Here is a 276,388-nt window from a genome sequence, read left to right as displayed (position 1 = left end):
ATGAGGATACAAAAGGGAGAAGTCAAAGTAGATTGCATGCTAGGAGTACTGCGTTTTGCATGATTGCTGGAAAGGCAGCTAAATGACACAGACTTTGTGGAGGAGGATCGATGAGGAGTCGTGAGCAGTGGGAGGGCTCCATGTGGTAGACCTTAAACAGAAATTCTAGGAATTAGTAGGCACTTAAGTGGTGGAATCAGAACTCAAAGAAAGTCCTTGGGTGCTGATAAACTGGGAAGGCAATTGAATCTGTGTCTGGCAATCTGTAAGGGGCTCCGAAGAACGGAGTTGAAATACTTAAAAGCAATGTTTGTTTGATGTAACTAAGTTTGAAGCTTGGCGAAAACCTCAGGCACAGGACTGGCCTGGTGTGAAGAGTGAAGTTATACCTTTGAGGGGCATCCTTTCTGGAATCCAACGGAGGATACAGATCCAGGAAAGGATAGTGATAAACCAGACTGGGAGGAGTTGTTGAGGCAGCCCATGATGAAGTGATCTTTCAGAGAGAGTCTCAAGGCTAGGCCAATAAAAGTGAAGAATTGTAATTCTTTGTGTCAGTAATGTCCATGCCTGGGTCAGGCAAGATAGATTAAGGGATTTGGATTCAAAGTGGGAATCCAGTGCATGGAGGAAAGAGATGCTTAAAGTACGGTTTATTACCAGACATTCAGCTTGCTGACTTGTGAGTTCAGTGAAGGAAGGGAGAATAGTATTCCTTTATGAGCAGCTGCTATTAGGAAATGTGCCTCAAGGATGGTCATTTTTTAAATCAAATCTAGCTAAAGAAAAATAATCTGAAAGTAAATGGTGCAAAAATAAGGTTAAGAAATGGCCGAACAGTTCAACCAAATAGAATGCCCATGCTGGGTATGTGGTGGGTCATAGACATTTCACATGACCTAGGTAGAGTCATAGAGGCATAGAACAGGCTCTTTGGCCGAACTTGTCCATGCTGCCCATATGATAGCACATACAGAAAAAAAAAATCACCAGCTGAAGTGATAGCTGGTGTTGCTGGAGTTTCCACAAACCAAAGAACTATGTTCAGAGAAACATTCACACTGCAAAGTAGGGTCATGCAAGAAAATAGGGAATGAGTGACTGCCAGGCAGTGGAAAAGAGCCAAGTAGATGGCGCAGGAATCCCCTAACTTCCTGCTCACTAATTAGTTTTCCATTCTGTTTATATAACCCAGTGTTTATATAACCACCAGTCCAGTGTTTATAACCACCAGTCCAGTGTTTATAAAACCGCCCCAGTCTAGTGTTTATATACACCACCTTTGTAAACACTGGGGTGGGGGGGTTTATATAAATACTAGCGTGGGATGGTTATATAAAGACTGAGCTGGGGGATTTATATAAACACTAGACTGGGGCATCATATAAACTCTGGGGTAGGGGTTTATATAAACACTAGTCTGGGGGTGGTTATATAAACACTGGGCTGGGGGGGTTTATATAGATTCTAGAGTGGGGCGGTCAGATAAACACTGGGCCAGGGATTTATATAAACCACCAGTCCAGTGTTTATAAAACCGCCCCCAGTCTAGTGTTTATATAAACCACCAGTCAAGTGTTTATAAAACCGGCCCCAGTCTAGTGTTGATATAACCACCCTAGTCTCGTGTTTATATAAACCACCAGTCCAGCGTTTATATAACTGCCCCCAGTCTAGTGTTTATATATACCGCTCCAGCCCAGTGTTTATATAACCACCCCCAGACTAGTGTTTATATAAACCCCTACCCAGAGTTTATATAATGTCCAGTCTAGTGTTTATATAAAAACCCCCAGACCAGGGTTTATATAACCACCCCACGCTAGTATTTATATAAACCCCCCCACCCCAGTGTTTACAAAGGTGGTGTATATAAACACTAGACTGGGGCGGTTTTATAAACACTGGACTGGTGGTTTATATAAACACTAGGCTAGGGGTTTATATAAGCACTAGACTGGAGCATTATATAAACACTGAGCTGGGGGTTTATATAAAGACTAGACTGGGGGTGGTTATATAAACACTGGGTTATATAAACAGAATGGAAAACTAATTAGTGAGCAGGAAGTTAGGGGATTCCTGCGCCATCTACTTGGCTCTTTTCCACTGCCTGGCAGTCACTCATTTCCTATTTCCCAGTCTAGTGTTAAAATAAACCCCCCCCCACCCCAGTGTTTATATAACTGCCCCAGCTCAGTATTTATATAAACCCCCCAGCCCAGTGTTAATATAACCGCCCCCACTCTAGTATTTATGTAAACCCCCAGCCCAGTGTTTATATAACCGCTCCCCCATCTAGTGTCTATATAAACCCGCAGCCCAGTGTTTATATAACCGCCCCAATTTAGTGCTTATATAAACCCTCAGCCCAGTGTTTACATAGCCTCCCCCAGACTAGTGTTTATATAAACCCCCAGTGTTTATATAATGCTCCAGTCTAGTGCTTATATAAATACCTAGTCTAGTGTTTATATAAATCCCCGACTCAGCGTTTGTATAACCGCCCCACTCTAGTATTTATATAAACCCCCCAGTCCAGTGTTTATATAACTGCTCCCCCATCTAGTGTCTATATAAACCCGCAGCCCAGTGTTTATATAACCACCCCAATTTAGTGCTTATATAAACCCCCACCCAATGTTTATATAATGCTTCAGTCTAGTGCTTATTTAAACCCCAGTCTAGTGCTTATATAAACCCCTAATCTAGTTTTAATATAAATCCCCGGCCCAGTATTTACAAAACCGCCCCCAGTCTAGTGTTTATATAACTCTCAGCTCAGTATTTATATAATGCCCCGTCTAGTGTTTATATTACCACCCTACTCTAGTGTTTATATAAACACCAGTGCAGTGTTTATAAAACTGCCCCCAGTCTAGTGTTTATATAACCCTCAGCTGAGTGTTTATAGAATGCCCCGTCTAGTGTTTATATAAACACCAGTGCAGTGTTTATAAAACTGTCCCCAGTCTAGTGTTGATATAACCACCCTAGTCTTGTGTTTATATAAACCACCAGTCCAGCGTTTATATAACTTCCCCCAGTCTAGTGTTTATATAAACCCCCAGCACAGTGTTTATAAAACCGCCCCCAGTCTAGTGTTTGTATAAACACCCTAGTCTAGTATTTATATATACCGCCCCAGTCTAGTGTTTATATAACCACCCCCGGACTAGTGTTTATATAAACCCGCAGCTCAGAGTTTATATAATGTCCCAGTCTGGTGTTTATATAAAACCCCCCAGCTCAGGGTTTATATAACCATCCCGCACTAGTATTTATATAAACCCCCCCCCCCCAACCCCAGTGTTTACAAAACACCTCAGTATGGTGTTTATATAAACCACCAGTCCAATGTTTATATAACCGCCCCAGTCCAGCGTTTATATAAATCCCTGGCCCGGTGTTTATATAACCGCCCCACTCAAGTATTTATATAAATCCCCCAGCCCAGTGTTTATATAACCGCCCCAGACTAGTGTTTATATACACCCCTAGCCCAGAGTTTATATAATCCCCCAGTCTAGTATTTACATAAATCACCCAGCTCAGTATTTATATAACCCCCCCCCCCCCCACCCCTGTGGTTACAAAACGCCCCAGTCCAGTGTTTATCTAACCATCCCAGCTCAGTGTTTATATAAACCCTCAGTCCAGTGTTTATATAACGCCCCCCCCACTCTAGTATTTATATAAACCCCCAGCCCAGTTTTTATATAACCGTCCCAGTCTAGTGTTTACATAAACCTCCCAGCCCAGTGTTTATATAACTGCTCCCCCATCTAGTGTCTATATAAACCCCCAGCCCAGTGTTTATATAACCGCCCCAATTTAGTGCTTATATAAACCCCCAGCCCAGTGTTTATAAAACCGCCCCCAGTCTAGTGTTGATATAACCACCCTAGTCTCATGTTTATATAAACCACCAGTCCAGTGTTTATAAAACTGCCCCCAGTCTAGTGTTGATATAACCACCCTAGTCTCGTGTTTATATAAACCACCAGTCCAGCGTTTATATAACTGCCCCCAATCTAATGTTTATATATACCGCCCTAGCCCAGTGTTTGTATAACCGCCCCGTCTAGTGTTTATATAAACCCTCAGCCCAGTGTTTGTATAACCGCCCCCAGACTAGTGTTTATATAAACCCCCACCCCAGAGTTTATATAATGTCCCAGTGTAGTGTTTATATAAAACCCCAGACCATGGTTTATATAACCACCCCACGCTAGAATTTATATAACCCCCCCCCAACCCAGTGTTTACAAAACACCCCAGTCTAGTGTTTATATAAACCCCCAGCTCAGTGCAAATATAACCCCCAGTCCAGTGTTTAAAAAGCCGCCCCCAGTCTAGTGTTTATATAACCCTCAGCTGAGTGTTTATATAATGCCCCGTCTAGTGTTTATATAACCACCCTAGTCTAGTGTTTATATAAACCCCGCAGCCCAGTGTTTATATTACCGCCCCCAGACTAGTGTTTATATAAACCCTTAGCCCAGAGTTTATATAATGCCCTAGTCTAGTGTTTATATCAATCCCCCAGCTCAGTGTTTATATAACCATCCCACACGAGTATTTATATAACCCCCCCCCACCCCAGTGTTTACAAAACGGCCCAGTCTAGCATTTATATAACCGCCCCAGCTCAGTGTTTGTATAAACCCTCAGCCCAGTGTTAATATAACCGCCCCCACCCTAGTATTTATGTAAACCCCCAGCCCAGTGTTTATATAACCGCCCCAATTTAGTGTCTATATAAACCCACAGCCCAGTGTTAATATAACCGCCCCAATTTAGTGCTTATATAAACCCTCAGTCCAGTGTTAATATAACCGCCCCCTCCCTAGTATTTATGTAAACCCTCAGCCCAGTGTTTATATAACCACCCCCAGTCTCGTGCTTATATAAACCCCCAGCCCAGTGTTTATATAACTGCCCCCAGTCTAGTGTTTATATAAACCCCCAGCATAGTGTTTATAAAACTGCCCCAGTCTAGTGTTTGTATAAGCACCCTAGCCTAGTATTTATATATACCGCCCCAGCCCAGTGTTTATATAACCGCCCCCAGACTAGTGTTTATATAAACCCTCAGCCCAGTGTTTACATAACCTCCCCCTGACTAGTGTTTATATAAACCCCCAGCTCAGTGTTTATATAATGCTCCAGTCTAGTGCTTATATAAATACCTAGTCTAGTGTTTATATAAATCCCCGGCCCAGCGTTTGTATAACCGCCCCACTCTAGTATTTATATAAACCCCCCAGTCCAGTGTTTATATAACTGCTCCCCCATCTAGTGTCTATATAAACCCGCAACCCAGTGTTTATATAATGCTCCAGTCTAGTGCCTATATAAACCCACAGTCTAGTGCTTGTATAAACCCCTAATCTAGTGTTTATATAAATCCCCGGCCCAGTATTTACAAAACCGCCCCCAGTCTAGTGTTTATATAACCCTCAGCTGAGGGTTTATATAATGCCCCGTCTAGTGTTTATAAAACCGCCCCAGTCTAGTGTTTATATAAACCACTTTTGTAAACACTGGGGTGGGGGGGGTTATATAAATACTAGCGTGGGATGGTTATATAAAGACTGAGCTGGGGGATTTATATAAACACTAGACTGGGGAATTATATAAACTCTGGGCTAAGAGTTTATATAAACACTAGTCTGGGGCTGGTTATATAAACACTGGGCTGGGGGGTTTATATAGATTCTAGAGTGGGGCGGTCATATAAACACTGGGCCAGGGATTTATATAAACCACCAGTCCAGTGTTTATAAAACCTGCACCAGTCTTGTGTTGATATAACCACCCTAGTCTCGTGTTTATATAAACCACCAGTCCAGCGTTTATATAACTGCCCCCAGTCTAGTGTTTATATATACCGCTCCAGCCCAGTATTTGTATAACCACCCCTGTCTAGTGTTTATATAACCACCCTAGTCTCGTGTTTATATAAACCACCAGTCCAGTGTTTATAAAACCAGTCCCAGTCTAGTGTTGATATAACCACCCGAGTCTGGTGTTTATATAAACCACCAGTCCAGCGTTTATATAACTGCCCCCAGTCTAGTGTTTATATATACTGCTCCAGCCCAGTGTTTATATAACCACCCCCAGACTAGTGTTTATATAAACCCCACACCAGATCTTATATAATGTCCCAAGTATAGTGTTTATATAAAAACCCCCAGACCAGGGTTTATATAACCACCCCACGCTAGTATTTATATAACCCCCCCACCCCAGTGTTTACAAAACGCCCCAGTCTAGTGTTTATATAAACCCCAGCCCAGTGTTTATATAACTGCCCCAGCTCAGCGTTTATATAAACTCTTAGTCCAATGTTTAAACAACTGCCCCTGCTCAGTGTTTATATAAACTCTCAGTCCAATGTTTGTATAACTGCCCCCCAGTCTAGTGTTTCTATGAACCCCCGGCCCAGTGTTAATGTAACCTCCAGTCATTTTTATAACCTTCCCAGCTCAATGTTTTATATACCCCCCCCAGTAATTTTATAACACCCTCCCTGCTCAGCATTTATATAACCCACCCAGCAGCCCAGAGTTTTTAGTGTTTTGTAACCTCCCAGTAATTTTATAACAGCCCCAGCCCAGTCTTTTTAAAAAATCCCCCAGCCAATTGATTTTATAAATAAATCTTGAGAGCCCAATGTTTATATAAATTTGGGCCATAGAACATAGAGATAAGATCTGAAATAAAAGGCACTACACTAGAAGGCGTATAGGAGTAGAGACCTGGATACATATGTGCATAAGTCATGACAAAAGGGAAGACCGGTAGAGAGAGCTGTTATTAAAGTGTATGGCATCCTAGGCTTCATTATTAGGCTTATAGAATACAGAAGTAAGGATATTATGCTAAACTTGTATAAGTCATGTTGGCATGGTGGCTCAGTGGCTAACACAGCTGCCTTACATTGCCAGGGACTTGGGTTTGATTCTAGTCTTGGGTGATTGTGTGGATTTTACACATTCTCCCTGTGTCTGCGTGAGTTTCCACTGGGTGCTCCAGTTTTTTCCCACAATCCAAAAATGTGCAGGTTGGGTGGATTGGCCATGCTAAATTACCTATAGTGACTAGGGATGTGTAGACTAGGTGGATTAGGCATGGTAAATGCAGGGTTACAGGGGTAGGGTAGGGTTCTGGATCTGGATGAGATGCTCTTCAGAGGGCCAGTGCAGATCTAAAGGGCTGAATGGCCTCTTTCTGCACTATAGGGATTCTGTAATTCTATGATACTAATTAGACCTCAGGTGGAGTATTTTGTGCAATTCTGGCTCCACACTTTAGAAAGAATGTGTGTATATTCAAGAGATGGCAGATACTTAAGAGGTTCCAAGGATGGGAAACTTAATTTTGTGGAAAGATTAGAGAAATTTGAAACAGTTTTCCTTAGAGACGAGAAAACTAAGAGGAGATTTGATGGAAGTTTCCAAAATCATGAGGGGGCTTGTCAGAGTAGATGGAGAGAAATTGTCCTGTCACAAAATGATAAGGTTAAAAGAAGCAAATATACTGTCTGAAAAAAATTCACGCAGCAGATAGTTAGGGTCTGGAATGCACTACCTGGAACAGTGATGGAGGAAGTTTCAATGAGGCGTTCAAGAGGACGTTAGATGACGACTTAAATGGAAACAATATTCAGAGCCCATGGGGAAAGGGCAGGCAAATAGCATTGAGTCATAATACTCTTCAGAGAGTCGGCACAGTTTCCCCACAAATTAAACTGACTGATCTGTAATTGCTAGGCTTTACCTCATAAAATTTATTGCACAACGGTAAAAGTTTTGCAATTCTCCAGTTCTCTGGTACCCTGATGTCCAGGGAAGACTGAAAACTTATGGTCATGCCTCTGCAGTTTCCACTTACACTTACTTCAAAATCCTTGGATGTATCGCCTTGCTAACTCTCAATAGCTCATTGAAAACCACTTCTGTATCAATTATAAACACTTTCAGTGATAGGGTTTCTTCCTCTGATCCATTGTCTGGATAATATCTTGCTTCCTTGGTAAAAACAGATCCACAATATTCATTTAATACATGAGCTTTGCCTCCATGTGTGTTTCCTTTTTGATTCTACTCCTTCTTTTATCACATTGCCACTATTGATGTGCCTGAAGAATACTTTGGGATTCTGCATTTTGTCAGCTGCTAGTTTTGTTTTCATATTCCCTCTTTGCTGTCTTATTTGATTCTTCACTTCCCGTTTTGAACACTTCGTATTCAGCTTGAATATCAATTGTTTCATTTCCCTCACACATGTCTTTAACTTAATTTCTATGTAATTTTCCATCCAGGGAACTCTGGATTTATTTGCCCTATCTTGCCCTTTTGAGGGAATATATCTTGACCAAATCCAAACCATCTCAACTTGGAAGGTAGCCCATTGTTCAGCTACAGTTTTTTCCCACCATTCTTTGGTTCCAGTCTAACCAGTCCATCTCTGTTCTTGTGCACTGGATTTGGCGCTCTCCCAGTTAATTATTCTTAATGTGGACTGTCCTTCGTTCTTTTCCACCATCATCCTAAACCTTATGGTACAGTGATCACTGTTCACTAAATGTTCCTGCACTGAGTCTTGACCTGCTTGGTCCACCTCATTCCCAAGAACCTCGTCTAGCAGTGCTTGTTGGACTGAATATGAACTGCTGCAGAAATATCTCCTGAACAGAGTCCAGGTACATTTGCCCTTAGCTGCCCTTAATACTACCACTGGGCCTAGTCTATATACAGATGATTAATGTTTCCCCATTATAACTGCTGTAAGATGTTTGCTGCTCTCTGTAATTTATTCCTATTCCTCCTCTCCAGTAGTTGATGGTCTGTAGTCTACACTGAGCAATGTAATTACACCCTTCTTTTCCTTAACTCTAGTCAAATTGATTCTGCCCATGGACCCTCTAAAACATCCTCTTTCACCAATGCTGCAGTGCTCTCTTTAACCAATATCATTACCTCTCCTCCTTTCTTCCTCTCCTAACTTTTCTGAACACCTTATAAGCTAGGAATATTTAATATCCAACCTGCTTGGCCTTCCTAAAATGGGGTGTCTTAATCACCACATTACCTCACTATTCCACAAGTCAATCTGCACCTGTAACTCACCAACTTTGACTATTCTCCATGCATGTTAATACAAGCAGTGTAACCCTGATTTAGAATATTTTAATTTCTCCCTTGCTCTGCCACCCCTACTATTCCCAGGTGCTATTCATCTCCCCAAGTATTTTGTGCACCCAAGTATAACTCTAATATTCTCTCCTGTTTCCCACACATCTGGAGAAGTAATGTCCAACACGCCACTGACTTTATCTCTGCATCTCAAGCCACTGTCGGGACATCAATATTTTGGATCTCACCTAATTAATTCACCACATGCCATGTTTCCCACTCTTGTGAGCTAAGGAAATACCCTCACCCAACAATCCTGGTATGTTCTTGTAAAACTGAGATTTCTCCCAATGGTTTGCCTAACATTCCTCTCTAGGTAAGAAAGCTAATAAAGTGTTTATTTTTCTCATTGTTGTCTCAGACAGGACTTGATATTCTGTTGATCAGAACCTGCATTGCATTGGAGGGTGAGCAAGTATTTATTTCGTATCATGATTATGGTACTTTTCTATTTTCACTTCAAGAAGTTATTTTTGATTTGTGCTTTGAACTGAAGCCTTTTTGAAAACAACTGCTTGTCAGTCAAAGGAAGGGAGTTCAATGTAATACCCAGCCTCCTTTCAGTATTACTTCCCTATTGGGAAGCACCTGGGCTGCAGATGATTGCACCTGATGACTGAGACACTGCTGTTATATGACCAGGGGTTAGTTAGGGCCTTGTTGCATGAAAATAAACTCCATTGGGCAGAATCTTACAGGCACCTGGGCAATGTAGGCTGCAGCAAGATGTGTGGCAGAATTAGGTTACAGGTGTGGTGAGGTCCATCTTGATGGTGAGATTATATCACTCCATTTCATATGCTTTTCACAAGTGGCAAAGGCAAGATTCTCACTAGGTAGCAATGAGATGCCAATTGACATGGATTAACGCTTGTTAAGTGTCTAGGTAATATTGCATTTCTAGTTCTTTAATACTTAGCCTTCCATCTTACCAAACCAGCCAAAAAAGACTTGATGTCAAGAAAACTCAACAAAGAAACTGTAGTGATTGTAATGAGATCAGTCAAGTGGACTTCAAAGAATATGGGTTCCTTGATTGGGGCTGTTCACCTGGTCCAATCAGGGAGCCATGGCTGGCAGATATAAACACAAGTGTCAGACATTCTGCTCACTCTGACATCAGGGCTCTGAGGAAGCCAGACCACTGTTAGGGTAACTTGGTGACGGGATACCGGCCTCTGTGGAGTTATTTCAGTGGTGATGAGAGAAAAACATACACACCTGAAGCAATTTGCTTGCAACAAATGTTTTTGAGTTGGGGTAAGCATTTCTGGCATTGTGCCGTTATTTGGGAAGCTTGACTTGTTCAATCCTGCCATTAAAGACCGGACCCCGTATGTGGAAAGAATGTGTTAGCTTTTCCAGGCAAATGACACCGGGGCAAATGAAAAGTAACAAGTAATTCTCCCCTTCACGTTACAGGTCCACAGCTTTTTCGATTATTAACATTTCCTGAGGCACCAGATACTGAAAACTTTCAAGAGTTGATGGATTTAGATGAGGAATGTTATGATCCCAAGCCTACACTAAGTCTGAGACACTATTAGTTTTACTCAGCAGTTCGAGAACCAGGAGAATCTGTGCCAGGATTTTTGACGAGGTTAAAAGGATTAGCAGAGGCATGTGACTTGTGTTTAACTCTTGACAAGATGCTGAGAGACTGCTTGGTGTGTGGGATTAATGAGGTAACCATGCAAAAGCACCTACTAGCTGAAACCCAACTGGACTTCAAACACTGGATTTGTCTTTAGAAAATGCAGCAAGTGGAGTGTATGAGTTACAGGGTATGCAGATGGAAGTGTACACCCTTGTCAGGCCGACTGAGCTTGGGGGATACCAGCTGAGTGAAGGCAATTGCATAGCCTCACTCAGGGCATGTCCTGAACAGAGGTTAACCCACAGCAAAACCCCTAAAGAAAGCCACGCCTCGGCAAAATAGTTAATATTTATTCAGGATCTGAGCCGGCAAGCCATTGTAGTTGCAGCCAATATGCAGACTCAAGATAGCAAAAGAGTCTCACTAGGCCTGCCATGAGTTGGAGAAGTCATAGACCAGTATCCAGGAGAGTGCACACCCTGGATGGAGCCCACCTCCATCTAGCTTGGAACAGTTAAGTTGCTTATCAACATTCAAATCAGAATTAATCAAAATAAATGTCTGTTTAAATGCTCACCCGGGTCTAATGGAGGTGGATTCTGGCACAGCTGTATCAGTCATTGCAAAACCACTCTTGTGTAAGACCTCGGATGGACTGAGAACCTATACTAGGGAACATTTACAGATAAAGGCTACAACTTCAGGTTGAATTTAGCAGCAGGCTCTCATTCTAAGTAATTACAATTACAAGTGGGAACACAGTCTAGGAGGCCAAGTAGCAAATGTGAATGCTTTGAGTTGCCTCCCACAGGCAGGTACATCACCAATAGTGCTGCCACTAGAAGAGTCCGTTCTGGTTTTAAACTTTCTGGACACCCTTCTAGTCACCACTGACAATATAAGACTGTGGACACAAAAAAGATCCAGCCCTGGAAACACTATAACAGCTGGTGGTGCTGGGGTACATAGAAGGGCCATCACAGCCAGAACTGAAACCTTCCTGGACCCGAGACTAGATCACTGTAGAGGGCAGCATTTTATTAGCGGGAGGAAGAGTGATTGTCCTGAGCAAAGGTCGCCACCAGATACTGGCTGAACTCCACCAGGGGTCTTCAAAATGAAGATGTTGGCAAGAGATTATGTCATCTGGCCAGGATTTGGATGTAGACTTAGCCATATTGGTGGGGCTGTGCCCACAGTGCCAACAATGTCAAAAATTACAATCAGCAGCTCCCCTACTTTCATGGGAATGGCCGGATAAAGCCTACATCAGTTACGCATCAACTATGCTGGCCCTTGCATGGGCTGAATGTTCTTGTTCATTGTGAATGCCCAGTCAAAGTGGTTGGACGTGCATAGAGTTCATTTGTCGAACATGGAGAGAATGGTAGAAATGCTGCAAGCATCTTTTGCAATACCTGTGCATCCAAACGTGTTGGTCACAGACAATGGGCCATCATTTAATGTCAGGGAATTCAACTATTTTCTAAAGTCAAGTGCCATTTGGCACATAAGTACAGCTCCATACCATCCAATGTCCCATGGTCTGGTGGAAAGACCAATCTAAACCTTGTAGGCAGGTTTAAAGAGACAGCCTACAATTTCAATCAATACCATACTGTCACAGTTCCTAATTTCTTATTGGACCACACCTGATGCAACTACAGGGATAGCTCCATAAATCTGATCTTCCCAGACCTGCGGGTGAGAGTGAAATGGCATCAGGAATGCCAATGCTGGTCACAAGATTCCCTTAAGCAAAACGTTTACTCCAGGGGACAATATTTGCTGCCGAAACCATGGAAATGGCCCTGCATGGGTAAGAGGCATTGTCAAAGTGAGGTCAGGTTCCATGACATACAAAGTTCGGGTAGGTGAGGCAGTCCTGAACAAGCACGTGGATCACATAAAAGCTGCAACTCACAAACAGAGCAGAATCAAAACATACCTGGCACCTCGGAGCAGCTGGAAAGACTGTCAGAACCCATGGGTTCTCCCCTCTGTCTAGCACCAAATGAACCTCAGAACCTGAGGTGGGGACGGCAGATGTTGCAGCCTCAATGCTTTTACCACCTGAAGAAAATGATGAATTTCTCCTGAGAGCCTCTGGCCACAAGAGGGGGGCTTTGGGCAGATGCACACTGGCAGTCTGAGGGACCGGACCCAGTGTGAAAACACCCCGGAGTGGCTATAAGAAAAAAGAACAGGCCCTGAACTTAGATGGGGTGGGATGAAGCGATTGTAACAAGGTCAGCTAGGTGGACCTCATAGAGTATAAGTTTTCTGATTGGAGCTGTTAACTTGGTCCAGTCAGAGAGCCCTGGCTGATATAAACAGGTGTATATGCAGCATTACCCTTTGATGTAAAGGGCACTGCTTGTCACTGGCTACTTGGGTGTTTCCTTTCTTCCTGGTGGTGGAAATTTGAATAAAGATTTGTGCACCTTGTGTCTTTCACTGTGTCTCACATCTGCACACACACAACATGGGTGCTGAAAAAAAAATAAGCACTACTGCAGTTAGGTGGTAGTGTGGGGGTAAATTTAAAAAGAAAAAAAGAAAGGTAAAAGAAAACTGGAGTGTCAGAGGTTCTGCTCATCCTGAGAGCTGGCTCTGAGGGAGCTGGACCAGTGTGTGCAAGGAAGAAAAAAAAAGAAAAAAAACAGGTGTAGACGCAGCATTGCCCTTTGATGTGAAGGGCACTGCTTGTCACTGGCCACTTGGGTGTTCCTTTTCTTCCTGGTGGTGGAAATTTAATAAAGATTCGTGCACCTTGTGCCTTTCACCGTGTCTCATACCTGCACACACACAAAATTAATAATAAATAGGTGTATCAGAGGTTCTTCACTCTGAGAGTTGACTGGGCTGGATCAGTGTCAAGTACTATGCACTTAAAAATAATAATATGCACTAACAAAGGGTGACTTAGTGATGGGGTACTGGCCTCTGCTGACCTATTTCAGAAACCAGAGCAAGTAAGCAGATTCAGCTCTATATTGGAAACTGAGCATGAAACATGGGTACCAGTCACACACACCCCACGTCTACTGGAATTGGCATCCAATATGTCCCAGCCTGTAAGAACCCTTGTGGCACATCTCTAATCTACTTACAAGACATGTTTGCAGTTCAGTACTGCACCTCAGACTGAACCAGCAACTACCATTGTAATGCTGCAGCAAGGACACTGTGCAATTGTCGGGCGTTTCCAATTGTTTCATCATCTTTCAGCCTTATTGGGCTCACCTATTTGCAGTCGAAGGTCTGAGCTGACTTTTATGAATCATACTGTAGGATGATGAATAATCCAATTGTTACAGGCTTTGGAAGAAAGAAAGCATCAGTAAACAATGTAAAATGTGAATGTGGTCAAATGTATAAATTAAGTTGAAGCAAGTTCTGTGCTGAATGTATTTGGAGGACAGTGAATTGAGTAATGCTTGTAGAAGCTGGGGCAAAGAGGGTTAGTGCAGCACCACAGTGTGCCACGTAATTATAGGTTGTGGGTTTGCAGCCATAAATTCACTCTCCAGCAAGTTCTGACTTTCAACGTGATCATTATGAGCCCACTGGAAGCTAATTACATGCTTTCTGATTTAGAATGTAGAGCAGGATGTGAAGAGAATGCCATACCATAATGTAGAATTCTGTAACCGTACTTTGAAAAATAGTTTTAATGGATTTACACAAATTTTCCATTTGGATTTTGGGCTGATCACCGACACTTTGTGAATTTCCAATCTATGCCGAGTCATAAGGAGACCAAGGGAGATCAAAACAATAATTGTACACAGGATACTCTTGTGCATCTCCTTGAAGCTGGACACAAACCTGGGATGAAAGAAATTGTTGTACAAGGGAAGTTAGGGCCAATGGTCCTCGGAATTTTGAAAATTGAGAAGTGATCTTTTAAAACAAATATAAAATTCTGTGGGGACTTGACAGGACAAATGCTGAGATTACGTTCCCTTCATGGGGGAGAAGTAGAACTGGGGACACAGTTAAAAAAAGACAATCTATCTAAGAGATGAACAGGAATTCCTTCTCTCAGGGAGTCATTAATCTTTGAAATTTTCTACTTCTGAGACCTGTGGAGACTTGAATATTTTTAAGGCTGAGTTAGATTTTTATCCAGGATTATGAGTTGGGAGGTTTGCTGGCAGGGAAGTTAAAGTCACAATCAAAGCAGCCATGGTCCTGTTGAAGGCCAGAGCAGGCTTGATGGGCTGAATGGTTATTCCTACTCCTGTTCTGTATGATCTTAGAAGATATCTGTGGAAAGATTGTCAATGGCCTCTCTCAACTAACTCTATCAATGCATCCTTTTAGTCCTCACACCCACATGCATTTGTTCAATTTCCTCTGACACGTGTCCATAGTAATTATCTCAACATTGTAGACGTTGTAGTGAATTCCACATTCTCACCACTCTCATTAGAATAATTTCTCAGGAATTCCTTATAGGATGTTTTAGTGACAATCTCACCTATGTCCCTTGTTTTGATCTCATATTTTCTCTATGTATCTAGTCTTAAACCCCTCTATAATTATAATGACTTTTATCAGGTCACATCTCAGTCTTCCCTTTCACTGAAAGAACCTTCAGTGTGTTCTGATAGTTCTGATAGTGCGGTATGATCTTTGTAAACATTATAAGACCTTTTTTTACAGATTGCAATATTTATATATATTTCAACACATAAAGACTTCAGAAATTTCACTATGTTGACCAACAGTCCAATTCCCTAAGGATCCAATGGAAATATTTCAAGAGCAAATGATTTCAGCAGATATTATTTTTAGTCTGTTTGAACAGGTTTATATGGAGTGTAATTGATCCTCCTTATATTGTTATTGTCCTGAAATCCTGATATCTTCTCCTGTAATTCATTCTATTCTCAGGATTTTAAAAAATGTGAGAATTCTTACTTCTTTCAATCTATCCTTCTGACATTTTATAATTTGAAGCTTGCTGTTACATAGTCATTACTACATGATTTGCTTCTTGCTGTTTGTCCTTTACAATCTTGGTAGTGCCCTACTGTGTAGTCTTAGTTTCTTGATAAATAATATAATATTGGTAATGGTAACACCAACACATCTATACCTAGTAATAATAATGTATGATGAATAAAAGAGAGTGAGGCAAACATTTGTTTCTCACTCTTTATAAGTGTTGTTCTTATTTCTTCACAATTTTTTTCTTCCTTTCCCCTTGCATAGCTACATTTTGGTAGGCCCCTCCTGGTATTTCTCCCATGTCCTGGCAGTGAGCAGTACCAGCTAATATAGTTAATTGAAATGTGCCCTGCTTGTGACAGAGTCTACAGCCACACATTGGATTTATCAGCAATCTCAGTACTCATTAAACCAGAGTGAAAGTGTTATCCTTAATCCCAAAGGACAGCATAAGAAGAAGAAACCCATTAGATAACAAAGTGATTAATTGCAGAAGTCTGATGAGAACCATTCCAGTGAAGTAACCTACTCAAAGATTAGTCCTTCTGTTAGACTCCTCAAAGCATCTCCCTACAGACTCAAGTCAGTTGTGTTGTATTTTTCTGATGAAGGGTCACTGGAATCAAAATGTAACTCTGCTTTATCGCCATAGATGCTGCCAAACCTGCTGAGTTTCTCCAACAATTTCTATTCTTAATAATTACATGGGCGTAATTGCAACAACACTGTGTAACCCTGATGTCATATAAATCAAGTCAGTTTGCTGTTCAGTTCCTGCTTCTGGACAGGAGAGAGGCAGTCAGAGGCCCCAGTCTGCATTTCCTGATTGTTATCTCCTTGGATTTCAGTGAGAACAAAATATAATGGTTCTTGCTATCATCAATTTACACTATTAAACAAGACTTAGCCCAGTAACCATCTCAGTACGAACCACATCTCCTGAATCAATACAAAGCCAACTTGTTTAAGGAACTGCTATATTTTTCCAAGATTTATTGTCTTGTTTTGAGATTTCTGGTATTTGGAAATTCTCTTTCAGTGGTAAACCAATGAGTGGGGAATAGGAATCACAATAGAGTTGACAATAGATTGGATAAATAATTATACATTCTTCTTATTAAAAAAAAATTCACAAATAATTAATGTGATAAAAATGCAGCAGAGAGTAAAGAATATGAGTTTGGTGATAAGGCTAAAGAAAAGTTAAGATGCATTGTTGAGAGAATATGAAGGTTGCTGTGACACTAGAAATATACCCAGACATTGATGCTCACTATAATTTCCAGGAGCAGTAACAGGAAGATAGACAAACAGAGAGTGCTTTGCTTTTTGTCTCCCAGTTATCATATATTGTGAAGAAAAGAGCCTGACCCAACAGGCGTTAAATGATATAAAATGCTCAATGTTTTAACCCAAACGTTAATTACAGAAAGTGCTATTTTAAATAAAAATGAAACTTTTTTATAAATCAAAAACTCACTATATTCTCACTACTTCAAGTTTCATCTCTAATAGTTTTCTTTGTCACTGAATGTCTCACATCTGTGAACTGTGAATAGTATTGGTTAAAAATTCAGAGCCTGAGAATTATATTAATATTTACAACATCAGCTTATACTTATAGAGTGCCTTTATTAGAAGAAAATATCCTTATGTGCTTCATAGGACCACTACTTAAGTATGACAATAAGCCACACAAAGAGATGCAAGTGAGATGACCAAAGCTTCATCAAAGTGTTTAGATTTTAAAAAGTGTCTTAAAGGTGAAAAACAAGAGAAAGAGATGGAGTGATTTAGAGAGGGAATTCCAGAGCTTAGGAATGCGCAATTGAAGACATGACCAATAAAGTTGCAGTAATTAACACTGGGAATGCTCAAGAGGCCATAATTAGAGCATCGCAGAGAGTATTGCAGTTAAAGAGATTACAGAGGTAGGGAAGTTCAAGGCATAGAAGCTTTTGATACAAGGTTGAAAATTCTAAAATCAAGATTATACATGACTGGGAATGAAGTAGGTTGGTTCATGCAGGCGGTGTGAACAGGACTTGGTGTGAGTTGACCATGCACAGCAGAACTTTGGATGAGATAAAGTTTACAGCAGATAAAAGACAAGACAAGAATACATTATTTGGAGATGCTGGTGTTGGAATGGGGTGTACAAAGTTAAAAATCACACAACACCAGGGTGTAGTCCAACAGGTTTAATTGGAAGCACTAGCTTGTAGAATGCTGCTCCTTCATCAGGTGGTTGTCATTGAAACATTGGAACAGTCAAATCTAGAGATACTGAAGGCATGAATGAGGGATTCAGCAACAAATGAGCACGATAGAGGCAAAATCAGACCATGTCATTGAATTGGAAATAGGCAGTCTTATTGATGGCCGCAGTATAAGTTTGGAAGCCCAGAGTCAAATTATATGTTCATATAAACAGACTGATTCAGTCTTAGACAGTTGCCAGGCAGAAGGTTTGTTTCAGTAGCGAGGGAACAACACTTGAAGCAGGAACTGAAAACAGTGGCTGACCAACAGTCAGACCTTTAAATATCACAGATTATTTTTATATAGTGAGCTAGCCTAGCTGCCCAATCTTATCAACCTGAAACCTGTCCTAGAAACCCTTATGGGAAGGGAAAGTACTTTTAATTTAAAAGCAGCGTTGATGACACTTTCTGTCACTTCATTGATGATCAAGAATCAATTGTTGGAGCGATAATTGGTCAGATTGGATTTGTCCTCCTTTTTGAATACAGGAAATATCTGGGCAATTTTCTTCATTGTGGGGAGATGCCAGTGTGGTAGCTATATTGCAATAGGGTAGCAACAAGCTCTGGAACATAAGTCTTTGATACTACTGCCAGAATGTTGTCAGGACCCATGGCCTTTGCAGTATTCACTGACGGCAAGCAATTCTTGGTTTCAGATGGAGTGAATTGAATTAGCTGAAGACTGGCATCTGTGATGCTGGAGACCACTGGAGGAGGCTGTGATGGATCATCCACTGAGTACTTCTGGCTAAAGATTACTGCATTTTACACTAAAGTGTTGGTCTCTTCCATCATTGAGGATGGGGATATTTGTGGAGCCTCCTCTTCTAGGGGATTGTTTAATTTTTCACCATCATTCAAGACGAGATGCGACAGGAGAATAGTGCTGCAGCTAACACCCTACAGCACCTCCTAGATGCCCAGTCTTGAGTTGTTAAATTTGTTCAGAGGTTGTCCCATTTAGCATGGTGATAGTGCTACACAACACAAAGCAAGATATTCTCAATGTGAAGGCGAGACTTTGTCTCCAGAAAGACTATGTGGTGGTCGTTCTTACGGATATTGTCATAGACAGATGCTTCTGCAGCCTGCAGTGACTGGAATTGTGACCTCCCTTGTACCGCACATTAACCGGGACCTGCCCTTGTGACCTCCTGTATACTACCCCTTTAACCAGGACCGAGAATTGTGACCTTCCTTGTACTGCCCCATTAACCAGGACCTGGCGTTGTGACATCCTTTGTAACATCCCATTAACCAGGACCTGTCATTGTGACGTCCCTTGTACTGCCCCATTAACCAGGATATGGAATTGTGACCTCCCTTGTACCGCCCCATTAACCAGGACCTGGCATTGTGACGTCCCTTGTACTGCCCCATTAACCAGGATATGGAATTGTGACCTCCCTTGTACTGCCCCATTAACCAGGACCTGGCATTGTGACCTCCCTTGTACTGCCCCATTAACCGGGACCTGGCATTGTGACCTCCCTTGTACTGCCCCATTAACCGGGACCTGGCGTTGTGACCTCCCTTGTACTGCCCCATTAACCGGGACCTGGCGTTGTGACCTCCCTTGTACTGCCCCATTAACCAGGACCTGGCATTGTGACCTCCCTTGTACTGCCCCATTAACCGGGACCTGGCATTGTGATCTCCCTTGTACCGCCTCATTAACCAGGACCTGGCATTGTGACTTCCTCTATACCACCCCATTAACCAGGACCTGGCATTGTGACTTCCTCTATACCACCCCATTAACCAGGACCTGGCATTGTGACCTCCCTTGTACTGCCCCATTAACCAGGACCTGGCATTGTGACCTCCCTTGTACCGCCTCATTAACCAGGACCTGCATTGTGTCCTCCTCTATACCACCTCATTCACCACAACTGGAATTGTGACCTCCCTTGTACCGCCCCATTAACCAGTACCTGGCCTTGTGACCTCCTCTATAGCATCCTATTACCCAGGACCTGTCATTGTGACCTCCCTTGTACCACCCCATTGACCAGGACCTGTCATTCTGACCTCCGTTTTTCTGCCCCATTAACCAGGATCTGGAAATGTGACGTCCCTTGTACTGCCCCATTAACCAGGACCTGGCATTATGACCTCCCTTGTACCACCCCATTAACCAGTACCTGGCATTGTGACCTCCTCTATACTACCCCATTAACCAGGACCAAGAATTGTGACCTTCCTTGTACCGCCCCATTAACCAGGACCTGGCATTGTGACCTCCTTTGTACCATCCCATTAACCAGGACCTGGAATTGTGACCTCCCTTGTACTGCCCCATTAACCAGGACCTGGCGTTGTGACCTCACTTCTAGAACCCCATTAACCAGGTCCTGGAATTGTGACCTCCATTGTACCACCCCATTAACCAGGACCTGTCATTGTGACCTCCCTTGTACTGCCCAATTAACCAGGATCTGGAATTGTGACCTGCCTTGTACTGCCCATTAACTGGGACCTGGCATTGTGACCACCCTTGTACCGCCCATTAACTGGGACCTGGCATTGTGACCACCCTTGTACCACCCATTAACCAGGACCTGTCATTGTGACCTCCCTTGTACTGTCCCATTAACCAGGATCTGGAATTGTGACCTCCCTTGTATTGCCCCATTAACCGGGACCTGGCATTGTGACCTCCCTTGTACTGCCCCATTAACCAGGACCTGGAATTGTTATCTCCCTTGTATTGCCCCATTAACCAGGACCTGGCTTTATGTCTTATTCTATACTACCCCATTAACCAGGATCTGGCATTGTGACCTCCCTTGTACTGCCCCATCAACCAGGACCTAGAAGTGTGACCTCCTCTATACCACCCCATTAACCAGAACCTGGCATTATGCCCTCCATTGTACCACCCCATTAACCAGGGCCTGGAATTGTGACCTCCATTGTACCACCCCATTAACCAGGACCTGGCATTGTGACCTCCCTTGTGTTGCCCCATTAACCAGGACCTGGCATTGTGACCTCCCTTCTACTACTCCCATTAACCAGGACCTGGAATTGTGACCTCCCTTGTAATGCCCCATTAACCAGGACCTGGCATTGTGATCTCCATTGTACCACCCCATTAACCAGGCCTGTCATTGTGACCACCCTTGTACTGCCCAATTAACCATGACCTGGCGTTGTGACCTCCCTTGTACTGCCCATTAACCAGGACCTGGCATTGTGTCCTCCCGAGTACCACCCCATTAACCAGGACCTGGCATTGTGTCCTCCCGAGTACCACCCCATTAACCGGGACCTGGAATTGTGACCTCCTTTGTACCACCCATTAACCGGGACCTGGCATCGTGACCTCCCTTGTACTGACCCATTAACGAGGACCTGGCATTGTGACCTCCTCTATGCCACCCCATTAACCAGGACCTGGAATTGTGACCTCCTCTATACCACCCCATTAATCAGGACCTGACATTGTGACCTCCCTTGTACTGCCCCATTAACCAGGATCTGGAATTGTGACCTCCTTTGTACCACCCCATTAACCAGGACTTGGCTTTGTGACCTCCCTTGTACCGTCCCATTAACCATGACCTGGTATTGTGACCTCCTCTATACCACCCCATTAAACAGGACCTGGCATTCTGACCTCTTCTATACTACCCCATTAACCAGGACTTAGAATTGTGACCTATCTTGTACCGCCCCATTAACAGGACCTGGCATTGTGACCTCCTTTGTTCCATCCCTTTAACCAGGACCTGTCATTGTGACCTCCCTTTGTACCGCCCCATTAACCAGGACCTGGCATTGGCCCTCCCTTGTACTGCCCCATTAACCAGGACCTGGAATTGTGACCTCCTTTGTATTGCCCCATTAACCAGGACCTGATATTGTGTCTTACTCTATAATACCCCATTAACCAGGATCTGGCATTGTGACCTCCCTTGTACTGCCCCATTAACCAGGACCTAGCAGTGTGACCTCCTCCATACCACCCCATTAACCAGGACCTGGCATTGTGTCCTCCCTTATACTGCCCCATTAAACAGGGCCTGACAGTGTGACCACCCTTGTACCACCCCATTAACCAGGACTGGAATTGTGACCTCCCTTGTACCGCCCATTAACCGGGACCTGGCATTGTGACCTCCTTTGTACTGCCCCATTAACCAGGACCTAGCAGTGTGACCTCCTCTATACCACCCCATTAACCGGGACCTGGCATTGTGACCTCCCTTGTACCACCCATTAACCAGGACCTGTCATTGTGACCTCCCTTGTACTGTCCCATTAACCAGGATCTGGAATTGTGACCTCCCTTGTATTGCCCCATTAACCGGGACCTGGCATTGTGACCTCCCTTGTACTGTCCCATTAACCAGGACCTGGAATTATGACCTCCCTTGTACTGCCCCATTAACCAGGACCTGGCATTGTGACCTCCCTTGTACTGCCCCATTAACCAGGACCTGGAATTATGACCTCCCTTGTACTGCCCCATTAACCAGGACCTGGCATTGTGACCTCCATTGTACTGCCCATTAACCAGGACCTGGCATTGTGACCTCCCTAGTACCACCCCATTAACCAGGACCTGGCATTGTGACCTCCCTAGTACCGCCCCATTAACCAGGACCTGGCGTTGTGACCTCCTTTGTATTGCCCCATTAACCGGGACCTGGCATTGTGACCTTCCTTGTACTGTCCCATTAACCAGGACCTGGAATTATGACCTCCCTTGTACTGCCCCATTAACCAGGACCTGGCATTGTGACCTCTCTAGTACCACCCCATTAACCAGGACCTGGCATTGTGACCTCTCTAGTACCACCCCATTAACCAGGACCTGGCATTGTGTCCTCCCTTGTAGCACCCCATTAACCGGGACCTGGCATTGTGACCTCCCTTTTACTGCCCCATTAAACACGATCTGGAATTGTGACCTCTCTTGTATTGCCCCATTAACCAGGATCTGGAATTGTGACCTCCCTTGTATTGCCCCATTAACTGGGACCTGGCATTGTGACCTCCCTTGTACTGTCCCATTAACCAGGACCTGGAATTATGACCTCCCTTGTACTGCCCCATTAACCAGGACCTGGCATTGTGACCTCCCTTTTACTGCCCCATTAAACACGATCTGGATTTGTGACCTCCCTTGTACTGCCCCATTAACCAGGACCTGGCGTTGTGACCTCCTTTGTACCACCCCAGGTTATCTTATCTGACCAGGACCTGGAATTGTGACCTCCCTTGTACTGCCCATTAACCAGGACCTGGCATTGTGTCCTCCCTAGTACCACCCCATTAACCAGGACCTGGCATTGTGTCCTCCCTTGTACCACCCCATTAACCGGGACCTGGCATTGTGACCTCCCTTGTACCGCCCCCTTAACCAGGACCTGGCATTGTGACCTCCCTTGTACTGCCCCATTAACCAGGACCTGGAATTGTTATCTCCCTTGTATTGCCCCATTAACCAGGACCTGGCTTTGTGTCTTATTCTATACTACCCCATTAACCAGGATCTGGCATTGTGACCTCCCTTGTACTGCCCCATCAACCAGGACCTAGAAGTGTGACCTCCTCTATACCACCCCATTAACCAGAACCTGGCATTGTGACCTCCATTGCACCACCCCATTAACCAGGGCCTGGAATTGTGACCTCCCTTGTACTGCCCAATTAACCAGGACCTGGCATGTGACCTCCCTTGTACTGCCCCATTTACCAGGACCTGTCATTGTGACCTCCCTTGTACCGCCCCATTAACCAGGACCTGGCATTGTGACCTCCTCTATACCACCCCATTAACCAGGACCTGGCATTTTGACCTCCCTTGTACCGCCCCTTTAACCAGCACATGGCCTTGTGACCTCCTCTATACTACCCCATTAACCAGGACCAAGAATTGTGACCTTCCTTGTACCACCCAATTAAGCAGGACATGGCATTGTGACCTCCTTTGTACCGCCCCATTAACCAGGACCTGGCATTGTGACCTCCCTTGTACTTCCCAATTAACCAGGATCTGGAATTGTGACCTCCCTTGTACTGCCCCATTAACCAGGATCTGGAATTGTGACCTCCCTTGTACCGCCCCATTAACCAGGATCTGGAATTGTGACCTCCCTTGTACCGCCCCATTAACCAGGACCTGGAATTGTGACCTCCCTTCAACCACCCCCATTAACCAGGACCTGAAATTGTGTTCTCCATTGTACCACCCCATTAACCAGGACCTGTCATTGTTACCTCCCTCGAACTGCCCAATTAACCAGGACCTGGCATTGTGACCTCCCTTGTACTGCCCATTAACCGGGACATGGTGACCTCCATTGTACCACTCCATTAACCAGGACCTATCATTGTGACCTCCCTTGTACTGCCCCATTAACCAGGACCTGGTATTGTGACCTCCTTTGTACCATCCCATTAACCAGGACCTGGAATTGTGACCTCCCTTGTACTGCCCCATTAACCAGGACCTGGCATTGTGTCCTCTCTTGTACCACCCCATTAACCAGGTCCTGGCATTGTGTCCTCCCTTGTACCACCCCATTAACCAGGACCTGGCATTGTGACCTCCTTTGTTCCATCCCATTAACTAGGACCTGGCATTGTGACCTCCCTTTGTACAGCCCCGTTAACCAGGATCTGGCATTATGACCTCCCTTGTACCGCCCCATTAATCAAGATGTGGCATTGTGACCTCATCTATACCACCCCATTAACCAGGACTGGAATTGTGACCTCCCTTGTACCGCCCCATTAACCAGGACCTGGCATTGGCCCTCCCTTGTACTGCCCCATTAACCAGGACCTGGAATTGTGACCTCCTTTGTATTGCCCCATTAACCAGGACCTGATATTGTGTCTTACTCTATAATACCCCATTAACCAGGATCTGGCATTGTGACCTCCCTTGTACTGCCCCATTAACCAGGACCTAGCAGTGTGACCTCCTCCATACCACCCCATTAACCAGGACCTGGCATTGTGTCCTCCCTTATACTGCCCCATTAAATAGGGCCTGACAGTGTGACCACCCTTGTACCACCCCATTAACCAGGACTGGAATTGTGACCTCCCTTGTACCGCCCATTAACCGGGACCTGGCATTGTGACCTCCTTTGTACTGCCCCATTAACCAGGACCTAGCAGTGTGACCTCCTCTATACCACCCCATTAACCGGGACCTGGCATTGTGACCTCCCTTGTACCACCCATTAACCAGGACCTGTCATTGTGACCTCCCTTGTACTGTCCCATTAACCAGGATCTGGAATTGTGACCTCCCTTGTATTGCCCCATTAACCAGGATCTGGAATTGTGACCTCCCTTGTGTTGCCCCATTAACCGGGACCTGGCATTGTGACCTCCCTTGTACTGTCCCATTAACCAGGACCTGGAATTATGACCTCCCTTGTACTGCCCCATTAACCAGGACCTGGCATTGTGACCTCCCTTGTACTGCCCCATTAACCAGGACCTGGAATTATGACCTCCCTTGTACTGCCCCATTAACCAGGACCTGGCATTGTGACCTCCATTGTACTGCCCATTAACCAGGACCTGGCATTGTGACCTCCCTAGTACCACCCCATTAACCAGGACCTGGCATTGTGACCTCCCTAGTACCGCCCCATTAACCAGGACCTGGCGTTGTGACCTCCTTTGTATTGCCCCATTAACCGGGACCTGGCATTGTGACCTTCCTTGTACTGTCCCATTAACCAGGACCTGGAATTATGACCTCCCTTGTACTGCCCCATTAACCAGGACCTGGCATTGTGACCTCTCTAGTACCACCCCATTAACCAGGACCTGGCATTGTGACCTCTCTAGTACCACCCCATTAACCAGGACCTGGCATTGTGTCCTCCCTTGTAGCACCCCATTAACCGGGACCTGGCATTGTGACCTCCCTTTTACTGCCCCATTAAACACGATCTGGAATTGTGACCTCCCTTGTATTGCCCCATTAACCAGGATCTGGAATTGTGACCTCCCTTGTACCGCCCCATTAACCAGGATCTGGAATTGTGACCTCCCTTGTACCGCCCCATTAACCAGGACCTGGAATTGTGACCTCCCTTCAACCACCCCCATTAACCAGGACCTGAAATTGTGTTCTCCATTGTACCACCCCATTAACCAGGACCTGTCATTGTTACCTCCCTCGAACTGCCCAATTAACCAGGACCTGGCATTGTGACCTCCCTTGTACTGCCCATTAACCGGGACCTGGTGACCTCCATTGTACCACTCCATTAACCAGGACCTATCATTGTGACCTCCCTTGTACTGCCCCATTAACCAGGACCTGGTATTGTGACCTCCTTTGTACCATCCCATTAACCAGGACCTGGAATTGTGACCTCCCTTGTACTGCCCCATTAACCAGGACCTGGCATTGTGTCCTCTCTTGTACCACCCCATTAACCGGGACCTGGCATTCAGACCTCCCTTGTACCGCCCCCTTAACCAGGACCTGGCATTGTGACCTCCTTTGTTCCATCCCATTAACTAGGACCTGGCATTGTGACCTCCCTTTGTACAGCCCCGTTAACCAGGATCTGGCATTATGACCTCCCTTGTACCGCCCCATTAATCAAGATGTGGCATTGTGACCTCATCTATACCACCCCATTAACCAGGACTGGAATTGTGACCTCCCTTGTACCGCCCCATTAACCAGGACCTGCCATTGTGACCTCCATTGTACTGCCCCATTAATCAAGATGTGGCATTGTGACCTCATCTATACCACCCCATTAACCAGGACTGGAATTGTGACCTCCCTTGTACCGCCCCATTAACCAGGACCTGGCGTTGTGACCTCCCTTGTACCGCCCCATTACCCAGGACCAAGCATTGTAACCTCCCTTGTACTGCCCCATTGACCAGGGCCTGGCATTGTGACCTCCTTTGTACCATCCCATTAACAAGGACCTGGCATTGTGACCTCCCTTGAACCACCCCATTAACCAGGACCTGGCATTATGCCCACCTTTGTACCATCCCATTAACCAGGACCTGGCATTGTAACCTCCCTTGTACCACCCCATCAACCAGGATCTGGCATTGTGACCTCCCTTGTACCGCCCCATTACCCAGGACCTGGAATTGTGACCTCCCTTGTACTGCCACGTTAACTAGGACCTGGCATTGCGGCCTCCCTTGTACTGCCCGTTAACCGGGACCTGTCATTGTGTCCTCGCTTGTACCACCCTATTTACCAGGACCTGGCCATTTGTCCTCCCTTGTACCACCCAATTAACCGGGACGTGGCATTGTGACCTCCCTTGAACCGCCCCATTAAGCAGGATTTGGCATTGTGACCACCTTTGTATCATCCCATTGACCAGGACCTGGCATTGTAAACTCCTTTGTACCATCGCATTAACCAGGACCTCCCTTGAACCGCTCCATTAACCAGGACCTGGCATTGTGACCTCTCTTGTACCGCCCCCTTAACCAGGACCTGGAATTGTGACCTCCCTTGTACCGCCTGTTAACCCGGACCTGGCATTGTGTCCTCGCTTGTACCGCCCTATTTACCAGGACCTGGCCATTTGTCCTCCCTTGTACTACCCAATTAACCGGGACGTGGCATTGTGACCTTCCTTGTACTGCCCCATTACCCAGGACTTGGATTTTTGACTTCCTCTATACTACCCCATTAACCAGGACCTGTCATTGTGACCTCCTTTGTACCACCCCATTAACCAGGACCTGGTGTTGTGACATCTTTTGTACCATCCCATTAACCAGGACCTGGCATTGTAACCTCCTTTATACCATCCCATTAACCAGGACCTGGTATTGTGACTTCCCTTGTACCACCCCATTAACCAGGACCTGGTATTGTGACCTCCCTTGTACTGCCCCATTAACCAGGACCTGGCATTGTGACCTCCTTTGTACCATCCCATTAACCAGGACCTGGCGTTGCGACCTCCCTTGTACTGCCCCATTAACCAGCACCACAAAACAGGTGCCATTTACCCCTTATCTTCCATGTCCCAGCAAGTGTTACAAATCATGCAAGGCAGCTCTGGACGGTCAGCATTTGACCAGATGCCCAATGGTCTTTTAAATAGGGCACCAGGAATCTTGGAATATCCCAACAGTGGCAAGTACTTCCACTTGCAGTGAGTGGGAGAATTGGGTGAGAGTCGTATGAACGAGGCACCAAAAGGACATGGTATCCAGGTGGTTGGGATGTTAGTGCTGGAAAACTCAGTACGCCCCGTAGTGACAACCTCTCCATGAAACTTGATGAAAATGACACTTAGTCAATTTCTAGAAAGATTCAGCCCATTGACTCTGCGTCTGTCTTTACAAATGCTTCCCAGGCCTGCTAAGATTCTCTAGTACTTTCTTTTCCCGCAATTTCTTATTTCTACAGTTTCCTTCTTCATTAACCTGAGATGTTCTCTTTCTCTGTCCACGGATGCTACCTGACCTACTGAGCGTTTCCGGTATTTCTTCTTCTTTCAGAGTTGTGGAATCTACAACACTTTTACATTTATTTCACATTGCTGTATCACATACTTGTGAACTAAGACAAATAATACTTGGCAGAAACTTTACCAATAACTCTCTCGTATGGGTTTATGAACAGTAACTAAGGGAAGTGGTTAAGGAAAACCCCTGATCTCAGTAACTTGCTTTAGGAGGCCTCCCCTGCTGTGAGCATGGTTCTGTTTTTAGGTGTTCTTGCAAATTAAGTGAGAGTTACTGATTCATTCATTTAAAGAAACCAAACTCATATTTGGATTTAGCAAAAGACTTGGATCGGGTAAAAAGCTGTGCCATGGGAAGTATACCCAGCGTGGTAGAATCCCAGCCACTGGGGATCTCAGATCACCTGGGAGGTAATTGAATGGAAACATTTGCTGTTGAAGAATTCCACGGCACTCTGATACAACCCCTTGGCGTCCTGCACCTGAGGGAAACCAGCTGTGTTTCTGGATTCTGGCCAGAACTCAATGCTCCTTGTCCTCCACACTGCCTGGGCAGCAGCACTAACCTTACCATTAGGAAACAAACTGAACCAGTGTGATTTTGTAGCTTTGCCATCAACGTTCTGATACATTTGTGTGTGCCTGACTGAGAGATCCCAGATAGGTCACCCATGGCTTTGTGGCATAGAAACTAGGCATCATAGAGCCTTTTACAGTCACCTAAAGAGGATAGCTTCCCATTTCTGCAGGCTGCAAGTGCTGCTCCAGCATCCAGCACAGTTCTGTCAATGTGTCCAGGAACTTGGAGCCTGTGTCAGCACTGTGCCTCACTAATGATCAGGAAATGGAGTTGGAGCTGTAAAACTCTAGGTCTCCTGTGCATCCCACACATCCTGAGGAGTCTGTTGTAGTGACCTCTGCTTGACCTGGATGCACTTTGTCCTCCACACTGGCCTGCTGCTACTGGGCATTGGCCTTGGTCCTCTTGAATTGGTCTTCACCTTCTTAGGTCGACAGCCACAACAGCCAACATCTCACCAGTGACAGAGCCCAGGACCTTTGGTGGAAATGACCTAAAATGGGAAGAGAAAAGTCTCTTAGATGTTGGAACAGTCATTGGTGGTGTACCCTGCAGATGAGGACTGAGCAGCTTCAGTAAGGTATACTGCATCCAGAAAATGGACATATCTCCATCATCCATCCATATTCAGACTCAGCACGTGCAGCAATTTGGTCAAGGTGCCATGCTGGCTGACTGACCACCCAATGTCATCGAGAAGGGAATGTCTGCAGCACTCTAACCTCTTTCCAATATCATGTTCGACTTCTCACTGGATTCAGTGCAGACTATTGTTACACTTAAATGATTGATACAATGCGTAATGTGAATTAACTCCACAGAGGCTGGTAGCCCGTCTCCAAGTCATCCTTTATTTACACGTGCATTGTACTTGACACTGGTCTGACTTCCTCAGAACCCACTCTCAGAGTGAGCAGAACCTCTGACGCTCCTGTTTATATCTGTCAACCAGGGCTCCCTGATTGGGCCAGGTTTACAGCCCCACCGTGGAACTCATATCATGACGTCCACTTGGCTGACCTTGTTAAAATCACTACACAATGGGCCTCATGGTCAGCAGGCTGCCTGACACCTTAAACCCTACTGTATGAGAAGGCACCGTTCAGGGTAGATGGGAAAATGGTGTGTAGCCACCATCCTATTATACAGGTCAGCTGAAGGCCATATAATTCTCTCGTGTTCTAGTGTCTAAACATGCCGTCCTCACTAACATCAAATATATTTCAATCATTCTCCTTGTAATCACTAATGTACCTTGATTCCAACAATGGTTTGATTTTAAAACTCTCACTGTTGTTTTGAGTTTCCTTCCATGGTCTTGTCCCTTCCTACCTTTCTACAAATGACATTGTGTAAATGGCCCAGAAACCCTCCAAGATCTCTGTTGTCATCTTAGTCTGGTCTCTTGCACACAAGTAATTCTCAACCCTCCACTACCAGCAGCCATGCCTTTAGCTATTTTGGCCCTCAATTCTGGATTTTCCTTCTTAATCCTCTACCATTGTCTCTTCCTTTAAGACCTACCTCTTTAAACAAGTTTTAGTCTTGGACCAAGTTTTGATTGTCTAACCTAATACATTCTTAAGTGGCTCAATATCAAAGTTTGCCGGGTAACCAACCTTCCTCTGAAATGCCTGTGAAGCCTTGAAGGAACTCCAATGTTGTTGCTGCTCTTCAGAAAAATAATATTCTTGGTTCAACTTTATTTTAATGAAGCAGAGGAAATTGCCTTCGGCTGCAGAAATGGTAGAATTCCTGGTGGACATCAGTTACTAAAGTTGCTGTTTATTTACTAAGGTCAGGGCAAAAGGGAAAGATAAGAAGATCCCCCACTTGCACCCTACCCCATCAGCATTTTTGAAAGTGGGAAGAGCAGGACTGGATCTCCAAGGCCCAGAATATTGTACGATCTGTCATTGATCAGTTTGAAATGTCTGTTAATATCACACTGAACTCACTTTAAAATGACACATGCATTTAAGCATTTTAAACTGTTTTAGTAACAAATATTTACACAGCTGGCGTGAATACGAAATAGACTGATCTTTTCACACTCCAGTGAGATCACATGCTACCTGATAATCACATAGTTCCTACTAATAGTGTTGTAAAGGATAGCTCTAGACTCTGTCATTCTGCCTACCATCTGCTGTATGTTTTTCAGAGAGTCTTTGAAGTACCTTCATACAGCTCTGTTATTCTGCATGCATTCATCTTTTCACTGGTAGAAGCTGAGAACATCTTCAGAACAGACAGCAGCCGAGGTCTGAGATCCCATAAGTTTCCATTCTGGTGTGTCTTGTTCCACCTCCAATAACTTGCTCTTTGGTTTCCTTGCTGATTGTGAATCATCATAAATCAACTCCTTTTATCAACTTTTATCTGAGTTAGCTGTAATTGTGAGCCTATTCTCTTCAAATATTTTTTGGTGTCAGATGACGCTAGCAACAGTTGTTATTGTGAAAGAAACGTTTTGTAAATTTTAATAATTTTGGTTATAATTTTGAATATGCCTCTTTTATGCATTCTCAACCTCTATTCTTAAGCCGTAGAGTCATAGAGATGTACAGGATGGAAACAGACCCTTCAGTCCAACCAGTCCATGCCAACCAGATATCCCAACCCAATCTAGTCCCACCTGCCATTACCCGGCCTATGTCCCTCCAAACCCTTCCTATTCATATACCCATCCAAATGCCTCTTAAATGATGCAATTGTACCAGCCTCCACCACATCCTCTGGCAGCTCATTCCATACACGTACCACCCTCTGTGTAAAAAAGTTGCCCCTTAGGTCTCTTTTATATCTTTCCCCTCTCACCATAAACCTATGCCCTCTAGTTCTGGGCTCCCCAACCCCAGGGAAAAGACTTTGCCTATTTACCTTATCCATACCCCTCATAATTTTGTAAACCTCAATAAGGTCACCCCTCAGCCTCCGATGCTCCAGGGAAAACAGCCCCAGCCTGTTCAACCTCTCCCTATACCTCAAATCCTCCAACCCTGGCAACGTCCTTGTAAAGTTTGCGGGGAGTTTTTGTTCCAGTGGCAGTGTCAGGCCCATGTACTCCAGAAGCTAAGTGTCAGCAGCTACGGGATGGATAAATGCTGAGCTGGCCTGGCCAGAAGGCTTGCCTCAATTGTCTGGGATTTTCGCTCAGTTGTTTTAGAAGCTGTTAGGCTCTCTCTTCTGCCTTACTTCTGCCCCCTTCCACCCCACTTTTCATTTCTAATTTGTAATGTGTACTGTCATATTATTTCTTCTTGTACTTCGCGACTAATAACCTCATTCTTTGGTAAATCAAGGAAAAACTGATTAAATGGTTTCCTTTTAGATTATAAATGCATTTTGTCTGGGAGAAAGGTATCCACAAGGGAGGTGATCCTTTGTACATTAACCTTGTTCTGGCCAACCTAGGGTCAGATGAATAAAGAAGGGAAGCCAGTTCACTCTTCCACATCCAAGAACTTAACAATTTGGGACATCCTATCAGAAATTGTAATAACTAGGGGATCGTCACCTAGGATTGGTCATACAGTAGGATTTGACAATAGACAATAGAAATAGGTGCAGGAGTAGGCCATTCTACCCTTCGAGCCTTCACCACCATTCAATATGATCATGGCTGATCATCCTTAATCAGTATCCTGTTCCTGCCTTATCTCCATAACCCTTGATTCCACTATCCTTGAGAGCTCTATCCAAATCTTTCTTAAATGAATCCAGAGACTGGGCTCCCACTGCCCCCTGGGGCAGAGCGTTCCACACAGCCACCACTCTCTGGGTGAAGAAGTTTCTCCTCATCTCTGTCCTAAATGGTCTACCCCGTATTTTTAAGCTGTATCCTCTGGTTTGGCACTCACCCATCAGCAGAAATATGTTTCCTGCCTCCAGAGTGTCCAATCCTTTAATAATCTTATATGTCTCAATTATATCCCCTCTCAGTCTTCTAAACTCAAGGGTATACAAGCCCAGATGCTCCAGTCTTTCAGTGTAAGGTAATCCTGCCATTCCAGGAACTGACCTCGTGAACCTACGCTGCACTCCCTCAATAGCCAGAATGTCTTTCCTCAAATTTGGAGACCAGAACTCACATAAGCATTCATGTTGACATAGTAGTTGCAGTTATGAAAATGTCAAGAAAAATCTGTATTGCCTCCTTAAACTGCTACAGAACTACATTTTATCTATTGATCTCCATAGAATCCCTACAGAGTGGAAACAGACCTTTTGACCCAACAAGTCTACACCTACTCTCTGAAGAGCATCTCAGCTGGACTCACAATCCCCCCCCCCCCCCTCTACCACCACCTTTTTCCTGTAACCCTGCAATTCTCATGGCTAATCCACCTAACTTACACATCCCTGAACACTGTGGGCAATTTAGCATGGCCAATCCACCTAACCTGCACATCTTTGGATTGTAGGAGGAAACCAGAGCACCGAGAGGAAACCCACACAGACACAGGAAAATGTGCAAGCTACACAGACAGCTGGAAATGAACCTGGGTCCCTGGAGCTGTGAGTTAGCTGTAACCAACGATGTAATTTTACAGACGTTGCAAAACATCCTGCCATTAGGTGTAGCTTGCATAGGCACTGCAATCATTCCCCATTAACTATTGCTAATGTTGAAAATCTTTTGATTTGGAAATCTCAGTATGTTGTTGTGCTCCATGACCAAAAATCAAGGAGCATTTAACAACCTGCTCCTGGGGATTCTGTGGAAATGTTGACATGTTCTCAAGTACGCTGTAGGAATATTGACAAAATCGCAGGGACACAGTGCAAACTCTGACATGTTCTCAGGGACAGAAGAAACACTGACATATTCCCGGAGAGTACTTGTCCCAGCCTCTGGTAGACACTCAGAAAATCCAAAACACAATAGTGCCAGCATTAGAGATGTCCTGACATGGCATTGAGTGTATACATATAAGATAAATACAGAATCAAGGAAACATAAGACACAGCCTGTGATGTACAGAAAAATCTGAAGCCTTGACGGATGTCTTGGGAGTCCATTTAAAAATCAATTCTCAGCAGCACATGCAAACACCAGGGCTGTATATTCAAGTGGACACTGAGAAGGCAGGAAACTCAAGCACAGCAACACAGAAGGTTTTGACCTGTGATCAGAACAAAGTTTGTCTAAAATATAAATATCTATAAACTGCATGGAGACTTTTTTATTTTCTCACTTACATCAGTTTATGCATGCGTCGGGAGCACTGAGGGTTCATAATTTTCCACAAACAGAGTTTTTTCGAAATGAGTTAGCGCTTCTTTCAGTTTCGAGAGAACATCTTTCACCCTGACTGAACATGACACTTGCCTGAAAGGTCACGGCACAAAGGAAGAAATGATCACTACAAAGACCCTTTTACAATAAAATGTGTTTTATATCTCCTTCTTGCCTCGTCACAATAGTAATGTTGTTGTATTTATATAGTGCCATTAACTGAGTAAACCATCTTAAGGCAATGTACTAAAACATTTGAAGCTGAACCATGAGAGATATTAGGACAGGATTTGATCACAGATGTGTGCTGAAGGGGTGTAAAGATAGCAAATTATCCCAGAGCATCAAGGCACAGATATCAATGGTGCAGCAATGATTATCAGGGATGGACATGAGACCAGAATTAGAGAGGCATAGTTATCTTGTAGATCTGGGAGAGAATATAATGATCAGGAGGAAGAAGGAGGAAAGTGAGCATCTAAAAACGGGGATAAGAATTTAAAAGCTGGAACATTGTCACACTGAGTGCAGTGTAGGCAAATGTGTGAGGGTTGAAAGGTGAATGGAAATCAGCACCAATTTGGATGCGGCCAACAGAGTCCCAAAAAACTTTGCCAAATGGTTTTAAAAATGTTAGTCAAATTTAAAAGAAAGTTCCAGATAATTAAGCTTTTCTTAATTTAGTGTTTGATTTTGAGATGTAAATGCTGCAGCAGCAGTAATTTCGAACTCCATTTGGTCAGGAATATAAGTGTAAATCCCTATCTTGCTGAACCCCTGGCCTTTTGATCGGGAGATGGAGGTCATGTCCCTCTCTGTTTCGGGATTGGAAATTAGACAATGCTTTCATTGCAGTATCACAATCCAAGACCTTCTGATAGCCTACACAGAGGGGCAGAAGCCTGAACATGGGTTTTCATGTTAGAGAGACAGACATAGGTTCTGACTATTAATGGGGAGAGATTGGGACGGGATATTATTTAATTAGCAGCAACCACCATCAACTAAGCAAAATTAATCTGGGATATTGCAATCTGATTCACCCAACACTTAAAACAGGTACAGAAAGTTCAGCTTGGACATGCGGATATTTGCAGTTACAACATGCATCAAAACCTTCAATATTTTAGGATGTGCCCAGAGAAACAGAGTCTTTCCCATTTCAGAGCCAGATGGTGTTTAGTATTCTGCATTCCCAGCAGTGGACTATCAGTGAATTGTCTCAACACTCTCTCACAATTCCTAGGGTGGTAATGTACACTGAACCTCGACTCTGGGGTTTATGTTAGTCACTGGAGACAGTGAAAGGAAAAGCTAGATTGTTCGAATGTAGCACATGATATGTAGCCTACATTAGCATGTTAGTCTGTCTATCTACTGAATAAAATTAGTATGTACTACATTGTATTTCTTGTTTCACACTCCTTGGGCTCACTTAATGCTAGATAATATATTATTCCCAAATTTCTTGAAGGTATGCTAGGATCATTTGCAAATGAACTCAAATATGTTTTTTACAAGATTAGAAAGAAGGCTAATGACTTTGGAATATTTAAATGTTCTGAATCCACCAACAGCAAACTTTTCACTGCTATGGAAATGAAAAGTAGGATTAGTGCAGAATTGGAGGACCAAGCACAGGTCAGGCAACAGGTCCATTCTTCATGAGTCCCCTTTAATCCCTGTAGGCCTTTCAACTGGTGCTTGCATTGCATTTGCAAGCCACTGTTCAGATGTGGGAAATGGACAATCGGCTGGCAGTAGGAATTCAAGCAGGACAGGGCAGGCAGCTGGACCCTTAAATGGCCTTGTCTGGTCTCACTTCCTTTGCAATTGGTAAAATGGCAACTCTGCTGAGGCAAGGGCTAACAATGTACTTCGGGCTTAATGACATTATTGGATCCAACTTGCAGATTCCTGCCAGTTGTACATGTGTACTATTTTTACCTGCTCAGAAGAGAACATTAAAATCCAAAATGGCAAGTTACAGGTGGGTCATCAGTGATTAAGTCACTTGGCCAATTTTAACCGCTGGCATTTCAGTTTTTGCCAGGCCCCAGAAAATTAAGATTGAAACCATCCCAATGATCAAAAAGCGAACATTAAAACTAAAGCTCATCAATAACATCTGAAAAAGATTGGCCTGCACTTAATCATGCATAATAACTTTCTCACTTGAAGGTCAATCAAACTCTGATTTACCACTTTTACTGTCAACAAGATTTTTTTTAATAAACCTGTTTGGACTGATCTCAAATCTGCAACCTGACTGTCTATTCCAGTCCCAATTCTGCAGCCTGACTGTCCATTCCAGTCCCGAATCTGCAACCTGACGGTCCATTCCAGTCCAAATCTGCAACCTGACTGTCTATTCCAGTCCCAAATCTGTAACCTGACTGTCTATTCCAGTCCCAAATCTGCAGCCTGACGGTCCATTCCAGTCCCAAATCTGTAACCTGACTGTCCATTCCAGTCCCGAATCTGCAGCCTGACTGTCTATTCCAGTCCCAAATCTGTAACCTGTCTGTCTATTCCAGTCCCAAATCTGCAGCCTGACGGTCCATTCCAGTCCCAAATCTGTAACCTGTCTGTCTATTCCAGTCCCAAATCTGCAGCCTGACGGTCCATTCCAGTCCCAAATCTGCAACCTGACTGTCCATTCCAGTCCCGAATCTGCAGCCTGACGGTCCATTCCAGTCCCAAATCTGTAACCTGACTGTCTATTCCAGTCCTGAATCTGCAGCCTGACTGTCCATTCCAGTCCCAAATCTGTAACCTGACCGTCCATTCCAGTCCCTAATCTGCAGCCTGACTGTCCATTCCAGTCCCAAATCTGCAATCTGTCTGTCCATTCCAGTCCCTAATCTGCAATCTGTCTGTCCATTCCAGTCCCAAATCTGCAGCCTGACTGTCCATTCCAGTCCCAAATCTGCAATCTGTCTGTCCATTCCAGTTCCAAATCTGTAACCTGACTGTCTATTCCAGTCCTGAATCTGCAGCCTGACTGTCCATTCCAGTCCCAAATCTGTAACCTGACGGTCCATTCCAGTCCCAAATCTGTAACCTGACCGTCCATTCCAGTCCCTAATCTGCAGCCTGACTGTCCATTCCAGTCCCAAATCTGCAGCCTGTCTGTCTATTCCAATCCCGAATCTGCAGCCTGACTGTCCATTCCAATCCCGAATCTGCAGCCTGACGGTCCATTCTAATCCCGAATCTGCAACCTGACGGTCCATTCCAGTCCCGAATCTGCAACCTGACGGTCCATTCCAGTCCCTAATCTGCAATCTGTCTGTCCATTCCAATCCCTAATCTGCAGCCTGACTGTCTATTCCAATCCCAAATCTGCAGCCTGTCTGTCTATTCCAATCCCGAATCTGCAGCCTGACTGTCCATTCCAATCCCAAATCTGCAGCGTGACTGTCCATTCCAATCCCGAATCTGCAGCCTGACTGTCCATTCCAATCCCAAATCTGCAGCCTGTCTGTCTATTCCAATCCCGAATCTGCAGCCTGACTGTCCATTTCAATCCCAAATCTGCAGCCTGTCTGTCTATTCCAATCCCGAATCTGCAGCCTGACTGTCCATTCCAATCCCAAATCTGCAGCGTGACTGTCCATTCCAATCCCGAATCTGCAGCCTGTCTGTCCATTCCAATCCGAAATCTGCAGCGTGACTGTCCATTCCAATCCCGAATCTGCAGCCTGTCTGTCCATTCCAATCCGAAATCTGCAGCCTGTCTGTCTATTCCAATCCCGAATCTGCAGCCTGACTGTCCATTCCAATCCCAAATCTGCAGCGTGACTGTCCATTCCAATCCGAAATCTGCAGCCTGTCTGTCCATTCCAATCCGAAATCTGCAGCCTGACTGTCCATTCCAATCCCAAATCTGCAGCCTGTCTGTCCATTCCAATCCCGAATCTGCAGCCTGTCTGTCCATTCCAATCCCAAACCTGCAGCCTGACTGTTCGAACCATTCCGAAAATTGCATGTCGTTCGTAGTTCTCTTGGTGACCGCCTTGAAATAGGAATGGGCACTGATCGGGATCCTTCACAATATCCAGTAGATCCATGGAATAATCCAGAGATATGGAGGTTTAGCACCACACTTAGCTTTTGTGCCACAGATATGGAGTGACCATCACTTTCCATTAAGGTCAACTCAGTATGGCACGTGGCTCTGCCACTGCTTCCCTCAACAGGTGAAATCTTCTGTGGTCCTGCTGTGCTGACATTTGAAGATAGCAATGCCAAGACCTCCCCCTCACTGAGGACAAACAGCCAATTGTCTGCAAAAGTCTTACCTTCATTCCGCTCCACCCCCATGTCAGTGGATTCCGTACTTGCCGCAATATTGAACCCTTTCTCTGTCGCCTCTGGGCCTACATTTTTGATTGTGACTCCCACCGAACCTCCAAGGACCCTTTCTCTCACCTCCAACCTACTCCATCCTCCTGGACACTCCATGTTGGCCTCTGACCCTCCCTCGGTCTCTTCATCTCCAACTGCCATTGCAACATTAACCACTTCAATCTCCACCTGTCTGACCTACTCCAACCTCTCACCTTCGCAACGCGCAGCTGTCCACCCCCTCTGCTCCAAACCCAACCTCACCATCAAACCAGCGGACAAAAGGGTGCAGTGATAGTATGGCACACCGATCTCTACACTGCTGAGGCCAGACGCCAATTTGCCAACACCTCCACCCACTGCCCCCTTGGCCATGACCCCACCTTCCATCATCTCCAAGACCATCCACAATCTCATCACCTCAGGTGATCTCTCGCCCTCAGTCTCCAATCTCAGTCCCCCAAGCCTGCATCGCCCGGTTCTATCTCTTGCCAAAAATTCACAAGCCTGACTGCCCAGGTTGACCAATTATCTCCGCCTGCTCCTGCCCCACTGAACTTATCTCTGCTTATCTCGACTCTGTCCTGTCCCCTTGGTCCAGGAGCTCCCTACATATGTCCGAGACCCCACCCATGGTCTCCACCTCCTCCATGACTTCTGATTCTCTGGCTCCCAATACCTCATCTTTACCATGGATATCCAGTCTCTCTATGCCTGTATCCCCCAAAAGGAAGGCCTAAACTCCCTCTGTTTCTTCCTCTTCCACCGACCCACCTAGTCCCCTTCCACTGACACTTTCATTTGATTGGCAGACTGGTACTCACCCTCAATAACTTCTCCTTTTAATCCTCCCACTTCCTACGAATCAGAGGGGTGGCTATGGGTATCCACATGGGTCCCAGCTATGTCTGTCTCTTTGTAGGATCCGTGGAATAGTCCCTCTCCCACAGCTACACTGGCACCATCCCCCATCGTTTCCTCCGCTACATCGTTGACTGTATTGGTCCTGTCTCGTGCTCACACGTGGAGCTTGAATAGATCATTCATCACACCAACATCTTCCATCCAAACCCCAAATTCACCTGGTCCATCTCCAACTCCTCCATCCCCTTCCTGGACCTCTATGTCTTCATTTCCACTGGCTGACTACAACCCGACATCTACTACGAACCCACCTACTTCCACAGCTACCTTGATTACACCTCTTCCTACACCCGCTCTTGTAAAAACGTGATCCCTATTCCCAATTCCTCCACCTCCCCCTTTAACTGCTGTCAGGATGAGCAATTCTATTCCAGGTGTTGAAGAAATTTGCTGGACTCAGACCTTGAGCATTGACAAATTTTATTGCATGTTATCATGGTAAGCACACCTTTCCGTGGTCTGGTGCTAATCCAAAGCGCTCCTGATCGCTGTGGATTTATATAGTACAACAGATGCGAAGCTGACAGCTTCTCAGGATGTACATAACAAGCTAATGTTTTCAGACCTTGAGTCAATACATACTCCAGATAGTACGTTCGCCCATTGATAACGTCTGTCTGGGTTGAGTCCTGAGAAGCTGTCAGCTTGGCATCAATTATACTATATAAATACGCAGCGATCGAGAGTGCTTTGGAGTAGCACCGGACCATGATTAGGAAAGGTGTGCTCCCCATAATATCATGCAATAAAATTTGTCAATGCTCAAGGGCTGAGTCTGGAAAATTTCTTTGATACCAGGACATCCCAGGTGTCCACCTACTTCAAGGACCGCAATTTTCCCTCCCTCAATCACCCTCAATCGCATCTTCTCTATTTCCCACACTTCTGCCCTCGAACCGCCCCCTCTCCCCCAGCCCATCAGTGATAGAATCCCGCCGATCCTCACATTTCCACCCTCCAAACTCAAAATCCAGCACATCATCCTCTGCCACTCTCACCATCGACAGTCAGACCCTACCACCAAATATATATTTCCCTCCCCACCTTATTTGCATTCTGTAGGGTCCATAACCTCCGCGACTCCCTTGCTAGGTCCACACTCCCCATTAATCCCCTCTCCACTCCTGGCACCTTCCCCTGTCATCATAAGAGGTGCAAAACCTATGCCCACACTTCCCCCCCTCACCTCCAACCTAGGACACAAGGATCATTTCAAATTGGGTAGAGATTTACTTATTCTTCCTCCAACCTCATCTATTGTATCTGGTGCTCTCGATGTGGTCTCCTCTACATTGGACACACCATGTGCAAAATTATGGAATGGTTCAGGGAACGTCTCTGGTCTGTACGCACCAACCAACCCCCACTTTCCCTGTCCATCCACTTCAATTTTCCCTCCCATTCCCCTAAGAACATATCCATTCTGGGCCTCCTCCACCGCCTACACAAGGCCATCTGCAAACTGGAGGAGGAACACCTCATCTTCCGCCTCGGGAGCCTACAACCACACAGCATGAACATTGAATTCTCCAGTTTCCAAATCTCCCCTCTCCCCCACCCCATCCCAGATCCAACCCTCTGACTCTTTACCTGACCTACCTGTCCATCTTCTTTCCCACCTATCCGCCCCACCCTTCCCACCTATCACTATCAGCTCCTACCTTCGCCCACCTTTGCCTACCTTTCCCTTCGCCCCTACCCACTTCTCCCCATTTATCTCTCAACCCCCTTCCCCCTCCCCAGATCTGAAGGAGGGTCCTAGCTGAAACATTGACTCTCTTGCTCCTTGGATGCTGCCGGACCCGCTATGCCTTTTCTAGTGCCATGCTTTATCAACCCTGTCCCTGTTTGCTGGTTAGCCACTTCTCTGCAGGAGACTGATTGTGCGTCTGTACTTCATCCAAGGATGGCCCAGTTTCTGCCCTGCTGTCCATTGATTCATAGAGCATAGAACATAGGACATTACAGTATAGTACTGGCCCTTCCGCCCTCGACGTTGCGCCGACCTGTGAAGACTAATCTGAAGCCCATCTAACCTACACTATTCCATTCTCGTCAATGTACCTATCCGATGACCATTTAAATGCCGGCAAAGTTGGCAGGCAGTGTGTTCCATGCCCCCACCACTCTCTGAGTAAAGAAACTAAATCTGACATCTGTCCTATATTTATCATCCCTCAATTTGAAGCTATGCCTCCTCATGCTATCCATCAACATCCAAGGAAAAAGGCTCTCACTGTCCACCTTATCTAACCCTCTGATTATCTTATATGTCTCAATAAAGTCTTTCAATAAAGTCTCTCAATAAAGTCACCTCTCAATCTTCTTCCCTCCAACAAAAACAGCCTCAAACCCTGCAACCTTTCCACGGAAGACCTTCCCACCATACTAAGCAATATCCTAGCAAATCTCCTCTGAACCCTTTCCAAAGCTTCCACATTCTTTCTCTAATACGATGACCAGAACTGTACGCAATACTCCAAATGTGGCCGCACCAGAGTTTTGTACAGCTGCAGCATGACCTCATGGTTCCGAAACTCAATCCCTCTTCCAATAAAAGCTAACACACTGTATGGCTTCTTTACAGACCTATCAACCTGGGTGGCAACTTTGAGGGATCTATGTACATGAACACTGAGATCTCTCTGCTCATCTACACCACCAAGAATCTTACCATTCGCCCAGAACTCTGCATTCCTGGCACTCCTTCCAAAGTGAATCACCTCAGTTGTCTCAAAGCTGAAACCTGAATGAATGAAGTCTGTGGTTTGTTGGTTCAGTCAGAGTCCAAAACCTTCATTCATCCATACAAGTGCCAGCTTTGGTGTGCCAGCCAGGTGGTATGCCTTCACTGCTTTTTGCACCATTCGCTCTTTTGTTCAAAGTCCATGCCAATCCCTGCACTGTTTCACCTTCCTTGCTGAGGCTTCCAGTGGCTGGGAGTAGTTTATACCCCACCCCACCCAGCAGTAGTTCCACTGTTGGATAGATAATTATATACAAAATTATTGGCGATTGTAACAAAGACAATGTAATAAATGTGAGTAATTTCAATCTCCATTAGACTGGACTACTCAACTTGGCAAAAGGTGTCTGTAGCGAGTGGAACAATGTTAGCCAGGTAGATCTCATAGAATATGACTTCCCTGATTGGGGCTGTTAACCTGGTCTAATCAGGGAGTCCTGGCTGACAGATGTAAATAGGAGTGTCAGGAATTCTGATCATCCTATGAGCCAGGTCTGTGCTAGCTGGGCCAGTGTCTTGTACTATGCACATGTGTATAAAGGGTATGTATAAAGGATAAAGCTACTTTAGATCTACTATTGTGATCGACAATGTCATAGCAAATGTTTCACTTTGAAACAGTGATCACAACAGTTGAATTCCATGTTAAGTTTGTAAAGGAAATGCTTCAGTCACAAACAAGGATCTTAAAGCCAATTTCTTGGTGTGAGCAGAAAGCTGACTCAAGTTGTTAGATAAATGGACTAAAAGTTGAAAACCAAAAATTCAATGAGCAAGATCCATTTATGGCTCACTCAGGAGATTAAGGATAACATTAGATTCAAAGAAGAGGATAATGTGATTGCATTTAGCTGGACATGACATATTAGTGTGGATAAGGAAGCCAAGAGTAAGTTGTGACTAATAAAGTATTGCAAGGACTATTCTGGGTCCTTAGACAGTTTGAAACTTTAATAATATTTTAGTCAAAGAGACAAAGAGTAATGATCATAGAAAACTGATTAGAAAGGTAAGCAGTGAGGAAAACTGAAAACAAAAACAAATTGCTAGAGATATAGACAGATTAATGAATGGGTAAGGAAGCATATAATGTGGGGTAGTGTGTGATTCATTAACTTTGGTTGTACAAATAGAAAAGCAGAATATTTTTTAAGTCAAAGGACTGGGTGTATTTTAGAAACCAGCACATCACCATCAAAACATTGATAAAATGAGAAAATATAGAATATGAGTAACTGAGAATATAAAAACAGTTTGTAAAACTTTTCTCAAGGAAATGAAAATAGTCGCTATGTAAACTTTAGTCCTGTAGAAGCAGAGACAGAAGGAATTATTATGGGGAAATGAGGAAATGGCAGAGATGTTGTACAAATATTATCTATCTATCTTCACAGTAGAAGCCACAAGTTGCAATTGCATAAATAGAGAGTAGAACATAGAACATAGTACACGAGCCCACCATCCTCCATATGCCTATCCAATGCCCGTTTAAATGCCCATAAAGAGGGAGAGTCCACCACTGCTACTGGCAGGGCATTCCATGAACTCACGACTCGCTGAGTAAAGAATCTACCCCTAACATCTGTCCTATACCTACCACCCCTTAATTTAAAGCTATGCCCCCTCGTAATAGCTGACTCCATACGTGGAAAAAGGTTCTCATGGTCAACCCTATCTAAACCCCTAAACTCCTAATCATCTTGTACACCTCTATCAAGTCACCCCTAAACCTTCTTTTCTCCAATGAAAACAGCCCCAAGTGCCTCAGCCTTTCCTCATACGATCTTCCTACCATACCAGGCAACATCCTGGTAAACCTCTTCTGCACCCGTTCCAGTGCCTCCACATCCTTCCCATAGTATGGCGACCAAAACTGCACACAATACTCCAGATGCGGCTGCACCAGAGTCTTATACCAGAGTAATCCAAGAACTAATAAGAATGAGGAAATTAAGATCTTTAATACCAACAGAGCAAGAATACGGGAGAAACTCAAAGGACTTAAAACTGACGAACTATAAGGCCTGATGATTTACATCTTCAGATTCTAAAATAAACAGCTATAAGAGAAAATGGATGCGCTGGCTACAATTTTTAAGTACTCCCTCAATTCTGTAATAGTTCTTGAGGTTAGAAATTAGTAAATGCAGCACTACTACTCTAGTAAGGAGCGAGAGAAAAACCAGAGAAGTACAGGTCAGTTAGCCTGACTTACATCATCGGGTAAGAATCTGTATTAAGAAAATCCTAATAATGAGCTTAGAAAAATACAGTATGATAAGAACAACTCAATTTTATGAAATGAAAATAGTTAATAAATTGAAAGCAGGAGATGTAGTATGCTTGGATTTCAAAAAGGCTTTCAATAAAGTGTCGCAGAGATGTTTACCATAATGTATAAGGGCTCATTTAGTTGGACATGGCATTTAGTGTGGATAAGGAAGCTGAGAGTAGGGATAAATAGCTCATGTTCATCTCAGCAAATTGTGACTAATGAAATATTGCAAGGACTGTTGCTGGGTCTTTAAACATTTAGAACCTTTAATAATTGTTTAGTCGAAGAGACAGAGAGTCATGATCGTAGAAATGGATTAGAAAGGTAAGCAGTGAGGAAAACTGAAAACAAAAAGAAATTGCTAGATTTATAGACAGGTTAATGAATGAGCAATAAAATGGCAGATCACATATAGTGTGGAGAAGTGACAGGTTCATTCACTTTGGCTTTACAAATAGAAAGCAGAATATCTTTTAAAGGTGTGAAACTTGTAATTTTTGATGTTGAGAGTGATTTACAGGTGAACACCAAAATGTAACATGCAGCTTCAGTAAGCAAATGGCACGGTAAATGGCATGTTGTCCTTTATTCAAGGGCTGTCCTTTTCAGTATTAAGAATTGTCATGAAGATATTGGTCTTCCATCCCTGTGTCTTCCAACTGCTGCCACCCCTGGCCTGTCTCCAAAGGGAGTGAACATTCAGTCCTCTGTTCCTCATATTGGGCACATCTTTATTGTGGGCATTGTTTACATACAGATCAATTAGACACAGCATTATTCAGATCACCTTGTCTTTGTAAGAATCAGTCTTATGGCTCCTGTTGCATAGCCACGTGAAACATGAGATACGGCACTGTTTCCTAATAGAACTATGAAGTTTTTATGAGAGCTATACAAACATATTTTGTTGCTGATATAGTGAAATATATTGCAACTGTGTGTGATAGTTGTTGCAATATTAATAGGCAGTAATTTGAGGAGCTGTGAGTGATGATTATGTTTTGTTTATGTTTACATTAGTTTTGGTTTGTATTTTATTCATCAGAGGAATGTTATTCCCCAGCACTTTTAAAAGGCCTCATAAATAATGAAAAGCTTTTATCTGAATTAAGGCTCAGGAAAGGCCCTTTAATAGAAGGATCAGCTATCATCATTGACTTCTTCATGAGTCTAACAATTTGTTTTTTGTATTTTCCACTCCATGTATAGTTCATCTGTTGATCTCAGACTTTCATGCAATTATAAAGGGATGCAGGAGCAGAGAGACCGAGGGTGTATATGTGTGTATTGAAGGTGGCAGGACAGATGGAGATAGCAGTTAATAAAGTATTGTTCTAGTGACACAGAATACAAGAGCAGGGAGCTGTTGTTGAACTTGTACAAGACATTTGTTCGACCTCAGGAATGGGAAACTTCAGTTTTCACGAGTTAAGAAGGTTGAGAGGAGATTGGAAAGAGGTTTTTAAAATCATGAACAGGCTGGACAGAGTGGATAGAAAGAAGCTATTCCTGTAAAAGTAAAAAAGAGTAAGAGGGCATAGATTTAAAGTAATCTGAGAGAAAACCTTTTTCACACAGCGAGTAGTTAGAGTATGGAGTGTACTACATCTTCAGAGTCAGAACAATATTGTCTCACATCTGGTGGAGGCCAATTTCATCATCCCAAATCAGTGGGAATCTGACCAGTGTGGATTTCACCTCTGCTTGGGGAGGTGCACCTTTTTTTTTGGTGTACCTCCCCAAGAACATTTTCCACCAGTAGCTGAAGTGATGATACTTCCAAAAGTGACATCCCACTGCCTCTGGATTAGTTGACGGATAGGGACACAGGCACAGGAATATGTCATATGGTCCCTGGGGGACCATTCACAGTCACCAGTGATTGCCTTCTCCTCCCTGTGGAAACCTAATCACCTTCAGTCCCTTCAGAATTACCTCAGGAAACACTTAAACAATGGGAATGCAAATCACATTGCATGACTGTCATACTTGTCACCCTTCACCTTCCTGGCATCTTGACATCAATTTGTACATTGATTGTAACATAACTACCAAATGCATTTTGACTGCCACATTTGTCCCAAGTCTATCACTGCCATCTTCCCTTTTCTCTCTTTTTTCCCTCTTTGCTTTCATTCTTTTCATGAATTTTCACTGAAAGGCTACACTTTCTACATTTTGCTCCCTGTCAACCCAATCATGATAGTTTAGCACTTACCTTTAATCATACCTTGGCCTCTTTGCCTACTGTTCTGTAACATCTCGCCTTCTCAACTTGTTCCATTCCTCAAATTGTTCAATTAAAACCCTTGTTCTGTATCACACATGACTATTACATCAATTTGCTCATTGAGATATCCTCTGCACTGACAGAATTCTCATCCTTAGAGATTTGAGCTTTCACAGAGTCATACAGCACGGAAACAAACCTTTCAGTCCAACCAGTCCATGCCGAACATAATCCCAAACTAAACTAATCCCACCTGCCTGCTTCTGGGCCCATTTCCCTCCAAATCTTTCCTATTCCTATATCTATCCAAGTGTCTTTTAAGCATTGTAAATGTATGCACATCCACCTCTTTCTCAGGAAGTTAATTTCACGCTCAAACCACCCTCTGTGTAAAAAACATTCTTCTTATGTCTTTTTAAATTGTGCTCCCTAGTCTTGAAATCCCCCATCCTATGGAAAAGACAACTACCATTAACTCTATCTATGCCTCACATTAATTCATAACTTCATAAGATATAGGAACAGAATTGGGCCATTCACCCCATAGGGTCTGCACCGTCATTTGATCATGCTCCTCACACCCATTTTCCTGCCTTCTCTCCATATACCTTCAACCCATTACCAACTAAAAATCTATCCAACTCCTCCTTAAATTTACTTACTGTCCCAGCATCCACCACACTTTGGGGTAGTAAATCCCGCAGATTCACAACCCTTTGGGAGAAATAGTTTCTCCTCAATTCTGTTTTAAATTTGCTGCCCCTTCTCCTAAGACTGTGATCTCTCATCCTGGAATGCCCCACAAGAGGAAGCATCCACTATTTCATCTGCACCTTTTGAATACCTCGATTTGATCTCACCTCGTTCGTCTAAATTCCAGAGAGTGTAGTTCTAAACTGTAAAATCTCTCTTCATACAACAAACGCCTGGTCTCTGGGATCAATCTCGTGAATTCCTCTTAACTGCCTCTAATGCCACTACACCTTTCCTCAAATAAGGGGACCAAAACTGTGCACAATACTCCAGGTGCGGTCTCACCAATACCTTGTATAGTTGCAACAACACTTCTGTACCTTTATATTCAATTCCTTTGGCTATAAAAGCCAATTATTTTATAATCTTCTATCAGACCACCTCTCAATCTCCTACACTGCAGTGAAACAAAAAATCCCAGCCTATCCAGCCTTTCTTTATAACTCAAACCTTCTGTATCCAGCAACATCCTGGTAAATCTCTTCTAAATCCTCTCCAGCTTGATAGTATCCTTCCTATAATTGGGTGACCAGACTGGACACAGTGTGCCAGAAGAGGCCTCACCAATGTCCTGTACAACCTCAACATGAATTCCCAATTCCTATACTTAAAGGATTGAGCACTGAAGGCAAGTGTGCCAAGTGCCTTTTTAATGACCCTGTATTTGTAATGCAAACTTCAAAGAATTATGTACCTGCACCACTAGGTACTCTGTTCTACAACACTATGCAAGGCCCTACCATTAATTGTATAAGCCCTGCCCTTGTTTGTTCTACTAAGATGCAATGCAATGCACTTCTCCAAATTGAACTCCATCTGCCATTTTTTCAGCCCATTAACCCATTTGATCAAAATCCCTTTGTAAACTTAAAAAACCTTCACTGTTGACAATGCCACCAATTTTTGTGTTATCCGCAAACTTACTAACCATGCCTTCTATATTCTCATCCAAATCATTTACATAAATGACAAACACAGCAGGACTCAGAACAGATCCCTATGGAACACCGCTGGTCACAGGCCTCCAGTCTGAAAAGCAACCCTCCATCATTACACTCTGTCTCCTGCCATTAAGGCAATTATGTCTTCAATTGGCAAGCTCACCTGAATCCCATGTGACCTAACTTTACTAATTAGTCTACCATGCGGAACCTTGTCAAAAGCTTTGCTAAGATCCAAATAAGTAATATCTACAGCTCTCCATTACCAATCTTTTTTGTAACTACCTCAAAAAACTCAATCAAGTTTGTGAGATACAATTTTCATCTTAATTCTATCTTGCTATCTTTCCACTGAGTTCACTGCCCTCTATTCCCAGGAAACCTTTTCTTTTCCCTTCATATAAAGTATCTGATCCACAATCACTGTTGCCCCTCAAGTTTGTTATCTCAACTCAGCATTTCCATCATAGTTATCACTGGTAAGGCAATCTCTGATCATTCCCTCATATACATATTTCCCTTGCTCCCACCCCACTGCACCCTGAACAAAACTCTCCCTCAAATCCCTTTCCTATTCCCAATTATCTATCCTTTGACTTGCCAGTAATTATGGTATTTCTGCAGCTACTGATTTGCTAAATTACATTCTCTACATTATTCTTTGTTCTCACTAAAATTATCATGGTCTCGCACACTGATCACAGCCAGTTGGAAATCTGAGTAGCCAAGGACATGGGATGAGATAACCTCTTTGCTTGAGATTGCAAAAGAAGTCTTCAAATGCTGTGGTCCAATTCCTTGTGATACTCTATGAAATATCATGCCTCATACATCCTTTCCCAATGACTCCATAGGCATTTTCTGATTTCCACAGCAAGTTGTGAAGTGAGGCAGCCAACTGTGCTTAGGTTTGCGTAAATCTTTTATAGTAAACCGATCGCCATATGCAGACCATTGGAGTGTTTGTCCCTGGGGGTAGTGTCTTAGGCCCGATCATCTTCAGCTGCTTTATGAATGACATTCTCTCCATCATAAGTTCAGAAGTGGGGATGTTGGCCAATGATTCCACAATATTCAATGTCATCCATGACTCCTCAGATACTGAAGCGGTCTGTGTTCAAATGTGACAGGAACTGCATTATATCCAGGCTTGGGCTGAAAAGTGGTGAAAAACATTTGTGCCACACAAATGCCAGGCAATGTCCATCTCCAATAAAAGACAAACTAACCACCATCCCTTGATATTCAATGGTATTACTCTCACGGAATTCTCCACGATCAACATCATGGGGGTTAGAATTGACCAGAAACTCAACTGGATTTGCCATATGCTGTATGTCTCTATGACTCGATATAAATACAGTGGCTACAAGAGCAGGTCAAAAGCTAGGAGTCTCGCAGCAAGTAACTCACCTCCTGAATCTCCAAAGCCAAATTTCACCATGTTACTAACACAGATTTTCACCGGGAGAATTTTGTAATGTGAATTTTGAATTGTGGACATCACTCTCTGGGCCACCATTTATTGCCAATCCCTAGTTGCTCGTGAAAAAGTGGTCATCTTGAACTGCTGCAGTCCATGTGCTGAACCTCTTTGCCTTTAGCGAGGGATTTCCAGGATTTTGACTGAGTGGCAGTGATGGAACGGTGATATATTTCCAAGTCAGGATGGTGAGCGACTTGGAGGGGAACTTACAGGTGTTGGTGTTCCCATGTATCTGCTGCCCTAGTCCTTCCAGATGGTAGTGGCTGTATGCCTGGGAGGTGCTGTTGAAAGATCTTTGATGAATTTCTGCGGTGCATCTTGTGGATAGTAGACACTGGTGGTACTGAGTCTGAGTGGTGGAGGGAGTGGATGATTGTCAATGTGGTCCCCAATCAAATGAGTTGTTTTTGTCCTGGATGGTGTCAAACTTTTCCAATGTTGTTGGAACTGCACCCATCCAGGCAAATAGGGAGTATTCCATCACACTCCTTGTTTAAGATTGTGCACAGGCTTTTCCAGCAGGGCTTAAGTCAGTGAATTACTGGTCAGTGTTGTCCAAGTCACTGGGTCACTGTCCTCTGTGGGGTAGTCTGACTCCGGGCGGCTCCATTCTGGCTAATGCTGGAGAGAGAACGGGAGTGAGGCAAAAGCAGCAGAGGGTGTGGTTTCGGGCGATTCTGTTCAGAACCGGCTCCGCGAGGTTGGAGAGAGCTGGCGGAAGGCAGAAGGTCAGTAACACATTTCGTGTCAGCATTGGCGTTGTGCACACATTTACTCTGCCAGCAATCTTAATATTCCCAATACATTGCTGCAGTGCAATTAGCGAAGACGCACAGGGGAGAGGCAACATTTTAAATAGTTTTTTTTTAAACCTGTGGGATGAGGTGCAATCCGGGCGTATTCCTTTATCTCTCATTAGGGTACTAGGTCAGGCTGTGCAATCCCTTGCACCGTGCAGTCAGACTCCGGGAACTGGAGGCTCCTCCTGTCTGCCTGCATTTTCTAACATTGTTGGGCGTTTGGTTAAAGGGGACAAGTTCTACTCCACGGGGACAGAGCTAACCCTTCTGTCGAATCATTGCGGATAAATGAGGGTGAGGAGGATTGGTGGCAATGCTGATCCTCTCTTAAAGCACGCTTTCCAACGCTTTTAATGTGAGGCATGGCTCTTCAGGAGCTGGTCCTGCACCGGGTGAGGCTGCAGCATCCTGCCACAACTCTGCCTCCCCTCACCGTGGGGTGCCTGCTCGGACAGAGTAGTACTGTACCAAGCATCTTGACGGATTTTTCATTTTGAAGATGTGTTCCATTGTACAGGCGGGAGGTTGGGGGTGGTATGGGAGGGGCGCGGTTCTATCAGTTTTGCATCACTTATAATGTTATGCTGGCAAGAAAATAAATTCTAACCACTTCACTCACTGTCAGAGCATGCAAACAATGATTTTCCAGAAAGGTTCAGTTCATTCAGTCCCATTTCACAGCCTATTTGTTAAGTGGGTCTAGGCAGATTGTCTTTGTTTTGGTAGTCCTTGGCTTTCTATATTTAAAAAATGTGATAAATGGGAATGAAAAGCAGAAAGCATTGGATTAGTCCATCTAATGGGATGGTTCTCACTTAAGAGCAGAGAGATTTAGAGGAGACTGCATAAAGGCATTCCAAATTCTGCAAGGTTTTGACAGTAAGGAGAGCTTCGCTCCAGTGGCGGGAGGATTAGTAACCAGAGACCAAGAGGTAACTGGCAGTAGGAGTTACTATGAACCAGAATCAGACACTGCCTGAAAGAATGCTGGAGGCAGATTCTAAACTAACTTCCAAAAGAGAATTAGATATACTGAAAACTAGCACTAATAAGGTTGCCATGAAATCATGAATCAATTGCTATAAAACACTATCTGTTCCACTAATACCCTTTAGGGAAGATTTATTTCTTGCACAGTATGCAGGCATTACTGCCTTGGCCAATATTTTCTGCCCTTTACTAATTGCCCATGAGAAGATAATGCCTTGAAAAACTGAAGCCCTTGAGGTGTAGGGTCACCCACAGTGTTGTTTGGAGGAAACTTTGGACTCTGTCACAGTGAAGAAATGGTAATATATTTCAAAGTTAGGATGGTGAATGACTTGGAGGACAACTTGCAGTTGGTGTGTTCCCATGTTCCTGCTGGCCTTGACTTGTTAGGTGGTGGATAGTTTGGAAGGTGCTGTTGAAAGGAGCCTGAGTGAGTTGCTGCAGTGCAACTTGCAGGTGGTGCACACTGCTGCTGCTGTGTCAGTGTAGAGGGAGTGGGTGTTTGTGAATGTGGTGCCAATTAAGTGTGCTGCTTTGTCCTGGATGGTGTTGAGCTTCTTGTGTTGTTGGAGCTGCACTCACTTAGGCAAAAGTGAGGACTGCAGATGCTGGAACCCAGAGTTTAGACCAGAGTGGTGCTGGAGAAGCACAGCAGGTCAGGCAGCAAGATGAGCAGGAAAATCGATGTTTTGGGCAAAAACCCTTCATCAGGAATAGAGGCAGGAAGCCTCCATGGTAGAGAGATAAATGGGGGAGGGGTGGGTGGCTGGGAAGAAGGTAACCAAGAGTATAATAGATGAATGGGGGTGGGGTTGGAGGTGATAGGTCAGAGAGGAGGGTGGAGCGGATAGGTGGGAAGGGAGATTGGCAGGTAGGACAGGTCATGCTTTTTGCTGAGTATAAACATAGGAATAGAAATAGGGCATTAAACTGGTTGATCCAGCTTCACCATTTAATACAATCATGGGTGATCGAACACTTTTTACTCACACAACCTCCATAATCCTTTACAGCATTGCTATCAATCTCTATTTTAAACACGACTTTCAGTGCCCTCTGGGGCAGAAAATTCCAAAGATTCACCACCCTATGAATAAAGGAATTTCTCCTCTTCTTGGTCCTAAGTAGCATCCCCTTTACTTTTAATATGTTCCTCCTGGCTTTATGGTCCTCGGTACTTGGAGGGCAACTTGCTAACACCTTGGTGCTTGTGCCAAAATTGGAGAGTTGTCTCATAGTCTGACATTGTCATACTCTCAGAAATCATAGCTTACAATGTCCCAGATATACTATTACAAATCCTGGGTATATCCTATCCTACCGACAGCCTTGGCAGCACAGTGATATATAATCAGGAAGGATTTGCTCTGAGTGTCCTCAACATTAATTCCAGACCCCATGAAGTCTCATGGTATCAACATGGCCAAGTTACTGATTACCAACTAACATCCTCTTTCAGTTGATGAATCTGCATTCCTCCATGTCAAATAGCATTTGGAGGGTGTACTGAGGGTGACAAAGGTACATGTTATACTCACGGAAGGGCATTTCAAAATCCATCACCAACGGTGGCTTAATAACATAACTGAGCTGGCTAGCTCCTGAAGAATATATCTGCTAGGCTGGGTCTCAGCAGGTGTTGAAGGAATCAACAAGAGTAAAAAGCCTTATAAATCTTGTCCATGTCAATCTACCTGTCACAAATGTATTTGTCCACAGCAGTATAGGAAACAGGTACCAGCACACCGGTCCTCATGGAGACAAAGTCCAGCTTTCATAGGATACCCTGTTGGGTGGCATTGCTGCTCTACCAATTGTGACTGATCTCAAACAGATATAGCAATTTACGACTAGGTATAGTAGGTCATCAGCAGCAATAGAATTGTACTCAAACACAATCCACAACCTCATGGCCTTGCAAATCTCCCACTCTGTAATTACCATCAAGCTAAGGGATCAACGCTGTCTCAGTGAAGATTGGAGGAGGGAATGCCAGGAGCAGAACCAGGTAAACCTAACAGTGAGGTGTCAACCTCTCAGTGTAGGTACCTCTTTCCTCTACTGTTGTGGAGAGGTGAAGCTACAAAACAGGATTATTTACATACCAGCTAGTGGAAGCAACAAGTGATAGATAAAGCTAAATGATCCAACGAATGAATCAGATATAAGCTCTGCAGTTCTGCCATATCTAATTGTGAATGATGGCTAACAGTTGAACAACTAATTGGAGGGAAAGGCTCCATAAACATTCCCATCCTCAACAATAGGGGTCACTTGCAAATCTGTGCAAAAAATAAGGCTGAAGCATTTGCATCCATCTTCAGCCAGAAATGTCAAGTGGATGATCCATCTCAGCTTCATCTCAACATCTCCAGCTTACAGATGCCAATCTTTAACCAATTTCATTAATTCCACATAATTTCAAGAAACAGTTGAAGGCTCTGGATACTGGGGCCAGGACCTTGGAAATTGCCTGGCAATAGTGTCAAAGGTCCAAGATCCAATCCAAGCCTCCTGAACCTACACTCAGTCGTCTGTAAAGTGATGGAAGCTGTCATTGCCAGTGCTATCAATGTCCTGATCACTGGCGCTTTCTTAGTTTCTGCCAATATCACTCAGCTCCTTAACTCATTAAAGTCTCGGTAAATCGGACTTGAAAGAACTGAACTGTAGAGGTGAGCTTAGAGTGACAGCCCTTGGACCATCAAGAAAGTATTTGACTGATGAATGTCACTGCAGGAGTTCCAGGATTTCTTTTTTATTTTAACCTATTCTTCCAAATCAACCTATTCAGAGACGTTATTACACATTTCTGGAGCAGATGAGACTTGAACCCAGGCCTCCTGGTTCAGGATTAGGGACACTATCATTGCATCACCACAGGACCGCTGGAGTTCCAGGATAGTGCCCTGGGCCCAGTTAGTATCAGCTGCTTTGCTCTGATGTCTCTGAGGATTGCAAAATGGTCAGTGCTTTTTGCAGCTTCGAAAATAATGAAGCAGAGTCCTGTGTCCATATGCTGTGAGATCTGGACAGTATTCAGGTTTGGATCGATATCTGGCAAGAATGTTCCTTTATACAGCATGACAATTAAAGATGGGTAACAAATATTGATCAGCAACAAAACCCACATCTTATGAAGTGAAGGAAAAAAAATCAAAGGTGAAACCACTCAAGAGAAAGAGCAGAGGTGTAGAGTGTATTTGGATAGTTCTTTCAGAATGTTGGGCAGAGACACATTATGTAAAAAGGCCTCACTTTTCTATTGTATGACCCTATCCAAAGAGAAAAATAGGACAACATTTCAAATGGGACCAGTCATTGCCAGTTGCTGATCGAGTTGGCCTTGTGCTTTATTTTACTGCATTTTCTGTTCAACCAGGTAGCAATCTGAGCAAGGTTTAATTTAAAATTGGATTGAATTGAACCTACAGCATGCTTATATAATAAGTGTGAGCATTCCGATGTCTCGTCAAAGAAGTTAATTTTCTGGGAATATTTTTAAATTTAAATTGAATGGAAATCAGAGAAGAAACTGAAAATGTGCAGCCCATCTAGTATCCTCAGCGTGGGTTAATTTTTTGTTTTGGCGTGTCTGGGAAGCTGTCTGCAGTTTTGATGCTACTCAGTCTGCTTTTCTGTTCTCCAAGCCTCTACTAGCCTCATTTTTTACAGTTTTCTGGGAGATTTATGACACCAACCCATGATAACCTCCATCACTTATGATCTTTTATCTTCCTATGAAGAATGCCCCGCCTCCATTTAGCACGTAGCTGTATCATTGAAATTGACTCTGGTCTTAGAATAGGGCTTTTGCCCGAAACGTCGATTTCGAAGCTACTTGGATGCAGCCTGAACTGCTGTGCTCTTCCAGCACCACTAATCCAGAATCTTAGAATAGGGTTAACCAACAGAAACTGTTGCTAATCACATGGGTAATGCAACTCTGTAATATCGTTTAAACATTTGTAAAAATACCTAATGAACAGTAAATGAAGTTCACATATATATTTGATAAGTATTAGTACTTAATCAAATTACGTGCTCACAGTAATGAAAATCACATCTTGTTTTTACTATTTTGCCAACAAATGGACTAATGCACATACACATATTCACATTGTTATGAATTCACAAGTCCAATAATTACAACTCATACAGTCATAGAGATGTGCATCACGGAAACAGATCCTTTGGTTCAACTCATCCATGCTGACCAGATAGCCCATCCCAATCTAGTCCCATCTGCCAGCACCTGGCCCATATCCCTCCAAACCCTTCCTAGTCATATACCCATCCAAATGCCTTTTAAATGTTGCAATTGTACCAGCCTCCCCCACTTCCTCTGGCAGCTCATTCCATACACGTACCACCCTCTGTGTGAAACAGTTGCCCCTTAGGTCTCTTTTGTATCTTTCCCCTCTCACCCTAAAACTATGCCCTCTAGTTCTGGTCTCACCCACCCCAGGGTAAAGACCTTGTCTATTTACCCAATCCATGCCTCTCATGATTTTATAAACCTCTATAAGGTCACCCTTCAGCCTCTGATGCTCCAGGGAAAACAGCTCCAGCCTATTCAACCTCTTCCTATAGCTCAAATCCTCCAACCCTGGTACAATCTTTGTAAATCTTTTCTGAACCTTTTCAAGTTTCACAACACCTTTCCCGATCGGAAGGAGATCAGAATTGCATGTAATATTCCAAATGCGGCCTAACCAACGTCCTGTACAGCTGCAACATGACCTCCCAACTCCTGCATTCAATACTCTGACCAATAAAGGAAAGCATACCAAACGCCTTCTTCACTATCCTATCTACCTGAGACTCTACTTTCAAGGAGCTATGAACCTGCACTCCAAGGTCTCTTTGTTCAGCACACTCGCTAGAACCTTACCATTAAGTGTGTAAGTCCTGCTAAGATTTGCTTTCCCAAAATGTAGCACCTCATATTTATCTAAATTAAACTCCATCTGCCACGCCTCAGTCCATTTGCCCATTTGATCACGATCTCATTGTAACCCGAGGTAACCTTCTTTGCTGTCCACTACACCACTAATTTTGATGTCATCTGCAAACTTACTCACTCATTAACTTTTTTTAATTCACTCATGGTATTATGCTTCGCTGACTGGTGTCCTGGAAATGATAGTACAGCTGAGTGATACTTCTGAATTCTGCTGGTTTAGCATTATGAATATTGCATTTAGTGGAGGTGGTGGTCTTGTGGTATTATCACAAGATGATTAATCCAGGGAACTAGGTAATGTTCTGGAGACTTGAGGTCAAATCCTGGAATGGCATGGAACTTGAATTCAATTTACAACAAAAACTGAGATTAATAGTCTAATGCTGACCACAAAACCATGGCCAATTTCAGAAAAACCCATCTGGTTCACTAATGTATTTAAGGGAATGAAATGTGCCATCCTTACCCAACCTGGCCTCGATGTCCTTCTTGACCCCCAGCAATGTGGTCAATTCTTGGGCAGTTAGGGATGAGCAAATAAATACTGGCCTGGCCAGTGACGTCCACTCCCATGAATGAATAAAACAAATCCAGGAAGGACACCATGCTTGTGTCAGTTTGGTGCACTAATCCTGTATTTAGTCAAAATTGGGTTAAGTCTCTTCTGATTGCATCATAAGAGACAGCACAAAAGAGACGGGTTTCAAATTTAATTCCCAAACTGGAAAGAATGGCATGTTGACCTACTATCCCATCTGACATCTTTTCCATAAAAGCACAAATGTGCTATTTGGAACATCCAACAACAGATGAGGAATGTCAATGGGGGGGCTAAAGCCATTGTGGCTCATTTCATAACCAGGAATCCATGTCATCATCAGTAATTCTTTTATTGTCAAAATAAAGTGATGGTGTAGAGGTAATATCACTGGATAATATTACTAAATCCAAAGGCGCAGCCGAATGCTCTGGGTAAATGAATTCAAATTCCACCACAACTGGTGGAATTTAATTTCAATAAATAAAATATCTGAAATTCCAAATAGGCACAGTAGTAATGAAATCTTTATTGATTGTTAGGAAAACCAACTATTCATCTGGTTCACTTAAGGGAGGGAAATTTGCCCTCCTTACCTGGTCTGGCCTACATGTGACTCCAGTCTGATAGCAATCTGATGAGCTTTTCTCAAGACACTTAGGGCTGGTTGATAAATGATAGCCTTACCAGCAACAGCCACACCTTCTAAACAAATGAAAAATATACATAGCTCAGCAATGGCATTCTTGCCTTCAATCAAAAGGTTGTGAACTCATGCCTCACTGCAAGAGATGTGAATATAACATTTGGTGTGAAAATGTTGTGCAGTACTGAGGAAATGTTGCAGAATACTGACCTTCACATAAACTGGTAAACTAAAGCTGCATCTGCCCTCCGAGGAGAGTTAATAGACTCCAGGGCCATTAATTTGAAGAAAGCCAAAGGAATTTGGTCACCTGATATAATATCTCCTGAAGTGCTTTATTTTCTTTTTGTTTAATTTTAAAATTAATTCTTCAGATGTAGGCATCACTGGTGTTTATTGTCCTTGAGTGGTGTACCTCCTCTTGAACTGCTGCAGTCCGTGTGATGTAGGTACAGCTGGAGTGCTGTTAGGAGGGAGATACAGGATATTGACCCAGAGACAGTGAAGAAATGTGATAATGTTCCAGATTTTCTGTTGACCAGTTAGTTGTTATCGCAACATCGATGGGAGTTGCACATAGGGATCCTGTGGGATCTTAATTGTAATACGCCCTAAAAGAGTTGACTGGGATACTGAAAATCCTGCTAGGCAATTACTCAGTGCTGGACCCCTCTGAAAATATCTGTTTTAGTCAGAGATTCAGATGGACTCAGTGAACTTAAGTAAATAAGTATTCAGGATTTATTCAACTGCGTAACTGTTCAACTGATCCCATACTTACCTCATACATCCCAAATGAACTTTCCCCAGATCCACTTTACATGGCCTAACCCTAACTGGAGATCCCTCGGATCTGATAACCATGTCACGTTCTGAACCAACTCTCCTCTTCCCCCACTCTGGACCCCACATTCGATTCACCTGCTCCATACTCATGCCTCCTTTCCCTAGTCCTGGGCAACTCCCCATTTCCCCTACTTCTGACCAACTCCCAGTTAACTGACTGCAGACCCAATCCACCTTTTCCCACTGCAGACCCACTCCTCCCTTTGTGTGCTCCCCATTTTCCCTGCTCTGGTCCAATTCCCCACTTTCTCCACTCTAGGACCACTTCCCCATCCCAACTCTGGACCCACTCTGTTCTTTCCTCGCTCTGGACCCCACTCCCATTTCACCTGCTCCAGATTGAGTCCCCCTTTCTCTGGCTCCAGGCTCACTCCCCACCTCCCCTACTCACAGCTGACTCCCAACTACCCGACTGCACACCCGTTCCCAATTACCCCACTCCAGACCCACTCCTCCCTTTGTCTGCTCTGGGCCCATTCCCCACTTCCCCTGCTCTGGACCAACTCCCCTCTCCCTGATGGTGGGGCAGCACGGTGGCTCAGTGGTCCGCACTGCTGCCTCACAGCACTGGGTCCCAGGTTCGATTCCAGCCTTAGGCAACTATCTATGTGGAGTTTGCACATTCTCCTCGTGTCTGCATGGGTTTCTTCCGGGTGCTACGGTTTCGTCCCACAATCCAAAGATGTGCAGGTTATGTAGATTGGCCATGCTAAATTGTCCATAATTTTAGGTGCATTAGTCAAAGGGAAATGGGTCTGAGTGGGTTTCTCTTCAGAGGGTCAGTGTAGACCTGTTGGGCTGAAGGGCCTGTTTCCACACTGTAGGGGATCTAATCTAATTTAAATCTAATCGTAACTACTCCCCTATCCCCAATCTGGACCCAGCCCCCATCTCCCATCTCAGACCCAGTTTCCCCCATGCCCTGGTCTGGACCCCACTCCTGAATCATTCTGCCCAGAAACACTGCCTCTTTCCCTTGCTCCAGGCCCATTTCTAACTCTTCCATTCTGGACTCACTCCTCTTTACCCCATTGTGGACCCACTTCTCTCTTTGTCCACTCAGGGCTCCCCTAACCCCTCCTCAGAATCTGTTCTGGACTCAGTCCCTCCTTCCCCTGCTCTGGATTCACTGTCCCTTTCCCCACTCCCAATTCACACACTTCTCTTCCTCCATTACACCATTCCCATGTTCTGGACTCAGTACAACCTTCACTCACCTCAGACTTACTCCCCCCTTTCCCTGACTCCGGACTCCGAAAAACAGAGAATAATAATCATGGAGAAATTCAACTTTCCTGATATTAATTTGGTAGGTGAAGCTGACAGAGGAATAGAGTTCCTACTGAATTCCTTTCTAACCCAATGTCTAAAAAGCCCAACAAGAAAAGAGTTGCCATTGGATTTATTGATGAGAAATGCACACCATCAGGTAGGAAAAGGAAAAGTCAACAACATTCAGATTTATGTGTCATCCTTCCAGCTCACAGAGAAATTTGAAAAGTGAGTGGATGAGCTATGTGTGGGCTGGGCTTTGGGCCGTGAGCCATACCTTTTGCTCAAGGGGCTGGTGGCCGTGCCTTGGGCTGGGTTAGGTGGAGCAGCCTTTTGCTAGGGGCCATGGGCTATGGTGTTTGATTGAGTCTGTGTCCTTTGCCAGGAGCTGTCGTTTTGCCAGGAACAGGAGTCGGAGGAAACCATCTGCTTGGTCTAATGAAGGAGTGGGGTGACACAAATACTGGGAGAGGGAGGAGCTAGATAAAGAAGTGTGGGAGGGAAGAAGAAGGAGACTACAGGAGGGGATGGGATGGAAGAGGCTGCAAGCATTGTATAAGACGGAGAAAGGAAGGAGATCAGAAGGGTGACTGTGAAGGAGACTGCAGGGCTGGTGGTAGAGTGGAGTGGAGCAGTTAGGGAAGCTGTCAGGGAGAAAACATTTGTGTCTATTAATAAAGAAACACTCAGCTCACTGGAAGCCAAGAACACTTGAATTCAACAAAATAAAGAATTCTTTGCAAATGAATATTGATCTCTAGTTTAAGGTTGCATCATTTCAGAAACTAGTTTATTTTGAGAAAATGCAGAAGATACTATTATAATGTGAATTGTTAAATTTAAATCTGAGTTTTCCTTGTGTATCATGGCTTAAATTTAATGGATAGGTGATAATATTGAGAATATCAGTGAATTCTTCTAATTCTGCTTCAGTATCTATGCATACATCACAAATATCTACACAAATACAGCAAGTAATGTTACTTTGTAACTGCATCACTTAATATGGCAACACTATTGACTATGACATTTGTCTTGTTATGGATAAATCAAACTCTACAGGCATGAGAGAAACTGCATATTGACCAATTCAGCTTTCCTCAGAATGGAATGCTGGTATGGGACCATTAGTGCAAACCAACTCTTTAACGAGGGGTTTCATTTGATTTATTATAGTCACATGTACCTAGCTACAGTGAAAAGTTTTATTTGTGAGCCGTACTGGCAGGTCGTAGCAAGCAAGGACATACAAATCATACAGTGCTTAGACAGAGTGAGGCATATACTGCACAGAAAATGCATGAAGCAAGATCAACATTAACAAGATCAACATTATTTGAAGTTAGAGAGTTCCTTCATCAGTCTAATAATGGCAGGGAAGAAGCTGTCCCTGGACTTGCTGGTGTTCAAGCTTCTGTACCTTCTGCCTGACAGAAGAGGCTGTAAGAGATCATTACAAAGTATGATGCATCGTTGATGATGTTGGCAGCCTTTCTACAACAACTGGCCATGTATATGGAGTCCATAGATGGGAGGTTGGCTTCCATGATGGTCTGGGCTGTGCGCACAACATTCTGTAGTTTCTTTTGGTCGTGGCAGAGCAGTTGCTGTACCAGGTTTCACACCCAGACTGTATGCTTTCTATAGTGCATCTGTAAATGTTGGTAAGGGTCCTTATGCTGAATTTCCTAAGCCACCTGAGGAAGAAGAGGCATTGTACCTACTTGACTGTCACTTCTATCATCACCCCCAGGAACTTGACACTCTCAACCTCCACTCCTTGATGTAGATGGGGACGTCTTCTCTGGCTTTCTTTCTGAAGTCATTGATCAGTGTTTTTGTTTTACCGACATTGAGAGAGAGGTTGTTATCATTGCACCACAACACCAAGCCCTCTATCTCCTTTTTGAATTCTAACTCATTGTTGTTTTATCCATCCTACCATGGTAATGTCGTCAGCAAACCTGTAGATGGCATTCGTTCAGAATTTTGCTGCACAATCGTGGGTGTGCAGGAAGTACAGAGAAGGACTGAGAATGCATTCTTGTGGAGCTCCACTGTTGAGGGTTACCATGGAGGAGATGCAGTTGTCAATCTTCACTGATTGCGGTCTGCGGGTCAGGAAGCTGAGGATCCAGCTGCAGAAGGCAGAGCCGAAACCGTAGATCTCAGAGTTTTGCGATCAATCTGGAAGGGATAATGGTGTTGAAGGTGGAGCTGTAGTTGATGAATATGAGTCTGACATAGGTGTCCTTGTTGTCCAGATTTTCCAGGGATGAGTGCAGGGCTGGGGGAAAGGATTCCGCTGTTACGTCAGAAGAAAAATTGCAGGGGATTGAGGCAGGCAGAGAGGTTAGAGTTGACATGGGCCGTGACCAGCTTGTCAAAGCACTTCATGATTAGGGAGGTCAGAGCCACTGGGCGGTAATGGTGAATATGTTTAGGATCTCACGTCAATGAAGCTAAGCAGCTTTCTTTCTGTTGTGGTATGTACATGCTGTGTAGATGATCTTAAGATGTGACAGCAGCAAAGAGATGAGTGTGCCATAATACAACCCTGTTTGACACCGGTGCAGGCCTAAAAGGTGTTTGATGTTATCTTGTCATCACTGATCTTACCTATCACGTTATGGTTGAAAAGATAGCAGGCCTAAAAGGTGTTTGATGTTATCTTGTCATCACTGATCTTACCTATCACGTTATGGTTGAAAAGATAGCAGGCCTAAAAGGTGTTTGATGTTATCTTGTCATCACTGATCTTACCTATCACGTTATGGTTGAAAAGATAGCAGGCCTAAAAGGTGTTTGATGTTATCTTGTCATCACTGATCTTACCTATCACGTTATGGTTGAAAAGATAGCAGGCCTAAAAGGTGTTTGATGTTATCTTGTCATCACTGATCTTACCTATCACGTTATGGTTGAAAAGATAGCAGGCCTAAAAGGTGTTTGATGTTATCTTGTCATCACTGATCTTACCTATCACGTTATGGTTGAAAAGATAGCAGGCCTAAAAGGTGTTTGATGTTATCTTGTCATCACTGATCTTACCTATCACGTTATGGTTGAAAAGATAGCAGGCCTAAAAGGTGTTTGATGTTATCTTGTCATCACTGATCTTACCTATCACGTTATGGTTGAAAAGATAGCAGGCCTAAAAGGTGTTTGATGTTATCTTGTCATCACTGATCTTACCTATCACGTTATGGTTGAAAAGATAGCAGGCCTAAAAGGTGTTTGATGTTATCTTGTCATCACTGATCTTACCTATCACGTTATGGTTGAAAAGATAGCAGGCCTAAAAGGTGTTTGATGTTATCTTGTCATCACTGATCTTACCTATCACGTTATGGTTGAAAAGATAGCAGGCCTAAAAGGTGTTTGATGTTATCTTGTCATCACTGATCTTACCTATCACGTTATGGTTGAAAAGATAGCAGGCCTAAAAGGTGTTTGATGTTATCTTGTCATCACTGATCTTACCTATCACGTTATGGTTGAAAAGATAGCAGGCCTAAAAGGTGTTTGATGTTATCTTGTCATCACTGATCTTACCTATCACGTTATGGTTGAAAAGATAGCAGGCCTAAAAGGTGTTTGATGTTATCTTGTCATCACTGATCTTACCTATCACGTTATGGTTGAAAAGATAGCAGGCCTAAAAGGTGTTTGATGTTATCTTGTCATCACTGATCTTACCTATCACGTTATGGTTGAAAAGATAGCAGGCCTAAAAGGTGTTTGATGTTATCTTGTCATCACTGATCTTACCTATCACGTTATGGTTGAAAAGATAAAGAACACATTGAGCAGCAGCGGACAGCCAGTATACTCCAACAACTTAAGTAGACCCTGATGCTCCAAACACATGTGGTTGTGAGTCAGGGATGGGACGACTGGCTCATCTCCGAAAGATGCCTAATTGTCTGGGATAATTCAATCAGAGGGCGATCAGTTGGAATAAAGAAAGCCCTGGTCTCTGGAACACATCCTCTGCGTGAGGGAACCAGTCTAAAGGAACAGCGAGAGAGCGAGGGGCAGCAGTGAGCAGGGTTGGAGGTGGGAAGGCTGCAGTTAGCAGATCTGGAGGTGGAGGGGACAGAGGAAGTAGGACCGGGACGTGGGGAGACATGGTATATCACAGCCAGGGGCTGAGAGGGAGAGGTCAAGCAAGAAGAAGGACTACAGTGCATTATTCTTCGACAAAGTCAACCTTGATTTAGAAAATTTCATTTCAGGTTTTACTTATTTTAATCAACCCATTCAGAAATGTTATGACACGCAGCAGAGGAGGTTGGGACTTGAACCCTGACATTCTGGCCCAGATGTAGGGACACTACCAGCCTGCACCAACCTTTGAGGTTTTATCTTGAGTCATTTAGTGTTTATGCTATTGTTTAGAATAGGGTGGTGGGTTATTTGAGATAGGATGGTTATTTATGCTTCAATTTTTAATGAGGGTGGCAAGTTTAGGGTGAATAGGTTTGGTGTAAAGTACCCCCTCCTCACCTCCTGCCAATGTTGACTATTGGAAAAGTAGCTTTGAATATTTGCTGAGGTTCGACTTATTCCTTTGTAGTGGCTCATAATCTCTTGGCTCCTGCAATGCTGAGGAGAAAGTGAGGACTGCAGATGCTGGAGATCAGAGCTGAAAAATGTGTTGCTGGAAAAGCGCAGCAGGTCAGGCAGCATCCAAGGAACAGGTGAATCGACGTTTCGGGCATAAGCCCTTCTTCAGGATTGAGGAAGAAGGGCTTATGCCCAAAACGTCGATTCTCCTGCTCCTTGGATGCTGCCTGACCTGCTGCACTTTTCCAGCAACACATATTCAGTCCTGTAATGCTGCCACTGATTAAAGGAAAATCTCCTTACCTCAGGATGGCTTCCTTCTCAGCAGTTGGAACTGAAATGCTGGCAGATCTGGATTAATTAGCCTGGCAAAAATCACATCATTTTCTGCATTTCAGCGTTCTGTGGGAGTAAAAGTGACACCCTGAGAAGTCTTTGGAAATAAATATTTACAGTTGAGATATTTCCTTTGTGCTTTTGCTCAAAACAACTCACCCAGTTACTGTTATCCAGTTACTGAACAATATCTCAGAGTCTTAGAATGAGTCCAATAGACAAAAGACCTCAGGCCTGTTTCAGGCTTCCTCTGAGAAATTGTGATGCCTGGAGGAGAAGTGACATTGGATTGCATGTGTTCTCTTGCTCAACCCTGGTGGGGTTGTGAAACAATCAATCTTATTTTAGGTTAAATCTGTGTGTGTACTCCTCCCAATTCTAAGAGTGTAGTTGACAGGTACTGCTGGCTGTGACAGCCCCTTTGCAGTATATACCTCAAAGCAGCTCCTATTGAGGTTGGCTCCCGAAATCCATCCTGGAGGAGGGCAGGTACCAGACGATTGGCAAAATGACGCACAAGATCCAATTTTGGGCTAGCTTAGGAACACATGCTATCCAGAAAAAAGGTTTCCTGCCAGAGTACAGCCTGTTAGCTGCAGAAAACCTGTCGGGGCACACTCCTGCCTCTCCTCTTCCTCCTTCAGGATCTTTCACAAACATCACAAGATGCAAGGTATTGCAGCTGTGAACTGTGCTGCAATAGGCTGAGAATAAACTGCAGTAATCTGATGAAGCCTCACAGCTCACTCAACTTGACATCTTGCATAAGATCAGAGTCTCACTGCAGAACCCTGAACTTATAACTATTGGCTTTTATTTATTCTGTTGAGGCTGATATTTATTGCCCATCCATAACTGTCCTTGAGAAGGTGATGGTGAGCTACATTCTTACACCACTGCAGTCCTTGAGCAACAATGCTGTTAGCGAGAGAGTTCCAGTATGTTGACCCTGCAGCACTGAAGGAACAGCAATATATTTACAGATCAGGATGGTGAGTAGCTCAGAGGGGAACTTGCATTTGATGGTGTTCCCATATATCTGTTGTCCTAGGTGGTAGAGGTAGTAAGTTTGGGAAGATTGAAGCGCTGTTGAAAGAACCTTGGTGAGTTCTGGAGTGTGTCTTGTAGATAGTACATACTGCTGCTATAGCGTGTCAGTGGTGGAGAGTGTGGAGAGAGAGGTGGTTAATAGGATACCAATCAAGTGGGCTGCTTTATCATGGTGGTAAAAACAAGGTAAAAACAATGACTGCAGATGCTGGAAACCAGATTCTGGATTACTGGTGCTGGAAGAATTCCTGATGAAGGGCTTTGCCTGAAACGTCGATTTCGAAGCTATTTGGATGCTGCCTGAACTGCTGTGCTTTATCATGGTGGCTAATGGTATTGAGCTTCTTCAGTGTTTTTGGAGCACTGCCCATTCAGGTGGAGAAATTGATGGAAATTAATGTTTGTCCCTTTTCTCCTTTTTCCTACACTTTCAGTGTGAAGGTTGAGAAGGTTGACCTCATCGAGGTGTGTATGATTGTGAGGGACATAAATACATTGGGTAGACAGGAAGACACTTTTTTTCCAAAAGTAGATGGGTCAATAACAAGGAAACATAGATTTGAACTGAGAGGTAGAAGGCTGAGGGGAGAATTAACAGGAATTGTTTTCAACCAGAAGATGGTGGAAGACTGGAACTCACTACCTGAAAGGAAGGTTGAATCAAAATCTCTCGTAATATTTAAGCAGTACTTAGACATGCACTTGCATTGCAATATCCTCCAGGGCTATGGACCAACAACTGGAAAACAGAATTTGTGTAGTCAGATCTTTGTTGGCTGGCTTGGACAGAATGATCCAAATGGCCCGTAGCTGTGCAGTAAACATCTACGGGTCTACTCCCATCAATGACTTCACACATCTGAGCTTTGAAAGCAAGTTTTCTGATGGCAACAAAAACACAGGAGTCATTAATTGCCAGGTCCAATCACTTCCATATCCAGTCTCAATCGTTTGGATGTTGATGTGTGCAAACTTCCGTTAACTGCTATAGCAAAGGAATTATTACGGTTGTCTGCACAAACATCTTGCATTTGTATTGCATCTTTCACAGAGTAAAAACCCTCAAGGCACAACTCAAGAGCAATTTTCAAATGAACATTGGTCAAAAATTGGGCAGGTCAGACTAAATAGGTTTTAAGGAACATCTTAAAGAAAGGGAGCAAGAGAGAGATTGAAAGGAAGAGCTATTTAGGAGAGAAACGCACAGCTTAGGACCCAGACAGGCTGAGGAAATGACTATCTTTGGTTCTGTGATTAAAGTCGGCGAGACAAAAGAGTTCAGAGTTATAGGAGAGCAAAGTGGGTTGGTGGAGGTTACAGACCCAGAGACATCATGATTGATTTGAAAAACATGAAAGTTATAAAATTGATTTAAAACTCTGGGCCATTGTTAGAGTTGGTTAGCTCACTTGGTCGGATGGCTGGGTTTGCAAGGCTGAGGACTGTCCTTCTTAGCTTCTCCCCTCACCTGAGGTGCGGTGACCTTAAGGTTAAGCCATCACTGGTCGTCTGTCTCTAATGAGAGTGCATGCCTGTTGTCGTCAGGACTATGGTGACTTTAGAACAAAAGAATAAGAAATAGGAGCGGGGGGTAGGCCATCTGGCCCATTGAGCTTGCTTTGCCATTCAATAGGATCATGGCTGATCTTTTCATGGCCTCAATTCCACTTAACCACCTACTTATCATAACCATTAATTCCTTCACTGTTCAAAAATCTATCTACCTTTGTCTTAAAAAGATCAATGAGGTAGCCTCAACTGCTTTCCTCGGCAGGGAATTGCACAAATTCACAACCCTTTGGGTGAAGACGTTCCTCCTCAACTCGGTCCTAAATTCCCCTTTATTTTGAGGCTATGACCTCTCATTCTAGTTTCACCCATCGGTGGAAACAACCGCCCTACTTCTATCTTCACTATTCATTTCATAGTTTTATATGTTTCTATAAGATTCCACCTCATTCTTCTCAGTTCCAATGAGTATAGTCTCCTCATAAGTCAACCCTCCTAATTCCGGAATCAACCTAATGAGTTGCTTCTGCGCCCCCTCTCGTGCCAGTAAATTCTTTCTTGGGTAAGGAGACCAAAACTGTGCATACTACTCCAGGACCCAATACAGCTACAGCATTACCGACTAACCCCATCCAACCGACTGAGCTAAGCAACTCGAACAAAGATCCAGAGTATGTCTTTAATTATGTAAAAATTGTTATCTGATTTCAATCAATGATTAGATTAATAAAAGGTAACGTGACAGGTGACTGGTGATGGTTTAACCTGAGGGTCACCATGCCTCAGGTGAGGGGAGGGGAGAGGAGAGGCTAAGAAGGACAGTCCTTCATGGTAACCTCAGCCTTGCAAATCAGCCATCTCTCTGGCAATGAAGGACAAAATTCCATTTGCCGCCTTAATTACCTGCTGCATCAGCAACCCAACGTTTATGATTCTTGCACAAGGACACCCAGATCACACTGCACAGCTGCAATTTTTCACTGTTTAAATAATAGTCCATTCTGCATATCACTTCAGCCACATTAACCTAAATTGTCAAACTCACTCTGTAATGTCTTCAGAAATGTCAAGCGTGTTAGCAAACATGATTTCCTTTTGACAAACTGTACTGGCTTTGCTTAATTAATCAATGTAAGATCATAAGAAATAGAAGCACGAACACGACTATTTCTTTCCAGGTTATCATTTTAAAAGCTTAGCCACAGCCACATTACACTGACTGACCTGTGGGTACTAAGTTTACGCTTAAACCCTGTGTTTCCCAGTCCTCTGGCACCACCCCTGAGTCAAAGGAAGATTCAAAGATTATATGGCTAGGAGCTCTCATTTCCCTCAGTATCTTTGCATGCACTTCATCTGCTGCTAGTGATTTATCAACTTCAGCACAGCCTCTTTCTCAATTTTTAACCTATCCAGTGTGTCAACTAACTCTATTTCAGCTTCACCTTCACCTTTTTCATTAGATCCCTACGTATGAAAGGAGGCAGTTTGGCCCATTGAGTCTGTACTGACCCTCTGAAGAGCATCCCACCCCCATATCCTATCCCTGGGACCCTACATTTCCTATGGATTAATCCACCTAGCTTGCACATCCCTCGACATTATAGGCAATTTCCCATGGCCAATCCACCTAACCTGCACATTGTTGGACTGTGGGAGGAAACAGGAGCACCTGGAAGAAATCCATGTTGACACAGGGAGAATGTGCAAGCTCAATGCAAACAGTTGCCCGAGGGTGGAATTGAACCCGGGTCCCCGGTGCTGTGAGGCAGCAGTGCTAACCCACCATACCGCCCATGCCCCTTAAGTGAGGACAAATAGAAAGTATTCTATTTGAACTTCAGCCTTGCCCCTGTTTCTGAGCATACATTGTTTTCTTGGTCCACAACTGACCACACCCCTCCTTTTACTACCCTATTCCTATTTATAGTGTATAGAAGACTTTTGGATTCCTTTCTTGTTAGCTACCATCTCTTCTCATACCCTGTTTTTATTACCTTTCTCACTCCCCTTCTGAATCTTCTATATTCAGCCTGGAGTTAGGTTGCATTATCCAATATCTCTTCCATCAACTAGCGAGTTCTGGCTTTGTTTGCCCTTTTCCGCTCCTCCCATTAAGTAGACCTGAACCATCTCCAACTTAAAGATAGCCCATCATGGCATCACAGTTTTGTGTGCCAATCTTTGATTCCAACTTTAGTGTGATTGGCCTAAATCTGGTTGTCTGCACATGCGCAAATTGGTGGTGAGTCACTGAGTCAGAATGCACATGTAGTTGATAGTCAATGTCTCTCTCTCTCTCTCTCTTTCTCTCACTCTCAAATGGAGTGAGCAGAATCAGCTAATCAACTATTCACTGTTACTCAGTTTCCTTGTTACTCATACTCACTTTGCAGAGTTCCCTTGTGGCACAGAGATGGTGTCCCTGTCTCCAGATTTAAGTCCCACCTATTCCAGACTGCCAGGTCTGTTTTGATCCCTCTTAAATTCAAGTTAAATGTTTTTACACTGCATCTTTCCTTGGCCTTTCCCACAGCAAAATTAAACTATATGTTCTGCAACATTAGGCATTATTATTTAGTTTATTGCCATAAGCACAATAAATATAACTAAGATGCCACAAGAACATCCCCTGCCCTCCTGTTAAATGATAGACAATAGACAATAGATGCAGGAGTGGGCCATTCAGCCCTTCGAGCCTGCACCACCATTCAATGTGATCATGGCTGATCATCCTCAATCAGTATCCTGTTCCCGCCTTATCTCCATAACCCTTGATTCCACAATCCTTGAGAGCCCTATCCAACTCTTTCTTAAACGAATCCAGAGACTGGGCCTCCACTGCCTTCTAGGGCAGAGCATTCCACACAACTACCACTCTCTGGGTGAAGAAGTTTCTCCTCATCTCTGTCCTAAATGGCCTACCCCTTATTTTTATGCTGTTCTGGTTTGGGACTCACCCATCAGAGGAAACATGTTTCCTGCCTCCAGAGTGTCCAATCCTTTAATAATCTTATATGTCTCAGTCAGATCCCCTCTCAGTCTTCTAAACTCAAGGGTATACAAGCTCAGTCGCTCCAATCTTTCAACATAAGATAGTCCCGCCATTCCAGGAATTGACCTCATGAACCTACGCTGCACTCCCTCAATAGCCAGAATGTCTTTCCTCAAATTTGGAGACCAGAACTGCACACAATATTCCAGGTGTGGTCTCACCAGGGCCCTGTACAGCTGCAGAAGAACCTCTTTGCTTCTATACTCAATCCCTCTTGTTATGAAGGCCAGTAGGCTATTAGCCTTCTTCACTACCTGCTGTATCTGCATGCTTACCTTCATTGACTGGTGTACAGGAACACCAGATCTCTTTGTACTGCCCCTTTAACTTAACTTGACTCCATTTAGGTAGTAATCTGCTTTCCTGTCCTTGCCACCAAAGTGGATAACCATACATTTATCCACATTAAACTGCATCTGCCATGCATCTGTCCACTCACCTAACCTGTCCATGTCACCCTGTAATCTCCTAACATCCTCCTCACATTTCACCCTGCCACCCAGCTTTGTATCATCAGCAAATTTGCTAATGTTACTATTAATACCATCTTCTATATCATTAATATATATTGTAAAAAGCTGCGGTCCCAGCACTGATCCCTGTGGGATCCAACTGGTCACCGCCTGCCATTCCGAAAGGGAGCTGTTTATCACTACTCTTTGTTTCCTGTCAGCCAACTAATTTTCAATCCAATCTAGTACTTTGCCCCCAGTACCATGCGCCCTAATTTTGCTCACTAACCTCCTATGTGGGACTTTATCAAAAGCTTTCTGAAAGTCCAGGTACACTACATCCACTGGATCTGCTTTGTCCATTTTCAGAGTTACATCCTCAAATTCCAGAAGATTAGTCAAGCATGATTTCCCCTTCATAAATCCATGCTGACTCTGACCTATCCTATTACTGCTATCCAGATGTGTCGTAATTTCATCCTTTATAATTGACTCCAGCATCTTTCTCACCACTGAGGTCAGACTAACTGGTCTATAATTTCCTACTTTCTCTCTCGCTCCTTTCTTAAAAGGTGTTACAACATTAGCCACCCTCCAATCCGCAGGAACTGATCCTGAATCTATCGAACTCTGGAAAATAATCACCAACGCATCCACGATTTCTAAAGCCACCTCCTTCAGTACCCTGGGATGTAGACCATCAGGCCCTGGGGACTTATCAACCTTTAGACCTAACAGTCTCTCCAACACCAAATCCTGGCAAATATAAATTCCCTTCAGTTCAGGTCCTTCGGCCACTGTTACCTCAGGGAGATTGCTTCCCCAGTGAACACAGATCTGAAGTACCAATTCAATTCTTCTGCCATTTCTTTGTTCCCCGTAATATATTCCCCTGTTTCTGTCTTCAAGGGCCCAATTTTAGTCTTAACCATTTTTTTCCTTTTCACATACCTAAAAAAACTTTACTATCCTCCTTTATGTTTGTGGCCAGTTTACCTTCGTACCTCATTTTTTCTCTGCGTATTTCCTTCTTAGTAATCCTCTGTTGTTCTTTAAAAACATCCCAGTCCCCGTTTCCCCACTTATCTTTGCTATGTTATACTTTTTCTCTTTTAACTTTATATGTTTCTTAACTCCCCTCGTCAGCCACGGCCACCCCTGCCTCCTCCTAGGATCTTTCTTCCTTTTAGGAATGAACTGATCCTGCAACTTCTGCATTATACCCAGAAATATCTGCCTTTGTTCCTCCACTGTCATCCCTGCTAAGGTATTGCACCATTGAACTTTGGCCAGCTCCTCCCTCATAGCTCCATAGTTCCCTTTATTCAACTGAAATATTGTCACCACCGATTGTACCCTCTCCCTTTCAAATTGCAGATTGAAGCTTATTGTATTATGATCACTACCTCCTAATGGCTCCTTCACTTTGAGGTCCTTCGATGGGCATCATCTCAGTTACAGCTCAATAATTTGTTGCCCATGGCATTCATGTCTTTCACTGCAGCAGTGTAAGGACATGACTTTGCATCATTTTGTAAGAAGCTGGAGAAGGTTTAGCAGTGCAGACAGATCAGATCACAATAATCATTGTGCTGTTGGCTTGCCCTGATGCAACAGAAAGGTAAACCCATCAATATTAATGAATCCGCTCACAGAGATTACAAAGCCAGGGAGAGAACAAAGTAGCCAGAAGCAGAGCTAATATTGATGCATTTGTTGCACAATGTGCAAAGTTCACACAAGATGATGATGTATCTGGACTTGATAACGCGGACTACAAACTGAGCAGTGAAATAGAAACTACACCAGAACCAAAACCAAGCAATCAAAGCAGAGAGCCTGATTAGAATATGAATGATGATTGGTAATGTTACATTCTCATTAAAGATTTTCAGCTGACCACTAAAGACTAACTCTCAGACATGTGTGTGGAAAGATGATGATATAATGATAATGACACTGGTTTAGTAAATGCCCTGAGGACTTGTGTTCAAATGGTATAATTTAAATTCAATTACTGAATCTGGAATATAAAGTTAGTCTTAGTAATGCTGACCATAACAACTTTCGTTATTGGTTATAAAAACCCTCTGGCTCACTAATGTCTTTTGGGGAGGAAAATTTGTCATCCTTACCTTACTTGGCCTACTTGTGACTCCAGAACTCCAGCAACTGACTTCTGAAATGGCCCAGGAATCCGCACTGTCATTTCAACGTTATACCGTAAAGCCAAAAGGAAACCCAGCCCTGTCAAAACTGCCTTCGGAGGAAATGTGCAAATACTGGGAGAGGTATCCCACAGATCAGACCAGCAACATAGTCATACTCATCAAATTGTACCTTACAACCACCACCAATACCATCCCAATCCTACTAACAGGACAGACCCACCAGAAGTGGCATCACAGTCATAGGAACAGCCATGGGACCCCTCATTATCTACTTCAGACACCACAACATTGCATAAAACACAGGCAAGAAAACCTCCTACAGATTACCTACTGTCTCCCTCAGCTGATGAATCAGTACCCCTCCATGTTAAACACCAATTGAACAAACTCAGAGAGTGGCAAGGACAATATACTTTGTGTGGGAAACTTCAGTACTCATCAGCAAGGCAGGTTCAGTAGTACCATTACAGTATCAACTGAGTCTGCTGAGGCCTGAGGGCAAAGCTGCTAGGCTGGATCTGCAGTAGGTGGTATGAGACTTAACTAAATGTAAAGAGTGTACTTGATTTTGTCCTCTCCTGTTGCTCAAGCATCTATAACAGCAATGGTATTAAGCAGCTGCTGCACAGATCTTGTGGAGACAAAGTCCCATCTTCACATTGAAGATGTCCTCCCATTGTATTGTGCCAAATGAGAGAGATAGGTAAACAGATCTAATATTACAGTTTACTTGTCCTTGTGCTTATTAAATAGATAAACATCAGCACATATTACACAAAAACAGGTAGATTCATTTCTTAATAATTTAAAAAGTTGATGTCATTATTACACAACTGAAAACTTGGACATGTGTCTGAATTGATAGCTTCCGCAGAACAAATCTTGACTAAGCCTGAATCACATGATACATTACATCAATTCCCTTCTAGTAATAGAACATATAATAGTAACATATAGTAACAGCAGAAAGTTAGTATGCAGGTACATCAAGTGATTAGGAAGGTAAATAGGAGGCTGTCACTTACAAAGAGGAGAATGGAAGATAAAAGTAAGGAACTTTGGCTGCTGTTGTCCAGGATGTTGACACAAGTTGTGAAGTACTCTGTACAGTTTTGGTGTCCTTATAAAAGGATGACACTGCAGTAGCAGTTGTTCAGAGAAGGTTCACAATCGACTGATTCCTGGAGAGAAGGGTTTCTTCTCAGGTGATGTTGAACCTATTGGGCCTGTAACCATTGGGAGGTGATCTTATTGAGATATGTAAGATCCTGAGGAGCTGAGGGGATGTTTCTTCTCAAGAGTGAGTCTAGAACTTGGGGACACTGTTTAAAAGTAAGTGAACTCTCAATCGAGATGTAGAACAGAATCATATTTCTCTCAATAGTCTGTGTTAGTCTTCCCCAGAGAGAAATAAAGGCAGAATCGTTGAATATTTTTTAGGCAGAAGTTGATATATTCTTGAATAACAAGGGAATCAAAGGATATTTGGAAAGTGGAGTTGAGGCCATAACCAGATCAGACATGATCTCATCAAATGGTGGAGCAGGTTCAAGGGACTGAATGGCCTCCTCCTGTTATTAATATATAGGTTTGTATATAAAACAGCACCTAACCCACTTAAAAAGTGTGCCAAAACATCTAGTAACTCGAAACTGAGCATCCATGAGGTTCAGTGGGTCATCACCAACAGGACAAAAATTTTCAACCGCGTCTGTAACCTCGTGGCTCAGCATAACCCCTCTGTAATACTGTCATCACCAAGCCAAGAGATCAACCCTGGTTGAATCAAGAGTAAAGAAGGGCATACTAGGAACAGCACCATCACACCTAAAAATAAGATGTCCACCTGCTGATACCACAACACTGCAATGATGGCATGTCAAACTGCAGAAGCAGCAAGTGGGGATAAGATTGGGATAAGTGATGCCATATCCAATGATTAAAGTTCTGCAGTTCCACCACATTCACTTGTGAATGTTGGTGGACAACTAAACTACGCAGTGGGGGAGTAGCCTCCATAAATATATCCATCCTCAACAATGGGAAGCCCAGACTTCAGTGCAAAAGACAGGTCTGAAAAATTTCCATCTATCATAAGGCAGATCCGTCTTGGATTCCTCCTGAAGTCCTCAGCATTATAGATACCATTGTTCAGCCATTTCAATTCACTCCACATGGTATCAAGAAATGGCTGAAGGCACTGGTTACTGCAAGCGCGATGGGCCCTGACAACATTCTGGCAATAGCACTGAAGAATTCTGCTCCTGATGATGACACACCACCAGCCAAGCTGTTCCAATACAGTTACAAGATGGGCATCTTTCCAACAATGTGGAAACTTGCCTATGTATGTTCTGTACACGAAAACCAGAATAAATCAAACCTAGGCAATTACTGCAATTGAATGGGTCATCGACACCTATCAAACAGCACTTGCTTCGCAATAAGCTACTCATTGATGTTTATTTTTGGTTCTGTCCAAGTCACTCAACTCCTGGTCTCATTACAGCCTTGGTCCAAACATGGGAAAAAGAGCTGAACTCCAAGGGTGAGGTTTGAGTGACTGTCCTTGACATCAAAGCAAGGTTTGACCAACTCCAGCAAAACTGGAGTCAGTGGAATCTGGAGATGACTCCCCTTTGGTTGGTGTCATACCTAGCAATAGGAAGGTGGTTCTGGTTGTTGGAGGTCAGTTATCTCAATTACAGCACATCTCAGGGTAGTGTCCTAGGCTCAACCACCTTCAGCTGCTTCATCAATGACCTTCCACCCATCATAAGATCAGAAGTGGGGATGTTCACTGATGATTGCACAAATGTTCAGCGTCATTTGTGATTTCTCAGATACTGAAACAGTATATTTTCAAATGCTAAATGGAAGCAAGAGCTCAAGAGCCTGATGGAACTCAACTGGGTGGATGCTGAACAGATGTTTCCTCTTATGGGTGACATTAGAATAAGGGGACACAGTTTAAAAATAAAAGACTCCCATTTACTGGAGAGCTCAGCAAACACTTTTTCACTCCTTTGGGCATCAGCCTGTGGAATTCTCTTCCTCAGAGAGCAGTGGAGACTGGGTCTTTGGGTATTGTTAAGGCAAAGTTTGATAGATTCTTGACAGACAAGAGTTTCGAAGAATGTCAAGAGGGAGTGAGAAGAACTACAAACGAATTAGCCCTGATCTTACTGAATGCTGGAAGAGGCTTGATGAGCAGAATGGCCTCCTCCTAATTCATATATAACAACATGGTAGTGCATTGAGGGGAAGCTAAAACATCTCCCTTAACGATTTTATAAGTTGTTTTTACACAAATAATTCACAATTAGCACGGGAATAGAGCAGTGCAACAAAGAAGGAGGTCTTCATCTCCTTGAGGCTGCATCGATTCTACTGAAAAATCAGTTAGTCCCATTCCCCACTCTTCCCTTTTTTTGCTATCGACTTTTCTCTTCCAGCAGTAATCCAGGCCCTTTCGAGGGATATGAAGAATCTGCATCTACCAGCCTATCAAGCATTGTAACCTTAATCACTCATTACATGAAAATGGTTATACTCGTGTTGCTACAGCCTCTTCGGGCAATCACCATAAATCTTTGATATGAGTCCTTCATCCACTGGAAACAGTTTCTCTTGATTTACTGTATTGGTTCATAACAGACAGTAATGAGGGTGTAGCATGGCACTTATTCAAGTCTGTGGGTGGCAAGCGACAAATTGAGGATCGATTAGATTGCAGTTTTGCAGCTGGGTCAGCTACATCTTCTTGACAATCATCATGTTGTATTCAGGTAGAAGATAAATTCCTCCAGCAAATTTGAGCAGAACTAGTGATGGCCTGTTCAGCACTTTGATCCAGGAACTGAATTCATTTTAGGCAGGTTGTGGGGGTGAGGTGTGTAATGTTGTTACAGTATGGTGCTCTTGGGAGCAGCAAAACAGATTTATAAATCTCATTTTTGTGGTGGATCGGTGACTCTGAGCTAGTGCTGTCAGCCTCAGTACACGCCTCACAAAATCAACAAGCTAGCTGCTGGAAAAATGCCATGTTCCTGCAATACTGCAACCTATAATTCTTCAGCGGGAACTGTCTCAGTGATCAATGCACCACAAACATACTGGAGACCTTCAGACATTCTCGAAAAACAAACCCAATCTTCAGCCCGAAGTCGAGCATGATATTATTTCACCCCAAAGACTTTGTGCTGAAAAATATTTTCAGAATTGTAAAACATACATGAGTTTTTCTTGAAATTATTTAGTTCCAGTTCCCCTTGCATTTATTTCCTTTCCATAATTGCCTTTCTTAAACCAAAGAGTATTAAGAGAAGAGTTTTAAGGTATTCAAAATTAGGAGGAGTTTTGATAAACTGTAGAAAGCTAAATTATTTTTAGTACTGAAAACTACCAATGCTGGAGATCACAGTAGGTCAGACAGCATCCATGGCGATAGAGCAAGCTCACGATTTGAGTCAAGAGTCTTGATGAGAGCTGAAGTGAAGTATGGAGACGACAGCATTAATGCTATAGTTTGGGGTGGGGGTGGGAAGGGGGGGGTTGGGGTGATGGTGGAGAAAAGATGCTGCTAGTTCAGATTAAGTGATCGGAATGTGAGAATGGCAGAAGATAGTGCATTCCTGCCAGACTGGAAAGGACAGAGAGTCCTCCTGCGGTGGTGGGAGGGGACGGAGAACATGAGAACAGAATGTAACAAGCGAAAAGATAAGGGAAGAAATGGTTCTTAATTTGAAGGTGTTGAACTAAATATTAAGTCCAGAAGTGCCTGGTCTGAAGATGAGATGTTCCTCCAGTTTGCGCCGTGATTTACTGGAATATTGCAGCATGCCAAAGACAGACAAAGGTGAGCTTGCTGTCTCTCCATGGATGTTGTCTGACCCGCTGTGATCTCCAAAATTGGTTGTTTTCAGTAAAGATTCTAGCCTCTGCACTAATTTGCTCCGATAACGACTTCTAGTAGATCAGTAACCAGAGGCAAACATTTATGACAGTGGGCAAAGGAACGAGAGGGAAAGTGAGAATTTTATTTTCTACAGCAAGTTGTGATGACCTAGAATGCATTTCTTGAAAGTTGGGGGCCTCGATGGGTGTAAGCAGATTCAATTTCCATATGTGATATGTACTTGAAAAGGAAAAGTTTCAGGAATATGGGAAATGAACAATTGAGTGAGAACAAATGAATAAAACCTTAAAAGAAAATAAGAGCAGGAGGAAGTATCCCATTTATACCTTTACTTCCTTGTAAGCCCTGGTTGTATTAATGACCTGGTGATCCAAGCAACATAGATTTAGGTCTCACTATGGTGGATAAAACTGACAAACAGCAGTGGCCCCAAAACAGATCCTTGCGGTAATTGAACTCCAGGATGAACATTTCCCATCAACCACCACTCTCTGTCTTCTTTCAGCGAGCCAATTTCTGATCCAAACCACTAAATCGCCCTCAATCCCATGCCTCTGTATTTTGTGCAATAACCTACCATGGGGAATCTTATCAAACACCTTATTGAAAACCATAGGCACCACATCAACTGCTTTACCCTTATCCACCTGTTTGATCACCTTCTCAAAGACCTGAATAAGGTTTGTGAGGTATGACCTACCCTTCACAAAACCATGTTGACTATCCTTAATCAACTTATTCTTCTCTGGATGATTATAAATCCTATCTCTTATAGCCTTTTCCAACACTTTACTCACAACCAAAAGGCTCATTGGTCTATAAATACCAGGGTTGTCTCTCCTCCCCTTTTTGAACAAGGGAACAACATTTGCTATCCTCTGTCTACAGGAATAGTACCAGAAGACTATGAGGACATAAAGATCAAAGCCAAAGGCTCTGCAATCTCCTCCCTGGTTTCCTAGAGAATCCTAAAATAAATCCCATCTGGCCCAGGGGACTTAGCTATTTTCACACTATCCTTGTGAAACTCAATCCTGACTAGTCTAGTAGCCTGCATCTGAGCATTCTCCTCAACAACTTTGGATTTTTCTAGTGTGAATACTGAGGAAGGTATTTATTTAGCACTTCCCCTATCTTCTCGGACTCCATGCACAACTTTCCACTACTATCCTTGATTGGTCCTAATCTTTCTTTCGTCATTCTTTTATTCCTGCTACCACCTATAGAAAGCCTTAGGATTTTCCTTGATCCTATCTGCCCACAACTTCTTATGTCTCCTCCTGGCTCTTCTTAACTGTCTCTTTAGATCTTTCATGGTTAACTTGTAGCTCTCAAACACCCTAACTGAGCCTTCATATCTCATCCTAACATAAGCCTTCTTCATCCTCTTGACAAGAGATTCACCTTCCTTACTAAACCATGGCTTCAGTGCTCGACAACTTGCTCCCTGCCTGACAGGTCCATACTTAGCAAGGACCCGCAGTAACTGTCCCTTGAATAAGCTCCACATTTCAATTGTGTCCATTCCCTGCAGTTTTCTTCCCCATCCTATGCATTATAGATCTTGCCTAATCGCTTCATAGCTGCCTTTCCCATAGCATGGGCGGCACAGTGGTTAGCACTGCTGCCTCGCAGCGCCAGTGACCCGGGTTCAATTCCCGCCTCAGGCGACTGACTGTGTGGAGTTTGCACATTCTCCCCGTGTCTGCGTGGGTTTCCTCTGGGTGCTCCGGTTTCCTCCCACAGTCCAAAGCTGTGCAGGTCAGGTGAATTGGCCACACTAAATTGCCCGTAGTGTTAGGTGAAGGGGTAAATGTAGGAGAATGGGTCTGGGTGGGTTATGCTTCTGCAGGTCGGTGTGGACTTGTTGGGCCGAAGGGCCTGTTTCCACATTGTAGGGAATCTAATCTATAACTTTAGCCCTGTGGTATATACCTATCCCTTTCCATCGTGAAAGTAAACATAACCAAACAGTGCTCATCTACCTCCAAATGTAACAACAGGCCGAGTTCATTACCTAGTACCAAATCCAATGTGGCCTCGCCCCTTGTTGGCCTGTCTACCTACTGTGTCAGGAAACCCTCCTGCACACATTGGACAAAAACTGATTCATCCCAAGTACTTGAACTATAGTATTTCCAGTTAATATTTGGAAAATTGAAGTCCCCCATAACAACAACCATGTCACTCATGCTCCTATTGAGAATCATCTTTGCTCTCCTTTCCTCGACATCTCTGGATCTATTCAGAGGTCGATAGAAAACTCCCAACAGGGTGACCCCTCCTTTCCTGTTTCTAACCTCAGTAAATGAGTCCTCAAATGTCCTTTCTGCAACCGTACTACTGTCCTTGACTAACAATGTCACACCACCCAAATATGAAGCCTCACTTACTCAGCAGTTCCGTGCCCGCTCCTGCTCAGTGTGAACTCCGTCTATACATGAGATAAGTTTATATACTTTAAATTTACCTTTCAGTTGGTCCTCGCTGTCACTCCTCCCACTTCAACTGCCACTGAAAAGCATGAAGACCGCTGAACAACCAAGGTAAGTTTGGTAAGAGATTGCAAGACCAATCCTCTCCCCAGCATGCCTTTAGAAGAAAGAGGAAGAAATTTGAAATGATTTTTGAGTGATGTTTGTGAATTCACCACTAGGTGGCAGATCTCTTACCATTTTCAGACCCCGCCCCCGCCCCACCAACAACACAAACCCAACATTTGCATACTTGAGACATTCATTTTAGGCACAAACAGGTTTGTTTCTTTTGTTTCCAAATGTCTCTTGCAAATTAAGGCAGCTGGATAAAAAAAAAGTATTTGCATATAAATTATCACAACTTCAGGATGTCCAAAGCACTTCACAGCAGGGCAGTATTCTTGAAGTGTCGTTACTATTATGGAGATCTTCTGGATTAATAGGTAAACCCTGCTTCGGGACCCGAAGCTCTGGGTTCAGGTCTCAGCCCAGGACTTGTCCATGGATGGAGTGTTTATTTTGTGAACATTAAGATGCGAAGGTTTTATTTCTGTGCTGTATGACTCAATTATTACATTATTGAATGGAACGTGCTGTATGTATACAAGTAGAATTTTATTGTAAATTTAGTAATATTTGAATTGAAATGTTTTGTAAAATATTTTTTACAAGTTTTAACAAATGAAGTATATTTCTGAAAAAAAGTATGGAAGAAGTGTTGATAGTATGATTCAAACAGTTGATAATCAGCCTGTTAATCCTTCCAGCACTTCCCACTATTTCCCAAAGGGGAAAAATAGTATGTATGAAACAAACTATTTTGAGGTAAAGTTAAAAATCACGCAATACCAGGTTATAGTCCAACAGGTCTATTTGGAAGGCACTAGCTTTCGGAGTGCTACTCCTTCATCAGGTGGTTGTATTTTGAGGTAGGAATACAGCAACTAATTTGAGCACAGGATGCTTCCACAGGCTGATAGGAAAGTAAAGATTTGAACTGACACCATAGATTAATCTACTTGCATAGATACAACCCTAAGTTGTTCTGTCCTCTCATATTCCATCTAACCTTTGTTTGGGTGCTGGCTTCAGTCCTGCACTGCAAGTTTGTTTTAGTTTTGAATGTTCCTACTCTGTCTTTTTTTATTCACTCATGGGATGTGTGCATTGCTGTTGGACCAGCATTTATTGCCCATGCCTTTGAGAATGTGCTGGTGAGCTGTCTTGTTGAATTACTGCAGTCCATGTACTGATCCATAACTCCATAAGGGAGGGGATTGCAGGATTTTAACCCAACAACACTGAAGAAAAAAGTGGCATTTTTCGAACTATCTGAAATTGCACGGTAAAGTTGGGGCGAGTCAGCATGGCTTCATTAACAACAGATCTGCTAGAATTCTTTGAGGAGGTAACAAGAGCAAGAGGATGTGATCTATTTGGGTTTTCAAAAAGCCTTTGACAAAGTGCCACAGGACATATGGAATTAGGGGCGAAGAACTGGCACAGACAGAGGATTGACTGACTAGTAGAAACAGAAAGTGGGGATAAAGGGGATGGCATCTGGTGACTATTGGGCTGGAGTCAGTGTTGGGACCACAGCTATTTACATGATACATTAATGATCTGGACTAAGGAACTGAGGATATTGTTGCTAAGTTTATAGATGATGCAAAGATAGGTGGTAGGACAGGTAGTGCTGAGGAAGCAAGGAGAAAAGAGATGGGCAAGGAGAGTGGACAAACAAGTGGCAGTTGGAATACAATGTGGGAAAGCGTGAGGTTCTCATTTGGCAAGGAAGAACACAGACGTAATCTATTTTGTAAATGGGGAAAGGCTTCGGAAATCTGAAACACAAAAGGAGTTAGGAGCCCTATTTCAGGATTCTCTTCACGATAACATGGGGGTTCAGTTAGGAAGACAAATGCAATGTTGGCTTTCATTTCGCTAGGAGTCAAATACAAGTGCAGGATGTGCTGCTGAGGCTGAATAAAGCTTTGGTCAGAGAGCATTTGGAATATTGTGAACAGGTTTGGGTCCTGTATCTGAGGAAAGAAGTGCTGGCCTTGGATGGTGTCCAGAGGAAGTTCATGAAAATGATTCTGAGAATGAAGGGCTTGCCATATGAGGAGCAGCTGAGGACCCTGGGTATGGAGGTTAAAAGGATGAGGGAAGATCTAATTGAATATAGATCGTAGAACAGTACAGCACAGGAACAGGCTCTTTGGCCCTTTGGTCTACCATGTTTGCACCAACCATTGTACCATTTTAAATTAATCCCATCTACTTGCCCATGTTCCATATCCCTCTATTACTTACCTGTTCATGTTTCTGTTGAAATGTCTCTTATCTGCTTCTACCACCTCCCCTGGCAGTCTGTTCCAGGGACCTACTATGCTCCATGGGTAATTTGCACATCTCCTTTAAACTTTCCTCCTCTCACCTGAGAAAAATGTCCCCTAGTATTTGAAACTTAAAGAAACCTGAGAGTCCTGGATAAACTGGACATGGAAAAGATGTTTCCACTGCTAGGAGAGACAAGCACCCAGGGGCACAGCTTCAGAGTGAAGGGATAACCCTTTCAAACTGAGATGAAGAGGAATTTATTTCAGCCATAGAGTAGTGAATCAGTGGAACTCAATGCTGCAGAAGGCTGGGGAGAAAAAAATCATTTTAAGGCTTTAAGACTGAGACAGATGAGCTCTTGATTGTTAAGGGGATCAAGGAAGAAGGCAGGAGAATGGGGTCAAGAAACATATCAGCCATGATTGAATAGTAGAGCAAGGAGGAGAAAGTGAGGACTGCAGATTGTGGAGGTCAGAGTCGAGAGTGTGGCGCTAGAAAAGCACTGCAGGCCAGGCAGCATCCGAGGAACAGGAGAATCGACGTTTCAGGCATAAGTCCTTCATCAGGGATCAGGATGTGACCTGCTGTGCTTTTCCAGCACCACATTCTTGATTCTGAATAATAGAGCAGACTCGATGTGCTGCTCGATGGGCCAACATTGATTGCGCCTTTTGTTTACAGTGATTAAACGTGAACTCAGCTACTGAAATGCTGCCAAGAACAGTCCTGGACATCAATGGAGGCCCAGGCACCATCTCCAAATGACTGACCTCCCGCCCCCTCTCTCTCTCCCCACACACTTCCCTTGGAGTTCTACACAGGCGTGTACCCAAAACGCCCCTTCCCCAGATAATCTGTCCAACATTGTGCTGTACACGGTAAAGGCAGAACCTGAGAAAACATTGCAGTAAAACGTTGTGTGTGTGTGTCGCGCGGGATATTTGGAGACTCACCGTTCCAAATGGAGGTAGCAGCAGCAGTCTTGTTGTTGGTGTCCAGTTCGGCTGCCCTGGAGAGGGGGTAGGGGTGGGGGGGGGTGCAGGGGGCAGTGTTGGACGGGGTTGGGGGGTGGAGGGGAGCGGTGTTGGACAGAGTAGGGGGGGCATGGGGGGTGGTGTGGGACAGGGTTGGGGAGTGGGTGGGGCTTAGGGGTGGTGTTGGATGGGGTTGGGGCGTGGGCGGGGCAGGCAGGGCAGGCGGTGTTGGACAGAGTTGGGGATGGGCAGGGGCGTGTGGAGGGTGGGAATTGGCAGGTGGGGGGCGGTCAGAAGGTGGGGTTGGGGGTGGGTGGGGGGGCAGTCAGAGGGTGGAGTTGGGGGTGGGTGGGGGTGCGGTCAGAGGGCGGGGTTGGGGGTGGGCGGGGACAGTGTTGGACGGGGTTGGGGGTGGGTTGGGAGCGGTGTTGGACAGGGTTGGGGGTGGGTGGGAAGTGGTGTTGGATGGGGCTGTGGGGTGGGGTGGGGTGGGCAGGGGGCGGTGTTGGATGGGGTTGTGGGGTGGGGTGGGCAGCGGGCGGTGTTGGATGGGGTTGTGGGATGATCGGGGGCAGTGTTGGACGGGGTTGGTGGGTGGGCAGGGGGACGGTGTTGGACGGGGTTATGGGGTGAGCGGGGAGCGGGGTTGGGGGGTAGGTGGGGGGTGCTGTTGGACGGAGCAGTGTGGTGGGCAGGGGGGCGGTGTTGGACGGGGTTGGGAGGTGGGCAGGGGGCGGTGTTGGACGGGGTTGGAGGGTGGGCAGGGACCGGTGTTGGACGGGGTAGTGGGATGGGCGGGGGGCGGTGTTGGATGGGGTTCGGGGGTGGGCGGGGGGCGTTGTTGGACGGGGTTCGGGGGTGGGCGGGGGGCGTTGTTGAAGGAGGTTGGGGGTGGGTGGGGGGCATTGTTGAAGGAGGTTGGGGGTGGGCAGAGGGCGGTGTTGGACGGGGTTGGGGGGTGGGCAGGGGGCACTGTTGAAGGAGGTTGGGGTGGGCAGGGGGCGGTGTTGGACGGGATAGTGGGGTGGGCGGGAGGCGGTGTTGGACGGGGTTGTGGGATGGGCAGGGGGCGGTATTGGACGGGGCTGTGGGATGGGCAGGGGGCGGTGTTGGACGGGGTTGTGGGATGGGCAGGGGGCGGTATTGGACGGGGCTGTGGGATGGGCAGGGGGCGGTGTTGGACGGGGTTGTGGGATGGGCAGGGGGCGGTATTGGACGGGGCTGTGGGATGGGCAGGGGGCAGTGTTGGACGAGGTTGTGAGTTGGGCAGGGGGCGGTGTTGAATGGGGTTGGGGTGGGCAGGGGGCGGTGTTGGACAGGGTTGGGGAGTGGGCAGGGGGCGGTGTTGTACGGGATTGTGGGATGGTCGAGGGGCGGTGTTGGACGGGGTTCTGGGGTGGTCGGGGGACAGTGTTGGACGGGGTTCGGGGGTTGGCGGGGGGCGGTGTTGGATGGGGTTGGGGGGTGGGTGGGGGCGGTGTTGGACGGGATTGGGGGGCGGTGTTGGACAGGGTTATGGGGCAGGCAGGGGGCGGTGTTGGACGGGGTTGTGGGGCGGGCAGGGGGCAGTGTTGGACAGGGTTGGGGTGGGCGGGGGCGGTGTTGGACGGGGTTGGGGGGTGGGCGGGGATCGGTGTTGGACGGGGTTGGGGGGTGGGCGGGGAGCGGTGTTGGACGGGGTTGTGGGATGGTCGGGGGGCGGTGTTGGATGGGGTTCAGGGGTGGGTGGGGGGACAGTGTTGGACGGGGTTCGGGGGTTGGCGGGGGGCGGTGTTGGACAGGGTTATGGGGCGGGCAGGGGGCGGTGTTGGACAGGGTTGGGGTGGGCGGGGGCGGTGTTGGACGGGGTTGGGGGGTGGGCGGGGATCGGTGTTGGACGGGGTTGGGGGGTGGGCGGGGAGCGGTGTTGGACGGGGTTGTGGGATGGTCGGGGGGCGGTGTTGGATGGGGTTCAGGGGTGGGTGGGGGGGCGGTGTTGGACGGGGTTGGGGGGTGGGTGGGGGGCGGTGTTGGACGGTATAGTGGGGTGGACAGGGAATGGTGTTGGACAGGGTTATGGGGTGGTCGGGGGGCGGTGTTGGATGGGGTTCAGGGGTGGGTGGGGGGGCGGTGTTGGACGGGGTTGGGGGGTGGGTGGGGGGCGGTGTTGGACGGTATAGTGGGGTGGACAGGGAATGGTGTTGGACAGGGTTATGGGGTGGTCGGGGGGTGGTGTTGGACGGGGTTGGGGTGGGCAGGGGGCGGTGTTGGATGGGGTTGGGGGGTGGTTGGGGGCGGTGTTGGACGGGATAGTGGGATGGGCAGGGAGCGGTGTTGGACGGGGTTCGGGGGTGGTCGGGGGACGGTGTTGGACGGGGTTGGGGGGGTGGGCGGGGGCGGTGTTGGACGGGATAGTGGGGTGGGCGGGGGGCGATGTTGGACAGGGTTGTGGGGTGGTCGGGGGGTGGTGTTGGACGGGGTTCGGGGGTTGGCGGGGGGCGGTGTTGGACGGGGTTCGGGGGTTGGCGGGGGGCGGTGTTGGACGGGGTTCGGGGGTTGGCGGGGGGCGGTGTTGGACGGGGTTGGGGGGGTGGGCAGGGGCGGTGTTGGACGGGATAGTGGGGTGGGCAGGGGGCGATGTTGGACAGGGTTGTGGGGTGGTCGGGGGGTGGTGTTGGACAGGATTGGGGGCTGGGCAGGGGGCGGTGTTGAACGGGGTTGTGGGGTGGTCGGGGGACGGTGTTGGACGTTGTTGTGGGGTGAGTGGGATGGGGGGTGGTGGTGGCGAGTGCTCTCACGCAGTGTGCTGCTGCCTAGTCTCTTGAATGGGGAGCAGACCCAACAGAAAACCCCAAGCTCCAGAGAAAATGCATTGACTCAATTAACCAAATAATCAATTATCCGAATGAAATAGTGCCCGCTCATCTGGTTTGGATAATCGAGGATCCCCTGTATAGGTGATTATACAAAACACTGATGTGCTGTAGTAGATGTTCAATCCTCTCCTCAGATTCTTGATAGCATGTGACTGCTGGGAGCAGAATTTGGTCACATCCATTATCATGTAATTAACATTCTTATTCTACTCCAAGAGTACTAAAGGTGGTTTGTGTGGATCGGTTAGCTCGTTTGGTATGATGAAAGGAGCCTGGTGCAGAATGACACCAATGTTACTTGAGTTTGATCCCTACACTGACTGGTAATTCCTAGAGGGCTGACTCCTTGTCTTACCCAAGCTTGATTTGGAATGGTACCTCTATATAACCTCATCCTCCTTTCTAAAGGAAAAATACATCTGGTTGCCACAGACCACTACGTGGAGTCTCACCCCACGACACATTGTCCTTTAAAGTGGCTGTGATGGAATGTACATTTGCAAACAAAGTCTTTTATCGAGGTCCATCTGGAGCAGCTTGGTGTTGTAGGACTTTGCTATGTGTGTGTTACACATATCACGACAAACATCAGCTGTGGCTGAAGGACCATTAACTCAGTGAACCTCTCATTGGGGCTCTCATTCACTAAGAGTTGCTTTTCAGACTGGAGACCTGTGACCCGTGGTGTGCCACAAGGATTGGTGCTGGGTTCACTGCTTTTCATAATTTATATAAATGATTTGGATGTGAACATAGGAGGTATAGTTACTTCGTTTGCAGATAACATCAAACTTGGAGGTGTAGTGGACAGCGAAGCAGGTTACCTCAGAGTACAACGAGATCTTGATCAGATGGGCCAATGGGCTGAGTGGCACATGGGTTTAATTTAGATAAATGTGAGGTACTGCATTTTTGAAAAGCAAATCAGAGTAGGACTTATACACTTAATGAGGTAAAAACAATGGCTGCAGATGCTGGAAACCAGATTCTGGATTAGTGGCGCTGGAAGAGCACAGCAGTTCAGGTAGCATCCAAGGAGCTTCGAAATCTCCTTGGATGCTGCCTGAACTGCTGTGCTCTTCCAGCAGCACTAATCCAGAATTATACACTTAATGGTAAGGTGCTAGGGACTGTTGCTGAACAAAGAGACCTTGGAGTGCAGGTTCATAGTCTCTTGAAAGTAGAGTCACAGGTAGATAAGGTAGTGAAGAAGGCATTTGATATGCTTTCCTTTATTGGTCAGAGCATTGAGTTTCTTTTTATTCATTTGTGGGACATAGGCATCACTGGCTGGCCAGCATTGATAGCCCATTCCTATTTCCCCTTGAGAAGGTGGTGGTGAATTGCTGTAGTCCACTTTCTGTGGGTTGACCCACAATACTAATAGTGAGGGAATTCCAGGATTTTGACCCAGTGGCTGTGAAGGAATTGCGGTATATTTCCAAGTCGCTTGGAGGGGAACTTGCAGCTGGTGGTGTTCGGAAGTACCTGCTGCTCTTGTCCTTCTGGGTGGAAGTGGTCATGGGTTTGGAACGTATAGCAGTTGGGAGGTCTATACAGGACATTGGTTTAGGCCACTTTTGGAATATTGCATACAATTCTGGTCTCCTTCCTATCAGAAAGATGTTGTGAAACTTGAAAGGTTCAGAAAAGATTTACAAGGATGTTGCCAGGGTTGGAGGATTTGAGCTACAGGGAGAGGCTGAACAGGCTGGGGCTGTTTTCTTGGAGCATCGGAGGCTGAGGGGTGACCTTATAGAGGTTTATAAAATCATGAGAGGCATGGATAGGATAAATAGTCAATGTCCTTTCTGTAGAGTGGGTGAGTCCAGAACTAGAGGGTGAAAGGGGAAAGATTTAGAAGGGACTTAAGAGGCAACTTTTTCACGCAGAGGATGGTGTGTGTATGAAATGAGCTGCCAGAGGACGTGGTGGAAGCTGGTACAATTACAACATTTAAAAGGCATCTGGATGGGTATATGAATAGGAAAGGTTTAGAGGGATATGGGCCAAGTGCTGGCAAATGGGACTAGATTAGGTTAGGATATCTGGTTGGCATGGATGGGTTGGACCAAAGGGTCTGCTTCCATGCTGCACATCTCTATGATTCTAAGTCTGGTGAGAACTATATTCTGAGGGATACAGGAAGATTAGGGCAGGCACTGCAAGGTCAAAATGGTCAAAGGCCACTACTTAAGGCCTTTCAGCCACAGTACTATGAGGGACTGGAAACTGTCGAGCCCTTGGGCTGTGTGCCTGACAAAGAATTGCTATTGTAAATCAATGGACTGAGGTGCCTCTGAGTGGGACTTGGTGCAGGACGAAAAGCTTCAGGGGAAGTTTTCAAAAAGTATTCTGCTGGAAGGTTCTTGACTCATTGCCAATTCAGTTTTCCTCTCCACAGGTACTTCCAGACCTGCTGAGCATTTCCAGCATTTTCTGTTTCTATTCTAATACACTCCTGGCTGCTGTCCCACATTCTACCCTTCAGAAACTAGAGGTCATCCAAAATTTGAATGCCTGTGTTATAACTCACACCAAGTCCAGTTCCCCCATCATCCCCTGTGTTCATTGACCTTCCTTATTTCCCCATCAAGCAACACCTGACTTTAAACATCATTATTTTCAACTCCCTGTAACCCTTCCTATCTCTGTAATTTTCTCCAGGCCCATAGCCTGTCCTGAGATATCTGCAGCCCTATGATTCTGCCTTCTTGTGCATTCCCAATCAGAATCATGCACTCTTGGCAACTGTACTTGATGTTGCTGGGTCCCAAGCTCTGGAATTCACTTCCTACATCTCTTCAACCCACTTCCTCCTTTAGAGTGCTCCTTCAAACATACTTCTTTGACCAAGCTTTTGGTCATCTGTCCTAATATATCCTAATGTGGCTTAAATGGAACATGTGTTCTCAGCACAGGAGATACTGCAGCAATATTAATAATGTGCTCAATCCACAACACAGCTATACTATGACATAAAGTGATAACACCCACTATGCGCACACAAATTCCTCTTGGTTGGAACTGGTTCCTCAGTTCACTGTCAAAATGTCTAATCTCTTGATCAAGAGGAAAACAATTTCTGCATTCTTCTTGCTTGTATGATCTTGATTCCTATTACTGAGGACGCCAGACAACCGAATCATGGAACTGAGAGAAATGACGCTTCACTTAGTTGGAACTTCAAGGGAATGTGAACAGACTTGGATAAGCCCATCTCACAATTTTCCCCTGCAAGTTCCTTGCACATACTATGATATGAGATCTGGGAGCTAACGTATTGTGTTTGGTTGGATGAGTTTAATTTTAAGTAAGGCTGAGTGAAAATTAATTGACGGACAACCAAGTTCTTTCATTCTCAGCACAGTCTGGCACCAACTCATTTGATCAGAAAAGCACCAATCTGGGACAAGGTGGCTTCTTCAAAGTAACAACATCGACTTTAGCAATCCTCTGAAATGAGGGCAGAGGGTAAAGAGAGGCACAATTCCAGCATGCTGGAAAAGATTCCTGTTTCACAATCAGAGCTAACAAGAGTGGCATGGTGACTCAGTGGTTAGCACTGCTGCCTCACAACGCCAGGGATCCAGGTTCGAATCCAGCCTTGGGTGACTGTCTGTGTGGAGTTTGCACATTCTCCTAGTGTCTGCGTGAGTTTCCTCCAGCTTCTTCGCACAATCCAGAGATGTGCAGGTTAGGTGAATTGGCTATGCTAAATTGCCCATTGTGTTCCGGGGTGTGTAGGTTAGGTGCATTAGTCAGGGGTAAATACTGTATAGGGTAGGGGGAATGGGTCTGGAGGGTCTGTGTGCACTTGTTGGGTCAAATGGCCTGTTTCCACACTGTAGGTATGTACAACATTGCACTTCATACATATTTATTACTGGACTATGCGTAAGCATAGCTGTTTTGTAATGTTCCCGTGAGGCACCTTTAAACATGCATTCCATTAAAGATGCTAGATAAATATTGTTATTGTGGGATCAAATGAAAAGGAGTTTAGTTGAAAATAAGCTGAGGAACAATGACAGATGTCAAAGGAAAGTGTTAATGGCTCTCAACAAGGATTTATTGCATAGAAGAGAAGGATTCTATGAAGGGGATAAACTGACCATGATTAAACAAGGAAGTTAGGGCTAGTATCAGGTTGAAAGAGAAAAAATATATCATGCTAAAGATTGATGGTAAGCCAAATGATTGGGGAAATTTTAAAAGCCATCAAAAGATGATAAAAAAAAGTATGAGAAAATAAATTATGAGGGCAAACTAGCAAGTAACATATAAACATATCATAAGAAGTGCTTTAAATATATGAAAAGGAAGAGAGAGGCCAATGTAAAAATAGGCCCTTTAGAAAATGAAGCTAGGAAATGATAATTAAAAGGAGGAAGTTGCAGAGGAGTTGAATAAATACATTGCATCAGTCTTCATTCCAAATATACTAAATAATCGAGGAGGTGAAATGGGGAGGAAATAACAATAGCTATCACTAAGGAAACTAATGGGACTCAATGCTGATTAATCCTCTGGACATGATGGGTTGTATCCTAGGATTTTAAAGGAAATAGCTACAGAGATAGTGGATGCACTGGCAGTAATCTTCCAAGAATTCTTGGATTCTGGAAAAGTCCTAGAGAATTGGAAAACTGCCAATGAATCACCCTTATTCAAAAGGGATGGAGACAAAGAAAAACAGGGTGCCCACCAGAGGGAGGTGGGGGGTGGGGGGGGGGGGGGGTGGGCGGGGGAGTGACACTAGACCTGGATTTGACCAGAGAAATAGGATTAATTGTTGACTTCATGTGAAAATGTCCCTGGGTAGCAGTGATCATAAGATGTTTGAAATTTATAAGCAGTTTACGGGAGAGAGGTGTGGGTCCAAAATCACTATTTTGAGTTTAAACAGGGGCAATTCTGAGAGCATGAAAGCAGAGCTAGCAAAAGTGAATGGATAGTCCAAGGAAGATGCAATGGCAAACATTTAAGGGGATGTCCCAAATGGTGTAGAATAGACACATTCTGACAAATAAGAAAACAAATCTAAGGGATGGGACCTGTCCTCTGTGGTTAACTAAAAAATCACAGATAGTATCAAAGTCAAAGAAAAATAATATATTGCGAAAAGATAGGTATGAAATCAGAAAATTGGATGGAATGTAAAAACGGCATAGAGTTACAAAAAGATTTTTAAGGAGTGAAAAATTAGAGAATGGGAGAAAGTTAGACAAACATATAAAAACAGTTGTTTCAGATATTTTTCAAAAGAAAGAGTGAACAAGGTAAGTATCATTCCCATAGACAATAAGACTGGGGAGCTAGTAATGGAGGACAAAGAGATGGCAGAGAAATTGAACGCTAATTTGTGTTGGTCTTCACCAGACAGGATACAAGTAACATCCCAAAAATAGCTATAAATCAGGAATGGGAAGGTTGATGGGGGTTTGCGGGGTGGGGTGGGGGGAGGGGAGAGAGGAAAGAGGGCTCAAGAAAATGACAATTACCAGGGAAGTAGTGCTGAGGAAAACATTGGAGCTGTGAGTTGACAAATTGCTAAGTCCTGGTGGATTTCACCCGAGGATCTTAAAGGAAGTAGCTGGGGAGATAGATGATGGAAAAGACTGTAAGAACTGCGAATGCTGTAAGTAAGAAACAAAAACAGAACTTGCTGGAAAAGCTCCACAGGTCTGGCAGCATCTGTGAAGAGTAATCAGATTTAACGCTTCAGGTCCGGTTCCCCTTCCTTTTGTTGAGATAGTTGATGTGTTGGTTTTAATTTTCCAAAATTTGTTAGGTTTGAGGAAGGTTCCATTAGATTGGAAAATCCAGAATATAATTCCTTTATTAAAAATAGGAGGGAAGCAGAAAGTAGGGAACTACAAATCCATTAGCTTAACATCTGTCTAGAAATGTTATTAAAGTTCAAGGTAATCAGGCAGAGCCAACTTAGTTATATCAAAAAGGAAATTACGTTTAACTAATTTATGGGAATTCTTTGGAGAAGCAACTTGTGATGTGGACAGAGGGGAAACCAGTGGGTGTATTGTACTTAGATTTGCAAAATGCAATTGATAAAGTGCAACATCAAAGCTTATTGTGTACATTAAAAGCTCATAATGGAAGGGCATATTGTCATGGATAGAAGATTGGCTGGTGAACAAAAAGCAGAGAGTAGGAATAAAAGGGTCTTCTTCAGGTTGGCAGAACATCCCGAGTGGTGTGCCACAGGAGTCCATGTTGAGGCCTCAACTGATTCGAATGGATATAAATGATTTGTATGAAAGGTCCGAAGATATGGTAGCTAAATGACACAAAGGTCGATAAGAAAGTGAATTGTGAAAAGGACGTAGGAAACCTACAAAGCAACATCGATTGGTTAATTGAGTGCACAAAGGTCTAACAAATAGACTATAACGTTGGAAGATGTGAAATTGTCTATTTTCACAGAAAAAAACATTTTAAAAGAAGCACAGTATTTAATTAGGGAGAGTTTGCACAGTTCTGAGATGCGGAGAGATCGCGGTATCCTAGTGCATGAATCACAGAATGTTAGTATACAGGTACAGCACATAATCAAGCTAATAAATGTTATGTTTTATTGTGAGGGGAATTGAATGCAAGAGTAGGGAGGTTATGCTTCAGTTTTACAAAGCATTAGTGAGGATCCTGAGGATTGTGTACAGTACTGGTCATTGTACTTAAGGAAGGATGTTAATATGTTGGAAGCAACTCAGAGAAGATTTATTGGACTGATATCTGAAATGAACAGATTTCCTTCTGAGAAAAGGCTCGGCAGGCCAGATCTGTATCTTTTTTAAAGTTTATAAGGGTCAGCGATGACTTATTTGAAACACAAAGTCCTAAGGGGACTTAACCAGGTGGATGTTGGAAAGGATTGTTCCTCTTGTGGGTGAATCTAGAACTATGGGGCATAATTTTAAAAAAAGGTTGCCCATTTAAGACAAAAATGAGGGATTTTTTTTCTGAGGGTTGAGAGTCTTCAAAATTGCCTTCTTTAAAAGGCAATGATTATGGAATCTTTAAATATTATAAGGCAGGGATAGATAGTTTCTTGGTTATAGGGAACATGCAGAAATGCAGAGTTGAGGTTAAAATGAGAACAGCCATGATCTTATCAAATAGTGGACCGGGCTCCAAGGACTCAGTAGGAGATGCTGGAGTACCAGAATTGAAAAATATGGTGTTGGAAAAACAAAGGCCAGGCAGCATCCGAGGATTCCTGAAGAAGGGCTTATGCCCGAAACATCGATTGTCCTGCTCCTCAGATGCTGCCTGGCCTGCTGTGTTTTTCCAGCACCACATTTTTCAACAATCCAAGGACTCAGTAGCCTACTCTTGTTCATATGTATGATTGCAAGTAATTATAGGCCAATTAGCTTAATATTGGTCATTGGGAAATGTTATAAAAATTGGGAATTTTATAAAATATGTAATAGCATGGAATTTAGAAATGCATAATATCCTCAAGCAGAGTCAGCATAGCTTCCCAAGGGGAAACGATACCTTACAAATGTATTAGAATTCTTTAAGGAGGTAATGAACAGGATAGATAAAGGGGAAGCAGTAGATATAATATATTTGGATTTCTAAAAGGTGTTCAATAAGGCACCACATATTAGGATACGAAATAAGAACCCAAGGTCTTGGTGGTAATATATTAGCACTGATAAAGGATTGGTTAACTTGAGATGAGAGGGCATTTTCAGGATGACAATCTGTAACTGGTGAAGTACCTCAAGGATCAGTATTGGGGTCACAATTATGTACAATATTTATTCATGACTTGGATGATGGAAGTGAATGTATTGTAGACAAGTTTGAGCATGACACAAAAAATAAGAGGAAAGGCATGTAGTGAGGATGACACAAAATCTCTTCAGATGGATGTAGATTGAGTGAGTGGGTGAAAGCTTGGCAGTTGGAATATAATTTAAGGAAATGTAAGGTTGTGCACTTTGATGGGAAGAAAAGAAGAACTGAATATTAGTTAAATCGATAACCAGTGCAGAAAGCTGCAGCATGGAGGGGTTTGGGGGGGGAGGTGGGGAGAGGTCCAAATACATGATTGACAAAAAACTAGCATCCAAATTCAGCTGGTTAGAGGAAGGGCAAATGGAATGTTGGCTTTTATTGAGAAGGGAAAGGATTACAAAAGTAGGGGGATCTTGCTAAAACTATATCAGACATTGGTCCAATCACAGCTGGAATACTGTGACCAGTTTTGGTCCCCTTAGTTCAGTCAGATCGATGGTTGACTGTCAGGACAGGTAGGAAGGTAATTCAGGAGTCTATTGTGGCTATTTCTCTCTCAAACATATATACCATTTTTGGGACCTTGGTGGGGATAGTCTCTCAGAGGAAGATACAAGTGGCAGCCAGATTTTCAGCACCAAGAATGAATCTTCTGTTAAGCAGGGCTTGTCAAGGTTCAAAAGAGTAATTGTATTAGGGGACTCTCCTGTCGGGGACACAGGCACACGATTCTGCAGCCGTGAATAAGAATTAAGGATGGTATGTTGCCCTCCTGGTGCCAGGGTCAAGGATGTCTCAAGAAGTTGCAGCACATTACCACAGGGGAGAATGAAAAGCCAGAAGTTGTTGTACACGTAGAAGACATAGTTAAGAAAAAGGTAGAGGCTTCACAGAGTGAGTACAGGAAGTTAGATAGGAGATTAAAAAGCAGAACCTCAAAGGTAGTAATCTCTGGATTACCCGCAGGGCCACCTGCTAATGAGTGTAGGAATAGGGATACAGGGAAGATAATTCCATGGCTCAGGACCTGCTGGATTGGGCAGGCATTCAGCTTTCTGGGGCAGAAGAGATCTATTAAAACAGATGGATTTCACCTGAACTGGAGAGGGACTCATATCCTGGTGGGAAGATTCACTTGTTCTATTTGGGAACCTTTAAACTTGTTGGGGGGGGTGTGGTCCTAAGTGGTAGATATTGTACTCATTGCAGTTTAGAAGAATGAGAGGTGGCATTATTGAACCGTAAAGGATTATTAGGGGGCTTAATGGGATGGATGTGGAGGGGTCACTTCCTCCTGTGGAAGAGTCTAGGACCAGACAGCATAATCTCAGAGTAACAAGTCACACACTTAAGACAGCAATGAGAAGGAATTTATCTCTCAGAGGACAGTGAATCTTTCCTGCAGAGGGCTGTTGAGGCTGGGCCATTGAGTGTATTCAACGCTGAGATAGACCGTTAATCAGTAAGAGAATCAAGAGGCTTTGGGGAAAAGGTAGGGAAGTGGAGTTGAAAATTCTCAGATCAGTCATGATCTCTTTGACTTGTTGGGCCAAATGGCCTATTTCAGCACCATTTGTCTTATGATCTTACAGTGAACTGCTAGGTTTGAGCATCATAGACAATCAGTTGACTTTGTATACACCATACTGAAACCAGGCCCATCATTTGGCAAGGCGAAAGTGAGGACTGCAGATGCTGGAAATCAGAGTTAAGAGTGTGGTGCTGGAAAAGCACAGCAGGTCAGGCAGCATCCAAGGTGCAGGAGAATCGACATTTCGGGCAAAAGCCCTTCATCAGGAATGATGCTATGAGCCAGGGAGTGGTGAGATAAATGGGAGGGGGGGTGGGGCTGGGGGGAAGGTAGCTGAGAGTGCGATAAGTGGATAGAGGTGGGGGTAATGGTGATAGGTCAGAGAGGAGGGTGGAGCGGAAAGGTGGGAAGGAAGATGGACAAATAAAAACCAAATCATCCGCCGACATTTCCGCCACCTCCAAACGGACCCCACCACCAGGGATATATTTCCCTCCCCACCCCTTTCCACCTTCCGCAAAGACCGTTCCCTCCGTGACTACCTGGTCAGGTCCACGCCCCCCCTCCAACCCACCCTCCCTACCCTGGCACGTTCCCCTGCCACTGCAGGAATTGCAAAACCTGCACCCACACCTTCTCCCTCACCTCTATCCAAGGCCGTAAAGGAGCCTTCCACTTCCATCAGAGTTTTACCTGTACATCCACCAATATCATTTATTGTATCCGTTGCTCCCGATGCAGTCTCCTCTACATTGGGGAGACTGGATGCTTCCTAGCAGAGCCCTTTAGGGAACATCTCCGGGACACCCGCACCAATCAACCAAACCGCCCTGTGGCCCAACAGTTCAACTCCCCCTCCCACTCTGCCGAGGACATGGAGGTCCTGGGCCTCCTTCACCGCCGCTCCCTCACCACCAAACGACTGGAGGAAGAACGCCTCATCTTCCGCCTCAGAACACTACAACCCCAGGGCATCAATGTGGACTTCAACAGTTTCCTCATTTCCCCTTCCCCACCTCACCCTAGTTCCAAACTTCCAGCTCAGCACTGTTCCCATGACTTGTCCTACTTGCCTATCTTCTATTCCACCTATCCACTCCACCCTCTCCTCCCTGACCTATCACCTTCATCCCCTCCCCCACTCACCTATTGTACTCTATGCTACTCTCTCCCCACCCCCACCCTACTCTAGCTTATCTCTCCACCCTTCAGGCTCTCTGCCTTTATTCCTGATGAAGGGCTTTTGCCCGAAATGTCGATTTTACTGCTCCTGAGATGCTGCCTGAACTGCTGTGCTTTTCCAGCACCACTAATCCAGAAGAAGGAAGATGGACAGGTCATGAGGGCAGTGCTGAGTTGGAAGATTGGAGCTGGGATAAGGTGGGGGGGAGGGGAAATGAGGAAACTGGTGAAATCCACATTGATACCGTGGGTTGGAGAGTCCCGAGGCGGAGGATGAGGAATTCTTCCTCCAGGCGGTGGGTGGTTAGGGAGTGGTGATGGAGGAAGCCCAGGACCTGCATTTCCATGGTGGAGTGGGAGGGGGAGTTGAAGTATTCAGCCATGGGGCAGTGGGGGTTGGTTGGTTCGGGTATCCCAGAGATGTTTTCTGAAGCGCTCTGCAAGTAGGCATCCTGTCCCGCCAGTATAGAGGAGACCGCAGTACATGACATTTGTGGAAGTGCAGGTAAAACTCTGATGGATTTGGAAGGCTCCTTTGGGGCCTTGGACGGAGGTGAGGGGGGGGTGAGGTGTGGGTGCAAGTTTTGCAATTCCTGCGATGGCAGGGGAAGATGCCGGGAAGGGAGGATGGGTTTGTGGGGGGCATGGACCTGACCTGACTGGAGATGACCAAGAAGACAATTATGCCTCTTTTGGTATCACTGTTGAATTCATAGCCTTCAGGCTTAGGGGCCAAGTCATATAATGGGGAAACTAGAGCATGAGACCTAGACTAACAATCCAGTGCAGTACTAAAGGTGTGCTGTGTTGTCAGAGATGTTGGCTTTCGGGTGGGATGTTAAACCTTGTCTGCCCTCTTGGCCTGCTGTAAAAATTTGCAGGGCATTTAGGATGTGTGCTGTGACCAAGCCTGAAACCATCATATGTAAGAGCAGAAATAAGTCATTCAGCCCAATGTGTCTTCTCCACCATTGAATGAGATTGTGAGGATCTGATATTCCTCAGCTCCATTTTCCTGCCTTAGCCCCATGATCCTTGCTCACTCCTAAACAATTCAGACGATGCTTTTATCCATCATACAATAAAAGCCCTGTGAACCGCTTTTGGGTAGACAGGAAAATCTCCCAAAGGACTACTGGACTATCTCCCAAAAAGCTATTTTAGCATAAACTGTGACATTACCTAAAAGGGGAGCTGACTGTGTACTTAGAAGGAAAAGCTCCCGTTAATGAGGTAGCAAGGTATAGTTGCAATTAGTTAATTTTCCTACCTTTTACAAGCTAATTTCTAGCAGATTCTGCATGACGCTCTCCAAACTCCCACAAACTGCAATGCAAAAATTAAGGATAAACATCAGTCAGGATGTTGGGGAGGTAAAACTTTTTTTGATGTCATGTCCAAAACACAGCACTTTCTGCACTTAAGCACTTCTTCTGTACAAACTCTATGCCAGTGTTCCAGAATAGGGACGTGCTGCATTGCCAAAGGTACTGTCACTATGGCATTAAACTGAAGCCCAATTTATTCCCCCCCCCCTCAGGTGGATGAAGAACAGAGGTATAATCACCCCATGATCTCTCTCTCTCTCATTATCAGGGGAACCTAGAAGACCCTCGTGACTCTATAGTTGAGTGCAGTGATGTTTTCCTCTGGCACTGGTTGAACATACCTTGCTGGCATACTGGGACTCTAGAAATGGCACACTTATCTCTGGTCAAAATGCTATCAATTCACATTGCACTGCAGTGTCTTGAGCAGTAAATCTAGGCTGGTACTCCAGTACAGTACTGCAGTGTCAGAGGTGATGTTGGACCTGAGGCATTGAATGCAAATCATGTGTAAGTGCCTTGAGGAAAAGGAGAGGTGAATGGCACTAAGACAGGATGCTCATTTGGAGGTCCAGTGCAGATACGATGGGCTGAGTGACTTCCTTTGGCCTCATAACAATTCTGTGATAGTGTGGGATGCCCCTGTTCACAACAAAAGTTAAATTGTAGATTGTGTGCTTCCAGACAGTTGTCAAAGTAAACAGCACTACTGGGAAAAGAAGCAGGGGCGTTCTCCTTAATAGTCTGCTCAGTGTTAATTCCATAATTGGCATCACTAAAACAGTGTTATCTTATTGCTGTGGAAACTGACTACATTACAACCGTATAAAATTCAATATATAGTATGTGAAATGCTTTGGGAATCTGGACATAGTGAATTCAGAAATGATTTATTTTTCTGTTTTTTTTTGACATGGCCCCAGTGTTATTTCTCATTGCAGCCTCTTCAGAGGTAACTGAACCTGCTGATGCACTGTTTTTCATCCACTGCCCAATAATCTCATCTGTTGCATTGCCCATAGCCACAGCCTCAGTTAGCACAAAGATTTTCAATCCTACCCGTCTATTGCTAACAGAGTGCTGCAGTGAGCCTGGCCCTGATGCTTTGTTTGCCACATTAAAGCGAGGATATAGGTTGATCATTGTTGAGCAAATCACTGTATAGTGTATTCAGTTCCCTGTATGGATACAGTCAAGCATTTGCAAAAAAATCTTTTTCAGGGCGCCACCGTCCCTTTTAACACACAGGATCACGCAAAATATCAGCTCCTATTTTACTAAGAGAGCTCGGCTGCAAAGTGTCATCATAAGTCTCAGAATGCTCGGTTCAAGGCAGTTAACAGCGTGGGATGTACATTGATTGCCTTTACCATCCACGGATTGCTGCCAAGTCCCACCTTCAACGCACAGATGACGTCAACCAGGCACACTGACGTCTTTAGAGCTGTCTGATCAGTCAGGCCTGAGGGAGCACAACTCTGGCTATCTGAATGATGTTCTGACTTTGTTGGGCATTTTATCAGCTCGAGGCTGTTGAATGTGTGTGGACTGCCGAGTGCAATCATTGCTCTGTGGATTCAGTAAAGGGGGATTTCTTGAAGTTTAATCTTATTTTCCTTCGGAGGAAGTGAAACAGCAACACGCATTTTAAAATCTTTTTTGTTTAACCCCCATTTTTTAAGATTGACACTGTATACGCTTCAGCAAGTAACATACAAGAAACAGCCTGTTTTAAAACTACATGGATTTAGTAGAAGGTATGCACAGAAACAGATTAGTTAACCCATCTGGCCCACATCAATGTACATATTTCTCACAAACATTTGTGCATGCCTCTTTCTCTCACCCTAACAGTCTAATATTTTTTAATCCATTCCTTGCATCTTCATATGTTTCTTCAACTTCCCCATAGATGCACAGCAGAATGTGACTAAACTTTAACAAAGGGCTCCTTTCCAGAATTGCATTAGAACATTGATCCAAATAACATTTACCAAAAAATTTTTTGAAGTGTCTTCATGAGCCATGTCTGCAGATGAAAGACAGTGGACGTGATGTACTTTCCTTTTGTAGTGAAACCAGTGATTTCCTTTGTGCTGATTTATTTACAATGCTGTCATACATAAGCTCTTGAAGTGTGCTGAAGACTGTGATGGGTTTACCCAGATGAGAATCAGTTTGAGCTTACAGCAGAGGGGAGAAATGGCAGTTGTCTTTTCCCTAGGAAGGGGGGATTTCAAGACTACGGGGCACACTTTCAAGGTGAAAGAGAGATTTTAAAAAGACATAGGAGGCGAAAGTTTTACACAGAGGGTTGTTTGCGTGTGGAACGAACTTTCTGAGAAAGTGGTAGACACGCTTACAATTACAATGTTTAAAAGACATTTGGATAGATACATGAATAAGAAAGGTTTGGAGGAATATCGGTCAGGAGCAGGCAGGAGGCACCACTTTAGTTTGGGATTATGTTTGGCATGGGCTGATTAGACCAAACGGTCTTTTTCTCTGCTGAATGACTCAATGATTCTATAGATAGTGTTTAGTTTAGTAATATTTTAGTAATATCCAAACTTGATCCAGTCAGAAACTAGGAATTCTGTAATAAGTAACCCATCTCCTGAGTCCCCAGAAACCGTCCAATGTCTACAAGGCGTTGGTCAGGAATGAGATAGAATACTCCCCTGAATGCTTAGCTATATGAGTGCAGCTCCAACGATATTCAAGAAGCTCAACAGCATCCAGGACAAAGCAGCCCACTTGATTAGCACTGCATCCACCACCTTAAACATTCATCCTCTTCACTATCAGTGCTCAGCAGCAGCAGTGTATACCATCTGCAACACACATAGCAGAAATCCTCAGACAGCATCTTCCAAACTATCAACGACTTCCAGCTCGAAGGACAAAGATAGCAGATACATGGGAACACCACCACCCTCAAGTTCCCCTCCAAGTCACTGAGTCAAAATCCTGGGACTTGGTCGCTATCAGTACTTTGGGTGGCCCTACACCATACGAACTGCAGCAGTTCAAAAAGGCAACTCATCTCCACTTATTCCTAGGCTAAATTGCTAGAGAACTGTGCAGGGGTACTGCAGATGTTTATATATAACACTTCACCCCACCCCACCCCACCCCCACCTCCTAGTTGTCCATCTAGATTCCTCCGCACCAGAGGTTGTGATTTGTGTGGGGGGAAAAATGCTTTAAAAAGAGTGAACAATAATTTATAATTTAGGTAAGACCATTTGTTTATGGATTGTGGCATATTTCCCATTCATTGTTCTGCTTGGGAAAAGGATTGAAGTGAGGTAACATAGCCAGAGTTCCATGTTTCCATTTATCACATTGAAAGGATGTGTATACTGGATAGTTTTCAACCCTGACTCAGGTTATTGACCTAAAACTATAACTTCTGTATTAAGAAGGAGAGACTCAATCCACTTTCCTGTCTGCCTTAGAAATCTGGACAAAAAAAGAGCTTTGGAAGAAAACAGATACTTTGAAATCGAGATGTTGAGGTGCGCGTTGAAGTTTCATATACAAACTATAAAACAAATTTGAAATTACGAGGCTGAAAATAATTCCAAAATGGGACATTCAGGAAAGAAAATGTCACTATTTCAGTGGATGTGTGATGATGGCACTAGATAAATAAGTGTGGCGCCCCATGGCAACAGATCTCCCAGCAGGAATAGGCCACAATCTCTATTTTGGAAGAATGACTCGACTTGCTTGAAACATAGAACCTGAGGGGGTCTTACCAGGCTTGCTGTTTCCTTTTGTAGGAGAATCAGCAACTTGGGGGGTGGGGGTCACCATTTCAACATAAGGGTATGCCCAAAATGCAGATGCAACATATTTGTTTTCTCCCAGAGGTTGAATGTCCTTGAAAAAGGCATGGAAATGGAGTCTTTGAATCTTTTTGAGGTGGAGTAGAACTTGAATTCAAAATAAAGCTGGAATTAAAAGCTAGCCTAATCGTGTCCATGTAACCATATGGATTGTCATAAAAACTCAGCTGGTTCACTAATGTAATTTGGGAAGGAAATCTGCCATCCTTTTCTGGGCCCGTCTACATTTTTTTTTAACGTTCACTCATGGGACATGGTGTTGATGGCTGGCCAGCATTTATTGCCCTTGAGGAGGTGGTAGAGAACTGCCTTCTTAAACCACTGCAGTCTACAAGCTGATGGACAACCCACAGTACTCTTAGGGAGGGAATTCCTGGATTTTGACCCAGTGACTGTGAAGGAACTGGGAAATATTTGCAAGTCAGGATGGTGAGTGGCTTGGAGGGGAACTTGCAGGCAATGGTGTTCCCATGTATCTGCTGCCCTTGTCCTTCTAGATGGAAGTGGTCATGGGTTTGGAAGGTGCTGTCTAAGAATCTTTGGATAATTTCTGCTCTGCATTTTGTCAATAGTACACACTGCTGCTACTGAGTAGTGGAGAGAGTGGATGCCTGTGGCTGTGGACAGGTGTTGGGAGTCAGTTACACACCACAACATTTCTAGCCTCTGACCTGCTCTTGTACCCACTGGTCCAGATGGTAACTCAAAGGATGTTTATAGTGGGGGATTTAGTGATGGTAACACCATTGAATGTCAAGGGGCGGTGCTCAGATTATCCCTTATTGGAGATGGTCACTGGGCATTCGCCTAATGCAAGTGGTACTGGCCCCTTGTCAGCCCAAGCCTAGGTATTGTCCAGATCTTGTTGCATTTGAACATGGACTGCTTCAGTATTTGAGGGGTTACAAATGGTGTTGAACATTGTACAATCATCGGCAAACGTTCCCTTTTCTGACTATGTGATGGAGGGAAAGTCATTGATGAAGCAGCTGAAGAAAGTTGGCTTTAGGACACTAACCAGAGGAACTCCTGTAAAGATGTCCTGGAGCTGAGATGACTGATTTCCAATAACCACAATCTTTCTCCTATGTACCAGGTATGACTCCAACTAGCGGAGAGTTTGCTCCCGATTCCCATTGATTCCAGTTTTGCTAAGGCTCCCTGATCCCACACTCACTTGAAAGCAGCCTTGATGTTAAGGGCTGTCACACTCACCACACCTTTGGAATTTGGCTCTTTTGTCCATGTTTGAACCAAGACTGCAATGAGGTCAGGATCCAAGTGGCCCTGGTGGAACCCAAACTGGGCATCACTGAGCAGCTGATTGCTGACCTGGTGTTGTTTGATAGCACTCTTGATGACATGGTGTAATAGAGTCATGGAGCTAACAGCATGGAAACAGACCCAACTTGTCCATGCCGACCACCCCTTAGGTCCCTTTTATGTCTTAGGATGAGAGGGGAAAGATATAAAAGGGATCTAAGAGGCAACCTTTTCATGCAGAGGGTGGTACGTGTATGGAATGAGCTGCCAGAGGAAGTGGTGGAGGCTGGTACAATTGCAACATTTAAAAAGGCATTTGGATGGGTATATGAATAGGAAGGGTTTGGAGGGATATGGGCCGGGTGCCGGCAGGTGGGACTAGATCAGGTTGGACCGAAGGGTCTGTTTCCATGCTGAACATCTCTGTGACTCTATGACCAGATATCCTAAATTAATCTAGTCCCATTTGCCAGCATCTGGCCCTTATCCCTCTAAACTGTTCCTATTCATTTACCCATCCAGATGCCTTTTAAATGTTGTAATTGTACCAGCCTCCACCACTTCCTCTGGCAGCTCATTCCATACATGCACCACCCTGTGCATGAAAAGGTTGCCTCCTAGGTCTCTTTTAAACCTTTCCCCTTTCACCTTAAATCTATGCCTTCTATTTTTAGACACCACTACCCTGGAGAAAATACCTTGGCTAGTCACTCTATTATGCCCTTCATGATTTTATAAACTTCTACAAGGTCACCCCTCATCTTCCATAGCCTATTCAGCCTCTCCTTATAACTCAAACCCTCCAACCCTGGCAACATTCTTGTATTTTTTTTCTGAACCCGTTCAAGTTTCACAACCTATTTCCTACAGCAGGGAGACCAGAAGTGAATGCAGTATTCCAAAAGTGGCATAACCATTGTCCTCTGCAGCCACAGCATGAGCTCCCAAATCCTCTACTCAATACATTGACCAATAAAGGAAAGCATCCCAAATGCCTTCTTCACTATCTTGTCTACCTGGAACACCACTTTCAAGGAGCTATGAACTTGCACTCCCAGGGCTCTTTGGTCAGATACACTTCCCAAGACCTTACCATTAACTATATAAGTCTTGCCCTGATTTGCCTTTCCAAAATGCAGCACCTTACATTTATCTAAATTAAACTCCACCTGCCACTCTTTGGCCCACCGGCCCATCTGATCAAGGTCCCGGTGGACTCTGAGGTAACTTTCTTCACTGTCCACTACACTTCCAGTTTTGGTATCAGCGACAAACTTACTAACCATACCTGCTTCGTTCACATCCAAATCATTTATATAAATGACGAAAGGCAGTGGACTCAGCATCAATCACTGAAAAAAGCAACCCTCCACCACCACCAGTTCTGTATCCAAATAGCTAGTTCTCCCTGTTTTGCATGTGATCTAACCTTGCTAACCAGTCTACCATGTGGAACCTTGTCAAACACCATACTGAAGTTCATATAGATCATCTCCACCACTCTGCCTTCATCAATCCTCTTTGGTACTTATTCAAAAAAATCTGTCAAGTTTGTGCGACATGATTTCCCAAGCACAAAGCCATGTTGACTATCCCTGATGAATCCTTGCCCTTCCAAGTACGTGTAAATCCCGACCCTCAGGATCCCTTCCAACAACTTGCCCACCACCAATGTCAGGCTCAGTGGTCTATAGTCCCCTGTCTTTTCCTTACCACCTTTATTAAACAGTGGCACCACATTAGCCAACCTCCAGTCTTCTGGCACCTCGCTTGTGGCAACTGATGATACAAATATCTCAGCAAGAGGCCCAGCAATCAATTCCATAGCTTCCCACAGAGTTATAGGGTACGCCTGATTAGTTCCTGGGGATTTTTCCATCTTTATGCATTTTAAGACGTCCATCACCTCCTTTGTAATGTGGACATTTTTAAAGGTGTACCTATTTATTTTTCCAAGTTCTGTAGCTTCCATATCATTCTCCACTGTAAACACTGATGAAAATACTCATTTAGTATCTCCCCCATCTCCTGCAGCCTTTGCAGATCTTTAAGAGGCTGTATTCTCTCCCTAGTTACCCCTTTGTCCTTAATGTATTTGGAGAATCCCTTTGTACTCTCCCTAACCCTTTTTGCCCTCCTGATTTCCCTCTTAAGTATACTCCTACTGCTTTTATACTCATCTGGGGATTCATTCGATCCTTGCTATCTATATCTGACATATGCTTCCTTCTTTTGCTTAACCAAACCTCAATTTCTCCATCATCTAGCATTCCCTACACCTATCAGTTTTGCCCTTCACCCTAATGTTCCATCACTTTCGTGATAATTGAGAGTACATTCATGGGATAGGAATTATTGGATTGGATTTGTCCTGCTTTTACTGTACGGGACATAGCTGGGCAATTTTACATATTGTCTGGTAGCTAGATTTCATTGTCATAAAAGTACTGGAAGATTTTGTCTAGGGGAGTGGCAAGTTCTGAAGCATAGGTCTTCAGTTTTATTGCTGAAATATTGTCGGGGCCTGTATCCAGTGCCTCAAACCATTTCTTGATTTCACCTGGAGTGAATTGAATTGACTGAAGACTGGTATGTGTGATGCTGGGGAACACTGAAGGAGACTGAGATGGATCATCCACTTGGCACTTCTGACTGAAGATTGCTGCAAATGCTTCAGCACTGATGTGCTGGGCTCTTCCATCGTTGAAGATGGGGTACTTATGGAGCCTCCTCCTGCAGTGAGTTGTTTAGTTGTCCACCACCATTCACAACTGAATGTGGCAAGACTTCAAAGCTTAGATCTGATCCATTGCTTTTGGGATCGCTTAGCTCTGTGTATCACCTGCTTCTTGACTTGTTTGGTGTACAAATAGTCCTGTTTGGTGGCTTCACCAGGTTGACACCTCATTTTCAGGTATGCCTGGTGCTACTCCTGGCATGCCCTCCCGCACTCTCCATTGAACCAGGGTTAATCCCCTGGCTTGATGGTAATGGTTGAGTGGGGGATATATCAGGCAACTTTGAGGGATTGATGTACATGGAAACTGAGATCTCTCTGCTCATCCACACTACAAAATTAGGAAGCCTGGTGCCTAGGTCAATACCAGGTTGTCGGTCCAGTTTCATTTCTTTGTTGAGACTTTGTAGCGATTGATCCATCTGGGTGGCCATTTCAGAGGGCGGTTGAGAGTCAACTATATTGCTCTCAATATATTGGAGTGACTTAACTGATGAAGAGCTTTTGCCCGAAACATCAATTCTCCTGCTCCTTGGATGCTGCCTGACCTGCTGTGCTTTTCCAGCAACACACTCATAATTGCCTAAACTGCACACTCTCTTAACTGCCCTCTGAAATGGTTGAGCAAGCCACTCAGTTCAAGGTGAGTATTAGGAATGTTTAGAGGTAATAAATACTGGCCCAGTCAGTGACACCCATGAAATAATAAAAAAAGAAAAGTCTTGAAAAATGTAGGTGCTTCTGGGCAGGGGTTTTGATTGATCAGGGAAGGGTTTGGCTGTAGAGAATAGAGGCAGGAACTTTTCCAGGAGACTTTTCCCTTATCTCTTTCAAAAGATTTCTTGGAGGGTTGGAAACCAGAGGGATACAGGTTTAAGATATTTGGCAAAGGGGCCTGAATGACATGAGGAAAACAGGGTTAACGGTAGGGTTCTTAGTCAGGTGGAGGAGCAGAGGGATCTTGGGGTCTATGTTCATAGCTCTTTGAAAGTTGCCACTCAGGTGGATAGAGCTTGTAAGAAGGCCTATGGTGTATTAGCGTTCATTAGCAGAGGGATTGAATTCAAGAGTCGTGAAGTGATGTTGCAGCTGTACAGGACTTTGGTTAGGCCACATTTGGAGTGCTGTGTGCAGTTCTGGTCGCCTCACTTTAGGAAAGATGTGGAAGCTTTGGAGAGGGTGCAGAGGAGATTTACCAGGATGTTGCCTAGAATGGAGAATAGGTCGTACGAGGATAGGTTGAGAGTGCTCGGCCTTTTCTCATTGGAACGGCGAAGGATGAGGGGTGACTTGATAGAGGTTTATAAGATGATCAGAGGAATGGATAGAGTAGACAGCCAGAAACTTTTTCCCCGGGTTCAACAGAGTGTTACAAGGGGACATAAATTTAAGGTGAAGGGTGGAAGGTATAGGGGGGATGTCAGGGCTAGGTTCTTTACCCAGAGAGTGATGGGGGCATGGAATGCGCTGCCTGTGGGAGTGGCAGTCAGAATCATCGGTGGCCTTTAAGTGGCAATTGGATAGGTACATGGATAGGTGCTTAAGCTAGGACAAATGTTCAGCACAACATCGTGGGCCGAAGGGCCTGTTTTGTGCTGTATTGTTCTATGTTCTATGTTTAAAACCTTGGTTTTGCACAGTTGTAACTAGAATATTCTGCCTGAAAGGGTGTTGCAAGAGGATTCAACAGTTGCTATTCAAACGAAAATTGAATAAGTACTTGTTTGGGATTTTCTATTTCCGGAGCCATGGAGAAAGTGAGGATATTTATTTGGATAGTTCTACCAAACGCTCAGCCCAGACCGAATGACCTCTCTCTGTGCTGTTCCGTTCATTTCTGCACTGGAGTAATTGCTTCCCCAAATTCTGCTAATTTCCATTAAATGGCCCAAGGACAGGGAACATCCTCAGCAAGTCCAAATAATGACAAACCACTTGACTGACTTAAGGGGTTAAGGCGTTGCCAGAGAAATTGAAATTCTGGTATTTTTGGGGGGGCGGGGAAATGGGTCTGAATCGAATAAGGGGAAGAAAATGTGAAGGTTGCAAATTGGCGAGGCTTCAGCTTGCTGCTGCCTTGCTGCACAATTCCGAATTGCTGCCTAGTGTCGAGAATGGATCCGCCGGTTCGCTTGCTATAAAATCATATTGCAGGATGATTAATTGTTTGGCACAGTGTTAGTTGGTTGTACGTTGTTCAATATTTTGCAAAGTCCCTAACGGCCAACTGAGAAGTGCTTTGGGGCAACGTGATTCTGAACCAGGCAGACTTGGCAAGTTTTATTGTTGAATTAGGTTGTTGTGAGCAGCGTTTTAGGCTCCGTTGCTCGCAAGATTCCTGTAAAAATTCCGTGTTCCAATCTTCCGGTGAGCCCAGTCAAGAAAATAAAAGGGGAGATTTATAATACCTGCATAATGCTTCCAGGAAACGTGGGGCGCTGCGGCTTTCAGAGGACTCTGCGGTACTCTCTGATCAATATGGTGCAAGTGTATTAAACACATCCACTTGCTGACTTCACTGAATACTGTGAGGGCAGTCCCGGGGAGGAGTTACAATGGTCCCAACTGCCTTAAGCTGAGAATAGATAGAATTATCACTTTCGTGCTCTCGATGTTGACTGGACAAATGGAAATTAAGTAGCACCCTAAGGACAACCCAGTGCTTTCATGCAACAACATATTGCTGTGGAATCATGTTATGTCATGAAGCCTCCCAAGGCACTTTATGGGAGCATTCTAGAGTAAAACTAAAGTGAGCTGCAGAAAGGCATCGTAGGCTAAATGGCCAACATCTTGGGCAAAGAGTTTTAATAGCTTCTTACATTTGGGGGTGGGGGAGGAGACCATCTATTGACTCCATCTACAGTATACTCCTTGCTGCCTCTGGAAGGCCCCTCCATCCCAGTTATAACCTCCTCCAAGTTCTACCTTCAGGGAGAAGCTACAAAAGCTTAAACACACGTACCAACAAATTCAAGAACAGCTCCTTCCTCATTGGTATTTGACTTCTGAATGGAGCTCTCAAATTTTAAATGTAATGTTGATCTCACTCTTCGTGTGGCTGCAACATTGTATTTGTCGCTCTGTTCTATTGCCCTTATTCCCTTTGAATGTTATGATCTGCTTATAGTGCATTCAAAAGAAAACATGGGTCACTGTACCTAGGTACATGTGACAATAAATCAACTCAAATCAAATCAAGACTGCTGAAAACAGTTACCAATGACAGAATGATTGCATTCAGGAAGAGGTCAGAGTTAGAAGAGCACAGATTTTATACTCCACAACCACCTGATGTAGGAGCAGCACTCCGAAAGCTAGTGTTTCCAAATAAACCTGTTGGACTATAACCTGGTGTTGTGAGATTTTTAACACAGATATCTTGGTTGAGGCGAAAGATTGAGCATGGCAATGGAGAGTTTTCATATTAGTGCTCACCCAGAGTCCAGCATAAGTCAGTCAGCACAGTGATGATAAATGAATAGAATTCAATGCAGTTAAAGACATGGGTAGCAGAGTTCAGTTTGGGATGAACTGAGGCTTATAAAAGCAACAAATATGGAGAGACACTGCCAGAGTATATTGGAATCGGCAAGTGCAGATGTAACAAAGGCACTAATGAGGATTTCAGCAGCAGATAAGCTGAGGAGAGGGAGGACTGGATTTGTGTGATGTTCTGTAGATGGAAATAGCCTTAGTGATGGTGCAGATATGAGGCTGATAGCTCATCTCATGGTCAGATATGACAGCAAGATTGTGAACAGACTGTTTCAGCATCAGAACCAGTTCTCAGGAATACAGTGGAAATTTGGAGCAAGCAATTTGTGGTCTTCCCAATGTACACTTGGAGGAAATTTCTGCTCATCCAGCGATGTCATTGTAACCAATTCTCTGGCTATGATTAGGTGGGTAAGAATTGAGTGTGGCGAGTGCAGGACCCTCCATCAGAATGCCATGGAGAGGCATGCGAGAAATGAACTGTCAAGACCTGCAGAAAGAATGAGGAGATGCAGTCACCTTTGTCACAGTTACTTAGGATGTCAGTTGTGACTTTTATAAGCATCATTTCAGAACTGAGGGGGTGGTACTGTTACTAGATTGGCATCTCGAGCTCCAGGCTAGTGCTTGGGGACATGGATCCCATTAGAGCAGATGGTCACATTTGAACTCAGTGTAAAAAAAATCTGAAATGAAATGTTGGCCTACCAGTGAGCATGTGACCATTGCTGATTGTCATAATGTCCTTTAAAGAAGGGGAAATCTGCTGTGCTTACTCAGTCTGGCTTATGTGGGACTCCAGATCCACAGCAAATGGGCTGACTCATAAATGCTATCCAGACAAATAGGGATGGGCAACAAGTGTGTGTGTGATTTCCTCAGCCCATATGAGAAAGGATTCAAACAGCTCTGGATTTGGGTGGTAACAATGTGTTATTGGATTTAGGGGCAGAAAAGGAGGTTGGGGTTTTGAATGAAAATTTGAATGTGCTTTTTTTGGCTAGAGGGGTGAAAATGTCAGAACAAAGAGAGTGGGTTACAGTATAAGGAGAAAGTGAGGACTGCAGATGCTGGAGATCAGAGTCGAGAGTGTGATGCTGGAAAAGCACAGCAGGTCAGGCAGCATCCCAAGAGCAGGGGAATCAACGTTTGAAGGGCTTCTGCCCAAAATATCTGACCTGCTGTGCTTTTTCCAGGGTTACAGTATCAGTTAATGTGGGAGCCTGGAGCAGGAGTTGCATTGCCAGCGGTTTAATGGGAATGGGATCGAGGGTTTAGGAGATGGATCTCATGCGTAAGTTGAGCTTAGACAGTGTAAGATCTGATCAGCCAAAAACATGGAAGATTGAGTTCAGGGCTAAGGCTGGAACAACCTGTACGGGAGGTTTGGTTTGGTGGACTGGTGGAAAGGAGGGCTGCAGCAGAGGCAGCTGATTGGATGAATGACTTTGGGAGTTGTTTAAAAATTCATTCATGCAATGTAGGCATTGCTGACTGGGCCAGCATTTATTGCCCATCCTTAATTGCTCCTTGAGATGGTGGCAGTGACTGTCTTCGTTTGGAATGGTTTCCAGGACTTGGAAGGAAAAGCGATGTATTCCCTAGTCAGAACGGTGAGTGATCTATAATCCTGATGGACACGATGAATTAGGGCCATGTGTAAGTACAGAGATCAGAATGATTATTATGGGCCATGAAGTGTCTTTACTAAAACTAGTCAATAATCCAAAACGATCAAACAATTGCCAGGCATGTTGTGAGTGGGAATATCACTGAATTAGGAATCCAGAAGGAAGGCTATTTTCCAGGGGACTCTAATCCCAATACATTAATGGGTGAAGTTTAAATTTAATTAACAAAGCTGATCTCAATATGATTATTCAGTTGTCATTAAAACTCCATCTGGTTTGGGAATGCTATTTACATGTCAGTCCAGACTTTCAGTGATCACCTTTTCAGTGTCCTCTTAAATGTCCAAACAAACCACTCACATGCATCAACGTACAGAAATGTAGAAAGAAAACTAGATGGCTATTGACCTAGGTCCCAGAAATGACATCAGTGTGCAGTCAGCCTTTGTTGAACCTATAAATTCCCCCCTTATGTGGAGGCTTCTTGAGAGAGCCTTGTCCCCCACACCATTCAGTCATGGGCAAAGAAACCTGTTGGTGGTGAAGGTGGAAGAGGCAGGGGAGAGGGTTACACAAAAGATTGTTTTGTGATGAAGAAGAAGAAAAGCCCCATGTGTTTTTTTTTAACTTTCACTCTTGAATGGGATACGAGAATGCTGACTGGGCCTGCAGCTGAGAATGTGATTGAAAATACAAACAATGGGAGACACAGTGGAGGTGAACAGTTAAGTTCCTGACAAAAGGAAGCTTTCATTTAAAAATTAAAAAAAAGCACTTTTTCAGTATAATACAAGTAAAATGCAATCAAATTAAAGATTGTCAAAATGTTTCCAATTAATTGGTGCAGAATCTGTCGCGATCAAGTCATGATTTTCAGAAGGTGTCTTGAATTTGCCAATGGCACTTCACTGTCTACAAGGGGTGGGAGAGAAAGCTATGCAAACATAAACTTAGCTGAACTTCATCATGGGGAAGCTGCTAGAATCTATCACTGGCACGTGGACAAATATGGACCGAGCAGAGAGAATCAGCATTGATTCTTCACTTCAAATTATATTGGACTGATCTAGTTAAATTTTATGAACAAGAATGGAAAATAACAGAATGTTGCACCGTGATTTTGATGAGTGAGTGTGTGGGCAAAATTACAGTCATGGGAGCTCAGTGAGGAGAAATGTGAGGTTACTCACTCTGCATTTAAGAAAATTAGATCAGAAAACTTGCCAAATAGTGGAAAGTTAGAGACTGGGGGAGGAACACAGTAACTTAGGCATCTGTTTACTGCAACCACTAAAATTAGTGACACAATCAGAAAATCAAAGGGAACGTTAAACTTTATCTCAAAAGCTTTGGAAAGCAAAGGGCAAGAATATATGTTAAACATTTAGAAAACTCTTGTTAACCTCCACTCACTTCAACAGAAACCAGGGACATTGCCTCACTCAAAATACATCAGTCTAGAAGGGTTATGGTGTAGATTCACAGAATCGTGAATAGCTAAGAGAGTGAAATGTGACAACGTGCTGAATAGACTAGCTGATATTCTCTTGAGTGGACGGGATTGAGGGGTGATCTAATTGAGGCATTTAGAATCATTAAAGGGTTTGGTAAAATTAGGAGAAAGTGAGGGATGTAGATGCTGGAGATCAGAGTCAAAAGGTGCGGCACTGAAAAAAGGGAGCTTCCAAGGAGCAGGAGAATTAATGTTTCAAGCACAAGCCCTTCATCAGGAAGCAGGGTGGGGGTGGGGGGTGAGTGCTGAGAGATAAATGTGAGGGGGATAGGGCTTGGGGGAAGGTAGCTAGGAATGTAATAGGTGGATGAAGGTGCGGGATGATGGTGATAGGTTGGAGTGGAGAGTGGAGCGGATAGGTGGAAAGGAAGATGGACAGGTAGGACAGTTCAAGAGGGTGGTGCCAAATTGGAGGGTTGGATCTGGGATAAGGTGGGGGGAGGGGAGACAAGGAAACTGGAGAAATCAACCGTGTGGTTGGAGGGTCCCAAGGCAGAAGATGAGGGGTTCTTCCAACAGATGCCGGGTGGCTTGGATTTGGAAGTGGAGGAGGTCCAGAACTTGCATGTCCTTGGCGGAGTGGGAGGGGGATTTGAAGTGATTGGTCACAGGGTGGTGGGGTTGTTTACTGCATGTGTCCCAGAGATGTTCTCTAAACCATTCCACAAGTTGGCGTCCTGTCTCCCCAATGTAGAGGAGACCACATCGAGAGCAACGGACACAGTAGATGAGGTGTTCAGAGGTGTAGGAAAATCTCTGCTGGATGTGGAAGGATCCTTTGGGAGGTGAGGGAGGAGGTGTGGGCACAGGTTTTACAAGCCATGTGGCGGCAGGGGAAGATGCCAGGAGTGGTGGAGGGTGGGTTGGTGGGGTGAGTGGACCTAATGAGGGAGTAATGGAGGGAATGATCTCTGCGAAATGCTGATAGGGGTGGGGAGGGAAAAAATCTCTGGTGGGGTCTGAATATAGGTGGCGGAGATGATGGAGGACGATGCGATTGTATACAGCGGTTGGTGGGGTGGAAGGTGAGGACCAGGGGGTTCTGTCCTTGTTGCAGTTGGAGAGGTGTGGGGTTCAAGAGCGGAGGTGCAGGAAGTGGAGAAGATGCATTGGAGAGCATTATTGACCATGTGGGAGGGGAAATTGTGGTCCTTGAAGTAGGAGGCCATCTGGGATGTCCTGGAGTGGAATTGGTCCTCCTGGGAGCAGGTATGGCTGAGGCAGAGGAATTGGGATGAAGAAAGAGCATTTTTACAGGTGGGGAGTGGGAGGAGGTATAGTCCAGGTAGCTTTGGGAGTTGGTGGATTTGAAATAGATGTCCGTGTTGAGTTGGTGAAATAGAGATGGAGAGGTTCAGGAAGGGGAGGGAGGTGTCTGAGATGCTGCAGGTGAACCTGAGGTCAGTGTGGAAGGTGTTCGCGAAGTTGATGAGCTATTCAACCTCCTTTTGGGAGCATGAGGCGGTGCCGATATAGTCATTGATGTAGCGGAGGAAAAGGTGGGGAGTGGTACCGGTGTAACTGCGGAAGATGGACTGTTCCACGTATCCGACAAAGATGCAGGCATAGCTGGGGCCCATGTGGGTGCCCATGGCTACCCCTTTGTTCTGAAGGAAGTGGGAGGATTCGAAAGAGAAATTGTTGAGGGTGAGGACATGTTCAGCCAATTGACTGAGTATGTTGGTGGAAGCACACTGTTTGGGTTGGTGGGAAAGGAAGAAACGGAGGGCTTAGAGGCCTAGCCTGTTCAACGTGGTTAAGAAATGCTTAAAGGGCTAGATCTCTCTCTTTCTCTTCTCTTCATCCTCCCTCATCCATAAAAAGCTGAGTATCCTGATGGAGAAGATCAATTGAAAAAGTCAATGGAATGGATTTGAGTTTTATAAGGGTATTTGGTGATATTGAGCTAAGCCATGTATATGGACTTAAGGACCACGTTAAGCGCAGAGAAAGCAGCAGTTGAGCTCATTGAGTCCACGCAAACCTATTTCTCTTTGAGATTATTCATCTCCACGTCCTCCACCCTTGCAGATGCTTGATCTAATTGGCTTGAGGGGGCCAAATGGCACTGTTATTGATGATGTTGTTCTGGTAATTCGGGGATTGATGGAGTGGAGATTGCAGGGACAGGAAATATCGAATTTCCTTTATCGGTTTGAACACTGATGTTGCTTGGTGCAGCACAGAGTTACATTTTTCCAATTGTGGAGCTCAGGCAGCAGTTGTATCTTCCAAGAATCCAAGGGCCACAATATTGACCTTGCACTGGTCTGAATTTTAGCAAATTCGTTCCCCTTGCAAGATTTTAATTGCACGTCCTTAAATCAAATTAGATGGGTCCTTAATCAATACAGTGCTGCACCACAAAAGGTTTAATTGAAAGCACTGCACCAAGAGCTGGCTCCAGTCCCCTTGCAGAGGGCAGTGGGACCAGCCTGTTTCCATCCTGCAGCTGGCACTGACTGAGAGGTAGTACAGTAGACTAGGGGAGTGTGACCTGTTTCTGCTATGCCCATGCCTGAGACACCTACATTTATTGATTAATTCTAACCTTAGACTGCCCAATTCTTTTTTGTGGTTATTATGGGTCCATTAGCTGTTTGGATACTTCTTTGGATGGGATAGTCTCAGGCATTTGGTTTGGGGAAGAAACTTGAATTTCTGTTAGCTACCTTCATGTCAGCAGATACATCAGGGCTCAATAACTGGGACTTGGGGCTCTCGAGGGTCCAGTGTGTGTAGAATGGGATGCAATGGGTCAGGACCAAGGTCTAACAGGATCTAGGCCACGGGTCCTGGGCCAGGGATCCAGGCCAGCAGCACATTGGGTCTTGTGACTTCTATCTCTGGCCCTGTTTTCACGACCTCAGAACATTATGAAGCATGCTACACCCAGTTTAGTATAATTGAAATGTTGTCACTGCCATAATGTGGGAAATGCAGCTGCCAAGTTGTGCAGAGGAAGCTCCCACAACCAGCAATGTAATTACAACCATGGACCACGGTGATTCAAGATGGCAGCTCGCCACACCTTTCCCAGAGCAATAGGTGCTGGTCCAGCCTGTGACACCCACCTCTCATGAGCAAATTTTAAGATAATAACCTATTCTAACAATGTTGGTCAGGTGATGAATATTAGCCAGAACAGTAAGAGCAACTGTCTTCCCTCCTCTTACTGATGTCAGGGGATTTTTATAAGAGGAAAGAAGGGGCCTCCAATTCACAACTAATCTAAAAGTGGCAATGCTGAGAGTGTATCAGTCCATCAGAACAGCACTATAGAGACAGCCTAAATGCACACGGCAACTGTAAGTGGCACCTACATTTGGGAGGATTGGGAGAACTTTAACTGTCAGCAAAGGGTTACTGAAAACAAAATCAAAAGAGCAAAAATGAACTATGAAAGGAAACTTGCAGAAAACACCAGCACTGGTACCAATGTCGTCTTTAAATGTATGAAAAGGAAGCAAATGTTGGCCCTTTAGAAGGCAAAAATGGTGAGGCAGTAATGGGAATCTCAGAAATGGCAGAAGCGCTACACCAATATTTTGTCTGTTTTCTCAGTGGGAGTTCATAACCTTCTTCCCAAAAAATTACAGTTACTACAGAGGAACTTGGTGAAATTACAATCACCAGGGAGAAGGTATTAAGTAAATTGATGAGCTTAACGACGCATAAGTCCCTGGGACCTGATGGCCTGCATCTAGGGAGGTGGCAGCTGAGATAAAGGTTGCATTAGTTATGATATTCCAAAATTCCCTGGATTCTGAAAAGGTACCAGTGGTTTGGAAACATGCTAATGTGACACCCTTATTCAAAAAAGGAGATAGGCAAAAAATGTGAAACTGTAGACCAGTTAGTTTGATCTCTGGAGTGGGGAAGTTATTGGAGTCAATGGAGGAGATAAATGTATACTGAAAAAACACAGCCTGATTGATCAGTGTCAGCACGGGTTCATGAAGGGCAAGTGTTCCTGACAAGCTTCCTGAAGTTCTTTGAGGATGCAACCAGTAAGGTGGATAATGGGAACCTAGTGGATGTGGTATATCTAGACTTTAGGAAGGCATTTGACAAGGTGCCACATAAAAGTGTGATCCAGAAGGTTATATCTCAAGCGGTTAAGTGTAGAGTTTTGGCTTGGATAGAGAATCGGCTGACTGACAGAAAGCAGGGAGTCAGGATAAATGGGTCCTCATTTAAATGGCAAAACTGTAACTAGTGGGGTGACACAGGGTTCAGGCCTTGGACCTCAACTGTTTCCAATCTATACAAATGAACTGCAAGCAGGGACAAAGCAAAATGTGCAGATGGTACTAAAATAAGTGGGAAAGTAGGCCACGATGTGGAGATAAAGAGTTTACAGTTGGATATTGATAGGCCAAGAGAATGGGCCTGAATCTGGCAGGTGGAGTTTAATGTGGATAAGTGTGACGTTACCCGTGTTGGCCGGAAAACTAAAATGGCAAATTATTATTTAAATGGGAAGCAAATTCAAAATGCGTCAGTGCAGAGCGGTCTAGGTGTCTTTATGCATGTAGTGAAGAACATGGGCATGCAGGCGCAGCATATAATGAGAAAGGCAAATGAAAATCTGGCATTTATTGCAAAAGGACTGGATTGTAGAAGTAAAGAAGTGTCCTTACAATTGTTTGGAGCATTGGTGAGACGATACCTGCATATTGTATCCAGTTTTGGTCTCTTTGCTTGAGGAAGGATGTGGTGGCAGTTTAGAGGAGGGTCACCAGATTAATTTCCAGGGATGAAAGAGCTGTAGTGTGAAGAGCCATTGAACATTTTGGGTTTGAACTCAATGGAGAATGAGGGGAAATCCAATTCAGGTATATAAGATGCTAAAGGGGATTGATAAGCTGGACATTGAACAGGTGTTTCCCCTTGTGGGACAATCCCGAACGAGAGTTCGTAGATAGAGAGTTAGAGGAGGTCGGTTCAAACCTGAGATGAGGAGGAACTACTCCCAGAGGGTTGTGAATCTGTGAAACTCACTGCCCCAAAGCGCAGTGATGCAGAATCGACCAACAGATTCAAGAAATAAATAGATATATTTCTGATGAAAAGCTGGGTAAAGGGCTATGGGGAAAACGGGCAGGACAGTGGAGTTGAGGCCATGAGAAGATCAGCCATGATCATGTTAAATGATGGACTGGGCAGAAAGGGCTGAATTGCTCTACTCACACTCCTAATTCCTATGAATTAGGACTGCGGAGTGGGACTTGAACTCAGAACATTCCAGTTGAGAGTGTTACCCGCAGAATCATAGGGAAGTAGGAGCAGGATTAGGCCACCTGGCTGTTTGAACCCAAACCACTACTTATTAAGATCAGGGCTGATCTGATTTTGGTCACAATTCCACTTTACTGTCTGTCCATCCATAGAGTATAATTCTTGTATACCTTGCCTATTAAAATCTTCCAGCTCAATTTTGAATAAATTCAATAACTCAGCCTGCACTGCTTTGAGTATAGCATTCCACAGACTAACAACCGTAATTGTAAAAGTGTCATGAAAACAACTGTCAGAAAACACATCAATTCATGAAGCCGTGCCAAGTAAATGAGGGAGGGCCTGACAGAATTCAAGGGCCCTCAGGCATCTAAGTGATCACCATCAAGCCTCCCCTGTTATTGAGGTCCTCAGTAGTGTACGTCCTGCCTTCTGAGAGCTGTTGGCCAATCATAAACTAGCAGTTACTAGTCACCGCTAATATGAATATGAGCACTGGTGGCTGGTGGAACTGCATCCTGTGGTTGAGAGAGATCCTGCAATGTGGATAAAGTCAGAAGGGTAGAGGTTTAAGTTCCATGTCAACATGAGCCCATAATCTAAGCTAATATTGCAGTATTATACTAGGGGAGTGTTGATCTGCTCCTTTATTGTCTGGAAAGTTCAGTCAAGGTGCTGATTGATTGAGGCTTGTTATACATGGATGCCAACTCGAATGGATTGAATCAAGCATGTGATAGTGGCTCCTATCTTCACTGATGATGGTAGCCATTTATTTCAGGTCCCAAGAATCATACAGCATGGAAACGGACCTTTTGGTCCAACCCGCCCATGCCAACCAGGTTTCTCGAATTAAGATAGCCCCACTTCCCTGTGCTCTAAACCTTTCCTCTTCATGTACCTGTCCAAATGTCTTTTAAATATTGTACCAGTACCTGCGGTCTACCACTCCCTCTGGCAGTCTCAACAGAGCTTTCAGTAATGTCTGGAGGCCTTTTCACTTGGCTGTTTCCAGAATCAAGAAAGGTTGAGGGAGCTAGGTCTTTTCTGATTGGAGTGAAGAACGATGAGAGGTGACTTGATAGAGGTATACAGGATGATGAGACAACCACCTGGTGAAGCAGGAGCGCTCCGAAAGCTAGTGCTTCCAAATAAACCTTGGACTATAACCTGGTGCTGTGTAACTTTTAACTTTATCCACCCCAGTCCAACACCAGCACCTCCAAGTCAAGGTGATGACAGGTGGAGATAGAGTGCATAGCCAGAGACTTTTTCCCAAAGCAAAAATATCAATCATGAGGGGGCATAATTTTAAGGTGATCGGAGGAAGGTTTAGGGGAGATAACAGAGGTAGGTTTTTACACAGAGAGTGGGGGGTGTGTACCAGCAGTGGTAGTAGAGTCAGATACATTAGGAGCATATAAGTGACTCTTGGATAGGCTCATGGAAGATAGTACAATCAAGGGTATGTAGGTTAGTATGATCTTAGAATAAGATAAAAGGCTGGCACAACATTGAGGGCCGAAGGGCCTGTACTGTGCTGTACTGTTCTATGTTCTATGATGTCAGAATACTGGTGTGAGTTCATACACACATAAAATGCAGTGACCAAATTAACTAAAGCCCCCCCACCCACCATCACCGTTCTCCACCCTCAACTGAATAGAAGATTTTAAAATGACAATACAATTGTGGTCAATAAAAACCTCCAAGCAATAAAGAGTATTTGGTGTTTTATTGACCTGCTCCTTAACACAAGGGGTGTTCACATCTACTTTACCAATTACTTTCTCGGCTCCAGTTTTAACTTACTCCGAATTCACTTACATAATCACAGCCCTATTGGGAAGTCTGTACTGGAGGTCAAGCCAATTCTTCTACAAGTTGTGAAATATGACTAGCTTAATCTCTCAGGTGGTTAATGCCTGACTGTGACCCCAATCTAAAAGCAGCACACACTAGGTTTCATCAACGAACAGGAAAACCAAAACATATTTATTTTAACAAATGTCCTAAATCACAGGATAAATGGATTATTAATAACTGACATGCACATTAGACTGTACCCCCTTAAACCCAATCAATACAAGGTTCATTTTTAAACAGGATAGACAGGCAGATGAGACAAACTGTTTTGCTAGAATATGTGTTGAAAATAGAGACAAAAAGGAACAAAGAGACTAGACCATATGGATAAGTGAGGTCACTCTCTAACAGGTTTTACTTTTGGGTGATGATATCATCTATGTTGTTGCTGAGTGTGGCAATCCTCAGGTTGGCAGCTGATCTGTTGGACCTAGGGTCTTGGCTTTGGTTAGAAATTTTTATTATTGCAAGTTCTTTGAGAGTCATTCCTTTTCCATTTAGAGAGAGGGAGATCTGGTTTGCTTTCAGGCTTTTGGGAGGATGAGTGCAACTTGTTCATTTTTCTCAGTTTTGTGTCAAAACCGGGACAGTTCATTTATTTACAATACATAGGTATCAAGTGCCAGCTAGTCTTATGAAAGTATAAAAGCTGGTTTCAGCAAAAGTGACATGCACTTGTGTAACCATAAGTGACTGCACAATTCTGCTTTTCCTTTGATTTGTGAAATAAAAACAACTGGTTCTTTCTCTGCAATACAGCAACTCTGACTTCCATTTTCCAAGAATGGACAATAGTTGATGTAACGTGCATAGGATTTTAAAAAAGCCTTGAGTAATTACCACTTCATAAACTCATTAGTAAAGTCAGAACATGTGAATCAGGTGACCACTAGCAAAATGGATAGTGAGTTGGCAGGGAATGGAGATTAAGAGTTCAAAGTAGCTACTCAGATTAGGAAGTGGAATTCTATAAGAAACTGAACTGAAATAGTAGATACTTTACATGAAGGACTTAGAATTGGGAATCAGAAATAGGATTTCAAAATTTGAGGATGACAACAATTAGGTTTGAGCATGGTTCTCATTCCCACTTAGAACTGCGTTGAGACAGATTCAGTTCAATTTAAGGAGGGGATTTGCATCAGGTAGCCAGGCTGGGATTGCAAACTGTAGGCATTGAAGGACAGACAACACTCTGTTAACCCTGAGTGCTCATATCTGACAAACCGTGCAATGAATTTATATTTTATGGGATGTTATTGTGACAACAAATCTTCCTGAATGTTATATCTCCCTTCCAGCTGTTATTAAGAGCTATTTAGGAATTAAGGAAGATAAGGCATCTTTTAAAAAAAACTCAGAAGATGTTTTCATAAAGGATTTGTTGCCACCTCTGATGGTGAAGAAATTGCCCTTTTGGTATGTGCTTGGTGCCCTTCATACTTCATCACTACATGCTTAATCTTGGTGTGTTGCACAATGATAGGGGCTGTCACGGCAGTGCTGGATCCCACCTTATCACCTGTCATACATGCACATTTCCTGCAGAGGATAGTAACCAACTGTTCCCTCCATCCCCCTAGATAATTGTATTGTTTAATGAAACAGAGGAAATCATATTTTTCACTGACAGGAGTCCTGGCTGTCACTTGCAGAACAATTGAACTTGAGAAACCCTGCCAATTCTGTGGGAAGGCCGTCGGAGCAGATGTCAACAGCCCTTCATGACACCGTGGTCGCCAATCAGAGTTCAGCAGCTAATTGTTGGTATCATGGCAGTCAGCAGAGATCCAGGAACATTGTGTGAACCCAGACTGAGTCTAAGTGAGGACATGATAGGGATTGTGGGAGAAGGGTAATTATGGACATGTTGAAGGCAAGGATTGACCTTCAGCAGCTCCCCCACCTCCTCTTGCCAATTTCAAGTCTCCTGATTGGACACAAAGTGCCTGATCATGAGGGATCCCTACACCTCTACCTTCTGCAGAGATTAAATCCTTGCCTTTAATTGGTCGGGGAATTAAGTGCAAGAGTCAGGATGTCATATTGCAGCTTTATAAGAATTTGGTTAGGCCACACTTAGAGTATTGTGTTCAATTCTGGTCGCCAGATCACAGGAAGGATGTGGAACCTTTGGACAGGCTGCAGGAGACATTTACTAGGATGCTGCCTGCATTAGAGGGTATGAGCTATAAGGAAAGGCTAGAAAAACTCGGGTTGTTTTCTCTGGAATAGCGGAGACTGAGGCGAGACTTGATAGAAGACTATAACATTATGAGATGCATAGATAGGGTTGACGATCAGAATCTTTTTCCCAGGGTTGAAATGTCTAATACTTGGGGGCATGCATTAAAGGTGAAGGGGGGCAAGTTCAAAGGAGATGTGAGGGGCAAGGTTTTTACACAGGGAGTGATAGGATTCTGGAAAACACTGTCGGGGTGCTGGTGGAGGCAGATATGACAGGGGCATTTAAGGGACTTTTAGATAAGCACATGAATATGAAAGGAATGGAGGGATATTGACCAAGGGCAGGCAGAAGGGATTAGTTTAATTTAGCATCATGTTCAGCACAACATGGTGGACCAAAGGGCCTGTTCCTGGTGATACCGTTTTATGTTCTATGTTCTATGTTCTATGTTCTATTCCAGAGGCATAATTACATTGCAGTGACCTCAAGGATAATGGATGTCTATTGACCCATTAATGAGCCAACTGATATCTTGGCACTGGCAGCTGAATCTGGAGGTTCTCAAGAATAAAAATAACAATACAACACAGGGACGGGCCATTTGGCCCACCAAGGCAGCTCTGGCACATGATACCTTTCAAAATTAAAAACCTTTTGCCTCTACGCCATCCATATCTCTCAATTCCCTGCTTAATCATGCATCTGTCAAAATGCTGTTAAACATTGCTGTTATATTTGCCTCCGTCACCACCTCTGGCATCGCATTCCAGGCATTTACCATTCTCTGTTTAAAAACTTGCTTATCACATCTCCCTTAAACTTTCCCCATTTTGACTTAAACCTACATCCGCAGTAAGTGACATTTCTACTTTAGAGAAAAGACTCCATTCTATCCCTGCCTCTCATAGTTTTGTAAACCTCTATCAGGCTGTTCCTCATCCTTCAATTTTCAAGTGAAAACAAACCAAGTTTGTCCAATCTTTCTTCGTAGCTAATACCCACCAAACCAGGCAACATCCTGGTAAACCATTTCTGTCCCCTTTCCAAAGCCTCCACATCTTTCTGGTAGCTTAGCGACCAGAACTATCCACGATATTCTGAATGTGGCCTAACTAAAGTCCTATACAGCTGCAATATGACTTGCTAATTTAACGCTCTATGCCCCGGCCTAGGAAGGCAAGCATCCCATATGCCATCTTGACCGCCTTATCCACTTGTGTTGCCATTTTCAGGGAACTGTGAACCTGTACACCTAGATCCCTCTGTATGTTGATACTTCTAAGCGTTCTGCCATTTCCTGTGTACTTCACTTCTGCAAACTCCCACCAGGCAGCTGGCACAAGGCTTGTCCATCAATTGGGTTGCCAGGCCATGAGGGCTCCCCCATGACAGATTCAGCTTAGCTTGGGTACTGCAATGACCTCCTTCTCTAGGTCACATTCTCTCTGCCTAGCCCTTGGCTCCCACTGTTAAGAATCTGTATTGCTGAGAGCTTTCAGGTTGCAGAGGGAGCAGCCTTGTCACAGCCATGAGTGTTCACATGGAAATTGGCTGTGGGTTTTGGAAGCTTTGCAAAGCTCCTCTCTAATAATACAAACTATGAAACAGGTGGTGCAAGGCTCTCTTCCCAGAAGGCTGGAGCTGTCTGCATGCTAGCCTTTTGAGAGCTGGATTGGTTGCTGTTGCTGTTAAGGACTAAAGTTTTTTGTCTATTGGGTTTCTCTTGTGTTGGTATGTGGAGGGCAGTCTGCATTAAAATTCAGCCTGAGGCCTATCACAACAAACTCTGCGCCATTTCCTGGGACTTGGTCTACAAATGAGCAGATAAATCAAACCCTGTTGCACTGTGTCGACTTGGTTCTTGTGCAGGATCACATCCCGAGCAGCTGTCCACCTCACTTGGGCTCCTCGATTCTTTTTTTTTGCTCCAGCTGCTCTCGCCCCCATCCTCCGTTTCCCAAACCATCACATTCTGATTTGCCTTTTCAACCTTCACATTAACATCTATCACTCGTTTTATTTCTTCCAGATACAAAAGGATGTGGGTTCAGTCTCCCTCGATTCCCCCATGCCTCCCTACACTGTCTCTCTCTTTCCCTGCTCATGGCGATCACTAGCTGTGCCGGCTCAGTCCACACCAGGTCTACCATCAACCAAATCCAACACGGGTTGTCTTAGAGCCATAAAGCCATACAGCATGGAAATAGACCCTTCGGACTGACCAGTCCACATCGACTATGTTCCCAAACTAAACTAGTCCCACTTGCCTGCACTTGGCCCATTTCCCTCCAGACCTTTCCTTTTCATGAGTTTCTCCAGCCGTCTTCTGAACGTTGTAACTGTACATGCATCCACCACTTTCTCTGGCAGGTCATTCCACACACAAACTACTCTCTGTGTAAAACAGTGACCCTCATGTCCATTTGAAACCTTTCTCCGCTCACTTTAAAAAATATGACCCTAATTTTAATCTCTCCACCCTAGGGAAAAGACCCCTGTCATTCTTATCCATGCCCCTCATGATTTATAAACCTTAATAAGGTCACTCCTCACCCTCCTACACTCCAGTAAAAAATGTCCCAGCTTTTCCAGTCTATTTTTATATCTCAAACCCTCCATTCCCAGCAACGTCCTGGTAAATCTTTTCTGAACCCTCTCCAGTTTAATATCCTTCAGAAAGGAACAGGTGGGATTCGCAGGATTAGTTGGAGATTAGATTGAGATCAGGGGGGATTAGGTGAGGATCAGGAGTGATTGGGGATTGGAGGGAATTGAATAGAGTTTGGAAGGGATTAGAGGGGATTGGGTGAGGATAATGGGATTGGGTGGAGATCAGAAGGGACTGTTTGGAGATAGAAGGGGTTTGAGTGGGGATTATGGGGGATTTAATGGGGATTAGGATTGGAGGAGTTTGCGTAAGGATCAAAGGGATTTGAGTAAGGATTGAGGGAATTGGGTGAGGATCATTGGGGATTGAATGGGAATTGGTAGCAATTGGGGGAGCTTCAGAATGGAGTGAGTTGAGTGGGGGTCAGTGGAGCTGAATGAGAATCAATATAATTGAGAGGGGATTGGGTGAGAATAGGAGGGGGTTAGGTGAGAATTGAAGGGGTAATGGTTGGGAATTGGAGATGATTGGGTGAGGATCAGAGAATTGGAGGGAATTGAGTGTTCAAACCCAGATTCAAACAGATGACCTGAAACCATTAGGTTCTGTTTAGGTGTCTGAGGAAAGAGACCTGAGGAGGGAGGTGGCTAATACCCCAGCTCCTGATTGTTAGTCCGTAGAACTGGTTGAAAAATCTATTGAGGTGGAGCACCAGGTCACTGCAGCAATGCCTCCAAAGTCAAACCCTCTGTTGATGTTTGAATATTTTTGATTTGGGTCTTTGAGAAAGTAGAGACTTTCTATGTATAGACAAATAATGTTTAATGGGGGGGAAGAGAGTGTGAACAGACATTCATTGTTTATTGCCATTTTGTGAGATGGCAGTCCAAATGAGACACAGAGTAGCTAACAACACTAGGCTTAGGTTTCAAGTAGGCAGAACACAACTCTTTCCATTACAGGGACGTGGTAAGCAGGGGTACAGATTTAGCCAGAAAGAAGATAGCAAAGGACTCTGCCACCTCCATAAAGTGCCTTTTCACAGTTAAATCATATCCAACTCCTCGATTTTAACTGCCAAAGTGCAAAACCTCACATTGTATTCTATCTACCAAGCTTTTCCCCACTCACTTAACATCTCTCTGTGTCACCCTCATTACTTGCCATCCCACCTATTTTTGTGTCATCTTCAAACTCTCTCCATGTCTTTGTTCCTACTTAAGTTGACTAAGAATGATCAGGTAATGACCATCTCCAATAAGACAGAACCTGACCATTGCTCTAGTCAATGATATTACCATCATTGAATCCCCCACTGTCAACATCCTGGGGATTCCATTGACCAGAAACTGAACTTGACTCGCCGTATAAATACTGTGACTACAAGAGCATTTTAAGGAATACTGCAGTGAGTGACTGTTGTAGACACTTGTACTCTTGTAGCTGAAGATTTTACATTCACATCACTGGTTACCATACCCTGAAGCCATCAAACCCATTATGCTATTGAACCCAAATGCTTCTGCTTTCATCCAAAGGTCAGCTTAAACCTTACTGGCATCTCTCAACAGCTGACACCAGTGCACCTGATCCCTGATATCGTTTGTACCAGAACTGGCAGCATATGCATACAACATCAGACGTGACGTTGAAGGACTGAGGGCATTGGACTTTGCCATCACCTCAGGATTAAGTCAGGTGCACGTCATCACGAGTTACAACTGTATGATCATTGAGGTAGCCAGAGATTGGCCTGTGGAGATTCATTGAGAGAAAGGTTATCTACTTTCAATGCTCAATTGATCTGTGAACACAAAAACAAACCTACTCTGTGTGTGCATTTATATAGTCATAGAGATGTACAGCATGGAAACAGACCTTTCAGTGCAACTCATCCATGCTGACCAGACATCCTAAATTAATCTAGTCCCACATGCCAGCACTTGACTCATAAGCCTCCATACTCTTACTGTTCATGTACCCATCCAGATGCCTTTTAAATGTTCTAATTGTACCAGCCTGTACCACTTCCTCTGGCAACTCATTCCATACACGTACCACCCTCTGGGTGAAAAGTTGCTCTTTAGGTCCTTTTTAAAACTTTCTCCCTCACCTTAAATCTATGCCCTCTAGTTTTGGACTCCACTATCCTGAGTAAAACAAACCTTGGCTATTTACCCTATCTATGCTCCTCATAATTTTATAAACATTTATAAGGTCACCCCTCAGCCTCTGATGCTCCAGGGAAAACAGCCTCAGCATATTCAGCCTCTCCCGATAGCTCAAACCCCCCAGCCTGGAAAAATCCATGTGAATCGTTTCTGAATCCCTTCAAGTTTCATCACATCTTTCCTAAAGCAGGGTGACCAGAATTGAATGCAGTACTCCAAACGTGGCCTAACCAAGTCCTGTACAGCCACAACATGGTGTCCCAACTTCTATATTCAATGCTCTGACCAATAAAGGCAAGCATACCAGATGCCTTCTTCACTATCCTGTCTATCTGCAACTCTACTTTCATAGAACTATGAACCTGAACTCCAAGGTCTCTTAGTTCAGTAACACTCCCCAGAACCTTACCATTAAGTGTATAAGTCCTGCCCTGATTTACCTTTCCAAAATGAAGCACCTCACATTTATGTAAATTAACCTCCATCTGCCATTCCTTGGCATATTGGCCCATCTAATTGAAGTCCAGTTGTACTCTGAGATAACCTTCTTCGCTGTCCACTGAATCTCTAATCTTGGTGTCAACTGCAAACTTACTAACCATACTTCCTATATTCACATACACATCAATTATATGATGACAAAAAGCAGTGGACCCAGCACTGATCACTGTGGCATAATGCTGGTCACAGGCCTCCAGACTGGAAAGCAACCCTCCACCACTACCCTCAGTCTCCTACCTTTGAGCTAGTTCTGTATCCAAATGGCTAATTCTCCCTGTATTCCCTGTGATCTAAGTTTGCTAACCAGTCTCCCATGAGAAGCCTTGCTGGATGCCTTACTGAAGTCCATATGGAATCATGTCCACCTCTCTGCATTTATCAATCACCTTCGTTACCTCTTCAATAAACTCTATTAAGTTAATGAGACATGATGTCCCACTAAGCCATATTGTCTAGCCCTAATCAGTCCTTGCCTTTCCAAATACATGTAAATCCAACCCTCAGGATTCCCTCCAACAACTTGCCCACCTCTGATGTTTAAGATCACCAGTCTATAGGTCCGTGGTTTTTCCTTACCACCTGTCTTAAATAATGGCACCATGTTAGCCAGCCTCCAGCACTTACTTCAGATAGTTTGGATGAAGCAATTTTTGTCAGGTGTGTCCAGGAAGAGTTCTTGACTCAATATGTAGGTAGGCTGACTCGAGGGAGACCATATTGGATTTGGTGCCTGACAATGAACCAGGTCAGGTGTCAGATCTCTCAAGTGGGAGAGCATTTCACTGATAGTGATCACAACTCCCTGACCTTTACTATACTCATGGAGAGGGAGAGGAGAACAAAGGTTCTCAGGGAAATGCATGAAAGAACTATGGAGGTTGTTTAGGAAGCACTTGCTGATAGTGCTGGACAGGTGTGTCCCACTGAGGCAAGGACGGGATGGGAGGGTGAAGGAACCTTGGGTGACAATAGATGTGGAACACCTAGTCAAGAGGAAGAAGGAAGCTTACTTAAGGTTGAGGAGGCAAGGATCAGACAGGGCTCGAGAGGGTTACAAGGTAGCCAGGAAGGAACTGAAGAATGGACTTAGGAGAGCTAGAAGGGGGCATGAAACAGCTTTAGGCATTCTAGACTTCCATGAGGAACAAGAGGATGGCCAGAGTGAGGGTAGGGCTGATCAGGGATAGTAGAGGTAACTTGCACCTGGAGTCAAAGGAGGGAGGGGAGGTCCTTACTGAATAATTTGCTTCAATATTCACTACTGAGAGTAACCTTAATGTTTCTGAGGACAGCATGAAACAGACTGATATGCTCAAATAGATTGATGTTAAAAAGGAGGATGTGCTGAAAATTTTGAAAATCATGAGGATACATAAATCCCCAGGGCCAGATGGTATGTACCTTTGGTTACTACAGGAAGCAAGGGAGGATATTGCTGCGCCTTTGATATGTGTGTCCTCACTGTTCACTGGAGTAGTACCAGATGATTGGAGAGTGGTTGATGTTATTCAAGAAAGGGAATAGGGCTAACCCTGGGAATTACAGACCAGTAAGTCTTAGGTCTATGGTAGGTAAAATATTGGTGAGGATTCTGAGAAACAGGATTTATGATTACTTGGAAAACCATGGTTTGATTACAGATAGTCAGTCTGGCTTTGTGAGGGGCAAGTCATGCCTCACAAACCATATTGAATTCCTTGAGGATGTGACAAAACACATTGATGAAGGTAGAGTGGTGGATGTGGTGTACATGGATTTTAGCAAGACGTTTGATAAGGTTCCCCATGGTAGGCTCATTCAGAAAGTAAGGAGGCATGGGTTACAGGGAAATCTGGGATACAGGCAGAATTGGCTGGTCCATAGAAGACAGAGGGTGGTGGTTGGTGGAAAGTATTAAGCCTGGAGCTCGGTGACCAGTGGTGTTCCACAGGGATCTGGTCTGGGACCTCTGCTCTTTGTGATTTTTATAAATGACTTGGATGAAGAAGTGGAATGGTGGCTTAGTAAGTTTGCCGATCACACGAAGGTTGGTGGATACTGTGGAGGGCTGTTGTAGATTGCAAGGGACATTGACAGGATGCAGAGCTGGGCTGATACGTGGCAGATGGAGTTCAACCTGGAAAAATGTGAAGTGATTCACTTTGGAAGGTCAAATTTGAAGGTAGAATACCAGGTTAAAGGCAGGATTCTTGGCAGTGTGGAGGAACAGAGGGATCTTGGGATCCATGTCCATATATCCCTCTAAGTTGATAGGGTTGTCAAGAAGCCATATGGTGCGTTGGCGGATTGAGTTTAAGAGAAGCGAGCTTATGCTGCAGCCCTATAGAGCCCTCGTTAGACCATGCTAGCAATATTGTGTTCAGTTCTGGTTGCCTCATTATAGGAAGGATGTGGAAGCTTTAGAGAGGTAGATGAGATTTATCAGGAAGCTGCCTGGACTGGAGGGCATGTCTTATAAAGAAAGGTTGAGGAAGCGAGGGCTTTTCTTATTGGAGTGAAGAAGGATGACAGTTGACTTGATAGAGGTGTGCTAGATGTTGAGAGGCATAAATAGGGTGGATAACCAGAGACTTTTTCCCAGGGCAGAAATGGCTACGTCAAGGGAGCATAATTTGAAGGTGATTGATGGACGGTTTAGGGGAGATGTCAGAGATAGGTTCTTTATACAGAGAGTGGTGGGTGCATTGCCAACAGTGGTAGAAGAATCAGATACATTAGGGACATTTTAGCGACTCTTGGATAGGCACATAGATGACAGTGCAATGAAGGGTATGTAGGTTAGCCTGATCTTAGAGGAGGATAAAAGGTCAGCACAACACTCAGGAATCCATTGACAGACTGGAAACAGAGTGGGAATAGATGTGTCTCTCTTTGGGTGACAGGCTGTGACTAGTTGGTACTGCAAGGATCCCTGCTTGAGTCCCAGCTATTCACAAGGTATATGTGGCATCATGGAGCTATAGCCAAACAGGAATTAATGGTTTACAGGGAGAAAACTCTCCATTGAATGGAATAATACCTGGCACAAAAAAAATGGTTCTAATTCTTGGAAGTCAGTGATCTCAGCTCCAGGACATCTCTGCAGGGGTTCCTCAGGATAGTATCCTATCCAACCATCATCAATGTCCTTCCCTTCATCATAAGGTCAAAAATGGGGACATCTGTTGATGATTGCTCAATGTTCAGCACCATTCATGATTCCTCTGACAGTGAAGCACGTTCATGTTCAAATGTTCAAGATCTGGACAATATCCAGGCTTAGCAAGCAGCAAGTAACATTTGCACCACACAAATGCCAGGCAATAACTCTCTCCAACAACAGACAATATATTCGCTACACTTTTGATATTCAGTAGAGTTACCATCAACATCACTATCAACATCCTTGGGATTACCATTGATCAGAAACTAAACTGGACTCCCAAATAAACACAGTGGCCACTAGAGCAGGTCAAGACTAGGAGTACTGCACCAAGTAACTCCCCTCCTGACTCCCCAAAGCCTGTCCACCATCTACAAGGCACAAGTCAGGAGTGTAATGGAATATACCCCACTTGCTCCAACAACACTCAAGAAGCTTGACACATCCAGGACAAAGCAACCTACTCGATTCACACCACATTCTCAAGCATCCACTCCCTCACCAGCAACAGTCCATTCCAGCAGTATCTACAAGATGCGCTGCAGGAATTCACCACAGCTCTTTAGACAGCACCTTCCAAATCCACAAACACTTCCGTCAGACACATAGGAACAAAACATTCCCCTCCAAGGCACTAACCATCCTGACTTGGAAATATATTGTTCCTTCAGTGTTGTTGGCTCAAAATCCTGGAATTCACTCCCTGTAGTGCATTGTGGGTAAACCAGCAATGAGGTAAGAAGGCAGCTCACCAGTATCTTGTCAAGGTCAACTAGAGATGGACAATTAATATGACCCAGACAAAAATGCCCATGTCCCACGAGTGAATTAAAAAAAAATCTGGATGAGGGAAGTAAATGAAATATTTCCAGGTTTCTTGACAATTGAATTGAATTGAATTAGTTTTATTGTCAAGTGCACTCGAACAAGTGCAGTGAAAAGTTTGCAATGTCACCACTTAGGGCACCATCTTAGGTACAAGATACCTAGGGGAGAAAGTGAGGACTGCAGATGCTGGAGATCAGAGCTGAAAATGTGTTGCTTGAAAAGCGCAGCAGGTCAGGCAGCATCCAAGGAGCAGGAGAATCGATGTTTTGGGCATAAGCCCTTCTTTAGGAATCCTAGGTACAACTACTTAAGTATTTGGCACAAAATTGAAACAATAATAAATAAAAGTCCTGCATAAGAATAAAAAGGATAAAAAGTACTTGATTAACAGTCCTTTCAGCCCAGTTTGTGTTAGTACCTAACCTCCAGACTGTCCTGGGCCAAGTCTTCAGACCACACTGGGCTTCAGAACATGAGGCCATGCCTCCAATCTACAAGGACCTCACCTCCTGGTGATGGCCTCTGGTCTCGGACACGCCTCTCCCCAAAGGGCTCCAGTCTGAGATCTGCCTCCTGTGCCCCCCCCAGTCTGGGATCCCCTCCCCATTCCACCCCTCCCCCTGGTCTGGGACTTCCCCCCCCCCCCCCCCCCCCCCAGTGGGACTGGTCTCCCCACGCCACCCCCATCCCCCCAGTCTGGGACTCCCCTTCCCGTTCTGCCCCCCGGTCGTGGACTGGTCTTCCTGCGCCATCCTCTGGTCTGGGATTCACCTCCACAGGACTCCCTCTGATCTGGAAGTTGCCTCCTCCATTCGACTCTGAGTAATTTTAAAAAGTTAAATTCTTTTTTAAACAAATTCAAGGAAAAAAAGAGAAAAAAAAGACTGGGCAGAGCAGAGGAGCTCTGGCTGGAGCGTCCTTCTCTGCTGCCATCTGGGTGAGATTGTGGGTTGTTTTTGGAGGATGTAAGGAGGCTTCAAATTGATTTAGACAGGTTGACTGAATGAGCAAACAGATGGCAGAAACAGCACAACAAGGCTAAATGTGAAGTTATACGCTTTGGAGTGAAAAACAGAAAGGAAAGAGTATTATTGAAATTGTGATATCTTGGTAAGTGTGGAAATCTGGCTGTACAGAGGGATCTGGGTGACCTTGTACATCAGTCATTGAAAGTAGCCATACAGGAGGAGTTAGCAATTAAAAAGACAAATGGTATATTGACATTGGCAAGAAGATTTGAGTTCAGAAGTTGGGAGGTCTAATTACAGATGAACAGGGCTTTGGTGAGGCCCCCCACCTGGAGTATTGTGGACAGTTTTGATTTACCCCCACCCCCACCCCGGAAAAGATATACTTGCCATAGCAGGAGTTGCAGCAGGGGTCACTAAGCTGATACCAAGGATCATGGGACTGTTCTCTGAGAAGAGATTGGTTCGACTGAGCCTGTCTTCACTTGAGTTTAGAAGGATGATGTTGAATTGTTACAATTCTAACAGGGCTGGACAGATTAGCTGCAGGAAGGGTGTTTCCCTTGATTGGTGGGATTGACAATGCAGTCACAGGATACAGGGGAGACTATTTAAGACCAAAAAGAGGAAAGGCTCCTCCACCTGAAGACTAGTGACCCTGTGGAATTCTCTATCACCAAAGGCTATGGAGGCAGAGTAACTGAATATATTCAAAAAAGGTGCTTATTTTTAGATTTTAAAGGTATCAAGGGGTTGGGCAGAAATTAGGAATATGGTCCTGAGATGGAGGATCAGCCATGATCATATTGAGTGGCCATGCAGGCTTGAAGGGACAAAAAAACTGTAGATGCTGGTATCCAGGTTGGACAGGCAGGAGGCTGGAAGAACACAGGCCTAAAGAAGGGGTTACTCCTGAAATGTTGATGTTTCCACCTCCTGATGCTGCCTGACTTGCCGTGTTCCTCCAGCCTCCTGCTTGCTTACCCATGCAGGCTTTAAGGGACAAATAGCCGACTCCTGCTCCTGTTTTCAATGTTTGTAAACCTCTATCTAAGATGCTTCTCAAAACCACAACTTTGACCAAATCTTGTGGTCCAAGTTATCTGACCTGACGTGTCAATTATTTTTTCTGAAATTGCACGTTGAGCATTTACAGGGACTTTGTTTCTTAAAGTGATGTTTGCATGCAGACTGGAGTAGGGCCTCCCTCATGGAGAGACTTCAGACCAGCCAGCGAATGGAAACATTGATAGGACCATGGTGAAGATTGTTCATCTGACATTCAGGTTGAAGCGGATGACTGTTGAGCTTTGGATAGAGCTCGGTTTAGCCATGCTGCACTTGACCTGTGAACGTTTAATACAGGAGACTGGTTGCAAAAGGGGGTGAAATTTTCCATCCCCAGCAGAACATCGGTCATCCTAATGAGCGCACAACTTGACTGCTGCAGCGAGAACTTGAGGCCTGTCCTCATTAAGATGAGAGATGTTCGCGCTGGTAATGGTACACCTCCCTCCAGTCGCATTACCGTTAATAGAAGCCTTTCACTTGCACAGTGGTGGGATGGAGCAACCTCGCCTTCTAAAGCAGTGAAGCGCTTTGTGATCTGCACAGAGACTGAGGATCTTATATTGCCTTCAGACTGGTGCTGTTTGATTCGGATTCTGAAGAGCCGATTCTCTGTGAAATCGCTCCACTGCGAAACCTCACCGCATCCTCCCCGTGGATGTCTCCGTCAGATCTCTTCTGTCGGAGTCAATTTTGACACCGTTGGCTCAGCCGGGAGTTGTGATTGCAATTTATTCACAAACCACAGTCCTGCAAATTCATGACTCAGCAGAGTCTCCGAACCCAAACTACAGCACGCTGACTCCTCCGACTGAAACCTCCAGGACGGCAGCCCCCGGAACAATTGCTGGGGTCAATGGCCAGTCACTTGCAAGCTGACTGGGTCTTGTGGTGCTGCAGCTCGACTTTGGTCTGAGACTAGAGTAGCGAGGGCAGCGTTCATTCTGTAAAAATCCAAGTCGCTGGTATCAATCTACAAGAATCTCAATTTAAAGCGAGCTAATCTAACAGCTCCTCCGAGAAATGAAAAAAAGAATCTTGTTAGTAATTAGTTGGACTCTGTGCATGTTCTTGTGAGCTGTACATGTTTCATTCATAAAGTGTAAGGCCAGTGTGAAAAATGCATTTAGTATAAACCAGAGAAGAGTTGGTCAGACTCACTGTGCTGCTACTGCAGCCGACGTCTGCATTTGTTATTCAAGACTAAATATTGGTTAAAGGATTGATTGTTACAGCCTGGAACACCACATAAATAATTTTAGAAGGCAGGTCGACAGATATTTCCAAGCGAGTGTCCAGGTTAAACAATATGTTGTGGGACTACGCTCTTTTGTTAGGACAGATGTGGAGAGTTAAATGGCCTTATTCATGACTGTCCGACCCTCCACTTCCATGAACAGCGAAATGCCCGGATATCCTTGAAAGTGAACATGCAATTCCTGCAATCTCCCATCTGTGCAGTGCTCAGCTGAAAGGCTACGCTAGGAAGAAAGACTTGAATTTGTATAGCACCTTTCACAGCCTTAGGGTCTCAAATGCGGAATGTAATCAACAAAGAGAGCCGCAGATCAGTCACGTAGGACTTTCTGGAATGCCGATTCATCCCCCATACAAAAGCAAGGAGAAGGAATTTGTATTCATACAGCACCTCAGGGTGTCTCACAACCGACACAGTCATTTTGTAGAGAGGTACTTGCTGTGATGCAGAAAATGCAGCAGCCAAATGTCATGTGAACAGCAAGCTTCCAGGAATGACTGAGATAATCTCTTTTAGTGACAATCATGGCAGATCAGTGACACCAGTAAGAGAGGGGACAACGGACTGAAGGGGATTCCTGCTCTTGTCCTCTGACCAATGATCCCAGTCATAACAGTGTGGTGTTTCCTGATGAAGGCCTCATGCCTGAAACGTCGATTCTCCTGCTCATTGGATGCTGCCTGACCTGCTGCGCTTTTCCAGCACCACACTCTGGACTCTGATCTCTAGCATCTGCAGTCCTCCTTGTGTGTTTAAATAGCCCCCCCACAGTGATACCCAACTGAAAAGTGGGCAGCATGTTGATAAGTATCTAGCATTCGTAATGACCCACTACCTTTGGGAGCGGGGGTGGGGGGGGGGCAAATTATTCGTGATATCTTATTCTTACAAAGTCCAAATGGGCTGAATGGCCTTCTGAGTGTGATATGACAGGCTCTGAGTAAAAGCAAGATTCCACCCTTGTTGTAAATGGAAACATAAGCAGAAAATGCTGAAGGAACTCAGCGCGTCTGGGCAGCGTCTCCGGATAGAGGGAGAAGTGAGCCCAAGTATTTGGTGCTGGAAAAGCACAGCCGGTCGGGAAACATCTGAGGAACAGGAGAGGCGACATTTCGACCATAAACTCTTCATCAGGAACCAGCTTATGCCCGAAACGTCGATTCTCCTGCTCCTCGGATGCTGCCCGACCTGCTGTGTTTTTCCAGCAACACCCTCTTCGATTCTGATCCCCAGTATCCACAGTCCTCACTTTCTCCCGGATAGAGAAAGAAACGGAGTGAACATTTTGAGTCTGATGTGATTCTTCTTCAGAACCACATTATGTCAGACTTGAGAAGTTAACTGTCTGTCTGTACAGACACTGCCAGACCTGCTGAGTTTCTCCAGTATTTTCTCTTTATTATGGCAAGGTCATTCGATCCAATTTCAACATCTACCCTTCCTTTTGGACTCTAACCTGATGTTGTGATTTTTAACCAAATAAACCTGTTGGACTATAACCTGGTGTCGTGATTTTTAACCAAATAAACCTATTGGACTATAACTTGGTGTTGTGTGATTTTTAACTAAGCGAGGAAGTCCATCTCCTAGCTGGGGCCCCTTAATTCTTCGGTTTGTCGCGTGTTTTCAGGGATTTAACTTGATTTTGCAACCGAAGTAAATATGATGTGCGAAAATAGTTTCTCACGCTGAGGTTCACATGTGGAACGCACTGCTTGAAATGGGGTAGAGGTATTGGAGAGCGTAATAGGGATGTTCAGGGGAATAGTATGAGCCGGACGGGCTGAATGGCTTCCCTCTGCACCCCGCAGGCGGGGTGATTCTGAGCTGAAGGCACGTTGTCAGGGGACAGACAGCTTGTCTCGAACGCCCCCCCTCCCCTTTTTTTTGTAAATTTCTTTTTGTTTTGCTGACCTTCTCGAGTTCCCGGGCCAGTGTCACCGTGTACCGAGAGGGGCTGCCTCCCGGCCTCCCAAGTGCTGGCCCGTGAGAGCACAGGGGAGGAGTTACATGATGTCAGCTGAGAGGAGTTTCTCCACACAATGTCAGCCCCCAGTCTCCATCTCAGCAGCAGCGGGAAGGCAGAGCAGTGAGAGGAACTGCAGATACACCAGTGAGTACAGGACCGGCTTATTCTGCATACCCGTGTGCTGGGCTGCTTTGCTATCTAACTCCCATCTCTTTCCATTTGATTTTTTTGTTATTTAACCTATTTTTTTTCTCTAGTCAACCTGTTCAGAGGTATTATAACACTCCTGTGGGAGTTGAACCTGTTTGTCCTAATGCTGCATGGTTGTGATTACTCCGGGTTGACTGGGTCTGATTGCTGTGGGTTGGTTAAATGAGTAATTCTGCCCTTTCAGTGCGTCCCGGCCTTCAGACGCAACTCGAGTTATCTAATATTTATTTGTGATTCTCTGTTGGACGTCCGTAGCACAAATCAGATCGCTGTTTCCAGTCCTTAATCTACCCCCCCCCCCATCCTCTTCTTACCCATCCTCTTCTTACCCATCCTCTTCTTACCCATCCTCTTCTTACCCATCCTCTTCCCCCCCATCATCATTCCCCCATCCTCTTTCCCCCATCCTCTTTCCCCCATCCTCTTCCCCCCCATCCTCTTCCCCCCCATCCTCTTCCCCCCCATCCTCCTCTTCCCCCCATCCTCTTTCCCCATCCTCTCCCCCCATCCTCCTCTCCCCCCATCCTCCTCTCCCCCTATCCTCTTCCCCCTATCCTCTTCCCCCTATCCTCTTCCCCCATCCTCTTCCCCCCATCCTCTTCCCCCCCCATCCTCTTCCCCCCCATCCTCCTCTCCCCCCCATCCTCTTCCCCCTATCCTCTCCCCCTATCCTCTTCCCCCTATCCTCTTCCCCCTATCCTCTTCCCCCATCCTCTTCCCCCCCATCCTCTTCCCCCCCATCCTCCTCTCCCCCCATCCTCTTCCCCCTATCCCTCTCCCCCCATCCTCTCCCCCCCCATCCTCCTCTCCCCCCATCCTCTCCCCCCATCCTCTCCCCCCATCCTCTCCCCCCATCCTCTCCCCCATCCTCTCCCCCCATCCTCCTCTCCCCCCATCCTCCTCTCCCCCCATCCTCCTCTCCCCCCATCCTCCTCTCCCCCTATCCTCTCCCCCCATCCTCCTCTCCCCCCATCCTCCTCTCCCCCCATCCTCCTCTCCCCCCATCCTCCTCTCCCCCCATCCTCCTCTCCCCCTATCCTCTTCCCCCATCCTCTCCCCCCATCCTCCTCTCCCCCCATCCTCCTCTCCCCCTATCCTCTTCCCCCATCCTCTTCCCTACATCCTCTTATCCTCTCCCCACATCCTCTTACCCCCCCCTCTCCTCTTACCCCCTTTCTGTCTGCAGCATTTCACGATGCACGGAGCTGCCCTGGATTGGGGGTGTGTGTGTGTGTGGGGGGGGGGGGGGGGGGGGGGGGGGGGGTTTGAACAGAGCCGGTGGTGCAGTGCGTTGGTGCGATGTTCCGGAGATGCTTTGGGCTGGGATGGGGTGGGAGGGGCGGGGTGTCTCGGCTGTCACTCAGGATTCGCCTGCATCAGGAGCCGGGGATGGGGGTGTAGGCGGAGGGGGGAGGGCGCAGTGACGGCCCACCGCGAACGGCAGACTGCTCCTTTCTGAGTCGCAATCCTAATGAGCTGTTTGTTATGTCTCAGCAAAAACACCCAAGCGGAGGCTGAGAATAAACACAAGCTCCCGCCGGCCCCATTCTGTTTGCACCTCCCCAGAAGGTGAGGGATGACTCTGGGTCGGGGCTCTCGGCTGAACAGCCACCCCCTCACTGGGGGTGGGGAGACTCCACTGTGGGACAGGTTTCAGCTCTCTCTGAAAAAAACACTCACGCTCACACATGTCTCCACTGAACATATCCTCCCTAATCAACTTAGCACACCCCTGGAACAGGTGGGAGTCGAACTCGGGTTCCTGGGTAGCGGGCACTACCACTGCACCACAGGAGTCAGTGGGAGGCCAGCCTGTATGGTGCAGACCGCTCTCCCGGACAAGGTCACGTTTATCTCCTCGGTGATGCGCAATAAAACAACAGACCCTCTGCATTTGTATGGTGCCTCTCACTATACTCCAAACCTATACGCCAGTGGAAGCACAACTGCCAATTTATACACAGCAATGTCCCAGCATTGATCAAGGTCACCTCATTTTGCCACGTTGAGGGATATCGTAAATATTGACCAGGCCACTCGGCAGCTCACCATTTGCTGTTGTTTACCATAGAGGACAACGGGGACCTTCCTGAATCATCCTGAGAGGGCACATGGGGACACAGATGGCACCTCGTATTCCCTAGGTACAGCACTGGCGTGTAAACCTGAATTAAATGGAGTGGGACTTCCCCCAACTAACATAGCCATTGGCTGACACTTAACCACAGGGCACGAGTATGACAGGATCATGGCACAAGCCTTTGTAGAACACAATGAACTGAATATTTCACACTGTCATACAGAAACAAGAAATACTGAGCCCGGAGGTGCAGGGGGAAGGGTGGGAATGCAAAGACACTATTCTAAATAACGGCAGGAATTCTTTTTGGTGTCCTGGCTGATATTAATATCTTAAGTAACTCCAGTGAGTAATCCAATTATTTGGATATCCTCTCCTTGCTGTTTGTGGGAGTTTGCTGTACATTACGTTGGCTGCTGTGTTTGCTCCATTACAACAGTGCCCACATTTCAGAAATAACTAATTGGCTGTAAAACACTTGGGTTGTCTTGAGGGGCTGTCTGAATATCGTTTGAGTGTATACCATAACCATTGGCCCCTCCAGCCTGGGTCAACGTTCATTAAGATCATGGCTGCTCTGATGACTCCTCAGTCCTACCTACTCTCGAGAACCTTTCACTGCAACTCTTACTTATCAAGAATCACTCCACCTCTGCCTTAAAAAAGACTGTTCCTCAGAGGGCGGCGAAAGCGGAATCGCGAACACTCTGACCTTCTGTGAGAAGATAATTGTCCACTTCTCAGTCTTAACTGGGTGACCCTTTACTTTGAAATGCTGTCTTTCTTGATGTAGATCTGAGACCAGGTGAGTGGACCTCAACCTCCAATACTATAAGGGGGTGGAAGAGAGCTGCGGGTGGGGGAGTGAAGGGGAAGTGTGAAGGGAATAGTTCACTTCAGAGCCTCTAGTTCCTGTGACCATGCTTCTTGTTGGTTGTCCTGTTCAAAACACAATAAAATGTCGTAACCTGTTATGCTCTTTGCTTTTCAACCCTTCCTGAAAGGTGACTGTCCTGTCTCATTGCCACCACCTGACTGTCCACAACAGGAATCACCATGGAGAACAACCTGGAAAACAATATGGAGCCTAAGTCAGAGCAGGATGAGATGCAGCGGTGCGCTGACCAGATCACGGATGAGGTGAGTGATGATCCACAGAGAAGGGACGTAGAGGTATCGGAGCCGGCCAAACCAGACAGGAACCTATTGAATGTTAGCAGAATCAAAATAAAGTACTTGTGACCATTATAATTTGCATGATGTAGTGGGGGATTAAGGTGGATATAGAAATACAAAGAAGAGCTGAAAAGGAAGTCAAAAGACAGAGAGTGGTTGAGAATGAGTTGGCAGTTCACATAAAAGGGATCCTAAAAGTCTCAAACAAACATTGAACTATATTGTAGAGTGTGAGCAGAATAATAAGGCTGATTGGAGACTGAAGGGGCATCCTGTGACAGCAAAATGCAGTCAGTCTTTGCTAGCAATGAGGCCTCCACGCAATTAACAGGTAGGGATGTGGGATAAGCTAAAAGTGGATGAAGTGGAAGGGAACATGTAGTTCTCCAAGGAGGTAAGGATCGGAAGAATCCTAGAACCCATGGGAAAGTACGGAAAATAATGGCAGCTCCGATGCTGTTTGGAAATTCTCCTCAATATGGAGGTGATGCCAGAAAAAAAAACCTGTATTTTTATAGCACCTTCCCCAACCACGGGACGTCTTAAAATGCTTTACAGCTAATTAAGTACTTTTAAAATGTGGTCACTGTACACTCCTGGAATTACAGATAGTCCTCCCAAACAGCAAGTGTGCAAATGACCAGATCATCTGTTTTCATGTTAAAATAAAATACTGCGGATGCTGGAGATCTGAAATAAAAACAAAAACTGCAGGAAAAAGTCAGCAGATTAGATTACTTACAGTGTGGAAACAGGCCCTTCGGCCCGACAAGTCCACACCGACCCGCCGAAGCACAACCCACGCCCCTACACCTAACACTACGGGCAATTTAGCATGGCCAATTCACCTGACCTGCACGTGTTTGGACTGTGGGAGGAAACAGGAGCACCCGGAGGAAACCCACGCAGACACGGGGAGAATGTGCAAACTCCACACAGTCAGTCGCCTGAGGCGGGAATTGAACCCAGGTCTCTGGCGCTTTGAGGCCGCAGTGCTAACCACTGTGCCGTGCAGATCTGGCAGCATCTGTTTCAAAAAGAGGTATATTGGATTTGAACCATTGACTCTGTTTCTGTCTCCACAGAATGCTGCCAGATCTGGTGGTGTTGATGTTGATTTGGGGATCAATATTGGCCAGGACATTGGGGAGAGTTCCCTCGCTCTCCTTCAAAATAACGCCATGGGATCTTTTACACTTACCTGGGCAGGCACAAAGGGCCTGACAGGGGGTGGGAGGGCTGTTATGTCCGATGAGAGATATGGAGGTCTCCTGAGGAGAGGAAAGAGGGGAATGAGGAGGGGAGGTGACTTCAGCTCAAAATATTGGAGGGGTGTGAGAAATCTGGGGAAGGTATATTTTGGGGTGTGTGGTAAGTTGGAGTGGGGGGGAGGTTGGGGGCGCGAGTATAATAATAACCCAGGAGTTACACTAGGACTTACCTATCTGAGAAAAAACAAAGAACTGTGTATGCTGGAAATTAGAAACAAGAGAGAAATTGCTGGAAAAACTCAGCAGGTCTGGCAGCATCTGTAGAGAGAAAGCTAAGTTAATGTTTCGGGTCCAGTGACCCTTTTATTAATCTGATTTTTCTTGGATAACTACTAACTGCACTCGAACCTTCCGAACGCTCTGGTACTTTTGAACAGGGTAACTGACCAATGTTCAATTTCCCTTGGAGTTTGTGACAGTAGGGATTTCACAGCATCCTGATATATGACAGAAATTGCTGGAGAAACTCAATAGGTCTATGGAGCTAAAAACAGACTCAGTGTTTTTGATGAAGGATCATTATCCCAAAACTTTGACTGCGTTCTCTCTACAGATGCTGCCAGACCTGCTGAGCTTCTCCAGCAATTTCTGTTTTCGTTTCCGATTTCCAGCATCCAATGTTATTGGTTTTACCCTGATGAACAGCTCCTGTCAACATGGCTGACCATAACCTTGTGACTCAGAGGCAACTAACTGTGCCTCAACTGACACAGCAAAATAATCAGAGGGTTTCGAAGGTTGCTGTCCAGTTCAAAAAAGGAGCGAGAGTGAAAACCCCAACCACCACAAACCGCTCTCAAAGTCAGGAAGCATTCTGCAGAGAGAGAGAGGAAAGTGCAGCCAACTTTTCAGATAGTGACCTGTCATTTGTATTGATGAAATGTTTGCAAATAATAATCAAGGATCATGTTTGGCAGTTGGAGAAGCGCAGTCTAATAAATGAAAAGAATCGTAGAATTCCTGCAGTGTGGATGGAGGCCATTTGGCCCATCAAGTCCGCACTGAGCCTCCGAAGAGCATCCCACCCTATACCTGTAATCCTGTACTTCCAATGGCTAATCCACATAACCTGCACAACCGGGGCAGTATGGGTAATTCGGCATGGCCAATCCACCTCACCTGCACATCTTTGGACTCTGGGCAGAAACCTGAGCACCTGGAGGAAAACCAGGCAGACACTGGGAGAATGTGCACACTCCACACGGACAGTTGCCCAAGTGTGGAATTGAACCCGGATCCCTTTTACTGTCACTGTGAGGCAGTAATGCTAAACACTGAGCCACTATGCCCCCCCCCCTCCCCAAATACATTCCAGAAGCTTGACACCACCCAGGACAAACTGGCCACAGGATTTGCACCACATTCACAAACAACCACTCCCTCTGCCATCAACGCTCAGTAGCCTCAGTGTATACTATCTCCAAGTGCACTGCAGTTAATCCTTTGACAGCTTCTTGCAAAACCAGGATCTCTACCACCTATAAGTTCAGGGTAGCAGCTACATGGCAACACTGCCTTTGGCAGATTCCTGTCTGAGCCACTCACCATCCTGACTTGGAAATACATTGCCATCTCTTCACTATTGCTTGGTCAAAATCCTAGAATTCCCTCCCTGAGGGCATTGTAGGTATAACCACAGTACATGGACTGCTGTGGTTTAATAAGGCAGCCTCTACCCTCCACCAGGGGTATCTAGGGATGGGCTATAAATGCTGAGTAAACCATGACACCCACATCCCACAGGCAAGTAAAAATAACGTTACATGCCAACTTGGATATACAGAATACCATTGTTGAAGTTCTGTTCGCCGAGCTGGGAATTTGTGTTGCAGACATTTCGTCCCCTGTCTAGGTGACCTCCTCAGTGCTTGGGAGCCTCCTGTGAAGCGCTTCTGTGATCATTCCTCCGGCATTTGTAGTGGCTTGTCTCTGCCGCTTCCGGTTGTCAGTTCCAGCTGTCCACTGCAGTGGTCAGTATATTGGGTCCAGGTCGATGTGCTTATTGATTGAATCTGTGGATGAGTGCCATGCCTCTAGGAATTCCCTGGCTGTTCTCTGTTTGGCTTGTCCTATAATAGTAGTGTTGTCCCAGTCGAATTCATGTTGCTTGTCATGACGGAAAGTAATCTAAATTCTGAATACAATCTGTGATTCTGTTGTTCTATCTATAGTATCTAAAATGGTGATGAGTTCAGGATTCATAAGTGGAGTTCAAGCTCAGCCCTGATTACAAGGAGCATCAGTTTCAAAACTGGGACAAAGCAGATTAAGGTTTTCAGATATCAGACTATCCACTAAAGGGAAAGCTAAGGGGTGACCCAGAACAGGTCTTCAAACTTCAAAAGGCATTCACTTGGGTAGATGCAAGAGTATGCAAAATGAGGCTCACAAATAGGATGCAGTCACTCATAAATACAATCAGAAATTCAGCAAAATATCTTTACTCTGAAGGGTGAGGATGTGAAGCTTGTTACTACAAGATAGATGCATTAAACATGAACATAGATGCATTAAGAGAAGTCAAATTGACATGAGAGAAAGGGATCAAAGGATGTGCTTCATGGGTGAGATGCAATTGGATGGATGATGGCATGTCAGTGTAAAAGATAAAAGAACAGCAGAAATCAGTTGTATCGAATGGCCTTTTCGTATGCTGTTAATCACAAACAGAATCTGATAAAAGTCAATTATTGAATAAACCTCTAGGCCAGATAGTGGTGATAAATTTACTGGCTATTGGATATTTTGACAGTTTGTGAGGTTAGAGGGCGGATAGGTGTGATCAAAGTGGGAATGATATCCATATCTGAAAAACGTTCCTTCCCTCTTTTCTAAGACCTTTCCCACTCTGTCCATTCCATGTCTCATCCTAGTTATTTCAGAGACTACAGTTGCTATTATTCTTTTTGGAACCTGTAGTCTCAATGTTAATATGACCATTTATCAGTCCCAGCGTAACCCTGGAGAATTGGGGCATATCAGAGCGTGGGGTATCACTTAGCTTCTTGAGTATTGCCAGAAAAGTAGCAATTCCCCAATAAATTTACTGAGTTTGAAATTATTTCATTTAGTTTTCCCTGCTATGAAATAGAAATGATTTAACAAAATTGAATCATCAAGTACAGTACTATTATTTATCGGTTTATCTAGAGGAAGATAGTACTGTGATGGTAATCTCGTGGGATCAGTAAACCAGAGGCTGGGGCAATACTCTGGAAATGTGGGTTCAATCCCCTGTGGCAGTTAGTGCAATTTTAGTCTGAGTAATGTTGAAACTGTCATAGTTTGGTGTTAAAAAATTGGTCGCCAGTATCTCACAGAGTCATAGGGATGTACAGCATGGAAACAGACCCTTCGGTCCGACCTGTCCATGCTGACCAGAAATCACAATCCAATCTAGTCCCACCTGCCAGCACCCAGCCCATATCCCTCCAAACCCTTCCTATTCATATACCCATCTAAATGCCTCTTAAATGTTGCAATTGTACCAGTTTCCACCACTTCCTCTGGCAGCTCATTCCATACACGTACCACCCTCTGCGTGAAAAAGTTGCCCCTTAGGTCCCTTTTATATTTTTCCCCTTTCACCCTAAACCTATGCCCCTCTAGTTCTAGACTCCCCCACCCCAGGGAAAAGACTTTGCCTATTTATACTATCCATGTCCCTCATAATTTTGTAAACCTCTATAAGGTTACCCCTCAGCCTCCGACGCTCCAGGGAAAACAGCCCCAGCCTGTTCAGCCTCTCCCTATAGCTCAAATCCTCCAACCCTGGCAACATCCTTGTAAATCTTTTCTGAACCCTTTCAAGTTTCACAACATCTTTCTGATAGGAAGGAGACCAGAATTGCATGCAATATTCCAACAGTGGCCTAACCAATGTCCGCAACAAGACCTCCCAACTCATGTACTCAATACTCTGACCAATAAAGTTTTGCATACCAAACGCCTTCTTCACTATCCTATCTACCTGCGACTCCACTTTCGAGGAGCTATGAACCTGTACTCCAAGGTCTCTTTGTTCAGTAACACCCCCTAGGACCTTACCATTAAATGTATAAGACCCGCTAAGATTTGTTTTCCCAAAATGCAGCATCTCGCATTTATCTGAATTAAACTCCATCTGCCAATTCTCAGCCCATTGGCCCATCTGGTCCAGATCCTGTTGTAATCTGAGGTAATCGTTGCTGTCTACTATACCACCAATTTCGGTGTCATCTGCAAACTTACTAACTGTGCTTCTTATGCTCGCGTCCAAATCATTTATGTAAATGATAAAAAGTTGAGGGCCCAGCACCGATCTTTGTGGCACTCCACTGGTCACAGGCCTCCAGTCTGAAAAACAACCCTCCACCACCACCCTCTGTCTTCTACCTTTGAACCAGTTCTGTATCCAAATGGTTAGTTCTCCCTGTATTCCATGAGATCTAACCTTGCTAATCAGTCTCCCATGGGGATCCTTACTGAAGTCCATATAGATCACATCTACTGCTCTGCCCTCATCAATCCTCTTTGTTACTTCTTCAAAAAACTCAATCAAGTTTGTGAGACATGATTTCCCACTCACAAAGCCATGTTGACTATCCCTAATCAGTCTTTCTGTTAGGGAAGTAGATCTATTATCTATGTCTGACCCATAGCAAAGTAGTTGATTCTTAACTGTCCGTTGAAATGTCCTAACATTTAATTCAAGAGGAATTAGAGTTGGGCAACATATTGTGAAAGAATAACAAAACTTTAATTCCTTGTCTTGCTTTCAACTCTTAGAACTTGCTGAATTTGTTTTGCTGGGAGGTAAGGAAATTAAGGGAAGTCTAGTATCCAACCAGTCAAAGAGTTTTGCCATATCGATTTTGTCTTATCGTTTACCAACCAGGATTTGACAGTCAAAGAGACAGTCAATGTGTTAATACACAGCCATACAGATTGCAGATCAACTTGCAAGTGCTTCTAACACATGCAAATGGAAGGCAGTTAAAGGAGGAAAGATTCCTGGTCAGTCATGTAATAGAGAGAACATTGGAGCCTCTTCCAAATACTACTCATAGCTCCAGAGTACAACATGAAAGTAATGATGTTTGTTGTCATGGCAACTTGGATTCCTTGAAAGAGCAGTTACCTGGCCAGCTGGTGTGAATCAGTTCGAGTTGAGGTGGATTCAGGTATTGCCTCCTTGCCCTGCCCCAGGTAGAGATTGTGGAGGCATGCACAATCAACACTTGCTGATGTAAAAGCACTGTCACCTTCCAGGGAACCCTTAACCTGTATCACCCCAACTGGGCTCTCCATTTCTCTAACTTTGGCCGCCTATGACCCAGCCTTTGCCCCATCATTACACGATGTGGTAGGTTGATGGTTATGCCAATATTCTAGTAAGTTGCTTGATGTAAGTCCAAATCCTTTTAGTCTAATTATGAAATAAAAACAGAATGCTGGAGAAACTGAGCAGGTCTGGCAACATCTGTGGAGAGAAAAACTGTGTTAACATTTTGAAACTGATACAATTCTTCTTTGAAACTGACTTGTTTCAGAAAGGTGTGGGCTCAAATCTCACTCTTCACAGGTTCACTGTCATTCCAGTGTTGTACAGAGAGAGTGCTGCACTGTTGGAGATGTTACCTTTCAGAGGAATTAAACTGAGGCCCTCTCAGGTCTCCGTGTCAAAGATTCCTTGCCTCTATATCAAAGAACAGCAGAGGAGTTATCTCTGGATGTCCTGGCTAAAATATCTCAATCCATATGACAAGAATAAATTCGCTGGTCTTGGCAAATTGCCTCTTTTTTTGGAGCTTGCTGTATACAAATTATTGCTGTTTCCTGCATCGTTACAGTGACTGCATTTCAAAATGAGGCCATTTCATTGGCTGCAGTATGCTTTCTGACAACCTCAGTTTCTGAAAGCTGCCATATTTTGATTCGTTCCCTGTGTCAGTCTGCCTTTTTAGCCTCTCTGTTTTACTCTAAGGCTGAACTTAAAAATCTCTCTTTTGGAACAAATGTTTGATAATCTGAGGCATTTGGAGGGTTGATCAGTAAGTTCCATGGGCAGATGGTATGAAAATTGGTGGGGTGGTAAAAAGAGAGAAGGATGAAATTTGGTTATGGGAGGATGTAGGCAGGTTGGCCAAATGCACTGATCAGTGTAACTGGAATTGAATCCAGTTTCAGCCATCTTCAGTTGCTTCATCAATTACCTTCCCTTCATTATCAGGCTAGAAATGGTGATGTTCACCAATGTTGTGCAATGGTCAGCACAGTTCATGATTCCTCTGATACAGATGCCGTCAATATTTATATGCAGCAAGACCTGAACAATATCCAGGCTTGGGCTGACAAGCAGCAAGTAACATTTGTGCCAACAAATGCCAGGCAATGACCATCTCCAATAAGAGGCAATCTAAACGATTGCTTCTTGATGTTCAATGATGTTATTATCACTGAATTCCCACTATCAATATCCTGAGGGTTACTATTGACCTGAAACTAAACTGGGCTCACCATGTAGTTACAGCAGCTACCAAGAGCAGGTTAGAGGCAAGGAACCCTGCACCAAATAATTCACCACCTGACCCACCAAACACTGTCCGTCCATCCACAAAGCACAAGTCAGGAGTGTGATAGAATACGCCCCAGTTGCCTGGGATGAGTACAGCTCCAAAAATACTTAAGCTCAACACTATCCAGGACAAACCTCTATAAGCATTCATTCCCTGTACCACTGACACTCCGTAGCAGTAGAATGTGCTAGTTATAAGATGCACAGAAAATCACCATATATCCTTAGTCAGGACCTTCCAAACCTACTTCCATTTAGAAGGACAAGGTCAGTGAATACATAGGAAAACCATCACCTGCAAGTTCCCCTCCAAGTCACTCGCCATTCTGACTTTGAAATGTATTCCCTTTCCATCACTGTTGCTGAGTCAAAGTCCCAGAATTCCATCCCTAATGGCATGTGGTTCTCCCTCCAGCTGTGGACTGCAGCAGTTCAAGAAGGCAGCTTACCACCACCACCACCACCACCTTAATGGCAATTAGGGATGGGCAAACAACTCTAGCTGGCCAGGCCGGCCTGCTCAGGTTGAACAGTGAGGTGATACACTTGGGAAGGACAGTTAAGACAAGGGGACACATGATAAACTGGTGCACTGAGAATCAGAGGCACCTTGGTGTGCATGTCCACTAATCCCTTAAGGTAGCAGGACAGGTAGATAGAGTGGATGAGAAGGCCTAGGGATACTTGCTTTTAATAGCTGAGGCATAGTGTGTAAGAACAGGGAGGTTGTCATAATTAATGAAACATTGGTTATTTTCCTTGTTTTCCTTGAAGCAGAGGAGACTGAATTGGGTATAGATTGAGATGGATACATTTCTGAGGGCATAGATATTGTAGAAAGGAAGACATATTTAGCCTTAGGGATCAATGACCAGAGGTCACAGGTTTATGGTAAAAGCAGGAGCTTTAGAGGATGAGGAAAGTTTTGTTTTTGTTCAGATGGTGATGAGAATCTGGAAATGACTGCCTGAAAGGGTGGCAGAGAGAGAGAGAGAGAGAAAGAGAGAGATTCTTGTAACATTTAACAAATGTTTAGATGTGCACTTGTGATCCCAAGACATACACGACTATGGGCCAAGAGCTAGACTTGGGATTAGAACAGTTAGGTGGTTGTTTCCGACTGACACAGACTTGATGGGCTGAAGGGCCTTATTCTGTGCTGTAATCCTCAATAATCTGTCCTGTTGTCTCTCTCTCTTTAACACATTGGTTGTTGGCCAACAAAACTGACATTCTGAAGCACCTTGTGCTACATAAAAGTGTTAGATAAATGCAAGTTGTTGTACCCTTCCACCTACCGCCCCTTCTTTAGCTGCTTCCCATTCACTTGCTTTGTTTCTCCTTCTCTTGCAATTATCTTTTATCTGATATTCTTTTCACACTATTGCTTTCCCTATTCTTTTATTTCTGAGTGTTTATTCATTTTGAGGTTGAAAGATGGACCTAATCAGTTTTCAGGAATCAGTGTTCTGCAGTGGAGTAGAACATGAGTGCCTTTGACCGAGCTTGTCCAGGGCACTGCAATATTCATATGTATGCCCCTGTTCTTACACATTTCCAGCATTTGTTTCCTATCAGTGCTCAGTCAAGGAATGCATTCATTTCAGAACTCTCAAATCTCTTCATGGTGTCACTTCTCTCTATCTCTGTAACTGCATCCAACTTCTCCCTGAAATCTCTGCCCTCACCCAGTTCTGGTCTATTGTATGTCACTGATGTCCTCCATCCCGAAGCTCTGGATTTTGCTCCAGAAATGTCTCCGCTTTCTACCCTCTGTCTTCGTCTGGATGGCATTTTGTGAATACGTTTTTGGTTAGCTGTTCTGAAGCTTCTGTATGTGGGCTTGATGATAGTTCCATGAGGTGCTCTGCATTGTATTCCCTAGTTAACAGCGCTATATAAATGCACAGTGTTGTTGTTGAATGTATGATCTTGAGAAGCTGAACACCTTATGGTGTCTTACTATTGCATTTAAATGTCACCATTTCTCCCAAAGTAAACCAACAGTGGTACTGCATTGCTGCTATGGATGGGGAAGGGGACACTCCTCACCTACATGCCTGTCATGCGTATGTCAGTTCTTTGCAAGAACAGTTCAATTGATTTCTTCTCTTTCCTCATTGCCTAGCATGTGTTTCTTCACTGTTTCAAATGTTTATTTAATTTCCTTTTGAAAGTTGTTATTGTGTCAGTTTCCACCCCATGATGTCCTTGGGGCAAGTAAATGCCTCTGTTACTCTGCTTGTACATGATTTATGAAACATGGTTTTTGTCGTATGAACCGTGATGAAAATCTCACACCAGGATCTGTCTGCTGTTGACAATTCTTTTGTGACTTATCAGGCATTGAAATATCATTGGACCAATGAGTGGCAGTGTTGCTCAGCAAGAAAGCCAATCATGAATCCAAGCGGCTGACGCAGCTAATGAATATTAACCAGTTCCATATAAAAAATTAATAACGGTCCATTAGTAACAGTCTAGCAGACTTTCAGAGGCGGATTGCTCTGAATAGCAATGAGCTGCTTTGAAGGGCTGTGAAAGAAACAGCTCCATGTTAACAGCCAAGTCAACAAGCTTTCTGCAGCTAACAGCCAATTGGCTATGTCGCCTGAATTCTGAGCAAGGAGTCTCCCATCTGATTTGCAGGCCTGAATTTCAATGAGCTTTTTGTTGGACAAATGCCATTTGCAGAATCATTTCTTGAGAGTTGCAAAGTCAGTGACCGCAGTTTACCGTAGCTCAAAATGAGCAAAGCAGAATTGATGACCAATGGTGTAGATTTTAAGGATGCTATTGTAAAGAAAGAACTTGCATTTATATAGAGCTTTTTGGATGCCTGAAAGTATGTTACACAAAACAAGAAATCACTGCTGTAATGTGGAAGAAAGAAGCAGCTGAGTTGTGCATAGAAAGCTCCCGCAAACAGTAAAGCAGCAGTAACCAGATAATCTGTTTTAGTGAGTTTGGTCAGGGCACTGGAGGAATCTCCACTACTTTGCCTTAAAATGCAGCAGTACCATTAGATCTCATATGCAATGTTTCCTCTAATTTTTGTTTTCCTGCTGTATGAATCTTTGACCTTGGTGTGTGGCAGCAGAAGATAATACACAACACACCAACCAGCATGTTCTGGACCTCCCAGTGCCTACAGACCACAACCCCCCAACCCAACGAGATTTGATATCACTTGAAAGGCAGCACCTTGAACATTGTGGCTGACACTTTATTAATACAGTGGAGCATCAGTATCTGGTTGGAGGATTGATATTCCCACCAGTCAGAGATGAGAGTATGGCCCACTGAGACACAGCTCGTAGGCAGATGTGTTGGTGTGGGCATACATAACAAGGCAAATAGTTTGACAGGGCCAGCTACAGAATTCTCTTCTGTCAATATTGTGGCAAAGGAAGCAGAAGTAGATGGAGGGAAAAAGTCAGTGCAAACAGGGCTATGAGTAATATGGAGGGATATCATTAAAAATGGGGTGAACATTCTGGAGGACATCAATGCAAGCCCAAGACACCGTGAAGTAGGCTCATCCCCACAGCATAGAGAAGGTTGGATCCAGTTTGGAGATCTCCTCAGGCTGTAGTTTAGGACAATGCAGATTGGAGATCTCCTCGGGCTGTAGTTTAGGACAATGCAGATTGGAGATCTCCTCGGGCTGTAGTTTAGGACAATCCAGATTGGAGAACTCCTCGGGCTGTAGTTTAGGACAATCCAGATTGGAGATCTCCTCGGGCTGTAGTTTAGGACAATGCAGATTGGAGATCTCCTCGGGCTGTAGTTTAGGACAATGCAGATTGGAGATCTCCTCGGGCTGTAGTTTAGGACAATGCAGATTGGAGATCTCCTCGGGCTGTAGTTTAGGGCAATGCAGATTGGAGATCTCCTCGGGCTGTAGTTTAGGACAATGCAGATTGGAGATCTCCTCGGGCTGTAGTTTAGGACAATGCAGATTGGAGATCTCCTCGGGCTGTAGTTTAGGACAATGCAGATTGGAGATCTCCTCGGGCTGTAGTTTAGGACAATGCAGATTGGAGATCTCCTCGGGCTGTAGTTTAGGACAATGCAGATTGGAGATCTCCTCGGGCTGTAGTTTAGGACAATGCAGATTGGAGATCTCCTCGGGCTGTAGTTTAGGACAATGCAGATTGGAGATCTCCTCGGGCTGTAGTTTAGGACAATGCAGATTGGAGATCTCCTCGGGCTGTAGTTTAGGACAATGCAGATTGGAGATCTCCTCGGGCTGTAGTTTAGGACAATGCAGATTGGAGATCTCCTCGGGCTGTAGTTTAGGACAATCCAGTTTGGAGATCTCCTCGGGCTGTAGTTTAGGACAATGCAGATTGGAGATCTCCTCGGGCTGTAGTTTAGGACAATGCAGATTGGAGATCTCCTCGGGCTGTAGTTTAGGACAATGCAGATTGGAGATCTCCTCGGGCTGTAGTTTAGGATAATGCAGATTGGAGATCTCCTCGGGCTGTAGTTTAGGACAATGCAGATTGGAGATCTCCTCGGGCTGTAGTTTAGGACAATGCAGATTGGAGATCTCCTCGGGCTGTAGTTTAGGACAATGCAGATTGGAGATCTCCTCGGGCTGTAGTTTAGGACAATGCAGATTGGAGATCTCCTCGGGCTGTAGTTTAGGACAATGCAGATTGGAGATCTCCTCGGGCTGTAGTTTAGGACAATGCAGATTGGAGATCTCCTCGGGCTGTCTTTAGTGCAGGCGTTACCTGTGCCCAACAAAAACACTGGGAACATACTCCAAAGACCTATATTATGGTTGTTCTTTCCTTACTGATCAAGTTTTATGGGAATGTGGCATGTCTTCCTATGCCCATTCCAATATTTTCTCTATGTCTTCCCTATCAAACACCTTTGTTATTTTAAATACTTGTTTAGGATTGCTCCTTTTCTAGTAAATAATGCCTACGATTGTTCAGGTGGCCTTGACACACATGAACAAGAAGCAAGAATAAGTCATTCTGCCCCTTGAACCTTCACTGTTGTTTAACAAGATCATCGTGAATCTGACTGTAACCTCAAATCCACATTCCCATTTACCCTGATAACCTTTCACCTTCTTACTTTAAAAAAGCTGTCCAGCTCTGCCTTGAAAATATTCAAGGACTTTGCTTCCACCACTTTTTTATGGAAACCGTTGCAAAGATTTATGAATGTCAGAGAGAAAGAATATTTAACCATGCCTCTGTTTTAAATGGGCAATCCCTGATATCTAAATGGTGAACCCCAAGTTCCACAAAAGGACACATTCTTTTCACACCTACCTTTCGAGGTAAACCTTAGGATCTTACATGTTTCAACCAAGTCACCTCTTGTTCTTCCGAACCCCAGCAGTTACAAGCCTAGCCTATCCAAACTTCACCGTGTGCCCAAATTTTCTTGGGCTCAATTGGAAGTAGAGATAAGCAAAGGCCTTGTCAGCTCTGCCAGCTCTCCCACTGCAAACTTAGGCATTTGAGAGCGACCTTGACAACTTGCAGGTTTTCACATGAAACCCAATCTTCCAGGCGCCAAGATATCATTCAGTTTGATTCATTACAGTCACAACACAGACTGCTGCAGTTGCAGACAGCAGCTCACCAGCACCTTCTGAAAGGTAATTAGTGATAGGCAATAAATGCCAGTGACACGCACACTGTGTGAATGAATTAAAAAAGAAATCCCTATGACTAAAATTATTGCAGCACAGGTTAACAACCAGTCACCTCCAGACAGGGCTCCATTACAGCAAAAGTATTAACCAGTCAAATTACGAGTGATTAAATCTGAACATAAGAAGGACATGGTGAAAGTCATCCTCTTTCACAGTTTTTACTGGCAATCAAGGCTGGATATGAACCCAGGAACCCAAAATAAAAGCGTACTATGTCCAACTACTTGACTATCCAATTCTCCAAAATGATTTGTAGCACCAACACTAACTTTTATGTTTCATCTGCTCAAGTGTAATCCTTGACACACTTGTGCTGTTTGTCAAACTTGTAGTCTTGGCCAATAATAATAATAGTAGTGTTTATCAATTAGTTGAAATTAAAAACAGATTAGATTAGATTAGATTAGATTACTTACAGTGTGGAAACAGGCCCTTCGGCCCAACAAGTCCACACCGCCCCGCCGAAGCGTAACCTACCCATACCCCTACATTTACCCCTTACCTAACACTATGGGCAATTTAGCATGGCCAATTCACCTGGCCTGCACATCTTTGGACTGTGGGAGGAAACCGGAGCACCCGGAGGAAACCCACGCAGACACGGGGAGAACGTGCAAACTCCACACAGTCAGTCTCCTGAGGCGGGAATTGAACCCAGGTCTCAGGCGCTGTGAGGCAGCAGTGCTAACCACTGTGCCACCGTGCCGCCCAATGCTGGAAAATCTAGGCAGGTCTGGCAGCATCTGTGTGTAGAGAAGTAGAGTTAACATCTTGACTCCAATATGACTCTTCTTCAGAACTGCAGGAAGCTGGGAAACGGACATGGGTTAGTTGAGGCTGATATGTAATCTGTGTTGGGTGTGAGACAAGGATTCAGTTTAGAGAATCGACAAGACGCCTCCTGTTTAACTAAATCCAATGGTATTTCCCTAAACCTACTTTGTGAATACATTGATCTCAATATTATCAACCTACGTGGGCGGCACGGTGGCTCAGTGGTCAGCACTGCTGCCTCACAGCACCAGGGTCCCAGGTTCAATTCTAGCCTCGGGCGACTGTCAGTGTGGAGTTTGCACATTCCCCCCCGTGTCTGTGTGGGTTTCCCCCGGGTGCTCTGGTTTCCTCCCACAGTCCAAAGATGTGCAGGTCAGGTGAATTGGCCATACTAAATTGCCCGTTGTGTTAGGTGCAATAGTCAGAGGGAAATGGGACTGGGTGGGGTACTCTTCGGAGGGTCACTGTGGACTTGTTGGGCCAAAGGGCCTGTTTCCTCACTGTAGGGAATCTAATCTAATCTACTGTCCTAAACAGAAGAAAAAAGAAGACCCTAATTTGTCATGTATGTGGTGGCTTCCATTTTTACAGCAATGTGGGCTTTGATCTCTGAATGTCCTCTGTGAAGCTCTCTTCATTCATACATTTAATTGGGTTCCCTGAGCTCAGCTCCCAGTGATCTCTGGTAGCAGTGTCAAATATTCCAGGAATATACTGGGTTTGATCCTGGTCTTTACTACTCTCAGCCACAGTAATGGTCAGAGAACTGTACTTAACTTCATCTCCCTTCAAAATAATTCAACCGTTATTCTTTCTCCTCATTACTCTCTCATTCACCAGACTACTTACATCGGTTCCTGGTTCTGCATTTCAATCTGGATCCAAGCTAGTCAATGAGACAGGAAAACCAAGACACCTTCCTTTGTGGATAGAGTTTATTAACTACTCAGCCTTACAGCTCTTTCCACCCCCTAGTGTTACAGGTTCAAATATTTTTAATCAGCTTATCCAGGCACGGCTTTTCCCATTACTTGTAGTTGCACATCCTTGAAGGAATGTTTCTGCCCCAAGATCTGATGGGACATCACCAGCAGATCTCTACAACATGGTGTATAGTCCACTTGTGAAGGAATGTGTCAAAACAGCACCTTGGAGCAATGGATGCGATTCTGAGTTTGGAGCTTAGATTTAAAAGGCTTTTTGTAAAATAACAGGTTGAATTGACCAAATAAGTGGGGTTTTTTTTGCTCACAGCAGACAGCCATTTTGAAGCAGATATGGGCCAGGGATTCTGTGAGATGGGCTGTTCTAAAGTGCGGCCAGTTCTCTGAGCTAGGGCCGGAACAGTGTGGATCGGATTCTCGGACCCACATTCCAACCTCCTACATTGGGAGGATTGGATCAGAGAATTAGATCAGAGACCAGTGATTCTGCTGCTCCCCGTGGCAGCAGGGAAGGATTCATCAGAGCTTGGTGAAGTTACGTCGGTGGCAATGCAGATTCTTATGCTGCAGCATGTCGCCTGCATGAAATGACAATTCTTCCTTGTTATTGGTTGTGCAGTTAAAAACTAAATGCTGGGGGAAGGTGGAGACAAAGGGGAAAAAGGGATAGTATCGTGGCAGGGACAGGGCCAAAAGGAAAGAATAAATGGGGAGTGAGTGGGATGTGCTGACTCTGATTTGCCTCTTGTGATTGCTGTGTAATTTCTCTTGAACACGTAATATCCTTTCGCTGCCTTTAAAGTTATTAAAGGGGCAGATTGGCAATGTCTTCCACAGTCACAGGAGGGTCATGGGGCTGCGTGTAATGGGAGCGTGAAAAGGGATGCAGGCAAGATTGGGTGAGGTTTGACCTTGAGGATGGAGGAGGGTTTCAAGATGGGAGCCTGCAGTGTGTGACAGGGAGGCGGATAATTAATGCTGACAGCTCTTGGCTGTGGCTGTGTGGTTGTTAGAGTTGATAAAAGCAAAAATAAAACACCCACCGTTTGGTTTGAACGAGTGGGGTTTTTTAAAAATAAGATCCCCGAGGGGAAGAAGGAGGATTAAACCGAACAACAGAAACAAGGGTCAATATTATAGTTACGTTAGCTCAGAGAAAAAGAATTGCATTCAGCTCAACCTGCACAATGGCTGTGATTCCGATAAAAACACGGTGACTGACTTCGACACATGATGCAGCATGCTCATATGAAGATGCTGAATTTCTATCTATATAAAGCACTCTAATATAATCTCGCCCGTGTGCGGTGACCTCTACATTACATATATTGATTGTCTTCTCAATTTATGTATAAAGACAGTTATCTTTACCAGATTTGGTGTCTGTGACTTCTATTTGACCTCTAACTGAAATCATGTAAAGAACTCATGATTTTTGCTTTAATTCAGAGTTGGTTTCTTTGCAGCAAATGTATGACATGATCTGTCCTGACAGTTCAGGTAGAGGCCCATTGAGTCTGCACCAGCTCTATAAAAAGCATCCCACCCAGACTCTTTCCCCCATAACCCTGCATTTCCCATGACTAATCCACATAATCTGCACATCCCTGAGCACGATGGGCAATTCAGCACGGCCAGTCCACCTAACCTGAACATCGTTGGGACTGTGGGAGGAAACCAGAGCACCTGGAGAAAACCCATGCAGTCATGGGGAGAACGTGCAAACTCCACACAGTCAGCCGAGGTTGGAAACTAACCACTGTGCCACCGTGCCTGTGATTTGCATCAAATAAATTAAACAAGAGAATAACTTTGAATTTGGCAACATCTCTATTATAAGATTCCTTTCTTTATTTTGAACTCCCTCCATTTCCATTTTCCTTGCGTTGCCTGTAATCTCCCCAGCCTTACAACCTTGCAATATCTTTGCAACCCTCCAGTGCTGGCCTGTTCTGCATTCCAGATTAAAAATGCTCCACCACTGGGGGCTGGAGCACCAGCCACTGAGGCCTAAGCTCTGGACCTCCCTCACTATTCCAGCAGTTCCCAAATCTTTTCCCACCAGCAAATTGGATATACAATTGGCTTGATGGCAGTGAAGAAGGCGTTTGGCATACTGACCTTCATCAGTCAGGGCATTGAGTATTGAAATTGGGGAGTTATGTTGCAGTTGTACAGAATGTTGGTGAGGCCGCACTTGGAATATTATATCCAATGTTGGTCACCTTGCTGTAGGAAGGATGTTATAAAACTGGAAAGAGTGGAGACAAATTTACAGGGTTGTTGCCTGGAGTCAACGTTCTGAGTTATAGGAAGAGGTTGAACAAGCTAGGAGTTTTTTCTTTCAGTGTAGGAGACTGAGGGGGGGGATCTTATAGAAGTGTATAAGATCATGAGAGGCACGGATAGGGTGTATGCACTCGGTCCTTTACCCAGGGTTGAGGAATCGTGGACTAGAGGACATCAGTTTAAGGTTGGGGAGAGAATAAGAGGAAGCCTGAGGGGCAACTTTTTTTACACAGAGGGGTGGTACGCATACGGAATGAGCTGCCAGCAGAAGTTGGTGAGGTGGGGAAATTAACATCTTTTAAAAGGCATTTGGACAAATAGATAGATAGGAAAGTTTTAGAAGGATAAGGGAAATGGTGATAGCATAGGTGGACATGTTGGTCAGTTTGGGCCAAAGGGTCTGTCACTGTGCTGTAGGACTCTACGACTCTATGACACTGGGGCCCATATCAAGACTTGAAAGTTGTTACACTCTCTTGGTGAAAACCATAATAGTGCAGTAATGGGCTGTGGGTCTTGGGTAGGAGGCTTTGGGAATGGCATAGGGCACTACGGGAAAGGAGTAGGAGGTTGTGAGAGAGGAGTAGGGGTTGTGGGGGTGGTATGGGGAGGGGAATTGATGCTCAATGACAGGCATGTGTATCATTTATAGCTCTGATGGCCAGAAAGACTCTTCAAAATGGTACGATCATTACACCCCAGTCAGCAATTGTATTGTTGGACTACTGGTATTGAAGAGGTACTGTTGGACAGTGCAGAGGGAGTACTGCACTGTTGGAGGGTCAGTGCTGAGAGAGTGCTGCATTGTTGGAAGGTCAATGCTGACGTTGTGCTGCATTATTAGAGGGTCAGTGCTGAGAGTATGCTGCATTGTTGGAGGGTAAGATGTGATGATGTGCTACATTGGTGTAAGGTCATTGTTGAGGGTGTGCTGCATTATTGGAGGGTAACACAAGTGGATAAGGTGGTAAAGAAGGCATATGGCATGTCTACAACCAATGTTCGAGGCATGGACTATAAAAGTTGGCAAGTTATGCTGCAACTACATAAGCCTTTGGTTAGGCCACATTTGGAGTGCTGTGTGCAGTTCTGGGTGCTGCACTTTAGGAAGAATATAGAAGCTCTGGAGAGAGTGCAGAAGCTGTTTACTGAGGTGCTACCTGGATTGGAATATAGCCAATAGACAATAGGTGCAGGAGTAGGCCATTCAGCCCTTCGAGCCTGCACCGCCATTCAATATGATCATGGCTGATCATTCCTAATCAGTATCCTTTTCCTGCCTTATCTCCATAACCCTTGATTCCACTATCTTTGAGAGCTCTATCCAACTCTTTCTTAAATGAATCCAGAGACTGGGCCTCCACTGCCCTCTGGGGCAGAGCATTCCACACAGCCACCACTCTCTGGGTGAAGAAGTTTCTCCTCATCTCTGTCCTAAATGGTCTACCCCGTATTTTTAAGCTGTGTCCTCTGGTCCGGCACTCACCCATCAGCGGAAACATGTTTCCTGCTGCCAGAGTGTCCAATCCTTTAATAATCTTATATGCCTCAATCAGATCCCCTCTCAGTATTCTAAACTCAAGGGTATACAAGGACAGTCGCTTCAGTCTTTCAGTGTAAGGTAATCCCGCCATTCCAGGAATTGACCTCATGAACCTACGCTGCACTCCCTCAATAGCCAGAATGTCTTTCCTCAAATTTGGAGACCAGAACTGCACACAGTACTCCAGGTGTGGTCTCACCAGGGCCCTGTACAGCTGCAGAAGCACCTCTTTGCTTCTATACTCAATTCCTCTTGTTATGAAGATCAGCATGCTATTAGCCTTCTTCACTACCTGCTGTACCTGCATGCTTACCTTCATTGACTGGTGTACAAGAACAACCAGATCTCTTTGTACTGCCCCTTTACCTAAATTGATTCCATTGAGGTAGTAATCTGCCTTCCTGTTCTTGCCACCAAAGTGGATAACCATACATTTATCCACGTTAAACTGCATCTGCCATGCATCTGCCCATTCACCCAACTTGTCCAGGTCACCCTGTAGTCTCCTAACATCCTCATCACATTTCACCCTGCTACCCAGCTTTGTATCATCAGCAAATTTGCTAATGTTATTGCTCATACCATCTTCTATATCATTAACATATATTGTAAAAAGCTGCGGTCCCAGCACAGATCCCTGCGGTACCCCACTGGTCACTGCCTGCCATTCCGAAATAGAGCCGTTTATCACTACCCTTTGTTTCCTATCAGCCAACCAATTTTCAATCCAATCTAGTACTTTGCTCCCAATACCATGTGCTCTAATTTTACTTACTAACCTCCTGTTTGGGACTTTATCAAAAGCTTTCCGAAAGTCCAGGTACACTACATCTACTGGATCTCCCTCATCCGTGGGATCTTTCTTCCTTTTAGGAATGAACTGATCCTGCAATTTCTGCATTATACTCAGAAATATCCGCCATTGTTCCTCCATGGTCATCCCTGCTAAGGTATTGCACCATTGAACTTTGGCCAGCTCCTCCCTCATAGCTCCATAGTTCCCTTTATTCAACAGAAGTACTGTCACTTCCGACTGTGCCCTCTCCCTCTCAAATTGCAGATTGAAGCTTAATGTATTATGGTCACTACTTCCCAATGGCTCCTTCACTTCGAGGTCCCTGATCAATTCTGGTTCATTACACAACACCAGATCCAGAATTGCCTTCTCCCTGGTTGGCTCCAGCACCAGCTGCTCTAAGAATCCATCTCTGAGGCACTCCACAAAGTCTCTTTCTTGAGGTACAATACCATCCTGATTCTCCCAGTCTACCTGCATGTTAAAATCCCCCATAACAACTGTTATGTTTGCGACAGGCCAATTTCAGCTCCTGATTCAACTTTCATCCGACATCCAGACTACTGTTTTGGGGGCCTGTAGATGACTCCCAAGAGGGTCTTTTTACCCTTAGTATTTCGCAGCTCTATCCACACTGACTCTACATCCCCTGACTTTAGGTGCCCCCGTGCAAGGGACTGAATATCCTCCCTTACCAACAAGGCCACCCCACCCCCTCTGTCCGTCAGTCTGTCCTTACAATAGCACGTGTAGCCTTGAATATCCATTTCCCAGGCCCTGTCCCCATGAAGCCACGTCTCAGTTATCCCCACAATATCGTATCTGCCAATTTCCAAAAGAGCCTCAAGCTCATCCATCTTATGTCTAATGCTTCGTGCATTCATGTATAGTATTTTTAATTTGTTACTGTTCTCACCCTTCCCATCAACTCCTATTTCACTCAACCTTACAGCATGATCCCTTTCTGAGTTTTCTGCCTCATTGATACAGTTGTCTTTCTTGACTTCTCTTGTTCTAACTTTCCCTTCAATTTCCTTTTTAAACATCCAGTTTGTCCCCTCCCCCCCCCGCTACTTAGTTTAAACGTAGCTGTGTTGCAGCAGAAAACCTGCCTGCCAGAATGCTGGTCCCTAACCTATTAAGGTGCAAACCGTCTCTCTTGTAGAATTTATGCTTACCACAAAATATACCCCAATGATCCAAGAATTTAAATCCTTGCTTCCTGCACCAGTTCCCCAGCCACACGTTCAAGTCCATTATCTCCCTATTTCTGGCCACACCAGCCCGAGGAACTGGAAGCAAACCGGAGATAACCACCTTGGACGTCCTGCTTTTCAGCCTTCTTCCGAGTTCTCCGAAGTCCTGCTGTAGTATGTTCCTCCTCTTCTTCCCGACATCATTTGTGCCGACATGTACCACCACCTCTGGCTCCTCACCCTCGTCCTTGAGGATTTCCTGCACTCTGTCCGCGATGTCTTTCACCCTGACACAGGAAGGCAACACACCATCCTTAAATCCCGTCTGCTGCCACAAAAACCCCGGTCAGTTCCTCTCACGATGGAGTCCCCTATTACCACGGCTCTGTGCGATGGCCGACTCTTCCGCTCTGCCTCTGCGCCAACTTTTGATTGACAGACCTGGCCACCTTGCGAACTGGCAGTGTCATCAGTCTCTACTGTTTCCAAAAGCTTCAACTTGTTCCTGACAGGTACTTCTCCCGTGGTCTCTTGCACCTGTCTCCTCTCTGCCTTCCTCATCATCTGCTCTCTTCTGCTCTCTTCTGGCATGATTGGTGTAATAACCTCACTGAAGGTCTTGTCCAGAAAGATCTCGTTCTCTCGGATGAGCCTAAGGTCCTTGAGTTCTTTCATCAGCGCTGCAATATGCTCGGTCAATAGCTGAATGTGCACACACTTTCCACACTTATACCAGCCAGACACATCAGAGTCATTGACCTTCCACATCAAGCACGTAGTGCACTGAACCAGCTGGGCAGTCATGACTTCACCCTCTTCAACTGTGGCGTAATCACTTCACTCAACCTCCTTGTCAAAGACTCCTGAGCTGAAGCCTCACTCTTCGATCCAAACTTCCTTAGACCCTCTTTTTGTGGCAAGTCTGTGGACTCTTAATTTAGGTTAGAGGAGGAGGGAGGGAGGGAGACCCTACTTTGTAGGACCTGGGGTTTAGAACACCCCCACTCTAATAGCAATCACTTACCTTCCCGACCGGCTTTGCGCTCCGCCTGAACTTCCGCCCAGCTCCCGCCGCTCTCTGCTGCGAAAAGACCGTTGGCGTCGAGATAAGTTCTTTATATAACAATCACTTACCTTCCCGACCGGCTTTGCGTTCCTTAGCTATAAGGAGAGGTTGGACAAACATGGATTGTTTTCACTAAAGTGTCAGTGGCTGAGGGGCGACCTGATAGAAGCATATAACATTATGAAAGACATGGATAGGGTGGACAGTTGGAGTCATTTTCCCAGGGTGGACATATCAAAATACTAGGCAACAAAGGTTTCATGTGAGAGGGGGAAAGTTTAAAGGAGATGTGCAAGGAAAGATTTTTTTATACTGAGGGTAGTATGTTCCTGCAATGTGTTGCTAAAGGAGGAGATGGTGGAAGCAGATATGATAGAAAAGTTTAGGAGGCATTTAGACAGACAAATGAACAGGCAGAGAATGGAGAGATATGGACCATGTGCAGGCAGTTGGGATTGGTTTAGAATAGCATCATGGTTGGCACAAACATGGTGGGCCGAATGGCCTGTTCCTGTGATGTACTGTCTGTGTCCTATGTTCCATGTCAGTGCTGAGGATGTACCCTGCATTGGTGGAGGGTCGACGGTGAGGGAGTGCTGCATTGGTTGTATGCTGTATTGTTGAAGAGTCTGTATTGTGCATGTACTGCATTGTTGGAGAATCAGAATCGAGAATGTACTGCATTGTTGAAGGGTCAGTACTGAGGGTGTGATGCATTTTTCAAGGGTCATTGTTGGAGGAGTAAAGGAGTGTGTTGGATGATCAACTGCAAACATATCGAATGTGGAGCAGGCTTGAAGGGCTGAAAGGAATAGGGGAAGGCAACGGCCTGGTGGTCTTATCACTGGACTGTGAATCCAGCGACCCAGGTAATGTTCTGGGGACTCACCATGACAGATGGTGGAATTTGAATTCGATATAAATGACCACAAAGCCATTGTTGATTGTCAGGAAAAGAACCCTGGTTCACTGATGCCCTTTAGGAAAGGAAACTGCCACCCTTACCTGGTCTGGCCTACATGTGACTCCTGACCCACAGCAATGTGGCTGTCTCTCAACTACCTTCTGGGTAATTAGGGATGGGCAATAAACGCTGGCCTAGCCAGCAACACCCTCATCCCATGAATAAATCAGGAAAAAGAGATGGCTTTCTCCTGCTCCTGTATTCCATGTTTCTTTTGCTGACGGTGTATTCCTTCCTAATGTTGGAGAGTCAGTGCTGAGGAAGTGCTACATTGTTAGATATACTGTTTGTGGAAGAGATATTAAACGTGAGGTAAATATGTTTGCTTATGTGAATAGGAAAGCTCTCATGAAATTATTTCGCAGAGGTGATGGGGTGTTCTCCCAGTTATTTATTTATTGTTCAATCAGAGTCAAGTCGCCTGCATTCATTAGTTCCCCATTCACCATCTTCAACATTTCCTCTCTCCACCATAGGTGATCAGTAGCAGCAGTGTATACCATCTACAAGATGCACTGCAGAAACTCACCAGTGCTCCCTCGAAAGCAAATTCCAAACCCATGACCATTTCTATCTAGGAGGGCAAGGGCAGCAGATACATGGGAACACCGCTACCTGCAAGTTCCCTCCAAATCACCATTCTGACTTGGAACTGTATCACTGATTGTTCAATGTTTTGAGGTCAAAATCCTCAAATTCTCTCCCTGACGCTTGTGGATCCAGCTACACCACGTGGACTGCAGCGGTTTAAGAAGACAGCTCACAGGGCAATTAAGAACGGGCAATAAATGTTGCACAGACAGTGACCCATGATGTGAATGAATAGCAAAAAAATTCACAAAAATAGATAACTGATCATGGCTGTTAATAGGATGTTGCCGTGTGTGCATTAGCTGCTGTTTGTTACTGAAGAAGGGCTTATGCCCGAAACGTTGATTCTCCTGCTCCTTGGATGCTGCCTGACCTGCTGCACTTTTCCAGCAACACATTTTTCAGCTCTGATCTCCAGCATCTGCAGTCCTCACTTTCTCCTAGTTTCTTACTTTACAACAGTGACTACCATTCATAAGGAGCCTTACGAGATATAAAGTACTTTGAGATGACTGGTGGTTGTGAAGAGAAATCTGTAAATACAAGCGTTTCTTTTCTTTACTCAGTGACCGGTAGGGAATCGGGTTTCGGGGTTTTGGTTGCAGAGGAACTCAGCCCCAGCCCCCCAGCCCCTACCAGCACAGTTCAGATTACAGCACAATAGGAGCTGGAAGAGTCTGGACCTGGGCTGGTAATGGTCTGATCCCACAAATTGATTGAATGCCATTCAAACAATAAATTAACAAGGGGACTGTTGTGGTGCAATGGTAGTGTCCTTACCTCTAAGCCAGGAGGCTTGCATTCAAGTCCCACCTACTCCAAAAATGTATGTTCACATCTCTGATAGAAAATATCAACAATAATGAAACTTGTAACCAGTGGCAGTAGCTGCAAGTGTTGGGCTGGTGAACAAATCAGATTTGTGGCACAGAAACTGGCCTTTGAACCCAACTGGATTAGAAATTTTCTAATCAAGCTGATTAGCGATGTTATTACACTCTTCTGGGACTGGAATCTAGGTCTCCTGGCTCAGAGATAAGGACAGTACTACTGTGGCACAAGACCTTATTCAACTGGTCAGTCTTCGATACAAATCTCCACGGAACTTTTTTAAAAATTTAACTTAATTCACATGTATTTCTATTTATTTATGCCTCATGTGTTCATCTAGCTTCCCCATCTGGATAGCTACGCTATTCATCTCAGCAATGACATGTTAGCACATTCAGTATTCTAACCAGTCTCTCCATGATGACATTTCTCCTGAATCCTGTTGGGTTTACTGATGATTGCCCTGCTTATGACCTGAGGTCTTGTCTGCCCACATGTGGGAGCATATTATCAGAGTCACAAAGATGGATACAACATTGAAGGAGTCTATTCAACCCATTGTGTCTGGGCTGACTCTCTGAATGAGAAATTCTCTCTGTGCCTTTCCCCCATAGCCCTTCGTTTACACATAATGACCTCGTCCCTTCTTGAAAGCCTTGATTGAACCTGCCTCCACAACACACTCAGGCAGTGCATTCCATATCCTGGTAGGAAGATGCCATGGCCAATCTTCCTGTTCTGCCACTAACTCCAGAGGAAAGCTTGAGTGTCCTTGGCAATGTTTCCTCACGGCCACTCCTTAGAACTTGCAGCAGTTGTTCCTCAGAAGCTACAACACTGCTGTCTCTGTCACCTCTCCAGCTAAGGCAAGACCAATGGGAAATTTTAACTCTCCCCTCATTCTTTCTCCCAAAATGCATCACTTTGCACCTCTTTATGTTGAATTTCATCCACCACCCCCTTTCAAAGCTCTTCATAATTTTATAGACCATCCTTAATATTCCCTGCTCCAGTAAAGCGTGTCCTCTCCTGCCTGTTGTTTCCTGATGGACTGAATGCCTCTATTCCTGTAAAATTCTTGCTTAAGTTTGCTCCTCCTCTGGTGCCTCGATATCCATTAATGTCAGACAGTCGAGTCTTGGTCAACAACGTTGAGAATGTGGTGCTGGAAAAGCAAGTCAGGCAGCATTCGAGAAGCAGGAGAAACGACGTTTCGGGCAAAAGTCCTTCATCAGGAAGGGCTGAAACGTTTTTGCCTGAAACGTTAACTCTGCTGCTCCTCGGATGCTGCCTGCCCTGCTTTTCCCACACCACACTCTTGACTCTAATCTCCAGCATCTGCAGTCTTAATTTTTGCTGAGTCAACAATTGCTGATTTGGGGATGTGCGCTTATTAAAGTGAAGGCTTTGTGTTTGTTCACATTGGTCTAACTATGTTTCTCTCTCTCTTTTTCTTCACAGTCCCTGGAAAGCACCCGTCGAATGCTGCAACTGGTGGAGGAGGTATGAGGCCAGCAATAATTTCATTTGTTTTCTATGTTGGTCAATTCCTGATCAAGTCAAGGCTACATTCCTGGGAGATTTTGTCAGCAAGACATGCTGTGCAGTCCAATGAGAGTTTTAAATCAGGTTGAAGATGATTTGAGAAAGCAGAAGCTCCTATGTGACTGGTTGGTGTGTGGTACACTGCTGACGGTACAACTCAACATCTGTCAGCCACACATCAAATTTGACAGTGTGACCAATCACTAATTTATACGATGATTAGATTGAGTAACAATTCTATCAGATTTACGCGATGGGATAGGATGCCGATGACGCACTAATCCTCTGCTTTGAAACAGTGAGACTGACCAGAAATCAATGAAACTAGCTATACATCTGCACTGAGAGAGAGCCCTACAGCTCTGATAAGCAATACCACATGGATCCATTTGCTGTGTTAGCCAATGCCAGCCAAGTAACCTCAGCTCCCCTGGGCTAGTTGAAATAAACCAAAGTTCCTGTTGCTGATTTGTCAGTTCTTCCTGTTGGGAAATGTTCAGGCACATGAGGCAGTTTTGTCTGTGATATTCCCTCTGGTTGAATCCACCCATGTGCAAGCACAGACTGCAGTTGCCAGTTTTGGTTTGACATATTCCACTTCCACTTATTCAAATAATCCTGTTTTCCTCATCGCCAATAATTTATAACCAGCGATGAAAGTTTCCAAAGAGAAAATAGCAATTCTTTTAACACCCCAAAAGACCTTCCTGCCAAGTTAAGTGCTGTTAACTACAATGCTGTTGTACCATTAATCAGAAAATTCATCCCTATGTCTGATTGAATATGCAAACCATTTTCAGCTGATCAAGGAGAGCTAGCATAGATGTGTCTGCTGAATTTGATTTGAGGAGCAGGGGTCAGAGTTCTAACTCAGGGCCCACCATAATAGGATGGGGACATCTCTGATTGTTCATCCATGTTTAGAATGCCAATGTGTGATTGGGGATATTAACTCCCTCCGTTGCAAGGTGCTAAATGATTCAGGAACAATTACTGAGTCTCACAAAGCTTATGTGTGTTTTATCTGACATGGTTTGCTAAATGTAATTTAAGTAAATGTTTATTTTAGGACTGCAATTTGAACAGATTATCTGTTAGTGCTGTACTTGAAGGGAGCATTTGTCAAGTAGATCATCAAACCATTCATCCCACCTTATATGTTCACTATCTGAGCCACCACTGATTACCCATTTGTTTTTCTCATCATTGACATTGTCCACTATTCCTCAACTGGTCAAAACTGCAGAGCTGAATACCAGCAAATCTGTCCACCAATTTCTTCTAAAGCATCCTTTGTAATTCTCAACTTCACTTGCCAAGACATTGTTGGCTTCATCAGTCTCTTCAACAGTGCTGCTGCTGTTTGATGCCCTTGTACCACCAAACACATTCTGGTCTCATAGCTGTATGTGTTATTTCTTTGGTTCAGTTCTTACTTACAAAACTTCAAAATCGAGAAACTTGTGCATTTGTCATTCCTAGACCATACACCTTGGCCATTCTGGGAACTTGTATATGGTCAGTCCTGGACCTTGGCTCATTGGCTGTTCCGAGCCATGCTCATGAGCCATTCCTGGACCTTGCTCATTGGTCACGTCTGGACTTTGATCAAGATTAGAATGGTGCTGGAAAAGCAGCAGGTCAGGCAGCATCCGAGGAGCGGGAAAATTGACATTTTGAGCAAAAACCCTTCTTCAGGAAACCTGGACCATGGCTCATTGGTTGTTCTGAGCCTAGCTCATTGGATATTCCTGGGTCTTGCTCATTGGCCATTCCTGGTCCATGCTCATTGGACATTGCTGGGCTTTGCCGATTGGCAAATTATGAACCTTGGTTTGAGAAACCGAACTGAACTAGCCATATAAATACTGTGGCTACAAGAGTGGATCGGAGACTAGGAATACTGCGGTGAGTAACTCACTTGCCTGGATGGGTGCATCTCCTGCAACACTTAAGAAGCTTGACCCACTCCAGGACAAAGCAGCCTGTTTGATTGGCACCACATCAACGAGCGTCTATTCCTTTCACCACCAATAATCATTTGCAGCAGTGCATACTATCTACAAGATGCACAGTAGAAAATCATGACAGATCCTTCAATAGCACCTTCCAAGCCCACAGCCACTTGCATCTAGAAGGACAAGGGCAATAGATACTTGGGAACACCACCATTTGCAAGGTCCCCTCCAAGCTACTCACCATTCTGACCGAGAAATATATCACTACTCCTTCAGCATCGCTGGGTCAAAATCCTGAAATTCCCTCTGTAAGTGGGTCTGCTTACAGTGCATGGACTGCAGTGATACAAGAAGGCAACCCGCCATCACCTTCTCAAGGGGCACGAGGGATGGGCAATAAATGCTGGCCCAGTTAACGACACTCACATCACTCAAGTGAATAAAAAAAAATTGAAGGATTATCCTCTCTTCATGACAAATCTCTTTTGATCCCCTTCTTGTGCAGTTGCCTGTTTCCGAGGCTGAACCTGAGCAGCTCATGTGTTTTCCTATTCTCTCTAGGCTTTGACATTCAATCTGTAGCTTCTGTCCTGACTCAATCTCCTGTGTCCTCATCTTCTTTTGAACAACCACATACAACCCTCTGTGGCCTCCTGCTGCAGCCTCGAGACATTCAGTGACCTTGTGCCAAACCCAAAGGCTGACATGGTGAAGATCCTGGGTTAGTGGTGCAGGAATGAAGGGCTTTTGCCCGAAACATTGATTTCGAAGCTACTTGGATGCTGCCTGAACTGCTGTGCTTTTCCAGCACCACTAATCCAGAATCTGGTTTCCAGCATCTGCAGGCATTGTTTTTACCTTGGCGAAGACCCTTTCACACTGTGATACAGCTGACTGCAGACAGGCCTGCTGCTCCCAGATGACCATATTCCCATTGTCTAAAACAGCTGAACTCCCGGGAACCAACAGGCTGGTAGACCCAAACAAAATGTGGGAATACAAGTCAGTTTTCATAATGTAAATTGGGGAGCCATTGCCATGCGTGTTGAGACCAAGCGATAGTGGAGCTTGGTGTGGCCAGCTTCCGGATACAAATTGAAAGGTGGCAGCATGACAATTACATCCCTGAATCTGAATCGCTAAACACCCACAGGTAAAGGAATGGTCATTGTGTTTTTCATTATTTGTGATGTCCATGTAAAGCAACCGAATTTAAAACTGCTAGATGCTTAAATTGCTTTGAATGAACCAATTCATGACTGCAGCAGCTACTTTGCAATGATTTCCTTGTTTTCTTGTCACAGACTGTCATTGAGCTGCTAAATTTTCCCATTCTGAAGACGCCGACAGCATGGTACTCAATCCTATTGATGTTGGAAAGGGTTGTTTTGACTGATTGTCAACATGAATTTGAATGACAGAGTCAAATGTTTAAGTGTTATGTGACAGCTAGCTGAAATGTGATGCATTTCAAATGTCCTTGTGGCCATCTACCCTATCTCAGCAAATTTGCAAGCTGTGGTCTTAACCAATGCTCCATTAGGATTGTGTGTAGGTGAATGGTAAGGAGGAAGCCAAGTCTGTATAACATCCCTGAGGTCAGTTGGACTCAAGCTGGTCTCAGCTGATTTTTACCAGCTTTGATATCAGTGAGGCTCCCATTACAGAGGGCCAAGAACCTACAGACCTTGAGAAGACACAGCTGAGCAAGGTCATCAGCAGCGAGACATGGTCTTCAAATTGAGGGAGGTCCTCCATTGTCTGAAGCCAATTGACTGGAGGGAAAAACAGACTGGTTTGGAAAGGCCAGATCGTATTGCTACTATTAGATGTTCCAGGCCTCAGGCGCATTCACCCCTGCACCTACTGTTCCCACTAAAACATCTCCATCTACCCCAAACCTCCTGCCCATATAATTCAGTACCCTGCCCGATCCCCCGTCCTAATCTTCCCCCCTCCTCTTCCCATGCTTTCCTCCTCCTGTTCCCTCATATACTTGTACCGCACTATGATCTGTGCCCACAATGTTCCCCACAGCCCCTGCCCTCCCCCTACAATCTCCTCTTCCTCCTTGCCCTCTTCACCTTCACACCCGTCCCTCACCCACTCCATTTCCTGTCTAAGAAATAAGCATCCAGATGATCAGTGTACCACGTTAGCTGAGGGTTAGATATTGGGCAGGACTGAGCTCAGCTTTGAAATTGTGACTTGGTGTCATTTAACCGAAGAGTTCTGGTTGTAATCACTCCTCTGCAGGTCGACCTGGCCAGCATTACGGTATTCCCCTGCACTGCACTGGGTGATCCGGCCGGCATTGCGGTATTCCCCAGCACTTTTCTGGGAGATCCACCCGGCATTACGGTATTCCTCAGCTCTGTGCTGGGTGATCCACCTGGTATTGCGTTATTTCCCAGCACTGCACTGGGTGATCCACCCGGCATTACGGTATTCCCCTGCTCTGTGCTGGGTAATCCGCCCGGCAGCCCGATATTCCCCAGCACTGTGCTAGGTGATCCACCCAGCATTACGGTATTCCCCAGCACTGTGCTGGGTGATCCAACTGGCATTGCGGTATTCCCCAGCACTGTGCTGGGTGATCCAACTGGTATTACGGTATTCCCCAGCACTGCACTGGGTGATCCACCCGGTATTCCGGTATTCCCCAGCACTGCACTGGGTGATCCACCCAGCAGCCCGATATTCCCCAGCACTGCACTGGGTGATCCACCTGGCAGCCTGATATTCCCCAGCACTGTGCTGGGTGAGCCACCCGGCATTACGGTATTCCCCAGCACTGCACTGGGTGATCCACCCGGCATTACGGTATTCCCCAGCACTGCACTGGGTGATCCACCCGGCATTACGGTATTCCCCAGCACTGCACTGGGTGATCCAACTGGCATTGCGGTATTCCCCAGCACTGCGCTGGGTGATCCAACTGGTATTACGGTATTCCCCAGCACTGCACTGGGTGATCCACCCGGCATTACGGTATTCCCCAGCACTGCACTGGGTGATCCACCCGGCATTACGGTATTCCCCAGCACTGCACTGGGTGATCCACCCGGCATTACGGTATTCCCCAGCACTGCACTGGGTGATCCACCCGGCATTACGGTATTCCCCAGCACTGCACTGGGTGATCCACCCGGCATTACGGTATTCCCCAGCACTGCACTGGGTGATCCACCCGGCATTACGGTATTCCCCAGCACTGCCCTGGTGTTTCAGTGCAGTGCATTTTTAAGTTTCCAGAGTTTAAACCTACAACCTTCAATGTCACAGACAAGACTGCTCCCTAGTGAACCTAGCATGTGTGACACTCTACCATTTGCTATATGTCCTTTTTTTCTCACCTAAGATGTGAGTTATAGACATAGACATTAGGAACAGCAGCCAGCCATTTTCCCCTTAGGGCTTGCTGCACCATCCAATATGATCATGGCTGATCATCCATCTCAAGGGCATCATCCTACTTTCTCTCTATACCCATTGATACCGTTAATATTTATAAATGATTAATCTTTGTCTAACCCTGTTAATGTTTTTCAAGTGTTATCAAGGTCAGCTTCTGTTACCCATCCCTAATTGCCCTTGAACTGACTGACATAGAGTTATAGAGATGTACAGCACGGAAACAGACCCTTCGGTCTAACCTGTCCACGCTGACCAGATATCCCAACCCACTCTAGTCCCACCTGCCAGCATCTGGCCCATATCCCTCCAAACCCTTCTTATTCCTATATCCATCCAAATGCCTTTTAAATGTTGCAATTGTACCAGCCTCCTCTACTTCCTCTGACAGCCCATTCCACACACATACCACCCTCTGTGTGAAAAAGTTGCCCCTTGGTCTCTTACATCTTTTCTAGTTCTGGACTCCCTCACGCCAGGAAAAAGACCTTGTCTATTCAGCCTATTCATGCCCCTCATGATTTTATCAACCTCTATAAGGTCTCCCCTCAGCCTCCAGCGCTCCAGGGAAAACAGCCCTGGAGTATTCAACCATTTCCCTATAGCTCAAATCCTCCAACCCTGGGAATGTCCTTGTAAATCTTTTCTGAACCTTTTCAAGTTTCACAACATCCTTCCGATAGGAAGGAGACCAGAATTGCATGCAATATTTCAAAAGTGGCCTAACCAAAGTCCTGTACAGCCGCAACATGACCTCCCAACTCCTGTACTCAATACTCTGACCAATAAACGAAAGCATATCAAACACCTTCTTCACTATCCTAGCTACCTGCAACTCTACTTTCAAGGAACTATGAACCTGCACTCCAAGATCTCTTTGTTAGCAACACTTCCTAGGACCTAACCACTAAGTGTATAAGTCCTGCTAAGATTTGCTTTCCCAAAATACAGTACTTCACATTTATCTAAATTAAACTCTATCTGCCACTCCTCAGCCCATTGGCCCATCTGATCGAGATCCCATTGTAATCTGAGATAACCTTCTTCGCTGTCCACTACACCTCCAAGTTTGATGTCATCTGCAAACTTACTAACTATACCTCTTATGCTCACATCCAAATCATTTATATAAGTGACGAAAAGTCATGGACCCAGCACCGATCCTGACTTGCCTGGCCATTTTGGAGGGCATTTAAGACTTGAAGTCACAGACGGGGTAAGGATTATAGATTTCCTTCTCTAAAAGACATTAGTAAACCAGATGAATCTTTTTAATGACTATTGAGGATGTTTACATTTTTATTGGACTCGCTTCTAATTCTGGGTTTTTAAATTAAAATTTCACCGTGTGCTATGGTGGGATTTGAAATCATGTGCCCAGAACATTAGCCTCATTCTAGATTACTAGTCTAGTGCCAATGCTACCTGTGATTGGGGCTAGGAAATCCTTGTGGTCTTGTGGTTTCGTGGACAATTTTATTAGGTTAGTCGAATAACCAGTTTCTGGGGTTCAAACCCAGGATTTTCTAGGTTCCCCACAATTTCTGAATGCACCAGAGGAGACCCTCCCACTCCCATCTTGACAAGGGACCCAATAACTGTGCAGAATGTAATAAAGATTCTTTTATTAAACTGATATTGGACCTGAACAGGTGTCATCCAGTTATTGAACTACTGAAAAGAAGAGTTTTATAATAATTAATTTAGCAAACTGTTGTTGATGCATGGACTCTGTCTAATGAGTAACTGGGTACATGTCCCAGTTAATACACTTGCAAGCAGCATCTGCTGTGTGTGTGCTGCTATTAATTGTAAAATGTAGCAATTCAATCAGGAAACCTTTTCCTGGCCTGTCTGCAAAGGGAGGATTACTGGCCTGAAATCTTCCGCCAGGCAGCAAGATTTACTGTGGCAGGATATATTTGCTGGCGAGTGCATTTTCACCTTCATTATCCAAATTGTGCATTTGTGTGCTGTGGTGGGATCATTCACAACATATAGATTGTCAGAGAGAGCAAGCAGGACAAATCTCAACCCAGAGTCATGTAAAATAGATCCCATTGTTACTATTATTGAGATCATTTGGGAAATGGAATTAAATTAAAAGATTAAATTAAGTGCAATTAATGTAGATAGGTATTAGATAGCTGATGCAGATATAATGGGCTGAAGGGCCTCTTCCCATGTTGTAATACTCTATTACTCTATGACTCTGCTCTGTGTGATGTAATTAACTAAAGCACCATTGTAACATATGGCAGACTAGCAAAATAATGCAGTTGCAACAGGATTGGTGTTCTCCACTAACAGGAGGCTGCTGCCAAGCTAAAACTGACATTCTGTTTAACACACACATTTGTAATTTGGTATATAAATTTCAGTGTCCATTTGCTGCCAGATATTTGGGCATTACATCCTAAGGACTAGCAGGTCATATCAAACAGCACATCACATAACCAGGGCTTTTGTCCGACACGTCGATTTCGTTGCTCGTTGGATGCTGCCTGAACTGCTGTGCTCTTCCAGCACCACTAATCCAGTATTTGGTTTTCAGCATCTGCAGTCATTGTTTTTACCTACATCACATAACTGGCAGAGTGCTTATCCGTACAGAAGCCTATGCTTGAAAAACATTGTCCAACGTTAAAGTGATTCTGTGACTGGGTAATATTTGCTGAACAACCCAGAGTGTGCCAAAGTGACACTAACAGCCAATTTTAAATTGTTAATCAGTCTTGCAGTATAGCTTGCTAAAAGCTTCATAAATACTTATGTAGAGCCAAGTCCTCTGCAGGCAAAAGGAACCTGTCCAGACATTGTATGTTTAAAGCTTGAAGGATGCCAATCCCTGGTGTCCATAGCACATCTTGAGTTGACTTGCCTATTTAAATTTGAACAAAGGCTGTGAGGGTAACTATTCCCTCGAGCGTTCACTTTGGCAATATCGTGACAAATCAGAGTCTACTTGCCAACTAATCAGCAGCCTATTTTTTTCATGCATATAAATTGCCATTCTCTTTGAAATTTGGTATTCTCGCACTTTGTCCTGATGAGTGAAAAATGAAAAGCCTTGCCGTATGTCTCTCACCTCAGCAATGTTTGCTTGTACTGAGGCTACTATTTTCTCAGCAGTTTTTGAACATGGTTAGCCTCAGGTCTTTGCCTTATTTCTGAGCTGATCCCATTAATCTAGCATCCCCTATCCTAATGTTCTCTTGGCTGGCCTGGCAGAGTTCACAGTCCAACTTTACGTCCATAACTCTGCTACCTTTCTGCCATTTCTCACCAAGTCCTGCATGCCCATCATTCATCTGATCCCAAGCTCTTTGGAGATTGAGTTCTGATCATGGGTTTAAATTGTTCCATGCCCTCACTCCTTATCTTTCCTACCTTACTTCGAAGTTCTGTATTCCACTGACTCCAGTCTTTTGGCAGTTCCACACTGGAATTCCCTTCTTGTAGAATCAAACAGACCCTTCAATCCTACTTTCTCCCCACCCCCACCCTCCTCTAGTTTATCTCTCCACGCTTCAGGCTCACTGCCTTTATTCCTGATGAAGGGCTTTTGCCCGAAACGTCGATTTTGAAGCTACTTGGATGCTGCCTGAACTGCTGTGCTCTTCCAGCACCACTAATCCAGAATCGGGTTTCTAGCATCTGCAGTCATTGTTTTTACCTTCAATCCAACCAGTCCATGCTGAACATAATCCCAAACTAAACTAGTCCCACCTGCCCGCTCCTGGCCCATGTCCCTCCAAATCTTTCCTGGTCATGTAGTTATCCAAATGCCTTTTAAACAAAACCTGAATTTATAGAATCACAGACATTATGGCACAACAGGAGATCATTCAACACAGCATGTTTGTGCTGGCCTTTCCCAGTAGCTCTTTGGGATTGTGTCATACAAGCAAGGAACAAGAGTAGGCCACTCAGTACTTGACCCTGCTCCACCATCCAATGAAATCATGGTTGATCTAATTTTAATCTCAACTCTACATTCCTGCATATCCTTGCTAATCATGTATCCCTTTGGTAATTAAGAAGTTACCTTTCTCTGCCTTAAAAATATTTGAGGATTCTGCAACCTTTGTCTTTTGAGTAAGGGAATTCCAAAGAATCACAACCCTCATATTAAAAAAATCCTCAGAGTCATAGAGTTGTTTAGCACAGAAACTGACTCTTCAGTCCATCTCATCCATGCTGAGCAGATATCCTAAAGTAAGTCTAGTCCCATTTGCCAGCATTTGTCCCATATCCTTCTAAACCCTTCCTATTCATACACCCATCCCGATGCCTTCTAAATGATGTAATTGTTACAACGTGGAAGGTCGAACATGTCTGTTAATTAAAGCAAACACCCAGAAAAGCTTGCCTTGCCTCATAATCTGTTAAAATGTGAGTGACAGAGAACTCCCAAATCCCACTATTTAAAGAAAATAGCATCAATTTATTTTCTAACCCTAAAAGTAATCATTAAACAAAAGCTATTCACAAATCTAAGCCCCCCCCTTTCTCTTAACTGCTTATTATCTGACTCCAACTCTACAAAAATAATTTGCTGTTCCAATAAGACACTTACATTAACTTAATCTCAAACCACACAGTCTCTGTCGTCTTCTGTGTTTTTACTCTTCCAGCTGATGATTTGCCTGGGTCCTCGTCTTTCTTTTTACTGTGAGTGTGTTTTATTGAAAAGGTACCTTTGATAGACAGTATTTCCTAATTTCTTTGGCAGCAAGATGTTAGATTGGCAGTTAGGTCTCCAGCAGTTTCTCTCTCTATGACAGTTGCTCTATGACCAACTTTCAAAATGCCTGCATTCTTTATACCCCTAACATCGGATTGTCTCATTGATTTGATGTTGGCAAAACAATAAATTCAAATGTGATTGGGTTTTAGTATCCTGGGGCATAATTTAAACTGATTGACAACAATTCAAATATAACCAAAACAGCAACCAAAGGTCAGGTATCTATTTCAAAGCCAAATGTTACATATTTTCAATTTTCCAGTACACTCTGGGACTGCCATCTGGTACAGGTGCTTGCAATCTCTTACTTCAGAACTGCATTCACTCTTTCTTAAAGGTACAGTACATGCTTTCAAATTCATAACATAATTACACAAGCCTTCACTACCTCCTCTGGCAGCTCATCCCATACATGCACCACCCTCTGTGTGGAAAATCTGCCCCTTCGGACCATTTTAAATCTTTCCCCTCTCACATTAAACCTATGTCCTCTAGCTTTGGACGCAACTAACCTTGGAAAAAGATCTTGGCTATTCAACCTATCCATGCCCCTCATGATTTTATAAACCTCAATAAGGTCACCCCTCAGCTTCCGATGCTCCAGGGAAAATAGCCCCAGCCTATTCAGCCTCTCCCTGTAGCCTCAAACCTCCCAATCCGACAACATCCTTGTAAATCTTTTCTGAATCCTTTAAATTTCACAATATCTTTTGTATAGCAGGGATAGCAGAATTGCATGCAGTATCATCTCTGTCTTAAATAGGCGACACAGTATTTTTAAACTATGACCCTTAGTTCTAGATTCCCCACAAGAGGAAACAGCCTTTCAACATCCACCAATCAAGTGCCATTAGGGTCTTATATATTTAAATCATCTCTGACTCCAGAGGATACAGGTCTAGCCTGTCTAGCTTTTCTTTAGAAACAATCCTTTCCTTGTTACTCCTGTGTTTGTGAACTGCCTGTTAACCATTTTTCTAGATTACAGGCCTCAGTCAATTCTTGTTCTTCTCATGGTTGTTCTGCAGAATTGGTTTAGGTGTGCTGAAGGATACAATAGTCAGGGAATAATATTACAGAGAGGTAGACTGTATGGCCCGTCGTGCCTGTACAAGCACTAGGAAAGAGAGATCTTTCCAGTTAGACCCCACTCCACTGCCCTTTACTTACATTTCTGCAAGATTTTCCTCCTTCTGTGCTTCCCCAACTCGCTCTTGAAAGATGTGATTGAATCTGTCATTCTGGAGCGAGTAGACCCAATGGTTTAGAACAAATGAGAACAGACAAAGCAGATGTGATGCCAAAGTTCAAAGGACAAATATAGTCAGAAGCCACGTTGCGAAGGTGTTAACAGGAAAATTTCAAGCTCATAACAAAGAAAAACTACTCCCAGGATGCTCCGCTCTATTCACTTGCCAGTCCAGCCCCAGAAACCTGGAATGCAAGTCCCAATCAATGGAAGAAAATTAAGGTCTTGAAAATTGTGGATGCCAAGGCACATTGCTAAAATCTCCAATAATACACCATGTGACAAATGAAGAGGTACTTCAAATTGCAAACACCAAAAGAACTCTAAAGTGGCATCTGGACAATAAATCTCAGTATTCCAACCGTTTGATCAGAAGTTACAGAGATCTCTTCCAGAGGGCAAAATGGAGCGCAACAGAAAGAGGGATCATTGTGTTGTAGTCATCCATGGAATCCATCTGTGATGCCTTGGGTACATTCACTGCCCTGAATCCTTTTTATTAGTTTTAGTCTAAGCTACTGATACCATGTGGGGAAGGATGACGATGCAAAATCTCTGGCAGAATGGTGCTCAGTGATTAGCACTGCTGCCTTACAGCGCCAGGGGCCCAAGTTCGATTCCAGCCTCAGCCTGTATGGAGTTTGCACACCCTTCCTGTGTTTGCGTGGGTTTCCTCCCACAATCCAAAGATGTGCAGGTTAGGTGAATGGGCCACGCTAAATTGCCCATAGTGTTCAGGGATTTTGTAGGTTACGGGCATTACTCAGGGGTAAATGTTGGAGTAGGGGAATAGATCTGGGTGGGTTACTCTTTGGAGGGTTGATGTGGACTTGTTGGGCTGAAGGGCCTGTTTCCACACTGTAGGGATTCCATGAGGAGAGGCTGAGTCTTGGTAAAGAGGAAAAGATTATTATATGGTACTTAATAGCTAATTATGCTACATCTGAGGTGCAGGATTATCTTACAAGGAACAGTCAGGCTCAATGTAAGGGTAAGTGCATGTTACTGTGACTGAAACGCCCTAGTACACACAACAGACTAAACAAGTACAACACTGATGATTGGTCAGTTTCTCCTAAGATCAGTCTTTCATGTCCTCAGGGGTGGAAATTATCTTGTGATCTCGGTTAACCCTTTCAGGTCTTAACTGTCTGATATAACAGGACTATCTATAGTTGGATGACAGATGCCATGGAGTGGTACAGAGGAGCTACAGCAGAGGGATAGCACAAAACAGGACAAACAAGGCACACCATGCCAGCAGAACTCCTGTAAGGGTAGCTACAAACAGCAACGTTGAATCAGCAGCCACCATCCTTTAAGGTAGTGAATTGTCTATGTTAATCAAAATTCCTCTTTTGTTTCCAACTAGTGGGCACAATTTCTCCAAATCCACTCAGCCAACATCTATTATGATTTTGAATACTTCTATTAAATCTGCCCTTAACCTTCCCTGCTGGCTGGAGGACAATCGCCAGTGATCAGGTATTATGTATAGCCTCGTAATTGCTAAAGGTCGGTGACATTGAACTAGGATGCAGAGACTGTCTGGGGAGGCTGGTGATTTGTGGATGGCTGCAATGATCAATCTCCACGTGATCCCGAAAGCTTAATGAATTATTCACGTATCCATTTGAACTGTCAGCTAAGAAGTGAAAACAAAGAGCCATTGGCAAACCAACCATCATGCCTGATTCTGAATTTGGCAGCATGGGATCCTAAGCCAGTATGTGTTCCTGTGAATGAATTAGACCATTTTCATAGAGTCATAGTGTTTTTGCAGTATGGAAAGAGGCCCTTTAGCCCATCGTGCGCCTGCCGTCATCAAGCATCCATCTGTTCCAATCCCACTTTCCAGCACTTGTTCTGTCGCCTTTTATCTTGTGGCATTTCAAGGGTTCATTGATATCGTTCTTAAATGTCTACAGGGTTCCTGCCTCCACCACCCTCTTAGGCAGCTTATCCCAGATATCCACCAGCCCGCAGTGAAAATTCTTTTCCCCAAATCTCCTCTTAACTTTCTGCACTTCATCTTAAAACTGTGTCCCCAGTTATTAACCATCTACTAAGGGGAAACGTTTCTCCCTGTCTATGCATGTTATGCCTCTCAGAACTTAATCAGATGCTCCCTCAGCCTTTTCTGCTGTAAGGAAAATTAACCAGCCTATCTAGTCTCTCTTCATAGCTGAATCACTCCAGCCCAACATCCTGGTGAATCTCCTCTCTCGTGCAGTCACATACTCCCTATAATGTGGCAACCAGAACTGCATTCAATACTCCTGTGATGGCCAAACTAACAGGATACACAGTTCCATCATAACCTCCATGCTCTTGCACTCAATGTCTTGACTAATAAAGACAAGTATATCATATATCATCTTAACCACTATTTTGTTCTTTACTTTTCTGTTTTTTTTTGCTGTTTTCTGGAACATTCCACTCTCTCTCCAACTCCATATGGAGCCCATGTCACTCAGGAAAGTAGAAGTGGAGAATGTCTAACTAGTGAACTGAACAGTATAACATTTAAAGAATCCGGAGCCAATAAGAGATGACCTTGCTGCTGGATGAGACACACCCCTTGTCAGTTGCCATAAATCATGGCATATATGACAAGGCAACATATAAGAAGACCACATTTTTCTGGCCCCATGTTTTTTCTATACTCAGCAAATAAATTGACCCTCCTTTTTCATCCAAATATGCTGACATTAATAATCAGCCCCAGTCTTTCACTCCAGTAAATGCACAATGTATTTACCCTATATCAAGCTCACAATTCAAGCCCTGTTTTTAGACCACTCTTTCAAGCCTTCAGAGGTCCACTTTGACTCCAACAGCCATGGTCTTTATCCCAAAAGGTTTACCTTTTATTCTAAGACCAGGTCCCCTCGTTCTTGACCCTACAACCATGGAAGAATATCCTTTCTGCTGTCTATCCTCTTAAAATATTGTCAGTTCTACAATGTCACCTTTCATTCTTCTAAGCTTTGGAAAATGCAGGCTCAGCCGCCTCAACTTCTTCTAACAGAACATTCCCACCATTCTGCCTAGTGATCGTGCTTCTCTCTGTCTCTCTCTCTCTCTCTCTCTCTCTCTCTCTCTCTCTCTCTCTCTCTCTCTCTCTGGAAAGTATAACCTTCCTGAGGCAAGGGGCCAGAACTGTACTCAGTACTCTGACTGTGGTCTCACAGTAATCTATTCAGCTGAAGCAGGATTCTTTGCTCCAACAGCTCTCCGTGGCGAGGAGTTCCAAGGAATCAAAACTCTGAGATAGAAATTCCTCCTCATCAAGGAATTACATTGACATCCCTTTGTTCTGAGACTATGCCCTCTCATCCTAAAGTCTCCCATGAGAGGAAACATCCTCTCAGCAGTAACCCTTGTCAAGCCCCTTAAGCATCGTATGTTTTTCAATCACCTCTCATTCTTCTAAATTCCAATGAATAGAGTCCTAATCGGTTCAACCTTTGCTCATAAGACAATCCCCCATAACAGGGATCATCCTTGTGAACTTCCTTTGAACTGTCTCCAGTGAAATTATATCTTTCCTTAAACAAGAGGACCGAAGCTGCTCACAGTGCTCCAGAGAAATGTTACAATTGGACCCCAAATCCAAACCGTTAATGAAGATAGTGAAGCACTGCTCGTTGTGGTGCCCTGCTGATCAGAGCCTGACATCCTGAGAATGAGCCATTTATTCATACTGTCTGCTTTCTCGCCTGCATGAGGATAGAGCATTTTACCCCCAATCCCATGTGCTTTAATTTGTTTACAAACCTTCTGGGTGGGACTTTATCAAAAGCCTTCTGATAATCCAAGTACACCAAAACCATTGGTTCCTTCTTATTGACTCTGGTATTAACAGCCTTAAAAAAAACTCTATCATGCTTGTCAAATATGATTCCCCCTTCATTCAGTCTAATCAGATAGTTCTTTTGTCAGTATCCAGTAACCATATTCTTTATGATAGATTTTACTAGAGCAGTTCAGAGGCTATGAATACTGTGGTGGGTAACTCGTCTCCTGACTGCCCAAACCTGTTTGCCATTACAAAACACAAGTTGGGAGTGTGATGGAATATTCCCCACCTGCCTGGGTGGGGGGCAGCTCCAACAACACCAAAGAAGCTTGACTCCATCCAGGACAAACTTGATTGCTACCACATCGACAGAGGTCCACTCCCTCAGTTACCGACACTCCGTAGCAACCTACAAAATGCGCTGCATTAATTCACCAAAAATCCTTAGCACCTTCCAAACCCACAACCACTTCCGTCGAGACAGACATGGACAGCAAATACCTGGGAACACCTCCACCTGCGAGTTCCCCTCCAAACCACTCACCATTCTATATTGCCATTTCTCCAGTGTCGCTGGGTGAAAACTCTAATTCCTCCTTAAGGGCTTTGTGGGTCAACCTGTAACAGGTAGGCTCCCGCTGTTTAAGAAGGCAGCTCACTATCACCTTGTCAAGGGCAACTAGAATTAGAATTTAGGGAACTACGGAAATGGGCTGGGGAATGGGACTAGCTCAGTAACTCTTTTGGGAGCTTATCCAGACGCTATGGATTGAATGGCCTCCTATACTGTAAAATTCTAAAATTCTAACTAAGGACGGGCAATAAATGGTGCCAACGAGCCACGTCCACATCCTTTGAGTGAATAAAAAATACATTTCCCTATGACTGACATCAGGTAATAGTTTCCCTGTTTTCCCTCTCCCTGTTTTAAACCATAGGGTTAAGTTTTCAACTTTGCAATCTGCAGGCACTGTAAAGGAATTTTGAAAGATGATCACAGTACACCGACCATCTCTATAGCCATCTTCTTTCAACACTCTGGGGTGAAGGTCATCAACTCCAACTTCCACTCCCATTTATTTCTCCAATGCTACATTTTACTGAGACTAATTTAGTTCAGTTCCACACACTCACTAATTCCTTGGATCTTAATTACTTCAGGGCCATATCTTGTGTTTTTCTCTGAAGACAAACACAAAATAAATATTTAACTTCTCTGCCATTTCTCCATTTCCTATTATAAATTCTCCTGTTTTTGATCTAATGGATCCAGATTTGCCTTTGCTTCTGAAAATTTTTTACATATCTAATTTTACAGTCTGTTTTTTACGTTTCTTGCTGTTTTAAATTTCTGTCCTATTCTCTCTTTCTTTATCAATGTTTTTGATCCTCTTTTGCTAAATTCTAAAATTCTTCCAAACCTCAGGATTATAGCATTTTTTGGCAAATTTATGGACTTCTTCCTTTGATCAAATATTGTCTTGAACTTTCATTGTTAGCCATGTCCCTTGCACCTTTCCTGTTGGGTATTTTTGCCTCATAGGAATGTGTGTACAAGCATTAACTTTAAATTGCTTATCTACTAGAAAACTTCTGATGTATTTTTCTAACCCTCTACTGTTGTCTGTCTCTCCATTCCTTCACAATTCTCCTGTTTTGATATTAAGTCACTAGTTCCAGATTGAATTACATCTTTTTGAAGCATAATGGAAAATTCTCTCAAACTATCGTCACTGTTCCTTAGAGGTGTTCTACAAAAATATTATTAATCAGCCCTTTCACATTTCGTAATACTACTCGCCTGTTCTCTAATTGGATGCTCAATATATATTACTCCATTTTGTATAAACTCCAAGAATCATTTCTCCACAGCATTGCTGTTCATCAGGTGTACCCACTCTATGTGGAAGTTCGGATCACCCATTACGTTTGCTAGATGCACCTCGATTTCTTGGTATGGATCTTGCTCAAGATTACACAGCTGTTTAGTGGTTCAGAAACCTCACCGAACAATGTTTACAACCACTTGCATTTCCTTGGCTCCACCCAAACAAATTCTACACCCTCTTTTTTTTCCCCTGTTGAAGATTCTATGTCACTATAGCACATATCCCATCAGATTCCATCCTTTATTAGCAGTACTGACCCATCACATTTTCCTTTTCAGTTATCTCCCTGAAGGTTGAAAATCTTTAACTTGCAGTTCCCAGTCTTGGTCTTCCTGCAATTAAATCATAGCCTCTTACTTCTACAAGTGCCCTTAATTCAGCTATCTTGTTGCAAATGCTGCCTGCATTCAGATAGAATGCTTTTAATTTTGCTTTGTTTAACATTAGTTTAGGTTGTTTGTCGGACTGCTACTTTCCACATTAATTTCCAGCTTTTCTACTTCTCATAGTGAGCTTTGCTTTTATTCTACCCAAATTATATCTTGGGTTTCCATCCCAGAAAGTTTAAACCCGCCCCTACAGTACTGGCAAACCTCCCTACACTGTTAGTCCCAGTCCTGCTCAGGTGTAACCCATCCTCCTTGTGGAGGTATCACCTGCCCAGAACTGGTCCCAGTGCCCCAGAAATATAAAGACCTCCCTCCTGCACCATTTTTCCAGCCACATGTTGACACGTGGCCCTGGGAGCAACCCTGAGATGACTGCCCTAGAGATCCTGCTTTTCAGTCTCTTGCTGACTTCCCCAAATTTTAATTTCCGGATATCATTCCTCTTTCTACCTGTGGTGTTGAGGCTAATGTGGACCATGATCTCTGGCACTCCTCAAAGGAATGTCTGCAGTGTTTGTGTAACATCCTTGACCCTAGCTTCACAAAGACAGCACACCAGACTGGAGACATGTCCAGAGCCACAGAAGTACCTGTTTGGTCCCTGAACTGTTGAATCACTGACCATTGTAGCCTTTCCATTCTTCCTTTTAGCCTCCCAATGTACAGTTGAGCAGTTTCAATGCCACAGGCTTGGTTTTTGCTACATTTTCTGATGGACCATAGCCATTACCAATACAGTATTAAAAATGAAAAACTGGTTAGTGAGTGGGATAGACTCGGGGGGGTTTCTGGTCATTCTAGTCTACCTAACGATGGCCCATTCCTACTTGGTCTGAATTTGTTGTGAGACCAGTTTGATAAACACATTATCCATGTAGTCATGAGTTTCATAAATAAACAGCCATCAATTGAACTTCAAAACCCTGACATCAAGTGTTTGCACTTGGAAGCTTTCTGCACATGTGATCATGGAGAGCACATGAATCAGGCACAACTCCACACATGGCACAGAACAAGCTATCCACCTAGCCAAGCTGTCCTGCCATTTGTTATGTCTACTCTCAGACTATTTACTTGAAAAACCATTTGATCCATCATGCATGGGTCAATTTTGGGTGGCATGGTGGCTCAGTGGTTAGCACTGCTGCCTCACAGAACCAGGGACCCAGGTTCAATTCCAGCCTCAGATGACTGTGTGGAGCTTGCACATTCATTTGAACATGAACTGTTTCAGTATGTGAGGAGTTATAATTGAATAGAATTTTAAAAAGCAATTTATTGTCACGTGTGTTTTTGGAAAAAAAACCAGTGAAAAGCTTTGAAATTCGCCATACCATGGCACCTGGATTAATAACAGAAGTCATAGGTAAGAAAAATTATGTTAAAATTAAGACAGTGTTCATCTCAGATCAATATCACTTGGGGAAAAGTTGGTTTAGATGAACAATGCTGGAATATCAGGAAGCCACCATTAAGAATACCTCCACATTAGGAAAAGACCGCCAAACCTGGAGACCACCAAGCCAAGCCGAGACCATCCCTCTGGGACAAGGCTGAAATGGTACAGGAACATTGCGCAATCATTGGCGAACATCCCCACTTCTGACCTTATGATGGAGGGAAGGTCATTGATGAAGCAGCTGAAGGTGGTTGGACCCTGGGTGATACCACCCTGAGAAACTCTTGCAGAGATGTCCTGGAGCTGAGATGACTGACCAACAACCACAACCATCTTCGTATGTGAGAGGTATGACTCCAACCACCAGAGAGTTTGCCCTCTGATACCCATTGACTCTGGTTTTGCTAGGGCTCCTTGATACCACACTCGGCTAAATGCAGCCTTGATGTCAAGGGCTGTCACTCTCACCTCACCTTTGGAATTCAGCTCTTTTGTCCATGTTTGAACCAAGGCTGGAACAAGGTCAGGAGCTGAGTGGCCCTGGCAGAACCCAAACTGGGGCATCACTGGGCAGGTGCTGCTTAGTAGCACTGTCGATGACACCTTCCATCAGTTTAGCTCAGTTGGCTGGATAGTTGCTTTGCGAAGCAGTGTGATGCTGATACTGTGGGTTCAATTCCCATATGAGCTGAGGTTACCATGAAGGGTTGTCCTTTTCATCTCTCCCCTCGCCTGAGGTGTGGTGGCCCTCAGGTTATATCACCAGCAGTCATCTCTCTCTGATGAGAGAGCAGCACTATGGTCTGGTAAGAGTATGGTGACTTGACTGATGGGGTGGGAACTGACCAGGTTGGATTTGTTTTGCTTTTTGTGTAAGGGACATCCCTGGGAAATTTCCCACGTTGTTGAGTAGATGCCAGTGTTGTAATTGTACTGGAAGAGCTTGGCTAGGGGAGTGGCAAGTTCTGGAGCACAAGCCTTCAGTGCTATTGCCAGAATGTTGTCAGGGACCGTAGTCTTTGTAGTATTCAGTGCTTCCAACCACTTCTTCATGTCATATGTTTCTTGATATCAGTTCTTTTAAAAGTAATTGAGGAACTGTGTATTTTTAAAATTTATTGGGATGGGGAGTTAAACTTGTAAGTTATAGTTACACTGACCTGTTCTATTGTTAAGTAAACTGTCTGTTAGCTTACAGTTTGAGATCAGACATGTTCCATCCATCCACTATATGTGTCCCATTCCAGTAAACTGGCAAGCAGTGATAAAGATGTTCTTGTTGCCCTTTTGGGCACATTCCAACTTCCAAAGGGACACTTGGTCTGTTTACAGGACTGGTGAGTGATGCTGATAATACCCAGTGATGAGGGCAAAGGTGGGGAAGTGGAGTTGAGCTATAGGCCAGCTGCAGTCTTGGGAAATTATAGATGATGTTTGAGGGACTGAATGGCTTACTCTTGTTCCTGTGTATGAGTTAGCTACTTTTTACCTTAAATGGTGAACCCATCAGGGAAACCTTCGTTGGACTTTCAGCTGGGGAAGAATTGTCTTTATCTAATTTCAATACAATAAGTTCTCTTTCAGCATTATACGGACACAAGATCGCAAGAGACAGGAGCAGGAGTGGACTGTTCAGCCCCACTCAATATTATCCAGAGCAGATCAGCTCCACTTTCCAGCCCACTACCCATCCCCCTCAAGTCCCCAAGAGACAAAAGCCTGTCTGTCCTCTGCCTTAAATAGATTCAGCACGTTACGTGTTTTTGTTTTATTTAAATATATTCAACAATGGAACATCCATTAACTTTTTGAATGAGAGAATTCCAAAGGTTCATAAGTAAGTAAGTTGGGTGAAATAGTTTCGCCTCATTTAAGTCCCTAAAATTATTAACCCCTTCATGTTACAGTCGTATAGGACTTCTGTTTGGCCACATTTGGGACACTGCGTACAGTTCTGGTCGCCACATTACCAAAAGGATGTGGATGTTTTGTAGAGGGTGCAGAGGAGGTTCACTAGGATGTTGCCTGATATGGAGGGCACTAGCTGTGAAGAGAGGTTGAATAGATTAGGATTGTTTTCATTAGAAGGACAGAGATTGGTGGGGGGGGGGGCTGATTGAGATCTACAAAATCATAAGAGATGTAGACAGGGTGGATAGCAAGAAGCTTTTTCTCAGAGTGTGGAACCCAATTGGTAGGGGTCACGAGTTCAAAGTGAGAGAGGAAAGGTTTAGGGGAGATATGCGTGGAAAGTTCTTTATGCAGAGGATGGTGAGTGCCTGGAACATATTGCCAGTGGAGGTGGTAGATAAGGGCAGAATAGCATCATTTAAGATGTGTCTAGACAGATACATGAATGGGCAGGAAGCAAAGGGATACAGACCCTTAGAAAATAGGCGACAGGTTTAGGTAGAGGATCAGGATCAGTGCGGACTTGGAGGACCGAAGGGCCTGTTCCTGTGCTGTGATTTTCTTTGTTCTTATTCTGAGACTGTGCTCCTGTGTTTTTGACTCCAGCAAGAATAATTTGTCAGTCTGTGCCCTGCAAAGACCCTCCAGAATCTCATGCGCTTCATCTCCCTGTGATGGATACCAGTCACAGAGTCAGAACCTTGAGGAAGTTACTGGCTCTCTATCATCAATTGGAATTGAATTTTCAGCAGACAGCCCTGAGAATGTGCAAGGAATTATGGCATTCTGCCAGAATGTTGAAGCCTTTACTGACTCTGTGTCATCACGGATTCTGTACCTGTTGCTACCCCATGTAACGGGGTGGGGGGGGGGGCTTGGAGGGAGGGGATGGGGGTGGGAGGTTAGCATTTCAGGATCTCAGCAGAAGTTGTATCATGAGACATCTTGAAGGAAGCTGGCCACTGGACAGCCCAGAGAGTTTCCGAATCTGCAAATATTATGTTTTCAAAAGCAACAGGATTGTATTTAAGTTAACATTCAAAACTCTCATTCGAAGATCCCCATTGCCTCTCTGGCAAGAGCACACTGCAGGAGCAGGCAGTATAACTTTAATTGCTCCACAGGGCTATTGGGGAGACTTGGACATGGGTATAAAGGTGCACATAGCCTGTAAAGATGCGCAGTATATTTCTTGTTAATTGACACTAGTGTGAAACCTGCAGAGATTGGCTGGTCACCTCACAATCTGCTGGATTTTCATGCTGCATCAACTCTCTGCTCCTGACTCCAGCTTCGAACCTTCTGGAGATTGAATGGCAAAGTCTCATCGATCTTTGTGTCCAATATTTTGACAATGAATTTTCAGCAGATAGCCCTGAGAATGTGCAAGTAATTATGGAATTCTGCCAGAATGTTGAAGCCTTTACTGACTCTGTATCATCAAGCTGTATTCTGTTTGGCCAATTCTATTAACTTTCTCTGTTTCATTGTTAATACATGAGGACCCAGCACAATCTGTTGCAAGTTTGTAAATTATTCTTTGTAATTTAGAGAACAGAACTTGTTCCAAATAGAAGCCAAGAAGAAAGATTTGCATTTATATAACACTTTTCAAAACCTTAAGGAAACGCAAGCTGCTTCATTGTCAATTGAGTACTCTGAAAATTTGCCCCCTGTTGCAATGTAGGGAATCGTGATAATTAATTTCTGCAAAGCAACTTGGCACATGCAATAATAGGATAAGTTGTTGGATTATCTGTTTCAGTGAGTTTGGTTGAAGGGTACATTTTGGGGGAGAACTTGTCTGCCCTTCAAAATAATGCTGTGGGGTCTTTTATCCCCTCATCTGAGAAGATGCCAGAACCCAGGTTTAATGACATTTTCCAGATACAGCACTCTCAATGTTGCAACATTCCCAATGCGAAGGGACTTGCTTTCAGTATCTTGTGTGCATCTGGAACCCACAACTTGGAGGCAGATGCTCCTAATGAGAATCTCATTTATTGTGGCATTCTCCTGCCTTTTCCTGTAACCTTGCACATTTCCCCTTTTCCGACTGTAATTCCCTTTTAAACAACCTGATTGAATCTACCTCCACCACAGTCCCAGGTAGTGCATTCCAGACTTGCTCCTTTTGCCAATTACAGTTTCTCCCTCTCTACTCTGTCCCGACCCTGCATGATTTTGAACACCGCTGTCAAATCTCTCAGCTATTTTTTTCTCCGAGAGAAACAATCCCAGTTTCTCTGATTGATCTTCATAACTGAAGTTCCTCTTCCCTCGAACCATTGTCAGAAACCTATTCTATAATCTCTCCAGTGCCTTCCGAACATTCCTAAAGTGTGACACCCAGAACACAATGCTCCATTTTTATTTTGAAAGTAGGCGGGACAGCTTAGTAAAGAGTTAGTAAGGTATATCAGACAGTGGACATATATTCCTTATTTGTAAATGGAATGTGGGCATTGCAGTAAAATCTTGCACGGTGGCGCAGTGGTTAGCACTGCTGCCTCACAGCACCAGGGTCCCAGGTTTGATTCCAGCCTTGGGTGACTGTCTGTGTGGAGTTTGCACATTCTCCCCGTGTCTGCGTGGGTTTCCTCTGGGTGCTCCAGTTTCCTCCCACAGTCCAAAGATGTGCAGGTCAGGTCAATTGCTAACGACCATAGTGTTAACTGCATTAGTCAGATGGAAATGGGTCTGGGTGGGTTACTCTGGGGAGGATCGGTGTGGACTTGTTGGGCCGAAGGGCCTGTTTCCACACTGTAGGGGAATCTAATCTAACTATATTCAGTGTTTCAAGATTGCTCCAGAGCATGGCGACACTTTGTGTTTTGCACAAGGATAAAAACACTTTTCACTGTATCGTTATATTTATGTGACAGTAAATCTAAATCTAATTGCCCTTTGACAATGATAGTTCATTTCAGAAGCAGCATGTACGCCAGACCAGGTAAGGCTGACAAATTTCCCTCCTTAAAAGGATATTAGTGAACTATATGAGATTGAATGATGATCAACAATGGTTACCATTAGGCAGTTTTTTACTCAATTCAAAAATCTGCCCTCGTAGGTTTGGATTACTAGAACATGGAGGTCACCACTCCACCACTGCACTCCTGATCTTTACTGTCCATTTGAGCAGGAAGAGGGACCTCTGTTCAACAAGTCAGCTGTCAGCTCTCACAGAGCAATGACTCTCCAACAGTGCAGCTATCCCTTTGCACTGACTCTCTGACAGTGCAGGATTCTCCTCGCACTGATCCTTTGGCAGTGCGGCCCTCCCCTGGAGCAGACCCTCACACAGTGCGGCCCTCCCCTGGAGCAGACCCTCACACAGTGCGGCCCTCCCCTGGAGCAGACCCTCACACGGTATGGCCCTCCCTTGGAGTGGACTCTCCAACAGTGCGGCCCTCCCCTGGCACTGACCCTCACACAATGAGGCCCTCCCCTGACACTGACCCTCACACAGTGAGGCCCTCCCCTGGCACTGACCCTCACACAATAAGGCCGTCCCCTGACACTGACCCTCACACAGTGCGGCCCTCCCCTGGCACTGACCCTCACACAATGAGGCCCTCCCCTGACACTGACCCTCACACAGTGCGGCCCTCCCCTGACACTGACCCTCACAGAGTGTGGCCCTCCCCTAGTACTGACCCTCACATAGTGCGGCCCTCCCCAGTACTGACCCTCACATGGTGCGACCCTCCCCTGGAGCAGACCCTCACACGGTATGGCCCTCCCTTGGAGTGGACTCTCACACAGTGCGGCCCTCCCCTGACACTGACTCTCACACAGTGCGGCCCTCCCCTGGCACTGACCCTCACACAGTGAGGCCCTCCCCTGACACTGACCCTCACACAGTGCGGCCCTCCCCTGGCACTGACCCTCACACAATGAGGCCCTCCCCTGGCACTGACCCTCACACAATGAGGCCCTCCCCTGGCACTGACCCTCACACAATGAGGCCCTCCCCTGACACTGACCCTCACACAGTGCGGCTCTCCCCTGGCACTGACCCTCACACAATGAGGCCCTCCCCTGACACTGACCCTCACACAGTGCGGCCCTCCCCTGACACTGACCCTCACACAGTGTGGCCCTCCCCTAGTACTGACCCTCACATAGTGCGGCCCTCCCCAGTACTGACCCTCACATGGTGCGACCCTCCCCTGGAGCAGACCCTCACACGGTATGGCCCTCCCTTGGAGTGGACTCTCACACAGTGCGGCCCTCCCCTGACACTGACTCTCACACAGTGCGGCCCTCCCCTGGCACTGACCCTCACACAATGAGGCCCTCCCCTGACACTGACCCTCACACAGTGCGGCCCTCCCCTGACACTGACCCTCACACAGTGTGGCCCTCCCCTAGTACTGACCCTCACATAGTGCGGCCCTCCCCAGTACTGACCCTCACATGGTGCGACCCTCCCCTGGAGCAGACCCTCACACGGTATGGCCCTCCCTTGGAGTGGACTCTCACACAGTGCGGCCCTCCCCTGACACTGACTCTCACACAGTGCGGCCCTCCCCTGGCACTGACCCTCACACAGTGAGGCCCTCCCCTGACACTGACCCTCACACAGTGCGGCCCTCCCCTGGCACTGACCCTCACACAGTGCGGCCCTCCCTTGGAGTGGACTCTCACACAGTGCGGCCCTCCCCTGACACTGACTCTCACACAGTGCGGCCCTCCCCTGGCACTGACCCTCACACAGTGAGGCCCTCCCCTGGCACTGACCCTCACACAATGAGGCCCTCCCCTGACACTGACCCTCACACAGTGCGGCCCTCCCCTGGCACTGACCCTCACACAATGAGGCCCTCCCCTGACACTGACCCTCACACAGTGCGGCCCTCCCCTGACACTGACCCTCACACAGTGTGGCCCTCCCCTAGTACTGACCCTCACATAGTGCGGCCCTCCCCAGTACTGACCCTCACATGGTGCGACCCTCCCCTGGCACTGACCTTTACACAGTGAGACACTGCCCTGGCACTGACCCTCACTCGGCGTGGCTCTCCCCTGGCACTGACCCACACTCGGTGCGGCCCTCCCCTGGCACTGACCCTCACTAAGTGAAACCCTCCCTGGCACTGACCCTCACATGGTGCGACCCTCCCCTGGCACTGACCTTTACACAGTGAGACACTGCCCTGGCACTGACCCACACTCGGTGCGGCCCTCCCCTGGCACTGACCCTCACTAAGTGAAACCCTCCCCGGCACTGACCCTCAAACAGTGAGACCCTCCCCTGGCACTGACCCACACGCAGTGAGACCCTCCCCTGGCACTGACCCTCTCACAGTGCAGTCCTCCCCTGGCACTGACCCTCTCACAGTGCAGTCCTCCCCTGGCACTGACCCTCTCACAGTGCAGTCCTCCCCTGGCACTGACCCTCTCACAGTGCAGTCCTCCCCTGGCACTGAACCTCTCACAGTGCAGTCCTCCCCTGGCACTGACCCTCTCACAGTGCAGTCCTCCCCTGGCACTGAACCTCAAACAGTGCAGCCCTTCCCTGGTATTGACCCTCACAAAGTGAGACCCTCCCGTGGCACTGACCCTCTCACAGTGCAATCCTCCCCTGGCACTGAACCTCACACAGTGCAGCCTTCCCTGGCACTGACCCTCACACAGTGAGACCCTCCCCTGGCACTGACACTCTCACAGTGAGACCCTCCCCTGGCACTGACCCTCCGACATTGCAATACCCCATCAGGACTGTGCTGAAGTGCCTGAAGGAGCTTTCAGGGAGAGGTAAACAAAGCTATGTACGTATAGCTTTTTGTAAATTCATTCCATAGGAGATAATATCATTAGTGAGGGTATAATTTTGACCAGTTACCCTCAAGAAGGTGATAGTCGTGAGCCATCCTTTTGAAATCATGCAGTTGATTGAGTGAAAGGACACTGATAGTGCTGTTAATGAATCTTGATACAGTGACAGTAGAAGAATAACAATATGTGTCCAAATCGGGAGGGGGCATAACTTCAAGGTGATGGTCTTGCTTTGTGCCTACTGCCCCTTGACCTTCAAAGCCATAGAGGCCGTAGGTTCATGAGATGTTAACAAAACACTCAAAGAGACTTTGCCTGAGGTAAATAATGCTCTGACAATGAGAATCAATTTCTTCTACAGTTCTACTTGCAAACGCATCTTTCAAACTATAATATCAAAGGTTCCATGGCAACGACCATGTCATTCAGGTTCCTGAACATCACTTTACTCCTGCTATGGGTAGCCTGGTCTCATAGCCACAATACTGATGTTATCTTGCTAGTGCCTGTCCCTCCCCCAACATATACGTTTCATAAATGATAGAAATGTGGGGCTGTTTTACCATTCCTTTGGAAATGGGCTGAGAGGTGGCCAGGGTGGATCTATAACATGGTTGGGTGCCCGTCACCTTTCCACATGCCATCTGCCAGCAGCAGGGAGGGTGACAAATGGAACTCCTACAAGAGTCCAATTGAACCATTAAAGAACCTTGAACTCTTTGTCACATGGATATTTTCTTCAGGGAACCCTGGTATCCTCCCAGTGCAATGGTAGTGGGCCTGACACCCTACCAGGTTGTGCATTCTATATCCCAAACACGCACTCCGCAAAAACATATTTCCTCAGGCTACATCCAACTCTTTTGCCAACCTCCTTAAATCCTTGCTCTCTGGCTTTCATTTTCTCTGTATCTATTCCGGCTGCATCTTGCATGATTTAAAAAAAAACTGCTATCGATTACCTTTTGGAGATGCTGAACTTAATTATGCAACTATCCCACTAGACTTAATTATGCAGTTCTGAATATACACAACAGCCCCAATAAGCCAACTCCCTTTAAAAACCAGTATAAATGGAACACATGCTTACAGGTTGAAGTTGATGGGCAGAAAGAGAGAGAGAGAGTTTCCACACAGCTCCCTGTTGAAGTTCCAACCAGTTCCAGACTGAACTAAAACTGCTTTCAGAGCGCTGCTCCTTCATCAGATGGTTGTAACCACCTAATGAAGGAGCAACGCTCCAAAAGCTAGTGCTTCCAAATAAACCTGTTGGATTATAACCTGGTGTTGTGTGATTTTTAACATTGATTACTTTAGCTTTCTTTGCTCTTGGAGAATAAGCCCAGTTTCCCAAATCACTGTAATTCCTCATCTCCAGAACCATTCATGTAAATTTCTTCAGTATCCTCTCTGAAGTTTCTAAGTCCTTCTTAAGATGTGGTGTTCAGATTTGGTCACAAGATTCCAGCTAAAGCAAAAGATTGTTTTGAAGACATGGTAGGATTTAATATTCAGTTTGAGGGGAAGGAACTTGGGTCAGAAGCAACTATATTAAGTTTAAATAAAGATAATTACAAAGGAATGAGCAGCGGACTAGCAAAGGATTTTAGCAGCAAAGAGGAATAATAGCAGATGTTTAAGAAAATAATTCATGGCTCACAGTAAAGTCATATTCCAGTTGTTATGTACTAAGCCAGGTCTCTCAAAACCTTCTTCAGCAGGCAGCTCAGACAATAACTTAGCAATTTGTTTCAGTAAGTGTATAGTAAAAATTACCCAGATTAAGTTAGCTACTCGATTTTAAAACAGACAAGAATTTATTTACAAAATTACATAATGAAATACAAAGAACAAAATAAAGAACCCTTACAGAATTCAACCTATCCAGCTAGACTTAATTATGCTGTTCTGAATGTACACAACAGTCCCCAATAAGCAAACTCCCTTTAAAAACCAGTACAAATGGAACACATGCTTACAGGTTGAGGTTGAAGGGCAGAAAAGAGTTTCCAGACAGTTCCCTGTTGAAGTTCCAACCAGTTCTGGACTGAACCAAAACCGCTCAGCTCAGCTCAGAGCTGACCACTCCCCTTTCATTATACAGGTCACTTCTAAAACATGACCACTTTGGCCTGAAGTCTCACCTGTTTACATATAAACGAAAGGCCTCTCAAAATCCTTTTCATCTCTGTACCAAACCAGACTGATCAGAGCCCAGCCCAATTTGTTGCCACTTTGAAAAAAAAAATCAAGGACAGAATCTCCTTGAGCCAAGGAACAGCTTTTAGGGAAAAAAGGGACCAACTTTGTGACACAGTGAGGAATAAGGATTAGATTGTGAAAAGGGATAATCCAACCATGTCAGGCAAATTAAGGATATACAATTTGGCAATGGTAAATCGGAGAATTGGGAATGTTTAAAAAAAACGACAACCAAAAAAAAGGGAGGAAATAAACATTGAGGGTAAACTTACAAGTAATATCGAGTTGGACAGCAAAAGCTTCTTTAAACATGTTAAAAAGGGAGGAGCCAAAGCGAACATTGGCCCCTCAGAAAATGAGGCTGGCGAAAAGATAATGGAAAAGAATCAAAAGAAAGAGGAGTTAAATAAATATGTTGCATTAGCTTTTATCCTAGAATAGAGTAATATTCCAAAATTACTAAATATTCAAGAGGCAAAAGGTGGAGAGAAAATAAATGCAATAACTATTACTAGAGAAAACGTGCTAGGGGAAATAATGAGGCTAGAATCCTCCTGGACCTGATAGACATTAAAGGAAGTGGTTCCAGAGGCAGTGGATGTACTGGTGGTAAAATTCCAAGAATCTTGAGATCCTGGAAAAGTCCTAGAGGGATGCACATTTAAGACAGAGATGAGGACAAATTTATTCTCTCAGAGCATTGTGAATCTGTGGAATCTGCAGTGGGCTGTTGAGGCAAGGGCATTAAGTACATTCAAAGTTGAGGTCGGCAGATGTTTAATCAGTGAGGAAATCAAGGGTTATGTGGAAAAGACAAGAAAATGGCATTGAGGAGTATCCTCCTACATCTCCTTGTGGTCTTACAGTTATGTTCTAAATTGGTGGATTGTAAAGCTTTAGCATAAAGTTTTGATTTTTTTTTTCACACAACTGCCCAAGTTAATGCCCAAGGACATTGGTTCAAATTCCCTTCCTAAGGGAATTGTGAGTCAGCCCACAGCAGGTGGATTGCAGCGGTTCAAGATGGCAGCTCACCAAGGAAAACTAGGGATGGGGAAATGTGTTTGGCCAACCAATGATATCCATGTCCCACGAGTGAATTAAAAATGAATTTAAAAATTCCAACCATGCCTGACAACAAAATTTGAATTAAATGGAAGTCTAGAATAAAAAGTTAGCCTAATGTTGCACATGTAACCACTGTTCATTGTTGTAAAAACCCTTCTGGTTCACTAACGCCCTTGAGGGAAGGAAATCTTCAACCGTTGCCTGGTCTAGCCGACATGTGACTCCAGAACCACAACAGTGTGGTTGAGTTTTAATTGTTCTCTGGGCAGGCCGGGATAGGCAAATCTAAAAATAATCATCTCCGAGCAGACTAAGATGCTTGCAGTTTTATGTCATAAACCATCCATGAACAACTGCAGCTGAAAATGTGTTGCTGGAAAAGCGCAGCAGGTCAGGCAGCATCCAAGGAGCAGGAGAATCGACGTTTTCGGGCATGAGCCCTTTCCTGAAGAAGGGCTCATGCCCGAAACGTCGATTCTCTTGTTCCTTGGATGCTGCCTGACCTGCTGCGCTTTTCCAGCAACACATTTTCAGCTCTGATCTCCAGCATCTGCAGTCCTCACTTTCTCCATGATCAACTGCAGACAAAGATTCACTAGTTACCCGTCATTCTCATTAAAGTGTGTCGATTACTGAAATGTGCAACGTTATTGATGTGTTTGCCGCCTACCAATAGTGGCTGCATTTTGATGTCATGAGTTGAATGTGATGTCTTTTGGGCATTTTCTGTTGCTCTGAGAATGAGCAAAATAATTGTGAGGCCTTCTAAGTGCCTGCTGGATTGTGTAATTCATTTTGCTGGCAGTGTGTTTCTTTAAGGAGCAACAGGACAGTGCCTTAACCTGCCTATTTCTTTTATTCATGGTCACTGAAATCTGATTTTATTTTTATTTCAAAAATATACTTTATTCATAAATGATTTGATGGTCTGTACATTGGATCATGCCATACATATGTCCATATTTACAAACACAGATTCGACTTTATTCTTGTCCTTTACAATCCTGTGCATTTTTTCAATCTTGTATATATACATATATTTGGCTGAGGCATCAGCAGAGCCCAAAAAAACGTCTGTATGGGCCCCCTGTTCTTCTTTAGGCAGGCCGATCTTACACGGTGGTCTTTCCCCACCGCGCCTTGGCGGCAGCTGCCCCAAGCTTCAGCGCGTCCCTCAACACGTAGTCTTGGACCTTGGAATGTGCCAGTCTGCAACACTCGGTCGGGGTCAACTCCTTCAGCTGGAAGATCAACAGGTTTCGGACCGCCCAGAGAGCGTCCTTCACCGAGTTGATGATCCTCCAGGCGCAGTTAATGTTCGTCTCGGTGTGAGTCCCGGGGAACAGGCCGTAGAGCACGGAGTCCCGCGTCACGGCGCTGCTCGGGACGAACCTCGACAAGCACCACTGCATTCCTCTCCAGACTTCCTCTGCATAGGCACATTCCAGAAGGAGGTGTGTGACAGTCTCGTCCCCCCCGCAGCCACTTCGAGGGCAGCGTGCGGTGCGGCAGAGAGTCCGGGCGTGCATAAAGGATCTCACAGGCAGAGCCCTTCTCACCACCAGCCAAGCCACGTCTTGGTGCTTGTTGGAAAGTTCTGGCGATGAGGCATTCTGCCAAATGGCTTTGACAGTCTGCTCAGGGAACCGCTCGACAGGATCCGCCCTCTCCTTTTCCCGAAGGGTCTTAAGGACGCTACGTGCTGACCACTTCCTGATGGACTTGTGGTCAAAGGTGTTTTTCCTCATAAATATCTCCACAAAGGACAGGTGATACGGAACGGTCCAACTACTCGGAGCGTTCCGCGGCAGCGAGGCCAGGCCCATCCTTCGCAACACCGGGGACAGGTAGAACCTCAGTACGTAGTGACACTTGGTGTTTGCGTACCGGGGATCCACGCACAGCTTGATGCAGCCACACACAAAGGTGGCCATCAGGGTGAGGGTGGCATTGGGCGTGTTTTTTCCCCCATTGCACCGGTCTTTGTACATAGAGTCTCTTCGGACCCGGTCCATCTTTGATCTCCAAATGAATTGGAAGATGGCCCGGGTGACTGCGGCGGCACAGGTCCTGGGGATAGGCCAGACCTGTGCCACATATAGCAATACTGAGAGTACCTCACACCTGATGACCAGGTTTTTTCCCGTGATGGAGAGCGACCGTTGCCCCCATCTGCCTAGTTTCTGTCTCATCTTCCTGATCCGCTCCTCCCAGGTCTTGGCGCACGCCCCAGCCCCCCCGAACCAAATACCCAGCACCTTCAGGTGGTCAGTCCTGACGGTGAAGGGGATAGAGGATTGGTCGGCCCAGTTCCCGAAGAGCATGGCCTCGCTCTTGCCTCGGTTTACCTTGGCCCCCGAGGCCCGTTCGAACTGGTCGCAGATGCACACGAGTCTGTGCACGGACAGCGGATCCGAGCAGAAAACAGCGACGTCATCCATGTACAGGGAGGCCTTAACCTGCAGGCCCCCGCTGCCAGGAATAGTCACCCCTCTCAGGCTCGCATCCTTCCTGATGGATTCGGCAAATGGCTCTATGCAACACACAAACAAGGCGGGTGAGAGGGGGCATCCCTGCCTGACTCCAGATCTTACAGGGAAGCTATCTGATTCCCACCCATTGATTGAGACTGCACTGACAATGTTGGTGTAGAGCAGTCTGATCCAATTTCCGATTCCCTCCCCAAAGCCCATTTTGGAGAGGACATCCCTCATATATGTATGCGCTATCCTGTCAAAGGCTTTCTCCTGGTCAAGGCTGATGAGGCATGTGTCCACCCCCCTGTCCTGCACGTAGGGGATCGTATCCCTGAGGCAGTACACGTCTGCGGCTGCAAGGCCGCAACATTCCAGCAGAACTTTCTTCACAAACACCGTCCGATCCACCGGTGTGTGCTCCTCCACCTTCTTCACAGTCACCCTGACTGTGTTCCGAATGCCCTGGCCCGGGCGGCGAGTGGCTGCTGAGGCCATAGCTCAGAGGTTGGCTGGTCCCTGAATTGGCGTTAGGCCGAAGCCAGCATGAAGATCCACCAAGAGCAGGTCAGCACAACCAAACGATCCTCCAACGGCCAATCACGATCCAGCGATGGTCTCCAGCAGCTCCGACGACTCGCAACACGACCCCCGCAGTTTTTCCCCCGCCAGCACGCTTCTGCTGCGTCGAACCTCCAACACTCGAGCAGAATCTCTTCCTCTGGTCCTCAGGAACAACACATATTCCGAGCCAAAAGGCCGAGAAGCGATCTGAAATCTGATCCCATTAAGGAACTGACTGCAGGCAGCCATGGAATTGAGGGTGTATTTTCTTGCCAGCAGGCATTTTCCTGTCAGTCCTGTTTGGGTTGTTGCAGACAGGAAAAGTCTTCATTTAAATATTTGAATATCACCCTACAAGCAACTATTAAGTGTGTGTGACGTCCAATGATTCATGAGAGAACTTTACTGTGTGTTCAGCCCATACATTTGCGACAGGAGTCAAGAATGCTGTGAAAAGCGCCATGTTCCACCATAGTTCGATTTGGGCTGATCTGAACTTTCCAACAAGCACCAAGACGTGGCTTGGCTGGTGGTGAGAAGGGCTCTGCCTGTGAGATCCTTTATGCACGCCCGGACTCTCTGCCGCACCGCACGCTGCCCTCGAAGTGGCTGCGGGGGGGACGAGACTGTCACACACCTCCTTCTGGAATGTGCCTATGCAGAGGAAGTCTGGAGAGGAATGCAGTGGTGCTTGTCGAGGTTCGTCCCGAGCAGCGCCGTGACGCGGGACTCCGTGCTCTACGGCCTGTTCCCCGGGACTCACACCGAGACGAACATTAACTGCGCCTGGAGGATCATCAACTCGGTGAAGGACGCTCTCTGGGCGGTCCGAAACCTGTTGATCTTCCAGCTGAAGGAGTTGACCCCGACCGAGTGTTGCAGACTGGCACATTCCAAGGTCCAAGACTACGTGTTGAGGGACGCGCTGAAGCTTGGGGCAGCTGCCGCCAAGGCGCGGTGGGGAAAGACCACCGTGTAAGATCGGCCTGCCGAAAGAAGAACAGGGGGCCCATACAGACGTTTTTTTGGGCTCTGCTGATGCCTCAGCCAAATATATGTATATATACAAGATTGAAAAAATGCACAGGATTGTAAAGGACAAGAATAAAGTCGAATCTGTGTTTGTAAATATGGACATATGTATGGCATGATCCAATGTACAGACCATCAAATCATTTATGAATAAAGTATATTTTTGAAATAAAAAAAAAAGATCTGTCGCACATCCCTCCGTTCCCTTCGCTAGCAATCTCTCAATTCCACTTCTGAAATCTTCAATTTATCTCCAAGCTCAACAGGGATTTTTAGAGATGTGGGAGTTCTAGCTGTCCATTTCCCTTTATGTGAAGGGGTGCTTCCTGACTTCAAGTCCTGAAGCTCTAGTGTCATGACTGCTCATTCTGGACATCCCTCACTTTTTACCTTGGAGGGGGGATTTCAAGACTAGATAGCACATTTTTAAGGTAAGAGGAAAGAGATTTAAAAAAAACAGGATGGGCAATTTTTTTTATGTAGAGGGTAGTTTGCGTGTTGAATGAACTTCCTGATGAAGTGGTGGATTCGGATGCAATTAAAGGCATTTAAAAAACATTTGGATGGATACATGAATAGGAAAGGTTTGGGGGGGTATGGGCCAGGAGCAGGCAGGTGGGACTAGTTTAGTTTGGGGTTATGTTCGGCATGGAATGGTTGGACCGAAGAGGCTATTTCCATATTGTACGACTTTGACTCTTCACCTATGTAGTTCTCCTATAATGCACATTTATTAAACGCAATTTGGTTGTAATGCAATTTGTGAATTGCACATGTTTTTTATAAAGCAAACTCCTGTTCACTGTTACACGTTTCGATCCCTGGCACTAGCTGAACAGCAAAACGCACCCTAAGGATCCTCTGTCTGCAAAATGCAAATTCGGTGTGTTCAACTAAAACAGGAATGCACTCAGCTCTGCAGGCCTTGAAACTGAGTTTAAGGATTGTAGTCTACATTTAGAAAGAGCTTTATTTCAAATTGGGGAGAATCCTGAGGAGGACTGAACTCCGTGTCGGCATCATCTGGTCAGTCAGCTTGCACACTTTCTGCTGAAGAGCGTTGTGAAAGGTACAGTACTGTCGTCAGTGATTTTAGTGTTACATTTACTGTATAATTACATTAAAATATATGATTTAAAGATTGACTTAGACTGTGCTATTGCTTGCGTTAGGCCAACTATTTTTGTTTTGATTTTTTACTGATATTTTTATTGGTTTGCCCCAACCCTATGTTTCCCCCAGGCATGATTGCATGATTTTCTGTAACACGGTGTTGCATGGGAATGCAACTACCACGTTTTAGGAAAACTACCTGTACATTCTCTAACCTGTCGATCATTTTATACTGAAAGGAACATAAGCCTTTTATGCAATCTGTTTTTAGAATTTAATCCTTTTAGTCCCAGTTTATTGCTGACATAGAAACAGGTAGAGGCCATTTTTTCCCTCGAGCCTGTTTCATCATTCAGTGAGCTAGTACCAATTACTCACCTTTATCACATTTTCTTGTATCATCAGTGTAATGATTTGAATGAGGTCAGCCGGGTGGATCTCATGAGTCCATTGATTGGGGTTGTAACCTGGTCCAATCAGAAAGGCCTGTCTGACAGGTAGAAACAGGAGCGTCTCACACCTACACACACACACCATGGGTACTGGGACAAATATAAGCACTACCGCAGTTAGGCGGTGGTGTGGGGGGGTTAAAGAAAAAGAAAAAGTAATAAAAAACAGGAGATTGCCCTTTGATAAGAAAAAAAGAAAAAAGAAAAAGAAACAGGAGCGTCAGGGGTTCTGCTCACTGTGGAGTCGGCTGTGAGCTAGCTGGGTCAGTATCTTGTATTAAGCACATGCAACCAAACGGTGACTTGGTGACGGGATACCAGCCTTTGTGGAGTTATTTCAATCAGTTAATCAAAAATCTAACCATTTTAGATTTACAATTGACAATTGATCTGGTATCAACCACCTATTCAAGAAGAATAATCCAAATTTCTTCCACCCTTTGCATCCAGAAGTGTTAAGAACTTCACTTCTGAAAGGCTTAACTGCAGCCTTTAGAGTTAAAATCTGCCTATAGTTGACATCCTTTTTTTTCCCTTCCCTTAATCTATCAACATTGCTCTGTAGTTTTATACGCCTATCTATACTGCTTCCAGTTGCTTATCTTTGTGTCATCAATAAACTTGGGATATTGGGCTTTCCATCCCCTCAACTCACTCACTGAATATTGATGCACCACTGGAGACGGCTCTTTGATCAAGTGACACATCCTGCCAATTAGCCTAATCGTCCATTATCCCTACTGTCCGTCACCTGCTAATAAGCTCACTTCCTAACCAAGTCAATAATTTGTTTTCAAGTCCATGCACTTCACTTTTAGCTAACAACCCCATACGATGGACTTCACTAAATGCTGTATAAACATTACCTCTTCAAATGATTCTCTGATTCAGACATCACATACATTTCCAAATCCATGCCGAACCCTCCTGAGCAGTTGAATATTTTCAGGATGATCAATCACTCTATCCATATTTATGGACATTGGTAAGATCTCAAAAACAGAGGTTATGGGAACTAATCGTTTCTCTCTGAGCAGTTTGTAAAGTTTTTACAGCTTGGGAACAGGCCATCAGGTCACACAGTGATCAGTCACCGTGTGAGCTGCCTCCAACCCTTTATACACTGTACCTGGGCTGTAGGTCACATGGGGTTTGTTTTTAGCAAGGAGGACAGCTCACCAGCCCACACCCAAGCTGACCCCTACAACACGGGAGAGATACTGAGTGAATGCCAAAACTGGTAACCGTGCTTAAACAAATCAATAATTATATTTTTAAGGGAAAATACTTTAATTAAACGAACATTACACTGCAGATGTTTGTTGTAGGCAGCCAATTTATGAAAGTAACCTTTTGAAAGTGTGGCCCAGGAAAGGGGGTTACTGCCTTAAAGGATACCCCTTTGCACATCATACGCAGCTTCCCACCTCCAGGAAGATAGTATCCCCTCGCCTTCTCTTCTGCAAAGGCTTTCATATCACTGTTCCATCCCCTCCACCTCCTCCCTCGCTGCCCAATGCCCAAACTCTGTCTGAGTCTGGGCTTCCATTGGAGCCTTTATCCTGGGATTGGTTAAAATCCCATCAGCATCCGCGGCCACGCCCTGGCACTGCTGGACAGTCGGATCCTGGGAGGGCAGCTCCTGAGAGAGGGTGAGGACTGGACCTTCTACTCCACACTCACACAGAGTTATGGCTGTGGAGCAGATCTGGGAGTTCAGAGTCCGGCAACAATTCCCCTCCCCAGGGGACCAAGCAGTTTGCACGTCACCCCCGGTAAACCCCGCCCCTCACCTTTCTAATTCCTTCTTTCTCAAATGTTTAACCAGTTCTCTATCTATTCAGCTCATCATCTTGTGGTCGTGAGTTACATATTCTGTGCATAAAGCCGGTTGTTCTGAATTCCCACATGGATTTATTAGTGAGGTTAACAGGAATAAAATAATTAGGAGCTGGAGTAGACTATTCAGCCCATTGAGTCTCCTGCACCATTCAATACTTGACTGACAGTAAACGTAGTATGGGCTGGTGTGGAACCCCTGTGCTTTTATCTAGCTACATCCCAGCCTTTGTATTCTTTATATCTTCTGATTCAAATGTTCACAGCCTGTGATCTATTTCTCAATATTATTTCGGGAAGACTTCCACAGTGACTGTGGCTTTTGGTCCCAGTATTCGAGACCACTGGAGAGTCCACGCTGTCATATCAAAATCCTATCCTCTATTTTAGCCAAGTTGTTAACGGGTTTACTCTTTAATGAACACACAATGGAATTTGAAGCACAAGACCACAACAAGCCGGTGTAGACCATTCGGTCCATCAAGCCTGCTCTCTCATTCAACACAATCATACCTGATCTTGGGCTTCAACTCCACTTTTCTTGCCCACTCCCAATATTCCGTCATTTGCCAAGGGACCAAAACTCTGTCCCTTGGCTGTGTTCGGTAATGAGTTGCGTAGTTAAGATGAAAAATGGAGTGAAATCAGACATGCGCCTGGTTGTGGTCTCCCTCTTCAAACACGTGATCTGCTCCAACAAATCCTTTTTATTTTCTTCAAGGCCTCTATCAGGCCACCCCTTAGAATCCTATTTTCAAGAGAAGTGATTCTGAGCCTGTTCAAACTTTCCTGTTTGGCATTATCACTGATTCCGGTACCATCTCCAGTGCCACTTTATCTTTCTCATAATGCATTCCACCATCCTCTGAGTGAACGATATTGTCCTTCCATCCTTGCCAAACCTCCTGCCCTTTGTCCTAAGCCTCTGCCTGCTCGTTATTGGCTCTTCAATGAAAGTAAACAGCTGATTTCTATCCACCCTGTCCATGCCCCTCATAATCTTATACACTTTAATCAGGTGCCCCCCTCAACCTTCTTGAGTGTTGCAATGGGAAAAAAAACAGAGGCTAACCAGCCCCTCTTCCTAGCTAAATTCTCCATCACAGGCAATGTCCTGATGAATCTCCTCTGCACCCCCTCCAGGGCAATCACATCCTTTCTAGAATGCAGTGACCAGAACTTTAGTTGTGGCCTCAACAAAGTTTTGTTCAGCTCCAACTTAGCCTTCCTGGTCTTATAATCTCTCCTGTGACTTATAAAAGCAACTGTCCCAGATGCCTTCTTAACTATCCTATTAACCCATCCTGCCACCTTTAGGGATCTGTGGATATGCCCCCCACCATTCCTCTGCTTCTGTGCGCTTCCTGATGTCCTGCCATTTATTAATTACTCCCATGACTCATTACACCTTCCAAAGTGCATCACCTCACACTTATCAGGATTAAATCCCACCTGTCACTGATCTGCCCATCTGACTAACCCATCTATAGCTTCCTGTATTCTTCCTCAGTTAACCATTCAGTCAGTCTTCATGTCATCTGAAAACTTAAGTATCATTTCTCCACATTCTCACTACACTGGGCGGCACGGTGGCTCAGTGGTTAGCACGGCTGCCTCACAGCGCCAGGGACTCAGGTTCGATCCCAGCCTCGGGTGACTGCCTGTGTGGAGTTTGCATGTTCTCCCTGTGGTGTTTTTCTGGATGCTCTAGTTTCAACCCACAGTCCAGCGATGTGCAGGTTAGGTGGATTGGCTGTGCCAAATTGTCATGTAGTGTCTAGGGATGTGTAGACATGTGAAACGCAGGGTTACAGGGAAAGGGTGAGTCAGATGGTATGCTCTTTGGGGAGTTGGTGTGGATTCAATGAGCCATATGGTCTGCTTCCACACTGTAGGGATTCTATAAACAGTAAGGGATGGCAGTGAGGGGAGTGGGCAGCAGAAAGGGGAATGGATAGTGAGACAGAAAGCTGGCTACTTGTTCAAGTGTACTGGCAGAAGATTTATATGTTTTATTTATTGTCTGTCTTATCTTGCATTTTAGATTAGATTAGATTACTTAGTGTGGAAACAGGCCCTTCGGCCCAACTAGTCCACACCGACCCTCCGAAGAGCAACCCACCCAGGTCCATTCCCCTACACCTAACACTACAGGCAGTTTAGCATGGCCAATTCACCTGACCTGCACATCTTTGTGACTGGGAGGAAACCGGAGCACCCGGAGGGAACCCACGCAGACACAGGGAGAACGTGTAAACTCTACACAGGCAGTTGCCTGAGGTGGGAATTGAACCCGGGTGTCTGGCGCTGTGAGGCAGCAGTGCTAACCACTGTGCGGCCCATTTATTTGTATTGAAGTTTATTTGTGAATTACAAACAGATTCTGCTAGTTGGTTAAAGTTTCTCTTATCACAAGTTTTCCTCTTTTTGTACTTTTGGTGGAAAGACTTGTGACAATGTGTACATATATTCTTAATATAGTGAAACAGGTACAGTGTTTCACAGGTACATGATCAGTAATTGATTTGACATTAAGGTGCAGAGGAGACGTTAGGACAGTTGGTTGAAGAGGGCATTTTTAATCGTGTCTTAAAGATGAAGAGAGGAGAAGGGAGCTAGAGAGGTTCTGGGAGGCATTTCCAGGGTGTAAGACATGCTTGCATGAAGTGATTTAGAGATACCTTTTGTTGTATGGCAGGCCAGCTTACAGTGCTACCAAAAGAGAAAATGCTGGAAAATTTCAGCAGATCTGGCAGCATCTGGAAGGAGAGAAAAGAGCTGACGTTTTGACAAAGGGTCAGTTAGACTCGAAACGTCAGCTCTTTTCTCTCCTTACAGATGCTGTCAGACCTGCTGAGATTTTCCAGCATTTTCTCTTTTGGTTTCAGATTCCAGCGTCCGCAGTAATATGCTTTCTTTCAGCTTACAGTGCTATATGACTTGATGAAAGCTACTGCCATCATTCCCTTGAAGTGGAAGATTCTGCAGAATCTAGTGTAACCAAGGAAAACCACTTCCTTGGTCTAACTGGAAGAGTCTTTTGGAACGAACAGATTCCAGGTTATTGCATGTTAGCAGCGAGTTACAGTTTGCATTGAAGTGATAAACTTTGTTACAGAGACTTTGAGGACAACCAGAAGTTCAAGTTTGCTCCTTTCAGATCTAAAGCAGTTGTGCCCACTGGCCCATTTGACCAGCAGGTGCTGCTAATGGAACACCTCAGTAGTAACCATTTCAGACCCATCTACAGCAATATGTAGCCAGTATAAAGGAGCACAATTACCTCAGAGGCTTATAGTGCTGGAGGACGTTATGGAGATAGTATGAGAGAGACAAAGAAAGCGGGGGCAGTGAAGATGGCTTCCCTTGAAGGGTTTTTACCATGACAAAGGACCATGCATTGGAAGAATGGAAAAATTTATTGATATAAATTGCCTGAGCTGTGTAACAGCTGATACACGCCCTCCAGGTATATCTGTCAGTGAGAATACAGAAAGCCTGATTTACGGCATAAAGAGAGAAATTAAAGTTGGTACTTTAGTAGTCTGTGTCACTGCTGGAGTGAAAGAATGCTGACGGAAGGATAATACTGTAGCTGCTGGAAGGCAGGAAATGCAGGAGATCCTCAGCAGGTCAGGCAGCATACTGCCATCTCATACTGGATTAGTGGTGCTGGAAGAGCACAACAGTTCAGGCAGCATCCAACGAGCAGCGAAATCTCAGTCAGCTTAGCGAGGTCGCAGGTTTGAAGCAGGTAGAGGAGCAGGAAACAGAAGGGAAGGTCAGCAACACCAAGAGAAAAATGACAAAAAGGAATCATTGGTGCAAGGCCAAATAGAATGGACCGAGTAACGAAACATTAGTTGGTAAAGGAGATGTAAATGGGAATAATAGCATTATTAACATCAACTTCTGTACAGAATGATCAGAGCAGGTGTTTTTTTTCTGCTGAAATAATGGAGCATTTTAGATGTCCTTTTCAGATGTAGCTCATCCTATTGAGATCCAGACTTGAGTCGCTGGATCTTGCAGCTCAGACTGAGACCACTCAGCCCTAGGGCTCTGCTGGCACTCCCATCAAGTACTCCAATTTGACGCATGACCAGCTTTCTCCCCATAACTCTGCAACTCGGTCCTCTGCAAGTTCACACCTGGTTCTCCTTTGAAAGCTCCAGTGAAAGCTGTGTTCTCTGCTGTTGACTCTCCTCTCCCCGGTTTAAACCTGGTCATACAGGACTCAAACAGAATTTGAAACCCAACTGGCTCTTCAAGATGAAAGACACCACAAATGAAGAGTTTGAGGTTTTATCAAATATAGCGAATTCTGGATTAACTTGGGGCACTTTCAGCAGCTTTTTGCAATTGACTCTGAGGAAAGTCTGGGCTGGAATTTAAGGGAGAGGCTGATATTCCCCGCCCTACCCCACTGAGAGGGATGTATGTGTCCAGCCTGCCCACCTTCTAACCCAGCTCCTGCCCAGTGATGTTACACTGGGTGCAGCCTGGATTGTTTCAGAGAGGGATGCCTGCTCACATCTGCCTGGGTAAATGTCAGATCCCAGAGAATGATTTGAATAATAACCACTGCCACACCAGGAGGTTTGGGTAGTTTGCTGTGGGCCTTAATGAGGAGAGGCTCTTGTCTTAAACAAGATGTGGTTTATCACAGGAAAGCAAACTTGTACAAGTAACATGAGTAGCATTAACATTGTTACTCAGACTAGCAGGAGACCTGTGGGTGGGCTGTCTTCACTCCATGAGGTCCTCAGATGTTCTGCCTTGTCCCTACTGATATCATCAGCTTGGTGGAGGTTAATGCCATCTCCAAAATTAACCCTTTCAAAAGCCACTATAAGGAGAGACTAGATGGGCTTAAATTGTTTGCTGTAGTGCAGAGAGGGATGGGGTGGGGGGGTGGTATATGATTGAGGTGTGTAAGAAATGAGGGGTATGGACAGGTTGAATAGAGAGTAGCTGTTGCCCTTAGTTGAGGGGTCAGTCAAGAGATAGTTTTAGGGGAAGGGGCAGGCAATTCAGAGAGGATTTGGGAAAAACGTTTTCACTCAGTGAGTGGTGGGAATCTGGGAAGGTCCTGGAGGCCAGAAATCTTAAAACCGTTAAAAAATACTTGTATGAGCACTTTAAATATCTAACATTCAAGGACATGGGACAAGTGCAGAAAATTATGATTAGCGCGCCTTTAGTTATGCCAGACTTGATGGGCCGAAGGGTCTTTCTGCCTTGTATGAATCTATGAGTCTATCTGTGAATCTATTATAGAACATATTCCTCCCCGCCCCAGCTTTTCTCCCAAAAATTATCATTCGAACATTCATGTATATAATTAAATTTACCACTGACCAATCTCCTCCAAGCCCTGATTTCACAAATTCAAGCAGTCTGGAGTTTTCACAATCTCCCAGAAAACTTTCCATCTGGACTTTGACGATTAGTAGGGATTTGGTTTGAAGATGGTTGACCTTGATTCAGTTCTTGTCTCTGAGTTTTATGTCTCTCCACTGGGAAGACCCTCCTGCGTCTTCAGTTTCTTTTCCTGGGGATGTCATTCCTGCGAAATCATGGAGTCGATCTCTATCCATCGGACTCTTCATTTTCTGAATTTCTTTCACAGTCTTCCCTCCTGAATCAGGCTGTTGCTCCATCACATCATGGTGGGGAGTTGGGGGTGAGGGGTGTGGGGGGGATGTTAAATATCATGAATGCACTTCATGTAAGAACACTGCTCTGTTGAAACAAATTTCTTTTTGCCATCTCCTGCATTTCTAAGCCGAGCAGTTTCATCTTGACAATGTCCTAGTTCTCTTGCAGATAGTTTCTTCTTGCCTGGGTGCTGGATCTGTGCATTATTGGTCGTCCCAAAATTGGCTCCTGTAGAGTTGCTTGCAGCTGATCTTCAATCTGTGTCAGCAAACGTCATTCTCAATCTAGTGATAGATCTGAAGTATGCAAACTCTTGGCCTCACCAGTTACAGGAAGAATATTATCATGCTGGAGAAGTTTCAGAAGAGGATGTTGCTGGGTATGGAAGGTTTGACTTCTAAAGAAAGGCTGGATAGGCAGGGATTTCATTTCACTGGCGTGTAGGAGGTTGAGAGGCAACCTGATAGAAGTTTGTAAAATAATTCGTAAAATAATTTGTAAAATTCGGGGAGAATGCTGGTAAGTGGAGCTGAAATGCTCATCAGCCATGATTGAATGGCGGAGTGGACTCGATGGGCCGAATGGCCTTACTTCCACTCCTATGTCTTATGGTCTAGAGTTAATAGGAGTTGTCTTTTCTGTAGGTTGGAGGATTTCAAGACAAGGGGGCATGTTGTTAAGGTGAGAGGAGAGGGATTTAAAAAAGATATACAAGGCAAATCTTTTACAGGGAGTGTGGTTCGCGTGTGGAATGAACTTCCCGAGAAAGTGGTGGATGAGGATGCAATTACAACATTTAAAATGTTGTACAGATACATGAATAAGAAAGATATGGAGGGATATGGGCCAGGAGCAGGCAGGTGGGACTAGTTTAGTTTGGAAATCTATTCAGCATGGACTGACTGTGCTGTATGACTCTCTGACTTGTAGATTCAGTTGAACATCTTCATTCTCCCTCTGTTGTTGTCTTACTGGTGAACCCAACATGTTTACCTCCTTAGTCATGCTGTTGGAGGGTGCTACTGACAAAGTTCTGAAACTCGTATTGATAATTCTCCCTTGGGAGACAAAGAATTGAAATATTCCGTCTTGAACTTGTGCGGTTTTATCATCTAAAGTCGAATTCATATCTGCTGTTACAATTTGTTCACTGAGTTGTGTTGGTTCTGAATTAGCCTCTTTTTATTCATTCATAGGCTTTGGTGTTGAGTATCACCTGCAAATTTGACTGAGCACAGTCTGTTGCTCTATCCAAGTCATTAATATAGATTATAAGTAGTTGGAGCTCATTGACCAACCTCTGTTAGCTTAAAAACCAGAAAGATCCATCTATGCCAAGACTCTGCTTTCTGTTGGTTAGCCAATCCTCTATCTAAGCTAATATATTGCCCCAACCCTGTGTGATCTTCCCCTGTATATTATCTTTTTGAAAGCCACCTTACAGATTCATTCTGGAATTTCAGATATACTGCAGGACTTCCCCTCCCCCCCCACGCCCCCCCCCCCACTTCCCCATCCCACCTCGCACCTCACCCCGCCCCACCTCCCCACCTCCCCTCCCCACCCCCCCACCTCCCCCCCCACCCCCCACCTCCCCCCCTCCCCTCCCCACCCCCCCACCTCCCCCCCTCCCCTCCCCACCCCCCCACCTCCCCCCCTCCCCACCCCACCCCCCCACCTCCCCCCCTCCCCACCCCCCCACCCCACCCCCCCACCCCCCCACCTCCCCCCCTCCCCCCCTCCCCCCCACCCCACCCCCCCCCTCCCCCCCTCCCCACCCCTCCACCTCCCCACCTCCCCACCTCCCCACCCCCCCCCTCCCCTCCCCACCTCCCCCCCTCCCCTCCCCACCTCCCCACCTCCCCACCCCCCCCCTCCCCTCCCCACCTCCCCCCCTCCCCTCCCCACCCCCCCACCTCCCCACCTCCCCCCCTCCCCTCCCCACCCCCCCACCTCCCCTCCCCACCTCCCCCCCTCCCCTCCCCACCCCCCCACCTCCCCTCCCCACCTCCCCCCCTCCCCTCCCCACCCCACCCCACCTCACACCCCACCCCACCTCACACCCCACCCCACCTCACCTCACACCCCACCCCACCCCACCTCACACCCCACCCCACCCCACCTCACACCCCACCCCACCTCACACCCCACTCCACTTTAGTTGTCAAACTTCTTTAAATAACTCAAGCAAATGAGTTAAATCTGAATTATCGTCCATAAAGCCATAATGGATTGTGTTTTCACTTTCCAGATATCCCATTACTACTTCCTTAATAAAAAATTAATTTAACATCTTTCCAGTGACAGATGTTAAATTAATGGGTCTGTGGTTTCCAACTTTCTGCCTTCCTCCTTTTTTTTAAAGAAAGGCAGTATGTTAGCATTATTCCAATCAATCTGAAACCTTTCCAGAATCCCAGGAATTTTCATTCGTTAGCTCTGCTGCCACACCCTTTAAGTCAGAAGTCACAAGACACCAGGTTATAGTCCAACAGGTTTAATTGAAATCACAAGTTTTCAGAGCGCTGCTCCTTCACCTGTTTCAAATAAACCTGTTGGACTATAACCTGGTGTCGTGTGACTTCTGATTTTGTCTACCCCAGTCCAATATTGGTACCTCCACATCTTGGTTTAAGACTTTAGGCTGAAGACCTTCAGTCCCTGGGGATTGATCTGCCTTTAATTCCAAACATTTGTTCAGTACTTTTTTCCTAGTGATGACAGTTTTAAGCTCCTCCTTTTCTATAACCTGTTACTATTTGGGATGGTTTAAGTATCTTTAACCTGGAAACTGAGGAAAAATATTGATTTAGTCTCCGCCATTTTAATGTTTCCCATTAACAACTCCCTTGTCCTCTCAGAGACCAACATTCATCTTAGCTACTTTCTCACTTGTTTTATACTGAAAGAAGTGTTTGCTGTCAGTCTTCAAATACTGCACTAGTATTTTTCATAAGTCCGATTTGCTCTTTTTATTACTCTTTTAGTGACCCTTTGCTGACCTTTAAAAGTTTCTCAATCCTCCAGCCTGCTCCTACGTTTGCCTTTGTTTCCTTTAATTTTCTTGGTTAGCTGTGGTTGCATTTTCCCCCTCTGACAATCTTCCTCTGTGGAATATTTCATTGAGAGGAATTAACTATCTCCTTATATGTTCATTGAGTGAGTTCAGCGATTTTACTGAAAATGAATTCTCTCTTTTCAAGCTGCCATATACTGATGGCTTCCCATCGCACAGCAGATGGGGCTGTAGATGCGCTGAACTATTTGGCATCTGCTCCACACGCCTGGATGTCTAAGGCAGGTGCTTCAGCCAGCACCTGGAGGACATATAATTACCCGGATAAATCATCTGAAAACTACTGCACAACTAGCAGGCCTGCTTAGAAATTTGTACTTGAAACTCATTAAGAGCAAGCCATATTCGGTGTATCTACACGGCAATTTAGCAATAAATGTTTAAAGAAGCTCTGTGAGCTCAAACAGATTTTATGAATAAACCTATAGCTTCTGGCGGCCAGTACAAATTAGATTTTTTTTTGTTTCACCAATACTGGAAGATATTTGAAAGAGGTTGCTGATGGCACTCTGTGACATGCTTAAACCTGCTAAAATATCCCACACACGTTGTATCAGATAAAGCTTTGCTAAGGCTAAGATTGATAATCCGGGAAGTACAAATGAGCGAGTCACTAACAGGATGGTTTGGGAAATTATTTGGGAGTGCACAATAATGCAAGGCAAATTCAGGCAGAATATGACAATCCAAACATGATTGTTTTTCCAGAATTGACTTTGTCTGTTATATTTGTGTCTAATATTCATGCATGACTTCAACAGCACTTACCAATTGTTCTCATAACTCTCAGCAACATTGAATTATAAGTTGTCAAGATCTCACCAGGCATGTCAATTTAAGATCAACTAGCAACAAAGAGTTATTCTCAAACAAGAGAAGGGATATTTTATAGCAAAACTTCTTTAACAATTCAAATAGAAGCCATAAAGCTGTTTGCTAAAAATACAGGTACAAAAGTTTATAAGTCGATACAGAGGAAAGATACTTGTAGAGATGAAAGTAAGGTTGGTTTGATGTCATTGCAATCCTGGCTTGCTTGAAGATTTCTCTTTCTCGGGAAAGCAGGTCAAAAATTTGAAATCAGAATTCAGCAGCTGCAATTGTTTCTGTAGCTGAATAACTGGAGGTTGCTTGTGCAAGTGGACTTGTAGGTGGAACAGAATATGGGAGAGAGAAAGGTTTTTTTTTGTTCCTCACTAGTTCTGCGGTTACAACACTAGAAAATTACCTGGGCTATTTGAACAAAACAGCAGTTGAGTTCTAAAAGCTGTTCTCCTTAGTGCTGCCTTTGATTGAGAACTCTCTATCCCTGTGGGTGTCTTTCAGAGTCCTTCCTGGGGAGTTTGCTAAGATGGTGTCTCACAGCCTAACTTATCAAAGTCAAAGCAAAATGTCTGCTGTGTTAATTTTGATGATTCATTGTTCCCCGAAGCCCAGTGTCAATTATGCTGGAAATCATCGTGGTGTCCTTCGTGGTGTCTCTTATACTCTCAGAAACTCTGAATTCTCACACCTTTAGAAGACCCATTGTGATGTGTCCCAAGGATTAATCAAATTTTAAATGTCTCCCTTTGTAATTGATGCTGAGATAACACATCAGTCTGTCTGCTTTTTGGCTGTAGTGAATCAATAGAGCAGTCATGTGACATCCAGGAACCATCTTATAAGATTCTGCATCCATCTTAAAAGTCTGATTATTATTTTTTACAAAATATATGATAGTACAATTACATAGTCATGAAAAGGTGGATATTCACATGACTCTGGTAGTACTTTGGTCCATATATGTCCTCATCTGTGTTCACTGCTCTATGTACTCCAGATTTATTTGGTCTGTATTCACTGCTCTATGTACTCCATATTTATTTGGTCTGTGTTCACTGGTGTCTGTAGTCCATGCTATTCCTGTATTCCTGGAGAATATGAAGCACTGCAATAGAGCTATTTAATCAATCAGTCAGACTCCTGCAAACAAAACAGTGTACTCTCTCTCTACTTTGTTGTATGCTGCTGCAATAGTTCAGGAAGACTGACTGGAAAGAACTTCATTTATTGTTGAACACCAAACTCTCCTCTGACCAAAATAGGACCCACTACTCATGCCAGTCCCAGCCTGGGATAGACAGTTCTGAAGATCCAACCCTGGGTCTGCTTTATAGATATTTTTAATTAACCTGTTCAGATACTGTGACACACCTCTGGAGCAGGTGGGATTTGAATCTGGGTCTCTGGCTCAGATGTTTGGACACTACCCACTGTGTCACAAGAGCCCCACTGGGTCTGCTTTATAGTATTTTCTAATCAGCTTGTTCAGCAGCGTTATGACTCACCTCTGAAGCAGGTGGGATTTGTACCAAGGCCTCCTAAGTGCAGAGATGGGGCCACTACCATGAGATTTCCTGAGTGTGGTTTGGTTTGTTTGAGACACTCAACATTGCTTTCTGATTAATTTTAATGCAAGTCATTCATTGGGTAACGTTAGGGGCCAAATCAGCGGCTCATCGTTTATTTCCTCAACGGCCCTGTTAAGAGGTGCCACCTCTGGACCAGGTGGGACCTGGCCAGAGGTAGGGGCACTACTGCTGCACTACATGGGACTCTGGGATTGCTTTTATTATTTTTGAAAAATATTTTAATCAACCTGTTCGTGAATGTTGTGACACCCTCTGGGACTTGAATCCAGGCGTTCAGGCTCAGATGTGGGAACACTACCAGCGCACGACACCTTCCCCCATCTGCTTTTTAAAAAACTTCTTTTATACCCAGAAGTGCGATTGCACACAACTCAGTAACTTTCCCACCACCAAAGGTATTTACAAGCAAAGGGGAAAATGAGGACTGCAGATGCTGGAGATTACAGTCGAGGGTGTGGTGCTGGAAAAGCACAGCAGGTCAGGCAGCATCTGAAGAGCAGGAGAAACAACGTTTCGGGCAAATGAATTCCTGATGAAGGGCTTTTGCCTGAAATGACGATTTTCCTCCTCCTCAGATGTTGCCTGACCTGCTGTGCTTTTCCAGCACCACATTCTTGACTCTATTTACAAGCAAAGCCTATTATGGGCACTGGGTCTGCCTTTTTTTTCTAACCAACCTGCGCAGAAGTGTTTTGAAACACCTCGGAAGCAGGTGGGTACTTGATCCCAAGTCTTCTGGCTTAAAGGTAAGGATACTACCATGCACCACAAAGCCCCCCACCTTCCCCCGCTGTGTCAGCTTTGTTTTATTTGGGAAGGACCAGCCTTCTGCGTGGACCTTGTCAAAGTCCTCACTGAAGTCCATGTAAACCGCATCAACTGCACTACCCTAATCAATACATTTAGTCATCTTTCAAAAAAACTCAATTAAATTAGTCAGGCAGGATCTCCCTCCAACATTTAAATGCTGACTATCCCTGATCAATCACTGCCTTTCCAAATATTATTTAAACCTGTCCTTCAGAACTTTTTTCCAATAATTTCCCTCTGATTGATATCAAACTAACTGGTCTGTAATTACCTGGCCTATCCAGGCTGCATCTCTTGAACAAAGAAACCACGTTAGCTATCCTCCAGTCATCTGGCACTTCATCTCTGGCCAGCAAAGTATTAACTATTTCCCGAAAGAACTGCGGATCCTGTAAATCAGAAACAAAAACAGAAATTGCTGGAAAATCTCAGCAGGTCTGGCGGACTCTGTAGAGAGAAATGAGAGTTAATGTTTCAGCTCAAGTAATCCTTTCACAGAATGATTTGGATATGCCGGTGTTGGACTGGGGTGTACAAAGTTAAAAATCACACAACACCAGGTTATAGTCTAACAGGTTTAATTGGAAGCACACTAACTTTCGGAGCAACAATCACCTGATGAAGGAGCAGCGCTCCGAAAGCTAGTGCTTCCAATTAAACCTGTTGGACTGTACCTGGTGTTGTGTGATATTTAACTTTCTCAGAATGATTGTGATGAGAGAGGATTAATTAGCAACCTTGTGGTGTGTGATCCTTTGGGAGGTAGTGACTATAATATGGTAGAATTCTTCATTAAGCTGGAAAATGATGCAGTTAAATCTGAGACTGGGGCCTGAGTTTAAAGAAAGCTAATTCTGATTTCCAGTTCTGAGGAAGGGGTCACTCGACCTGAAATGTTAACTCGGATTTTTCTTCACAGCTGCTGCCAGATCTGCTGAAATTTTCCAGCAATTTCTGGCTCTTTTTCTTATTAAATATCTCCCGTGGGGCCCAGCAACCTCCTCCCTTGTCTCCTGTTGCAGCCTGGGATACAATCTCATCAGGCCCTGGGAATTCTATACTTGTATGCCTGTTAAAACATCTAATACCTCTTCCTTATTAATCTTAACGTGCTGTAGAATTTCACCATCTCAACTGAAATCTCTGGCTACGATCTCTTTCTCCTCTGAGAATATACTGATGAGAAATATTCATTTAAGACTTTACTCACGTCCACTGTCTCCACGCCTGAATTGCCCCTTTGATCTTTCATCGGCCCTGCTCTTAATATACTTAGAAAATGCCTCCAAGATTTCCTTGATCCCATCTTCCAAAGGTATTTTGTGGCCCTGCTGTGCTCTCCTAATTTCCTTTTTAAGTGACCTCCACTAGTTTCTATACTTTTTGAAGAGCCTCCCCTGGTTTAATGGCCTGGACCTGATATGTGCTGCTTTCTTTTTCTTTACTAACACTTAATACCCATTGAGGTTCCCTGAATCTTTTGTCCTTGCCCGTCACTGTTAGAGGAACATGTCCAGGCCCTGAATTCTTACCAAGTTACCTTTAAAAGGCTCATGTTTTCCAAGAGTTGACTTACCTTGGAGCTGCTCCCAATCTATGTTTGCTAGACCCTGCCTAATTATATTGAAATTAACCCTCCCCGCAATTTAGACACAGCTTCTGCACTCTCCTTATCCCTTCCCATAATGACTTTGAAACTTAGTTAAAAATCACACATCAGGTTATAGTCCAACAGGTTTATTTAGAAGTACTAGCTTTCAGAGCACTGCTCCTTCAGCAGGTAACTTTGAAAGCTAGTGCTTCCAAATAAACCTGTTGGACTATAACCTGGTGTTGTGTGATTTTTAACTTTGTCCACTCCAGTCCAACACCAGCAACTCAGGCACAGTGGTTAGCACTGCTGCCTCACAGCGCCAGAGGCCTGGGTTCAATTCCCGCCTCAGGCGACTGACTGTGTGGAGTTTGCACATTCTCCCCGTGTCTGCGTGGGTTTCCTCCAGGTGCTCTGGTTTCCTCCCACAGTCCAAAAACGTGCAGGTTAGATGAATTGGCCATGGCTAAATTGCCTGTAGTGTTAGGTGAAGAGGTAAATGTAGAGGAATGGATCTGGGTGGGTTGCTCTTCGGAGGGTCGGTGTGGACTTGCTGGGCCAAAGGGTCTGTTTCCACACCGTAAATAACCTTTCTAACTCCACATCTTTGAAACTTAGAATTATGGTCACTATCCCCAAAATGCTCACACACTGACAATCTAACCACTTAATTGGCTTCATTCTCTCGGATTTGGTTGAGCATTGCCCCATCTCTATGAGGACTGTCTACGTGCTGGATGCACTTTAAAAACTCCAACCCTCCTAATCCTTTCACACCTGTGCTGTCATTCCTTCTAAACGTTCTATTCCTTTCAACCCGTTACACTAATTTGTGTCTGAAATAGGCCTTTGTTGATTGAACTGGATTTTCACCGTCCACCTCCATTTACCTGTTAGGAAGCTTCCTGCTCTGGTGAAATGTGCATTGGAATTAATGTGACGGTGGCTACTTTTCAAAGAAGTCCCCATTGGCTTTGGGCTGCTTTGAGGTGTCTCGCTTAATCTACGTGCAATCTAAATCCTACAAAACAGCTTGATGAAAATTCAGCAAGAGTTGAGATGCTGAATTGTTAATATTTGTGAGTAATTGGATTTGAATTTAAGTGTTAATCTACAATAATCCAGCATGCAGCAGTAATCAGGTGTCCACTAAAATAAGCTGGATCATTGATGTGTAGACAAGAACTGCCAAATGTACTTGTTCCACTCTGAATAATTCTCATTTTCTCCCTCTAAAACTCTTTTCATTACCCACTCACACAGAGCAAAGATGCCGGGATCAGGACTCTGGTTATGTTGGATGAACAAGGCGGTAAGTGGATCTTGAAGATGTGCATACATTTCTTGGTTGGGGAATTGTGTGTACATGCCTGGGATGGGGAGTTTTACTTGCATGCCTGGGATGGGGAATTATGTGTACATGTCTGGGATGGGGAATTTTGCATGCATGCTTGGGATGGGGAATTATGTGATACGTCTGGGATGGGAAAGTGTGTGTACATGCCTGTATTGAGGAATTGTGCATATGTGCCTGGGATGGGGAATTGTGTGTGCATACCTGGATTGGGGAAGTGTGCATACAGGCCTGGGAAAAGGAGCCATATGTATATGCCTGAGATGGGGAATTGTGCATACTTGCCTGGGAAGAGAAACTGCGCAAACATGCCTGGGATGGGGAAGAGGGGGTACAGGCCTGGGATGGGGAAGTGCGTGTACATGTCTGGGATGGGGAAGAGGGGGTACAGGCCTGGGATGGGGAAGTGCGTGTACATGCCTGGGATGGGGAAGAGGGGGTACAGGCCAGGGATGGGGAAGTGCGTGTACATGCCTGGGATGGGGAAGTGCGTGTACATGTCTGGGATGGGGAAGTGTGTGTACATGCCTGGGATGGGGAAGAGGGGGTACAGGCCTGGGATGGGGAAGTGCGTGTACATGCCTGGGATGGGGAAGTGCGTGTACATGCCTGGGATGGGGAAGTGAGTGTACATGCCTGGGATGGGGAAGTGTGTGTACAGGCTTGGGATGGGGAAGTGCGTGTACATGCCTGGGATGGGGAAGTGCGTGTACATGTCTGGGATGGGGAAGTGTGTGTACAGACTTGGGATGGGTAAGTGCGTGTACATGTCTGGGATGGGGAAGTGTGTGTACATGTCTGGGATGGGGAAGTGTGTGTACATGCCTGGGATGGGGAAGTGTGTGTTCATGTCTGGGATGGGGAAGTGCATGTTCATGTCTGGGATGGGGAAGTGTGTGTACATGTCTGGGATGGGGAAGTGCGTGTACATGCCTGGGATGGGGAAGTGCGTGTACATGTCTGGGATGGGGAAGTGCATGTTCATGTCTGGGATGGGGAAGTGCGTGTACATGTCTGGGATGGGGAAGTGCATGTACATGCCTGGGATGGGGAAGTGTGTGTTCATGTCTGGGATGGGGAAGTGCGTGTACATGCCTGGGATGGGGAAGTGTGTGTACATGCCTGGGATGGGGAAGTGTGTGTTCATGTCTGGGATGGGGAAGTGTGTGTACATGCCTGGGATGGGGAAGTGTGTGTTCATGTCTGGGATGGGGAAGTGTGTGTACATGCCTGGGATGGGGAAGTGTGTGTTCATGTCTGGGATGGGGAAGTGTGTGTACATGCCTGGGATGGGGAAGTGCGTGTACATGCCTGGGATGGGGAAGTGTGTGTTCATGTCTGGGATGGGGAAGTGCGTGTACATGTCTGGAATGGGTAAGTGTGTGTACATGCCTGGGATGGGGAAGTGCGTGTACATGTATGGGATGGGGAAGTGTGTGTACATGCCTGGGATGGGGAAGTGTGTGTACATACCTGGGATGGGGAAGTGTGTGTACATGCCTGGGATGGGGAAGTGCGTGTACATGCCTGGGATGGGGAAGTGTGTGTACATGCCTGGGATGGGGAAGTGCGTGTACATGCCTGGGATGGGGAAGTGTGTGTACATGCCTGGGATGGGGAAGTGTGTGTACATGCCTGGGATGGGGAAGTGTGTGTACATGTCTGGGATGGGGAAGTGCGTGTACTTAAGGTGGGTGAACTTAAGGCGTGGATCGGTACCTGGGACTACGATGTTGTGGCCATCACGGAAACATGGATAGATGAGGGACAGGAATGGTTGTTGGAGGTTCCTGGTTACAGATGTTTCAGTAAAATTAGGGAGGGTGGTAAAAAAGGAGGGGGGGTGGCATTGCTAATTAGAAATGGTATAACGGCTGCAGAAAGGAAGTTCGAGGGGGATCTGCCTTTGGAGGTAGTATGGGCTGAAGTCAGAAATAGGAAAGGTGCAGTCACCTTGTTGGGTGTTTACTATAGGCCCCCCAATAGCAGCAGAGATGTGGAGAAACAGATTGGGAAACAGATTTTGGAAAGGTGCAGAAGCCACAGGGTAATAGTCATGGGCGACTTCAACTTCCCAAATATTGATTGGAAGCTCTTTAGATCAAGTAGATTGGATGGGGCGGTGTTTGTGCAGTGTGTCCAGGAAGCTTTTCTAATGCAGTATGTAGATTGTCCAACCAGAGGGGAGGCCATATTGGATTTGGTATTCGGTAATGAACCGGGACAAGTGGTGGGCTTGTTAGTGGGTGAACATTTTGGTGATGGTGACCACAATTCTGTGACTTTCACCTTGGTTATGGAGAGAGATAGGTGCGCACAACAAGGTAGATTTTACAATTGGGGGAAGGGAAATTACGATGCTGTAAGACAGGATTTGAGGAGCATACGTTGGGAGCATAGGCTGTCAGGGAAGGATGTGGTGGAAATGTGGAACTTTTTCAAAGAGCAGATACGACGTGTCCTTGATATGTATGTACCTATCAGGCAGGAAAGAAATGGTTGTGTGAGGGAGCCTTGGTTGACGAGGGAGGTTGAGTGTCTAGTAAAGAGGAAGAAGGAGGCTTACATAAGGTTGAGGAAACAGGGTTCAGACAGAGCAGTGGAGGGATACAGGATAGCCAGAAGGGAGCTGAAGAAAGGGATTAGGAGAACTAAGAGAGGGCATGAAAAATCCTTGGCGGATAGGATCAAGGATAACCCCAAGGCATTTTATGCGTATGTGAGAAACCTGAGAATGACGAGAACGAGGGTAGGTCCGATCAAGGAGTAGTGGGAGACTGTGTATTGAGTCGGAAGAGATAGGAGAGGTCTTGAACAAGTACTTCTCTTCAGTATTTACGAACGAGAGGGACCGTATTGTTGAAGAGGAGAGTGTGAAACGGACTGTTAAGCTAGAAGAGATACCTGTTAGGAAGGAAGATGTGTTGAACATTTTGAACAACTTGAGGATAGACAAGTCCCCCGGGCCTGACGGGATATATCCTAGGATTATGTGGGAAGCAAGAGAGGAAATTGCAGTACCGTTGGCAATGATCTTCTCGTCTTCACTGGCAACTGGGGTGGTACCAGGGGACTGGAGAGTAGCGAATGTTGTGCCCCTGTTCAAAAAAGGGAATAGGGATAACCCCGGGAATTACAGGCCAGTTAGTCTTACTTCTGTGGTAGGCAAAGTAATGGAAAGGGTACTGAGGGATAGGATTTATGAGTATCTGGAAAGACACTGCTTGATTAGGGACAGCCAGCACGGATTTGTGAAGGGTAGGTCTTGCCTTACAAGTCTTATTGAATTCTTTGAGGAGGTGACCAAGCATGTGGATGAGGGTAGAGCAGTGGATGTAGTGTACATGGATTTTAGTAAGGCATTTGATAAGGTTCCCCATGGTAGGCTTATGCGGAAAGTCAGGAGGCATGGGATAGAGGGAAATTTGGCCAATTGGATAGAAAACTGGCTAACAGGTCGAAGGCAGAGAGTGGTGGTAGATGGTAAATATTCAGCCTGGAGCCCAGTTACAAGTGGAGTTCCGCAGGGATCAGTTCTGGGTCCTCTGCTGTTTGTAATTTTTATTAATGACTTAGATGAGGGAGTCGAAGGGTGGGTCAGTAAATTTGCAGATGATACGAAGATAGGTGGAGTTGTGGACAGTGAGGAGGGCTGTTGTCGGCTGCAGAGGGACTTAGATATGATGCAGAGCTGGGCTGAGGAGTGGCAGATGGAGTTCAACCCTGCCAAGTGTGAGGTTGTCCATTTTGGAAGAACAAATAAGAATGCGGAATACAGGGTTAATGGTAGGGTTCTTAGTAAGGTGGAGGAGCAGAGGGATCTTGGGGTCTATGTACATAGATCTTTGAAGGTTGCCACTCAGGTGGATAGAGTTTGTAAGAAGGCCTATGGAGTATTATCGTTCATTAGCAGAGGGATTGAATTCAAGAGTCGTGAGGTGATGTTGCAGCTGTACAGGACTTTGGTTAGGCCACAATTGGAGTACTGTGTGCAGTTCTGGTCGCCTCACTTTAGGAAAGAGGTGGAAGCTTTGGAGAGGGTGCAGAGAAGATTTACCAGGATGTTGCCTGGAATGGAGAGTAGGTCGTACGAGGATAGGTTGAGAGTTCTCGGCCTTTTCTCGTTGGAACGGCGAAGGATGAGGGGTGACTTAATAGAGGTTTATAAGATGATCAGAGGAATAAATAGAGTAGACAGTCAGAAACTTTTTCCCCGGGTACAACAGAGTGTTACAAGGGGACCTAAATTTAAGGTGAAGGGTGGAAGGTATAGGGGGGATGTCAAGGGTGGGTTCTTTACCCAGAGAGTGGTGGGGGCATGGAATGTGCTGCCCGTGGGAGTGGTAGAGTCAGAATCATTGGCGACCTTTAAGCGGCATTTGGATAGGTACATGGATGGGTGCTTAATCTAGGTTAGAAGTTCGGCACAACATCGTGGGCCGAACGGCCTGTTCTGTGCTGTATTGTTCTATGTTCTATGTTCTATGCCTGGGATGGGTAAGTGCGTGTACATGCCTGGATTGGGTAAGTATGTGTACATGTCTGGGATGGGGAAGTGTGTGTACATGTATGGGATGGGGAAGTGTGTGGACATGTCTGGGATGGGGAAGTGTGTGTACATGCCTGGGATGGGGAAGTGCGTGTACATGCCTGGGATGGGGAAGTGTGTGTACATGCCTGGGATGGGGAAGTGTGTGTTCATGCCTGGGATGGGGAAGTGTGTGTTCATGTATGGGATGGGGAAGTGTGTGTACATGCCTGGGATGGGGAAGTGTGTGTACATGCCTGGGATGGGGAAGTGTGTGTTCATGTATGGGATGGGGAAGTGTGTGTACATGTCTGGGATGGGGAAGTGTGTGTACATGCCTGGGATGGGGAAGTGCGTGTACATGTATGGGATGGGGAAGTGTGTGTACATGCCTGGGATGGGGAAGTGTGTGTACATGCCTGGGATGGGGAAGTGTGTGTACATGTATGGGATGGGGAAGTGTGTGGACATGTCTGGGATGGGGAAGTGTGTGTACATGCCTGGGATGGGGAAGTGCGTGTACATGCCTGGGATGGGGAAGTGTGTGTACATGCCTGGGATGGGGAAGTGTGTGTTCATGTATGGGATGGGGAAGTGTGTGTACATGTCTGGGATGGGGAAGTGTGTGTTCATGTATGGGATGGGGAAGTGTGTGTACATGCCTGGGATGGGGAAGTGTGTGTACATGCCTGGGATGGGGAAGTGTGTGTTCATGTATGGGATGGGGAAGTGTGTGTACATGTCTGGGATGGGGAAGTGTGTGTACATGCCTGGGATGGGGAAGTGCGTGTACATGTATGGGATGGGGAAGTGTGTGTACATGCCTGGGATGGGGAAGTGTGTGTACATGCCTGGGATGGGGAAGTGTGTGTTCATGTCTGGGATGGGGAAGTGTGTGTACATGTATGGGATGGGGAAGTGTGTGGACATGTCTGGGATGGGGAAGTGTGTGTACATGCCTGGGATGGGGAAGTGCGTGTACATGCCTGGGATGGGGAAGTGTGTGTACATGCCTGGGATGGGGAAGTGTGTGTTCATGTATGGGATGGGGAAGTGTGTGTACATGTCTGGGATGGGGAAGTGTGTGTTCATGTATGGGATGGGGAAGTGCATGTACATGCCTGGGATGGGGACGTGTGTGTACATGCCTGGGATGGGGAAGTGTGTGTACATGCCTGGGATGGGGAAGTGTGTGTACATGCCTGGGATGGGGAAGTGCGTGTACATGCCTGGGATGGAGAAGTGCGTGTACATGCCTGGGCTGGGGAAGTGTGTGTTCATGTATGGGATGGGGACGTGTGTGTACATGCCTGGGATGGGGAAGTGTGTGTTCATGTATGGGATGGGGAAGTGCGTGTACATGCCTGGGATGGGGAAGTGCGTGTACATGCCTGGGATGGGGAAGTGTGTGTTCATGTATGGGATGGGGAAGTGCGTGTACATGCCTGGGATGGGGACGTGTGTGTACATGCCTGGGATGGGGAAGTGTGTGTTCATGTCTGGGATGGGGAAGTGTGTGTACATGCCTGGGATGGGGAAGTGTGTGTACATGCCTGGGATGGGGAAGTGTGTGTTCATGTCTGGGATGGGGAAGTGCATGTACATGCCTGGGATGGGGAAGTGCATGTACATGCCTGGGATGGGGAAGTGTGTGTTCATGTCTGGGATGGGGAAGTGCATGTACATGCCTGGGATGGGGAAGTGTGTGTACATGCCTGGGATGGGGAAGTGTGTGTACATGCCTGGGATGGGGAAGTGTGTGTACATGCCTGGGATGGGGAAGTGCATGTACATGCCTGGGATGGGGAAGTGTGTGTTCATGTATGGGATGGGGACGTGCGTGTACATGCCTGGGATGGGGAAGTGTGTGTACATGCCTGGGATGGGGAAGTGCGTGTACATGCCTGGGATGGGGAAGTGCGTGTACATGCCTGGGATGGGGAAGTGCATGTACATGCCTGGGATGGGGAAGTGTGTGTTCATGTCTGGGATGGGGAAGTGCGTGTACATGTCTGGGATGGGGAAGTGCGTGTACATGCCTGGGATGGGGAAGTGCATGTACATGCCTGGGATGGGGAAGTGTGTGTACATGTCTGGGATGGGGAAGTGCGTGTACATGCCTGGGATGGGGACGTGTGTGTACATGCCTGGGATGGGGAAGTGCATGTACATGTCTGGGATGGGGAAGTGCGTGTACATGCCTGGGATGGGGAAGTGTGTGTACATGCCTGGGATGGGGACGTGTGTGTACATGCCTGGGATGGGGAAGTGCGTGTACATGTCTGGGATGGGGAAGTGCGTGTACATGTCTGGGATGGGGAAGTGCATGTACATGTCTGGGATGGGGAAGTGCGTGTACATGTCTGGGATGGGGAAGTGTGTGTTCATGTATGGGATGGGGAAGTGCATGTACATGTCTGGGATGGGGAAGTGTGTGTACATGTCTGGGATGGGGAAGTGTGTGTACATGTCTGGGATGGGGAAGTGCGTGTTCATGCCTGGGATGGGGAAGTGCGTGTACATGTCTGGGATGGGGAAGTGTGTGTACATGTCTGGGATGGGGAAGTGCGTGTACATGTCTGGGATGGGGAAGTGCGTGTTCATGCCTGGGATGGGGACGTGTGTGTACATGTCTGGGATGGGGAAGTGTGTGTACATGTCTGGGATGGGGAAGTGTGTGTACATGTCTGGGATGGGGAAGTGCGTGCGTGTACATGTCTGGGATGGGGAAGTGCGTGTTCATGCCTGGGATGGGGACGTGTGTGTACATGTCTGGGATGGGGAAGTGTGTGTACATGCCTGGGATGGGGAAGTGCGTGTACATGTCTGGGATGGGGAAGTGCGTGTTCATGTATGGGATGGGGAAGTGCATGTACATGTCTGGGATGGGGAAGTGCGTGTACATGCCTGGGATGGGGAAGTGCGTGTACATGTCTGGGATGGGGAAGTGCGTGTACATGCCTGGGATGGGGAAGTGTGTGTACATGCCTGGGATGGGGAAGTGCGTGTTCATGTATGGGATGGGGAAGTGCATGTACATGCCTGGGATGGGGAAGTGTGTGTACATGCCTGGGATGGGGACGTGTGTGTTCATGTCTGGGATGGGGACGTGTGTGTACATGCCTGGGATGGGGAAGTGCATGTACATGCCTGGGATGGGGACGTGTGTGTACATGCCTGGGATGGGGAAGTGTGTGTACATGCCTGGGATGGGGACGTGTGTGTACATGCCTGGGATGGAGAAGTGCATGTTCATGTCTGGGATGGGGAAGTGCGTGTACATGTCTGGGATGGGGAAGTGTGTGTTCATGTCTGGGATGGGGAAGTGCGTGTACATGTCTGGGATGGGGAAGTGTGTGTTCATGTCTGGGATGGGGAAGTGCATGTACATGCCTGGGATGGGGAAGTGTGTGTTCATGTCTGGGATGGGGAAGTGCATGTTCATGTCTGGGATGGGGAAGTGTGTGTACATGCCTGGGATGGGGAAGTGCATGTACATGCCTGGGATGGGGACGTGTGTGTACATGCCTGGGATGGGGAAGTGTGTGTACATGCCTGGGATGGGGACGTGTGTGTACATGCCTTGGATGGGGAAGTGTGTGTACATGTCTGGGATGGGGACGTGTGTGTACATGCCTGGGATGGAGAAGTGCATGTTCATGTCTGGGATGGGGAAGTGCGTGTACATGTCTGGGATGGGGAAGTGTGTGTTCATGTCTGGGATGGGGAAGTGCATGTACATGCCTGGGATGGGGAAGTGTGTGTACATGCCTGGGATGGGGAAGTGTGTGTACATGCCTGGGATGGAGAAGTGCATGTTCATGTCTGGGATGGGGAAGTGTGTGTTCATGTCTGGGATGGGGAAGTGCATGTTCATGTCTGGGATGGGGAAGTGTGTGTACATGCCTGGGATGGGGAAGTGCATGTACATGCCTGGGATGGGGACGTGTGTGTACATGCCTGGGATGGGGAAGTGTGTGTACATGCCTGGGATGGGGAAGTGCATGTACATGCCTGGGATGGGGACGTGTGTGTACATGCCTGGGATGGGGAAGTGTGTGTACATGCCTGGGATGGGGACGTGTGTGTACATGCCTTGGATGGGGAAGTGTGTGTACATGTCTGGGATGGAGAAGTGCATGTTCATGTCTGGGATGGGGAAGTGTGTGTACATGCCTGGGATGGGGAAGTGTGTGTACATGCCTGGGATGGGGACGTGTGTGTACATGCCTGGGATGGGGAAGTGTGTGTACATGCCTGGGATGGGGAAGTGTGTGTACATGCCTGGGATGGGGACGTGTGTGTACATGCCTGGGATGGGGAAGTGCATGTTCATGTCTGGGATGGGGAAGTGTGTGTACATGCCTGGGATGGGGACGTGTGTGTACATGCCTGGGATGGGGAAGTGTGTGTACATGTCTGGGATGGGGAAGTGTGTGTACATGCCTTGGATGGGGAAGTGTGTGTACATGTCTGGGATGGAGAAGTGCATGTTCATGTCTGGGATGGGGAAGTGTGTGTACATGCCTGGGATGGGGAAGTGTGTGTACATGCCTGGGATGGGGACGTGTGTGTACATGCCTGGGATGGGGAAGTGTGTGTACATGCCTGGGATGGGGAAGTGTGTGTACATGCCTGGGATGGGGACGTGTGTGTACATGCCTGGGATGGGGAAGTGCATGTTCATGTCTGGGATGGGGAAGTGTGTGTACATGCCTGGGATGGGGACGTGTGTGTACATGCCTGGGATGGGGAAGTGTGTGTACATGTCTGGGATGGGGAAGTGTGTGTACATGCCTGGGATGGGGAAGTGTGTGTACATGTCTGGGATGGGGAAGTGCATGTTCATGTATGGGATGGGGACGTGTGTGTACATGCCTGGGATGGGGACGTGTGTGCTCATGTCTGGGATGGGGAAGTGTGTGTACATGCCTGGGATGGGGAAGTGCGTGTACATGCCTGGGATGGGGAAGTGCGTGTACATGCCTGGGATGGGGAAGTGCGTGTACATGTATGGGATGGGGAAGTGCGTGTACATGTCTGGGATGGGGAAGTGTGTGTTCATGTATGGGATGGGGAAGTGCATGTACATGCCTGGGATGGGGAAGTGCATGTACATGCCTGGGATGGGGACGTGTGTGTACATGCCTGGGATGGGGAAGTGCGTGTACATGCCTGGGATGGGGACATGTGTGTACATGCCTGGGATGGGGAAGTGTGTGTACATGCCTGGGATGGGGACGTGTGTGTACATGTCTGGGATGGGGAAGTGTGTGTACATGTCTGGGATGGGGAAGTGTGTGTACATGCCTGGGATGGGGAAGTGCGTGTACATGCCTGGGATGGGGACGTGCGTGTACATGCCTGGGATGGGGACGTGCGTGTACATGCCTGGGATGGGGACGTGCGTGTACATGCCTGGGATGGGGAAGTGCGTGTACATGTCTGAGATGGGGAAGTGCATGTACATGCCTGGGATGTGGAAGTGCGTGTACATGCCTGGGATGGGGAAGTGTGTGTACATGCCTGGGATGGGGAAGTGTGTGTACATGCCTGGGATGGGGAAGTGTGTGTACATGCCTGGGATGGGGACGTGCGTGTACATGCCTGGGATGGGGACGTGTGTGTACATGTCTGAGATGGGGAAGTGCATGTACATGCCTGGGATGGGGAAGTGTGTGTACATGCCTGGGATGGGGAAGTGCATGTACATGCCTGGGATGGGGACGTGTGTGTACATGCCTGGGATGGGGAAGTGTGTGTACATGCCTGGGATGGGGAAGTGTGTGTACATGCCTGGGATGGGGAAGTGTGTGTACATGCCTGGGATGGGGAAGTGCGTGTACATGCCTGGGCTGGGGAAGTGCATGTACATGCCTGGGCTGGGGAAGTGCGTGTACATGCCTGGGATGGGGAAGTGCGTGTACATGCCTGGGCTGGGGAAGTGCGTGTACATGCCTGGGATGGGGACGTGTGTGTACATGTCTGAGATGGGGAAGTGCATGTACATGCCTGGGATGGGGAAGTGTGTGTACATGCCTGGGATGGGGAAGTGCATGTACATGCCTGGGATGGGGACGTGTGTGTACATGCCTGGGATGGGGAAGTGTGTGTACATGCCTGGGATGGGGAAGTGTGTGTACATGCCTGGGCTGGGGAAGTGCGTGTACATGCCTGGGCTGGGGAAGTGCGTGTACATGCCTGGGCTGGGGAAGTGCGTGTACATGCCTGGGATGGGGAAGTGCGTGTACATGCCTGGGCTGGGGAAGTGCGTGTACATGCCTGGGATGGGGAAGTGTGTGTACATGTATGGGATGGGGAAGTGTGTGTACATGCTTGGGATGGGGAAGTGCGTATACGTGCCTGGGATGGGGAAGTGCGTGTACATGCCTGGGATGGGGAAGTGTGTGTACATGTCTGGGATGGGGAAGTGCGTGTACATGCCTGGGCTGGGGAAGTGCGTGTACATGCCTGGGATGGGGAAGTGCGTATACGTGCCTGGGATGGGGAAATACGTGTACATGCCTGGGATGGAGAAGTGTGTGTACATGTATGGGATGGGGAAGTGTGTGTACATGCCTGGGATGGGGAAGTGCGTATACGTGCCTGGGATGGGGAAATATGTGTACATGCCTGGGATGGGGAAGTGTGTGTACATGCCTGGGATGGGGTAGGGCTGTGGTGTAAATGATGAGCACTGAACAGTGTTGAATTCAGTTTCACCAATTGACGTTACTCCAAATCATAAACCTCAGATCGACAGCACAGATTTCTTCATTCAGAACCTTTCTGATTCTGAGCCTCATGGTCTTAGCTTGAGGCAGGGACTGAACTAAAGTAAACTGATTCCCACCTGGGGGTTAGCGAAGAAACCCACTTCCTGTCATGAAGGCTGCATGGTTGACTGTGGTTTCATCTAGAACAGGCAGTCTCTACCCACTCTGCCCTGGTATGCACATGGACATAGGTCGTTTAGACATGTCTGAAGCATTTTACAGGGCAACTCCCTTTTTGGAAGACAAACCAAAATGAACAAATTGAGGAGCCTGTTGCAGACTGGATTATTAACATGAGGACTTTATTACAGGCATGCAAGTTAATTATTCACAAGTTGACAAACTTATTTAACCCACCACAGAGAATAATGTGAGTTAGAATGGTGATGTAGGAAGCTGGAGGAAAGACAAGAAAGAGATTGTTGATGTCCAGATAAAATCACCAATCCAGAAAGTGTGTGATCTCCAAATGACACAACCATGTGATCACAACACCTGAACCATGTGATCACAACACCCAAACCATGTGATCACAACACCCTAACCATGTGATCACAACACCCTAACCATGTGATCACAACACCTCAATCATGTGATCCCAACACCTCAATCATGCTATCACCCAACACTCGAAAAATATTCCTTTTCATCTCATCTCTAGCTCTTTTGCACCTTTCAACAGACTAGAAGATCCATCCTTCTGTGTTCAGTTTATGTTTTTAAAAACATGGAAAGATATCCCATTCCACAAAACCCAGCAGCAAGAAATGCTGATCCAGTCAGTGACAGTAGTGTCCCATGACTCATGAGTGAATGAAAAAAGGTGGGAGCCAATAATGTGAATTATTTTCATAAATAATTCTAACAGGTAACATTGACTGAGAACCAGATGTGTAATTGATCGCTCTGATTCAAGCTTTTAAGTCCTCCCTGTGTTTCAGACACACTATGTCATTCCCTGACAGTGGGATGGAGGGAACTAGATCTTCAACAGGGAAATACTCAGGAGCAAGAATTGCTGTATAATTTTAAAAATTCTGAATTCTTCCTCCAACATGAAACATTGCCCAGTGAACTCACTTTTAATCTTCAATTAAATCTTCAGAGTTTGCTCATATTATTCATATCCAGGATTCATTAAGTTTTGGAGTTTGTAGCACAAATCGATTAAATATGTCCTCTTTGTTAGGCCAGGACTGAAGTAATCATCCTGCCTTGCTCCTCCCCCCGCCCAGAACATGCTTTCCTCAAATCCTTGCCTCTACCCATGCTTCCAAAACTGTACTGGTTTCTGGGTCTGCTGTGGTAAAAATTCTCAGGTCAGAGACTACAAAATGTTTCTGTCAACTGAATCTGATTCCAGCCGGTTGGATAACACAGTCTGGAATCATTTAGTTTGAAATAATCAAAATACAAACTATTCTGATCATCACCAATTCTCAAAACATATGCAGGCAGTAAACACTTCTGCTTTCTGTGATTATCCAGAGCTCCACTGACAGTAAATGTGGTATGAGGGGGTGTGGAACCCACATTATTTTCCAGCTACAACCCAACTCCTCACTCCCAACACCTGCACCCCTCCCCAAACACTGCCTTTTGTGTTTCACCACATCCTCTGATTCAAATGTCTAGAGCCTCTGATCTGTTTCTGGATACTATTTCAGGGAGCTGCCTAACTGGTTGTGACTTGACAGACACCTGGAGACTCCCCACAGTTAAATTAACTCCTATTTCCCTATTCCAGTGACTCTGTTCACAGGTTTAGTCATCAATCAGTGCACAAAGGAATTTGAAACACAAGACCACAGGAAATAGGAGCAGGTGAAGACCATTCAGCCCAACACAACTACTTCCCCATTCAACACAATGATGGCTCGGCCTTGGGTTTTAACTTCACTTTCCTGCCCATTCCCTCCATTTCCTGAGAGACCTGATCACCTGTCAAACTCTGTCCTCAATATATTCACCGAGGGAGTGTCTGCAACCCTTTGGGGTAGAGAATTCCAAAAATTCAAAATCCTTTGAGTGAAGTAATTTCCTGTCCCCCCCCCCCCAGCCCTAACTGATTGATTCTCCTGAGACTGTACTCCTTGTTCTATAGTCCCCCCCCCCACCCCAGTCAGGGGAAACAAACTTCTCAATGTTGACCCTGTCGAGTCCCTTCAGAATCCTTTTATTTCAATCAGGTTCTCTCCCATTCAACTGACCCCTGGTTCTGGACCCCCTTGTCCTCAGGAACATACTTTCTGCATTTCCCCTTTGTGGTCCGGTTGCAATTTTGTAGGTTTGTGTGAGACTCCCCCCCCCCCCCCCCCACCCACCCCTCCCCCCCCCCCCCCCAACCCCCATTTATCCTTCTAATCCCCGATGAATACCATCCTACTGAATCTAGTGTTTCTTCATATGTCAGTTATACCATCCCAGCAATCAGTCTAGTAGATGAAGGGGTAAATGTAGGGGAATGGGTCTGGTGGGTTGCGTTGCGGCGGGTCGGTGTGGACTTGTTGGGCCGAAGGGCCTGTTTCCACACTAAGTAATCTAATCCAATCTAATCTGAATTTAATTGCATGCCCCCCATAGCTAGAACATCCCTCCCAAGTTAAGGAGAGCAAGACTGCACACAATACTCCAGATGTGGTCTCGCCAAGACACTATTCAGCAAGACATCCCTAGTCCTCTACTTGAATCCTCTTGCTATGAAGGCCAACACACCATTTGCCTTCTTTCCTTTGCCTTCAGAATTTGAGGCCTGAAAACTGCGAGGTGATTGGGAGAAGATGAGGAGGGGGTGGTGTTAGGTCAAAAGCCAAGAAGAACAGGGGAGGGAGAGAGGGAGCTGGCTTTCCTTGGCAGCACGTGTTAGCTCAGAGTTCAGCGTGCTCCAGAACATCAGCTTTCCTCCTTGGAGTCCTGCCCAGTGTTTCAGCAGGTGCTGCACCCGAGGATCACTTGGTGAGAATTGCAAGTTGCCGCAATAGCCAGTTCTTCGCTGAGACATGAAAGGCCTTGCGATTGGCTCCCTTTCTTCTTGCACTGCACGCAGGAAATGTTCAGGGGAAGCCAGCTCCCTTCCCACTCTTTGAGACCATAATCCACAGAAATTGGGGCTTTGACCTTCGAGCTTTTTGCAAAAGACAGGACAAGGTTCTGATAGTGAGAGAGTCTCCCAGATGGTATCACGGGCGTCAGGATCTATTTAACTGGAAGAGAGCAGTGAGCTGACCAATAGCTGGTCCAAGCGGGAGCAGCCAGTGACCCAAGCTCTATAGACCTGTGCTTTCAGTAGGAGACTCCCTCCCTCCCTCCCTCCCAAGCCTCTCCTGAACCCGGTGGTAGTATCACTGGATTGGTAATGCTGTGGGGATGGGAGTCTGAATCCCAGCAAGGCAGATGATGATACTGGAATTCAATAAAGATTTGGAATTTAAAAGCAAGCCTATTTAACCACGATCAATTGTCAGTTTAAAAAAAAACTATCTGGTTCACTAGTATTCCTTAGGGAGGGAAATCTGCTATCCTTACCAGGTCTGGCCCACATGTGAGTCTCGAGCCGCAGTAGTGTTGCTGACCCTTTACTGCCCTCTGGGTTATTAGGGATGGGCAATTGCTGGCCTAGCCAGTGACAGACACATCACATGAACAAAGGGGAAAAAAACACTGCCTCCCTCTGCTATCGACAAGCCTCTTGTCTGTCTGATCCTCCAACTCACCCACCCTCTCCCGATAGCCCAGGCCAGCTCATGACCTGAAGGTGATGCTGCCACATTTGGCTCTTCCTCTCCATCACCTCTCAGTGTGTCATTCTGGGCCAGTTGATGGCTGGGATTTGTCCATCACCATTCTGAAGAAACCCTGGCTCCAGGTTCTTCACTTTGTCACGGGCTCCCCAATCCTCCGATAGTATCAGGGCTGAAGCAATCTTGAAGTATCGAAGGAAGCCATGCTTCCCTTTGTCCCTGGTTTGGCTCTCTCAAAAAGATATGCAAATGAGCCCATACCCCTCCCCTTTCCCCAAAGCCTCGCAAACGTCTTCTTTTCAAGTATTCAGCTAATTCCTTTCTGAATTTCCTCCAGCCAGCTCTCAAGCAGTGCTTTGTAACTACCCACTGCATAAAAATAGAAAATGGGGATCGTTTTAATGGTGGCTCCTGCATTAGATATAGTGGTTTCTCCCAGACCCATTAATCTGTTGATTTCACCAGCTAATTTCTGTCAAACATTTGGATGTTACAACCTCATTGTGACGACAGGGATGAGTGGGAACTATCCCCCCATGTCCCACAAGGTGAGGTGCTCACTGGAAAATATTCAGCACCTTGAATGAAAGGTTTCATTGAACAGATGCTCCTTGCGGTTCACTTTTACTTTTGTAAAGTATTTGACAAATACTTTTTGTAATTCTTTCCATTGGGAACAACGTGAGAACCCAGTGGGGTTAAAGGCTGCTAACAAAGCCTTAAGCACATGAAAGGGAATACTCTGTATTCCAGCAAATGGCACTCACAGGAAGCTCATCTCAGGCAGTGACCACACACATCAGGAGGAGCAGTCTTTGTAAGTGCCACTAACCACAGAATTACACACTGCTTTAAATGTTACAGCATCCTTACTGTAGCAAGGTGCTGCCTGGAGTCAGAGAGATGGAGAATATGAGCTGGGGTGGAGCTGCAGGAGGTCATGACCCACCGCGGGGTTAAATGGCAAGAAATCCATGCCAGCAGGATTGTGGTTTAGGGAGGCACCGTAGGGGACGATAGCCGAGTGGGAATTAGTGTGGAAGGCAAAGTGTCAACACAAGTTTGGTTTAAACTGTCTTTAATTCTTCAAGAACTGAGCAATTCCTCTTGCAAAAGGAGCAGTGGAATTGTCACCGTGGGAGATTTAAATGTCCCAACTGAATACAGATGAAGAGATGGAGTACAGATAGAGCTACCAACAATGAACAGGCTTATCACCCTCCCCATTCTGATTTCTTCAAGTGTTATACGTAAAACGAATAAATATTGCAGTGCACCCTAGTTGAGTGTTTTTGCAAGAATGGCAGAGGAAGCAACCTGAAGAGAACAGACTGAGCTGTCAAGCCCTAGGTTTGTAGTGTTCACCTTCTGTCGGGAATTAATTTTTTTCCCGAGTTTCCTCTCCTCCCATCCTAAAGACACTACAGGGGGAGTGCCAGGGCAAAACTGGTGCAGGACAGATGCAATGAGAGGCAAATTTCCAACACCCAAGCATTGAACCCCCATGACGCCTGAAGGACCTCGGCCTGTTGTGTGCCCCAGTCAGCCACCTGAAATGGGTGTTGGGCACTGCATTTATGTAGTACCAGTTTAGGGATCTGCGAAACTGGGCCAGATGTGGCACCAGTTCCTGTAGAAAGAAACAGGCTCCACAATAACAGCCAACTTCCTCCATTGACATTCCAGCCCTTTTCCCAGGACCTCCCCTTGGGCCAAGTGTTGTGAAGGTCACGTTTCTAAAATGGGTCAGCGAGTTAATGATAACTTGGCCAGGGATCCAATGTCAGGCCAACTTGGATCTTCCAGTTTCTGCTGTGTGCTGATGGGGTGCTCCAGGCCTTGGACCTGAAATCAGGGCCTCAAGCTAATATTTACCCCATTGGTGGGAGCTAGCACTTAGCTGCATGTGGGTTAACCGTGCAGGTGAGTCCACATTTGCCAGCTGTTTGTCTGCATGGGGCATCATAGCTGTCCCCAACCCTGTACTCACCTGATGTCCAACAGAGGTCACTGGATAACAGAGAGAAACCTGGATCCTTTCTAGTTTGAGAATGGGCTGTTAGGCAATTGCTTACATTAACACAGTTAAAAATCACACAACACCAGGTTATAGTCCAACAGGTTTAATTGGAAGCACACATTGTTACTAACTCAGCGCAGACCCAAGATCCGATCTGACTTAGTGTTGCAAAGTATTTTTAAAATCCTGAAAATTCCAGAAACAGACCATTCTGCCCAGCAATTCCATGCTGCTGTTTATGGGGCTTCTCCCACCCTTCACCTCTCCCCATTGCCATATCCTTTTAGTCCTCTCATATCTTTCTAGTTCCCCTTCTGTTTGTGCCACCCACTCTTTATCCAGTAATAGATGTATCCATTTCAGAGAGCTGACCGTAAACAAGACCACTCACGATCTGGCTTTTTTTCGATCAAGTCACCACTTTCTGCTCTAAAATCCACTGAGTACAAGCCTAGCCTATTCAACCTTTCATCGCAAGCCAATACACCCATTTTAGCTATCAGACTGGTAAACCTTTTCTGAAATGCTTATAATATATTTACATCCTTCCTTAAATAAGGAGACCAATACTGTACACTGTTCTCTAGATATGATCTCACTCGCCTACTGTATCATTGAAGCATAACCTTGCTGTTCTTGTACTTAATTTTCCTTGCAATAAACAATGACATTTGATTAACTGTTCTGATTACTTACTGTACCTGCATATAAATGTTTCATGATCCAGATCCCTCTGCACCTCAGAGCTTTGCAAACTCTCACCAATTGGATAATATATTACTTTCTTATTTGTTCTGATAAAATGTACAGTTTCATATTTTCATACATTATATTCCATTTATCAGATCTTTGCCCAATCACCTAACCTATCGAGATCACCTTTTTAGTTTTCTTATGACCTTTTTAGAACTTACTTTCCTAATTATCTTTGTCATAAGTACATTTAACAGTCACGTCTTTGGTCCCTTCGTCCAGGTCGGCTACGTGTTTAAATTATACAATATTGAGGTCCCAGTACTGATCTCTCCAGTTGGCGCACTACCTGTACATATTGCCAACCAGAAACTGACCCAATCGCTGTTCGCCAATCTTGTATCCATGCCAATATGGTACCTCCTAAACATGAACTTATATTTTCCACATTAATATGCCAAATGTCTCTGGATATTAAAGTATAATTTATCCAATAGTTCCTGTTTAGTTCAGTTGTCTGGAGAGCTGGTTTACAATACAGAATGATACCAACAGTGCAGGTTCAATTCCCACACCAGCTAAGGTTACCATGAAGGTCTCAACCTTACCCCTTGCTTGAGCAGTGGTGACCCTCAGGTTAAACTCATTACCTGCTGTCACACTGTAATGAGAGAGTGGCACGATGGTGACATCTTCTTTAAAAACCATTCACATTCCCTATAAATGTGTCTGTGTCACTTACCTGGATTGTTCTCTTTGGTGAACAGTTCTTAAAGTCTGGCCGATTCTGCTGAGCTCTGAATACTGTGATTGGTCATAGAGTTTTTGCCCTTCCTTTTGGAGGCAAATAATGGCCTGGAGAAGGGGTGCAAGGAATGATAGTGATGCCAAGGGATGAGTTTGGGGAGGGTGCAGGGTATTAGAAGCAGCTGATATGCCCCACTCACTTTGCCAACACCAAGCCTTCATCAGGGTTGGACATGGGGTGGCTGTGTTTGCCAAGGCTTCCCACACCACATAATGGGTCTGGAGAGGGGCATCTGGGCAATGGAAATATGGTGACCAAAAGGCCATCAAAGATAGGAACAGGAGAAGGCTGCTTGGCCCCTTGAGCTTTCATTAGGACCGTGGCTAATTTGACATTCCACTTTCCTGCCATTCCTCCTTGGCCCTTGATACCCCTCACTGCTCAATTATCTCTGAACATCATCCTTAAATATGCATAAGGACTCTGTCCCTATAGCTCTCTGTAGCAAAGAGTTCCGAAGACACTCAATCTCTGAGAGAAGAAATTCCTCCTCATCTCATTCTTAAACCGTTGCCCTTAATTCTGAGATTATGCCCTCGGTCCTACACGCTCTTATAAAGTGAAACATTCCCTCAGCATTTCCCTGTCAAAACCCCTAAGAATTCAATATGTCTCAATGAAATCATCTCTCATTTTTCTAATCTCCAGTGAGTAGAGTCCCAACCTGCTCAGCCTCTGCTGATAAGACAATCTGTCCATCCTAGTGAACCTTCTCTGAACTGCCTCCAATGAAATAATCTGCCACCCCTTTCCCAGAGTTGAAAGATCGGCATTTGTTCTTTTTATCACTAATTTCCTGCTTTTCCTTCCCCCCCTTTTCCACCTCCCCCTCACCCGTGAGCCACAAAATTACTTGCCTGGTTGATGTGGCTGATTGCTCGTTCCCCAGTTAATAAAGTCAGGGAAGGAAATCATTCACCAGTCAATGTGTTGGCACCTCCTGCCTGTTTCATTAGTAGATGTTGCAGCTATTTTTTTAATCTTGTGGAAGTGTACTGCAGACTGGCAACCAGGAGCCTGGGGGAATCTAATTAGTGCAGATTTCACTGTGTTGGTTTTATTTATTTCCCTTGCCCACTCCTCTCCAGAGTCATTGGATCATACAGCTTGGAAACATGACTACGCCAGTCAGAAAACACCAAACTACACTCATCCTATTTTTAGTACCTGTACTTCATCCATAGCCTTGCAATGCCATGGCATTTTAAGTACTCATCCAGAAGTTTCTTAAATGTTGTGATAGTACTTACCTCTACCACTCAACAATTTCCATTTATCTACCACGCTCTTAATTCTTAAGTAGACACTTAGCTTCTGTCCTTGTCCCTTTCTGTAAATAGTTTGAATCTTACAAAGTTGTGGTCACTATCCCCAAAATGCGCTCACACGACATTTCAACTACTTGACCAGCTTTGTTCCCTCGGATTAGGTCAAGCACTGCCCATCTTTAGTCAGACTGTCTATGCACTGGCAACAAAAGCTCTCCTTGATGCACTTTGAAAATTCCATCCCATATAATCCTTGCACATTCTAAACCGTGCTGATTGCAGAGCGAGGAGGGGAGGGTGCAGTGAGGCATCAATCCTGCTCTACTTCACCCATCCAGCCTATTCTCTCTCTGTTAGCCTGAAAAACTATGCAAAGACACCATGTTAACCACTGTACTCCATTAACCCAAGCCTAAAGAAGACATATTGACCTGCCCACTGAACATAAAGTAATCCATTGGAATGTTGTCAACCAAGGGGTTGTCCCTATCTGGCCCTCATCTGACACATGCATCCTCTCCAGAGCTGGAACAAGGGAATTCTGGCTGTTTCTTCCCTTCTGCTTCAATGTGTTGGTGCTAAAGCCACTTTTATTTCATTGCTACTTGGGCTTAGAACATCCATAAAACCTGAACCAAGCCTATGGTCTGTGGGCCTCAGTGCCTTTATCAGCTAAGCCACCAGGAGGGAGCCATCTTTCAAAGTGTGTTACAGGGTCAAGTTTACAGACAATGTCAAGGCAACAATTACTGCATTAGTTTAACCCAAGGTATAAAACGCTCTTGTGAGTGCAAAACAAGCAGCAATATAGTTCCAGCTAGTATTATATTTGCAAAGCGAGATGAAGGACTGTTCTTTGTATCCCAGTCCAGAAATGCTATTGGCACACAGCTGCCAAATACTTCACTGACCTTCGTCAATGTCAGCACCGTACATACGGACATATGATCAAGGAACAAGAATAGGCCAGTTCCACCATTCAACAAGATCATAGCCAATTTAATCTTAACCTCAACTCTACATTCTTGCATATCTCCGATATCTTTCATACCCTCGGTCACCAAGAATCTGTTGATCTCTGTCTTAACAATTATAACACAATAACAATAGTGTCTTATATCCAGGGACATTAGCTGTATCCCCTCCGGATAACACATTCACAGAGACTTCATTTGGGGTATCTGCTCATCTTAATCAGTTGACAATGGTATACAGAAAGTAGGCTTAAATAAATTAAAGTAATCCCTTTGATTATCAAGGGGTGATATACCCCTTGGTGATTCTTCAAGCAGTTGGGGGATTTAACAACATTTAAAGTCAGTCTTTTCAGTCAGAGAATTAGTGAAGTTGGCAAATATTTTATCACTTTCAGGACAGCACTATCTCCCATTTATAAAATAAGAGCCAAAATGCTGAAGAAATTCAGCACTTCTGGTACTATCTGTGTGAGACAGAGAAACATAATTAACATTTTGAGTCCAACATAACTACTTCAGGGCTGTTACGAGAGTTCTAAATTCTGAAGATAAGTCAATGGGACCATCTCTGTCTGTACAGGCACTACCCGATCACTGAGATACACCTGTCTGTACAGGCACTGCCCGATCACTGAGATTCACCTGTCTGTACAGGCACTGCCCGATCACTGAGATTCACCTGCCTTCCCTGTGTGTACAGTCACTGCCCGATCACTGAGATTCACCTGCCTTCCCTGTCTGTACAGGCACTGCCCGATCACTGAGACTCACCTGCCTTCCCTGTCTGTACAGGCACTACCCGATCACTGAGATACACCTGCCTTCCCTGTCTGTACAGGCACTACCCGATCACTGAGATTCACCTGCCTTCCCTGTCTGTACAGTCACTGCCTGATCACTGAGATTCACCTGCCTTCCCTGTCTGTACAGTCACTGCCCGATCACTGAGATTCACCTGCCTTCCCTGTCTGTACAGTCACTGCCTGATCACTGAGATTCACCTGCCTTCCCTGTCTGTACAGTCACTGCCCGATCACTGAGATTCACCTGTCTGTACAGTCACTGCCCGATCACTGAGATTCACCTGTCTGTACAGTCACTGCCCGATCACTGAGATTCACCTGTCTGTACAGGCACTGCCCGATCACTGAGATTCACCTGTCTGTACAGGCACTGCCCGATCACTGAGATACACCTGCCTTCCCTGTCTGTACAGTCACTGCCAGATCACTGAGATTCACCTGCCTTCCCTGTCTGTACAGGCACTGCCCGATCACTGAGATTCACCTGCCTTCCCTGTCTGTACAGGCACTGCCCGATCACTGAGATACACCTGCCTTCCCTGTCTGTACAGGCACTGCCCGATCACTGAGATACACCTGCCTTCCCTGTCTGTACAGGCACTGCCCGATCACTGAGATACACCTGCCTTCCCTGTCTGTACAGGCACTGCCCGATCACTGAGATACACCTGCCTTCCCTGTCTGTACAGGCACTGCCCGATCACTGAGATTCACCTGCCTTCCCTGTCTGTACAGTCACTGCCCGATCACTGAGATACACCTGCCTTCCCTGTGTGTACAGGCACTGCCCGATCACTGAGATACACCTGCCTTCCCTGTGTGTACAGGCACTGCCCGATCACTGAGATACACCTGCCTTCCCTGTGTGTACAGGCACTGCCCGATCACTGAGATACACCTGCCTTCCCTGTGTGTACAGGCACTGCCAGATCACTGAGATACACCTGCCTTCCCTGTCTGTACAGGCACTGCCCGATCACTGAGATACACCTGCCTCACCTGTCTGTACAGTCACTGCCCGATCACTGAGATTCACCTGCCTCACCTGTCTGTACAGGCACTGCCCGATCACTGAGATTCACCTGCCTTCCCTGTCTGTACAGGCACTGCCCGATCACTGAGATTCACCTGCCTTCCCTGTGTGTACAGTCACTGCCCGATCACTGAGATTCACCTGCCTTCCCTGTCTGTACAGGCACTGCCCGATCACTGAGATTCACCTGCCTTCCCTATCTGTACAGGCACTGCCCGATCACTGAGATTCACCTGCCTTCCCTGTGTGTACAGTCACTGCCCGATCACTGAGATTCACCTGCCTTCCCTGTCTGTACAGGCACTGCCCGATCACTGAGATTCACCTGCCTTCCCTGTGTGTACAGTCACTGCCCGATCACTGAGATACACCTGCCTTCCCTGTCTGTACAGGCACTGCCCGATCACTGAGATACACCTGCCTTCCCTGTGTGTACAGGCACTGCCCGATCACTGAGATTCACCTGCCTTCCCTGTGTGTACAGTCACTGCCCGATCACTGAGATTCACCTGCCTTCCCTGTGTGTACAGTCACTGCCCGATCACTGAGATTCACCTGCCTTCCCTGTCTGTACAGGCACTGCCCGATCACTGAGATTCACCTGCCTTCCCTGTCTGTACAGGCACTGCCCGATCACTGAGATTCACCTGCCTTCCCTGTGTGTACAGTCACTGCCCGATCACTGAGATTCACCTGCCTTCCCTGTGTGTACAGTCACTGCCCGATCACTGAGATTCACCTGCCTTCCCTGTGTGTACAGTCACTGCCCGATCACTGAGATTCACCTGCCTTCCCTGTGTGTACAGTCACTGCCCGATCACTGAGATTCACCTGCCTTCCCTGTCTGTACAGGCACTGCCCGATCACTGAGATTCACCTGCCTTCCCTGTCTGTACAGGCACTGCCCGATCACTGAGATTCACCTGCCTTCCCTGTGTGTACAGTCACTGCCCGATCACTGAGATTCACCTGCCTTCCCTGTGTGTACAGTCACTGCCCGATCCCTGAGATTCACCTGCCTTCCCTGTGTGTACAGTCACTGCCCGATCACTGAGATTCACCTGCCTTCCCTGTGTGTACAGGCACTGCCCGATCACTGAGATTCACCTGCCTTCCCTGTGTGTACAGGCACTGCCCGATCACTGAGATTCACCTGCCTTCCCTGTGTGTACAGTCACTGCCCGATCACTGAGATTCACCTGCCTTCCCTGTGTGTACAGGCACTGCCCGATCACTGAGATTCACCTGCCTTCCCTGTGTGTACAGGCACTGCCCGATCACTGAGATTCACCTGCCTTCCCTGTCTGTACAGGCACTGCCCGATCACTGAGATACACCTGCCTTCCCTGTCTGTACAGTCACTGCCCGATCACTGAGATTCACCTGCCTTCCCTGTGTGTACAGTCACTGCCCGATCACTGAGATTCACCTGCCTTCCCTGTGTGTACAGGCACTGCCCGATCACTGAGATTCACCTGCCTTCCCTGTGTGTACAGGCACTGCCCGATCACTGAGATTCACCTGCCTTCCCTGTGTGTACAGGCACTGCCCGATCACTGAGATTCACCTGCCTTCCCTGTGTGTACAGTCACTGCCCGATCACTGAGATTCACCTGCCTTCCCTGTGTGTACAGTCACTGCCCGATCACTGAGATTCACCTGCCTTCCCTGTGTGTACAGTCACTGCCCGATCACTGAGATACACCTGCCTTCCCTGTGTGTACAGTCACTGCCCGATCACTGAGATTCACCTGCCTTCCCTGTGTGTACAGTCACTGCCCGATCACTGAGATACACCTGCCTTCCCTGTGTGTACAGGCACTGCCCGATCACTGAGATTCACCTGCCTTCCCTGTATGTACAGTCACTGCCCGATCACTGAGATTCACCTGCCTTCCCTGTGTGTACAGGCACTGCCCGATCACTGAGATACACCTGCCTTCCCTGTGTGTACAGTCACTGCCCGATCACTGAGATTCACCTGCCTTCCCTGTGTGTAGAGTCACTGCCCGATCACTGAGATTCACCTGCCTTCCCTGTGTGTACAGTCACTGCCCGATCACTGAGATACACCTGCCTTCCCTGTCTGTACAGGCACTGCCCGATCACTGAGATTCACCTGCCTTCCCTGTGTGTACAGGCACTGCCCGATCACTGAGATTCACCTGCCTTCCCTGTGTGTACAGGCACTGCCCGATCACTGAGATTCACCTGCCTTCCCTGTCTGTACAGGCACTGCCCGATCACTGAGATTCACCTGCCTTCCCTGTGTGGACAGGCACTGCCCGATCACTGAGATTCACCTGCCTTCCCTGTGTGTACAGTCACTGCCCGATCACTGAGATTCACCTGCCTTCCCTGTGTGTACAGTCACTGCCCGATCACTGAGATTCACCTGCGTTCCCTGTGTGTACAGGCACTGCCCGATCACTGAGATTCACCTGCCTTCCCTGTGTGTACAGGCACTGCCCGATCACTGAGATACACCTGCCTTCCCTGTGTGTACAGGCACTGCCCGATCACTGAGATTCACCTGCCTTCCCTGTGTGTACAGTCACTGCCCGATCACTGAGATACACCTGCCTTCCCTGTGTGTACAGGCACTGCCCGATCACTGAGATTCACCTGCCTTCCCTGTGTGTACAGTCACTGCCCGATCACTGAGATTCACCTGCCTTCCCTGTGTGTACAGGCACTGCCCGATCACTGAGATACACCTGCCTTCCCTGTGTGTACAGTCACTGCCCGATCTCTGAGATACACCTGCCTTCCCTGTGTGTACAGTCACTGCCCGATCACTGAGATTCACCTGCCTTCCCTGTGTGTACAGGCACTGCCCGATCACTGAGATACACCTGCCTTCCCTGTCTGTACAGGCACTGCCCGATCACTGAGATTCACCTGCCTTCCCTGTCTGTACAGGCACTGCCCGATCACTGAGATACACCTGCCTTCCCTGTGTGTACAGTCACTGCCCGATCACTGAGATTCACCTGCCTTCCCTGTGTGTACAGGCACTGCCCGATCACTGAGATTCACCTGCCTTCCCTGTGTGTACAGGCACTGCCCGATCACTGAGATTCACCTGCCTTCCCTGTGTGTACAGTCACTGCCCGATCACTGAGATTCACCTGCCTTCCCTGTTCTTATTTCAGATCTCTAATGCATTGCTTTTATTTGGTCCATAAGACTGTGCCAGTCGGAAACATGCACCTAACTATTTTCATCCCATTTCCCAGCATATGGCCCATAGCCTTGGCATCACAAGTGTACACCTGAATCTTAAATGTTATAAACATTTTTGCCTCTACCACCCTTACAGGCCGTGAGTGCCAGATTCCTATCACCCTCTGGATGAAATCATTTTTCCTCACATTCTCCCCAAAACTCCTGCCCCTTAGTTTAAAGCTATGCCCTGGGTCATTGATCTCTCCACCAAGGAGAAAGGTTTATTCTGGTCTACCCTGTCTATTGCCCCTCACAATTTTATTTATCTGTATCATACCCCCCTCGCCCACCTCGATCTCCTCTGCTCCAAGGAAAGCAATCTCTCTTCATAACTTAAATTGCCCAGCCCTGGCAGCAGACGCGTAAATCTCCTCTGCAACCTATTCTGTATTATCACACCCTTCCTATAATGTGGATTCCAGAACTGTACACGGTACATAAGCTGTGGCCTTTTAGATAGCTTCAGCATCACCTCCCTGCTGTGAAACTCTCTGCTTCAGCAAACAGCACACAGGGGAGTGCTGTGACAGAATTGAGTCTGAGTTCCATGGATATACATGATGTGATTGAGGCATTGCTACTTAGTGTGTTTAACATTTTCATTTACTGGTGAATAATACAGAATAAAAACAGCAATCTTCTTTAAAAAAAAGGCAAGTATCCCATATGCCTTCTTAAACACTTTATCTACCTGTCCCGCTACCTTGAGGGACTGGTGGGCATGCACACTGAAGTCCCTCTGATCCTTGGTGCTTCCCAGGGTCCTACCATTCATCATGTATTCCCTTGCCTTGTTTAACTTGCCCAAGTGCATCACTCACATTTGTCCAAACTGAATTCCATTTGCTACTGATCAGTCCATCTGACTAGCCCATTTGTAACTTCCTTGAATCTAAGGCTATCCTCCTCACTGTTTGCCGCCCCACCAATTTTTGTATCATCTGCGAACTTGATGATCAACCCTCCGACGTTAAAGTCTAAGCTGTATATATCTATACCACAAGCAAGCAAGCACCCCAACACAGATCCGTGCGGAACCTCAAAAAACACAGGCTTCCAGTCACAAAATCCCTCTTCCTCTGTTTCCTGCCCCTCAGCCAATTCTGTAACCAAGTTGCCAAATTTCCTTGGAGCCTATGGGCTGATTCCTTGGGCAGTTTCTATCAGGGGTGGTTTGGTATTGCACGGCAAGGAGCCAGCTCCCAAATCTACCTCAATCAGAACACAAATTGAACCTGTTTATTCTGACCCATAAGCTGGTCATCTGGCCAACTGAGTGAACTGGCCTTATTCTCCCTGATTTACCCTATTTAAAACAAACACTGAAGCGAGCACATTAATCATTGTCGGACAATCTTCATAAAACATATAGAGGGTGCAAGCTTCTTAGTAAGGATGGACAGTACAAGGAGAGCTCATTTGAGAAAAGGAAAAGGCAGTTGAAGGCCCTTAGATGATCATGGAGTCAAAGCACACCTTTGCAGTCATGTGAAAGGATCTACTCTCTGAAACATAATCTGTATTATGCTGAAATTCCAGAACTATCATCCTTCCCTAAAGAGCACTCATAACCATAAGAGAAAGGGTTTAGTGTTAGCTGAGGAACTTTCCCTTCAATTCTGAGCCAATGCCTTTCCAAGGCCAACATCGGGTGTAATGTGTTAGATATATGCAAGAAATTCCTGTGTCCATTTGGTACTGTTTTTGTGTCTGTCCATTTCTCTCTTTTCCTTCATTCAATGAGTGTGTAATTCTTCAGAGGGATGAGGGAATCCCACACTGAAAGGGGTTGCTGTAAAGTGCGGTCCGGTTGCCCCAATGGGGGACACCAACGTCCACCAGCCTGAGGTTTCCCGACAGCTGCCGTACCTCACTTTGCCGATACCTGGGTCCGACCCCGATCAGTTTGGGAGCGCCGCTGATCCCCTGTTTTGTTTGTTGTCGGGTGTCTGTGGAAACTAACTGTCTTCCTCATTCAGAGCAACTGGAGAGGATTGAAGAGGGAATGGATCAAATCAATAAGGACATGAAAGAAGCAGAAAAAAATCTCTCGGATCTGGGCAAATGCTGTGGCCTTTGTTCCTGTCCTTGCAATAAGTAGGTGCCAACTGTTGGCCCCAGAGGCCACTCTGCCTGCCTGCCTGCATGCCTGCCTGAAAAGCTGCTTGCTCAGAGCTAACACGGTTCCATACTGCCACTGACAGCCTCATGAATGAAGTAGTACTTTGAGAAGCAATCTGCAAATATGCAAGTTTTTTCATTCCCTTAGAAATTATTTCCCATGTTAGACCATAATGAGAGGGGCCGGGAAAGCACAACAAGCCAGCCTGTCTCTCGGGGGAAATGACAGCAACAACAATGTGAGTAAATTGTTCCAAGGCACTTTCCAAGGAATTAAACTTGATGTCACATGAAGAGATATTAGGACAGGTGACCAAAAGAGATGACAAAAACTTGGTTTAAGGAACATTTGAGGAGAGAGAGAGAGAGAGAAAGTTGGAGAGGTGTAAAGGTGGACATTCCAGAGCTTGGCTCACAAGTTCTAATAGTAGAGCCGTCAATGGTCGAGGGATTACAATCGGGAATGTCGCAATTGGCCAACACTGAAGGGAGATAGTTATCTCGAGGGGTTGCAGGGATGGGGAAAGGGATTTGACCATGAGAGTGACATATTTAAACATCGAGATGTTGTCACCACAGGAGCCAATGTGGGTTCAGGGTGGGGTCTGAGGAGTGAGATTGACTTGGTATGAGTTAGGCTGCAGGAGACAGAGTTTTGGAAGGAGGTCAATTAGGGAGGATGTTCAACTGTTCAGAACTCTACTCTCTCAGAAATAAGCTAGATGTCAGCAAACATGTAAGCGTTATAGCATTCAATACTGGCCTGGCTGATTGTATTTGCAATACTTCCCTGGCCAATGTTGTGGCAATACAGTAACTGGTGAGGAAACAGAACATTATAAATCAGGCATTCAGTATCATACAAATTATTGGGCACAGATTTAATGTGATCAGTAGAAGGATTAAAGGGACAAGAGGATTCTTTTTCACCCAGGAAGTGTGGAATTCACAGTCTAGTTTGGTGGTTGAGTTGGAAACCCACAACTAATTTAAAGGAACCTGAACCTGTCCCGAAAGGCTGTAACCTGTAGGGCCACGGACCTGATGCTGGTAAGCAGGGTTGGAATGGGCCACCCGTTTATTCAGCTGGTGCAGGTGTGATGGGCCAAGCGACCTCTTTCTCTGCTGTAACCTTTCTACGGCTCTCTGGTCATCATGTACAAAGTTGACCTGTGCTGTTTGCACAAGACAGCAAAGACGCTGATGAAATATTAAAAAGACAAGGCTATCTCAAACTCTGCAAATGTCCGGGATTGTTGAAAAGTGGGTAAACAGCCCGAGGATGGAGTACACCCGGACAAGTTTGAAAATGGACAGACAATGGTAATTGGTGGATTACATGCCCGCAGCTGAGTGTTAACATCAAAGAGAATATAACCCACAGAATCAATACAATGTGGCTGACATCTTACCTGTGGCCATAATGCTTGTGAGCATAGTTCTCATTGGGAGCAGAGGGTCAGTGAATATACTGTTACAGTACATCACATAATTGAAATGAAATCTTTTCCATGTGTTACACCACAATCTCTAACCATTGGCAGGCAAATTCCCACCCAATAAAAACAAGAAAGGACGACTTGCATTTATATAGTGCCTTTCACAATCTCAGACCAGCTCAAAGTACTTTTCAACCAAAGAAGAATGTTCAAAGTGTATGCACGGTCATATGGTCAGAAACACTGCAGTCCCTGGTTACACAACCAGCATTGTGAGACTGGCTAGAGAATGATGTTGGCAGTAGAATAAATACTGGTCAGACAGTAAGGCAACTACCCAACTGTTTGCCCAATGGAGCTGTGGGCTGTTTTACATCCACTTGAGGGGGCAGTCAGGGTCTTGTTTAATGTCTCACGTGGAAGACCTCTGACAGTGCCACACTTCCTCTGTACATCATTGGATCGTTCAACACATTTTTTTGTGTGGACTTCAACCCGCACCATTGACTTCAGAGGCCAAAGTGCTGCTCGTCAATCCATAGCAAGTGAACAGTGACCAACTGGCAAGTAACTAGTGATTTGTTGAGGATGGACTTTTCTCACACATGTACAGCAGAATTGTCTCATAGCTTTTCTAAGAGTAGAGGAGAGAGCAGGGCAGACATGTTATGTGGGACTAACACAGCTCCCCCATCAGTGATGGAACCAACCAGATCATCCACTAGTCAGTTCACTAAGCTGCTGATTGGCATACTGTCCCATGTAGAGTGAGGGGAAGTATCTTACTCCACCACAGGCCTTGCTCCTGGGTCTTAAAGTCGAGGCCCACTCCTCGGGATCCTGCAGTGAGAAGGTAAATTATTTTTTATTTTTCTTCTCCACAGATTGAGGGTCTTTGGGCAGAAAGGGATTGGGCTATGTATAGATGTGTGGCTTTCGTTGGCCATACCCCTCTCCCATTTGTGCCTCCAACCGCTCTAGACTGGGGCATGTGGAGGCCATACACCGCATCCCCCCCCCCCCCCACCCCAAAATCCAGCTGGCAGCTCACTTGGGTCTTCCAAATCAGAAACTAGCCGCTCAGTCCCGCCATTGTGGAGTGAGGTGGTCAGTTGGTTTGCTTAGGTGCCATTATTTGACCTCTTCAGGGCCTTAATTGCCTGACCAATTGACCTTCCCACCCGGCTGATGTGGCAAAAACGAGTGAGTTTGCTGGATTTGTGGCATAACTACAAATTAAACTCCTAGCAATAAGTTAGGAAGAGTGTTGAGTGATGTAAGGGGTGGGGGTCTCATTCCTGCAGGTAGTACATTGTCCCAAAAGATTTTTGCATTTGAGCTAATTTTTCAAAACTTTTCCTTTATCTTCCCTTTTTCCTCTTAACTAATTTGCTCCCCCTATGTTTACCCTTCTGTGTCTGATTTGACTTTAATTCATTTTTATTTGTGTCTCACTCATTCGGGTGGGTGGTGGGGGAGTAGGGTGGATCAGGAGTTTGGAGGCTGCAATGAGGAACGTGTGGAAACCACTCTCCAAATATGTAGGGAATTAGAATGAATAGTGTGTCTGAAGAAAAGGAGGTCGGAGTATTCCTTCTTTTCATTGGTCCACAAGGAAGCCCCAAATAAAGTTACAGTATTAACTTGCAAATCTTTCTGAGTGTGCCCACTCCATAGGGTCTGATCTGGGGCTGTCCACACAACGAGTGTGCAGACTATAATAGCCCATTGGTGACAATGACCAGAACGGGTCGATGTTGTGTTCCTAACAGCAGGGCAGAACTCTCCTCCTGACTCCCCAGAGTCCATCTGCCATCGACAAGGCACATTGTCAGGAGTGTGGTGGAAGACTCTCCATTTGCCTGGATCAGTGCAGTTTCAGCAACATTCGAGAAACTCCGTAACATTCATATAAAATATTCTGCCTGATTGGTATCACCTCTATCACCTCCCCTTCACAACCAATGAACGGTAGCACCAGAGTGTACCAAAAGATGCTTTGCAGTAAGTTATCCAAAGCCACGACCTCCATCAAGAAGCATATTGGAATACTGGCATCTGCAAGTTTTGCTCTATCCAGCATTGGTCATAGATCACCATTCCTTCAAAATCACTGGGTCCACATTCCCGGTTCTCACTAATGGCACTGTGGGACGTGGACTAAGAAGAAGAAGATCATCTGCCTGAAGGGATTTCTGAAAGGAACTGTAACCATGGGAAGTGAATGTTGGTCTTATCAGGAATGAATAAACCATTGCTCAGATTTGTGTGCACAAATCACATGGCTCCATCAGAATCTCTATGTTTCTATTTCCATCTCTATGTCTTATGCTACCTTGTTTGTGAATCTGACTTCCTATTTCCTGTTGTGATACTGCCACAGCAGTTAGCCAGCCTCTGGGCTCGGTCACTGTTTAAAAAATACCTCACTGAGATATACTTCTGCAACACACTGCATTTCTGAAACTGTGTGGAGTTACAACTTCCCTCTGTAACTAGCAGGCATGAGCTGAGACCTGTTCCCACTCCCACTTCAGTACTCAATACTATGCACCTTTTCGCTAGGTGTTCCCATGATATAGCAATATATTATTTTCCAGTAATTAAGTCAGAATTTGAAGGGGCAACATTTATTGCCATCTGCCTGGATATACCCGTTACTCCGCCAGTACTGCCTAGAAATCAAAACCCTCAATACAAAGCAGTTCAGAGCTCTTGAGTTTGTAGACAGTGGGGATGTTCCTGTACTTGACGGTGCATTGGGTTCCTTTCTTACATTGACCCTGTATTCCATCCAGGCTGTTTCACGCAGTTGTGATTCCTTATCGCGATTCCTTTAGATTACTTACAGTGTGGAAACAGGCCCTTCGGCCCAACAAGTCCACACCGACCAGCTGAAGCGCAACCCACCCATACCCCTACATGTACCCCTTTTTGCCTAACACTACAGGCAATTTAGCATGGCCAATTCACCTGACCTGCACATTTTTGGATTGTGGGAGGAAACCAGAGCACCCGGAGGGGACCCACGCAGACACGGGGAGAACGTGCAAACTCCACACAGTCAGTCGCCTGAGGCGGGAATTGAACCCGAGTCTCTGGCGCTGTGAGGCAGCAGTGCTAACCACTGTGCCACCGTGCCACCCACAAACCCCAGCCCACCTAAAAAAGCCACAAAATCAGTTTGGGGCAAAAAACAATCTCGGAAACATCACCGGCTGTAGGGCGACAGAACTTGGCCATATGTATGTCGAGCTTAGAGATGCAGAGTTTGGTCGTAGGGATGACGATCCTGGACATAGGAATGCAAAACTTTAATCCAGGTCTCCATAGCTTGTTCATAGAGATGCATCCTGGTTGTAGAGATGTGCAAAGTTTATTTTTAGGAATGCAGAACCTTGTTATATCTCCACAGAGCTTGCTGGCAGGGATGCAAAGTTTTTAGTCATAAAAATGCAGAATCTGTTGAAGGAGTTTGCAGAACTTAGTTGTAGGTATCTAAAGCTGGTCGTAGGTATGCAAAGTTTAGGCCATCAGTATGCAAAGACCTTGGCTACAGTCACACAAAGCATGGCATTTAGTACATGGAGCTTGGCCACAAGTATTTAGCATTTGTTACCTTTGTACAGAACCTGAAATTAGATAAACTGTTTAGGCCATCGAAGTTACAGATCTCGAAGTGATGTTGCTGTTTAGGACACTTTCCCACTCACTTTCCACATCATCTGAGGACACTCCTGCCTCAACCATGTGCCTGTTTCCTTTATAGAAAAAAAAACTAAGGAACTTGTACAAATATGAAATCAAATTTCATATCTCTTTTTAAATAGCATGGTAATAGCCTGAAGTGAATTTAATCTAAATTATCTTTATATACAAGTGCTAGTAGAAGGACTTTAGATTCTTCCCCAGAGTGTCATTTAGTGGCAAGAATCTGCAGCTACAGCATCATGACAGGTGGCATGGGAGAAAATGAATTCAGAAGTGACTTACATTTATATAGAACCTTTCACGTCCTCAAGATGTCTCAAAGCGCTTGACAGAAAGTGGAGTATTTTTGAAGTGTGGTCACTATAATGATGTGGAGAAACAATTGCCGTTTGTAATGGTAGATGTTGACACAAACGTGACTGAAAAGAATTGACAATAGGAGCAGTGTTTGTGGTCTGGATGTATACATCATGAAACAGATTCTGAACAATTAATGTGGAAGCATTAACTTTGCTTTTCTGAAAGGACTAAGACCCATGATTTGAACAATTATTTTAAAGCCGCATGTCTCTGGACTCTCAGATCCAAGTCCAATGAGCTTGCCTTCAGAACACAGAAGGGAAAATCGACAGGGAACGAAAAAACAGCTGCACCCCTCATTTAGTGACATAAAAGAGTGCTAATACGAATACCTTTTTATGGGTGTGCATATTTGGTGGAGCCACGATACACTTTGATTGCACGTTGCTCGTGATAGAATTCCAGTGAGGCATTGGGATTGCTAGCATGTGTGCATGATCTGGAGTCATAATAGTTCAAAGAAGTTTGCTGCCTGGTTTCAGCTTTGGAGGTGTTTTGGATAAGCCTCAGTTGGGAAACACACTTCAGTGTAAAAGGCTCTGGGAAGGATTTGTAACTTACTATGTCTGTATCGGATGCCACAGATTGCCCAGTGATCTTTGGGTGTAATATGGGCACAGTGTCACTGGGCAGGTGATGGTCCCAAGCCATGATAAATCAAAACAACTAAACTCCTTGTACATTTCCTGCTTCGAAGGTTAAAGAACTTTGAGGCAGGAGGAGCCTACAAGAAGGTGTGGGGGAATAACCAGGATGGTGTGGTGGCCAGCCAACCTGCCCGGGTGATGGACGATCGGGAACAGATGGCTATGAGCGGCGGATACATCCGAAGGTAAACCGTTTAGGTTGGCGGAGATCAGATGTTAGAAATCCCCATTGGAAAGATGTTCAATGGGCATTCTTTGCAATAAGGTTCTCCTTCTGCACCTATACAGTAATTATCAATGTGTGCTGAAAGTTAAGAGGGACGTTAAATGCGGCCTAGCCAGTGATACCCATGTTCCCTTGAATGAATAATTAAGAGAAATGTTTTAGGTTGCAGCTGGAATAGTAGCAGAAGTAGACCATTCGGCCCCTCGAGCCTACTCCAGAAGACCATGGCTGATCGCTTGTGTGTTGACTTCCACATTCCCCAATAACCTCCGATTACATTCCCTAAAGAGACTGTATCCACCTTTAGCTTAAAAATCAATCACCTCTCTTGTGGTGCAGTGGAGGTTTCCCCATCCCTGGACCACGAGGCCCAGGTTCAAGTCCCACCTGCTCCAGACATTTGGAATAAGGTTTCTGAACTGGTTGATTAGAAAAATAGATTAAGTAAAAAAATAATTCAATGAACTGCCTCTGCAGCAAAGAGTTACAAAGTCACACAACCCTCAGAGAGAAAAGCCTCTTCATCTCTATCCTGAAAAATCTTCCCAATGTAGATAGAAACATGGCTCCTGTTGTTCAAGGCTATTTAAGCAAAGATTTTATTTTTTCACCTGATAAACAAGCTCATTAGGGGCTCATCTTCGAATGCTAGGACCCAATTGGCAGCAGAAATGTGGAGTATAAATACTGTCGTACACAGCAAGATATAACTCTGCCAGTAAGTGACATTAAGTGGAGTTTGGATGCTCTGTGAAAGAACAGAGAGAGAGAGAGTACTCTGCATTGACTGCTGTAGATCCAAGTGTTAACCTGACATCGTGGTCGGCATGACTCCTCTGCTTTCTGATGAGAACTTTGACAACCCATTTGTCCACAGCCATTTCAAGCCCCTCAGTGACTAAAATCCACATAAGTTTGCAGAGAAAACTGTGTCTAACAAGGTCATGGGAAGAAGCTTCATTAATACGATGTGCCAGTGCTAGCCTTTTCGTGGAGCTTTGTAATCAGCCCCACTTCCCAGTTAGTTCCCAGTCATCTCGTCAAAGTTTTCTTTTTAAACATGACTGAGCAGGATTTAACCTTGCAACTGGGAGAGCAGTCTGCTGGCAGTTTGTGTGATCCACAGTCTGTCTAGATAGATTGTACCTCAGTCATTGTTTTAATGCATTAATTCCGTGTTTTCTGACCAGTCGGTATGAGTGGGCACATCAATAACCCACATGAGTCGAGTTAGATTCCAATATTTAAAGAAATGCTGCAGTCATTAAATTACTGAACCTGTTTCTCAGTTCAGTGACCCTTCTCTGCCTGCACTGAGGGGGCAGCTGCACGGAGATATACTTCCTCACCACGAGATGAATAAAGCTGTACATTGATGGAGTGACCACCCTGAGGATTCATGAGCACTGCTGGTTGATTGTATGCATTGTGTAGAGGCCCTGTGCCTATGGGTCTGTTCTGCCCTGTGCCTATGGGAAGCCTATAGGTCTGTTCGGCCCTGTGCCTATGGGAAGCCTATGGGTCTGTTCTGCCCTGTGCCTATGGGAAGCCTATGAGTCTGTTCTGCCCTGTGCCTATGGCTCCATTAGGTCCTTTGACTATGGGGAGCCATCAGAATCCACAAAGCTGAGTCCCTGCTTGTTCTCACTTGCATCATCACAGGAAATTTTGACATAGAGTCATAGAGATGTACAGCATGGAAACAGACCCTTCGGTCCAACCCATCCATGCCGACCAGATATCCCAACCCAATCTAGTCCCACCTGCCAGCACCCGGCCCATATCCCTCCAAACCCTTCCTATTCATATACCCATCCAAATGCCTCTTAAATGTTGCAATTGTACCAGCCTCCACCACTTCCTCTGGCAGCTCCTTGCATACTCATACCACCCTCTGTGTGAAAAAGTTGCCTCTTAGGTCTCTTTTATATCTTTCCCCTCTCACCCTAAACCTATGCCCTCTAGTTCTGGACTCCTCCCCAGGGAAAATACTTTGTCTATTTATCCTATCCATGCTCCTCATAATTTTGTAAACCTCTATAAGGTCACCTCTCAGCCTCCGATGCTCCAGGGAAAACAGCCCCAGCCTGTTCAGCCTCTCCCTATAGCTAAAATCCTCCAACCCTGGCAACATCCTTGTAAATCTTTTCTGAATCCTTTCAAGTTTCACAACATCTTTCCAGTAGGAAGGAGACCAGAATTGCATGCAATATTCCAACAGTGGCCTAACCAATGTCCTGTCCAGCTGCAACACGACCTCCCAACTCCTGTACTCAATACTCTGACCAATAAAGGAAAGATTAGCAAACACCTTCTTCACTATCCTATCTACCTGTGACTCCACTTTCAAGGAGCTATGAACCTGCACTCCAAGGTCTCTTTGTTCAGCAACACTCCCCAGGTTCTTACCATTAAGTGTATAAGTCCAGCTAAGATTTGCTTTCTCAAAATGCAGTACCTCGCATTTATCTGAATTAAACTCCATCTGCCATTTCTTAGCCATTGGCCCATCTGGTCAAGATCCTGTTATAATCTGAGGTAACCTTCTTTGCTCTCCACTACACCTCCAATTTTGATGTCATCAGCAAACTTACTAACTATCCCTCTTACGCTCGCATCCAAATCATTTATATAAATTACAAAAAGTAGAGGGCACAGCACCGATCCTTGTGGTACTCCACTGGTCACAGGCCTCCAGTCTGAAAAACAACCCTCCACCATCACCCTCTGTCTTCTACCTTTGAGCCAGTACAGTTCTCCCTGTATTTCGTGAGATCTAACCTTGATAACCAGTCTCCTATGGGGAACCTTGTCAAACGCCTTACTGAAGTTCATATAGATCATATCTATATGGACTTTACGGGCGACACGGTGGGACAGTGGTTAGCACTGCTGCCTCACAGCGCCAGAGACTCAGATTCAATTCCCGCCTCAGGCAACTAACTATGTCTGCATGGGTTTCCTCCTGATGCTCCAGTTTCCTCCCACAGACCAAACATGTGCAGGTCAGGTGAATTGGCCATGCTAAATTGCCCGTAGTGTTAGGTGAAGGGGTAAATATAGGGGAGTGGGTTTGGGAGGGTTGCTCTTCGGAGGATCGGTGTGGACTTGTTGGGCTGAAGGGCCTGTTTCCACACTGTAAGTAATCTAATCTAATCTGTAATCTAATCTAATCTACTGCCCTGCCCTCATCAATCCTCTTTGATACTTCCTGAAGAAACTCAACCAAGTTTGTGAGACATGATTCCCCACACACAAAGCCATGTTGACTATCCCTAATCAGTCCTTGCCTTTCCAAATACATGTACATCCTTTTCCTCAGGATTCTCTCCAACAACTTGCCCACCACCGACGTCAGGCTCACTGGTATTTAGTTCCCTAGCTTGTCGTTACCACCTTTCTTAAACAGTGGCACCACGTTAGCCAACCTCCAGTCTTCCGGCACCTCACCTATGACTATCGATGACACAAATATCTCAGCAAGAGGCCCAGCAATCACTTCCCTAGCTTCCCACAGAGTTTAAGGGTACACCTGATCAGGTCCTGGGGATTTATCCACCTTTATGTATTTCAAGACATTCAGCACTTCCTCCTCTGTAATATGGACATTTTAAAAGATGTCACCATCTGTTTTCCTACATTCTATATCTTCCATATCCTTTTCCACAGTAAATACTGATGCAAAATAGTATCTTCCGCATTTTCTGTGGCTCCACACAAAGACTGCCTTGCTGATCTTTGAGGGGCCCTATTCTCTCCCTAGTTACCATTTTGTCCTTAATGTATTTATAAAAACCCTTTGGATTCTGTTTAATGCTATTTGCCAAAGCTATCTCATATCCTCTTTTTGCCCTCGTGACTTCCCTCTTAAGTATACTCCTATTGCCTTTATACACTTCTGCCTTTATTCACTTGATCTATCCTGTCTATACCTGACATATGCTTCCTTCTTTTTCTTATCCAAACCCTCAATTTCTTTAATCATCCAGCATTCCCTATACCTACCAGCCTTCCCTTTCACCCTGACAGGAATATACTTTCTCTGGATTCTCGTTATCTCATTTCTGAAGGCTTCCCATTTTCCAGCCGTCCCTTTACCTGCGAACACCTGCCTCCAATCAGCTTTCGAAAGTTCTTGCCTAATACTGTCAAAATTGGCCTTTCTCCAGTTTAGAACTTCAACTTTTAGATCTGGTCTATCCTTTTCCATCACTATTTTAAAATGAATAGAATTATGGTCTCTGGCACCAAAGTGCTCCCCCGCTGACCCCTCAGTCACCTGCCCTGCCTTACTTCCCAAGAGTATGTCAAGTTTTGCACCTTCTCTAGTAGGTACATCCACAATACTGAATCAGAAAATTGTCTTGTACACACTTAACAAATTCCTCTCCATCTAAACTTTGACACTATGGCAGTCCCAGTCGATGTTTGGAAAGTTAAAATCCCCTACCATAACAAACCTATTATTCTTACAGATAGCTGAGATTTCTTTACAAGTTTGTTTCTCAATTTCCCTCTGACTATTGCGGGGTCTATAATACAATCCCAATAAGGTGATCATCCCTTTCTTATTTCTCAGTTCCACCCAAATAACTTCCCTGGATGTATTTCTGGGAATATCATCCCTCAGCGCAGCTGAAATGCTAACCCTTATCAAAAATACCACTCCCCCTCCTCTCTTGCCTCCCTTTCTATCCTTCCTGTAGCATTTGTATCCTGGGACATTAAGCTGCCAATCCAGACAATCCCTGAGCCATGTTTCTGTAATTGCTATGATTTCCCAGTCCCATGTTCCGAACCATGCCCTGAGTTCATCTGCCTTCCCTGTAAGGCCCCTTGCATTGAAATAAATGCAGTTTAATTTATTAGTCCTACCTTGTCCCTGCCTGCCCTGACTGTTTGACTTGCTTCTGTTCTCAACTGTACCAGTCTCCTACTGATCTCTTTCCTCACTATCTTCCTAGGTCCAACCCCCACCTTACTAGTTTAAATCCTCCCAAGCAGTACTAGCAAATCTCCCTGCCAGTATATTAGTCCCCTTCCAATTTGGTGCATCCATCCTTCTTGTACAGGTCACTTCTACCCCAAAAGAGATTCCAATGATCCAATAAATGTGAATTCCTCTCCCAAACACCAGCACCTCAGCCATACATTCATCTGCTCTATCCTCCTATTCCTGCCCTCACTAGCTCGGAGCACCGGGAGTAATCCAGATATTACTACTCTTGAGGACCTCCTTTTTAAGTTTCTGCTGAACTCTCTGTAATCCCCCATTCAGAATCTCAACCTTTTCCCTTCCTCTGTCGTTCGTTCCAATGTGTACAATGACATCTTGCTGGTCCCTCTCCCCTTTGAGAACATTCTGCACCCTCTCTGAGACATCCTTGATCCTGACACCAGGGAAGCAACACACCATTCTGATTTTTTGCTGCTGGTCACAGAAACGTCTGTCTGTACTTTGGACTAGAGAATCCCCTACCACAATTGATCTCTTGGAACCTGACATACCCGTCGTTGCATTAGTGCTAGTCTCAATACCAGAAACTTGGCTGTTTGTGCTACGTTCCCCTGTGAATCGATCACCCCCTACATTTTCCAAAACAGCGTACTTGTTTGAAATGGGGATACCACAGAAGACTCCTACATTAGCTGCCTACCTCTCTTACCTTTCCTGGATTTAACCATCTATGTGACTGTATCTGAGACTTCCCCCCCCCCGCCCCCACTTCCTATAACTGCCATCTATCACATACCATTGCTGTTTCAAATTTCTCTTTGTCTCTAACTGTCTCTCCAACCATTCCATTCGATCTGATAGGATTCGCAACCATCAGCATTTATTACAGATATAATCTACAGTAACCCGTAACTCTCCTTAAACTCTCACATCTGACAAGAAGCGCATATCACTCTACATTTTTGCTCCTTCACAATCTACAGACCCAGAAAATAACACCATTTTATTCCTCTACAAAGTACTGCCCCAGGTTAAATTAATAGTTATGGGTATATTTTAAGTTTAATCAAGAGACATATCTCAAAAAACATATAATCAAGAAAGAACCCACTCTACTCACTACTGTAGACTTTCTGTAGGCCACACTTAAAGCAATTCACTTATCTGTTTCTATACTGTGACTTCGCCCAGTTTCTCCAAGATCAGTTGTGAATTTCACTGGTTGTTAATTTTCCCAGACACACTCTGGTGTCCAGCGAAACATGAATTCAAACAGCAAATGATCAACAGCTTAAGCATTTCTGGGTGACTGGCTGTGAGATTTGGCAAATAGAGTCATAGAGATGTACAGCATGGAAACAGACCCTTTGGTCCAACTCATCCATGCCGACCAGTTATCCCAACCCAGTCTCGTCCCACCTGCCAGCACCCGGCCCATATCCCTCCAAACCCTGTCTGCGATAGCTGTCTGAAAGGAATCAGAGTTTCCAAGTGGAAGATAGTGGTGGCTTTACCACCAGGTCCATTTGGCAACAGGTTTTCCAGCACGTTACTGCCGCCTCCTGGGGAAGATGATGATGCAGTGGTAATATCACTGGATGAGTAATCTAATGTAAAGCTTTGGGAACATGGGTTCAAAACCCACCATCAGAGTTAAAATTAGAGTGGTGCTGGAAAAGGACAGCAGGTCAGGCAGCATCTGAGGAGCAGGAACATCGACGTTTCGGGCAAAAGCCCTTCATTCTCATTCCTGATGACCGGCTTTTGCCCGAACATCGATTTTCCTGCTCCTCGGATGCTGCCTGACCTGCTGTACTTTTCCAGCACCACTCTAATCTTTGACTCTGATCTCCACCATCTACAGTACTAATTTTTGCTTCAAAGCCCACCATGGCAGCTGGTGGAATTTAACTTGATTGATAATTCTCGATTTGAAAGCTAATCTCAGTGATGGTGATTATAAAACTTCGTTTATTGCTATACAAACCCATCTGGTTCACTATAGAATTGTTACAGAAGGAGATAATTCAACCTTTCATGCCGGTACCACCTCATTAAAGTAGTATCATTACCTGGTGCCAATCTCCTTTTTTCCTATATCCTTGCACATTATTTTTATCCAATTTAACATCCAATGCCTCAATTGAACCTTCCTCCACCACATTTCCATAACCCTGATGACTTGCTGAGTAAAACTGTTTTCCCTCACGTTACCTTTGCTTCCTTTGTAGATCACTTTAAATCTATGCCTTCTTGTCCTTGATCATTTTAAGATTGGGAACCGTTCCTCACTGTACAGTATACTCTGTCCAACCGAGAAACGACTTTCAAAATCTTTCCTCTCAGCCTTCTTCTTCCAAGGAGAACACTTCCGACTTCTTCAGTCTATCCTCGTAACTGAAGTTTCTCATCTCTGGAACCAGTCTTGTAAAGCACTCCTGCTGTCTTTCCAATGCATTCATGTCTTTCCCAAAATGTGGTGCCCAGAACTATACACAATATTCCAGCTCTTTAACAAGAGTTTTACAAAAGTTCAATGTCACCACCTTGCTCTTGCGCTCCATGCCCCTATTAATAAAGCTGAGGATACTGTAGGCTTTATTAAGTTCTCTCTCCCCCTGTTCTGCCACCTTAAATGGTCTGTGGTCCTTCACTCAGGTCCTTCTGCTCCTGCATTCTTTTAGAATTGTACCCCCATTTTATATCGTCTTTCAATGTTCTTCTGATCAAAGTGGATCACCTCATACCTCTCTGCATTAAACCTAATCTGCACCTATCTGCCCACTCCACCAACATGTCCTTTTGGAGTTCCACACTGTCCTCTTCACAGTTTATAAATCTTCAAGTTTTGTGTCATCTGCAAACTTGAAAATTGCCCCTGCACACAAAAATCTAGATCATTAATATCTATCAGGAAAAGCAGAGGTCCCAATACTGAGCCCTGAGGAACTCCACTACAAATCTTCCTCCAGCCTGAATCCATTCAGCATTACTGTCTGCTTCCTATCACTCAGCCCATTTTTGTATCCAGTTTGCTACTGGACCTATAACCTCCTTCAGAAGTCTGTTGTGTGGCATTGTTTCAAAAGCAGGACCTTTCCATTAAGGTAGTTCTTGATTAGGTTAGATTCCCTACAGTGTGGAAACAGGCCCTTCAGCCCAACCAGTCCACACCGACCCTCCGAAGAGTAAACCACCCAGACCCATTTTCCCTTTGACTAATGCACCTAACGCTACGGGCAATTTAGCTTGGCCAATTCACCTGACCTGCACATCTTTGGATTGTGGGAGGAAACCGGAGCACCCGGAGGAAACCCACGCAGACACGGGGAGAATGTGCAAACTCCACACAGTCAGTTGCCTGGGGCTGGAAATGAACCTGGGACCCTGGTGCTGTGAGGCAGCAGTGCTAACCACCATGCTGCTTGTTAGGCAAAGAAATCTGCTGTCCTTACCTGGTCTGGCCTACTAACTACCTCCAGAAAGCCAGGGAAACTCATGAACCCATGATTAAAGAACAAAAACCATTTTAACTTTTCTGTGATTGACCTAATTGTCTAGTGAAGAGCCATATTTCTGAAATGTACAGGATACTTCTTTCTGGACAAGTATTGCCAGAGATGTTGAAGAGTTCCCTAACACCTGTTTTTACTTCAGATTTCCAATAATCGTAATATTTTATTTTATTGAAGGTGGCTAACTCTTTAATGGTCCCTTTAAACTGTCAGTCGGAGTGGGAATTCAAACACCTTGCTGAAATAGTTGTAGCTTTTGAAACTCAGCCAAGCATTCAAAATGATATAACAGTGGCCCTTAGGAAAATGTGAGTGGAGACCTCTGTTGAAACTGTGTAATCAGGTGATAATCTTTTACCAACCAACGCCAAATGCTTTGTTAATTTAAACAGTTCTGTTTCCGTTTTTAAAAAAATTAAAAGTTTTTAAATTCTCACTGACAGCTTTCATTACAATCCTCAGTCCATGCACCTAAAAACACCTTATTGACCCTTCATGATTGTACACATCTGCTTTATAAATTTGTGACTCTCACATTTTGAGAGTCTTTGCAAACACCAAATTGGGGTCTGTCTGAACTCAGCACTAAGTTCAAATGGCCCTGATGAGCATGGCATTCCTTCTTATGTGAATCACACTTCTCTCCTTTTCCCACAGTGACTAAAATTGGAACTGGAAGAAATGGGAATTTGATTTTGCACCCACTCCATTTAAAAGCGTGCAATGTCTTCCCCAGACTGTGAAGATGTGATCCTCTAGGTGTCACCACACTTTTAAAGTTGTCTGATTATTTTGGTCTGGAAGAGAAATCCATCACAGGTGGTGTCTTCACACCCGAAAGACATTGAATTCGAGGAACACTGCTAACCATCAGAATGATGCTGGAGGAACACAGCAAGGCAGGCAGCATTAGGAGGGAGAGGGAACACAGCAAGGCAGGCAGCATCAGGAGGGAGAGGGAACACAGCAAGGCAGGCAGCATCAGGAGGGAGAGGGAACACAGCAAGGCAGGCAGCATCAGGAGGGAGAGGGAACACAGCAAGGCAGGCAGCATCAGGAGGGAGAGGGAACACAGCAAGGCAGGCAGCATCAGGAGGGAGAGGGAACACAGCAAGGCAGGCAGCATCAGGAGGGAGAGGGAACACAGCAAGGCAGGCAGCATCAGGAGGGAGAGGGAACACAGCAAGGCAGGCAGCATCAGGAGGGAGAGGGGACACAGCAAGGCAGGCAGCATCAGGAGGGAGAGGGAACACAGCAAGGCAGGCAGCATCAGGAGGGAGAGGGGACACAGCAAGGCAGGCAGCATCAGGAGGGAGAGGGAACACAGCAAGGCAGGCAGCATCAGGAGGGAGAGGGAACACAACAAGGCAGGCAGCATCAGGAGGGAGAGGGAACACAGCAAGGCAGGCAGCATCAGGAGGGAGAGGGAACACAACAAGGCAGGCAGCATCAGGAGGGAGAGGTAACACAGCAAGGCAGGCAGCATCAGGAGGGAGAGGGAACACAGCAAGGCAGGCAGCATCAGGAGGGAGAGGGAACACAGCATGGCTGGCAGCATCAGGAGGGAGAGGGAACACAGCAAGGCAGGCAGCATCAGGAGGGAGAGGGAACACAGCAAGGCAGGCAGCATCAGGAGGCTGGGGGAACACAGCAAGGCAGGCAGCATCAGGAGGGAGAGGGAACACAGCAAGGCAGGCAGCATCAGGAGGCTGGGGGAACACAGCAAGGCAGGCAGCATCAGGAGGGAGAGGGAACACAGCAAGGCAGGCAGCATCAGGAGGCCTTGCTGTTGACCCTCAGCCTCCTGCCTGTCTATTTTGGATTCCACCACCTGCAGTTTTTTTGTCTCTGAACAATCAGAATGAGCCTGATTTTCTGTGTTCCTGTGTTCCTGGGTGTCACCTGTCCTGCCCACATTCTTCACAATTGTGAACTGCTGACTCAACACAGACTGGGCAACAGAATTTGATCATCTTCTGATATGTATTAAAGATCGGCTTCCATTTCAATAGCATCTTTAAACCTTGGAACAGCTCAAAGCATTTACCACCATCGTTTGAAATGCTGTCACTGTCACAATGTTCGAGGCACAGCAGCTGATAGGTGCACACTGGGCTCCCACAAACATTGACCTGATAATGACCAGATGCTCTGCTGGGACTAGTCAGGATATGGGGGAGATGTCCCCCTGTTCCTTTCAAAGTGGTATCATCAGATCTTTTATTACCCCCTGAGAATCTCACTTGAACCTATACAACCCAAAGAAGGCACCTCCAACAGTGAAGCACCCTGTCAGCACCACACTAGGATATTCACCCTTCAGCCTGGTGTCAAAACCAGAATAGGGGCTTAAACCGGAGTCTTCTGAGGTGATGGCAGGACTCTCTGAGTCATAGTTAATCCAAAAGATGGGGTGTTATAATTCTGAGGAACGCAGGGGACAAGCAAAAGGCAAAGCCAAATTAAACACGGAGTCAGTCTTGAATAGTTTGTTGGGAAGCATGTGATGAATAGGCTTCTGCTTGCTCAGGGATTTCTTTTTTTAGAAGATTTTATAACGAGACACAATGTGCAAGGAAAAGGCCGGAGCCATGGCACTAAGTCAGAATGCTCATTTGAAGAGCCAGTATGGACATGGTGGGACTGAATGGCCTCTTTCTGCCTATTCCGTGATCCCCCTCTCAGCGAGAGCCAACAGGTAGAGCTGACCTCTCCCCTCCACTGTTGGCTTCACCTCAGTGGCTTTAGACATTGCGATTTGACACTGACTCGATTGTTTGGATTCAGCTTGGAGCGAACCCTGACAAACAGCTAGACGTTGTAACGTGCTGCTTGGTCTGGTTTCAGAGTCACGGAAGATGCTCGGGAAAATGAGATGGAGGAAAACCTGGACCAGGTGGGAAGCATCATCGGCAACCTGCGACACATGGCTCTCGACATGAGCAATGAGATTGGGTCCCAGAATGCCCAGATTGACCGGATTGTGGTCAAGGTAAGAGTTCAAGTGTACTCACCAGGAATCCTGGGTGAAAAGTGAAACTCCGGGAATCCAGGGCACTACCCAAGGTGGAAAAGAATAAGAGAGGAATGCTCAAACCGTTCAGTAACAGCAGACTCGCATTTTGAGAACCTGTGCATGTTTGGGGAAGGAGTCGACAAGGCTGGAGGGCAGTGGTCGGGGTCTCTGTCAACTTACCTTCACCCTACTTAAGCCTGGTGTTGGAAGCTCTGTCGAGCTGCCCTACTCGGGGCTGTTAAGAGGGCAATTAATGTTCACTAAAACATCTCATCCTGTCTGCACTGTATTTTGATCAGGCTCCATTTGATGGGATTTTTATGCGTTTATTTTCTGAGCTAAAGTTTTCCACTTTCAGTCAGATTCAGGAGTATATTGAAAGGCGCTGGAGGAATATGGATGGCTGCTGATGGGGGGGGAGAGACATTGAAAGAAACCTAGGAAAGAGTGGGCAACATGAGTGCTGGGAGCAGGAATATGCAAGTCAGCCCCTGCAGCCTGCTCCCCCATTTAATACCGTCATGGCTGATCTCATCTCTGCTTTCCGGCTTACTCTCCACAACCCCTCATCCCATTACTAATCGAAAATCAGTCCATCTCCGCCTCAAATGTATTCAATGCCCAGCCTCCGTCATACTCTGGGGTAGTGAATTCCACAGACTGACGAAACTTTGAGAGAAATAATTTCTCCTCGTCTCTATTTTAAATCTGCTACCCCTTATGCTAACTGACCTCTCGAGAAGTGCAATTCTCTTACATTTGAACGACTCAAGATTAAATTTAATCCTTCAGAACCCACAATGCCACAGGAAGATTGATGTGGGATATGGAGCAGGGTCTCATCAGTACAGTCAGGAAGGGAGGGATCTTTCTGAGGTTTGTGCTGAGTCATTGTTGGCTGTGACTCAAAATAAGGGTGATGACCTAGCTGGCAGTGTTGGCAGCAGATGGTTGACCCAAGGAGATGTCTGCTCCTTCTTCCCATATTGAGGTCTCTCGTCCTGATGAGCAAACATTCAGCAACAAATAAGATGGAGCATTCAGAACCTTGCCGTGAACTGCCTGTGCAGCGATACACACCAACAAACCTCAGCTTCAAGCAATATCATCCCTGAGGTGGCAAGTTTAACAAATTCCCAGGGAGCACTCAATGAGTTGCTAAAGTATCGTTTTCTTTTTGGCTCTATTGTGTCTCACATGCCTTTTCGTTGTAATCCAGCAGATTCTGGTGTGAGCGTTCCCACTGTTCACTAGCACTAGTACCTTGTAAAGAAACATTCTGCCTCTATTTGAGTTCCTTGAGGGTGAAACCAGAGGCTGATGTCCAGCAGCCCCACCCCCAGAGCATTGTGGGTGTACTTACACCAAATGGACTGCAACTTGCTGCAAGGCATCTCAACACTACATTCTCAGGAAGCAATCAGGACTCGGCATTAGATGTTAGCCCAGCCAGCAATGCCCATGTCCGTTAATGGTGTCACAAAGCTAGTCCCTTTTTTTTCTAAAAGCTTGGCTCAAGAAGACCCTGTCCTTGATTTTTTCAGAGGGGTAGTAAACCAGGCCGGGCTCTAATCTGTCTGGTTTCATACAGAGATAAAGGGTATTGAGAGGCCCTTTATTGTTTATATGTAAACAGATGAGACTTCTAACCAAAGTGGTCATGTTTTAGAAGTGACCTGTATAATGAAAGGGGAGTGATCAGCTCTCTAGCTGAGCTGAGCGGTTTTAGTTCAGTCCAGAACTGGTTGGGAGTTCATCAGGGAGCTGTGTGGAAACTCTCTTCTAACTTCAACCTGTAAGCATGTGTCCCATTTATACTGGTTTTTGAAGCGAGTTTGCTTATTGGGGACTGTTGCGTATACTCAGAACAGCATAATTAAATCTAGTTTGGATAGACTGAGTTCTGTAGGGGTTCTTTATTTTATTCTGTGTAGTTTTCGTTGTGTAGTTTTGTGATTAAATCTTTTATCTGTTTTAAACCTGGTCGTCAACCTCTCCAACTTACCCCGGGTAATTTACACTGTACACTTACAGAAACAAATTACAAAGATTTTGTCTGGACTGCCTGCTTAAGAATGTTTTGAGTGGTCTGGCCTAGTCCATAACAATGGAGCCACTATCGCCACCATTGTGGGAAATTGTGATCATCCTTGTCTGACCGCTGGAGCAGGTAGAACTGTAGTGATTGCACCACATGATAGTTACTGATGAGGAAGGCCATTCGGTCAATCTTAATTCATCCTTCCAGCACTGTGCTGCCATCATTGCTACAGATGTATCTTTTATCAAATAATTTAAGGATTTTTCACACACACACACGCTCACATGCCAGCTCTTTCCGAGTTGCTGTTTTGCCCATTTCAGTTTTGTCTGTTTTCCCTTTCCAGGGGGATATGAACAAAGCCCGCATCGATGAAGCCAACAAGCACGCCACCAAGATGCTGTGAGCTGCTTCTCTAGAAGAAGCCTCTTTTCTGCCAGAGACACCCATCCCATTCTCCACTGCAGCATCTGAAAGGTCCTGGAGGGGGCAACTCCCCCCCTGTGCTGTGATAGGAAACCACAAGGTTCAATATTATTCTGTACATTTTAATTTATTTTATCATTTCGCAGTGTTGCGGATTTTTCCAGTTGTGCAAGGTGTATATTTCAGTGTCAACGTGTGTAATTGCCTGCCCAAAGTGAACTCAGTGTATTGTTTTGTTTCTAATCTCTGTGCTGATTGGTTCTTTTTATGAGTGAATCGTTCTCTGTAATCACGTGACAACGTGAGCATGAACCAAGCTCGGTGTGTGCAGCTGAATGTGCCGATAAACGTGCAGCAGATTCCTCGACCCTCCTTAAATGATCATCCCCAGTGCAGTAAAGGGACAGAGCTCCTCTGAAACTGGGGCTGAGGCAGATAACACAGGCCACCAGAAATAAAGAGGAGGACTAAGGACTGACAAAGAGCACAATTGGTGATGCGGAACTTTGCTGTGAGTCCTTTGCACAGAGCAGTGTGCGCCAAGGAGTGGAAACGTCCAGCTTTTGTCTTGTCGCCCTCGGGGGCAGCTGAGAATTTGCTCTTGTTCATTCTTGGCTCAGTGTGCTCCAATAGCTTTTACTTCATGCTGTATGGAAATCAACTTGATGCTTGGAGTATGGAGGAATGGGCTTTAGAGCTGAGATCAAATTGGTCTTGAACAGGAGTGAGCTTGCCTTGTTCATTGTAAAGAGACAGCCTTCACCCTTTATCCTTTCAGAGGCTAGGAACTGCATTTTTGATTATGTGCATGTTTCGTGCATTAACAGGCTTTTTTTTTAAAGTTGCAACTGCTGAATGTCTGATATAAAAGCAGAAAGTTTAAGATTTGCAATCATTGTTTGAAAAGTGAATAACAATCACCATTTGAGGTCAACCCCTTCTTTCGGAGGTAGAGTTAACCGGTCTTTTCTCTTCCAATTACTGCCTTGCTTTTGAGACACAAGGTAACATTCAGGGCTTTGCTTTACAGGCATAACAGAAATCATTAAAACATTAAAAAAAAATTATTGAAAGAACTGCTCATTTATTTTTGCTGTTATATGGAGCAAGAAAATCAAAAACAATGTGTTCCGGACCAGTTGGTCAGTGCTGCCCCAGGTCACATTGTTAAAACCTCCAATTTGAAACTCCAAATGCAATATCCAGTCTGAAGTTTTTTGCAATGAAAACTGATGTTACTGTTAGTGGGCCTATTTTATCTTCAGGCAGCAATGTTGTTTATGTTAGTAAGTTTAACTTGCAGCATTGTTATATGCTGAGATTTTGACATCTTGTGACACAGCTGCATATTCTTAAGTGTGGCACCTTTCATATCAGACAGTTAAAAGGAGGCCTTTGGCTCATTATGTCTGTGCTAGCCTTTTTGGGGATTTCACTGTTAGGTGCACTCCCCTGCTTTTTGCCCACAGCTTCCTTTTTCGTTTTGTCCTTTTCAAGTATTTATCGAACGCCATTTTAGGAAGTTTCAATCACTTGGACTGCCGTCTCAAGATGTCACCGTGTTACTCTGGTTATTTGGATGTACAGAACTGAGTATTCAGGAAATATAGCAACATTTATCAAAGCTTGCATTCACCAGGTCAATTTGCAAGAAATGCTAATGTAGTGGGAAAACCACATTGATACTGCACGTACAGTGTGACAGTGTAACATTGCTATTTTTGCATGTATTCCTGATGAATGCGAGATGAAAATCTGCAAAAAAAAGTCTTTTTTCAGCAATGAACAACTCTTTTAAAAAAAAATCTCCATCTACTCTCATTCTTCTGCCATCTCTTCAACTCCTCCTCTAACACAAATGTTTTAAACCCTGTGTCCTGTGGTAACATAATTTCTCACCAGTGCAACCAGGTTAATTCTTCATCTTTCTGGTTGAAAGGTACACCTGAATTTATTCTCCTTTCAAGAACATTCAGTTCCAGTGATGCTTGTGACTAAGTCAGGGAGCGTCAAATGATCTGGAATCTTAAAGGGCTGACTACACAGACTGACTGGACAGTTCCACATCAGAGTGATGCACACTGCTCTAGCTTTTTGTACCTAGTTCCATCTTAAATGAAACATTCTCGAAACTCTCAGCAGCAGCATCGTTCCCTCAAGGCCACAGCCCTTCGGATGTTCTGTGCAGTTTGACTGGCGCATTTGGCATATTAGCCTTGGAACCGGGAACATTGCTCAGTAGGTCAGGCAGCGTCTGTGCAAAGAAACAGAGTTCGTGGTTCCAACCTTTGTTCAATACTGATGGGAAGCTATCAGTTCCTGGATGCTGCCGAACCTGCTGAGTGTTTCCAGCGTTTTCATTTCCATTTCAGACTTTCCAACGTCTGCAGTGTATTCCTTTGGAACGATGTGGGCTTTGCAGTCATACCTTGTCATGGATTCTTTTCCCAAGCTCACTTTTCCGAAGTTCACTTCGCAGGATGGGTCTGGGTTTCTCCGGCTCTTTTTAAAAAAAAACAGCAAGAGATCAGATGTCCCTAAGCAGGCCGGCAGCAGGATTTGTGATTCAGGAGCTGGATGAATCAGCACACACAAAAAAAAACCAGCACAATAAACAAAAATTCAAAATGGAGAGAGTCCAGCAAGGAAATGGAACTGGAGGCAGGGACACAGAGGGTCAAATGAAACTGAATACTCCCCAGTGTTACAAAGAACAAAACTGGGGGCCACAAGTACATATTGGGGGCTTAAACTTACTTTATATAATTATAAATATAGCAAATAATTCCATAAACTATGACCAATGTGAAGTGGGGAGTTTTAATTCCTGGCTGCACACAGTAGGATGAAGCTGCTTCACCATCACATATTGAGGCTCTGAATTTACTTTAAACAGGGGAGTGGGGGGGGGGGATGCTGTCTGTTTAAATGCTCGTTAACTTGTCAGCTCACCGTTACTGTGGTTCCCTGATGGTTTTCTGCACCAATGAAAGTAGCACAAATGTCTCTCTGCAAATGTCATCACGGCCTGACCCAACCCCAACCCCAACCGGCCTTGCAAGAGATCTGCATGCGGCCCATGTGGAAATACAAACCGCCCCCTTTTTCCCTGCTCCGCCAGCCGGGGGTGGGGGGGGGGGGAGGTGAGGAGAGCTTGTGGTGCCGATGGTTTGTTACCACTCGCCCAGCTCCGAGATCTGTTCTTCCTTCGCCAGTTTAAACGATGCATCTGCTAACAGCGCATGGCAGTGTTTGAACCCACCGCCCCCACCCCTCCCAGCCCCAGAATGACACCCCCACCCTCCCCAGCCCAGTTTCTGCTTGTGGTCCGCACCGATAGCGGGTGGGCTCTCCAACCCGAAAGCGAAGGGCCAGCCCCCCGCTGCCTCATCAAGACCATTCTCCCACCGTTTGTGTTGAACATCTTTCCCTCGCTGTTTCGTGGCTCAGATTGATGTGTCTGTCTGAAGGTTTGATGGATTTCTTTGTATTGGGTCCCACCCCCAGCGGCTGGAGACGCCCCCCCCCCCCACCTGAGTTTTGCTCCAATTGGAGCATACCCCAAGATACATCAGACAAACCACACTCTGAGCCCCCTCTCAGCTGCTCCATCACCAGTAAACGTGGGGACCAAAACAGGCCTTTGTGTATAAAGCTGCTGAAATCTCCCCCACCTCATCGCGTTCCCACAACAGTGTCAAGGTAAGTAATAAGGCACAAGCTATTTTAAAACACCTAACAACCACTGTGTTTTTACAAGTTACGTTAATATTTTTAAAAATTGTGTACATGCACACACCCCACCTGACCATACTGTTTTTTTTAACAAATGATATTCGAATTGTGTTCATTGCTTTGTGAGCCAGACTTGTTCATTAGCAAAATGTAGAAAGTACTGAATAATGTATGAGGTCAGGATAGGGAGATCCCAGGAGCTGTGAAGGGATCCACTCAGCCCAGCTTCACTGTATCTGTTCAACACAAATTTGCTGCAATGAAAATTTATGAACTGCCTATATTACACAGTGAATGCAATAAAACATCATTTAAAAATACGTTATTCATAAAATCTGAAAAACATTCCAATTTGAATATTGTATAATTTTCTGTCAAATTCAGTTTGTCTCAATAGAGCAAGTCAAACAAATGTCTTAATATTTACCATATAATATTTTTCCTGTCTCATATGTTCAGCCCAAGGACAAAACATTTCAAATTGCAACTTGTAATTATTTTACAGCTGATGTGGGAATTTTCTGGGAATGCACTCCGCAAATAATGGGCTTTATCAGGGTCACTTCCAAGATGGTCAGTAGGTGTGGGTACCTCTGTGATGGTCAGTAGGTGTGGGTACCTCTGTGATGGTCAGTAGGTGTGGGCACCTCTGTGATAGTCAGTACGTGTGGGTACCTCAGTGATGGTCAGTAAGTGTGGGTACCTCTGTGATGGTCAGTAAGTGTGCGCACCTCAGTGATGGTCAGTAAGTGTGGGTACCTCAGTGATGGTCAGTAAGTGTGGACACCTCAGTGATGGTCAGTAAGTGTGGGTACCTCAGTGATGGTCAGTAAGTGTGGGCACCTCTGTGATGGTCAGTAGGTGTGGGTACCTCAGTGATGGTCAGTAAGTGTGGGCACCTCTGTGATGGTCAGTAAGTGTGGGTACCTCAGTGATGGTCAGTAGGTGTGGGTACCTCAGTGACGGTCAGTAGGTGTGGGTACCTCAGTGATGGTCAGTAAGTGTGGGTACCTCAGTGATGGTCAGTAAGTGTAGGTGCCTCAGTGATGGTCAGTAGGTGTGGGTACCTCAGTGATGGTCAGTAAGTGTGGATACCACAGTGATGGTCAGTAGGTGTGGGTACCTCAGTGATGGTCAGTAGGTGTGGGTACCTCAGTGATGGTCAGTAAGTGTGGGCACCTCTGTGATGGTCAGTAGGTGTGGGTACCTCAGTGATGGTCAGTAAGTGTGGGCACCTCTGTGATGGTCAGTAAGTGTGGGTACCTCAGTGATGGTCAGTAGGTGTGGGTACCTCAGTGACGGTCAGTAGGTGTGGGTACCTCAGTGATGGTCAGTAAGTGTGGGTACCTCAGTGATGGTCAGTAAGTGTAGGTGCCTCAGTGATGGTCAGTAGGTGTGGGTACCTCAGTGATGGTCAGTAAGTGTGGATACCACAGTGATGGTCAGTAGGTGTGGGTACCTCAGTGATGGTCAGTAGGTGTGGGTACCTCAGTGATGGTCAGTAAGTGTGGGCACCTCTGTGATGGTCAGTAGGTGTGGGTACCTCAGTGATGGTCAGTAAGTGTGGGCACCTCTGTGATGGTCAGTAAGTGTGGGTACCTCAGTGACGGTCAGTAGGTGTGGGTACCTCAGTGATGGTCAGTAAGTGTGGGCACCTCAGTGATGGTCAGTAAGTGTGGACACCTCAGTGATGGTCAGTAGGTGTGGGTACCTCAGTGACGGTCAGTAGGTGTGGGTACCTCAGTGACGGTCAGTAAGTGTGGACACCTCAGTGATGGTCAGTAGGTGTGGGTACCTCAGTGATGGTAAGTAGGTGTGGGCACCTCCGTGATGGTCAGTAATTGTGGGTACCTCAGTGATGGTCAGTAAGTGTGGGCACTTCTGTGATGGTCAGTAAGTGTGGGCACCTCTGTGACGGTCAATAAGTGTGGGTACCTCAGTGATGGTCAGTAAGTGTGGGCACCTCTGTGATGGTCAGTAAGTGTGGGTACCTCAGTGATGGTCAGTAAGTGTGGGCACCTCTGTGATGGTCAGTAAGTGTGGGCACCTCTGTGACGGTCAATAAGTGTGGGTACCTCAGTGATGGTCAGTAAGTGTGGGTACCTCAGTGATGGTTTGTAAGTGTGGGCACCTCTGTGATGGTCAGTAGGTGTGGGCACCTCTGTGATGATCAGTAAGTGTGGGCACCACAGTGACTGTAAGTGTGGGCACCATTGTGACGGTCAGTAGGTGTGGGTACCTCAGTGATGGTCAGTAAGTGTGGGTACCTCAGTGATGGTCAGTAGGTGTGGGCACCTCTGTGATGATCAGTAAGTGTGGGCACCTCTGTGACGGTCAGTAGGTTTGGGCACCTCAGTGATGGTCAGTAAATGTGGGTACCTTAGTGATGGTCAGTAAATGTGGGCAGTTTCAGAATGGTCAGAGAAGCCCAGAGCAAGAAGCAGGGGTTCACAGTTTAAAGATGCAGGAAGGCCTTTAGGATAAACAGAGAGAGGAATTTCCACAGCCTAAGCTGGGTGAACCAGTGAAATTATCTGTAATAGGAAATCACTGACACCAAAGTATTGAAGATATTTGAGAAAGTTGTAGATATAGTTGTTAGGACCAACGAGATCAAAGGGAGTTGGAAAATTAGCCATGATTATATTGATTGGTGGAACTGGCTTGAAGTGGCTGAATGGCCTACTCCTCCTATGTTTGGTTTCTGCGGTAGTTGGTGTGGACATCGTTGTTGACACTATGTTGACCTATGGATGAATTTTACATCAGTTATGTTGGAGGGCTGGATGGGTAGTTACTCTGCCTGTGATGGACTCTGACTTGGCACTAATCTGAGGTATTAGTGAATCTGATCGTGAAGGACTTTTGTGGTACGGTCCAGCTAGAGATGTGTTCTGTAGCTAAGTGTCTGAGGTAGGATTAAGCTGTATAGTTGGGTTCCTGTGAGTGAGGGACTATGCGGTTGTGTTCCTGTTAGTGAGTGGCTGTGTGGTCGTGTTCTTATGTGTGAGGGACTGTGCGGTTGTGTTCCTGTGAGTGAGGGACTGTGCGCTTTGGTCGCTGTGAGTGAGGGGCTGTGCAGTTGGGTTCCTGTGAGTGAGGGACTGTGTGGTTCAGTTCCTGTGAGTGAGGGACTGTGCGGTTGGGTTCCTGTGAGTGAGGGACTGTGCGGTTGGCCTCCGTGAGTGAGGGACTGTGCGGTTGGGCTCCTGTGAGTGAGGGTCTGTGCGGTTGGCCTCCTGTGAGTGAGGGACTGTGTGGTTGGGCTCCTGTGAGTGAGGGACTGTGTGGTTGGGCTCCTGTGAGTGAGGGACTGTGCGGTTGGGTTCCTGTGAGTGAGGGGCTGTGCGGTTGGGTTCCTGTGAGTGAGGGACTGTGCGGTTGGGTTCCTGTGAGTGAGGGACTGTGCGGTTGGGATCCTGTGAGTGAGGGACTGTGCAGTTGGATTCCTGTGAGTGAGGGGCTGTGCAGTTGGCCTCCTGTGAGTGAGGGACTGTGCGGTTGGGTTCCTGTGAGTGAGGGACTGAGCGGTTGGGTTCCTGTGAGTGAGGGACTGTGTGGTTGGGCTCCTGTGAGTGAGGGTCTGTGCGGTTGGCCTCCTGTGAGTGAGGGACTGTGTGGTTGGGTTCTTGTGTGTGATGGGCTGTGTGGTTGGGATCCTGTGAGTGAGGGACTGTGCAGTTGGATTCCTGTGAGTGAGGGGCTGTGCGGTTGGCTTCCTGTGAGTGAGGGACTGTGCGGTTGGCCTCCTGTGAGTGAGGGACTGTGTGGTTGGGTTCCTGTGAGTGAGGGACTGTGCGCTTTGGTCGCTGTGAGTGAGGGACTGTGCAGTTGGGTTCCTGTGAGTGAGGGACTGTGTGGTTGGGTTCCTGTGTGTGATGGTCTGTGCAGTTGTGTTCCTGTGAGTGATGGGCTGTGCGGTTGTGTTCTTGTGTGTGAGGGACTGTGCGGTTGGGTTCTTGGTGTGTGAGGGACAGTGCAGTTGGGTTAGTGTGAGTGAAGCACTGTGTGGTTGTGTTCCCGTGAGTGAGGGACTGTGCAGTTGTGTTCCTGTGTGTGAGGTACTGTGCGGTTGGGTTCCTGTGAGTGAAGGGCTGTGCGGTTGTGTTCCAGTGAGTGAAGGGCTGTGCGGTTGTGTTCTTGTGTGTGAGGGACTGTGCAGTTATGTTCCTGTGAGTGAAGGGCTGTGCGGTTGGGTTCCTGTGTGTGAGGTACTGTGCGGTTGGGTTCCTGTGAGTGAAGGGCTGTGCGGTTGTGTTCTTGTGTTTGAGGGACTATGCCGTTGGGTTCCTGTGAGTGCGGGGCTGTGCGGTTGGCTTTCTGTGAGTGAGGGGCTGTGCGGTTGGGTTCCTGTGAGTGATGGGCTGTGTGGTTGGGTTCCTGTGAGTGAGGGACTGTGCAGTTGGCCTCCTGTGAGTGAGGGGCTGTGCGGTTGGCTTTCTGTGAGTGAGGGGCTGTGCGGTTGGATTCCTGTGAGTGAGGGACTGTGCGGTTGGCTTTCTGTGAGTGAGGGACTGTGCGGTTGTGTTCTTGTGTGTGAGGGACTGTGCGGTTGGGTTCTTGGTGTATGAGGGACAGTGCAGTTGGGTTAGTGTGAGTGAAGCACTGTGTGGTTGTGTTCCCGTGAGTGAGGGACTGTGCAGTTGTGTTCCTGTGTGTGAGGTACTGTGCGGTTGGGTTCCTGTGAGTGAAGGGCTGTGCGGTTGTGTTCCAGTGAGTGAAGGGCTGTGCGGTTGTGTTCTTGTGTGTGAGGGACTGTGCAGTTATGTTCCTGTGAGTGAAGGGCTGTGCGGTTGGGTTCCTGTGTGTGAGGTACTGTGCGGTTGGGTTCCTGTGAGTGAAGGGCTGTGCGGTTGTGTTCTTGTGTTTGAGGGACTATGCCGTTGGGTTCCTGTGAGTGCGGGGCTGTGCGGTTGGCTTTCTGTGAGTGAGGGGCTGTGCGGTTGGGTTCCTGTGAGTGATGGGCTGTGTGGTTGGGTTCCTGTGAGTGAGGGACTGTGCAGTTGGCCTCCTGTGAGTGAGGGGCTGTGCGGTTGGCTTTCTGTGAGTGAGGGGCTGTGCGGTTGGATTCCTGTGAGTGAGGGACTGTGCGGTTGGCTTTCTGTGAGTGAGGGACTGTGCGGTTGTGTTCTTGTGTTTGAGGGACTGTGCGGTTGTGTTCTTGTGTTTGAGGGACTGTGCGGTTGTGTTCCTGTGAGAGAGGGACTGTGCGGTTGCGTACCTGTGAGTGAGGGGCTGTGCAGTTGGGTTCCTGTGAGTGAGGGGCTGTGCGGTTGTGTTCTTGTGAGTGAGGGACTATGCAGTTGTGTTCTTGTGTTTGAGGGACTATACGGTTGGGTTCCTGTGAGTGCGGGGCTGTGCGGTTGGGTTCCTGTGAGTGCGGGGCTGTGCGGTTGTGTTCTTGTGTATGAGGGACTGTGCGGTTGCGTTCCTGTGAGTGAGGGGCTGTGAGGGTTGGGTTCCTGTGAGTGAGGGGCTGTGCGGTTGTGTTCCTGTGAGTGAGGGACTATGCAGTTGTGTTCTTGTGTTTGAGGGACTATGCGGTTGGGTTCCTGTGAGTGCGGGGCTGTGCGGTTGGGTTCCTGTGAGTGCGGGGCTGTGCGGTTGTGTTCTTGTGTATGAGGGACTGTACGGTTGTGTTCTTGTGAGTGATGGGCTGTGTGGTTGGGTTCCTGTGAGTGAGGGGCTGTGCGGTTGGTTTCCTGTGTGTGAGGGACT

At 45.4% G+C, this 276,388-nt stretch overlaps 1 protein-coding gene across 2 annotated transcripts; it reads left to right on the top strand.

Annotated features, from left to right (window-relative positions):
• The first annotated feature begins 50,648 nt into the window (after positions 1-50,648).
• Positions 50,649-271,314, top strand: LOC140454451 (synaptosomal-associated protein 25). Of its 2 annotated transcripts, none has more exons than XM_072549202.1 (8): positions 50,649-50,732; positions 140,184-140,319; positions 166,324-166,365; positions 218,512-218,560; positions 246,456-246,573; positions 252,805-252,939; positions 264,300-264,444; positions 266,856-271,314. In XM_072549202.1, the coding sequence occupies exons 2-8, from the start codon at positions 140,236-140,238 to the stop codon at positions 266,913-266,915; spliced, it is 633 nt and encodes a 210-aa protein (XP_072405303.1). In that variant the 5' UTR covers positions 50,649-50,732; positions 140,184-140,235; the 3' UTR covers positions 266,916-271,314. The 2 variants fall into 2 exon arrangements, with proteins under 2 accessions (XP_072405303.1, XP_072405302.1); XM_072549201.1 differs by lacking the exon at positions 50,649-50,732 and adding an exon at positions 136,945-137,033.
• The last annotated feature ends 5,074 nt before the right edge of the window (positions 271,315-276,388 follow it).

Source organism: Chiloscyllium punctatum, chromosome 29 (assembly GCF_047496795.1).
Source record: "Chiloscyllium punctatum isolate Juve2018m chromosome 29, sChiPun1.3, whole genome shotgun sequence".
NCBI lineage: Eukaryota > Metazoa > Chordata > Chondrichthyes > Orectolobiformes > Hemiscylliidae > Chiloscyllium > Chiloscyllium punctatum.
The sequence above is the reverse complement of the archived record's forward strand: the minus strand, read 5'-3'. Positions and strand labels throughout refer to the sequence as shown.

Bases quoted from the DNA above. Each gene is read 5' to 3' on its own strand.
- LOC140454451 (XM_072549202.1), top strand. From the start codon at position 140,236: ATGGAGAACAACCTGGAAAACAATATGGAGCCTAAGTCAGAGCAGGAT. The intron at 140,320-166,323 runs GTGAGTGATGAT...TTTTCTTCACAG, and splicing joins CTGACCAGATCACGGATGAG to TCCCTGGAAAGCACCCGTCG. The intron at 218,561-246,455 runs GTAAGTGGATCT...TTCCTCATTCAG, and splicing joins TATGTTGGATGAACAAGGCG to AGCAACTGGAGAGGATTGAA.